At 41.0% G+C, this 239166-nt stretch overlaps 15 protein-coding genes and 5 long non-coding RNA genes across 40 annotated transcripts; 12 read left to right on the forward strand and 8 right to left on the reverse strand.

Annotated features, from left to right (window-relative positions):
- The first annotated feature begins 4611 nt into the window (after positions 1-4611).
- Positions 4612-22193, forward strand: kcnj14 (potassium inwardly rectifying channel subfamily J member 14). The gene is made up of 5 exons (XM_025911824.1): positions 4612-4788; positions 14032-14140; positions 14284-17475; positions 18432-18749; positions 19821-22193. Exons 3-5 carry the CDS (start codon positions 16417-16419, stop codon positions 20049-20051), a joined length of 1608 nt encoding a protein of 535 aa, XP_025767609.1. The 5' UTR covers positions 4612-4788; positions 14032-14140; positions 14284-16416; the 3' UTR covers positions 20052-22193.
- Positions 22194-23736: 1543 nt separating this feature from the next.
- myh14 (myosin, heavy chain 14, non-muscle) lies at positions 23737-55221 on the forward strand. Of its 7 annotated transcripts, XM_019364809.2 has the most exons (46): positions 23737-24118; positions 27941-28121; positions 30027-30233; positions 31211-31367; positions 32301-32328; positions 33196-33310; positions 34206-34253; positions 34572-34583; positions 35667-35759; positions 35859-35922; positions 36127-36225; positions 36319-36462; positions 36558-36772; positions 36865-37017; positions 37318-37491; positions 37737-37910; positions 38032-38146; positions 38440-38508; positions 39662-39867; positions 39952-40073; positions 40226-40295; positions 40385-40545; positions 41431-41539; positions 41686-41817; positions 41933-42139; positions 42242-42379; positions 42710-42833; positions 44048-44219; positions 44305-44517; positions 44599-44743; positions 44829-45035; positions 45158-45262; positions 45467-45619; positions 45797-46045; positions 46132-46245; positions 46329-46427; positions 46515-46727; positions 46824-46985; positions 47068-47196; positions 47304-47392; positions 47482-47605; positions 47682-47890; positions 49144-49252; positions 49778-49950; positions 50124-50147; positions 50517-55221. In XM_019364809.2, exons 2-46 carry the CDS (start codon positions 27954-27956, stop codon positions 50704-50706), a joined length of 6183 nt encoding a protein of 2060 aa, XP_019220354.1. In that variant the 5' UTR covers positions 23737-24118; positions 27941-27953; the 3' UTR covers positions 50707-55221. The 7 variants fall into 7 exon arrangements, with proteins under 7 accessions (XP_019220354.1, XP_005472670.1, XP_019220355.1 ...); XM_005472613.4 differs by lacking the exon at positions 38440-38508; XM_019364810.2 differs by lacking the exon at positions 34572-34583 and having other exon boundaries at positions 23738-24118.
- A 4667-nt stretch (positions 55222-59888) lies between these two features.
- Positions 59889-69784, reverse strand: c16h19orf85 (chromosome 16 C19orf85 homolog). The gene is made up of 4 exons (XM_019364730.2): positions 69660-69784; positions 67953-68065; positions 66598-66787; positions 59889-62789 (listed from the first exon to the last, which is right to left on the reverse strand). The coding sequence occupies exons 3-4, from the start codon at positions 66783-66785 to the stop codon at positions 61562-61564; spliced, it is 1416 nt and encodes a 471-aa protein (XP_019220275.1). The 5' UTR covers positions 66786-66787; positions 67953-68065; positions 69660-69784; the 3' UTR covers positions 59889-61561.
- Positions 69785-69979: 195 nt separating this feature from the next.
- Positions 69980-74573, forward strand: si:ch211-120k19.1 (mpv17-like protein). Its single transcript, XM_019364731.2, has 5 exons — positions 69980-70229; positions 70381-70724; positions 73928-73998; positions 74094-74123; positions 74225-74573. Exons 2-5 carry the CDS (start codon positions 70391-70393, stop codon positions 74348-74350), a joined length of 561 nt encoding a protein of 186 aa, XP_019220276.1. The 5' UTR covers positions 69980-70229; positions 70381-70390; the 3' UTR covers positions 74351-74573.
- A 10064-nt stretch (positions 74574-84637) lies between these two features.
- rpl18 (ribosomal protein L18) lies at positions 84638-90252 on the forward strand. Its single transcript, NM_001279463.1, is given in 7 exon segments — positions 84638-84663; positions 85254-85340; positions 85453-85560; positions 86587-86685; positions 86842-86965; positions 88922-88991; positions 90132-90252. Coding segments are annotated over 7 exon segments (567 nt in total). The 5' UTR covers positions 84638-84660; the 3' UTR covers positions 90208-90252.
- Positions 90253-90507: 255 nt separating this feature from the next.
- Positions 90508-103601, forward strand: sphk2 (sphingosine kinase 2). The gene is made up of 8 exons (XM_013274795.3): positions 90508-90641; positions 94215-95815; positions 97623-97772; positions 97858-97952; positions 98063-98178; positions 99140-99343; positions 99476-101093; positions 101402-103601. Exons 2-8 carry the CDS (start codon positions 95359-95361, stop codon positions 101462-101464), a joined length of 2703 nt encoding a protein of 900 aa, XP_013130249.1. The 5' UTR covers positions 90508-90641; positions 94215-95358; the 3' UTR covers positions 101465-103601.
- A 722-nt stretch (positions 103602-104323) lies between these two features.
- cyth2 (cytohesin 2) lies at positions 104324-120412 on the forward strand. Its single transcript, XM_005472607.4, has 12 exons — positions 104324-104525; positions 109088-109238; positions 110411-110477; positions 110563-110681; positions 110766-110846; positions 111078-111190; positions 111950-112098; positions 112186-112297; positions 113356-113432; positions 115612-115683; positions 115774-115928; positions 116108-120412. The coding sequence occupies exons 1-12, from the start codon at positions 104459-104461 to the stop codon at positions 116193-116195; spliced, it is 1251 nt and encodes a 416-aa protein (XP_005472664.1). The 5' UTR covers positions 104324-104458; the 3' UTR covers positions 116196-120412.
- A 381-nt stretch (positions 120413-120793) lies between these two features.
- Positions 120794-131703, reverse strand: LOC100691470 (neuronal pentraxin-1). Of its 3 annotated transcripts, none has more exons than XM_019364188.2 (7): positions 131598-131703; positions 128144-128578; positions 125331-126250; positions 124082-124559; positions 123739-123992; positions 122165-122344; positions 120794-121862 (listed from the first exon to the last, which is right to left on the reverse strand). In XM_019364188.2, the coding sequence occupies exons 3-7, from the start codon at positions 126009-126011 to the stop codon at positions 121653-121655; spliced, it is 1803 nt and encodes a 600-aa protein (XP_019219733.1). In that variant the 5' UTR covers positions 126012-126250; positions 128144-128578; positions 131598-131703; the 3' UTR covers positions 120794-121652. The 3 variants fall into 3 exon arrangements, with proteins under 3 accessions (XP_019219733.1, XP_005472663.1, XP_025767603.1); XM_005472606.4 differs by lacking the exon at positions 131598-131703 and having other exon boundaries at positions 128144-128395; positions 128499-128783; XM_025911818.1 differs by lacking the exon at positions 131598-131703 and having other exon boundaries at positions 128144-128783.
- A 2757-nt stretch (positions 131704-134460) lies between these two features.
- On the forward strand, positions 134461-148077 carry zgc:158689 (brain-specific angiogenesis inhibitor 1-associated protein 2). Of its 2 annotated transcripts, none has more exons than XM_019365163.2 (15): positions 134461-134640; positions 137532-137678; positions 137790-137865; positions 137952-138038; positions 138583-138644; positions 140169-140240; positions 140517-140654; positions 141191-141343; positions 141541-141717; positions 142708-143356; positions 143447-143654; positions 145174-145236; positions 145617-145785; positions 145930-145970; positions 146422-148077. In XM_019365163.2, exons 2-15 carry the CDS (start codon positions 137631-137633, stop codon positions 146492-146494), a joined length of 2016 nt encoding a protein of 671 aa, XP_019220708.1. In that variant the 5' UTR covers positions 134461-134640; positions 137532-137630; the 3' UTR covers positions 146495-148077. The 2 variants fall into 2 exon arrangements, with proteins under 2 accessions (XP_019220708.1, XP_003451054.1); XM_003451006.5 differs by having other exon boundaries at positions 134462-134965.
- A 1962-nt stretch (positions 148078-150039) lies between these two features.
- ndufa3 (NADH:ubiquinone oxidoreductase subunit A3) lies at positions 150040-152840 on the reverse strand. Its single transcript, XM_003450909.5, has 4 exons — positions 152618-152840; positions 152279-152353; positions 150312-150389; positions 150040-150214 (listed from the first exon to the last, which is right to left on the reverse strand). The coding sequence occupies exons 1-4, from the start codon at positions 152658-152660 to the stop codon at positions 150123-150125; spliced, it is 288 nt and encodes a 95-aa protein (XP_003450957.1). The 5' UTR covers positions 152661-152840; the 3' UTR covers positions 150040-150122.
- tfpt (TCF3 (E2A) fusion partner) lies at positions 152340-157374 on the forward strand. Of its 4 annotated transcripts, none has more exons than XM_005472602.4 (7): positions 152340-152449; positions 153467-153568; positions 154319-154435; positions 155361-155431; positions 155527-155596; positions 156188-156346; positions 156446-157374. In XM_005472602.4, the coding sequence occupies exons 1-7, from the start codon at positions 152420-152422 to the stop codon at positions 156518-156520; spliced, it is 624 nt and encodes a 207-aa protein (XP_005472659.3). In that variant the 5' UTR covers positions 152340-152419; the 3' UTR covers positions 156521-157374. The 4 variants fall into 4 exon arrangements, with proteins under 4 accessions (XP_005472659.3, XP_005472658.1, XP_003450956.1 ...); XM_005472601.4 differs by lacking the exon at positions 152340-152449 and adding an exon at positions 152635-152752 and having other exon boundaries at positions 156446-157087; XM_003450908.5 differs by lacking the exon at positions 152340-152449 and adding an exon at positions 152771-152909 and having other exon boundaries at positions 156446-157087.
- Positions 157375-158888: 1514 nt separating this feature from the next.
- Positions 158889-172456, forward strand: cnot3a (CCR4-NOT transcription complex, subunit 3a). 2 transcript variants are annotated; one of them, XM_005472598.4, is made up of 18 exons: positions 158889-159046; positions 159686-159756; positions 159913-159980; positions 160073-160147; positions 160230-160319; positions 160447-160575; positions 160760-160855; positions 161003-161222; positions 161919-162052; positions 162276-162332; positions 162620-163553; positions 163642-163747; positions 163844-163985; positions 165676-165784; positions 167499-167697; positions 169067-169199; positions 169629-169754; positions 169852-172456. In XM_005472598.4, exons 2-18 carry the CDS (start codon positions 159732-159734, stop codon positions 169948-169950), a joined length of 2742 nt encoding a protein of 913 aa, XP_005472655.1. In that variant the 5' UTR covers positions 158889-159046; positions 159686-159731; the 3' UTR covers positions 169951-172456. The 2 variants fall into 2 exon arrangements, with proteins under 2 accessions (XP_005472655.1, XP_005472657.1); XM_005472600.4 differs by lacking the exon at positions 162276-162332.
- Positions 172457-172502: 46 nt separating this feature from the next.
- Positions 172503-179078, reverse strand: prpf31 (PRP31 pre-mRNA processing factor 31 homolog (yeast)). 2 transcript variants are annotated; one of them, XM_025911825.1, is made up of 14 exons: positions 178900-179078; positions 177543-177773; positions 177388-177448; positions 177154-177237; positions 176952-177049; positions 176622-176728; positions 175555-175724; positions 175299-175456; positions 175130-175219; positions 174785-174912; positions 174396-174468; positions 172975-173103; positions 172802-172900; positions 172503-172706 (listed from the first exon to the last, which is right to left on the reverse strand). In XM_025911825.1, the coding sequence occupies exons 2-14, from the start codon at positions 177753-177755 to the stop codon at positions 172593-172595; spliced, it is 1524 nt and encodes a 507-aa protein (XP_025767610.1). In that variant the 5' UTR covers positions 177756-177773; positions 178900-179078; the 3' UTR covers positions 172503-172592. The 2 variants fall into 2 exon arrangements, with proteins under 2 accessions (XP_025767610.1, XP_003450959.1); XM_003450911.5 differs by having other exon boundaries at positions 177543-177755; positions 178900-179077.
- A 1161-nt stretch (positions 179079-180239) lies between these two features.
- lmtk3 (lemur tyrosine kinase 3) lies at positions 180240-201855 on the reverse strand. Of its 2 annotated transcripts, none has more exons than XM_005472597.3 (16): positions 201257-201855; positions 198883-199016; positions 198381-198528; positions 196938-197011; positions 196646-196764; positions 194967-195054; positions 194034-194182; positions 193862-193946; positions 193648-193769; positions 192553-192702; positions 186194-192458; positions 185940-186103; positions 185518-185651; positions 184818-185152; positions 184654-184738; positions 180240-181670 (listed from the first exon to the last, which is right to left on the reverse strand). In XM_005472597.3, exons 1-16 carry the CDS (start codon positions 201345-201347, stop codon positions 181543-181545), a joined length of 8271 nt encoding a protein of 2756 aa, XP_005472654.1. In that variant the 5' UTR covers positions 201348-201855; the 3' UTR covers positions 180240-181542. The 2 variants fall into 2 exon arrangements, with proteins under 2 accessions (XP_005472654.1, XP_005472653.1); XM_005472596.3 differs by having other exon boundaries at positions 198868-199016.
- A 654-nt stretch (positions 201856-202509) lies between these two features.
- On the reverse strand, positions 202510-209272 carry leng1 (leukocyte receptor cluster (LRC) member 1). 3 transcript variants are annotated; one of them, XM_005472594.4, is made up of 5 exons: positions 209156-209272; positions 208675-208847; positions 206064-206252; positions 203705-203994; positions 202510-203569 (listed from the first exon to the last, which is right to left on the reverse strand). In XM_005472594.4, exons 2-5 carry the CDS (start codon positions 208804-208806, stop codon positions 203350-203352), a joined length of 831 nt encoding a protein of 276 aa, XP_005472651.1. In that variant the 5' UTR covers positions 208807-208847; positions 209156-209272; the 3' UTR covers positions 202510-203349. The 3 variants fall into 3 exon arrangements, with proteins under 3 accessions (XP_005472651.1, XP_005472652.1, XP_005472650.1); XM_005472595.4 differs by having other exon boundaries at positions 209123-209268; XM_005472593.4 differs by having other exon boundaries at positions 209055-209248.
- A 1593-nt stretch (positions 209273-210865) lies between these two features.
- On the reverse strand, positions 210866-211540 carry LOC109204134 (uncharacterized). Its single transcript, XR_002063691.2, has 3 exons — positions 211355-211540; positions 211126-211275; positions 210866-211051 (listed from the first exon to the last, which is right to left on the reverse strand). It is a non-coding gene; the product is annotated as an uncharacterized LOC109204134 (long non-coding RNA).
- Positions 211541-215301: 3761 nt separating this feature from the next.
- LOC109204133 (uncharacterized) lies at positions 215302-216441 on the reverse strand. The gene is made up of 3 exons (XR_002063690.2): positions 216281-216441; positions 216052-216201; positions 215302-215977 (listed from the first exon to the last, which is right to left on the reverse strand). It is a non-coding gene; the product is annotated as an uncharacterized LOC109204133 (long non-coding RNA).
- A 6913-nt stretch (positions 216442-223354) lies between these two features.
- LOC112848268 (uncharacterized) lies at positions 223355-227149 on the forward strand. The gene is made up of 3 exons (XR_003222301.1): positions 223355-224813; positions 225494-226761; positions 227102-227149. It is a non-coding gene; the product is annotated as an uncharacterized LOC112848268 (long non-coding RNA).
- A 2439-nt stretch (positions 227150-229588) lies between these two features.
- Positions 229589-231652, forward strand: LOC109204290 (uncharacterized). Of its 4 annotated transcripts, none has more exons than XR_002063871.2 (3): positions 229589-229780; positions 230003-230809; positions 231265-231652. It is a non-coding gene; the product is annotated as an uncharacterized LOC109204290 (long non-coding RNA). The 4 variants fall into 4 exon arrangements; XR_002063873.2 differs by having other exon boundaries at positions 230120-230809; XR_002063872.2 differs by having other exon boundaries at positions 229590-229673; positions 229887-230809.
- Positions 231653-231677: 25 nt separating this feature from the next.
- On the forward strand, positions 231678-232364 carry LOC112848269 (uncharacterized). The gene is made up of 2 exons (XR_003222302.1): positions 231678-231829; positions 231946-232364. It is a non-coding gene; the product is annotated as an uncharacterized LOC112848269 (long non-coding RNA).
- Positions 232365-239166: the final 6802 nt, after the last annotated feature.

Raw genomic sequence — 239166 nt, forward strand, 5'->3', positions numbered from 1 at the left:
TTTAATATTGAGTATGCAGATAAGATCTAAAGCCGAGAGCTAATCTAACCCTTTCTTGTTACTAAAGCTGTATACAAAGGGCAGAGCTATGCTGGTTTTGTATTGTGTAATTGTAGAAACATTTTCTTTTATATGTTAAAGAGTTAAATAATGACTATTATTTTCTAAATCTGACTCTATAACTATAGATTAATTTATGAAGTGACTTTTTTTATTTAAATAAGGTGTATTTATCTGTTTGACAAGATCACATACAGTCTTTTGTTTGTTTTTGTCAATTAATCTTCATATATATAACATTAGCTTGTTTGATTGACAGTATTTGGTAAACTGTGATGGGACTGTTTTGACTAAAATGCTAAATCATTTGTAAAAACTTGATGAAAATTGTTTCTCTGCTCATACATTAATGTATTAAATGATTTAGCTCAATGTGATAACACTACCTTAATAAATAAAGTAATTTAATAACTGTCTTATCGATGGATAAAGAAACTTTAGGGCAGGTACAGATCATAGCTGACAGTGAATGGATTACATATGGGAGTCTATCCGCTGCACTTGCCTGACATAGTTCATTAAACTAATTGTGTGGCTGTCACATAGAAACATTCAGCACCACCTATAACACTCCCAGGTTTCTGGAGGGCTGAGATATCATTAGAGCGCACGGTCCCTGGGGTGTTGTTGACTGCAGGATTTTCACTGGAGTTTTAAAACAAAAGAAATTTTGATTTACTTTTTTATTATTCAGTATTATTCTTTATCTTTACAGCACACCCAATTGTAAGCGTTGCAACCCTATCCAATCAGGAGGTAGTCACAAAATGACAAATACCCTACACATAAACACAAACAGCTCCTTAACCTTTCCTGGCTGTCCTTGCTTTCCTCAGTCATTTCATTAATTAGCCAGACCATTTCTGAGCAAACTGACTAACAAATTGCCTGCTGGTGAGAGTCCTCACGTCGTAGCCTTGATTAAATGGGCGGACGTTTGCGTTCATGACAAATGGTTGTTGGACTGGGCTGATTTACAACTTGTGATGAGTTATTGATCCCCACTACGCACCCCCCACCCTCCAAAGCCTGTCTGCTTTGCAGTTACACATCAAATTTCTCCTGTTCCCTCAATACAAACCTGTGTGAGAGCACAGTCAGTGTGGCCCCGAGCTCAGATAGATACGCTTTTTAACGTACAATTCCCTACTCATCTACATTTATTAATTAAATACATAAATAAATACATCAGATTTTGTAGATTATGCAGGGCTACTCTTTGTATTAACTACTTCATTTTGTATAAATTTAAAATTACAGAATAACTTCAGCATTTGTCAAGTAGAATTTGAAGAGTTTAATTAACATGTCAGTTTCAAATACATTTTAACTTGATGTATACTTAATGTTTTAAATTTCCTGTTAAAATAGCATCCAATGCAAAAGTCATTAAGGTTGTTAATTATTTCCATTAAAACTTGTTTTAATGAAATTGTTACACCTGTCTGTCATTGTTTTAATACTATTCTTAAAGCACTTATTCATGTTGACACATTCACAAGAAGATTTAAGCAACACTTGATTGTTTAAATGATACAAAACAGAGCTGAAATTAACTGTTGATGTGCATAAACATATTTTAAATACTTAATGTTTCATACATTTTATAATATGCAAAAATCACAATAAATAATTTTTCTTAGTTTTAAATGAGTAAACTGAATATCTTTTGGCTTTAAAGTAAATTAAGCATTTTAAAAGCTTGTTGCGAATACTTGAGAAACCTGCGATGGCCTTTTTTTTTTTTTAACCTTTTGCTGACATTCAATAGCCTAAATATTATTATTAATATTTATTAATCGAGAATAGTCTGAGCAATAATATTATAAATAAAATGGGTTATCATTACTTGCAGCACCAGAAAAAAAGTGATCTCCTTTTAGGTCTGTTAGCTGTATAGTCATATGCAGCATTACTGACAGGAAAGGATCTGTCTACTGTCAGAGAGTCCAGAAGATCGGTCTTCTGCGTCAACCTCTGAATTAAGTATGCAGAGGGCAGACACCACACACTGAATAAGTATTCGCCTAACCCTGGAGTCACACAGCATTAGATTTGGACCTCGTGCAACCATGACAAAATCTGGAACTTGTTGTTACATGACACTGAGCCGGAGTTTGCTCCTCCATCTGCAGAAATCAGATCAGCCTTTCACAGGCACATGTGGAACGTTATCGTAGCAGCCAGCCGGGAATTGGGCTGTTGCTTAGCAAGCGGGATTGTTTAGTAATGCCATCATATGAGATGTTGTAGGTGTTACAGGGAAAACTCTCAATAACAGTCCACATGTAACAGACAATAACCCTTAACTTTAAAAGCATTTCTGTGAAAACAAATGTGTAAGTAGGGATATTTTCTCTCTGTCTAACTTCTTCCAAGTCATAAAACACCTAAGGTGTGAAGCTCTTCTCCTTTGGTGTCTGCACAGCTGTTCATTCGAAATCTTCCCCTGTAATTACACTCTCAGAAACCAGGTGTGTGTTGCCCCTGGTCAATTAGCAGCCCTGTAGTCTGATTAGCTAAAAACCAGTTTAGGGTATAAGGCTTTTAAGTCATTTAAAGTGCAGGTTGGTTGATGGATGCAAAAACTTGTTTTAATCTGCCCACTGGTGGCTTAGATTCAGTACTGCAACGCCATGCATCCATCCAATAATAATATAACAGGCTAATTATGCAACCCTTCAGTGGGAACAAACCAGCATGCCAAAGCAGTATTTGCCTGAGCCTCAGATATGTGGTCGATCTCCTTCTCACACTGCAAGCCTGCTGCAGACATTTCCCTCCAAACTGTAAAAACCAAAGTCAAGCAAGCACCCCATCACCTTTCCAAATCACTGTTGTACAATAAATATCAGTGTCTGAAGGTAAGCCATATTTGAAGATAAACAGTGGAAATGTTGGCTCACTGTTTAGCAGTCAGAAATGAGCACTGCTGGTGGTTTTATGCACCATTACTTGCCAAACAAGTAAAAGGCAAAGTTTTGTTCCAGATGTACATATTTCTCCTCGCTGTTTGTTTTAAGCCACAACAGCTGCAACAATTTACCAGCATCATAACACAACACAAAAAGATCCAGAATGACAGTTTGGTGTGTATTCATCTATTTTCAGGCTTTTAAAAAAATATTGTTTATATAGAAAGAGGAGAGAGCAGAGAGCAGAGAGAAGATGGTTATGATGTCATTTTAACACCCATAACCATCAAAGATTATTTGAATTAGCAGATGTCTGTGCCTTTTAAACACGAAGGCCAAAAGGGCAAACGCAGTAACAACATTAAAAAGGCACCAAATTGCAAAGAAATGCCTTTAAATTAATTTTGAAACCAATGTTCTGTTGTCTTAACAAAAACCTGCGGTTTCTTTCTAAAACTCGTGTTTTTCTGATAGTTTGCAAAGCCTGACATCACCATGCCATCCCACGTCACCCTCTTCCTGCGTGACTCTGCCCCCCTCCTCCCGGAGAGTTTTCCATGGGTCAATTACAGTTACAACAGTGTTTTTACACCAGCGCTTATCCTATTTTTAAAAAGACACACTCTGTACTCACACTTTGTGCATACAACATGTATAATACATTGACTAAACATTTTCACATGTCAGGACATTTTGATTTTCTACTGCATATACTTGTCGAGACAGCTTCAGTAGTGGCCATGTGGGGCAGATAAATGCACACCATTAGGTTTAAAACATCCAAAGGTGTATGGGCTCACGTTGGTTGGATGCAGTCGATTGTTCTGGCTGTTGCCCCAAAATCTGATCCCCGTTTCCATAGAATGACTGAGCTTATGACATGGGTCACTTCTTGGCCTCCTTAACTGAGATTAAATCAGATTAGTAAAGGCAAACGCACAAACACACACTCACACGCATGCACGGACACACACAAACTAGTTAACTCAATACTCCAGTTATATAGTCACTGTCTGATGCTCTCTGTCTGTCCCTAAAATTTACTTTCAGATATTTATTTTGATTTGTTGTAATGTTTAAAATTAAAGACAGCAGACACTTTTAATGTAAGCCAAAATGTAAATATATATATATATAATATAAAAAATAATCAGTACAACCAATAAAAAAAAACCTTTGTTCTTTGTAATAATCTAATAATGATCACACTTTTTACTTAAATTATTGTAAATTTAACTTAAAATACAAGTCTCCTACACACAAAAAGCCGAAAAGTGGGATTACAAATAGATTATTTTATATTTAATTTATTTAATCAGGATCCCACTGGCGACAGCAGAGCAGCATCCTGTGGCATGGATCACTTCTTGGCCTCCTTAACTAAGGTTAAATGAGCTAACTTAGTTTATTATTAAAAAAAAAATAAGAATAATAACTTCCTTGTTTAACTAGCTATTCGTATAATAATAAAAACACTAAAAATAACTTGAATTTAAAAAATAATCGGTGTTTCGGTTCTACATGTTGGGATATTACCCATATAAACTGTAATTCAGAGGCTGGTGTGACAAGGTCACTCTGGCATTCCGGCGAGGCGCGTGCTCGTGTCTAGTTGGGAGCGGACAGCACGGCTGCGTGGACGCGCACACCAGCGACCTGAGGGCTCGCGGACAGAGCGCCAGCACGGGTCAGCTCGCGCAGCGCTATTAATCATAAAAAAATTAACCAAACAGCGGCTGGTTTAATAAGGAAACAGCCCGAAACACCAAACTGACGTCGCGCTGCTTTCATGGGAGGACGCTGTCAGCAGAGGGTAAGTGCTGATTGAATTTGACTTTTGAAATTTTGCTTTTCCTTAAATTTTGCTGATTGAAGGAAGTTCGCAAACACTAATTATGATTACAAACAAACAGACTGTAATTTTAATTGTTGATATTTATATTATTTCGTACTGTAATAGTCCGAAAACCCTCACATTTCTGCAGCTTTAAACATCTGTGTCAGGTTTAAACCAGTGTGTGATGTGTTATAGTCAAATCTCCCCTTAAATGTATTTTCACCTTATTCACAATGCGCAGAACTAGAGGATTACTGGAGGAATAATAAAGAAGCCTTTTTTTTTTTTATAGAAAAACGAACAATGTCAGAGAGATAAGGTTGCCTTGTGCACCCAAACTTTAATCCTTTTCTGCCTTTGTGAGTCATAACCTGATAGGAAACACATCTGTATTTTTTTTTAAAAAAAAGGCTTTAAAATGAGGCAATACTTAACAACAAACGAGTAAAAATGTGAAACACATGTAGCCTCCATCATTTCCAACCAGGTTTATTTGCAGGCAGCACTGGTAGGTACAGCAACGTTAAAGTGACATGGCATGGATCAGGATTTTTGAGGGTGGCACGTGGTCGGACCGCAGGTTGGACCAAAGTACGGGATTATGAGATAACATTTTCTTCACCCAGCCGATTACATTTTTAAACAGCGTTAAAGACCTTTAGGTGACAACTGATCAGTGCATATATAGCACTGAAAGTTGACAGTTTCTTATAGTGAAAAGATATTAACGGATAGATACTTCAGCAACATCCATAAAGTTGGGAGAAATGGAAGTTACAGGGGAGAGAAAAAGGAAACACAATCAGAGGCTAATGTGGCTCAGTATTTCTCCCCATCATGGGTCAAGCTCCAACCCTGTATTTACCTCACATAATGCAGCTTGATGGCATATTTTGGTAGAACCTCCTTGTTGGTAATTTCACACACACACGCACACACACACACACACGCACACACACACACACACACACACACACACACACAAAGTGAAATCTGTAAACACGTGTGTACCTGTTTACAGATTTCACTTTTTGAGTCCTTTTGCAGATTACAGTATATCACCAGTTATCAAAAATAACTACTTTTTAGGTTTTTAGAAGAGATGGAAGAATTAATGTCAGTGTTTATTGAAACAGGATGATTCACTAAAAATATTAAAATATGTATTTGATGCTATTTCTGACATTTTTGATAAAGCTTCTCTTCCTGCTTTCTGCCTTTATGTCACAATATTATCGTTGTTTTTTGCCTTATCTAAAAGTACCCTGTAATTTTATTCTCCTGTAGTTAATCGTTGTATTTTCAGTCTTAGAGGTTCTTGAAATTAAACTAGCACTGGCATGTTGCTGGGGTGCATGTTATGATTGTCGGTTGGAGGAGATGGAGGTAGGAGATGGTGTTGCACAGTATCCGATAGCTGAAGAGGATTATTTTTAGTTTAGAAGAATAAACAATAACTATTTTAAGTTGCAGTTTGGCTCTTTATTCATATAATGTATGTAGCCTACACGCTGACTGTAGTATAGTGTCGGCTTTATTGCATATGGCCTCACTGAATTGTTGTTTGTGCTTTGAACAGATCGGTTAAAGCTCTGCATATTCATTGGATGCCAGGGTATGTCTGCACCTGTGGGGTCATGTGTATTAGCGGTGGGTGGGTACAACACCATTTTTAGATTTTTCTCCAGTATGGGGCAGTAAGTTTTTTATTTTTAATATAAGAGATAAATGAGATAAAATGGGGGATTAGAAGCAGTGTGAACATATTGATGTTGGTTCTAATATTATCGGTCCTGTCTGCATGCTTTTCAGCCTTCTGAGTATTTTCTTAATTAGAAAAGTGCTGTGTTGTGTTTTAACCACCACATTGCTTTATGCGCTGTCTTAACTCTGAGATTAACATTTGGTTGTCATCACACAATGACCTCTGTCACAGCGAACAGCTGAGCGAGGACCGGCAGCGGTAAATTTTCAATTAGATGGAATAAGGCTGAATGCCAGGATGACCGCATGCTTGTGCTTATGATCAGATGCTGCTGTAGGAGGGTGTGTGCACATTGGCTGGCAGGAAATTGGTAACTACTTCACCCTAGCTGTGCACAGTAAAACATCTGTTTTACTGGAAAACAATGTTTCAAATTTTAAGGGTCTTTTTTTCCTGATATACATTTAAAAACTCATTAGCTCCAGCTGAAATGTTAGCAGTCTGGCTGCACTGCAGGTAAGGTAGGATCCAGGAAAAAGTATGAACTCTTATGTCCCCTTTTAAAACTGTTTGCTATGAGTCAAGCAGTGATCTTACTTGAAGGTTAATGTGGGCTGGGGTCCCATAGTGTATATTCAGAGCACGGTTACTCTTCAGTATCATTAGGAAATGTTCAGCCTCACGTCTTTCTCCATCAGTGTAAACACAGATCAGACAGCACAGTAACACCACCTGTCTAATGTTTCTCTGTGTTCCCCTTATTCTGCTGAAACACATTTGACCCATTTGTTTTTAAGGAGATGTTTACTTGTAAAAGCTCAAGTTAAAGCTGAACTGTGGAGTAAGCTTATTTAATTTCAGTTTAATAACATAATAAATTCATGGCTAGTTAACGCAAAGTTATAGCATTCTGTATTAAAGCCATGTTAACTAATTCATATATTTTGCTTCTCTCTTTCTCTTGGATCTTTGGCACAAATATATACTAACAGACTTTTTTTGTCAGTAGCTGTTTGTTTTGCATGCACACATTCAAAGCAGACAGTTATATTTTATATCCAGTCTGTCAAATCATTTTTACTAAAAATCTCCCCATAGATGACCTTTTTTATTCCAAAATAGCATTTCTGTAGGGTTCTTTCTTTCTGCAGAGTAGGAATTTCCATTCTCTCAAAGAAGTTTTTGTCATAGCATTTAAATAACACAAATAACAAGAAACTGCAGAGATATCTGTATGAATAATTTTTGCACATGCTGAATTTGCCTTTTGCTGTTGCTGATGACCACTTATGACCACAGAGCACCCCCTCATTATAAATCCAGGTTTGATCCCAATTCTTTCTCAATTATAATATTACTTAATATTCTGATGTAACTGTTACTGTTTGGTAATGTGAACACCACATGAACTATTGATTAGATCTGGAAAAAAGGTCACAGCAGTGTTAGTGCATTTACTTACTTATATTTTCAGGCTTTGCTTATAGATTTTCTGGAGAAATGTCTTTGTGCATATAGAACATGATTAAAATCTGCCTTGCAAGGTGAGGTTTCATATATAAATTAAGCCTAAATAAAAGACGGAGAGAAAATGGCTTGACAATGAGCCAAGGGACACTGCGAGAGAGGGACAAAGACCCAATCCGTGTCCTGGTTTCTGACCTCCATTGATCAATATGACTTATTGATGTCTCTCTATATTACTGTGGCTTCACAATGTAGAGGCTCGCTTAGGTTCTGTGTTGTATGTTGTATTCACAATGGTGATAAAACCTAAATACCTTAAAGAGAAAAAAGGGATGCGAAAATTTCTGGCTCAGATTGTTTTCTTGAAGAAAAAAGGAAATAAGGCAGCTCAGCCGTGTACCAGAAGAGGCAAAAATACTGATGGTACTGCAACGTGAAGTTTATTCAATACATCTTTCAATGACAGTCGAATCATATTCTTTGCAAATCTAATCTGGCCACATAACACTTTAATATGTCCAGATAATCTGGATAGAACGAGGACAGGGGAGGTGCCATAGAGAGGCAAAATAAATCATGAGCGACCCGGTGTGAAAGAAAGCACAGAAAAGTAGGTGGTGAGAGTGGATTACTGTGGTCCTGCACGGGAACGATAAATGCAATCATTAAAGCACCTGTTCTGTCAAGTCAATGGGTTAATGTTGTGCAAAGCTATTCCAAGCACTAACAACCTGTGGATATGCTCAAAATTTCATTATTAACACAATCTAACGCTCCCTAGATTATAAAGGACATTATTACGACAGTTGTTGGGTTATCGTTTTGATGCTACAGTTACATATGCTGGTATTTCTGTAGGTTTTGACTCAAAACAAAAACTTTCCCCTTGAAAGCAACAAGCAAGTCAAATATTCCAGCGGAAAGCATTCTATAAGACTTTCCAAGACATAAAAATGTTTTTCCTTGCAGTATATGGAAGGACATCATAACACCTATTCAAGCAGGCTTTAACAATTTTTGATGTCCTGAAAGTAGAGATGAAGGGTCCATTTTCAAAGACATTCCCAGTTTTCTTTCCATACCCCGCAAAATGTCTATCCAATAGCATAAGAGTTTTGTATAGTTACACACAGTTTTTTGTTTTTTTTATGTTCTTCTTCACTGATGTCTTCACCAAATGGGTTTTTTGGCTGAGCCTGGAAGAAGCATTTTTTCCACTGCTGATATTGTCAGATTAGCAGTGAAAGATATCTAAAAAAAAAAAAGTGATGTTAAGGTAGATGATAATTCTTTTGTATTTGTTCAAAGAATAACAAGGTAGAACATTAAAACAAATCCTACATTTTCATTATTGCCTTAAGTGCCTGAACATCTTGTCCTTCATCTGACAAGCATGGAGGAAAGTAATGCCTGAATTTACAATGTAACCGGAAACCCCTGTTAACCCTACGCCACAACCTTCCACGTAACCTGACGTGCACCTCCCGAGAAATGTAACTACACTTTGCAACGAGTCTAATTGGCATAGAAGGTTACGGCGTAGGGTTAAGGGGGATTTCTGATCATGTCTTATGTAGATTTACCACTGATTTCCTGCTAAGTCATAATTTAGTCATACGCATTCCCTGGAAAAATATTTTTTATTATGGGCTTTGGTTATGAGGCTGCTGTGCTGTGGTGAAGAGAGAGCTGAGCGTCAAGGTAACTTATTGTTTACCTTGGTTGATCTTTGCTCCTACTCTCACCTATGGCCATGAGCTCTGATTGTAGTTACAAAGGAAATGAGCTTAGTTAGATACAGGATGGGGAGTTCAGTCTTTTGGGAAGGGCTTTTAGTAGATCTGCTACTCCTTCAAAAGGAGCCAGTTGAGGTGATTCAGGCCGAGGAAAGGTCTTTGGGGCATTAACCAGACCACGAGACTGAACCAGGATCTGCTGGAGAATGTTGCTGGCGAGAGGAGGGTCTGAGCATCTCTTCTTAGACTAACAACTGACAACCCAAACCCAGATAAGCAGCAGAAAATGGCTGGATGGCTTTTGTCCTTAAGGCATTAACCTCAGCTATCTTATAATTCATAAAAACCTTTCCCTTTGCATTGTTAGTCCATCAAGAGACCGCACACAATGAAAGTTCAACATCTTTGGTATCAAATAACCACATTTATTCATTTAGTGCTTTTCTTGTCCTTAGACTAGTCAAAGATCACACATCCATATTCAGTTTGCACTCAAAAGCACTAAAAAGTCTAAAAGTCTTTAGACTGTGGGAGGAAACCCACACAGTAAAGGGAGAACTGTCGGGGTTCGCTGTGTGATGGGCAGAGTAGATTCTTCTGGGACTTCTGGGACTCAGAAGCCAAGGTGTAAAAGTAAAAAAAAGTGCTTTATTGTAAGCACTTAAAAAATAAAAAGATAAGCAGGTCAGGAGCAAAATAATCAAAACTCTTCATAGAAAACTAGGACAAGACACAGCTAAGAGAGATAACAAAACAAAGAATAAAGGGGAGACTCGGACAATATGTATGTATATACACACTGAGTAATCAGGGAGATGGGGAAACACCAGGGAACACAGTTGAACAGAACTTACTAACGAGACAGTGGGGGAGCTAAACTGAACATAGGACTAAAGATTATTAAAATAAAACAGAAGGTGACTAACACTGAAATCAGAAGACTGAATAATGCAGAATATGGAAATAAAATACAATATTTTCAAAAATACAGAAATAGAAAACCATTAAACAGCTGCACACGTCCTGCTGTGAGGTGGAGCAGAGATAAGGTGATACTGTATGTTGTAGGTTTGTAAATGAAAAACTGTAAAAAATCACCATGTCCAACCCAGCCCAAATATTTTTAGTACAACATACAACACTGAATTTGAAAGAACATATCAAATAGTCACCTATTTAACTATTGGTTTTTATTCTAATTGTGCAAAATACCATAAAAACATTTATACAACTGTGAACTGCATCAAACCTGTTCCAGTGTAAAACAAAACCTTCAAGGATATTTCTTCCAGTTTGAATAACCTTTATGATAGCTAATATCAGGGACATGGTTTTGCTGTAAGGGATTTGTTTGGTCAAAGGACTGACAAACATGATCAGTCTGATCACGTTGCCCAGCTTTCATCATATAAGGCAGGACTGCAGATGAGATGCTTCTCTGGAAGCAACAACTTCACACATGCAATTTTCCCACATAACCCTCCATGAATGCTCTTGTATGAGGAATCATTTGAGATATTTGCCACCTCAACACGATAAGGTTAGGCAACATAACGATACATACACTCTCATATCAGCCACATGCACGCTTCTCTCATCACCTACTCCAGCGGCTGTTGTGAGTCGTCAAATGACAAGTCAGCCCAGAGATAGCCGATGTGAGAACTTGTTCTTTGGTTGGCACGAGTTACAGTAGAAGTACCAAGGTCAGGACTGCCTACTGGGTTATTTCTTTATTAAGTAAACACTGGGCAGCATAAGCATGTAAATCATAAATCACACAATCATAATGTTAGTGTTCAGTTTGGTGTAAAATTCAACCATAAAAGACTTTAGGGTTCAGTTTGATTTCAGTCTGGCGTTCCAACATTTGCAACAATATTTTCCACAGTGTTGCAGTCACATGTTATATATCAGTTTCTACATGTGGATGTGCCAGGAGCATAAAGGAGCATTTGCATGCAGCTCTCAAAGCAGGATGATACTCATACTGACACATACTGTCATATTTTGTGTCCCTCTGTTGTTCCTTTATACTGTCAGTAGAAGTTTTCTGTATTGCACCAGATTATTACCTTTTAACATAAACGCTAATGTGCTCAATCTGTCATCAGTTAGAGTACAAGGGCAGAAATATTAATCTGTGCATCTAAATCTCTACAGCATCTGTGACTCTGAGGACATTCAGGCTGCCAACAGGTTCCTCAGCAGTGAAATATTTACTCCACAGTGTTTAAATAAAGCAAGTCTTTATGAACTTTAAATAAAGTACCGAACAAGAATAACCAATCGTGTTGTGACTGGTTGCACTGATTGAATATTTTTGTTGTAGTTGGCGTCGTGTTGGAAATGAGGTGAATATTTCTCAGTGGAGATGATTGTGCTGCAGGAGTAATTAATTCTGAAAGTGGACTACATGTAGCTTATAGTGAGTTTTTCAAGGCTGGAGATAGATGTCTAACAATTACAGTAAGCTTAGCTATGTGAACTTTGTCTTATCTATTTGATCTGTATTTTCATCTTCAGGTGCTGTTACCGGTAGGTTACAAAAACAATAATATCATTGCTGAGCATTGATGAATTAAGTGTTATTATGAACTTAATGACTTCTTCCTTTATTCCTAATTTTTAAAATAAACGTCACATTCTGCAGTATAGCTCACCCTATTAAACTGGAGCCGCTGCTCTTTATATTCAAGCATCACAAGAGTAAATCATGGTATCAGAGCTCCATCAATGATACTGACTTATTTTTATATATAGACTCATCTGCCACTTCATTAGTTACACCTTGCTAATACTGAGTTGGACCCCTTTTGCCTTCAGATCTGATTTAATTCTTCGTGGCATAAATTCAACAAGATGCTAGAAACATTATTAGAGATTTTGCTTCATATGGACATGTCAGCATCACACAGTTGCTGCAGATTTGATGGCCGCTTATTAATGATGTGAATAAGAAGATGGTTGCACTGTGTCAATAAAGTGATGCTTATGATCAGCAACCAGACCAGTCTAGACTGTGGCAATTAAATGGTTCTCATTTGGTACTAAGTGTGCCAGGAAAATATCGCTCACACCGTTTACATCACCAAGCAACCTGAGTTGCTGACATAAGGCAAGATAGATGCATGGTTTCATGTTGTTTATGCTAACTTGTGACCCTACCATCTGAATATCGCAGCAGAAATTAAGACTCACCAGAGCAGGCAGCATTTTTCCAATCTTCCAAATGGAATTTGCCTAATTTTGGTGAGGGTATATGAACTGTAGCCTCAGTTTCCTGTTCTTAGCTGACAGGAGTAGCATCCAGTTTGGTGTTCTGCCGCTATACCCAATCTTCTTCAAGATTTGACATGCTGTGCATGCTCTTCTGCATACCGTGGTCATAACAAGTGGTTATTTAAGTTATTGTTGCCTATATCAGCTCGAAAAACGCTGGCCATTCTTCTCTGACCTCAGGTATTAACAGTGAATTTTCACCCAGAGAAATGCTGCTCACTGGATAGTTTCTCTGTTTCTGGACATTTTCTGTAAATCTTTGAGATGACTGGAAAATTCCAGCAGATCAGCAGTTTTTGAAATACTCACCAGCCCATCTGACACCAACAACCACGCCACATTGAAAGTCACTTAAATCACCTTTCTTCCCCATTCTAATACTCAGTTTGAACATCAGCAGCTCATCTCAATCCTGTCCACAAGCCTAAATGCATTGAGTTACTGCCATGTGATTGGCTAATTAGAAAACTCAAGTCATAGTTTAAGGTTAGGCTGAGCGTTTCCAGGGAGTTGACATTTGTTAGATTCAATTACTTACTATATTCTACCTTTCCCCTTTTCTTTCTATAACACAAGTAGCTATTTGTAAGACCTCAGAGGATTAGCAAAACCATTGGTAAGATTACCATGATCATGATCGCCACTCCCAACCATTCAAGGGTGTGGTGATTCATCTGAGTTACAATTCTCTTTCCCCAAGTGACTTCCCACCCCCTCCATTCCAAGTCCATTGGCTTTAATCCACCATTTACCAATGATTACTCATATTGCACCACTTGGTACCCTGACCTAAAAACAGGATAGAACTGGGATTCATCAGTGACTTCTTTATGATAGGATAACCTGTGAGGCCTCTCAGTTGCCTCTGTAAGTATAAATAAGTGAGCTATTTCTTGTGTTGTGTTTTTTTTTTACATTTTTTAATGGTGGATACGTTTTAATGGTCGTTGCAAATATTACTACATAACATACGGATATAAACATGCATTTTTCTCTTTGTTTCTCTTCTCATTTTCTCTGACTTCACAGGTACATCTGGGTGAAGCTACAAGAAGGTCTGATTTTTCATTTTAACACTATCCACAAGAAAGCAACCCATGAACTGCATTTGATAAACCAGAGGGATACACTAACAAAGGTAAGTGTCTGATCAACAAACCAGATTTTAGCAGTTTAGCTTCTCATTGCCTTTTGACTTGGCAACATGATAATTTAAACTAGTTCTGACACTTCCATCACATTTCTATTCTCCTTTTTGTTTGTTCTAATTTCTTTTTTAAGTCTGCAGTGGGTTAGGTGTGAAGGTCCAAACATAAAGGCACAGACACCGAAACCTCAATAAGGGGAAGCGGAATAAGAAGCCGACTCTTTCATTGCCTTCTTCTGTGACTCTTCCCTTCCCTCAGATCAACAAAGCTCGGTGCTCTCACTGAACATGTGTCAAAAAAGGAGGTCAACACGCAAGCAAAGATGAACCCTTATGTTACTTCTCACTTCAGGAGGGATCTCTTCCCCCATTTTCATTTGTTGTAGACTTTTTGTTTACCCTGCTTTTGCTGGTTGGATGCAATGACTTGCTCTGTATTTGGAAAGTTATAGCCACAGCTCCTGCTTCTTGCTTTGCTGTTCTGTCTGTACCTTCAGCAGTGCACGGTTATGGTTGAGTAACTGATTCTGTCCACTGGTTTCTAAATGATTATGGGTTGCATGGTTTTTACACTTTGTCAGGATTCAGTTGTAAGGGTCTCTGGGAATGACTGGGCAAGGTAAATGCTAATATTACAAGCACATCCTTTTCATTATCAGATGTATTGCATGTTTTTCTTGCTTTAATTAAGCATTTAGTAATAATTTCGATATATTGATGATTTTGTATACTTTTCCATGCTCATTAGTTGATAACTTGTGGTTCACTTTAAAGATTCTCTAGCATGCTGATGTTTTTTGTTTTTTGAGTTTTTTTAATGTCTGCAAATAGCTTTTTATTTGAGGAATCTCTTTGATGCTCAAATAGCCTTCGTGATCTGGTTCAAACAGGGATGCCAAGTAAGAGTCCGCAAGCACAGAAACTGTTACAGCCTCCTGTTTAGACATACACCTGACCTGTGAACTCTGGAGTTGACCTCTGCAGAAAACAGATCAAATCAGGTGATTGCTGTACTCAACTTTTGACTCTTTATAAATCTTCCACGTAAAGCTAAGTAACTTTAGAGATAGTCAAAATAATCATCCTCTGTTGTTTTCTTCATTTTTTCTAATCTGTTGTCAGGCGTAGGTGATTTCTCAGCCCTAACGCTGAGCTGTGTTGAGGTATATCTTTGTTGTGGCTGTAAATGTAGTTATTGGCCAATATTATCCAGGAGGCAGTGCACAAAATACTTTGAGAATCTGACAATGGCCATTAAACAGTTTTGCAGACACTTAAAAAGAACGTGTGAAATTGTAAAAGCAGTGACATGATTGGAAAAGAAATGGCAAACAAATCATGTTTTTTTTTCAGTTGGGTCCCTGGTGTTGGGAACAAAAGTTGTATTTCCTTTATCCGTGAAAGAAAGTGATGAGAATAGCTTAAGCCAGCTGAATTAAGATATCTTGGCAATGAATTATGAATGATAAATAATAACAGTACAGATTTGATGGTTTTGTATTGTCTTTTTCCTCATGCCCTTCTCAAGTGGTTGTGAAAGTGGGGAGAAGTTTGATCGTAAGAATTGGCATGTTTCTTTCTTGTTTCGACTGCATGTTGGAAGTTATCATACTGTTTGACCTGAATTTGGCTTTGTGTTCTCTGCTTACGTTGTATATCATCACATTTCTATCCCATTGTCTTGCTCCACTGCATTATCAGTTTATAGTTTTTGAAGTGTTTATCAAATGAGTCCTGCTCGAGCAAAAAACCTCAAGACTATCCTTTCAGTGTTTTCAACTATATAGAACCAATCCTGCATGCTTTTCTGATGTATGTCGAAGTTAGCCCAGCTCTACCACTCCTTGTCAAATGAAATTTTGCAGATCACAGAGTTGGACTCTTTGGGCTACTATTGAAGTCATTCTTTTCAGCTCACCTCATTTCACTAAAGTGACTGTGATTTAAGGTCATTGGTTGTTACTGAACTCACACTACAAGAAAGCCCATTAGCTTGCGTGGAATCCATTACTGAAAGGACTGATTGTACGGAGAAACAGAATAAAAAGTTGTGGAAGAGACACTAAGGAAAGTGACTGACCAATGGCCTTGGAGGGTGTTATCCTCTGGTTACCATTGGGCGCCATGGACCTACAATTATCTCTGTATTAAAAGAGACTGACTGTGACATTAACACCACACATAATTTCACTGACTGTATCAAGGTGCTTATTCATTACATCGATAAACAAGGCACACTTATAAATACAGAGAACTCGTAGCAGATAATGGGGGCAGCACGTGTAAAACGACGCTTCAGTGCTGTGGTGGATGGGCCAGTGGAGGAGGAGGAGGTCATGAGGCTAGCACAGAGTGCTGCAGATACATCTGGCGGAGGGGGGAGCCCAGCGGGGTCAGGGACCCCAACCAGCCCCTCTCCGACCCATGCCCTCAATGGCAAAGCTCTGCCTCTTCAGAGCAACACCAACAATGCCCGGAGGCATGGTGCCATTGGAGAGTCAGCTGGAGGAGATGCAGGAGGAGAAGGTGGGTTGAGAGGAGGAAGAATGTGTTCAGGGCCCAAGAGTGGAAGAGGCAGTAGTGTAGGAGGGAGAGGGGAAGGCCGTTCTTCATCAGATCAGGATTCACTCTCTTCCCCCTCCACTACCAGCCGGCGACGCAAGAAGCGCTCAACCCGCCGGCCCCGACAACGCTTTGTGGGCAAGGACGGACGCTGCAACGTCACCTTTGTCAACATGAGCGAGAGGGGCCAGCGGTACCTCAGTGACCTCTTTACCACTTGCGTGGACATCCGCTGGCGATGGATGCTGGTCATCTTCACTCTCTCCTTCATTCTCTCCTGGCTGCTCTTTGGATTTGCCTTCTGGCTCATTGCCTCCGCACATGGAGACCTCTCCATTCGGCTTACCCCCAGCTCAAGTTCATCTCCAGGATCAGGAGATGCTGGCTCTGGAGGAGAGTCTGATAGAGAGGCAGTGGTTGAGGAGCCATGCTTCTTCCAGGTGAACAGCTTCATGGCAGCCTTTCTGTTCTCCTTGGAGACGCAGACATCCATCGGTTATGGCTTCAGAAGTGTGACCGAAGAATGTCCCCTGGCGGTGGTGGCGGTCGTTTTGCAGTGCATTGTGGGCTGCATAATTGACGCCTTCATAATCGGGGCAGTCATGGCAAAGATTGCCAAGCCCAAGAAGCGCAACGAGACCCTGGTGTTCTCCGACACGGCTGTAGTGGCGCTGAGAGATGGAAAACTCTGTATGATGTGGAGGGTCGGAAACCTACGCAAAAGCCATCTGGTAGAAGCACACGTCAGAGCACAACTACTGAAGGTAAGGGGAAAAAATACAAATAATCATACTGCTGAAAAAGGAGGCCAGAAAACAAGCCTGACATGAAAAAGGTCAAAGAAGTTATCTGGTGATTGTCACGGAGACAGGGAAAAGTCAGGAATGCACCAAATAATAGAGGTTGCTACTGTGATAGAGCAGTAGAGGAAAAAAAAGGTCACGGTAGAGAGAAAGAGAGAGCACTGAGACCATCTGGCCCGTATTCTGTGGACCGTAGTTAATGAGAGCTTGTTTTATTTTCCCTCTGGGGTTAGGAAGATTTACCATGGATTAACTTGCCCACAATTCTTTAACTGAGGACCATTGTCCTTCGTCATCTCATTTCCTCTTGTATACTGTATCTCTGTGGGTTCGGTGATTGTTTTCTATGACTACTGAAGTTTACCCTAATGTTTGTCCTTATATCAGTAGTTTGCATGTGTGTTCCCTCTGGATTTTTCTGTAGGATCAAAATCTGTAGAGCATTTTGGCTGCAGCGTGGAGAATTTGATCTCTTTTAATAGCATGACCATATCAAAGTTTAGGCAGGGCAGATGGGATTAAGTTTGAGGATGAAGGGAATACAATTGTGAATGCTAAAACTGGATATTGTTCAATAGCAAGGTTGGGTGAGTGATAAGCCTATGGATTGGCAAGGTGACTAAAGAATTGCATAGTGAGATTCAGCTGAATATAATAACCAAATGCTAGGCAATTCGGTCAGGATAAGATTATTAATTTACAATGCTTTCATCAGATTACCTTTAGAAAATGTCAAGTGTTACCTTCAAGGTGATATCATGATGTAATTAATTAACCTTTGTTCCAATAATAAAAATCTTTCTGTTTTCTTTTTAATATTTCCCCAAAAGCCTTAATTAACTGAAATATCTGATGTGGGACGTTATATGGACCAAATAATGACTGTGCTTTATTTTATGTTTCAAACCTGCTCCCAGTCAAGGGTGACACCAGAGGGAGAGTACCTCCCACTGGACAACGTGGACATCAACGTGGGGTTTGACACCGGCACTGACCGCATCTTCTTGGTCTCGCCTGTAACAATTGTCCATGAAATCAATGAAGAGTCACCTTTCTTTGAGATGGACCAAAAAACGCTGGAGAACGACTCTGACCTGGAGGTGGTGGTCATACTTGAAGGCATGGTGGAGGCCACAGCCATGACCACGCAGTGCCGTAGCTCCTATCTGGCTACTGAAATCCTCTGGGGACACCGCTTTGAACCAGTGCTCTTCGAGAGGAAAGATGGCTACCAGGTGAAAACAGAAGTACAGAGAGAAAACTCTTTTTCCATTTAATCCTGACACAGCTTCCAGTCTTTAAATCTAAGACCATTTTAAGTCATCACTGATGCATAGCCATGACTTCATATTTATTTTACCAGGTTTTATGATAAAATAGGAGTGAAGCTGAGCAAACTAAATATAGTTCAGTGTGTTTCTCCATTTATCATCCAGTAGCAAAGCCTCAGTGGTGCCAAAAAGAGAGAGGAGTCAATGTTTAAAACTTTGATAGTCCTTGATAATCAACTTAATCCTGTCTAAGCTGCTGATTGGGTAATAGTTAGTCAATCTGTAACATTTTGCGTTAATTAAAAATGCTTGACCAAAGTAGTATCCTTCATCTGAAGGCTATGAGTCATTCTCTTCCCTCAGTTCTGCTGTTATATCTCAGATTGCATACTTTCATGTTCACACTTCCTACTTTCAGCATGTTTACATTAACAAGTATAGCTACATGCAGGGAAATACCACCACCATGGTAATGTGTTCATAACAGTCAAGAAGTTATGTTTTCACTCTCAATAGTTGGCATGTGTTGACGTGTTGTTTGGTGTTAACGTGTGTTTCCTTGCTGTCTGCAAAGTAGAAGCTAGATATTTGGTCAAAGGCTTGACAACATATGTGACAAAGCACATGAAAATGCAGACCGAGAATCCCGGCTATGCACAGAAACAACCAAGAGATGATGCATCCAGAACAGCCAGACTTCATCAGCCAGAAAGCATCAGAAATTTAGCATTACACAGATTTTAAAATTAAGCATCAGCAAAAGTAAAATTCTATCAGCCCTAATTGTACGTTACATAACATATGTATTGTTTTGCTCCTGGGAAAGAACAAAAGTCAGTTTAGGATTGGATCTTGAGAGGCATCAGCATACAAAAACATGTCAAATCAAACATGCAGGTGAATAAGGAAGCACTCAAAAGTAGCCTCTTGTATTCAGCAATAAACATTCTTCAACTAAACATCAGCAGGGTAGTACTGTCATTTTGAGCCTTTTGAGCATTTAACTAAAAGTCACTGTTCTATACTTTTTTCCAGGTGGATTACTCGTTTTTCCATCGGACCTACGAAATCCCAAACACACCTTCCTGCAGTGCTAAAGATCTGGCCGAGCAGAAGTACATTCAGAGTTCACGGTCGTCATTCTGTTATGAGAACGAAGTAGCTCTGCAGCTTGCCTCCCCTGACGGTGAGCTGGGTCAAAACCTTGAGTTTGCCTCCCCACCGACCCGGAGGCAATCCCTGGCAGAACATCTCCACTACAACTGAACGGAAGGGAAAAAGACAGGAAACCGACTTCAGAGAACGAACTGATATGATGATGGGAGACAGAATAGTAGAGAGAGCCTTGAATAAACCAGTGTACAATAAAGGATAGGAAGAAACGCTATTCACAGTGATTAGAAGAGGAAGAAATATTTAGTGCGAACATTAGGAAGTTTGGGGTTACTCTTTTGGTGAGTTGGGTTTAGTACACTGACCTAGTTGTCTAATTGGTCCTGGCAATCTTTCAAAATCATTGAAAACTGCTAAGTCTCACATCTGGCCCATCACTACCACAGCACACAGTCTGACTGTAATACCTGACTGACAAGGGTATGCAACAGTGCCCCATGGTGGCTACAACATGCAATTGACCCTCAATTTTTATGAAGGGAAGATTTTGACCTCTGTTGGAGGTAGTGTTTTAGCTTCTGAGGAATGTATTCCACTAAGATGCTCACTTATCAGTTTTGTTCTTTTATTTTCTTATGGTAAGTATGGATTATGCACTTTTTGGCATCAGGGACTGAGAATGTATTTGAGATAAGCCAAAGCAGAGCAACAGTAACATGGAGAAACAGCTTTAAACTAGCAGCGGTTTTGAGATGTTTGTTCCATGTAGATGTATTTTCTCTATGTTGTTTGTTTTTTGGCTTTTTTCCATGTGTGATGCAAAGAAAAAGATGTTCACTGATTGTAAACTTTTCTTGATTTTAACATTTTGTGTTGAGTGGAATAGCATGATTATAGGGTGATCCAGATGTGATTATCGCCATGCATTGTTTTATGGCGCTACTATCAAAGTATGCTGTTATCTCTTATGTCTGTAAAAGCAGCCTCGCTATTGTTTTGGTGTGCTTTTTTTGCATTATTGTACACTTTAACTGAGCTATAATACTGTAATCTTTTAAGTGTTGGTGGTGCAGACTGAATATTGAATATAAGGCAATAGCGTTGGAGACCTACACTCACATCCAGCATCTTTCCATTTCTACATGTCTGCAAGAAGTGGATGAAGATCCAACTGGAAACTACATCAGACTCACAGAAAATTAAATCTGGGTTGTTGGGGTTTTTTGGCTCATAAAATAATGTAATTTCCTTAGGTGGTAGGTGGTGCCTTCATAACAGAGCAGACATTTTGCAAATGTCCCTTCATCTGCAGCTGCATGATGTTGAAAATGTGCTTGAATTGTATTTTTTTTATCATGTGCATTTGCAAGACAACCACTTTTAGTTTGCAGTATCTGCTAAGATGAAAAAAACTGAGCAATCCCCATATAAACGTGCAGTGATGAATGAATCTTTTACCCGTAATATACTGTAGGCTATGTAATAGTTGCACTTTCTAGATATATTACAAAGCACCTGAGATATTTCTGTTTATTTCAACATTAATAATTAAGAGTAAATAATGCCACCTCAGTATGTAAGTGTTTGATTGCAGCATGTGTTGGCAAAGTGTGGGGACGGCAATGCCGTATTGAGTGTTGACCAGTAATCAGCCTGTCCGACGCACAACCTGGAAACTTGTTGTTTGCACTTTGCACTAATTATGGAGACTAATATCACTGATGAAACTTTACAAAAGCACAGTAGTGTTGCAGGAACAGCACAGGCTAACTTCAGTGCATCGATCGCAGTGTTCTGACTGATAACATATTATCTGTTACAAATAGTGTTAATGCTGTTCCATGTCTGTCTTCCCTTTCACTTCTCTATTATGGCTACCATTTTCTATTTATAGGCTGCACAGGAGGTCATGTCATTTTCTCCCTGCATCCACTTCCATGAAATGTAACTTGAACTTACAGCACCATCACTTTACTATGATGGGACTTTTTAAACACAGCAGAAAGAAAAAGACGGATTGATTTGGATTCACTGTTCACAGTACAGTACATTTTATACATAGTGTAAAGCACAGAGTAGTATAATGTAATACCTCTTTTTTAAATAAATTAGTGAGATGAAATCGACAAAAGCTGCTGTTCTAGGATTTTTTTGGGGGGGGGGTTTCTGAGGAGAATTTTTTTTTCTGCTCCACCAGACAGATATATAATTTCAGAGCTGCCTCAGGCACAGAGCACTTCCAGAAAAAAGAGAACTGTGTTATGGAAGAAATAAAACATGGGGATTCAATTGTGATTATTGGGTGTGTCATTATTTATTCTCCTTGCACTCTGTGCTTCACCCAGTAAGCCTGTATATGTTTTAAAAGGACATTCCACTGCAGCAATTTTACATGAATATGTTCTTTGTGTTGTACTTTCAGTGATTATTTCAGCCAATTACAGAAAATGTAACTAAACAGTTACTGAGTTATTTGTAAAGGGGAAAAAAACTTTATGGTGTAAGTGAAACTGTAGTAATCAAGTGTAACTTGATTAATATGTTTACCCCTTATTTTCTTATCAAAATTCAAATATTACATGAAAATTATATCACTGCTGATGAATCAGACGTAGAAACACAGCCTGCGAAAAGAATTGTGTTCAGACTAAAAGGACACAGAGCAGGTGTGGCACGGATGATAAATGTAACCAAGTCAACCAAATATGATTTTTTTAGGGAATATAAACAAGGGTTTGATGCAAATCATTTATTCACTGTTGTTCAGCTTGTTTCCTTTTTTTTTCTTTTACTGAGCAAGCAGCACAATGGCACAGGTTAGCGCTGTTGCCTCACAGCAAGAAGGTCCTGAGTTTGACTTCAATATTTGGCTGCGGACTTTTTGTGTCTCCGTGGATTGTCTCTGGGTGCTCTGGCTTCCCCCCACAGTCCACAGACATACAATTAGTGGAACTGGATAAACAGGTGATTCTAAATTACCCATAGGTGTAAACCCACCCCACCCAATGAACGAATGGGTGGGGTAAAAAAACAAAACATGCCAAGTTGAACAGAAAAAGAAAGTTTTCCTGCTTATGCTATGGTAATTCCTCTTGGGGCATTCTCTAAAGGTTTTCAGGAATTTTTAGATTTTATTAACTTTGTGACATGTAGGAGGTCTGTATTAGAGAATAATCCTTTAATTGTCCCACAAGGGAAAATTTGGTTGTATCAGCAGCAAAAGCACACATATACAAACAGAACAGGACACAGAATAGAAGCACAATTTTTACATATTTACATCATGGACAATAGTTACCAAAGCAGAGTACTATACAGTACAGTATTATTGTTACAGTCACAAATACAAGGACTAGACTCTCTATTATTTAACTTTATTTTATTTTATTGCCAAATTTAATATTATTTAATATATGCATTGCTTTCTGTGTGCAAACAAATATATAATTTTTAAGCAGAAGTTGAGATTTCATAGTTTCTCGCTATTACTCTGATATGATTGGTGTAAATATTTACTTATTTACTAACCCTGCTACTCTTGCAGGTTTGGGATGATCTGAATCAGGCACCTTGAATCAGATCTTTCCAAGAAACCCTGCGTTGAGCTTGAAGGTAAAGTCAAACGAATCTGATCCCAGATCAGCGTCTGGGGACACTCGCTGCCAGTCAGTGGTAAACAAAGAGCGCGCAAATCCCCCTACTGTAGCGCGAGAGCGCCGCACGGCACCTGCTCCAGCGTTCTGATTTGCTGTTTGCCATGTCATTCAGAAGAAGCCCCGCCTCACGGCAGTTAGCATTGGTTAAAGGCGGAGACGTCTGCGCTGCTGTTGTCTCGATTCGTCAGCGTGAGCGCTTCATGCCCTTTCTAGGGCGGAAAGCTCCCGTCGTATTCAAGGGGCGGGTCTACGGCTCTGTTCTAGAGTATGATTGGACTCGTTTCTCTCTAGACTTGTCTAAAACCCGTCTGCTCGTACTTGGTTGGTCCGCTAGCAGGAAGTCCTTCTCCGAGGCTGAAGCCGCCGCCTTGCCCTCAGTGCTCTCTGTCTATTTTATTCTCACCGAGGAGTGTGTGTTGCTCCACTGTGAGAGCAATGCAATGATAAAAGCCGCATATGCGGTACGCTACACACCTATCAGGCAGGAAAATAACCCAAGAAACAGCCTCATCCCGGTTCTCCTCACACCGCAGCCTTATCCACACCTCAAAGCGGAACCTGAAGGTAAGACATTTAATTGCCTTTACTCTAATCCAACTCGTAAATAGCCAGTGTAATATCCTCAACGTATCATATTTTTTTTTAGTGGAGCTGGCTAACCTCGTATGGTTAGTCTAAATGCGGTGGCTTAACGCCTAAATGTGAAACAGCAGAAGGGCTGGGGGCATTTAATTTAGGGTTGGTCTTTGTGCTAAAAGAGCCTTTCATCGAAATGACCTGAAGCCTGGCCAAGAAAACCAATCTTACGACCTTATTTTTAACATTCCGACCCATATTACCATAATCTGTTGGTCCACTGTGATTTTTGTGTGATAGTAATAATGGTAATGATGGTGGTATTATTATTAATAATAATAATAATGCTGATAGGGAAAAAGGCTGTTTTTGTGGCTGCCACATGCATGCCGTTCACAGTCAATTAAAGGCTGGGGCCCATATGGTTTTTCATGTCTTACGTTCAAGGTGTGGTTGTCTTCGTCAGGTTTTTTTCCCATTTGCGCTGAAGCTACGGTTTAAAAATGCAGGTTAGTTCACAGGGCTCCAGCTCCGCAGCTGGACTGCTCCTGCAGGCGCCGCACTGCAATTATTACAGCCAGTGGGGTTTTTTAAAAAAAATAATAATGTCACCTTTTCCTCAACGTGTCCGCTTTAAGTGCGCAGATGCCACGGTATCATCCCCGATGCTGTGTGCCACTTGGCATCAAAGCTGAAGAAAAGGCGTTTCCAGCTCCCCCACCGGTCACGCGCAAGCACCCACACAGTAATTACACGCGCGCACACATACAGAGAGCAGAGGACCCCCGCAGTGAATGACCTCAGTTCAAACTCACAAGGTATTGTCTAAGGGCTGCTGCTCAGTGTTCAGGGTGTTGCTATGGAGGAGAGCAGTCGAGGTTTGGCAACTCCAGCTGCTGCAGGACGAGTTTGCTGCTTTAGTCCACGATGTACTGCGACAGCCTGGGATACGACCGCCTGTGCAAGGAGTTTGCTCCAAGTTAATCGGTGGCATCGATGAGGCTCAGCAGCATCGTGCACTACAGTTACAGAGCTGACAATGCAAAGACCTGACTGAAGATAGGGCTGATTGAAGAATAGTCTGTGGAAACAGGTCACATCTCATGCCTTTTCTTGTCCTAGAGACATAATTCATATGTCAATTTGTTTTTTCTAAGCCCAAAACTAACAATACATTCTGGCTACTAATAAGTTTTACCCCAACCCCAATAGAGCACATTTCTTTGTGGCATTTAGAGGTATTAAATGCATATTAGTCAGCCACATGATTCACTGACATGACATGTTTCTACATTACTACATCAGTGCTGGCTGCGGTAAACCCATGTACCTTCTCTTTTCCTGGAAATAGTCTGTATATAGTCACAGGCAAATAAAGTGTTTGTAGTTATATTTATTTAAAACTACATTACCCAGAAATATGAGAAAGTCGTAAGAAATAGACTTGGGGCTGAGTGGCACATGTGGGAAGTTTGAATTTAATAACAGCTGCACAGCTGTTTTATGTCACCCTGGGATCACATATTTTCCATACTGACTGTCTGGGTGGTGGCGACTCTTTTGTCAACATGTTTACTCCACACCCACAGTTGTATTAGAGTTACAGGTATGGTAATCACAGGGCTGGGGACAGACGGGCCAAAAAAGTGAGATGAATAGCAGGAATCAAGCTTGATGACATACCTGCCAAAGCATGGAGGATAGGCCTAAAGCTAACACACTCACCCTATAGGACGGCACAAAAGAGTTGACTTGTTCAAAGGTAATCCCTTGTGCTTGTGTCAGAGGAACTTGTGTTAGCTCATTCTTTTATAAAACTAAATTCTGATAATATCAATGACCTCACACAAAAAAATCACCTGCATACTCACCATTCAGGCCATTAGATGCCACAGATTTATATTAATGTGACCCTAATAACTGAAGCTGGGATGCTAGAAAGATTATTTTTATCAATTAATGTATCTAAATAAAAATGACCTCTATTCAAAAGGTTAATGTCATTTTAGGGAATGTAATTATCTGTTAACTAACAGATAATAAAACCATCTTACTGTCAGTGGTGCAGTAGGTAGGTCCCAGGTTCAAACCCTGGCCCTTCTTGTCAAGTTAACATGTTTTTCCTTTGCTTAAGATGATTTTCTCTGGGAGATTCAGTTTCTCCCGTTATCAAAAACCTGCTTGGTTAATGCTTCCTGTCTCAACCCAGATTAAGATTCTCTTTTGCAAAAAGGTCTTAATCTCAAGAGTTTAGCTTCCTGGTTCAATAGAAGATATGGAAAGTCTTAAAACACCTCTTGGCTCTTATTTGGGTAGATTAAAAAACCCCAAAACAAAACATTATTTAAACCAACTTAAATATCAGTTTTCATGAGGACAAAAATGAAATGTGTCCATAGAATCACCAGGCAAATCTGCTAAAAAAGTATAAATTTGGCCCGAAAATAAGGTTTAAAAAGCTTTTTTTTTAGCTGTTATAACAAATTTGCTTTACACATGAAACAACTGCAGTTTAAGACCAGGAGGAGACACAAACCCAGTCCTGAGGGTTACAAGCTCCTCCATTCCCATTCCCAGGCCTAGATAAATGGGAGGCTTGTAACTGGAAGGATATCCAGCATAACATCTGCGCTAAATCAAAAAACAAAACCTGGATAACCATCTTCTGTGGTGACCCCTTGGCATTAACGAAGCCACCTAAAGTACCTATACCTTACTCCACTCTGAGCATCTCTGCTGTTGCCATAGATTTCAGTTCAGCATACTCAGCCCATTTTTGGCATTTCAGGTTTTTTCTAGATTAATTTTTTTGGTCTGTTAAAGAAAGTATCAGAAAGTATCATAATGTAATAATTTATAATAATGTACATCATCACGTCAGCAGCTCACAATATCAACTCAAAATGTCTTCACTTTACTTTCAGAGATTCAAAGAGATTAAAATAGCATCAAATATTCATTTTTTCAAATGTGGAGCCTCTGATTTGTTTTTACTGATTGTTTCTGATTAAGTGATGAATAAAATAAATAAAGCAGTGGTAGCAGCTCCCACACCTGAAACCAGGCTTTTCTGATTGGCTTTATTGCCCCTCCTAGTATATTTCTTAGTTGTCTGAGTAACTGTGGTTGTATTATGCTGTAGTACTGCAGTAATCCTGGCTATAGTTTTCCTTCATGTGTTAGAGTAGCAGCCACTTTTATACTGTCACCTCGTCTTCCACAGGACCCCAGCCCTTAAGGCGAATCAGCATTTTGGCACCACTGTGTCTAAGTCCTCAGTGAGAGGGCCTCTACAGTTTTATCTCTGCTGAGTCCAGTGGGCTCTAGTGCTTCATCTATTTCAAGTTAACAATAGATCCAGTCCATTTTGATCTCCTCTTCTTACTGCTTTCCCACCCTTTTCCCTTCCCATCCCTCCCCCTCTTCACTGTCATGTCAGTTTACTCAGTGGATTGATGTATCTTGCTGTTCCTCCACCCCTCCAGCTCTCCACCCAGCCATCTCTCTGTCTTTCTTTCATTCCTGTCTTCTCCTTGATTTGCTGTGTCTTTCAATTAGGCCATCTCTGGCCAAAACTCGGCTGGATATGGCTTGCGTGCTACTATTGCCCTTCCTATATATGTGGGTGCGTGGTTGGTTGCACATCAAGTGTGAGATGTCTTGGCACAGAATCACATCAGTATCACAGTACGACAGTCCTTTATATCCTCCACACAGCTCCAGTTTGTAGGCCTGTGGCAAGAAGTGGCTCAACAGGGAATGACTTTTTACTGTGCCCCTTTTTTCATGTCTAATTCTCTCCTTACCTAGTGCCAGAAGTACCATGTCCAGGCCAACGGGGGGCGGTGCCAACGATGTCACCCGCTTCCTGTCATCGGGCACAGCGCCAGGGTCTCCCAACTCCAACAACTCTATGTTCTCTGCTGCCAGCCAGGCTGACTGGGCAGCTAAGAGGCTGGTGTGGGTGCCGTCAGAGAAACAAGGCTTCGAGGTGAGCTGCCATGACATGCGGTGCACAAGCACAAACATTTCACTTGCAGGATGTTAACACAATAGACAAGTTTCACTTGTTTTCTCATTCCTTCCTTCCACTGTCTGAGTTTGTTAATCCCCTGGTGAATTATTGGCCCTGAGTGTGTGCCCTTAGTTAAAGGTGTGTCAGACAGGTCAGGCACAGACAAGGGTATGTGTGTGTGTGTGTGTGTGTGTGTGTGTGTGTGTGTGTGTGTGTGTGTGTGTGTGTGTGTGTGTCACATTTTTTATGTTTGAGGAGGTTTTTGTTACTATAGCAGTGCTCTATTTTTTCATCTTGTTGTATTATTTACTTTTGATTTGTGATGATTACTTACATATGTAACTATGTAAGGTTTAAGTCATCATCAGCAATTACCTCTATAAGACCTCAGAGGGTTAAGTGTAGTTAGTATCACAGGCACAGTTGTTATAATTTTATAATTTTGATTACATTATTTGCTTTTGTCATTTAAATTTTTTACTTCCACTTAGTTTCCAGTTGTGATTTGCTCATTTCAGTTTGGCTTTTAGTCTTTAAAAATATTTAGTTTCATTTTCTTTACAATTAAAATGTGGGTGTATCCATCATGGACAAGTTTTCACAAGCTCAGAAAAGATATTACAGTAAAAAGAAAAAAACTTGATGTCATTTAGACATTCCAGTAAAAAGAACAAACAAAAGCCTCGCTATGCTTGTTGTGCTGAAACATTTAACCACATTGACCCGTACTAAAACTAAGCACATGTCTCAGTTCAGAATTTATCTTTATTTCATTTACCTAAAATGTTTTTCACACCTCATTTGGTTAACTGTAACAGCCTTGATCATGAGGCCCTCATGTTATTTGTCTCACTTCACCTTGCTACTTGTCTAATGCTCATGATAAGTTTGCAGTGTGCATGTTGAAGGAAGTGACATAAGAATTTGAAGTCCTGTCTCACAGCCTCTCTCTGTCTCTGCTGGACTCGTTTCATAAAAAAGCTCTATGAATAGAACAATACGCTCCTTCAGCCTCCCAATGTTAAAGAGGCCTTTGCAGAGACACTGACTTCATTTTACAGTCATGATCAAACACACATACACACACGCACACACACACACACACACAACAGAAAGGCATGCACACTGTCATCTAGTTTCATATTCTTAGCTGGTAGTTCAGTGTGACTAACATTCACCCACATGAATGCAAACACACACAAACACACACACATTTTGTGTGTTGTGCATATCAAGTAGTGGAGAGAATAAAATGCAGCAGAGCAGGGTCCTGCAACATGGTCAGAGCTTGAGATCAGTACTTCCTGTCCAAGAAGCACGAGATCAGCAGCGTGACAAAGGAGGTCGTCTCTGTCCTCATCTGTCACCGTCTATTCTTGTCATGCTGTCAAATGTAATGACACTCATGCTCTAAACCTCTCTTGGTCCCATTCTGACAAACATTTTTTTAAATATAGTTACAATGTTTGCTGTATTGTAAATGTACATAGGACTTTTTTTTCTTCTGAGGTGTAGTAAATGTGTGCATTCATTTTGGCAGTTTTCTTAAGCAAACTTTAAGTTATTTGAATGAAATTCTGTGCAGGCATAACTTTCTGTTCTCCTCTGAGCTGAGTAGAACTATACAGCTTAATGTGCTTGATACAGGAAACTGTTTAACAGTTTAGTCTTCTTTTTTTTTTTAAGTCAAAGATACTTTTATTGTAAGTGTCATCTGTTTGGAAAGCTGTTCTGAGTGATTTTGAGTCTGCCAAGTAGCATCTTCATAGCATCGTTGTGATCCAATAAACAGTCTGTCCAAAAATCCTTTTCTTAAACAAGTGTCATTTTATTCTCAGTTACAAGGTGAAAACTCCTAAACGTTTTTTCTATTAAATCCAGTCTGCCAGCATCCGAGAGGAGCGCGGCGATGAGGTGGAGGTGGAGCTGACGGACAGCCAGCGGCGGGTGACCTTGTCCAGGGAGGAGGTGCAGCGTATGAACCCTCCGCGCTTCAGCAAAGTGGAGGACATGGCCGACCTCACCTGCCTCAACGAAGCGTCGGTGCTTCACAACCTGAGAGAGAGATACTACTCTGGCCTGATCTATGTGAGTGCACCAACCACAGCTCACACTGTACACACACATGCATGAGCAAGAGGAAGCAGTCGCTGGACACGTGAAGTCCTGGATGTTGTGTACATGTGAAGTGCGGTGGCATCTCTTGTGTAAGCTGATATGCATCGGTAAGAGAGGTGTGGAGTCAGTTTACAAAGTTGTTGTGTGGGTGTGGGACAGCTATGGGGGCATCTCCAGTTTCTGCTGGAAAAAAGGGGGGGTGGGGGTACAGAAGTGCAGATGTAAGATGTAAGATGTCAGTGAAGTGGCATTTAAAGTGAAATAACATAAAGAAAATTGACTCTATTAAATGCAGAGCTTCCTGTTAATGAGTGTGTAAATAATGGAGGATGCTAAATAAGAGGTGGAAAGTCAGGAGCGCAGAGAGATTGTTGGAATAGCTTCGAAGGGTGTATCATAATATTGGATAAAATAGGTGTGTGGGGCTTTCATGACTTTCATTTCTGCAGGAATCATCATGGGAGCTTTATTGGTGTTGACACACTGTGTCGTCACTGGCTGCGTTTACAAGAGGTGCAATTTTCCTTTGAATTTTTAAAATCAGTCCTCCTGTGCACATTCCTGTGCATTAATATGTAATCCCGGATGCTCTATACAATCTTGGCAGCACTCTTGCCTCCCTTCTGTGCCTTCTGCTATAGCAACAGTTTAATGAGATCGTGATACTGCAGATTTTACACAGGCCGCCCACAGAACATGTAATTTTTGTCAGTCTACTGCAGTCTGGCCTAAATTACTTGTATTAAGTGCGTCAGAGGTCAGAAAGGTTGTAGATTTTGAAAAATAGTCATTAAACTCACTATCTTCTTCATAAATTTGTATTTTTGAATTATAGAGTATAAAAAATAGGACTATGAGAGGGTAAGGCATATTCTTCTGAGATTGACATCCTCCACGTAAAATTAGGTCAGTGTGAATCTCTCTGTCCTGTGTGTGTTTTCTTCTAGACATATTCAGGGCTTTTCTGTGTGGTGGTGAACCCTTATAAGAACCTGCCGATCTACACAGAGTCCATTGTGGAAATGTACCGAGGCAAGAAACGCCACGAGATGCCCCCTCACATCTACGCCATATCAGAGGCTGCTTATCGCAGCATGCTGCAAGGTACTTAGCCCTGTCTGTGACCTCTAACTCTTAGTCAACTCTGACCCTGTACATGTTCCGTGATCTTTGATCACTAAGCCACATTGTGAATACTGTTTCGAGGTGTGGTATATTCCTGGCTGTTATCAAAAGCCTCAAAAGTTAAAACAAATATACGGGATGGTATTTTTACAACTGAGATTTCCAAGAGTGGCACTCCTTTTAACGAACAGTCAATCCAGTAATATAACTGTGTATTTGTTGTCGGTAACCGCATAACTTTACATGTAATAGCAATTCCTGACAGATACTTTTCATGCCCTCCCTGCCTTTCATGCTAAGTTTATTAAATGAGACAGAAAGGGTCGGTTGAGCAATGTCTCTGCCTTTGAGTGACTACCTGAGATAACAGAACAGGGCAGATGAGACTCTTTAGTCGAAATTACTACCTCACACCTCCTTAAGGGTAGGTGTGTTACCGAGGTGATTCAACCTGTATGACCAGTATGAATTCTTCCAGGCTGAGCGCGTGGGAATCTTAAAAGCAAATGCAAGCAATGTTGCAAACAGTGTCCACCCATTGACTACCAGTGCTGAGTGGTTTGGCAGCCTGGAGAGGCCAGTTCAGCTGGTGACCAGCTTCGCTTTACAGCTCTTATTGAAAAGAAGTGACTGACATCCCGAGAAAAAGGGCTCAAATACACAGAATTTGGCTGCATGGATTTCCACAGCCCTTCATGCCCAGTTTGTGGGGGTGGAAGTTTAATATAACATGAGCCAGCTAATGCCTTAGAAAGCCTCTTCACTCCCATGGAGCAATCTACAGTGTGTTATTTCAAGGAATCATATGTCATTTATGTAATTCATTTTTATTTATTTTAGCCAAACCTGTTGTTGAACGGTTGGCGTTTTATGTCGCCCCCATGACCTTGTGCCGTGTTTTCTCTCCCACAGACAGAGAAGATCAGTCAATCCTCTGCACGTGAGTAGCCTGCAGCAAGACATCAGTGTGTCTCTGTGTACATGCTTTGTCATTTGGGAGGAGCATTTTTCTAGTGTTTGCTGGAGTCCTTCTGCATTTGTATATTTAGTGTGCATTTGCTTTAATTAGTGTGTATTGAGGCCTGCGTGCACTCATGTGTTTATATTTGTAGCTAAATGTGGTGCAAATCAAAACACTCTGGTCCTTTTATATACATCAGAAGAGGAAAATGTGATAATTTCAGAATTTTATCTGGGATTTTATATTTTCTCCAAGAAAAAAACAAAAATCTCAGCTGAGTAAATTTGCATCTTAGTAATTCTTCCATGTAGCTACGTACACAGTTTCTAGAATTGAGAGAAAAATAACAGAGAAAATGAACTAAGACTTCAGTACCATATTGTGAATATAGCCAGCCTCCTGTCTGTGTGCACCCTACCTGCTTGCTTCCCTCATATTCTACCATCCTGCTCTTCTTCCTGTCAGACTCTTCCTGTCATTGTCAAAGCTCCCAAATCAGGCTCATCTTGAGTCAGTCTCAAAGTCTGTGTGTGTGAAACGATTCGGCTGATTCTTTCAGATCTTTTACAGCTGCTATTTTTGTTCCTTTCTCCTCCATTATTCTCCAAAAGCAACAACACTAGCATTGCCTATATCCTTCACACCTGCCTTCTGTTTAGACCTGTGGTCTTTGAATGCACTGCATGGGCTCTAATGTTTATTATTGTGATGAGTGTGCGTTTGGCCGCTTGTTCATGTGGATTCTCTCTGTGTAAAAATTATATATACCAATTCATGATTGAGACCATATGTTGAAGACAGAACATTTAGCTGTGTTCCTTACATAGTTTTGTGTTTGTGTTTCAGAGGAGAGTCCGGAGCTGGGAAAACAGAGAACACTAAGAAAGTCATCCAGTATCTGGCTCATGTTGCCTCCTCCCATAAAGGTGGCACTCTGGGTAGAAAAAAGGAAGCTGTGCAGGTATGTTACAGCAGAGGTGCAACAGAAGTGTGAACAGAAGAAGAGCAGCTGGGAGAACACATCACATACAGAAAGGCTTTTATAGAAACTTGGGAATAAAACAGGAGGGGAATAACAGGAAGGATAGAATGGGTGAAGAAATAACCAAGGATTGATGTGAGAAACCAATAACTGCACTCTGCACTTTGCACTCTGCAAATACTGTACAGTTTAAATGAACTATTTCAGGTTGACATTGCTGTTTACATATGAGGCAGTCTTCGACCACTAAATCACCAATCTAGGAAGAATATTGCATGTTTTAAGCGTGAAATGCTGCCCAGCTGGTGTATATGTAAAGAAAGACTGATGCTACTTGATGTCTTAGAGTTAACTTTGGGTCTAAAAAGGGGGCTGTTAGTGTAGAAAGGCTAAAAACAAAGTGGAAACAGCTTAAAAAGATTGTCTTACTTTCTGTGACTCGTGCACTGCAGTGTTTCAAGTGATTATTAAAGGTAGCCTGTGGAGCTTAGCTGTAAATTAAACAGTTGTGTTTACATTACATGAGTGTTACTCTCCAAAATGCATTGTGTCTCTAACAATCATGTCGAGTCAGCTTCTTTCCTTATAAAACCATATGTTAGCTCCTGCATTGTTGACATCCAACTTCATGAGCTAGCACTCTTCTTCTTCTTCTTTTCTTTCTTTTCTTTCTTTATCTTCTTCTTCCCTGTTAACTGATATTATAAGACATACCAGGTTTTCTGTAGGTGAAGTTAAGTTTATTGTATCTTAGCTCGGAGTGGGCTTCTTCTTTGAATCGTTCCAAGCATTATTTCTTACCTTCCTTCTTGCACTGGTTTTTCCTTCATTTTCTTCCGTCTGCACTGTCCTTCTCTCTTGCCTGCATGTTCAGATGGACGGCTCTAGGTCCTTAACAAGAGGCAGCACTATGGTGAACAGGGTGAGTTAACTCTGTCTTGCTGCCCTGTCCTTACTTTTGCTTTTCTCCTGCCCTGATTTCTGCCTAATGAACTCCGACTAACTCAAAGCAGAGTAACCTTAAACCATTGAACTGTCACTGCTGATATTGTTGCTCATTAACAGTGAAGCCCTAGACTGTATATTTGATTTAGCCTGCTTCTGTTTTTTTGTTTGTTGTTATGATTGTTGTCTTATTTGTCTTTTTATTGTTTGTTTGTTTATCCAATCCACATGTTTACCCATCCACCCAATCTCCTCCCCCTTAAAACTTCATTTTTTTCAACACACAATTCACCAGAGTATGCAATATGTGAGTATGAAATATTTAGAAAACTTGGGTTTTTATTTATGGGGAGTCCTTCTTTAAAAGTGAAACTCTTCCTGTAGAATATTTACAGGTCTTGATATGATTCTCTTGCTTCATAGTGAGAATCATATCTTCCTTCTTTCTGACTTTCATCTGAATAACCCGTGGTCTTGTGGGTCTTTAGTTCTGGTAGTTAGTTCAGTCTCTACTGTTATACTCAGCGGGCAGGTGGTTGCAAAGTGTTTCTGCTGTAGATGTGGTTTTAATAACACAATCTGGACATGATGCAATTGAATGATGTGGGAGCGGGTGTGTTGTTGCAGCTGTTTGTGTGTACAGCGTTTGAAGTGTACATACTCAACTATATGGCTTTGTTAATGTGTGCAGTGCACACATTGTTTGCTCTGTGTTTTGTCGCTATCAAAGGGCTGGCCTCTTGCTCTCTCTGTGTGCGTCTGCCTTTTGTGTTGACTGACTGGCATTCTTTGATAGTTTTTACCATAAAACCATCTCCTGTAACTACCTCCTTTGATGCTCATCGCTGGCTGCTGCTGCATCGTCAGCTGCTGCTGCATCGTCAGCTGCTGCATCGGCAGTGCGACAACTGCAATAATGCATTGCAGCGAGCTTGAATCAGCCAATATGTAGCTTCACATCTCGCTGTGTAACAGTGCTTCTCAACCAAGTCGATAGTTGCCCTTTATTGATTTAAAAAATCAATAAAAAGGTTTCAAAAAGGAAGTTATTAAACATACGAAAAGCAAATGTGCAACACAATTGATCCCCTTATTACAGACTGCTAATAAGAGACAAGTATTTAAATTATGTTGAGAATCATTTGTTCTTGTGACGGGGAATTGTGAGTGTGTTGGATGCTATATTGGGCCCTAAAATGCATCAGTATGTGTCACTGCTCCTCAAGACTGAGTCATGCATTTTTTTGTATTTTACATAACAGATCGTTAGTTCCTCTCAGCAGAGCAGTGTTAAAGTGTGCATTTTAGTCCAGAGGCCCCCATGGAAGTCTTTCTGTGAAGCTGTCATGTCCGTAGTTTTGTCTGATCAGACGCCTCCTCTGTTTCACAGGGCGAGCTGGAGAGACAGCTGCTGCAGGCCAACCCCATACTGGAGGCCTTCGGCAACGCAAAGACTGTCAAGAACGATAACTCCTCTAGATTTGTAAGAGTGGACTTGATTCATTAATCGGATAGGAAAAGTTCTGCTGTCAGTGTAAAAAGAAATGAACTGAAACATGAGCCACCTCTCCTACTTTTTCAGGGTAAATTCATTCGTATCAATTTTGACGTGGCGGGATACATTGTTGGTGCCAACATTGAAACCTGTATCTTTCTGCTTACTTTGTGAAACTGCACTTCCTCCTGCCTTTACAGCAAAGGGGAGTAAGAAGGCAGACAGTCTTTCTGAATTTTTACTTGGATGTTTGCTTGTCCATGTTCATTTGGAATAGCATTTAAGGGTTTACCTGTGTACAGTACTAGAAACAACTTTAAAATGGTTGCACATATCCATAACTATATAAATTCAGACCTCCTTGAAAAGTCCCGGGCCACCCGTCAGGCCAAGGATGAGAGGACTTTCCACATCTTTTACCAGTTGTTATGTGGAGCGTCAGAGGAAACTCGAGGTGAGTACAAGTGTCATTACAAAACATATATGCTTTTTTTGCAAAACCGACTAGTAAACTGTGTCTAAAGCTTGCTGTATTTTATGTCTCTAGCGGACTTGCTCTTAGGAACTGCTGATCAGTATCGCTTTCTCAGTGGAGGCTCGATACCTGTTCCTGGTCAGAGCGATTCAGAGAATTTCACCCAGACTATGGACTCCATGGCTATTATGGGCTTCACCCCTGAGGAGTTGATGTGTAAGAGAACAGAGGCGGAAAAAAAAATTCAGTATTTTGTGTCTTCAATCCTTGCTATGAGTCACCTTCCTCCTCCCCGTCTCACTTCTCTGCAGCCATGCTGAAGGTGATCTCTGCTGTGCTCCAGTTCGGGAATATATCCTTCATGAAGGAGAAGAACCATGACCAGGCGTCCATGCCTGATAACACAGCTGCTCAGAAACTCTGCCATCTGCTGGGCGTCAATGTGCTGGAGTTCACTCGGGCCATCCTCACCCCGAGGATCAAAGTAGGCCGAGAGTATGTGCAGAAAGCCCAGACTAAAGAACAAGTAAGATCTTATGTGCAAAAAAGGTACACATGCTCATACATAAACAAACATTTGTCCCTGTGGAGTGTGACTATATATACGTTTTCTCCTAGGCTGACTTTGCTGTGGAGGCCCTGGCAAAGGCAACATACGAGCGTCTGTTCAGATGGCTGGTCCACAGGATCAACAGAGCTCTGGACCGCAGACAGAGACAGGGAGCCTCCTTCATAGGCATCCTTGATATCGCTGGATTTGAGATCTTCCAGGTGTGTTCATGTGATGATGCAGTATAGTGAGAACTTTAACCCAATCTAGCACTGAGGAGGATTTTGTTCTCAAAATATAATAAATTGTTTGTAATAAAGTGAAACATGTAACATTGAGGGATATTTCTAGCATTATATTTGTATTTTTTGTGGAGAATAAAACAGCATTATTATGTGCAGTGGTGTGAATTATACACAGTTTTATGTCTTTACAAATCCAACAATGTGCCTGTACTTTTTCAGTGTACATAACATGAATTATTCAATCTTTGTTTGCGTTTCTAAACCGATCCTATGCAGCTCAACTCCTTTGAGCAGCTGTGCATCAACTACACCAACGAGAAGCTGCAGCAGCTCTTCAACCACACCATGTTCATCCTGGAGCAGGAGGAGTACCAGCGAGAGGGCATCGAGTGGAACTTTATTGACTTTGGCCTGGACTTACAGCCCTGCATCGACCTCATCGAGAGACCAGTACATACACACTAAAACACATTCTTACTTTTCATGAGATGAGACTAGATCCTGATAACTGATATGTGCTTTCCATACAGATGGGACAACAGATTGTTTATTTATAGTTAAATAAAGTGCAGATTGTGCACGAGCCCACTGATTAATTAATACAAGCAAACAGCATCAAATAATTCTTTAATATTTTGTCATTTTGAATGAGGAAATCCATATTTTGCCTGTAATTTCCCCCCTGTCCACGTCAGGCCAACCCACCTGGTGTTCTGGCCCTTCTTGATGAAGAGTGCTGGTTCCCTCGGGCCACGGATCGCTCATTTGTGGAGAAGCTGTCTGGTGAGCAAGGCAGCCATCCAAAATTCTTCAAATCAAAGCAGCCACGTGGGGAAGCTGACTTCTCCATTATTCACTACGCTGGAAAGGTATCCCTTGACTTTTGTTTTTCTTTAATCTATCCTTTCAAATTAAGGCAACCCACATTTTGACTTTCAGTGATGATCCATCTCAGCTTTGATTTCTACCATGTGACCTCTCCTTCCACAGGTGGACTACAAGGCAAATGATTGGTTAGTGAAGAACATGGATCCCCTGAACGACAATGTGGCGTCTCTTCTCCACCAGTCATCTGATCATTTTGTCTCAGAGCTTTGGAAAGAGGGTGAGACTGTCTGATTCACACACTTTCTAAATGCTGCCTTTACAGATTTTGTATTGAAAACTTCAGCATTTTTTCCAACTGTGCCAGTTATAAATATTTAAGCTATTCTGGTGCAGAAATGTATTAACGTTACTGCATTTCTCTCCTCTCTTACATGCTGTTTCTTTCTTGCTTTCTTCTGTTCTGTCTCCTTCTTGTCTTCTCCTCTTTTGCCTGCTCTTTTCCCCTTTTGGGCTCCTTCTTTCCTTTCCTATGATCTTGCTCCCTGTGGTCTTCTGATGCTTCCCGATCAGACATTCAAACTCTTCCTCGTGTGTACTTCTTTGACTCCTATGCCACACTGCAGACTAATGGCGCAGACAGTAGGTTTTTGTACCTCCTTACAATCCTCCCTCCGGCCACTGTTGTTTGCTGGCTGCCCAGTTTTTGTTGTCTTTTATTGCTTTTTCTGCCATTTTCCCCTCTTTTTAGTTGATATTTTTGTGGTAGTGTTGTGTTGTATCATGTTGTCTTTGTGCTGTTGTGTTGCTCTCTAATTTCTCTTTCACCACGTTTTTGGCCTTCAGTAAAAGTGCCGTGACTCTGTGGTGACACATTTCTTCACTGATAGTAATTCTCGTAGTGATTCTTGTTTGTAGAAGTTTCACTTCATTTGTCACAAAAGCCACATTCAGGATCACCTTAGAGTGTCTGTCTGTAACTAGAAGAGCTTTATTGAATTCAATTCAATAATTTAAAATGAGTCAATTGGTTGGCCCGGACACATTTACAGTCATGTTAATTAACATGCATGGTCTCTAAACGAAAAAAATGAAAGCGTACTTGCGTGCAGAAATGTGATCCTGAATCAGCTTTAGAGACGCAACATGTTGCTTTAGAATATTGACATGTAAATAGCGTAGCATGGTTTAACCAGTGTAGACCTTTAGCTTTAGCTTTAGTCATCAAAGAGTGATCAGTGTGTTTTTTTAGTTTAGATCACATCTGATGAACTGGAGCATATTGATCTGAGTGGTGATACTGGCTTCTCTGTTCTCTCTACTTTTTACTCCTGTGTGTGAAATTAGCTTCATACACTTAACAAAATAAATCATCAGTCTTTTCAGGCAGATCTGCAGCTGTGCCTGTGCAGACATGTCCAAAGTTAACAGGTTGAGCTTGAAAAACATTACCTGTGAAACTCATGCACTGTATTAAGTGTTATTGTGTTTGTGTGTGTGTGTGTGTGTGTGTGTGTGTGTGTGTGTGTGTGTGTGAGTACTGGCTGTGGAAATAGATGCTATGGTTCTAGTTTTAAAAACTAATGATGGCCAAAATCCATCTCATATATTATTTCTGTCCAGAGCTTGATAGGAGATATGAAACCAGGTGTTGTTGCTATTGTGTAATAGCATTAACCTGTTCACTCAGTCATGAAATGCCAAATCATGCTTATTTATTTATTCATTTATTTTTAACTTCAGCTAATTGATCATTTCTGCCAAAAGTGAGACCCTGTGCTCTGTTTCCTTCTAGTGGACAGGATTGTGGGTCTGGACCAGGTGTCGTCAGGAGAGAGCAGCGCGCCGGTCACATTCGGAGCAGCAGGACTGAAGACGAAGAAAGGAATGTTTAGGACTGTTGGGCAGCTTTACAAGGAGTCTCTTACCAAGCTGATGGCCACACTGAGGAACACCAACCCCAACTTCCTCCGCTGCATTATTCCCAACCACGAGAAGAGGGTGAGGCAGGCGGTCAGGATAAACTAGTGAGAAGGGATAATAGCCTTCTTTCTGCTGACTCTTTACCCATTTACTTTTCTTCAGGCCGGTAAGCTTTCCCCTCACCTGGTTTTAGACCAGCTGAGATGTAATGGTGTTTTGGAGGGCATCCGTATATGCAGACAAGGATTCCCTAACCGCATCCCGTTCCAGGAGTTCAGACAGAGGTGCGTATTTGTGATGGTCTTTTTGATTAGTGAAGTGTGAACTACACACACACGCTTCATGCTACTTTAAGAATCTTTTATGGCACCTACCAGTAAACCTTTGCGCTCATTGTATCATTCACTCAATTGCACATTTATCATTTGTCTTCCAGATATGAGATCCTAACCCCTAATGCCATTCCTCGCACCTTCATGGATGGCAAACAGGCATCAGAACTCATGGTACGTAACTTCTAAGCAGCTAAAACTCCACAGCGTTACATACAGTTGTTCAGATAGAAGCTTGACCAACTCCCCTGCTGCTCTTCTAGATCAGTGCTTTAGAGCTGGATAAAAACCTGTTCAGGGTGGGTCAGAGTAAGGTCTTCTTCAGAGCTGGAGTCCTGGCTCACCTGGAAGAAGAAAGAGACCTGAAGATAACTGATACCATCATACGCTTCCAGAGCGCTGCCAGAGGCTTTCTCTCACGCAAGTAAGACTAATTACTAATAGAGAACTATTATAGGCATCCCGTTAGTTTTTAATGTCTTTTATATATAAATTCAATATAAAATATAAATGGAAGAATACGATGAAATTCATGTTACTTTAGTTATTGGTCAGTTTAACAGCCACTTTTTGCTACCTGAGGTAAAAGAGATGGAGGACGATAAACATGTAGTACGGGTGAGGTTTCTCTGCAGCGCTAGTAGCTGTGCAGTTGGCAGTTTTGTATTTCACTCTTAAAGGAGCATTAATATTTAACAATTTGTCAGCCCCTATCAGTGACTCAGGAGTTGCAACAGTTTTGAAAGGTATTTGGCAAAGCCTGACTTACATAATTAATTATGGTTATATGTTTACACTGGTGACTGAATGGAAAAAAGTCTATTCATTGTTATACGTCATTTGATTAATCTGGTGTCAGGTACATTTCTGTCATACATTTAAGACACAAAATAAGTTTTAGTTGTTTTACATAATCTATTGTTTAAAGATTTATTAAAGAATAACAAGACGTGAATTAAAGTCTAAATGTTTCCATGTCCCGAAAAAGTCTCCTTAATAAAGATGTTTATTAATAAACTTCACTATGTTAGTGATGTCCTAAAACAGCAAAGTAAATATGTGGAAGGTGTGGTGGAGAACAGGGGAAACATAGTTATGTGGACCAAAACTCATTACCAATAATTGATAGTTGTTTGTTAACCCTGTCAAACGCCTGCTGATATTACTCAGTACTGCAGCATCTTTCAGTACCTTTTCAGGTGAATATAGTACGTGTTAATACCCCTACTCTGATTCGAGAGGTACACTGTGCAATATTAAATAAAAATGTGATTCTCATTGATGATTTTGTTTGTTTTATTGCTCTCAGAGCCTTTTTGAAGAAGCAACAGCAGCTTAGTGCTCTGAGGGTGATGCAGAGGAACTGTGCTGCTTACCTCAAACTCAGGAACTGGCAGTGGTGGCGACTATTTACTAAGGTGCTGTGCAAACTTCTCAACATAGACATGAAATGCAAACCACATTGAACATAATATATAACTAAAGGCAAGGCGCTATGAGTTTAGAAAAGCTTGTAAGGTTGGGAATATTCTTCATATTGACCCCTGTCCTCTCACCCAAACAGGTGAAGCCCTTGCTGCAGGTGACCCGACAGGATGAGGAGATCCAAACCCGGGAAGCAGCGCTACAAAAGGCCAAAGAACAACTCACCCGAGCGGAGCAGGACTACACAGAGCTGGACAAGAAGCACGCTCAGGTAAACAAACCTCATCCTCATTGTGCTTCCTATCCATCACAGTTCTGTCTTTGCCTGTCTTACTGTCAGTCGGGGCCTCACTCATCACCCCTCCTCCGTTTCTGTCACATTGTAGCTGCTGGAGGAAAAGGCAGTGCTGGCTGACCAGCTGCAGGCAGAGGCAGAGCTGTTTGCAGAGGCGGAGGAGATGAGGGCCAGGTTAGCCAGTCGGAAACAGGAGCTGGAGGAGGTTCTGGGCGAGCTGGAGACTCGACTGGAGGAAGAGGAGGAGAGGGGTGTGCAACTGGCCAATGAGAAGAAGAAAATGCAGCAGAATATACAGGTTATAAAGTTGCTGTTTTTTAATGTCAGAACTTTGTAAGAAAGATTGTAAATTGACATTAAAACAAGCTTGTCTTGACATTGCTTTCTCTGGTTTTGTCAGGACCTAGAGGAGCAGTTAGAGGAGGAGGAAAGCGCCAGACAGCGCCTCCTGCTGGAGAAGGTTACCCTGGAGACCAAAGTAAAGAGTCTGGAGACAGACCTGGCCACTGCAGTAGAGCAAAGAGAACGACTCGGCAAGGTGAGCGTCACATAAAATTTTGTCAAGCAATGAAAAAAATTATTTCTCTTTTCTTTTTAAAAAGGTTGTTTCACAACCTTAGTAGCAAACCCAAGCATTACAACATTACAATTACAGTTACGCACTTACATTTTTCTTCATTATGTTGGCTTCATTTTCTAAATAAATTGAAGAAAGAAGAAATAATAACTTGAAGGAAATAAAACACGATGAGACTGGGATTGCAATGAGGTAAAATAGGTCAGGAAGGGTTGCTACTTGAAAGCAATTATCCCTGCACAGTTACTAATAAAAAAAATGTTTCACGCATCATCGTTTCTCTCTGAGCAGGAAAAGAAACAGCTGGAGGAGCGTCTGAATGAGGTCACGGACCAGCTCACTGAAGAAGAGGAAAAGACAAAAAGTTTGAACAAACTCAAGAACAAACAGGAAGCTGTCATCGCGGACTTGGAGGGTAACTATGCTAAACTGATTTTGACCTTCACACAAACTTGTTTCCACACAAGTAATCACACTAAGGTTGACATTTATGTATTCAAGAAGCACGTCTCCCAGCAGGAATGGACGCTGTAGTCCCGTCACATGCCCAGACACAGTGAGATAGATAGATAGATAGATAGATAGATAGATAGATAGATAGATAGATAGATAGATAGATAGATAGATAGATAGATAGATCATATGTCGCTACATGAAGCTTTAAAATCAAGAGCTCCATTTGTACTTAGATCGAAAACAACATATAGGAGACTTATTTGAAAGTATATATGTCCAGAGCTTTTACACCTGCAAGAATTTTTCAGGTAAAAAAAATCCTTCAATGTGCTGTTTGATCTCAAAGATTTGACGAATTAGTCCACTCATCTGTCGAGAGCTGCAGTTACACGTGTCAGGTCTGCTGAAGGTGCAGCCTGCTTCCCAGTTACAGCAACGCAACACTGTCCCAGATGGTAGTGCGGAGGGGTTTTTGTATTTATTAGTGCTGTACAGTGTAACCGATGTGCAACAATCAGAAAGCAACGATTTCTTTCTGTCACTCACTGGTTTGTTTTGACAAACATACCTCCCTCTGTTCAGTCACCTTATAGATGCAATATCATTTTCTCTCTTAAGCCCATATTCAGCTACTTGACATTAAAATAACTCCTACAGAATTTAATTCTAATGGTGGTCCCTGCATTGGAAAGCCACTGAGCCCCTTTAAAGCTTACTGTAAAAAAGCTTCTGCTGTAGAAATGTGGCTATTAAAACTGTTTTAAATCACAATCTGAAGTTTAACTGTCTAATCCAGAATTCTATAAAAATATCTGAACATGTAACAAAATAGTCAAAACTCCGATTTTTGTGCACCCTTACTGAATGGACACTGTTTTCTGCAGTGTCAGGGTTTCTGCAGTCAAAGCAAAGAGCATGACTCAAACTTGGTAGGCAGGAACTGTTTTAAGGTAGTTTACTGCAAAAAAAGAAGTTTACAAGCAAGGCGAGTTGAAGAGCAGATATAAGTACAGGTACTAATGAAGAAAGTGGAAACAAGTTGAGGTAGGTGTGGCATGACAGGGGTTTAGTGACATCTGGTGGGTGGATGGGGAAATGCAGGCTGATTTACAACTGTAATAACTTTACTGTTTGAATTCTGTGATTTGTAACTTACTCCATTGCTATTTGCAGAGCGCCTAAAGCGTGAAGAGCAGGGTCGCTTAGAACAGGAGAAGTTTAAGAGGAGGATGGAGAGTGAAGCTATGGAGGCCCAGGAGCAGCTGTCAGACCTGGGAATGCTGTCCTCTGACCTGAGAGGCAGTCTGGCTCAAAAGGAAAAAGAAATCACCTCCCTGCAGGGCCGGTGAGACACAGAAAAGTATCAGAGACGCAGTAACTAAAATATAAGCCTGTAATGGATTTTTGAAGTTTTTTTGTGAATCTCTCAGGTTGGAGGAAGAAGGTGCACGCCGTACTGAAGCTCAGAGGTCCCTAAGAGAGGCCTTGTCCCAGGTGTCAGAGCTGAAGGAGGAAGTAGAGAATGAACGAGGGATGCGGGAAAGAGCAGAGAAACAACGGCGAGACCTGAGTGAGGAGCTGGAGGCTTTGAGAACTGAGCTAGAGGACACTCTGGACAGCACAGCTGCACAACAGGAGCTCAGGTAGATGATGAGGACAAAACAAAGTTTACATTTAGTGTTTTTGTTATCAGACCAGAACTCACGTTTCTTATAACTGCACAGGTCTCGACGGGAAGCAGAGTTAAGTGAGCTCCAACGATGTGTTGAAGAGGAGACTCGCCGGCACGAGACCCAGCTTTCAGAACTCAGAGTCAAACACAGCGCTGCCTTAGACAGCCTGCAGGAGCAGCTGGACAACAGCAAGAGAGTACGAGAAACACAGAAAAATTCAAATGCACATGCATGGAGACATGCGCAGTCTCTCATCGTGTCTCACCCATGCTCTGCTTCAGGCACGACAGTCCCTTGAGAAAGCCAAGGCAACGCTGGAGGAGGAGAGGCAGAATTTGACCTCTGAGCTCAAAAGCCTCCAAGCAAGCCGCTCAGAGAGCGAGAGGGGTCGTAAGAGGGCCGATAACCAGCTGCAGGAACTGAGCGCCCGTCTGGCTCAGGCTGACAGAGAGAGGGAGGACAGGGAGGAGCGAATGCACAAGCTGCAGGTACAAATGAATACCAGTTTACTGATATTAGAGCTTAGGTTTGTGGTTTTTAGGTGTGTCAGTAAAGAAGTATTCTGTTTCTGTTCTGTTGAATGAATTTAACCTAAATTTCTCTCTTTTAGTGTGAGATTGAGTCCCTCTCCGGCAATCTGTCCTCCTCTGACTCCAAGTCTCTTCGGCTCGCTAAAGAAATCAGCAGCCTGGAGAGCCAGCTGCATGATGCCAGGGTAACAAATGCACACAGACACCAAGGCTGCATTTGATTTGGACATTAGCCTTTGACTGTTACAGACTTCTCATGTTTAAAAAAGAAAAAGTAACTATTTCTTTAAAATCCTGAAGAAAATCCTCTGACTCTAGTAAATTAAAAGAATTTGGTCCACTGATGACTCAAAAACAACCTCATATGCACCATTGCTCTTCTCTTTTAGGAACTGCTACAGGATGAAAGTCGCCAGAAGATGGCCCTTGCCTCAAGGGTGCGAGCGCTGGAGGAGGAGAAGAATGGACTGATGGAACGACTGGAGGAGGAGGAGGAAAGAGGCAAAGAGCTGAGTCGACAGATCCAAACTCACAGCCAGCAGGTAAATCTGAGGGCTGCAGTGACTTTGTTTACCTCTTAAACTGCTGCTTTAGAAAGATATCAGTTAACATTTTCCACAAAATCACAGAAGTGCTTTCCTTCAGACAGTCTCAGTATTAAATGTAAAGTTCTCTGTCTATATCTATGACTTATGTATGTGTCTGTTTTACTTCCACAGCTGACAGAGCTACGTAAGCAATCAGAGGAGGTGAACAGTGCCGTGGAAGCTGGCGATGAGATACGCAGGAAGCTCCAGAGAGAGCTGGACAGCGCCATTCAAAGAGAGCGACAGAAGGAGGAGGAGAAGGAAAGAGTGGAGAGGCAGAGGGAGCGACTGAGGGAGGAAATAGAGGACATGACCATTGCCCTGCAGAGAGAGAGGCAGAACTGCACAGCCCTCGAAAAAAGGCAAAAGAAATTTGACCAGGTTAGAAACACACCACTGCTTCTCACATATGCACAAAGGCTGCAAATGTCTTTATGCACAGTAACATTACCTTCTTGACCCCTCAGTGTCTGGCAGAGGAGAAGGCAGTGAGTGCTCGGCTTGCAGAAGAGAGGGACAGAGCAGAAGCAGACAGCAGAGAGAAGGAAACAAGATGTCTAGCACTGTCCCGAGCCCTGCAGGTAAATTATTTGATAGACGGCACATAAATGTTTTTCATGCATCTGTGTTTGTGATGGTAAATCGTCTGTCTTTCTGTGCGTAGGAGGCTCAGGACCAAAAAGAAGAGCTAGAGAGAGCCAACAAGCAGCTCCGTCTGGAAATGGAGCAGCTGGTGAACCAGCAGGACGATGTGGGCAAAAATGTAAGAATTTACACCTTGGGACTCTTTTTTTATTATTCCTGTCTCAGTCCTCTGTGAGTCACCATTTCCTTAATGCTTGTGCGTCAGGTCCATGAGCTGGAGCGCACACGGAGGACCTTAGAAACAGAAGCCCAGAACCTGCGCATTCAGACGCAGGAGCTGGAGGAGGAGCTGTCAGAGGCGGAGAACTCGAGACTGAGGCTGGAGGTCACCCTGCAGGCACTTAAGGCTCAGTTTGAGAGGGAGATCAGCACCAACGAGGAGAAGGGAGAGGAGAAGAGAAGGGCCCTAAGCAAACAGGTAGGCTGGAGAATGAAAAAGGAAAGTGCTGGTGCTTCTGGTGTGTACTTTTTGTCCAAGTTAATCAGATTGTTTATGTTCTTCTTTCGATCCCAGGTGAGGGAGTTAGAGATCCAGCTGGAGGAGGAGAGGAGTCAGCGGTCTCAGTCTGTGTCATCCAAGAAGCAGCTGGAAGCAGAACTGCAGGAAGCTGAGGCCCAGGTGGAGACAGCCAACCGTGGCAAAGAGGAGGCGATGAAGCAGCTTCGAAGGCTGCAGGTAAAACAGGGTACCCACACCTATTTAAAAAATCAGTTTCCTGTAAATGTCAGTGTACTTAATTTAAAAATATCCTTACCAGGGTCAAATGAAGGAGGTTCTGCGTGAGCTAGATGAGGCAAAGGTGACTCGAGATGACGTCATCTCCCAATCAAAAGACAGTGAGAAGAAAATCCAAACACTGGAAGCAGAGGTCCTGCATCTTACAGAGGTATGTATGTCTGTCTGTGCAAAAAAAACCCATCCCATAGAAATATTAAGATATCTTACATTTATTTTTAACCAAACTTTTCTGTCTGCATGAACGTCTTTGTGCAGGAGCTGGCTGTATCAGAGAGGCAGAAGCGACAGGCCCAGCAGGAGAGAGACGAGATAGCAGACGAGATGGTCAGCAGCAGTTCTGGAAAGTGAGTTTGACTTTACTTCTGATGCATTTTGTTGATTTGAGGGGTTTTTGTGCACCTGTGGTGTTGTTGCTGAGATTGCGTTTGTCCAGGAATGTGCTGAGCGAAGAGAAGCGGAGGTTGGACGCACGAGTCAATCAGCTGGAAGAGGACCTGGAAGAAGAGCAGACTAACAATGAACTGTTGACAGAGAGACTACGGAAGACAGCCCTACAGGTATGTTCACCCTACAAGTGTCTCGGTCACACACTTTGAAGCACACACACTCATCACAGCTACACTTCCACTGCAGGTGGAGACTCTGACTGTGCAGCTGCAGGGAGAGAGGACTCTGGCCCAGAAAGCAGAGGCAGCTCGAGAGCAGCTGGAGAAGCAGAACAAGGAGCTGAAAGCCCGGCTGGGGGAGATGGAGGGGGCAGTAAGGGGCAAACATAGGATGAGTGTCGCCGCCCTGGAGGCAAAGATTGAGACGATGGAGGAGCAGCTGGAACAAGAGAGACAGTACGAGAAACAGACACATGCATCAGTACAAAAATCTTCCAGTTTACAAAGCTGTAACCTGCGAAAAAGAATTCAGGCATTAAATTGTTTTATAACACAAACTGTACATAAAAATGGACAAGGACTCTTTGGAGTCACCCATTGGTTTGCAGCTACCATTTGAAGTCCACAATTTAGTATTTTGTCCTTTACTGTCTTATTTTTTTAATTTTTGTTTGAACTAGAGGGAGCTGTCAGCTAATGCTAGCCCTGACTAGCTAACAAGGAGCGTCCATAATTTATATTGAACTGGATTCTAACTTTGGTTGGTGAAAAATCTACTTACAAGAAAACATACTTACTGGAGACACTGAACAGCCATCTCCTTAGGGGTTCTTTTAGAAAAACCAAATGCTGAAAGAAGATTTGTACTAAATCATGAATAAGTTCAGGCCTTAGTTTAATTTTTCAGAGGTGTAGGCCGTTTCTTGTTTTATACATAAAACTAAGGGTTTCTTTATCAGTTTAAAATAAATTTGATAGTTACATCTAATATTGGGCCCTTTATAAATTGTTAATGAGAACAGAGCTTAAAAACCTACCTATAGAGTCACTGGACACCTTGCTAGTATCAGGTCTCAGCCATAATTTCATTCAGATTGGCCTTACTTCTTCATGGCAAAGATTCAACAAGGTGCTGGAAACATTCCTCAGAGATTTTGCTCCATGTTGACGTGACAGCATCACACAGTTGCTGCAGATTTGTCGACTGCACATCCATGACGTGAATTTCCCTTTCCACGAAATCCGAAAGCTGGTCTGCTGGACTGAGATCTGGTGACTGAGGAGGCTATTTCAGAATAATGATCTCATCTTCAAAAAACCTGTTTGAGATCATTTGAATGAAATTATGACTGTGAATGTGAAATTATCCAGTTGTCCTGCTGGAAGCAGGCATCAAAGAGATTGGTACACTTAAATCACCTTTCTTCCCCATTCTAAACTTCAGTTTGATCTTCAGCAGTTGCTGCCTTGTGATTGGCTGAATAGGTGTATGTGTAAGGGAGCAGTTCAACAATTGTACCTAATAAACAACATTTATTAACGAAACGACACATGTGAACCGTGCCATAATTGTAAATACATGGCATGGGGCGTATGAGGGTTTTTAGTGTTATAGGCCAAGCGATTACTGCCAGACAGATTTAGAATCACTAAACATCCGAGGGAAAAAAAAGTCATCATTGATTGTAACAACCCTGTTTGTCCCTCAGGGAGCGAGCAATTGCCAACAAACTGATGCGGAAGACGGAAAAGAAACTGAAGGAGGTGATGATGCAGGCAGAAGATGAGAGGAGGCATGCAGACCAGTACAGAGAGCAGGTGAGAAAATTAAGATTACCCTGACTGCACCGTGCAGGTCAGTCACATTTATCTAAGTATACTCAGAATAGCATGGTCAGCAACAGGGCCTTAAATAATCATTTAATGGGTATCAGGTCAGCTAAGCTTGCTGCTTTAATTGTGTCCGAGGGCATGCAGTGTGTTGAAAAATCATCCTAAAATGAGTGATTTATCCGGCTCAGTCCAGACTAATCCTAATCCTGCATTGGCATCTGTGTGTTCATTGCAAAGTTAGAACATGTTCCACCCCGAAATATAAATCCCTCAGTCACAGAGAGACACTGACTCTCCTCCCAAAGCATCATCTGCAATAATCTGCCAGGTTTAATCTGACTCCTGATCCCCATCGGTCCTCCTGTCCTCACACTAATCTCTCCATTTAAATATCTGCCCCTGCTCCTTCTTCTTGGTCCCCATTTTCCTGCAAACTCTTGTCTCAACTCGACCTCTCTGCTGCGCTCTGTCCTTTCCCTCCTCTTCCTCCTCCCTGCTCTTCTCCTGCAGCTGGATAAGTCGATGGTCCGACTGAAGCAGCTGAAGAGGCAGCTGGAGGAGGTGGAGGAGGAGAACTCTCGCTCCAGTGCCCAGAAGAGGAAGCTGCAGAGGGAGCTGGAGGAACTCACTGACAGCAGCCAGACCATGAACCGCGAGATATCCTCCCTCCGCAACCAGCTCAGGTAAGTGTGTGTGTGTGAGTGTGTTGGTTCATGCATTTATCTGTGGCTTCACTTACTGTTGATTTTGTTAACACCCCATTAACTTCTCATCGTTTCTTTTGCTTTGCTCTTTTGTTGCGTCCATTTTTGTCCACGTAACACTGACACATTACCCATCTGTCTGCGACACTCAGCTTCCCTGAATGGAGACCAGATATGTAGGTCATTGTTTTTTTTATTATTATTATTTCTCGTTCTCATTTGTTTGTCTGTTGTCTTCTGTGTTTGTGTATGAAAAGCCTGCAGCTTTCCATACACAAACACAAAGTTGAATAATTTGCTTATATTTTTGTCTCTAGCATATTTACACTGTTCTATGTTTAGGGGGAAAAATAGCTTTCTTGGTGAAATTTGGATGGAAAGTTTGAATATTCTTAATAATTTTTTAAAAAGAGTGGAAACAATTAACCTGAAAATGTTCAATGTTAACTCTGAGCCCTCTTTTCTGGAATTTCATAAACTAAACAGTTAATTAACTGGATAATAATAAAAATACATTCTTTAACTCCCGCTTCCTTTTTGTCCAGACGTGCTGCGCTGCCTCTGTCGATGCGTGGACGCAGAGCGTTGGTTGATGACCTTTCATTAGAGAACTCCGATTCAGAAGAGCCTCCTGCCTCACCCACCCCCTCCTCTGGGGTCCCAGGGACCCTGACTCCGTCCTCAGAACACAGCCTGGACCCTCCGCCGCCCTACAGTGTCAACAACGCAGAGTGACACACACACACGTCTGCTTAGCTACACAAACAACGCACACACATACACACAAGCATCAGCCTCTCAGCCCCGACTGCTCGCGGTGATGCAGAGGCACGCACACAGCACATAGCAACACTAGTTTTAAATTAAATGCCATGTAGGATAAATATCAGGCAGTTAGTTGTAAAGCAGCCTCCCTGATAAAGCGATGCTATTTAAGATTTTGCCTCATTTTTTTCTCAACAAGTACAGAAAATGCGTAAAAAAAAAAAAAAAAAAAAAAGAAATTTTACAAAGCGTCAACTGGAATTGATTTTATTTTATAAAACAACAAAGACTTGAAGTTTCTACATTACCACCTCTGTAATACACTTCTCATAAACTAAACTACATCTGCTCACTAAGCAGTAAAAAACTTTTACATTTGGATTTATTTACAAACATTTGATGTGGATTGAATACACAGATCAGGGCTGCTGGCAGATGACAATCTGTATTCATGTTACATGAAATAGCCAACACGAGCAGTCAAGTACACACATGGAGCAGAGAATTCGCCTTCAATATGAGTGTGAGTTAACTTTTTAAACTTGGCAGAATTTGGCAAAATGAAAGAAAATTGTCATCTAAACACAGTGCAGCGCATTTTCTAAGTTGGCCTAACAGATAATAATAAGAAACCGGAATGCATTACATCGTTTTCATATCACCTGTCACAATTACAGTGACACAAAGAGCTGAAAGCAGCCGACCTGCAGACAGACTCGCTGCTTTATACGATCAACTCTTTTCTATAGATTAGAAACAGTACGTTGTTAGAACATGCAGTAGATAGTATTAGATAGTTTCTTTAACTTAAAGTCTTAACATATTGCATCAGAAATTTTGAATTTGTATAATTTATATCAAATACCAACTTAAGTTATTGATCACTGCTTATTTTCTGTCTTGTGGGGGGAGGGGCATGTTAGTCTGAAAATTCCTCCTCATACTGGCTCTGATGTCAGGCTGAACCGGGTTACTTTAAAGGACAGCTAAGACTTGTTTCTGTCAGCATCTCAGCATCGGGTTGCAGAGGTGAATTTGCATGGAAGACCTCTCTGGTTAACATTATTGCTGGTTTTAAAAAGAAAAAGAAAAAAGGGAAAGAAGAAGAAGTACACGTTTATGGATTCTCTTCAATGGCAACATAACTGGAAACGACTTGTGGAGGACTGTATTCATTCATATTTTTATCCAAAGCAGAACAAATGGTCAGAATGGGTCTTATTTTCTTGTTTTAGAACGATAAAGGCGTTACATTTTATTTTGACAAGCATCTTGTACACTGTAAGGTTGATTTTACTGGTTTACTGTGTAAATTATTAATCAAACAAAGCTTTTCTGTTTAACCAAACGGTGGGCGTACGGATGAGAAAAGGGACTTAAATTTGTAGTTACCGTAGAGTAGCTGTAGAATAGAGTAGATGACGGGAGTAGAGGCTGGTTGGGTTTTCTAACATGTCTTGAGTAGAATAAACTCTGCCTCTGCTCGCGGGTCCGGTGTAGAAGATTAGAATATAACTGAGCGTTAGGCTCAAAGCATTTTCATAGACTAGTAGTGTTAGATTTAAAAAAAAAAAAAAGACAGTGGAAACAATGAGGAGTGAACTTTTATGGAGTAAATGGCAAATAGAAAAAGAAGTTGCTTTTCGTTTTTTTTACCCTGTCAACTCAAGATGACATTATCTTACACCTGCTCTGATAACCCTGCTGTGAAGCCCACTTTTAAAGAGTTTTTCTTCAGACCGTCTCCATTTTCATATCTTCTATTTTTAAAAGATGGCCTTTTTTATAGCTTTTATATAGTTTAGTTTATGACCTTCTGCTGCACTGGTATGCCTGACACAACTTTTAGTCTGTTCTCTGATTTAGCTGCGGGGGGGGGGGGGGGGGGGGGGGTCTTAACAAATTGGCAGATGCTGCCTAAAGAAGCAGTTCAACCTTTTGGGAAATTTTCTTTCTTGCTTAATGTTAGTATCAGTCTCTTTTTTACCTACATTTTAAAGCTGCAGCCAGTTAACTTAGCAAATAGGAACTGGGGAACATTTAGTCTGGCCTCCCTGTGACATGAAACCTGACACTCATATCTGCAGAAAAAGCTGAGCTACAAAAAGAAAAAATTTGGTTGAGCCTAATTTTTGAATTTGCATTGTCACAAAGGTCTGTCTTTTTACCTGGCTAGGTTCGAGATCAGTTCTTTGGAAGGAGAGTTAAATGAGACATAAAACACCTCTGACTTAGGCTTTAGCTTTTGTCAAGCTAAAGCCTCAGTCACACATACTAGAAATCAGCTGGCAACCTCCAGTTGCTAGGGAAAAATGTGTATTACCCCAGTCAACTGGCAAGTGGTTGCTTTAGGTTGCTGGCTGTCATCAGGCGAGTGCTGCAGCAAACACCTTGTTGTGATTTGTTTGGTGGCTAGTAGGTTGCACTTCCATGCCAGCTATGGTCATGGTCAGTTTGTATGGAAGATCTCTTAGTGCTGCTTAGCAAGTAAATTGGGAATGTTGAAAACAAGTCTGCGCCTTCCATATAAACTACTGACGACTGCCAGTCTCTATACCTGTGTGACGGGGGCCTAAAGTAAAGAAAGCCTGCCTATGTTGAACTCGCCTCCAGTAATGTAGTAATATAATTCTTTAATTTTCCACCAAACAAACTGGATATTACTCAATAATCTACAAACTTTATGTGCTGATAGGATAGGTGAATTCTGTTGTTTTTAGGTTTTCTGCCTTTATGCTAAGCTAACTAGCTGCTGGGTGTAGTTTTGCATTAAATGTACAGACCTGTGAAAGCCACAGATCATCTAATGAAAGCCAATTTCCCAAATGGCACAAGTACAACGAATGTCACTGATGCTTTAACTGGAAAATCTGAACTAATGAAAGCTTCGGATCATGTAGCTGAAACCATAAATGTTGCTCTGAATGTCAGAATCAGAATCGCGTTTATTGGCCATGTATATGCACAGACACATACAAGGAATTTGGTTCTGGTAGATGATGACTCTCAAGCACAGCAATGTAAATCACAACAATATGTAAAAAACACAATACACACACACGTGTGTATATATACATGTACACATGCATACACGAACATACACGAACATACACAAAGCTGTGTAAACCAACCATAAATAACCAATCTAAATGTTATATACATAAAATACAGGATGAGAGAAATGAAGTGAAGTGAAATGAATACCACAGAATGTACATAAGGTACAGGTAAGGTTCTGATTCTGATTCTGAATGTCTTTATTATTCTAAATCAGCGGTCCCCAACCTTTTTTGCGCCACGGACTGGTTAATGTCCGACAATATTTTCACGGACCGGCCATTAAGGTGTTGCGCAGATAAATACAACAAAATAAAATGATACGACCAAGACAGAAAGTGTGGTATTTTTTAGATATAATAATAAACACGAATTCACTGTGTAATTGTGTTTCCCCCTGAAATGCGCCAACAACATTGAGAGTAACATCCACCTCTCTGACGCTTAATGCCCTCTGGTCGCTATGGTAACACGTAAATATTTCTTTCAAAATAAGATACACAACTAGACCCAGGGAAACAGAGTTAATGACAAAAACCCTGAAAACCATAAATGTCATACCCGGGCCTCAACTCGTGGCCTGGTATTAAACGACTCATGGACTGGTACCGGTCCGGGGATGGGGACCGCTGTTCTAAATAGTCCTATATTATCTATACTATACGGAAAAGGATCAATAATCCTGGTGGAGTTTATCATTGATTACACACATGACCACTACAGTAGTTTTCGGTAATCAGGGTTGTCATTACTGTTTAAGTTAACATGCCTCTGATGAACTGATAAAACAATTTTATTAATCTGCAGTCATCCCACATGCATCCATGTTTTTTGCCATGCCATGATTCACAGTTAGTGACAGAAAAAATATGTGGCTCAAGAAAGACTACTGACGACATATATTTAACACCCAGCTAAAGGGTTTTCATTTTTATTTTCTGTATGTGTTACTCTTTTGTTTTAGTAATATGCAAAGGGTTTTGATTGAACTTGTATGTTTCTTTTAGTTTTTTTGTGTAAATGCTGCACTTTATAGTGTAAAACAACCAGACACTGTCAGTACGTTGTGTCTGCTTTGTCACGCGGTTTGTCACAAAAAAAGGCCGACATAGCATCAAGCCAAATGAGCTGACGCGTCATCGTGGTGCCGTCTCTCTGAACTACTCAATAACTCTTATTAAACAATGTGTATCAAATAGACCAAAATCTGAAGACAAACGGATTGAACCGCTGGATCGAGGGCAAACGAGCTCTGTTTACCTGTAGCAAGAGACAAGGCCGGTGCTTCTCAAAGGTGTTATTTTACTTTTCTCTGTATGTGTTTGTTTATGGCGACTGTGGAACCATTTTGAAAATGTGTTTTATCGTTTTAGCCTCTTTTTTTAATTATGCTGTAATAATAAAACATCTGACCGGGGTTAACTTTAATATGTCGTTGGTTATTATTATTACGTTGTGTCCATATTTTTTATTTGGATAATGGATAAGTGACACCACAATCATTGTTACCATTTCATACTCCTCACTGTAATCAGTGCACAGACTGACACTCTTACATGTTAAACATAATCCATACACTGTAAAAAAGAATTCCATAGAAAAATGGAAAATGTCCTGGTAATTTTCTGCCAGTACATTTTCTGTTTTGTTTTTTTTACAGAAGTTGAAGAACCTTTCCGTAAATGATAAAATGGAAAATTCAGCAGATTTACAGTATACTCTCTGTAGTATTTACGGACATTTGCTTCAGTTATAAAATGGAAAATTCCATTTATCCACAGTATATTTTCTGTATCATTAACTGATATTTTCCGTTAATAGAAAAATTGAAAGTTCTGTTTATATTACCATTTACAGGCACCTCTTTTCATTGTAACTCATGAAATGTAGTTCTAAATTAATCTGTGCTTAGTACACAACAACACTGGTACAATTAAAGTTAAATATTCTCTTATTCTCCTCAACTCAAAAACTATGCTAAAATATAATGACAGCATCCAATCTCGTCGTAAAACAAAGAAACAGCCAATACATAGACAAAATAATGCACAAACTTTCAAATTTGGGCATTTTTATTTCCTTGAAATCAGTTTGCTCTCATGTAAATGTGTATATACATTCAATCAAGTGGCTCCAAGTGTTTCCTTTAAATGGGACACCTGACAAATAAAAAATTAAATGATTAACGATATGTTCACATTTAATGATATCCAGAGTACCTTTAAGTTAGAATCACTGCCTTGTGGTTGTTTTTGCCTCAGCCAAACAGTTAAGGTGTGGTTTACATCCATGTCTGTCCACTTATGATACAGTATACACATGTACTCAAGGAACAAAAAGACATTTTAAAAAATTTGTTTTTTGTTGCTGTTGTTTATGTTTAAGCTAAAAAAATGAATAAAAATACAAAGGATTAGGGCTGTGTAATATGACCAAAATATCATATCCCGAAATAAGACATTTCTTATCCTGATAATCACATATATATCACAAAATAGTGCATTGTCTGTACACTCTGTGAATCTCGGACAAATCGACTTGTGTGAAGTGTTTTCAGCTGGGTGTTGTGTACCTGGAGTCGAGTGTTTTGACCGATGTATGAAACTATATATTTTTAGACATAAGTTGTAACGGCTGCCTCATCTTCACTGGCCATGCTGGTATTTTCTGTGCCTGTATCCACATGGTGACCATCCAAACAATGAACAAATATTGCGGTGAACACTGTATTTTGTGACATCATTTCTCAAATAATCTCTAAGGATCTGAATTTTTAAGAAAGAGGCAAATATCTCTGCTTATTAGGCTAAAAGCTTGATATAGATATTACGATTTATAATATGTCAGCATCCCCCACAAGGCATATAAAACCCCTGCACACCAGCACTGCGCTTATACTTCAATCAAGATAAAGTTATTATTTATTTATTTATTTATTTATTATTTATTTATTTAGTTATAAGTATTATTATTTAATCACATTAACACAACAGGGTCACAAAAATATACACTGCTGTAAATATTGAAGGAAAAACACAGTTACAGTGGGAATGTGTCTGCAAATATTCACTAAACATTTCTATGTGCTATAAAATGGACATAATTATAAATGTGCTGAGATGAGACTAAACTTTCAATAGTATTACCACTATAGTCTGTTAACCACCAAGTTAATCTATGTTGGTCAGCTAGGGTAAAAGTCTTTACTTTAGCAGCCTAAATCAGAGGCTAACATTAGCATTTATTAGCATCAGCTATGAGGCTTAAACTTGGGTAAGTGTAACTTTGCCTGAAAACCTTCAATTCTTTCTAAATAAAAAGTTAAAAAACATGATTACGAACAAGCATCAGTCAGTAAAGGTCACGGGAAAAAAATTCAACAACACTACACATTTTGATTAAAAATAAATCATGCTGCAGGGTTTCTTGTTGCTGCCACTGATTGAGGTAAAAATAAAACAAGCAACAAACAAACAAAAAAAAATCAAAATCATCAGATGTGTTTCGGGGGATTGCACGGCACAACAGCAAATGGCTCATGTGATGGTAATACGGAAAATTCTTTCACATTTATACAGTACATTATTGTCTTGTTATTGGGAGAAAAATTTATTCACAAATGCAGACATTTCTGTAAAAAATGTGAAAATAATTTTTTTAATGTGGAATTTGAAAATGTTTTATTCATGCCAAAATGCCAAATTGATTTTAGCTAGTGTTAGCTTTGATTGTTAAACAGTTAACATGGTCAACCAAGAGCAGTTTGTTGACCCAATAAAGTATAAAGTTTACCTTACATAGTACTTACAGACTTATGTTTACTGTTTAATCTGTGTAATGTCACTTGGGTTTGCTGTTGCCGTTTGCTGTTGCTGTTGCCATGCTTTGCGTTAGCTCTCCATCGGGGTGTACAGCCCTGCCGGAGCAGGCGCTGGGCTGTCCAAATCACGGACAAACATCCCACATTCTTCATTTTTAGTTCACAAAAACTTCTTATAATGACAAACTACTCCTGAAATTTTTGGAGATGTTAGCTCTTTATACAGTAAAGTTACAGTGGGATATAAATAATATCAGGGTGATCCTGCCACAATTCCTTCCCATTGTCCAAATGTAAAAAAACAAAACAAAAAAACATGTTAATAGCAATGTTGAATATTCTTACACAGTAAAAATCAGTTTTTAATGTGGAATTCAAAAATGTTATTTTAATTGTTGTTTTTTAAAAAACATTTTGAAAATTCATTTTTTAATTTGAAAAAGGTTTTTAAAATTAGATTTTTAAAAAACATTTTGAAAATCAGTTTTTTAATGTACCGTTCGAAAATGGCTTTTAAAATGAGGTTTTTATTGAGACTTTACGTCTTCTTTTTCTGAAATTCGTTTTTGAATTAAAGTATTTATTGGACTAATAATTCATTTTGAATAATGTAATTTAAAATAGCGTTTAAATAAAATGTTTTTAAAATGAATTTGAAAATGAATTTACAAGCACAGTATTTTTAGTTCGATGTGTGTGGCTTTTGAAGTCCTCAATACGAACAAGCATCAGTCAGTAAAGGTCACGTGACAAAATTCAACAACACTACACATTTTGATTAAAAATAACTCATGCTGCGGGGTTTCCTGTTGCTGCCACTGATTGGAGTAAAAATAAAACAAGCAACACTTAAATAAATCAAAGTCATCAGATGTGTTTTGTCTGGCATGGATCTGCAGTTCACCCCTGCATTCAGGTCATTTTATGCATTTTATGCTCTTGAATTTTTTTCATGATCTGTTTTTTCATTATCTGGTCCCGGTGGCCTCCTGGTCCAACTGGACTCCTCCCTCCTTGATCAACACTTTAGATTGTTCGACCTGCACAGTCTTTTTGATGCGCTGGGAGAGCCCAGGGTAGTCCCCATTAAGCAGAGATTTTTCGGATCAACTTGTTGTCCTCTTCATCCTCCATATCTGGGAATTTGTAGATTTGTTTTTTATGAATGAAGTATAGACAGCAGTGTACTGTTGTCTGGCATGGATCTGCGCTTCGCTCTTGACTCTGCATTCAGGTGATTTTATGTATTTTATGCTCTTGAATCTCTTTCATTATCTGGACCCACACATATATACACAATTTTTACAAATTAATAACTGAAAAGTGGGGTGTGCGTAATTATTCAGCCCCCTTTGGTCTGAGTGCAGTCAGTTGCCCATAGACATTGCCTGATGAGTGCTAATGACTAAATAGAGCTGCTCTGTGACGGCCTCAGAGGTTGTTTAAGAGAATATTGGGAGCAACAACACCATGAAGTCCAAAGAACACACCAGACAGGTCAGGGATAAAGTTACTGAGAAATTTAAAGCAGGCTTAGGCTACAAAAAGATTTCCCAAGCCTTGAACATCCCACGGAGCACTGTTCAAGTGATCATTCAGAAATGGAAGGAGTATGGCACAACTGTAAACCTACCAAGACAAGGCCGTCCACCTAAACTCACAGGCCGAACAAGGAGAGCGCTGATCAGAAATGCAGCCAAGAGGCCCACGGTGACTCTGGACGAGCTGCAGAGATCTACAGCTCAGGTGGGGGAATCTGTCCACAGGACAACTATTAGTCGTGCACTGCACAAAGTTGGCCTTTATGGAAGAGTGGCAAGAAGAAAGCCATTGTTAACAGAAAACCATAAGAAGTCCTGTTTGCAGTTTGCAACAAGCCATTTGGGGGACACAGCAAACATGTGGAAGAAGGTGCTCTGGTCAGATGAGACCAAAATGGAACTTTTTGGCCAAAAAGCAAAACGCTATGTGTGGCGGAAAACTACCATTTGTGGCTCCCGGGAGAGGCTTACGTGCGCCGTGGTGTTTTCTCCCCGCCGTCCGGAGAGGCCAGCAGCCCTCTCGACCCGTGGCAACCCCCGAGCCACCCGCTGGAGCGATCCTCCTCCGTCGGGCCCTTGAGCACACAAGTGACGCGGTCAGCACGGAGACGGGTGAACGTCCACCGGCAGCCGCGCCCACTCATGCGGACTCGACGACCGGGGTCGGGGATGGACTGGCAGAGGGAGCGGGAGAGCTCACGGGCAGGAGGGTGCGGTTCCCAGGCAGGCACCACACGTCGCACCAGGCACCCCGGGCGGTCTGCGCTTGGGGGGCCTAAGGCAGTGCCCGAAGGCCGCCTGCGACTGCCTCAGCCACGGAGACTCGGATGTCTCCGATTGATTCCAAAGCGATGCTCAGACAGGCGTAGCCCCGGGAGGAACCCCGGGCCGCAAGGTGCGTTCGAAGTGTCAATGATCAATGTGTCTTGCAATTCACATTAGTTCTCGCAGCTAGCTGCAACAGGAAACCCAGAGAACTAATGAGTTCACTGTCAAAAGCATAACAACAACATAAAAAAATCATGTTCATGTTACAAAAAAAAAAATGTGTGCAGTTATAACATAAAACACTAAGGTTGACAAAACTATGTACATATTTTTTAATGTTAATCCAGCAGGGTTATTTTTTTTCAGTGTAGACAGTACAAATGCCTAATCTGTCAAAAATGTGGCAACATTTTCTAAATAACTATATATTTTTTTTTCATCCAGTGTGAAATCCTGGCCTACAATCTTGATTATTCAAGAAAACGTTAAATCTGATCATCGTTGCTTGGTAATTAATAATTAATTATCATCTGTATGTCACATTATGGCAAATGCACAAACTCCTTTTCAAAAAGAACTTGTGATGCCAGCATGCTTTTTAACAAAACACCTCATAACAACTCATAAACATTTTGGACATAAAAATTCACAAAGCTAATCAAGCATGTTTAAAGTTTGGTATACAAGAAAGAACCTAGACTAGTTATTTACAGTATCTATATAAATACTGCAAAACAGTTCTTGAACAAATTGATTTGGACTGACCTCCCAGGTAAGTACTGTATAACTACAAAATATGGGTACCTTTGTGGCTCAGGGAGGGGAATGTTAACCAAGGACTGCATTTCCTCTAGAATAAATATTTCAGATCTTTGTTGTAAGCTAATAAATGCTAAATAAATAAATAATGAGGTAATATGAATGGCATCTACAGATGTTTTTGATCTAAAAGCTGGTGCATTCACAAATTAGAAGTATAAATCTTATAACTTGGTAAGGACACCGTCTGAAAGATGTTTTCAAAAGTTAAAAAAACCATCTTGAACGTATTTAGAAATGTAAGATTTCTTAACAGAGTAATTGACAGAAGAATTGACGTACACAGCTCTACATTAGTTTTTTACTCTAGCTGTCACAAATACTGTTTCTTCATTCCTCATAATTCCCAGTTTTTAAGGATAAATTTACATACATAATAATATAAATACATTTCTAGATTTATATCAGACCAGCCTTGATTGGAGTTTGTCCGCTGTTATGCAATCCATCAGATTAGGTTTCCGTGTCATGATGAATGAGATCTGAAGGTAAAAGTGATCCAACCCTATACCTGATAAAGTGGCCATTGACTGCACATTCACAGAGTGAATTTCTTTAGTTTTACTCTGAACCTGTTTGGTTTAACTGCATATTTCCCAGAACTTGTGTATTTGTACTTAGCTGGCAATTGTTCAGTAAATGCAAAACATCAAAAAACAAAAAGGACAGCATTTTAAATGTGTTCACAAAAAAGTTGTAATGTCTTTAAAGTTGTCTTTACTTTAAACAAAAGAAAAAACAAGAAGTCATTGAGAATTTTTCTTCTCAGGTATGAGACCGGTTGAGTCTGATTCTCTTTAAGAAGATGAGGCATGTGTTCCTAGTAACTAGGTGACTTTCTGTCCTTCAGGATATCAGTAAACAGCCAGTTGTCTTCCTGAGGCGGTGTTGGTATGGGGCGGAGCTCAGCGTTGTTAAGTGGGACAGTGAAGGACTGAGCAACTCCCTCAAATGGTGTAAACTGTAGGTTATTTTCACAGTTAACTTGCATACAGGTGCTCTCCTCCTGAGAACACTGGTACGCCTGAAGCTGTGTGGCGTTGTAGTGGTAGCTGACTGAGGAGGGGATCTGCTTCTGGTTGATGTCTGTACTTTGACAGAGTTTAAAGGTGTTAAATTGTTCCTCTTCCGTGTATGCACCTTGTCTCAGGGTCACTGAGCTACTGTGGTTACCCTGGAAGTGGTCTGAGGTCAGTCCCTGGTCTGCATATGCATATTCATACCTACACTCACCTTCACAGTGGAGATCATCCACCTCGGTAAAGTTATGTGACCGGTCTCCAAATATATCATCATCATCACCATGGCATGCACAAATGCTTTCAAAATATGCCTCTATGTCAGTACAGTCCCCTAAGTCCTTATTGTCAATGGAAAAGGGCTCCATTATGTCAGTCAGCTGACCCTCAGAGAAGTTGGAGTAGCTCTTCTGAGCCTGCGCGCAGCCCGCGAGGTCTGTTAACACTTGAATGGAGAAATCACAAGAGTCAAGAGACAATGGAGATAACTCTGGGGAGAAGGAGGGGGAGATGTCCACATTTTGGCCAAGCTGAATGAAGTCATTTGTAGTCGACTCTGTGTCTTCTTGGTGGTTGTCGGCTGGCTTCGACTCACTCTCGTTGTTAAAATAAAACAGCTCTGCCCCGTACAAGTCAGAACTTCTTGGGGAGCTAATAGGTTTAATTTCCACCAGTTTATGACCTCTGTTTCCCTTTTCCTGCATCCTATTGCTCTGTTTGTTCGCTGTAGCTCTGCAGGTGGAGGACTGCGATTTGGACTGATGTTTCCAAAGATGCCCTGATTCAGTCTGCTTCCTTTTTGTATTTACTTGACTTGAGGAAACACTGATAGACTTTGAGGTGCCATCTATACCTGTTTGAAGCCTGCTTTTATCGGCATCCTGTGGACTGCCACTTTGAGATGGATTACCTGACTGGTCAGGTGAATCTGGCTTGTGTGATGACAGAGAGGAAACACCTTTGTCCTCATCCTTAAAATAAAGAGCATATGCCAACCGCTGGTTTGCTGCTTCAATATCTGCAAATTTTCTGTTGATAAGAAGAAAAGTGAAAGAAACAATGAATTGGGACAACAGTGGAGAACCATTTCATGCTATTTTGGCTGTGCTAAATAATTTGCCAGAGGATTTTTTTTAAATTCTTCTTTAAAGGGTTAAAATCCAAAATACTGTAATTAATATTTGATATTTATAATTCAGGCTGAAGTAGTTTTAAAAGACTGTGTCATGTAAAGTGGAAAGAAAATATTACTATATAATAGTTTTTGGGAAGGTGGCATTTTTTGTTGTTAGGACCTGGAGTATCGGCTTTTGTAAAAAAAAAACAAAAACCTGACACTGTAGAAAAAATAGAAATGCATGAAAATGAATGTTGCTGCTAATCATTGGCCCATCTCAGGGCCTAATAAAAACAATGATTAAATGCAACTTGAAATGTTTTTTATTGAAATTGTTTATGTTGGCTGGGGTTTTTTTTCAATACAAATCAATGCAGTTATGTAAACATACAGGTCTTCAAAGGCTTAAAATCCCCAAACTATAATTAATATTCAATATTTACAGCTCAGGCTGAAGTATTTTTAAAAGAATGAGTGATTTAAAGTGGAAAAAATATTATTATATAGTATTTTTACAGCAGTTTTTGGAAAGCTGCCATTTTTTGTTCTTAGGTTAAAAAGACTTTTTAAGGATCCTCTAAGGCACAGGTGTCAAACTTAAAGGCCGGTGTCTTGAAACTTTTCTATGTATCCCTGCTGCAACTCACCTGGATAAAATTGTAGATCATTATCAAAACTCTATGGAACTTAACTGCATGCTGAGGTGGCAATTCAGCCATTTTGTTCATGTTACAGGTGTAAATGACCTCATTAATATTTTGTAAATTGGTTTATGAGTGGCTATTATTTTGTCGCAGCTTGGACCCAGCTGATCCTTTTATTTTGAAAGTTAGAGTGGCGTAAACTAAACGGTAGAAGCATGAGTTTTTTAATGCACAGAGAGAAGGTGTGCTCAATGGTTAAGGAACGGGAAAAAATGGCTATTAAAGTGCAATCCTGAGTTGCGAGCAGTTCCTTAGCACCTGGTTGATGAGGGAACATCATAAACATAAAAAAAATCACAAAGAAATAACAATAAAGTATCCACATCTGAACCAAAGAGTAAAACAGTGACATGTGGATTATTAAATATTAGGTCTCTCTCCTCCAAGTCTCTGTTAGTACATGACTTAATAATTGATCAACAAATCGATTTACTTTGCCTTACAGAAACCTTTCACGACTCTGGATACTGTAGCTCCTGTGAAAACTAAGGCCTCAAATCAGAAGTACCTCACTCCGTGGTATAATTCTCAAACGCGTAGCCTAAAGCAGATAACTCGTAAGCTGGAGAGGAAATGGCATGTCACAAATTTAGAGGATCATCATTTAGCCTGGAGAAATAGTTTGTTGCTTTATAAGAAAGCCCTCCGCAAAGCCAGAACATCTTACTATTCATCACTGATTGAAGAAAGTAAGAACAACCCCAGGTTTCTCTTCAGCACTGTAGCCAGGCTGACAAAAAGTCAGAGCTCTACTGAGCCAACAATCCCTTTAACGCTAACTAGTAATGACTTCATGAACTTCTTCACAAATAAAATTTTAATCATTAGAGAAAAAATTACCAATAATCATCCCACAGATGTAATATTATCTACAGCTACTCTTAGTACCATTGATGTTAAGTTACTCTTTTTCTCCAATTGATCTTTCTGAGTTAACTTCAATAATTACTTCCTCCAAACCATCAACGTGTCTTTTAGACCCCATTCCTACAAAACTACTCAAACAAGTCCTGCCATTAATTAATTCTTTAATCTTAAATTTGATCAACCTATCTCTAATAATCGGCTATGTACCACAGGCCTTCAAGCTGGCTGTAGTTAAACCTTTACTAGCTGTCTTAGCTAATTATTGGCCAATCTCCAACCTTCCTTTCATATCAAAATCCTTGAAAGAGTAGTTGTCAAACAGCTAACTGATCATCTGCAGAGGAATGGCTTATTTGAAGCGTTTCAGTCAGGTTTCAGAGCTCATCACAGCACAGAAACAACTTTAGTGAAAATGATTTTCTTATGGCCTCTGACAGTGGACTCGTCTCTGTGCTTGTCCTGCTAGACCTCAGTCCAGCGTTTGATACTGTTGACCATAATATTCTATTAGCGCGATTAGAGCACGCTGTAGGTATTACAGGTACTGCGCTGCATCAGTTTGAGAGACCATCTTTTCAGCCGGGGATTCTACAACAGCAGCTCATGAACGAATGAATATTGTGCAATAAAAGTACTTTTAGAAGTACAATTTCCAAAAACTTGAATTTATTTAAAATTCACTTGAGCAAGGTTAGGGCTTGCTACCTCAGCATGCAGTCAAGCCTTGGTAATGACCTAATTTTATCCAGGTGTGTTGCATCTAAGGGTTCAAATCAATCAAACAATGAGCCAATTATCAGTTAACCCAGCCTGCATGGACAACATGCAGGCTCCGCCCAGGAAGTTTTTGAATTTTGATTTTGAACCAAATGAATAACATTTAGCTCAGTAATATACAAAATATTATTCCTACAGTCACTTAAGTTGCCATTTTGGACTGATGGCATTAGAAAAAAAAGCACCAAAACTGACAGGATTCATTAACTGAGAGCCTTGTATGTGTCACCACATTCATGGCAATCTGCCCAGTATAACCTTAGGCTACGTTTTTGTCCGCGTCCACACGATCGTTTTCAGTCGTTTTCACAGAGTTGTGCGTCCACATTGAAACTGCCAAAAACACTGTCGTTCCAGTACTGCGCATGTGTGAAACGCAAGATGATTCGACCTGCCTCATGTCTGTCTGCCGTTTATTTACTTTCCGGCTCTTTGAAACGTCACTGCAAAATGTTGAGGAAAAGCACAGTTTTTTTAATGGACAAACAATGAGGTGGAGTTGTTGCTGGGAGTAACACAAAAGTACAAAGTTGCAAAAGCGAGTGAGAATTAAAGAATTTGAAGAAAAGCTATCTGGAGCATGTACAGACTGATATTAATCTTTAATAGGGCTGTCAAAATTGAGAGCAAACAAAACAACTGCTGTATAATGCCCTCTGCTATCTTACTTTAATTGGTCACATGACTGCATCACATGACTAAAATGTGTCATCGTTTTGGAAAAGGCTCCGGGTTCGCTGTCCACACTGTGACGCGAAAACTGCGTTTTCAAACGTATCCACTTTGGAGAGCGTTTTCAAAATGCTGCGTTTTCCTTGACTGAAAACACCGTCTCAGTGTGGACGGAAGGCCAAAACGGAGAGGAAAAGATGTTTTCAAACAAAAACATATTAGTGTGGACATGGCCTTACATGGGCAGCATGTTGGTGCAGCAGTTAGGATTGTTGCCTACTGGTTCAAACCCACCGGCCAGGTGCGGCCTTTCTGTGTTCTCCCTGTCCATGTGTGGGTTTTCACCAAATTCCTCCCACAGTCCAAAGAAATGCCAGTTAGGTTAATTTGTGATCCTAAATTGAGTGTGAAGTGTTAGCTCCATGATAGACTGGCGACCTGTCCAGTTGCTCTTGCGCTGCGAGAGCTGGAATAGGCTCTAGTCTCCCCACGATGCCTGAAGGATGAAGCGAGATGGATGATACTCTAACGTCCTCAACAGCTCAGAATCGTGCAGGCCAATCTTTCTACCGTTTTAAACAAATTATTCTCTAATCTCAGGCCTCAATAAAATCTAGAAATATTTCTAGGATATTAAACTGAGAATGTTTTTTCACTGTTAGCATGTATGTGTAAGTGTTTCACTGATGGTCAAACACACCTCTGAATCATGTTGTGCAGGAAGCGACGGTGGTTGACCTGCCGCTTGGATGGTCGGTTCTTCTTGGGTTTCTGCAGGGTCCTCATCATGTGACCTGCTGCTGAAGTTACAAAGGTGTACAGGTCACGACCCCAGGGGACCCCTCGCTCCAACCCAGGCTCGAGACTCGCGGAGATGGACGGTCGCATGCCTGAGAAACATACATTTAGTGGAGATTTAGGAGAGTCAGGAGTCACTGACTTAAAGTGGAATAAAAGTCAATTTATATAACATAAATGCTCCAGCAGAGTCTTCTTGAGTTTAAAGGATAGAGAACAGAACAGATCCTGATCAGAGGAGCTCAGACAGGTGCTGGTCATAAAGGTGCTGTATACCCGTAAGGCAGGCAGAGCTCTGAAAGTAATCTGAGTAATTTTGAACTGAATCCTGCATTTCCTGACAGACGAGAAACAATAAATTTCTCTTTTACTTAAATAAAATATCATCTGCCTTCACTATATCTAAACGTATTTATTCTGCACAGGGAAAAAAAAATGCTCTTATTATTTCTCACAACTAATATTACTGTTCTGAGGAACTGTGACATGATAAGGAGTAAATGGTCTGGTACTTGTACCTTTCTACTCAATTTTAGGATTTTTTTATTAATATTATATGACTTATCCATTATAGTCTTATTTACCCAACTAACACATACACACACACATTCATGCAGCACTTTTATCTCTGCCTTTGTGTTTTCTAACATTTACACTCAGCGTCTTGCTCAAGGATACTTTGACTTGTACACTGGAATAGCTGGGGATCGTTAAACCGACTTTCTGATTGGTAGACAACACACCCTACTGCCTGAGCCATGCCTTAAAAAGTCAAAAGTCTAAAAGCCTGGCTGCCACAAATTTTATTCCCAACTATAATGCAAAAAACAGACTAACTGCAATGTATCTGTAAAGCAATAGCAGGGGAGTTAAAAGTTCAACACTTTGCTCTGAGTTTATGTTTAGTACAAGTAAAGTACCCAAAAGTGTACATAGTCAGTTTCCACCAACTAGGAAATCACTATAAAGAAATCAAGCCCCAATTCTCATAAAATTAACATATAGGAAGTGATCAGGATGAATGATTATTAAAAAACTAAAGTGATTAAATGATGAGAAAAGACAAACTGCAGGCAAAAATCACCGATTAAGCAATAAGTGTTTAAATAAACCTGTTTGTAAAGGCTGTAACTCATATTTATTATAACATAACTACAAAATGTCAATAAAAACACTGTTACAGCTAATGTGTTGTACTATGATAACAGCTGATCTGCATAACGTCTAATATAAAAATAACTGCAAAAACCTGCTTACCGTTTTGTCTCCAGGTTTCTGTGTATCTCTCTACAAACTGCACTGAAGGCTGAGGAGGCGTGCTGCAGTAATTCAGCTGTTAATGCATGTGTGTTCGGGTATCGTGGACGGATCTGTGTGCACAAATTAAGCTGAGTGACATCAGCGGTCAATGCAAATGCACACATTTCTTTTTTCTTCTTTTTTTTTCAGTCTGAAGGGAATCTGCTTTGACAAATTGATAGCGGGAGAGGAAGTGAGACATGATGAGAGGGTCTGAAAAGAAAGGGGCAATTATCTGAGAAGTCAACCACTTGTGCAAGTGTGGGCACACGCCTCCATTGTGTGGCTCTCTGAAAGCAGCTTGTTAAATACTGTGAGACACTAACGCTAGAGTTCAGGGTTAACAAGCACTTAATTGACCAGCTTAAACTCTGGCCCTAATTATCACATTCTCAGTGGGAAGAGCTAAGATGGTTGCTAGCTGCTTTTAATTGACCTTTACAATTCAAAAGGACACCTTCCAAGTTCAAAATTTTGCATATCTATGGCAGCAGGTGTGTGGCTATATTTTTTTGCACAGATGTGAAAATACATTTGACTTTACAAAGTGATTTTAAGGTTAAGATTATTAACTTTTCTCTTCTTTGCAGCTCACCGTTATTGCTGATTTTCTAGATGTGAGAGCAACATGCAAATCCAACACAACACACAACAAAAAGGCAAATAAGGAGTAGGTATTTAACTGTCTACATTTGACCATATGTAGACAGTCAAGTTACCTTTTGGTATCTTTTACCTAAAAGTAACTTGGTAAAAAGTTGTCGACTTATTTCCCTTCCAGCCAAAAAACTGCCACATTCATTCTCAGAAATGAATTTCTTTTTTTAGAGTCAGAAAGAACATAAAGAACATAAAAGCATGGCTCCATCAAGCCTTTTATCAACAGTTTAGGATGGCTGTGGTTGGGTTAAGGTGTGAGGGACTTCTTCAGCACACTATAGGCCTGTTAGTACCAATTGAGCATCATTTAAGCACCGCATCTTACTTGAGCATTGTTGCTGGCATGTCCATCTCTTTATAACCACAATATGCCAATCTTCTGATAGACAACACACCATGTCACAAATTTCAAATCATCTCAAGCTGTTTTTTTTTTTTTTCCATAAATAGTTCACTGTACTCAAATGGCCTCCACAGTCACCAGAATTCAATCCAGTTGCAGTTCCTCACCTTTGGAGTGAGGCAGAATGGGAGACTCACATTGGGGAATCAGATAAAATCTGCAGCAGCTGTGTGACGCTGTCGTGTCAATATGGACCAAAAGCTTTGAGTGTGAGGTTTGTTCCCAGCACCTCTGCCACAAAAAAATGAAGCAGTTCTGATAGTAAAAGAGGTCCAACCTGCTTTTCCTGAGGTGTACCTAACAAATTGTCCAGTACTTTTACTTTATATTACTCAAGTGAAATATCCACCCAGCTTCTTAATCTGTACTGACAAGTTTGCAGATCTTTTGGTTTTTCACTAAATAAAACAAGAAAATGTATTTAAGCATATTAAACAAAACACATTTTAACCAATGACCTGCAGAGCTAAACGAGTCTCATTTATGCTTTCATTTGGCTGTTGGGACACGGAGTAACTACTCGGAAGATGTCAGTGATTTTGTGAGAATGTTCACAGTAAAAACAAAACACATAAGTGAGAGGTGTAAATTCATTCACTTACTTCAAAACAAGCCATAAAATCTTGAAAATTTCTTCTGATTTCGGCGCCTTTTCAAAGCCAAGCAGTTCACTCAGAGAAGGGAATCGCTGCTGCAGGAGTGGCATCTATTTATAGTGACACTGCATGTGCTTCGGGCCCAAGGGTGCACAGCTCTGGTGTGGTTACAAGGAATAACGTGGTAAGTCATAGTGTGTTAGAGATTAGAGATTTTCTTACCAGGATTTGCTTACATGGTGACATCATATGACGAGTGCAATGAGTACATTCAACCTTTGTTATCAAATCTGCATGCACATAAATTCAGCTGTTTAAGCTTTACAGCATGAGTTTGTTAATGTGTGTTCAGTCAGTCTCACTCTTCACATGTGGTGTTTTCTCACAGTCCTCTCCAGGGGGATGATAAGGCTTTATCACACATGCCCTGCAACAGTAGCAGAACTTTGACCCTGTGAGATCTCGTCACATGTAGATTTGCCTCTGCTGATGATCGTCTTTGTCCAGAGAAATGTAGTTTGTGTCTTTTTGGCTTTGGGGAGACTCAGAAGAGTGTGAGAGGAGCAACACTGAAAGGTAAGTTTGGATATTTTAGGGGATCACTAATCATAGCCTAGCCCTTATGCTGCTGAATTTCCTCACCCACTGTTTTTCAACCTTCAGTGAAAGGCTTTCCTAACTTAGGAAAATGTTGAATGACTTCAGCTTTAATGCTCTCTCTTATCAGATTACTCACCATGAAGTGGGTCTGGGCTGTGTTCAAAGCTCGCCCGTACATCAGTAACGTTCTGGGATACACAGCCCTGTTCGCCTCTGCTGACCTCGTACAGCAGAGCGTGCTGGGTGAGAAACCTGCGGCAGGATCCACATCAGAGGATTTAGTAGGAGTCGACTGGCATCAGACGGCTCGAGTGGCGACCGTCGGTTTATGTTTCCACGCCAACTTCAACTATCACTGGCTCAGAGGGCTGGAGAAGATGCTGCCAGGAGGCGGAGTAAAGGCAGTAACTGGGAAGGTGGTGGTGGATCAGCTGATTGCGGCTCCTCTCACCATCAGTGCCTTTTACATTGGTATGTGTGTCTCAAAGCTTATTTAGATTTTTCTGATATGGCCTAATATTCTAAATCTGAAGTGATGGACTGAGCCCCATATATGGTCCATTTTTAGATTCTAGTTTTGACTTTTAGAGCTATTTGTGAACCTCCAGCAGGAGCCTAAGGTGATGTGATCAGGGCCTGCTGGCTGTGCATCATACAAGTTTGACATCTAAAGATGGCAGAGCTTTTGGAAGACTGGTCCCTTGACTGTGACTTTGAGATCTGTAGATTTGCTGGTGGTTTTTAAAAAGCAACTAAAAACTTATGTTTTCTTTATGTCTTTATGTTTTTACCCTATTGGTTGTGACACAATTTGTAATATTTATCTTGAAAGGTACTATATAAAATTATTTTTTTTTAAATAAGTTTTTTGTGTAAAGAAAATCCCCATAATCTAAGACAGAGTTCAACCAGTCAGGCTTCAGATAGACATCTACATTGTTTTACTGTTTTATTGGATGTTTTCACAGTCAGTATGAATGTGCTGACCATGCAACTGCACCATACCACTCGGAATTAATGGCAGCTATATTCACTAGTCACTTTATTGGGTACAGGTCAGTAGTGAGTTGGGGTATCTATTGTCATAGTGTCAATTCAACAAGGTGCTGGAAACATTTCTCAGACATTTTGGTCCATATTGATACGATACCATCACACATGCTGCAAATTTCTCAGCTGCTCATCCATAATGAATCTCCCATTCCACTACATACCAAAGGTGTTTTATTGGAAGTCTGAGATCTGGTGACTGAGGGCCATTTGAGTACAGTTAATTCACTGTCATGGCCAAGAAATCAGTTTGAGATGATATGAGATTTGTGATATGTGTTATCCAGGAAGCAGCCATCAGAAGATGAGTACACTGTGGTTATAAAGGAATGGACAACACTCAGGCAGGCTGTGGTGTTTAAATGATGCTCAGTTGGTACTAACAGGCCCAAAAAGAACACAGTGAGCTGCTTGAATGACTATCGTCCAGTTGCTTTAACACCCATAATTGCCAAATGTTTCGAACAGCTCATCATGTCACACATTAAAGCTGCCATCCCTGCAAACCTCGATCCACACCAGTTTGCATACAGGGCAAACAGGTCGACAGAGGATGCCATAATAACAGCTCTTCACACAGCCCTCACACACCTGGACTGTAGTAACACCTATGTGAGAATGCTATTTGTGGACTTCAGCTCTGCCTTCAATACAGTTCAACCCCACAAACTGGTTAATAAACTAAGCAACTTAGGACTCAGCAGCTCACTGTGCAGCTGGATACTGGACTTCCTGAGCAACAGACACCAGAACGTAAGAATGGGAGAGCACACCTCCTCCACCCTCATTCTGAATGTGGGTGTCCCACAGGGGTGTGTCCTCAGTCCCCTCTTATACTCACTTTTCACCCATGACTGTTCACCAATCCACACCAGTAACACCATTATAAAATTTGCTGATGACACCACTGTCATAGGACTGATCGACAACAACGATGATTCAGCCTACAGAGAGGAGGTTCAGCATCTGAAGCAATGGTGTGACGACAACAACCTGCATCTGAACACAGCCAAGACCAAGGAGATGGTAATCGACTTCAGAAGAACAAAGCGATCTGAGCACTCTACCCTCTACATTGATGGGGAGGAGGTAGAACGGGTAGAAAGCTTTAAGTTCCTCGGAGTCCACATCTCGGCCGACCTTACCTGGTCCACAAACATCTCCCACCAGGTAGGGAAAGCACAACAAAGGCTGTACTTCCTCAGGAAACTACGTCAGGCCCAATTACCCCAAAGACTACTAGTAAACTTCTACCGCTCCACCATTGAGAGCCTTCTGACTTACTGCTGCACACTCTGGTTCAACTGCTGCACTGCGGAGGACAAGAGGAAACTGCAGCGGGTGGTGAGGGCAGCAGAGCGGGCAATCGGCACTTCACTAACTCCCCTCAGAGACATCTATACTGGCAGACTTCAGCAGAAAGCCAGCATCATCATTAAAGACCCCTCGCACCCTGGACACTCACTTTTTTCCCCCCTTCCCTCTGGTAAACGCTACAGGTCCATCAGGTCGAAGACAAACAGACTCAACAGAAGTTTTTACCCACAGGCTGTCAAACATGCCCTACCTCCACCCTGATTGGAGGATAACTGCACTGCCAACACTCATGGACATTACACCTTATTTATAAATCGTATTTCTGTTTATACTTCAATGCAAACAACACCCTTACCACTTTAAACTGTATTTATTATAACATTATTTAGTATAGTTCCAACAGCACCCCCAGACCCCCCCCCCCACTCAATGTGCAATATCACTGATCACACTGCACCTCTCAATGCACCTGCTAGTTAGATGGCATGTATGTGTATGTATATAGATGTAAGCGTGTATGTGGAAATATGTGTGTGTATGCATGTACGGATGCAAATATGTATATATACATATATGTATGTATGTGCGTGTATGTTTGCAGGTGTATGTATAACTTGTACATATCTTTCTTGTGTAAATGTAAATTTGTCATTGTGTAAATACTTACGCTATTGTGTACTCCACACACATGGAGAGATGCCAAACTGCCTTTCACTGTTCTTGTAACAGTGACAATAAAAAGCTATTCTATTCTATTCTATTCTAAAATGTGCCAAGAAAGAATCCTGTGTTGTTAGCTGGCAGGAGTGACACCTAGTGTGCTCTTCTACTGCTGCTGCTTCAGAGATGCTTTAAGTCACTATGCCTTCCTGCAGTTTCCATCCTCCCCAGACCGCTGACATCAACAAGGCATTTTCACTCAGTGAACTGGATATTTTCCCTTTTCAAGACCAATTTAAGGCACATAGTCAGCAGGTGTTACTGTTAGCATGCTAATTGGACTCTTTGGTCTACTCTGTTTTGGTCTACTCTACAGCCTTCACCTATGAAAAAACACCTATTAGATCACTGTATATTGTATATAAACTTAATTCATCTAAAAAAAAAACCCCTCCTAATTCCCAAATGTTTGCATACTCAGCTGATCTGCACAAACATTTTAGATTACACCAATACATCTGAATTAATCAAACGGTTTACCTTATAGTTATTACCAAGTAACACAAATGTACCCATGAATAATTGGGTAAAAAAAAAAAAAGGAGTTTTAAATGACTGATTGAAAAGAAAATCTGTCTACATTGTAGGTTTGAGTTTACTTGAACACAAAGATGACCCACTTGAAGACTGGAGACAGAAATTTTGGACATCTTACAAGGTACGTATAAAGTCATCGTCTGTCTTTATTAAACTTCATGATGGCGACATGTTCCCAGATCTCCTGTAATAATCTCTCTCTCTCCCGCTCTGTAGACTGGGGTAGTATTTTGGTCAACAATGCAGGTTTGCTCAACTCTTCTCTGCACACACAGACTGAGAGAACTACACTGATGACAGGGTTTCACAATCATGATATCCATTTTTCTTCTTTTCCATCACCTCAGGCAGTGAACTTTGCATTCGTCCCCCCTGTGGCTCGGACGGTGTTTCTGGGTGGTGTCGCCCTGGTTTTCACAATCTTCCTGTGTCACCTCAGACAGCAGCGACACCACGAACAGGAAAGAACCTGAGACTCTCCCCGTCGCATCGAAGGCTTTAGTAAACTGACTAAAAACACAATTCCAAAAAAGCAGGGACACTGTGAGTAAAACCTGAATGCAGTGGTTTATATACATCAGAAACCCATAAACCCCAGCAGCTGGTCTGTTCCCAGATGTTTACAGGCTGCTGTTAAACAAAGACGGGATGCTACATTGTCAAGGGTACACATAAGTGGTCCGCAGGTGCGCATTCGCTGTCAGAATAAAAGATGCGCACCAGATAAGAAGTTGCAACGCGCGTTTGCGTAAGATGTTCTGGAGGAGGACAGACATTTGTTTAGAACTCTTAAAGATGTCGAAGAAGCAAGCTCCTTTAAGCAATTACTTTGGTGTTCCTCCACCTCCAAAGAAATGTCAGAAGGAGTCCGAACCGCAAAAGAAGCGCGTAGGCTATTCTCGAAAAAGGGGTTGCAGGAGGTGAGCTGGCTTCAAACAAATGATGAACGCACAGAGATGTGGTGCAGAATACGCCGTGAAAATCCCACTCTAGCGGACAAAAAAGTGCCTTTTATATGTACGCAAACGCGCGTTGCAACTTCTTATCTGGTGCGCGTCTTTTATTTTGACAGCGAATGCGTACCTGCGGACCACTTATGTGCACCGCTGTACATTGTAGTAAATGTGGACTTATCCCAACTTTTTTGAGATGTGTTTCTCCCATCAGATTCAAAATGAGCTAATATTTTTTCTTTAAACGTCACATGATACATTGTCTCAGTTTTTGACATGTTTCTATGTTCTATTGTGAATAAAATATGGGGTTATGAGGATCTGCTGAAATCATTTGATTTAAACAGACTAAGAGGATACTGTAACCAAATGTGAGGAACAAAAATGGCATTAAATTCTTATTTTAAAGCTGCTTTTACAGAATTCATAACCTGTGAAAGTTTTCCTTGTGCTAATTTTAAAGCAAATAAAGTTTTAAATAAATATTTTGATATTCTTTTATTAATGGTCCTCGGTCACAGTACCCCGCAGCTTAATTCTAGAGATGCATTTTAACTATAAGTAAATATATAAGCATAGGAACCAATTTTAAACTGCATCTTCAGGCACTTTGCTAGGCACTTTGTCCTCATTTCTTTAGTTGAATCTGAAAAACACCAAAGATAACATAGTCTGACAGGCATAAAAACAAAAATAGTATTTTTGCAGCAACAAGGTGATTTCCAAAGAGCTGTGACTCAAAAACTCTCGGAATGGTGTGCACCCTGTCCGTTGCTGAAGCCTCATCAGAAATGGTGTCAGTGGAGAGGTGGCTGTCAAGAAGTCATTTTTAAAGAAGGGAAAACACTTTAAACCTATTTTACGTACCATTATGTTTTCTAAGAAAACAAAGACATTTTTTGTTTTGGTACAAATGATACAAACAAGTCCCCCCAAAATACATACAGAAATAAATATAGAAATAAATAAATACAGAAAACAAATAAAAGAACTTGAGTTTCTGTAAAGGAGTGATTTCACCCATCACTTGCCCACCTGTAGATCCGCCCTTGTATTATGTATACATTTCATTTTGTTTGTTTATAAATACTGAAACAGGTTTAAATCAGGTTGGTACATTTGTTGTTGGGTTAGTTCTGAGTTGCGCTGCAGCATGTGACAATAATCAAAAGCTACACGTTAGCTATTACCGATGGCTCAGGGTCACTGTAGCCGTTTATTTTACCTGAATCCTGTGCAAAAAAAAAAAAAACGTTATAAAGTTTGCATCACACTGTAAAATGTAATATTGTGTTTAATTAAAAATATTAAATAGGCTGAACTCAATTTTTATCAATTTGTTATTAGAACTCAATTTAAATAAGTTACCAGTACTTTTTATGCAAAAATGCTGATAAACTCGATTAATTTGAGTTGTCCTAACTTAGAAAAACTAAGTAAGCTGGAAGTTTTGCTTCTCAGGGCGGAAGGATGAAAGATGTGTTTTGAAAATGCCACGTGACTACCGTCCCCCTCCCTCCCGGATCAGTCCGCATGTTCATGGCGCCAGCATTTGTTATGGAATATATTGAGCAAACCTGGAGATATTATTGTTGTCATTGCTGTGGATCTTTACTGACTTGGTGAGTAAATGTTTACTCTTATTCAAACTGATTTTGTGGCTTCTCTTAGTTTAGCACCAGGTTTATAATCTTGCTAGCTAGTTAGTGTTAGCCTAGCGTTGCTGCTGCCGCTGTGCTCATGTTACTTAAAAATTAACACCACAGCCTTAAAAACCTTACATAAAACTATGTCGGTGAATTTTTTTGTTGATTGTTTGAAATAAATAAGTGAGATAAGAGCCCAGACAAAATTCTTTGGGAGGTGCAGCCGTTAGGAGTGGGGGGTGGATAACGGAGCTCTCCGAAAACGTGGAAGCACTTTTGCAAATATGTGATATTTTGATAAATTAAGTAGATATTTGAGCATTACTCAGCTACATTCTCGCCTGAAAATATCTTAAAAGGTTATTTTGTGACCCAGAAAGGGTAGTCTGGGGAAAAGGAGGATCGCATTTGTCGGCCACGGTTGTTGGAGCCTGTGCGCACTTGTAAGCGCGGCAATGGCGGAGGAGCACTGCTGAAAAACGTATTACTTTTTCTGGGTCACAAAATAAACTTTTAAGATATTTTCAGGCGAGAATGTAGTTGTGTGAATTTCAAATATCTGCTCGATCTATCAAGACATCACATATTTGCAAAAATGCTCCGACGTTTTCGGAGACATCTATTTTTTTTTCATGCTTTGTGGCAGCTTTAGAACATCTGTGGCATCTATTAATGTCAAATCTAGCCTTTATTTAACAACATAAGCGAACTCTATGTTACAATGATTGCACAGCCATTAAGGATCAAATCAGTTTCTGAAAAATGTTCTGTTTTTTCTCCCTCTGCTTGCTTCTTACTGTCTTTGAGGCTCGGGACCAGCACTCCTGTTGGACAGAAAGACATCAACTCAGTGGTAAGTATTTTGGTTTTCCAATATATTAGCAACTGTCAGTGACATTTATATTAATCAGGCTGAACTTTAATCATACTTTAGATCAGCCTGTTTTACTTATTGTTTTGTTTGTGCTTTGGTTTGGGGAAGTTGTTTCTTTACTGATCTTTTCCTGTCTTCTGTTATTAGACTTGAGATATGACTGCACTATGCTGTTGCTGGTGACCACAGTTAATTCTACAAGACAGCTGTGTAAGTAAACAAACAACAACAGTTTGGTCTGCATTTCTTGAAAGATCACATCCCCCAAACTTAGTTTAGAGGGTCTACACTGTATATAGTGAAGTCTGCAAGTTTTCTAACAGCAAAATTTGTTTTGTGCCCAAAATCATTTTGCACATCATTAGAATGAAAGTTATTGCCCATGTTTGCATAGCCCTTTTTAAAATGATGCTTTCATGACATTATTGTGTGTTGGGTGGTGGTCAGGGTTATCCAGACTGACAATTTGAGACATTGAATGTCACCTCTCCGGCGGGGAGGGAGCCTGAGATTGTCTAAATTGGAGTCTGTTTTATACCAAATGCAGAAAAAAATGTTTTAAGAAAGCAATTAAGTTCATGTTCCAAAAAATATGATTGTTTGCTTGCAGGACACCAGGAGAGATGAGTCCTCCGTCACAGATGGTGTGGTTAGTGAAGATGGTCGCCTGCAGGTTCAAGCTCATTGCATCTCCAACCCACATCCACTGCCACTGTACTTAAGGGAAGTTAAAGACTTTCTTCTGCACCCACATTTGGATCACCTCGATCAATGATAGTCATTCAGGCAGTAATGCCTGGCCTGGAAACAAGCCATCCTTAAAATATTACAACATTCCAGCTCATGTGTTGGAATGGAAAACAAATGTGTTGTTTAAATTAGAGACTGCACTTGTGACAGAACAATAAATATTTTATGTTGATTATATAAGTAATGTAAGTACAAAACGAACTTGTGGTAGGCCTAAACTTATTTTCAGAATAATTACATCTGAGACTTTGTTTCATTGTAAGATTATAACAGTGATGGCAATATAATTGTTTGTTGTTCAGCAGAACAGTGTCCAGTATGTTGGCTGTTGTACTTTGTTGTGTTTGAAAATAAAAGTTGTGCTCATTTTAACATCATTACAAAAATTGTTGTTAATTATTTTTAATCATATTCATGGTACCACAAATTGTTTTTTCATTTAGTTGAACTTGAAATGTTTGTCAGTAGGTAAACAATTAGTATTGTCAGAAAGTCAGAAATATCAAGTTATTCTTAATACTGCAGACTTGCAATGTATAAGTTGTCCTAACAGTCATCCTAAGTAAGCTTTACTTAGTTTTTTTGAGGCAACGAGTTTCCATAATTTTTTTGAGTTCTGGGAACTAACACGGCTGTGTACATTTTGAGTACAGTGTACTCAAAATGAGTAAGTTGCCCTAACTTGGTCATCTTACGTAAACTTGATCCAATTTTTTTGAGTTCTGGGAACAAATGAGCTTGTACAGAGTACTCAAAATAAATACGTTGTCCTAACTTAGTCATTTTTAGCTAAGCTTTACTCAATTTTTTTGAGGCAACGAGTTTCCATAATTTTTTTGAGTTCTGGGAACTAATTAGATTTTACAGTGCATGGTGCTGATCCAGAATACTTCCCTTATTATTTATTCCTAGTGCTATAACAATAAAGTAATTAAAATAGAAAAATGAAGTAAAAAATATAAAATAATGTACTTATGGGGATTCAATTTGTTTGACTGTCCAGCCTATGCAGGCGGAACGTTTATTAAATGTTTAAACTCTAGAGAGACAATCATTTTGCTGCTGTACAATCAGCACTTTGTCATACTTGAAATATAAATCCAAGTGGGGTTTTTTTTATAATATCATACTTATAATAATTCATAATTATGTGGATATGCATATATTTCACAAAGTCTAATAAGTCCTCCAGAAAGGCAGGAAAAGCCCATGAACTTACTTTAAAACTAAATATGTTCCTTAAACGGTGGACAGACTAAGATCCCTGACACCCTTACCCAGCCAGCTAGCACCTATGACCAGCACTTGTGCAGTTAATAAAAGGACAGCTAATATTAGTCGCGCTGGTGCACACACAGCACGCCCATTTGTTTCAATTCCTCAGCTAAGCACTGCTCAGACAGCAAAAAATACGCGTGCTCTTCGTTCCTGGCTCGTAACCAGCGCGCTCTGCAGTCAAGGGCGATCATTGGTTAATGGTAGTCATGTGACTGATGCAAACCAGATCCTTTTATTTAGCAAAACTGTGATTAATAGTTAAATATTATTGTTTGGGGCGCAGGCAGGACTCCACACGCACACACACATAAAATAAATAAATAAAGATTAAAAAATTCCCTCTAGAAAAGGGCACTTAGGGCACCCATCAGGAAAGGGGCAGGTGCTTCCTCCGTTTCATCCTCACTTCTCTGGTGCCTTTAGTTAGAAAAACCCGAGCAAACGCTCAGTCTTTAAAGAACTACTTGTTGCAAAGTTGACAAGATGAGAAACAGGCACATTTCAGTCAATCACATATTTTCCTTTCTCTCCCTCTCTGTCCTCCTCTCTCAGTCTTTTATACAAACGTTAAATGTTGTAGTGAATAAAAAAAATAAACCAATTGAATACAGGCTGCTGTTGTGATTTGCTGTCACCGGGATCTGGAGCTTTACTGTTACAAACACTGAAGCCAAATTCAAGCAGAATATGAATAGAATTTTTAACAAACTAAAATAATTAAGTAGATCAGCTTCTTGGCCGGTAACTCCCGGTTCAGAAGGTTAAAATGAACTAATAGTCTCTAACGATTTAAGCTACAATAGCTAACGTTTTTTTAAGATATTTAGAGAACACATAAAAATAAGCAGAATCTTTGTAATTAATGCCAACGCATTATCAGAACAGTCTGAATTTTCGCTGTATTTCTGTTAAAGGGTGATTTAAGTCTGCATCACTGATTTTTCTCATAAAATTGCCTCTTCATTTTCTTTCTACCTAGGAAAATATAAGAAAATACTAACATACGCTATTATTACTACTATTAATATAGCAGTAAAAGTATTTTTAGAGGTGCTCTGGTAACACGAAGTTATTTACGGGCTAGTTTTATTGCAATGGGTGAGCTTAACTGACTGACGCAGAAGAAAAAGTTCTTAATGGAGTGTTAAGGATGAGACCAAAAAGAGAAACCAAAAATGTATTGAATATATTTGGGGAAAAGAGAAAGTGAAACAAAATTATAAATACAAAACTGTGTGCTGTGTGTGTCGTTATTTGTTTTTGAAGAGCAAAATAACTTGAGCCCTGTCAAAGGTCGTTGCCATGGTCACACGGTGGCAAACAACTGAATGCGTCGTTCTTCCGTCAAAACCTAACGAGCTCTTCAACTGCAAACAGCAAAAGCCTTTATTCAACGTTAAATTTCGTGTCTAGAAAGGATTTCTTTTGTTTAAGGTCAAAAAAACCAAAAAGGTAGTTTGTTACAATGACCCAAAGGTCCAACTACCAAAGAAATCCACTAAACATTGGCGGTCCTCGCTGGGGCGGTCCGCCCTACAATGACATCAACGCCCTCCGAAGAGCAAACCAAGACCTCAGAGACAGCGTACACATGCTGAGGAGACGTCTAAATGGTCTCTTGGAAGAAAGGCAAAGGTACATAAGGTACATCCACCTGGATCTTTTTGTAAAATATAAACTCGAAGCCGAGCAGAAATACAAGGAACTTGAAGAACGTTACAAACAACTGGAAGCAGAAAAGAAAACAGCGGAGGAGCAGAAGCAAGAAATGGAAAATCCAAAAGATGCAAGTGTAAAAGTGAAGCCAGACAAAGAGGCCCAGAGTCAGAAAGGTGTGGAAGAAATGCTGGAACAGGAGTGTAAACACATGAAAGAGAAGCATAAAGGTGAGGAGGAACAATTGGAGCAACTTAAGAAGAACTACGAAGTACTTCTGCAGAATTATACAAACTTGATGGAGTTGCATGGGCAGAGAAAATGTAGTGAGCAAGAGACAGACGCCACAAAAGACCAGAACAATCAAGAGAAGCAAGAAAAAATGGAAGTCGAAGAGAAAGAGAAGCCAGAAAAGAAGGAAACAGGTCATTGGAGATTGTTTAGGAAGTTTTTTGCTGAAAGGGGCAGTGAGGAGGGTGCTGGACTTTAAGATAGACATGAGACCATCTGACCACCTTTCCGCACCTTCTTCTGTTAAGACCCTCACCTGCAGACCCCATACATCCTTCTCCGCACCCTCAACCTTCCTGCTTTCATCTCTTCACCTCCACTCCCCCAGCCCCTCTTCTCCACCTGTAGGGAGGTGTGCCGTGTTAATGTTATTAAAAGCATCAAATAGAATTCTGCTCAGCGTGTCTGTTTCTCTGTGTAAGTTACTTTGGTTGATTAACGCAAGTTTTTAGTTTGTCACATTAAAGAACAAAGTGGGAAAAATACATTGTACAGATACACAAACAGTTTGGTTTAACGGTGTTTCTGTGTATAAAATGATCTCATCATGTTGATGGCTGTTAATTTAATAAAATTATATGTTCTACTTCACTTCCAACTTTACCAAAATATGAAATACTAAAGTTTATTTTCCACTATTGAATCAAAACAAAAGAAATTTTCACCGTCAATAAATTTGGCTTATCTCAAATTTGCAGCTTACTAACTCAAACATCTGGGAATGTGTTTGAGATCATAACCTGTTGACTTCTGGGTGTTGTTGTGTTTTTCTTTTTAAACAGAGTATTTGAAACCTGTTTGAAATCCTATCGGCCCTCGTGAGGGTGTCAACGCAGCCTCTCACACTGCGCACGCGCAAACAGAAATTGAAGTAGAAAGACGGAGTAGCACGGCTGTGCAGTGTGTGATCTGGACACAAGTGATGGAGGCACAACTTGTAAAACTTTGGCAAGTTCAACCGAGCCTTTTCGATGTGGCCTCACAAATTTATCGAGACTGCACCAACCGTGAAAAGAGTTGGATGGACATGAGCTGAATAACGTGACTGAAAAAATTGCACAGTGTATGCCCAGCTTTATTCAGCTCCTGCTCAAACTGTACGATTGAATTGCAGGGGTTAGAAGTTTGTAGGTCATGATGCAGGGTCTCACACTATACGGCCCAATGCTCTGATGTGACCTGAGTGCTTACACTGTGCGTCCATAACATGAAGCTTATAACACAAAATCTGTCTCTCGCTCTCCCTCTCTCTCCCTCTCTGTCTTTCACTCACACAGACATGCACACCACCACCATCAGCTTTGCTAAATTGCTAATGAAAAACATTGACCAGGCAGCTGTGATTGAACAGCAACTATTTTCATTATTTAATTCATTATTTAATTATTTTCTACTAGTTGGGCATCCATCGCTTGTGTCCAGATCACTCCACTGCCATGCTACACTGTCTTTTTCACTTTCATTTCTGTGTTTGCATATGCCCAGTGTGAGAGGTTGGGTTGATACCCTCACGACGGGCGACAGGATTTCAAACAGGTTTGATTTTCTTGCAACCATACGATTGCTGATTGGGAGCTGGTCGTGAGGTGTTAATCACTTCTCGTTACCCCACGTATACTACACGATGCACGACACACGATTAAGGCGAAACTCAGGCCGATTACCAAAACGGTCGCACGACTGAAAAATTGTCTCAAAATGGCCCAAAAATCGCACAGTGTATACCCAGCTTTAGGGATCAGTACATCTCCATCTCCCTCTGAATATCCTGAGCTGTACCTATGATTAATTTCTTATCCTGTTCACTCACAACAGAAAAGTTAGACTCTTCAGCTCTGTCAGTCTCCAAACCATATATCACTACCCTCAGTACCATCTTGTAAATATTCCCTTTCAGTCTTTCACACTTGTTTCCACCCACTCCACCCTGCCTACCCTCTGTTCTTCACCTCTCTTGCGTGGTGTCCATTGCTCTGGGTGACTGACCTCAAGTAACTCCAATCTTTTTACGACCTCTGCTCCTAGCATCAGGCCCCATACAGCCCACTTTGATCTTAAGAGGGCCGAAACAGCAAAAAGCCCCTTTCTGTCTGTGCAAAGATGTTTAACTACACATTCAATCCCATTTAATATTAAAAGAAGTATAATGTTGACACTATTACTCAGTATAGCTACATGATAATGAAATACAACTATTGTAAAGGCAAGAAATCTATGAGCACAATTAAATAAATGTGTAAAATTACAGAAAAAATTCTAGTAGCTCACACTGGATTTTTTTCTTTTTTCCCCATTGTAAAATTTTTTTTTTTTTAAATGTAGTAGATAATGAAGAAAGGGATTTTTTATGTGACGATCAGTCATTAGGAAACTGTAAAACCAATGAAAATACCTCCTTCACATTTTTGAAAGCTGTCCAGTGAGACAGTCTGGGGTATCTGACAGGTTGATTCTGGCCTTGTGTTTGACAACCCTGGTTTATGGTAACTTAATGGTAGCGTCTTAATTCTCTGTGTGCTGGCGTGTCTTTTGAAGCTATAACCGGAGGGGTTGTTAATCCTCCAATATGCATAGATCAAAAATCATTATCACAAAAAGAACCACTTGAGAGATCAGCACTGAAAAACGGGGTAGTAATAAAACTGCACTGCAAATGTCAAAACCCCCAGGCAGAGATCTGAGAGGAATAAAGAGCTCAGGGAGCAATAAAACATATTAAAATTTAAATATGATGTCGCTTTTTTGCATTTTGGCGACACCCTGTGGCCTCAGCTTCATTTGCAGAATGCATGGCGCAGCGATGTAGCATGGAAAACGCAAGACACATTACCGAGTATGAATGCCTGGTGAAAAGAAGGCTATTATAATTTTAATAATGAGGCCACGTAAAATTTTCCACTTAACTAACCAAAACAATGTGTTCATATGCTAAATATAAATCATTCTCTTGTTGCTAAACAATTTCTGATACAAAATGTAATCTAAACAATTCATTTTTTTAAAGCTCTGTGATATAAAACTACTTTTTTGGGTGAAATTCGGTGTTTATTTTCAAAATACCTGATAAAAAAAATAATCCTTCTAGTATTTTACTCAATGCACTAATTTGCTTAAATTCTTATAACTAAATTAAACCAAAAAGATGCGAACTAGCACCAGGTGAACTCGAGAAAAGCTCATTTTCTGTTTCTACCACTGGAGGCGCCATCCTATATCATCTGAGCTGTTCGGACAGGAAACGCAAGCTCTCTAACCAATCAAGCGCCTGAGATCTTAGCGCACAGCTTATCGCGAGACCTCGGATCTTCCTTTTCCCTTTTCGCTCTGAGTCCAAGATGGTAGGTCTTGCTAACAGAATTTCTAAAACACGATAGTCAGACTATCCGCGGTCATCCTCTGAATTAAACCACCTGATGTTTTAGATGAAAACATTTATACGTTATAAACATACTTTATGTCCGATTCGTGCTAAGATTTCGTGTGATTTGACTTTATAATTCACATCAGCCTATATTCTTGGGAGCCGACACCGGTGGTAGCTTTACGCCTTCAAGTTGAGAATAAGTCAGATTTACAATGGGTTAAAGATGCCAAATATTATCACAGGTCACAGTTTATTTTTGTCCCAGTTTTAACGTATGTGTCGTAAGATCAGAAGTTTCCTTTTTGACACTATGTGCATGTTTGCTGTGCCGTTCAGAGTTAGCGGTTAGCTGCAGAGTGTCAACGTGTGTATCGGCCGCTGTTATGAGTATGAGCTATGTAGTGTGTAATATCCCTCTTAAATGTATGTTATTTTGTTTTCGGTGTTATATTTTTTATTTTAAAGATAAACAGTTGAGGTTAGATGCATGAGGTGTTCTTGGTCAAGATTATATGTTCTTCTTACCTGATTAATATATGAATCTGCTTGTAATCACTTTTCCAGGGAGTCGACATCAGGCACAACAAGGACCGTAAGGTGCACAGGAAAGAGCCAAAGAGCCAGGATATCTATCTGAGGCTCCTGGTCAAGGTAAGATTAATTTCTAGGTGTCTGAAGTTTGAAATGGTAGCTTGTGCATTTTAATGATTGAACAGTCTAAAACCTGTATTCCTGATCTTCCTGGTGTTTTTTCCTTAAACAGTTGTACAGGTTCTTGGCCCGCCGCTCCAATGCTCCCTTCAACAGGGTCGTCCTGAGGAGGCTGTTCATGAGCAGGACCAACAGGCCTCCCATTGCTGTCTCCCGCCTGGTAGGTCTTTCTTCCTCTCACTTTGATTTTCACACATATATCCTCCTGTTTGCTTTTGCTATGGTGTCCAGGTTAATGGCTTAGTCTTCAGCATCCCTAGCCTGATGTACCGAACTGTGCGGTGAACCTAAAATAAAGCTGGAAGAGGGCTATCAGGGCTTCTCTAAGGTTATGAATTTTATACTGTACATGGGAGTAATGTAGTATTCCTTTTTCCTATGAGAGATGCACTGATTGCAATTTACTGATTCAGATTTCCAATTTTTTTTTGTGTATTTCCTTTCTAAGGACTACAATTGACAGCATATACTAACAAAATTAATTCTTTAAGGAAGAAGTTACTCTTATAATAAAAGAGGCTCACTTTACAGTTTCAGAAAGTTACAGGATCTTAACTCATTTGAACAAATGAAACAAAATTGGTCTGCCGATGGAAAGAGGTAGAAAAATTTAATGGAAATGAGTTGTTGTATTCCTACTTTTACCTGACAGATTTTATCACATCAATCAAAGCAGGTTCAGCAGAATTGTGTAAGAAGACAAATGTCGGGTACTGGAATAATAATGTCGCTCATTGCCATAATTTTCAATAAAATGTCTGTGTTTAGGTTTTGGTTAGATTTGGTTTGTCTGGTATGAACATTCCTGACATAAGTGGACAACTTATTGTTTTCACTCACAGTGAAACCCACATTCGCAGCATGTCCAGTATAGCTGTGAGTGTACAAGTGCAACTTCTTTTCTGCAGCACCGTGCACGTGTTACGCATTCATGAAATGGACAGCCTCGTAGTCGGTCATGTAGGAGACTGGTCACAGCCGAGAATGCTGGAAAGTTAGCAGATTATGCACCCTCGATCGGTGTATCTCTGCTACTCTTTCCATTTAGTTTTTAATGCGTCTCTAGAGATTCTGTAAAACAAATCACTGGATTTTTATTTTAGTGATCCCTGTTATCAGTTCTCTAATCACACACTGATTTGCCTCAATTTATTCTTTTTTTTTGTTTGTTTATTTTTTCCCTTAGATCCGTAAGATGAAGCTTCCCGGTCGTGAGAACAAAATCGCTGTCGTCGTGGGAACAGTCACTGATGATGTCAGGATTCAGGATATCCCCAAACTCAAGGTAGGCCTTACATTTAAGAAAAAACAGTTCAAGTTCACTCCCACCCCCACCAGAAAATACATTTACTAACTGCTTCTTCAACATTGTAAAGCTGGCTTTAAACAAAAAAAACAAAAATCTCAAATCAGACCTCACCTCCTGCTTGCTGTCCCACAGATCTGTGCTCTGAGGGTTACTGATGGTGCCCGGCGTAGGATCCTGAAGGCAGGAGGTCAGGTGATGACCTTCGATCAGCTGGCTTTGGCTTCTCCCAAAGGACAAGGCACAGTGCTGCTGTCAGGTAACTGAACATGTTGAGTTGGAGGTCTTATTTTTCAAACGAGCTGTTAGCACTGGATACCCTAGAAACTGGCCAATAAGGAAGATGAACCAGATAACAGCTTAAGTGTGCAGTTTGCTGAAGCTGTAGTGGTTGAGCTTCAGTGGCTATTGGAGGCTAAGAATACACTGCCGTGGATGAGGATTGTACATCAAACAACAATGTATTTTTCTGCTTTTAATTGCAGTCAATATCTTATTTCTGAAAGGCTAAGACAGTGTTCTCCTATCTTAAACCACATAAGATTTGGTCACCTGACTTTTTTTGAGGGAATTTTCAGTCATTATTGTCATTAGAGATAACCAAGCATTAAATTTTACTCATTTAAATATTGGTACAACCAAAAAAATTGGCAAATAACACCAATAATCACATGCAATAAGAACTGATGACTGGGTTGAAGTTCAGTATCTTTCCAGAGCAGTTTGCTTGTTTCTGATTCTTTATTTTATTGTTTGAGAATGTTAAGTTTTAATTTAGTTTTTTGTTAGTTTCAGTGTTAGTTTTATACTTGATTATTATGTGGATATTGTATGCCCGAGGTACAATTTTTAGGATAATCATTAACAGGTTTTAAGTAGTAGAATTGAAACTGGTAGAATCACATTCTTGAAGACATCCAAAGTCTTGTTAGGCAAGCTGTGATTACACATTTTACCAAACCATCCATCCATTCGCTTCCGCTGATCCTTTCCAGGGTCGCGGGGGCGCTGGAGCCTATCCCAGCTGTCATAGGGCGAGAGGCGGGGTACACCCTGGACAGGTCGCCAGTCTGTTGCAGGGCCAACACACAGGGACAGACAACCATTCACGCTCACATTCACTCACACATTCACACCTAGTGACAATTTGGATTATCCAATTAACCTATCCCCTCAAACTGCATGTCTTTGGACGGTGGGAGGAAGCCGGAGTACCCGGAGGGAACCCACGCAAACACGGGGAGAACATGCAAACTCCACACAGAAAGACCCCGGCCTGATGGTGGAATTGAACTCAGGACCTTTTTGCTGTGCGGCAACAGTGCTAACCACCGTGCCATTTTACCAAACCAACAAATACTAAAACTAAGGACATGTCCTCTTGTTATATTATTATAGTTTTCTATTACTTTAGTTCAGTTCACATGTAAACTTTTAGTTTAGCTTAGGTAATTGCGTACTATAATGTTGCAGAATTGTGTTAAACATTTGTCATCGGCTTTTTTTTCTTCCTCAAATAGCCTTGATAATTACATTAAATAAGTGCAACTATTAGTTTTTAGGGTCTGTTACACTCTTAAGGCTTTCAGTCTTCTTGTTCCTTCAGGTGTTCAGTATATCTGGTAAGGATGTATCAGTGTGATATTTGCCTCTTGATTCAAACAGCTTTATCTAGTATTGGCGGTTCGATTCATTTGTGTTTAATTTGTCACACCTCAGCAGCAGTTCACTGTTTGATACAGGTAGAGATGCATAGCATGTAGGAAGCGAACAGCAGTTAGGACGTGCGTCACACCTTCTCTCTGTCTGAGTAGTTCATGATGTTCTCCTACAAAAAAAACAATTATTCCCAACATCTTTCTCAGTTAGGGATGCATCTTATTGATTTTACACTTGCATTTATATTCAGCATCAACAGACACCTGAAGTTGGGGCATTATAACTTGGAAAAACTTGCATTGGTGCTTCCCTAATATTTACAAATCTAGTCTGTACTAAAATGTGATTCTTGAACTTAATTTAATGTCTGACATAAGAAAAAGGAAACATGCAAATTATATATATGTTTTTTAAAAGAATACTTAAAGTTAAATTTGAGTTGGAGGGATGTTTGATTGGAACTGGATCTGGGTCTCCCATCAGTTATGACTTGTATGTATATATAATTGTATGTGTATATAGATATATTAACCTTTAATATCGTCTTGTCCTCCAGGACCCCGTAAAGCCAGAGAGGTTTACAGGCACTTTGGAAAGGCTCCTGGAACCCCTCACAGCCACACCAAGTAAGTGTACATCTGATGTGAAGTTGTTGTTGTAAATAAGTACTTAGCCTCTAACTAAAGCTGGTTATGTGCATGTACTCAGGACTGCGTTGAGAGAATCAGTGAGACCATTGTCCACACTTGCCTTAACTTGCCCTCTCTCATCTGTAGCACACATAAGGAGATTATAAGCCTCATGGTTCTCTAATCACTATTTAGTTTTAGCAGGAAGTTACATCTTCAGAATGATGTCTGGATACAGTTTTGTGCTCTTGTGATTAAGTTTTTGATGTTCATCATACTCACACAGCTGTGAGAAGGGCTTCCAATGCATGTGTGAAAACTGCTCGAGGGATTCTCAGTAGTCCACTGTTGCTTCATGCTTTAATGCCCAGGCGTCCACAGAGGCCAGAATTAAAAGATTTCCTTATTCTGGCATGCTTTTTTAAATAGGTTTACGTTCAGACTTAGTAAATACACATCCAGCTGTATACCACTGTAGCTGTTTCTTTGGCTCATCTTCTAGGACGAGATTGCAAAAGTGAATTCTCCGCCCTATTAAAAGCATGAAGTGAAGTGGTAAACACTTGAGTCATAATTAGCAAATTAATCTTAAAGGTGCTAGATATGGTACATCTCTCTTGATTTAATCAGTGTTTGATGTTTTTACTAACAATAGTTTTAAGGTTTGAGGAGTTCAGAGGTGCTGTTGGTTGTCAATGTAGAACAATGTCTTTCACACATGTTAATAATGATGTTATAAAACGACTCTTGAGGTAAATCAGAAGACCCCTCAAAACTACTTTGTATTTACTGTTAATGAAACCTACCTCTAACAAGTAAAGACATGTGAGGCTGATGTAAGGTAATGATGCATTGATGTAAAATGTGTTCCCAAACAAAATAAATTCCAGCACTTTGTCCTAAACAAATGAAGCTCTTAGGATGATGTATGATCCATCAACATAGCTGGATTGTGACTCACAGGATGATGTAAAGGCCCAGCTATGAAAGGCTTCATTCAAATGCCTGCTTCAGTCTTTTCCCACTGGAAAAATAAGAAATTGATTTTTACCACTGTCACGGAGTTCAAGGGACAAATGGAACTTAATTTGATGTGTTAGACCTGCTAAATTTAAACCCTTTTGTGTCTTTCTCCAGGCCCTACGTCCGCTCCAAGGGCAGGAAGTTCGAGAGAGCCCGTGGTCGCAGAGCCAGCTGCGGCTACAAGAACTAATGCGTTTTTGTTTTCACTCTGATACCAATAAAAGGCTGGTTGTACAAAATGTCTTCTGTGTTTTTGTTTGAGTGCTTGCTCTCCCTTGCAAAATACACCCTTCATTGTTAATATGGTGAAGCTCATGTTAAAGCATCAGCCAGGCTGGAGGACAAGAATGGCATGTGGCTAATAAACTGATGTCCCCACGTAAATGTTACAGGACACGTCTTTTAATTGGCATTTATCAACCGGCCTGATAACAAGTGAGTTGGCCAGGAAGTGCTGGTCTGTCAATGATTGGAGAATGTCGGTGGGTGGGTGTACTGTTTTCCTTATCGTCATTGGATTTCCTCTCCGCCGCTCAGAGCTGCTGCTCCTGCGTCTCCTTATACTTCCTGCACCGAGCCACAGCATTCAGAGGCTATCTGTCGAAAGAGGGGAGCCAAGATGAGGTAGTTGGGGCTTTTTCTTTTCTTCTTTAAAAACCGTTAAATTATATTAAACATGGGTTATAAAGATATGCTTCTGGCGGCATACAAAGCTCGAAAACAACTTTTTCTGTTCCTCGTTTTGATAGGGTCTTAAAAACTGCTAGCTAAAACCATGTATCCTATCTGCGCTAATTTAAGTATTTAATTAAACCCAGCGAAAAACAAAAGGGGAATTTTCTTTTCGATATGTCCACAGTGTTCCTCACTAAACCTTAGTGGAGTTAAATTTGAATATATTAGTAAGTCGGGTTGAACTGGGGCTACATGTCAGTTAGCAAGCCCCTAGTTAGCCCCTGTGCAGCGTGTCAGCCGTTTACATTAGCTAACTATTTCTTAGCAGCTCTGTTTACCGTAAACAAAGACCCGCTGCCTGCAGTTCATATTTCACCTTCTCGTTTCAAGCACTACAAGCTAGAGTTATCGGCTCTAGTTCGCCTGTGCTGTAACTGTCAAAATATAGTTAAACTTGAGCAGTTCAGCAGGCTAACAGCCTGTCAAATCCATGTAGCATTAAAGTTTAACGACATAGACATAGCTGTTACTACCAGACAAGCTGCTAATAAATGTTTAATAACGCCTTTACTACAAGAGCGAGCTCGAATTAAAAAAGTGTAACCTTATCGAAAATTGCCCAAAAGTACTTTGAAGTCACTCAAAGGCAACCTCATTGTGTGGGAGACCAAAATTAGCCGGAGCATAGTATTATTATTATTATTATTGGGTGTCCCCGCCCTGCGATTCAAGGACAGGGTAAGGTGCAACAATGGGCATCGGCAGGGTCTTTTTCTGTGTGTGTGCTTTATCAGGACGGGACATCAGCCAAGTATTGATTTTGTCTACACCACCGCTTGCATAATGTTTCCTGACTGCTATAAAAGTTGAAAGATGTGACCAGTTTATTAATTTAGGGTATACCGAAGTCCTATGTGAGACTGCAGCAATTGTACATTATGGGCTAAAGTCTAATGATCCGTCTCCTGCTGACTTGGTAATTTAACATTGCTTTAACCTCACGTGTAATGTCATTTGAAAATAATACATGTGTATCGGTGTATTTTGATTATATATCCAGGGTTTTTCTAGGGTCAACATGAGTACTTTATGCAGAAGTCTGTGCGTTTCCCTATTATATGGGGGCATGTTGTAAACCAAAGTTATGTTTAAGCTAGACTGAATGAAATCCCACTTTCAAAAATCATACTTCTATTTGTTTTCCTTTGGTAGAAGGTTAAAACCTTTTTGGTGGGAAATAAAAGATTTAACATACAGGAAAAATCCTGATATGGCTCTTTGATAATACCAGACCTTCTTGGTTGGCACAAATATGAGAATGTGCTAATGCTTGCAAAGTCTGTAAAATCTAATACCGGTTAGGTTATTTAAACTGTGAAAGAGACATTGTGTCCCTAAATCCTGTTACCCAGAAGTTACTCTGAATTAGAAAAAAAACACATGAATTGTCATGCAACCTTTCCTCCACAAAAAATAGTGTCTCAGCAAGCCAGTTGAGGATGTGTGACTCTTGAGTCATTACGTGGTTTAGCACAGACGCACCTCAGGTCAAAGGGCATAACGAATCTTATATTGCTTCACCCTGTACCCATAATCAGTTTTCTTATCGTCAAGGTCCTCCTCTGTACTTGACTTAAGTATTGTTTTTGTGCAGTACAATCAAGCTAAAATTTTATTAATTTCATGTAATTTACTGTTGTGCTTCTTAAATTTTGATGTCTTAAATATTTGCAAAATCATTTCATGGTTATCGCCACAGCATTGTGGTGTTGTCATACTGCTGAGGCTTGTACTAACGAGCAAGATTCTGCTCTTACTGTTGTAACATCAGGTATAACACTGGATTTTCAGTGTTATTACCCCCCCCCCATTACCTCCCCTAGTACTTCCAGGAAGACACCAAGGTATTCACAGATACCTTGGTGAGAGATAAAATCAATCAGGAAGACACCAAGGTATTCACAGTCTTTCTGAGAGATATAATCTCTCCAGCATCTCTTGGGTCTAGCCCAGAGCGTCCTCAGGACATGACCAAAATAGTTCACCTTGGAGGCACCCAGGAAGCATCCCAGTCAGATCCCTGAATGACAACAGACTCCTTTTGATGTGTAGGAGGAATGACTCTACTTTGAGCCCTTCCCAAACGACCAGGTTTCTCACACTATCTCTAAGGAATTCTGCTGATTGTGTTGATGATGTCAATATTTCAGTTCACTACCCGGAGCTTGGGTCCGCAGGTGAGGGTAGGAATGTAGATCAACGGGTAAACCAACAGGTTCAGCTCTCTCTTCACCACAATAAACCGGTTCATCGTCCACATCATTGCTGATGCTGTCCCAGTCCGCCTTTCAAACTCCCATTACTCATGAATCAGACCCAGAAATAGTTAAACTCCTTCACTTTGGGCAGCAACTCCTCTCCAACCTTGAGTGGGCAATCACCCCTTTTCTGACTGAGAACCGTGTGTCTTAGATTCAGAGGTGCTAATTCTCATCCCAACCACTTCACACTAAGCTACCAACCACCTCGGTGCTGGAGGTCACTTCCTGGTGAAGCTAAAAAAAAAAAAATTGTATGAATCCACAAAAAGCAGAGAGATTATCCATGGCCTCAAAAACAGAAACCTTCCACAAACTTAGTGCACTTAGAAATTCTGTCTGAAAAAGTTGCGAATAGAACTGGTGACAAAGGGCAGCCCTGATAGAGTCCAACTTCCACCGGGAGCAGGTCTGACTCTTACTGCTGGCAATGTGAACTAAGCTTTCACTGGCTGTACAGGAGCAGGCTTTTTTCTGTTTTCTGCAAGCAAGTTTAAAGTAGTTTTAGTGTTCTGTACGCCTTTAGTAGCATGATCTTAAATCAGGACATCTGTGCCTTGTTCTTACAAACTTTATACAAAGTTTGTGAATAGACAGGAAACCCATGTGTTCCTTCATTTTTTACTTGTTCTCACAGAGTTTAACCTCACTGGCACTGAATTTGAAATGTTTTACATACACGTATGTCAGATCCTCCTGTGTCTTAATGACACAGTATTGTGCTTCTTTAATTTCCTCCACAACAAGTTTGCCTACTTGGGACAATAAGTGAGTGAAGTAAGGTGCTGTACACTGCTTTATCGCTCACACACGCACATACACGCTGCTGCTTTGTCTGTAGCAGCTGTGTTGCTTTCAGCCTGTATTAGGTCGTTAAAAAATCTCTTGATTTTTCTGATATTAGTGTTCGTCTCCTTCGTGAAATATGTTATTCTGCTGGTGTAGCATGGACTTGTCCATATTTCTGTTTAGGTGTTAGCTGCCAATACAATTCCCCTTCATGTGAACGCACTTGCAGGTAGTTTGGAAAACACTGGGTTAAGTTATTGAGCTGATCAGTGCATGTTAGAGTAACTGAAACCAGATAAGGAAAAAATATTCAGGGTATGCTGAACCTGCTTCTTAGTCAGGCCCCTGCTTTTGTTTCTTTTTTCCTACTGTTGTTTTTTTCCACTAACTGCTGTTCTCCTTTGTCCTCAAACAGGAACAGAGATATTTGGGAGGGAACGTGAGGCTTGACTCAAGGACTTTAAGATGACATAAACTAAGGACCCAACTGGAACTGTCTCCTTGTTTGTCTTTTGTTTTGTTTCTGTTTTTGTTTTTGATTTCTGTTGTCATTTTTGTTTTTTCACCTGTCTTACTTTGTGTTGCTCCTCCTCTTGCGGGGTAGTACTTGATTGAGTGAATCTTATCACACTACTGTCTAGGGAACTGGCTTAGTCACTCCTTTTGTCTGCCTCCTTTATGTCACTTACATCAAGATAGCAATAGAAGTATCAATGGTCTTGAAAAGTCTGCACTAATCTATCTTTGTGGCATTAATTACATTTTGGGCAACACTTAAAATGCAATGTACTTTACAAAAATCTTGTGCATTAATTTAATTTAATTGTTGTAGCCTCCTTGTCTAAACAAGGCGTGTTTGTGTTTTGTCTTGATCATACCTAATGATCATTTTTAATGCAACTAAGAGTTTCATTTTTGTCCATTTGCGTAATTATTTAAGGCGAATTGTCAATGTTAAGTAGCTGCTCAGCTGCCTTGTATTGCTATCACAATAGGCGGCTTTTACATTGTAATGTAAACTTATTTTTATACTTATGCAATCTTTGTGAAGAACACTTTTTTTTGGCTTAAATGACTGATTTTACATTTTATAAAAGTCTTGTTTGTTGTGACTATGTTGATGTATTTTCTGTCCACTTTCCAACTCGCAGCAAACTGTATAAGCTGACAGCTCCACAGATCAAACCTTGATGGGAGGTTTCTAACTGTGACACAAAGACTGGTCTTAAGCAGTTCCCATCTTCACTGGATCAATAAAAAAATACTCTAATTTGAAGAAGGATTAAACTGGAAAACGTTATTTGTATTCTTTTCAAATGAAGACATATATCTGAACTGGAACAAGAGGAAGATCATTTTTTGTGACTTTTACCCCTTAAACTGAAGCACTGACAAAAAGAATGATTTTGAAGAGATTTTAGGGAGAAAGTTCTCGACAGACATAGTTTTTCGATTTTTGCTGCAAAACATGAACAGCTGGTAGATTGCCCAGCTCTTCAAGCATCTGAGTTCAGAAGCCCTTAATTTTTTTTAGACTGACTTAACTTTGAGCAAAGAAAATGCGATCCCCAGAACCTTCCTCACCTTCTCCAGCAGAAGCTCTCCTTCATGGCCAGTTTGCCAGCTGGGGAACAAACAGCAACAATAACAGTAGTCCCAACAGCCCTGGTGGTTCAGGAGGGCTGTCCCCAGCTGCTCCTCCAACTCCAGCTCCGGCATCCAATTATGCCCTAACTCTCACCCACACCCACATACACATACAGCGCCTGTCCCCCCGGCCTGGAAAGGAAGCTCGTCTCCTGCTACCCTTATTAGAGTTGGTGGGGTGCAGCTGCCCCCGGTCCCCTGCTCCCCCTCTGCTGGTGCTGTACTGGTACCCACCAGGAAAACGAAGGAAAGGAGTGTCCCGGCGCAGGCAGGTGAGGGCCTATCTGGCAGAAAGCAGAGCTGAAGCTGAGAGGTGGTCGGCTGCTGTACAGTGTCTACTTAGAGGTGTGACCGTCACTGCTAGCACAGGTGAGTGTGTGTTTTACCTGAGGTTTGTTTGTACAGCTTGGATCTTGTTTTTAAATGAACGTACAAAAGACTCTAGTAGTAGCTACACATTTTGTGTATTTAAATACTGTAGAGTGTGATTTTTTTTGTTTTATTGCATGAATTTTCTTATGTTGTCTTAAATGTAAGTATGTCATAATGATAAAATTGTGCATAACTTTTATTATAAATGACCATGGGCAGTAGAAGTAAAGCTTTTGAACATTTTCCAGGAGTAATTCAGACAGTTTTTATTATATTTTATCACAATTTGATAGAAAAAAAAGCAAATTAGTGAACAATAAGGCAAAAATTCACTAAGGCAAAATTCAGTTTTCCGATGTCTTATATACAGCTACATCTGCTCTATTCTAATATATAAGACTAGGCTGAAATCCATTTGACAGTGGCAGCAACTGTAAACCACAAGTCGCCCTAATCGTTGGTACTGTACACTGAGCTGATGACTTAATTAAAAGAGTAACACTAATAGCTTACCACAGTGTTTATGGAGCTTTAGCCTTTGTATTTGTCTCCCTGATAAAGTCTTGAATTTCAGATGTTTACAGTAGAAAACCTACACAATGTAGCATCAATCCACTTTGCTTCATGCCCTCTTTGTAAACTGTTACCAACCCTAGCGTAATGTCACAGGAAACCAAGACTTTAATGTATTACATTTCCTCACTGAGGGCACCAATGGTAACAAGAGTAGTTCAACATTTTGGGGCATTATATAAAAGACAAATCAGGATTTATACTAATGCACCCTAAGAGGCTGTGAGATTTAGCATTGAGAGCTTTTGGATTTTGTGTTTCACATAACAGCAACGTTTTCTTTAGTTTTTTTGTGGGGTTTTTTCAATCTAAAGCCATACATCCTTCCTCTTATCTTTCCTGCACACGTGGTCCGTATCATTCAGTGTCTAATGCAGAGACAGAGGGCGGGGAGTCACCATCCTCAGTTATCTGACAGCCCAGCGTGAACTTTGTGTTTGTGTTTACCTTTTTTTTTCGTCTCCATTGTCTGTGTGGCACAAAGTTAATCGGCATCTCCCATCTTCTGTTTTTCCTTTCCTCGTCTGTAGGCTCACTCTTTAATCCTTAAGTCTCTTAAATCTCCTTGTCTTCTGAGATCTTTAGTGCATACCCTTCACTCGCAGTGATGCATTCTTTTTTAATTTCTGCTTGTGTAACATTCATAATCACATTTCTGAATCATTCAGTAGCCCAATTCTGAGAATGTTTATGCTGATGGGCATTATATGTGTGGTCAGATGGGTTTTCTGCACAATAGCGTGAAGTCTGTGGTTTGTTGCATAATCAAGGATTATGTGACAGCACAGCCGCGTGATATCCTCTCATACACCAGTGGTTTCATCCATAACATACTACAGTTTATATTGAATTTTATCCTTAGATATTTACTTTCCCCACAGGTTTTATGGACTAGAGTAATTTCATTGCCTTCGTATGCCGTTGTTTAGTTTTGACCAACTTTAATACCTATAATCTGAAGTCTAAATGTGTCCTTTATCATATATCTGACTTTAAATGATTGACAGACTCACTCTTGAAGGACAGTGTGATATGTATTCTGTCAGGAGAACTTTAGGAGGCTTCAAATGGATAAATGCATTCAAAGTCCAAGGTTGGGCAACACTGTAATACCAGTTTAGCTTATGTCCCAGTTGGCTGGTTTTGAAAATGTGCTGAACCAATTTCTTTGTCCTGGACCAGAGCTGTGCAGGTTTTAACTAATCCATCCTGTTCTGTCTTTCTTGTGTAGAATTTTCAAGAAGTCTGCTACCTCGTCCCAGGCGACTACTGTTATTGGTCAATCCCTTCAGTGGAAGAGGCCAGGCAATGCAGTGGTGTCAGACCCACATCCTGCCAATGATTAGAGAGGCCAACATCAGCTACAACCTTATACAGACAGGTAACACCCTGAGGTCAAAAACACCCCAATGAGTCAGAATGCATGCATTTATATTGCAGGCATTAACGGAATTGCCCTCCCTCAGAACGTCAGAACCATGCCAGAGAGCTCATCAGAGAGATATCACTCCCAGAGTGGGATGGCATCATCATTGTTTCTGGGGATGGTCTGCTGCATGAGGTAAGGTGTTTTTGGCCTGAGAGGACAACCAGGGTGAAATTGTGGCACGTAAATGTATGTCTATGTCTAACACTGTGATTATTTAAATCTTCTGTCTTGTTTTCCTGCAGGTACTTAATGGGCTGTTGGAGCGCTCAGACTGGGAACAAGCAATAAAAACCCCTGTCGGCATTCTACCCTGCGGCTCTGGGAATGCACTGGCTGGCTCCATCAATCACCACGCAGGGTGAGCACATCATTTTAGGCTGAAGCTTTTCTTCCAGCTGCCTGTGAATTATGGAATTAGGTGGAACATTAAGTCTTCATATCTCCCTCAGTGTTTGCATAGTGCATGATTTAAAGTAATGCTGACCGTCTAGATTTTGTTTACTGATAACGGGTGCAGTCAACTTAATTCTTTAAACTTTATGACCTCTGAATGAGCCAATCATATTACAGATTGCATATGCAGACTCTTTAACAGCAAAACTTAACCACTTTAATATTTTTGACAGAGAGTAGCAGAAACAGAATGATTTATCTCTTTTCTGACAAGTTTCTGGAGAAACTTAAAAAAGTGCACTTTCTGTAAACCCTCAGCCAGCTATCTCATCCTGTGAGATAGCTCACTGGTCAAAACAACCTTTAGCCAATGAAATGGCTCATTTTTATCTACATTTTGATACCAGGTTCATTTTCTAGCCATGAATCCTTCTGTCTAGAAATAATTTTCTATGATTTAAACCTCCTTGGATATGCATCACAGAGGGTCTCAGAGTCAATGGGTGCTCTCTTTGCTTGTGCTGAATTTTCTTATTATATTCATATATTCATATGATGACATGTCTCTTTTGCTTTACTGAACTTCCGAGAAGAATATCCAGTTGCCATGACATTTATGTTCAATGTAACGTCCTTATCTGCTGGCTTGTACACAGAGGTTCAGATGATCCTGAGACCCTCTGAGGTACTCAGATGATTTTAGTTTATTTTTATGAAAACTGACCTTACAAAAAAGCTCATGGATACCCAGATTTATTCTGTTGAAATAAACTACATAAACAACAATGTGTCGTTCCTAAACAAAAGAGCGTAGAATTATATATATTTGTTTTGTTTAATCTAGGCCTTTGAATAGCTGTTGTACAGATCTGTCTTTATTTTTGCTGACAGGAGGATCTTGTTGTCTTTTTTTTAAATTTCCTCAGGTATGACATGTGCCTTCGAGAGCCCCTCCTTTTAAACTGCTGCTTTTTGCTCTGCCGAGGCGGAGTCCGACCCATGGACCTGGTCTCTGTGACAACAAGCCCCCCCCCTTCCAACAACAACCGTGCTGCAGCACCCAGGAGACTGTTTTCCTTTCTTTCTGTTGCCTGGGGCTTTGTGTCCGATGTGGACATTGAGAGTGAGAGGTGGGTGTTTCAAGTGTTCAGAATCTTAATCTAATGTTGTTTTCTTCATAAAAGCCTGACTTTTAATTTATTCTGGATTATGTGACATCATTTTCAAAATGTAGCTTCACTTGCAGTCTTGTCTTCTGCCAGGTATCGTGGTCTTGGCTCAGCTCGCTTCACCCTGGGCACATTAGTGCGCATAGCTTCTCTTCGATCCTACAAGGGTCGTCTCTCCTTCCTACCACCCTCTGTTGTCACCACATCACCAGATGCCACACCTCCTCCACCAAGGAGACCGCTCTCCCGCAGTATCACAGAAGGCCTGGAGGGCTTCTGCCGCACGCCTATCCATCGCACCTGCTCTGACATGGGCATCAGTGAACAGAGGAGCTTGCGCAGGGGTGAGGGAGAGAGGGAAAAAGAAGAGAGGCAGAAGGAAAGGGAGAGAAGAAGGGAGAGGGCCAGGGGAGGAGGAACTGGTGTGGTGAGGGCAAGCAGTCTGGCAGAAGACAGAGAGAGGGAGGGAGAGATGGAGATGGAAGCAGAGGAGGAGAGGTCAGGGACTTGTTCAGAGAGATCAGGGACAAGTTCAGAATCAAATGAAAGGGATGAATGCAGTATGGGAAGGGAAGAAAGGCTGGAGAGGATCAAGGATGAGAGGGAAGATGATGGAACAGCAGAGCAATACTCAGAGGAGATTGAGGAAGACGATAGAGGTAAGGACGGGGAAGGGAGCAGTGGTTCTGTAGAAGGAGAGGGAGTGTTGCATGCGAGAGAGCTGGGAGAGAGCTATGGGGTTGTCATGGGGCGAGAGGCAGATGAAGAGCCAGAGGATGGTGTCACCCACCAGGATTGCCTTCATGAGACCAGGCAGGCAGTGAGAAAGAATTCAGCCCCTTCGAGTCAGATAGCCGAAGCTCTCCGCAACCAGCCTCTCAGTCAGGAGGCTGATGCAGATTCAGGCACTTCAAATGGCGTCGATGATATGGATCTGAATGGAACTTACTACCAGAAAGATTCATACACACTGGATGTCGCTCGTGAGCGAGCTTTGACGATCTCTTCTCCCTTTCGTCATTCTCCCTTCTCTTACAAGCCCAAAACCCTGGACAAAAACCAAAACGCCTCCCGGCCAAGGCCCCTCTCCCTCCTTCAGCACTCCCAGACAAATTCCCTCCCACCTAAACTCAACTCTCTCTCCCTGTCTCTTTCTCCCACACCCCCCTCATCTCCTTCTTGTGCCTCCCCACACTCATCATCCTACCTCGCTCCTCGTCCTAACACCCCAAATTCCACATCACCCTCGCCCTCTTTACGCACGCCATCCTCTTCTTTTAACTTTGACATTGCTGAACCAGCAGGACCCTTCAAGAACCGTCCATCATTCTCGCTGCCTTTAAATCTACCAAGGGATGATTTGTTACCCCCTCTCGACCAGCCCCTTCCCACTCGAGACTGGATCACCATTGAAGGGGACTTTGTCCTGGTCCTGGCCCTTTATCAGACCCACCTTGGGGCTGACCTTTTTGCTGCACCCCAGGCCAGGTTTGACGATGGGCTGATCCATCTGACTTTTGTGCGAGCAGGGATCTCTAGAGCAACTCTACTGAGACTTTTCTTTGCCATGGAAAGAGGAACCCACCACTCTGTCAGCTCTCCATATGTGAGCCACGTTACCTGTAAAGCATTCAGGCTGCAGCCTCTGTCGGCACGAGGAACACTCACTGTGGACGGAGAGCTTGTGCCCTACGGGCCGCTTCAAGCACAGGTCAGAAAGAAAAACAAGATGTAGCATAAATGATACTTGTTGAGCAAAACCACACTGGTAAATTCCTAGGTCTTTTCATTTGTCTCAGTCTGAATTTAGTTTGTAATAACTAGATTTTCTGTACTTTTAATTAATCATCTGTGATTATTCATTCACATTGCCAACAGCAACATGATTTTCTTTCCTTCAACTTACATACTGTATGTTTCTACACTCAACACTTATGCACTGTATCTTCTGTGCTGCTTTGTTTTGCTAACACTTGTGATTAGTAATATTCATTTTCCTGATCTCTTAATGTTTTGTAGATCCATCCTTCCATGGCCCGTCTCATTGTTGGAGACTCTGGAGAGAGGATTACCAGATTCTAATCAGGGATTGGTTGATTTGATTGACATATCAGCACTCTACTGAATTATATAATCTCTGTTGCCATCCATAGTCTGAGAGGACGGGAGTAGCTGAGAGACTTCAAATAGCCTGAATTGCAGAAACTGCTTTTCTACGGATTAATGAAAGGGATAACCAACCAAGCCACACATCATTGAAGCATGTCTGCAGGGATTAATAGTGAATTTCAAAATGGATGAAAAATGCACCTCATTGCACAGCTGTTGGATTACGTACAGTGTACCCTGAGAAGCATGAAAACAGCACAGCCTGGGATGATGAGAGGGAAAAACAATTGAATGTTTATGGGTTTTTGTGCAGATAGTGCATGTGTTGGATGTATACATAACAGTATGCATGCAAAGAAGCACTACCTGTTTTATTTTTGGGGTTTTTTGTTTTTGCCTTACGTTGAGATGAAGAGAAATCAGATTAAATTCAAAGAATATTGTTTGTACACATGAAAAGCTATAAAAATGTATTGAGATTCTCTTGGGCCAAGAGCCAGTGAAATTATTGCCGCGTCTCTATCATCAAACAGCCTCATCTTACATCAACATCCAGATGTTTGAGTATAAAAACTTTAGTCCCTGAAAGGAATGCCTTATCTGATACTGTACAGTACAGCTGTACCTTTACCCTTTCCTTCTTATGTATGAAACTTTAATCTTCTTGATTTCCGTTCACCTATCAAAGTCCGTTGACTACATTTAAAAAACATAAAGTCTGAGCGCATGTGACTCGACCACTCTTGCGCATCAGTGGAGAAAAAAGTGACTACAAGTAATCATTTTTCTCATGCAAGTAAATAAACATAGAGCAGCAGGATCAAGCTTTTCAGGGTCACCACATTAGTAGGAGCAGTGGATCCGTTGAAGGGTATCTATTACCAACGTTTGCATAATCTGCCTTTTTTTCTTAACCAGTGGAGGCACAGTGATAGTGATGTTTAACAGACGTTGCATGCCTTTACTAAGAAGTAAATTTCACACTTATTCTTCCCAAACACGCTGAAGATCACAACACTAGAACAATTCAAACTAAAGGGCAACACTCTTCTGTCTGATGCAGTGTTTTGTTTCAGAAAGTAGATCCACTAGCATTAGCGTCACCTGACATGAATTAACTGTTGCACTTTGAAGACTCTTAGCTTTTGAGGATGGGACTGACCGTTAACAAAATCATGTTGAAACTCTAAAATCCTGCTGTAGAGTCAGCACTAATCCCCAGCGTTGTCAGATCAGGTGGTAAATCAGATAGAAAACAGCTTGCACTTTGAGAAATTTGCCAGCAGCAGAGGCAGTTTGTTCAAGTAGGCAACAGACTGATGTTTAAAACTGAAATATATTTTGAGACTACAAGTATTTCCAAATGTTGATGAGTTGAATCAAACTACAGAGGGTGAAGCCATTTGAGGAATGTTTTTTTTTTTTTTTAAATTGAAACCTGCTGATACTTGGACGAAGAATAAATCATTAGCATGTGCAGTTTATCAATCAGAAGGTTTGTGTGCCAACTGCTTGGTTCATCATCAACTTACTGTATGTCTCGGTCATACCTGGACAAATCAATGCCTTTGTATAATAAGCCTGTAAATTCTGGCTGTTGATCATGAACTGTTTAAACCTGACTGCAGAAAATGGAGTAAAACTCTTTTGCTTACCAGGATGTTATTTTTTTCCTTTTATTTTTATTTTGTATTCCTTTGAGCGCACAATGCAGCTATTCTACCACAACTACACTGTGCTTACACAGCTACAGAATGTGAGTACAACATTTTGGGTCTAGGCTTGTAATATTACCAAATAGATGAGTCTCTATACACTTTGAATGGACTTTTTGCCAAAATGTTTACTCTTGATGTTTAAGAGACTAGTTATAACCATTTACCTTCCTAAACACTTTGTTGTCTATGGCCATACCTGGGACCATGGTGTTAAAGACCAATTCCTATATGACCACGATGGGGTATTACCCTTCAGTTGATAATGCCATAAAGATGTCTGTAGTGGACTGCCTGTAATGAAATTGTAATTACTACTAAAACAATGAAAATATATACATACACATTGTACAGTTAATAGTTATATATGGTTTTCAATAAATGTAACTTCATAAGTTTGTTTGGAGCAAATTAATGCCTTATTTTGTCTTTAGTCACTAATATGCCACCACGTTTTTATAATAGAATTAAACCGTTTGATGTGGAAAGCAGGAAGCTTTTTTCACGTATCTAAATGGCTTTTTATCTTTTACCCTTCCAGCAACACATTACTAATAAAATTGATCTGTAACTGTCCATCCTTTTTTCCCTCTTAAAAGTGTTATATATACACTCACCAGCCACTTTATTAAGTATGTCATGCTTGTACTGAGTTGGACCCCTTTTACTTCAGGATTGATTAAATTCTTCATGGCACAGATTCAGCAAGGTGCAGGAAACATTTCTGAAAGATTTTGGTTCATATTGAGTTAGAGAAGCAAAGCTGAGATGGCTTGGATATTAGTAGAGGAGATACAGTGGAAATATTGGACAAAGGATTTTGAATTTGGAGCTGCCAGGCAGGAGGAAAAGAGGAAGACTAGAGAGATTCATTAATGTAGTGAAGTAGGATGCAGAGGGTTGGAGTGACAGAGGAGGATACTAGAGGTAGGTTGAGAAAGAAAGCAGCTGAATGAAGCAGAAGACTTATTCTAGAAATAAATCGGTGAAATTATTTGTAGGTCAGCTTCCAACCAGTAGGGTTTGTTGTGCTTTAATGCCAAGTAAAGCCTTTAAAAATAGCTTTAAAGGCGAGGCACCTTATTTTGAAAAACAGCTGACCGGAAGTGTACCGCTTTAAATGTCAGACACTACTTCCGGTGTCGCCACCTCCTTTGTCTCCGGCCCAAAATTTCGACACCAGTGGTTGTCTTTTTTTCTCCCGTTTAGTTTTGAGGATATATTTATATATATCCCTATTTTTTGACATTGAATGACATTCGACTCTGAACTATTTATGCCTAAAAGTAAAGCGCCAAAAATGGATGACCTGGACTACAGTAAGTAGCTATTCGCACAGGCTATCTATCGCTAGCCAACTGTGGCTAACAGTCTAGCTTTAGTTTATTAGCGCAGGTGAGAACTCAACGCATTTAGCATTTAAATGGAAATAAAATACCACGAAAAAAAGGGTGAGAAAATTTTGTAGAGGTATGGGTGTACATGTTTACAATATTACAGTTTGAACTAGCTTAGGAAATGCATTATGTTTGCATGAGGCCATTTAAACATTGGTCGTTTCGGTGTGTGATAAAAGCTAACTTTTTAGCTAGCCACGGTGGATTGATTTATAAAACCCTAACTAGCTTTTAGACTACACAAAGGCTCGAAATAATGATATACTGCGTTGAAAACACCAACTTCTTTAGGTAGATAGTGTAGTGGATGCTGTTGTGTGGATCACGGCTTTGATCCAGGCTGTGGGCGTGGTGGTGGTGCACAGCAGCTGCTTGCTTTGCAGAGTAAACACTGCTGCTTTGACCTCTAGGTCAACGTTTTCTACAGTAAGCCCTGCTCAGATAAATGCTGTTATATTTATTGTAGTTTACAGAGCTATTGATTTAGTCCGAGGCTGTAGCTTGTGGTGCTGCTTTTATGTTTATGCCATATAGCAGGTGATTATATTAATGTTTTCACTTTAATATGTCTAGTACAGTGATAAAATACAGTTAAGATAAACCTCAGACATTATCCCTCTAAAAGTCATAAATTTGACTTTTAGAGGGAAAAGTGACTTCATCTCTAGAATATGCATATATGTAGCATACATGTACGTATGTTTCATAGCACTGTCTGTTTCATTAGCACTGACTTTATTTTGGATATCTACAGTATTGTAAAAAGTCACCCCTTAGTTTTTTTAAAGCCACTTAACCCTGATACATAAATCTTTCAAGCACAAGGCATGAACTAGTGTTACCTACACATAACATAACAAATTACTTAGAAAATAGCCAATTTTAATTTTGCAAAAACATATTATTTTTTAATTTCTTTAGTTCAATTAGTTGATCCATCTACTCTTCGCTCAAGCCTGGTCTGAGTGGAAGGATGGCTGTCAAGAAGCCATTCTTAAGGAAGGGAAATGGACAGAAAAGGCTGAGGCATAAGAATATTTATTCTTCCAGTATAGGAAGAATATTTGTAGCATACATATACACAAGAACTGGACTAAAAATAAATGACAACAGGTCTTATGGAGTAATGAATCCAAATTTGAAATTTTTGATTTAAATCATTATTATGTACAAAGGTAGTCAGGAGAAAGGTACAACAGTGAGTGTCTACAGCTGTACATCTGTCAAACCAGATGGAAGCCTTTTTTTATGGTTTGTCGCTGCATTTCAGCAGGTAGTGTTGGGGATCTTGTCAAAACTGATGAAATTGTGATTGCAGAAAAGTATCAGATTTTGATCCATCATACAATAATATCTGGAAAATTACCAGTACCATCTGGCAACAGCTCGATTGTTCAACATTACAATGATCCCGAACACACTGTCAGTGTAATAAGAGCATACCTGGATAGAAAAAAAAAACATAGTAGGACACTCAGTCATGGATTGACCTCTCAAGAGTCCCAACCTCCTCATTAATGAAGCAGAGAATGTAACAAAAGGCAGCCAACATCCAAGATGAGCTGTGAGTGTCCTTCAAGAAGGCTGGAGAATTACTCCTGAAGACCACTTAAAGAAATGAAAAGAAAGCTGCTCAACAGAGTTCAGGCTGTGTTGAAGAATAAAGGTGGCCATAACAAATACCCACTTTCAAGCCTGTGAGAATTGTACAAACTCCCTTTGACGTGAATACTTTATTTCAGTTTGTTTTTACATGTTTCAGTAAATCACTGCATCTATCTCCTAACAAAATGAAGGGTGACTCAAGGCTCTTTACACAGTACTTTATGTCTGAACTGGGTGCAAAAAAGGCTGCTTACCGGAAGGTTATCATGTTCAGTTTTATGTGAAACTGTTTTATGACTATCATGTTTTAACTTTATTTTCATTTTGGAGCCTGTCATTTGTTGTGCTGTTAAGTTGTAATCATTTTATTGAGGTTTATAAAACATTTAACACTGCCCATGAAAACAGCTTCAGCAAACACTGAAGATTATAGGCTTCATAACATTTTAATTTATTGCAGGGATGTTGTTATTTAGTTGGCACTTATTGAAATAGGTTAGTTGTATAAACAGACTTATAGTTTAATGTAACTGTGGCATTCGGAAACTAGACCTGCATTATTAGTAAGTAACTATTTTTGTCCAGCCATTGGAAGATTATGGTTTTAAATGGTAAATGGCCTGTATTTATATAGCGCTTTCTAGTCCCTAAGGACCCCAAAGCGCTTTACATATCCAGTCATTCACCCATTCACACACTGGTGATGGCAAGCTACGTTGTAGCCACAGCCACCCTGGGGCGCACTGACAGAGGCGAGGCTGCCGGACACTGGCGCCACCGGGTCCTCTGACCACCACCAGTAGGCAACGGGTGAAGTGTCTTGCCCAAGGACACAACGACCGAGACTGTCCGAGCCGGGGCTCGAACCGGCAACCTTCCGATTACAAGGCGAACTCCCAACTCTTGAGCCACGATCGCCCGTTTTAAACCTTGAAGACAACAACTGGGTTTCGTTTTCTCAGTATTTGTTATTTTTTAAATGTCAGATAGGCAGGACAGCAAAATGCACAGACTTCGGTTATGTCAAACAACACAGACATTGCGACAAGTATAAGCAAGCCAGTCATATTTACTGGGAAGTTATGCTTCAGTGGGAAATCTACACTGTTATCTATGGCGTAACCGTAAACCCCTCTGAACATTGCATTATAACCCAAGTTGCACCTCCCTAGAAATGTAACTACATGTCGGGTCAGCGCAGCCTGGAGTACTCGTTATTGGCATGGTTTGCACTGTGGATTTCTCATGTGCATTTCCACATACTTTTTTGCGGCAGTTTTTGATTTAATCAGTGAAAGAATAACCATCATTGCCTCAGTATATGAAGAATAATTATAGCATCAATATCAGGACTCACAAATGTCAGCAAATTTCTTAAAGGGGAAGAGAAGAAGTGAGAAAAAATAGAGGGGTAAATATGATTGCCTCTGGAGAAAAAACTGACCACAACAATAAGCAGGGACCAAAATAACTCCCAGCATTTTATTTGTTTCTATCAGCTGGCACTGCATGTAAAACACTGGGACACGATCACATGGTAATTAATGCATCGGCACCACAGACAAGGATGCTGGCAATAATATCGATCACTTACACAGGTCGCTTTGTCGGCTTTGCAAAGATTCCCCGCAGAAATCTAAGGGGTGACCGTCCTATCTGTCCTGGTCGTTGTGTCCTTGGGCAATACACTTCACCCTACTGCCTACTGGTGTTGGCCAGAGGGGCCGATGGCACGATATGGCAGCCTCGCTTCGGTCAACCTGCCCCAGGGCAGCTGTGGCTACAACTGTAGCTTGCCTCCACCAGTGTGTGAATGTGAGAGTGAATGAATAGTGGAATTGTAAAGCGCTTTGAGTGTCTAGAAAAGCGCTATATAAATGCAATCCATTATTATCATTATTATTATTAGAAGTCTAAGTCAGGCCGTTTGTGCTTTTGTAGTTTAAGTCCGTATATTTTCCAGGTGTTAATATTTAACACATTTTATATGCAGTGGAAATAAATTATACTTCATAATGCAGAAGTCAAGTCTTGATTCCTTGTATGGAACTGGTCTAGCTTTAGAGGTTTGATTCTGGTCACATCGAGTGATTTTTCAAGGTGAGTAGTAAAGCAAGATGGTCATTCAGTGTGATGCTTACTTCTTGTGGATTTATGCAGTTCTTATTTCACTCCCCCCAAAAAATTGGCACTTCTCACAAAGGGTTTTGCTTTTTTTAAGTAGCCATTTTTAAAAACTACAGAGAAGTGTACTTCAGCTAAAAATAAATCTTTTTGTTTAAAAAATGACCAGAATAACAGGAAAATGCATGAACTTCTAAGTTTGTCTAAATTATAGGCAGTGCAGTGGTGCTTATGTTTGTAGTCGCCCCTTTTGCATAATGGAAAACCCTGTTTGTATATCACAGTGCATTGCTATGAACAGAGTGTAGATAGAAAGGTGTACCACTGAAAATAATTTACAGTGACCACCACAAATGTACAAAAGTACATTCACTTTTTAGTGGCAGCCAAAATCTCAGAGGAGTCAGCTCATCACCCTGAAAATTATGTAATTACATAGGTTGATAACCCAATTAATATCCAAGACTATTTTTGTAATTTTTCTCTTTTATTAACCAAGCTTTTAACTAATCAGTGCTTTACCAGGGATGGGCTTGGAGCAGTTACTCTGTCATAGTGTAAGAAGCATTTAGAGATTTAATTCTAATTTAATCTGCTTTATTTTAGGAGTCAGTCAGCGGAGCAGTGTTAATGCTGTCGTACATCATATTTATGCCACTGTTGGAGACAGCGTTTGATTGGGATTGTTTGGGCACAGTTACCACTTGCTATATGTGGAGCAGTAGCTGACTCATTCTTCTTCTTTTCCCTTACAGTCCCAGTAGACCTGAGCCCAGAGGAGCGTTCTGAGCTGGAGGACATCCGTAGGAGGAAGGGCGTCCTGCTGCAGGAGATCCAGAGGCTCAGAGAGGAGTTACGAGAGGCAATTTTAGAGGTAGAGGGACTGGAGACAAGCACAGAGGGCAGGTAATAAGAAAGCCCACATCAGTTACTCTAAAAAACAAAATGAAGAGGAAGTGATATAAAATAATCATACAAAAGCAAATGCTTTTGGAGTAATGAATCACTTCTCTTGTATATATGCTTAAATGAGAAATTTCATTTTCTGTCATGCATACTGTTAAAACTGTGGATGCTCATATTAAACATGGCCTAAATTTCTGGCTATGAGCAAAGCAGTTCGACTCACCTGCTGTCAAACCTGTTTGTGAGGGTAGCCAATTAGAAGAAACTGAAACTGTTTGCTTCAGATGGTGGAGGAGCTAAAGGGTTAAACCCAGTTTAAGCCCTAACCTTATGAACTGAATATGTGCCTTTTGTCCTGTCTCACACCTCTCACCCACAACCGGTTGTAGCTGATGGCTGCCCCTTTCTAATCCTGGTTCTGCCAGAGGATTCTTCCTGTTAAACGGGAGTTTTTCCTTTCCCCTGTTGACAAGTGCTTGCTCACATCTGTTGCTGAGACTGTTGACGTTTTGTCATTATAGGGTTTTTTACCTTACCTTGGCCTTAAGCAGATTAAGGATAATGTTGTTTTGTTTTGGACTGTATAGATAAAAATGAATTGAACTGAATTATGCTATTGGAATGTGTGATTATTGGCCTTTGAAAACTATTCTAACAATTCTTGGCAATTGAAGGACAAAAAAAAGGTGTTTTTACTGACACGTGAAAAAGATGTTAGTCTTTTTATAAAACAAAATATCTCAGATTCACAGGGTTAAGACAAATATGGATTGTTTTGAAATGTAAATCATGCAAATCTACTCGTGTAGAATCTAAGAATAGAAACAGGGGCTGAAAATATGTATAAAACGTCCACTGTGCCTGGAGTAATATTCTTTAATAGCTATTCTGTTTTAGTGAATGATTGGAGTAATTGTTTCCCTTTAAATCATAATTCTAAAAAAATCTTGATTTCCTACACATAGCTTTTCTAGGTGAATGTCAAGATTTTGCATTGGTGTAAACTTGCTTTTCTTGGTGTATTGAAGAAAAATGTTAGTGTTAATAAGTTAAACAGTCTTGGTACTTGGTGATAGCTCTCATGGAAGTTTGTCAGGATCCATTTGTATGAGAAGCTTTGATTTGATCACAGAACAAGTTAATTATTGCCAACACATTTATCTTCTCTGCAGTAAAACTCTACAGAAAAGTAGGCATGTGGCAATGGGAAGGAAGAAATTCAACATGGATCCTAAAAAGGTAATACCTCAAATATTTAAACAAGTGCTCAATGTGTCTCCTCTAGATTCCTTGGATTGTGACTGACTTGTTCTTCTCTCTGCAGGGCATTGCATTTCTGGTGGAGAATGAGCTGCTCAGACACACTCCAGAGGACATTGCTCAGTTCTTATACAAAGGAGAAGGCCTCAACAAGACGGCTATAGGAGATTACCTCGGAGAAAGGTGCAAGGCGTTGACATTTCTTCTGTCCCTTATCTCTTGTCTATTTAATCAGCCATGGATAACTGTGACCTCTATGATTTGCAGAGATGACTTCAACATCAAAGTCCTGCAGGCTTTCGTTGACCTCCATGAATTTACTGATCTCAACCTCGTCCAGGCCCTCAGGTAACCCCTGTCCACTGTGTATTTTTTTTGTGTATTGAGGGAAAAAATAGCTTCAATTGTATCAGGCATCCTCTGGTGAGCAGCCTTAGTCAACAATGGAAAATCCCACTCTCGCTCTCACCTGAGGATGCAGATGGAAAAAGGTTATGAAACAGAGCGGCAGCGACTGTTTAGCACATTTTTTTTTTTTTTCTCTCTGATTTGACCTAAACCTTGACCTGTTTTCTGCAGACAGTTCCTGTGGAGTTTCCGTTTGCCTGGTGAAGCTCAGAAGATCGACAGAATGATGGAAGCCTTTGCTCAGAGATACTGCCACTGCAACCCCGGTGTCTTCCAGAGCACTGGTAAAATAAACACACAGTCGCACTGCATTTCAAGTAGAATAGGTGATACTGAAAGCTTGTCTTAAATCAATTGTTTAGTTACGGTGTGAGTGAACAATTGTTGTTTTTGAGTTCTTTGAATTCCTGTCAGTGCAGTTGAAATGGAAAGTAACGTGAGGAGTGGCCTTCCAGAATATGTGCACCCATGCAAACAGTTTCTGTCTAACGAGAAATGACCTGATATGTCAGCCCACAGTCGTCACTGCTCATTCAGGCAACTTCACACCTGACAGTAGCTCTGAAGAGTTAGCAAAACATTAAACCCAAATTAGCTGATGAGTTCAAACCTAAATAAGCTATATTTATTTTTTGCAGTTACAAAGTGCTTTACATAAAATAATATAACACAATAAAAATACAGAAAACTGTAAATTATGAAAAACTGAATAATACGTAAAACATGCTAAACTATTTACCGATGGAAACCCTTGGAGTAACCCTTTATGCTTTTTCCTGAAATGAGTGCTTTCTGTCATATTTCTGCAACGCTTAAAGAACAAAGTGACTGGGTTTGCATCAGAAGTAAGTGAGGCTGGTCGCTACCTATGCAACCACCCTTGGAAAAACCCAGGAACTATTTAAAATGTTGTCAACCCTCGTCTGTATTGATATACACTGAGGTGTCAAAACTTGGTATTAAAGGGGTAAGAAAATACACTACTCTGTAGGTAACATCGTTTGTGTGCCTTGAATGTAAACATATGTCTCTCCTGTTCACAGACACATGTTACGTGCTTTCTTTTGCCATAATTATGCTGAACACAAGCCTCCACAATCCCAACGTTAGAGACAAACCTGGAGTGGACCGCTTCATCTCGATGAACCGAGGGATCAATGAGGGGGGAGACCTACCAGAGGAGCTGCTCAGAGTACGATCAACCCAGCACTGCTTTTCTTTGTAGATGCAGAGAGATGTTTATTCTGTGTTCTTATGTTTCTCTTATTTTTTTCTTCAGAATCTCTATGAAAGCATTAAGAATGAGCCCTTCAAGATCCCGGAAGATGACGGCAATGACCTGACACACACCTTCTTCAACCCTGACAGAGAGGGCTGGCTTCTTAAGCTTGGTACGGTGTTTATGCTGTGATGAGGAGCACTGCTCTTCATCTCTGTCTCTGTCTCTCTGTGTGTGTGTGTGTGTGTGTGTGTGTGCGTGTGCGCTTTCAAAATGTCAGGAGAAGGGTCGTTATAGTTAACCAAAAACTAGATGTAAAAGTAAAACTGAGAAGAAAACAAAATGAAAACAATTTTGTGAACTTGCAAAAAACACTAAATTAAATGAAAATATAGAGGAAATATCCTGAGTTATAGTATTTGCTAATTTTCCTGATAAGACATTGATGGGCATGTTTATTGAGACTTTAGATGTCTACAAGACTGTAAGTTAACTGCTTTTAAAAAGTTCTGTTTTATTGTAATACCTGTACTTATGTTCCTAAATCTTACCTCTGCCATACAATATCCCTGCTATAATACTTTATAAAGACTAAAACTAACACTGAAACTAATAAAGACTAAACTGGAAACTCAACAGAATTAAAAACAAAAACTACACAAAATAAAATGAGAACTAATTACAAAAAAAATAAACTACAGTGACTCTGGTCAGGAGTGTGCATTGCCACTGAGATTTTAAAGTGATTAATACTGTATGCTACTGTACTCTCTGCTAAGGCTTTGTGCTGTGATAAACCTTTCTCTTTGCCTCCAATAATCAGTTCAGTGTTGTGGCATAAAAAAAAATGCCATAGCATGACGGTGAAAAAGAAGACTCACTTTCTTGTGTTATGGCAGCCTTAAAATCTGATTGTTTTCTTTTGCATGGCGGAGCTTGTCATCTGTGTGTCACTAATATGATCTCCTTTTCTTCCTCCTCCTCTGTCTCTGTTTTGTCCTCTGTCTTCCTCCAAATCCTCCCTTTCCTTTTTTCCCTCTCCTTCTTCACTGCGATTTCCACCCTCTACTGCCGCTGCTTGTTTTCTCAGGAGGTATGTACTGACAGAGTTATTCAAAAAGTTGTAGACATCGATTAGCCGCGTAGATTTCTGTAGATTGTAGAAGTAATACACATAGAGCTGCTTTTGCTGTCTTGCCACTCATCATCATCAATGTTTTTGTGTTTCAGGGGGAAGGGTGAAAACCTGGAAACGTCGATGGTTCATTCTCACAGATAACTGCCTTTATTACTTTGAATATACCACAGTAAGTCTCTCTGTCCTCATGCAGTGTCTCAGTGGATGTAAACTCTGCAAACAAGTCTGGATTTCTGGTGTTTATTTATAGCATGGGTAGTATTGACCAGTCTTGCTGGAGCCATAGACGATATAAAAGATGGATCTATCCTCCATGACGTCACTCATTAGTTTTTAAATTCTCATTGAGCCTCCAGCTGGAATTTTTTGACTTTACCATCTTGGTCTTTTTGGATCTAACTGTTCAATGGCTAACAAGCGATTACCCAGCAATCCTTGGATAAATCCTCCTGCCTTTGGGTGTTTTCATGCCTTTACTGTTTAATCCATTAAAATCGTTCACTTTTTTACTGTGTCTGAACCAAAACAGCTGCACCTTTAGAGGAGGTAATCTTTGTCCAGTTCTAAACAAACTCGTGATTCGTGCTCAATCTGACCCAACTGTGAGGCGTATGCAAGTTTGAGCTAAACACATTCCTCTAGGCAGGTATGCTTTGCATTCTGGAGCACCGTATGGCATTACAGACGTGCAGAGTAAATGAAACTGTAGCAACTACAACTCAACACCTGCTACTTTTGTTGCTCCTACTCCAGTTACATTTGGTTTGTAGTGACACGTTTTGGTTTGTTTTCTGTTTCAGATAAAAGCAAACCACAGGTAGATAAAAGTCGGAGGTTACAAATTCATCAGCTGATCCAGTTCAGAGTAAACAAATTAAAAGTGTGAAAACATCCTTAGAATGAACAAAATTTACAAAATGGACTTGAGGTTTTATTCATTATGACCCTAAATGAGTGACTAAGCCCATAAAGTTAATTGGAAGGTTTTTACTGAGGTCACAGAGCAATGAAGTTCTTTACTAAGGTTTCTCACCATATGTCATGCGCACATTGCTCATGTGCTGTCTGCCATATTAGACGTGACAGTGGCTGGCAGTGGTTCCCAGAGGTTGCTGGGTCTCGCTGGGTGAAATCTGTTGTGTTACTTGAACTCTAGCAATCATTTTTCCAGTGACTGCAATCGACTTTCAATAACCGGTCAGGAAACAGTCAGTTTTTTTCCTCACGACCGGTGAGGGTCATGGACCCTTTTCTAGGCCTGTGTGACTTGTTTAAAATAAAATGAGTGGTAGATGTAACTGGTTGTCTTGACTTGGATTTCCATTCGCTACCCCAGAAACCCAAATAATAATCACTGTGAGAAGCTAACTTCTCAGACTAATGGCTTCGAGACTGCAGTGAATGTGACGCACTTGTTTTGGTGAGGTACAAAGGTTTTTGTGATCAGTTGAGGTAATTTTTGAAAACTGCAAGACTTGAAAATTTAGTTGTGAGTGAAGGAAGAGCATGTTGCTTTGCTTGAAGCTTGCTGAGCCACAAAGTTAAAAAGTAGTACAGAATAGAATAGAATAGAATAGAATTCAACTTTATTGTCATTGCACATGCACAGGTACAGGGCAACGAAATGCAGTTTGCATCCATCCAGAAGTGCTTTAGCCGTGATATAGATATATTACAATATATATTAGCAATAATATAGATGTGTAAGTATATTACAGAAATGGGTCTATTATGGTATGTTATCATGTACACGGTGTGAAGTATGTTATGAATATTCTATAACTATGTATGTACTCACTACAGTATGTACAGGCTGTAGTGAGTACAAGCTATGTACAGGCTATGAACAGGATATAAATATGAAATAAAAACTATACAGAAATCTGAGATATACAGTTATACAGAAATGTGAACTATGCAAGTTATAAACAGTTGTAGGATTAAAAATTATCATATGTACAGAATGATATTTACACAGAACTATACAGTAGTGCAGTTAAGATAAGTGAGATATGTGGATAATTGTGATAGTGATGAAGTGCTAGTGGTTGTGGGTGTGTGTATGTTCAGTCCATGTGTTTAACGTGGGTCAGATGTCAGGAGGCAGAGTTCAGGAGTCTGACAGCTGCGGGGAAGAAGCTGTTCCGGTACCTGGTGGTCTTAGTCCGGAGGCTCCTGTAGCGCCTCCCAGAGGGCGCTACAGGAGATGTACAAATGCTAATCTAAGAAAAAGACACGTGGTTGAGTTTAAAGGTTTTGTTTGTCATATTGATTCCCAATGCGGGAATTCATCATAAAACACAAAATAATACCCACAAATATTCATTAACTCATGATTTTATTTACAGGACAAAGAGCCACGAGGTATCATTCCCTTGGAAAACCTTAGCATTCGAGAAGTAGAAGACCCAAGGAAGCCTGTAAGTGACCATTTTTGCTAAACAGTGTGATGAACAGTATTTTGCTTGAAACTTTCAAAACATTTTTCATCACCTTTTTTCTTCTAACAGAACTGTTTTGAGCTGTACATCCCCAACAACCGTGGTCAGCTGATTAAGGCATGCAAGACGGAGGCTGATGGGCGAGTAGTGGAAGGAAACCACATGGTGTACCGCATCTCTGCTCCCACACCTGAGGAGAAGGACGAGTGGATCCACAGCATCAAGTATGTAAATGAAAAATGTCAAAGAAAATGCGGTTAGTGATGAAACAGCAGGAAATTCTGACCAAAAACTTGATAATCTACTGTTTGGGAGAATTTATTTCCTTTTTAGTACTTTCTGTTGGGTAAAAGTTAAAAGGTATTATGTATCTTCTATCACTGTTTATTTTTCATCTCCTCAGATCTGCCGTTAGTGTGGATCCCTTCTACGAGATGCTTGCTGCCAGGAAGAAACGTATATCACTTAAGAAGAAAGAGGAGCAGCCATAGATCACGCCCTTCGCTCTCTCCCTGTCTTCCTCAGCTCCTTCATCCCTGCTCCTTCAACTCGTTCATAAGTTTTGATAACCCCTCCTCCTTATCCCTAAAAGCCGTCTCTTCCTTTTATGAGGACTCTTCCTTGCTGCCCTGTCTGCCAGACTTTTGAAAAGCCACATTCAGAGTGAGAAGCTCACCCTGTGTGGCTGCCTCTTATCTTGGTTCTTACACTACTGCTGTTACACACTACAGGCGTGTGTTAGACCATATTCACACCAGTGCTGATCATCTCTAAAACACCTTTTTTGGCCTTTAAGCCACACTCATTATACTTGGTAATGAGGGACCTGAAAAAGCTAAGATTAGCTAAGTTTGCACCTCACAGGAACTAAAAGGTTCCTTTATGCTGCTGGTTATTTGTTTTACTAAACACCTGCAAACATTTGGGAAGTTTGATGTTTTCAGTGGAACTACTCACACAAAGTCTTGGAATCCGGCACTTTTCTCATGTGCATTTGAGCTTTAGAGTTTAAATTCAGTAAGTAACAAATAATGACTCACTGCTTTGTGACTGGCTTGAACTTTCAGACAGTAAGGCGGGATTTAGACTTCTGCAGGGAATCTAGGTAGAGCCTACGGCATAACCCATGTAAGCAGCTGACGTCTTTACCGGCATTTACGCTTCTGTAACATGTAGCTGTGTCCCAGGGTTTATATGCTGCTGGGTCCCCACTGTTTGCTGTCATTAGTCTTTTTGTTTTTATTAGGGGTAAACATATTTGTCCTTGTAGTTTTTCCACTTCTATGTACATTCCCTCATACCCATGCCGATAGTTTCTGTAATTTCTCATTAATGCATCGACCCGATGTATAGTTACATTAGTAGGAAGGTGCACGTCAGGTTACGCTGTAGGGTTACACATGGGTTTGCAGTAACGGTGTAGCTACAGCGCAGATTTCCCACTGAAGCATAAATCCCCAGTATCACCACCAGTATCATTAAGCAGAGATCTTTCTGGGGGAGGGGGGTATAATAATGCTCGCGCGACTTGATTTAGGCCTTGATTTTCTGTCTTGATCTCTGCTGATCTTGTCCATTTTTGTGAGTCTTGCATTTCATCACACAAACCCCCTACAAATAGCAGCGAGTTGTTCAACACAAACACTCTAGGCTGGCTTGAGCCCCTACTGCATGCCTGTTGGAAAATAACTCTTATTTTATTTTCTTTTTTTGGCACATGTAGTGGATTTTTGGGAGGTGATCTGAAGACGCAGGTGTGGATCCAAAACCAATGCAACAAACATCTGTCAGAGATTTGTCTGCATTAGTGTGAATGTGGTCTTTTTCAGGTTAGAAGTCCTCTGAACCTAAACGAGACATTGCCTTTCTTGATTGTGCATACCCTAGACAAAATGTGAATTCACTACACAAACACTAATACGTCTAAAGTTGAGTTAGTGGAGTGAGGATGGAAACGAGTGATTTCAGATGACTAACTTGTTCTCATTGCTTCCTGTAGTACTTGTAACAGTTTTACATTACTACTCGTCCACATTTGGGTACTGTAGACACGTCATTACTGTACATTAGCACAATATTTATATTTCCAGGTTACTGTTGATCATGAAGTACGGTCGAGTTGAGACAAGCATAAGCAGACAGCTGCGCGGTTAAGCTCACTTAGACAATATATAAATGTTCTTTAGCATGTTTCTCTAACATGTTTGAGCAATAGCAGAGTAGAAAATCATAGTACCAGTTTGGAGGCTTGTTAACAAATCCTTTATACCACTGACACTGAGCGGTTAGCATCATGTTCTCGCAGATGTAACGTTATAGCATGCCACACATCATTTTCAGCACTACAAGACGAACATGTCTGACATCAAACTGTTAGAGTCGGGTCTGTCCGCTATAGTGAGTTTTAAGGAATCACAAAGGCAGCTCATTACAATGTACACTTTTTGTAAATAGATGTTAGCATATTTGTTTACAATACACATAGAAATGATTTAATTTATTCTTTTGTTTTGTTTTTTGTATGAGCTACTGTTTTACTGCATGTCGATAAACTGAGGCGTCGGTCATAGATCTGATGCATCACTGATCATGCTAGTGCACTGGTTTGAGAAGTGTTAGTGTTTCCTGTTGACTTGGAGAAGATTTAAAATGGAAGATTGTTAATGCAAAGGTTTATGACCCCATTCAGTTGTACCTTTTTTTGAGAGAATGAAGTTTTGTAGTCTGATTTAACTCTAACCACACACTACATTATTTTATTTATTGCTGAGTAAATCAGACCCAGTAAAGCACAAGCAGAGATTCGGTCTTAGGCTTCGGTTGTTACACGATCGAGTCCAGATGAAGTGTGAGGGAGCCGTTTACAAACCGAAGCTACTGAAGACTACAGTGTTTTAAAATGAAGAGAAGCGAGACGAGAAATACTTCGAAATATCACATAGAAACATTTATATGTAAAGAACAAGACTTTTAGATTTGTTTCCCGTCGTCGATCTTAATCTAGTAGTTTAAAGAATTGGCGCTTTAGATGGCAGAGAATATGTTTGTTAACTGCACTTTATCGATGTTAGCATTTTGGAAAACAGTACTCTAAAGCAGGGGTGTCAAACTCCAGTCCTCCAGAAGTTTTGAAACTTTTACATGTATCCCTGTTGCAACACATCTGGAAAAATTAGTAGGTCATTAGCAAGACTATAGAACTTGACTGCATGCTGAGGTGGCAACCCCTAACCCTTCCTCAAGTAAATTTAAATAAATGCTAAGTGTTTGGGAAAAATGTACTTCTAAATGTCCTTTAATGTACCATGTTCATTTGCTCATGAGCTGCTGTAACATGAATAAAATGGCTGAACTGCCACCTTAGCATGCAGTCAACTTCTATAGAGTCTTGCTAATGATCTGCTAATTTTATTCAGGTATGTTGCAGCAGGGATGCATGCAAAAGTTTCAGGACACCGGCCCTCGAGGACTGGAGTTTGACACCCCTGCTCTAATGGAGTGTCTGCACAGGAAGCAATTAAGAGATTATAGAAAGTGAACGACTTTCAACGATTTCAAGGATGTTTAAAAAACAACAACAACAACAAAAGAAAAAAAAACCAGGTGAAGCAAAGCAGATGGATCCAGAGGAAAAATCTTTCTTTCCTGAACTGAACTGAAGCTACCAGTGAGAGCGCAGGATACCGGTGATTGACATAGAGGGTTACTCAGGATTGGGGCCACATTTCCAGTGATGTGAATGCTGTACCGGTCTGCTGTGGAGAGAGAGCTGAGTGTAAAGATGAAGGTGTCTCAGGATACACTGGGGAGTTTATCTCTTTATGCTAGCTGGGGAACGCCGCCTCGGTGTTCTCCTCGATCAGCTGAGGGAGGTGACTGGGGAGAGGGAGGGATGTTTGGGTGTCTCTGCTACAACGTCTGCCATTGAAACTTGATCGGTGGTTGGGTTACTCAGGCAACCAAATCCCAGAGTGACCCGAAATGTTCACTGGTCAGCTTCAAAGAGGTGCGACAAGCATATCATTCCCTGTTTTTACTGCCAGGTTGAATGTCAGTCACCGCTATCCTGCAGCGTTGAAAGAGTCATCTGGGATCCGCCCACTTTGCATCATCAGCATGTTTGGTTATTTTTTATTTTTCCCTGGCCGTAGTCGGGTGAAGTCGTTGAATGTCACTAACTTTCTGTGGTTTCTGATCGCCATGTCCCTGCAAATTGCTTCCTGCGTAGATGCAGTTTAATATGCTGAAGTGTGAACTGTGTCGATACAACACCTCATCAGTTCCAGCTGTGTAGCAGCAGATGTTGATCATGTTGCTTTAAGCTGAATGGGGTCTTCCCTTTTATGATTCACCCTCCAGGGTGTCACTTTATCTTTCATGTTTGTGCTTCTTGTTCATCACAGAGACTCTCTGTAGGCCTTCACTTTCTGGGTATTCTTGAAATGCAAAGTTGCCAAAAAGAATAATAATATTTTCATTCATATTGCAAGAATGAACACTAAAGTGAACTGAATGAAGCTGGATCACTGTTTCTGATTCCTTTCACCCCAGAGCCGCCACCTTCAGAAAACGTGTTTATTTTGTATTTATTTATTTTTGTTTACTGTGAGGTGAAGATGGATAGATCATCTGTAAATGTAGCAAAAAGGAAAACCGTGATACATTGGTGCCAGTAAACTACTGTGTAACAATAAAAGGTAAATGGAGATGAGTGGTTGTTGTGTTTTTTGTTTTTCTGAGTTATTGATTGAGATTTAAAATTTTAAAAAAAAGATATCTGTGCTAAATTTCGTTTGAATTTTATTCATTTTACTCTGATTTAACCTGGAAAAAGGACTATGCAACAATTTAATCTGAAATGATGACACACAACAAAGTAGCAAAACAAAAATATACATTTATACAAATATAAAATATAAAATCATCACTGTTATTGCAAGTCAAACAGCGATAATGTGAGGTCTGCCAGACTTAGTGTTTCACATATCTTGAAAAAATGACAGTGATGGAGCGTGAACACAGATCAGAGCTATGCAAACTGCAGAGTACCATTTGGAGTCACTGCATTAACAAATGAAAAATGAGACACTTAAACTGTCACACATTTATTTAAACACTTTTTATATGACAAACACAATGGGAAAAATCTAACATTGCTAAAAAACAAATTACTGTACAATAATAAATATACAATCAAGGCCAGATTCACAAATTCACAGTGCAGCCGACATCAAAACTTACAAACTAGTTCAGTGAGAAATGGGATGAGAAGATGAGAAGATATAAAAGTTGGGGTGAAACGGTATAATCAGCATTTTCAAAGAAGCCCTTTTATGGTACAAAACTGAGGCAAGAGTCCGTGTATTAACTGTAAAACATTTCCTGTCTCGCAGGACCTTCAGCATTTCTCTCAAAATCCAACATGGACCTATCTATGATACACAGATTCATAAAATTAGGAAAGATCAACACAAAGTTTAACCTGAAGTCTACATTTCTTTGGTGAAGTAGCTGTATGTTTCATGGAAACCTTTAAAAAGAGAATCCAGAGCAGGAAAAAAATTCTATGACTTTCATTCAAACTAACAACTTACAATTTGTCACGTCACCACAGCAGACCCCGTGTAATGCCTGCAAAGATTAGCACACACCCAACTTTATTTAGTCTTATTAACAATATGGCAATATGTCACATACAGCACTTGTCCGTTTAAATAAAATACTAACTCATGGGTACAACAAATAATGGCCTACAGCCACAGAGTCCCTACACGTTACCTGTGAATAAAGATTTATCACCATGTTTCCTTTCATTGTTCATTTATTTATAGAAAATTCACTGATTGAGTTCAAAGGGAAGGCATTGGCTCTGAGTGGTTATCTTAATCCTCCTTCAGTCTCCGTAGCTTCTCTTCATAAATGTTCTCAGACCATCAGGGTAACGGACTTCAGTGACAGGGGTCAAAGGGGTATCTGGCGACGCCTCCGTGAAGCTCCACCTCCGTGTCGGACCAGGCGATGACGTCACCTCTGAGGTGGCTGCCACATGATGCCAAGCTGTAGATGTCGCTGGCGCTGAGGACGTGTGACCACATGTGCAGGTCCGACATCTCGCCCACGAATGACTGAGTGGCATCGAAGCGCCCTCCGAGAGTGTCCTGCAGAGGAGACGCACAACAACGATCAATACCTGATTATTATCATCTTCATCTATCAGAGACACGTGATGAACAGCTGATGTTTCTCACTAACATATAGAAGATCTCCTATGTATAATATAACAGAGTCACTGATTAGGTCAGATGTTTTTATGAAGTAGACAAGTCTGCAGTATATTGGAGCCTCAACATGAGCACACATACATGCATTTAATACTGGGAAGAGTCCTAAATGGCTTGGATATTAACTCTGGACATAATATTTGTCTCTATCTCTGGAGTAAAGCTCGCGTTGACTTTACCTGCTCCTGTCCCAGGATGAAGACCCCTCCAGCTTTAATGGGGTGCCAGGCTGAGAGATTCGCCCCAGACCCCCGCTTCACCCCGTCCTGGTAAGCCTCCCACTGTCCGTCTCGTGTAGTCCAAGTCACACACACATGGTGCCACTTCCCATCACTCAGAGACAGGGGCAGAGTCGCTGCCTGTGGAGGGGATGTGGAAAACTAATGTAAACATTTTCTAAGGATATATGATTTAAATTCAGAAACACTTTGTTAACAGATAATAATAATTACTTTTAACTTCCTCCACACCAGGGTGAAAAAAATGAGCATGTCACTGCCCCCTTGTGGTTGGCTTTGGTCATAAGCGTGTTGTGTCAAGAGGAGACTTCAGCAGACTGAGTGTGCCATTTTTACTTTTCATTAACATTTTAAATTCAGTTAAAGTTGATTTAGGCCTTGATTTTCTGGCCTAAATCTGGTTTGTTTGTTTGTTTTTCTCTAATGGCCAGTGCATGTAGACCCACTGCTGAAGACCAAAGAGCAAAATCCAGGCCTGAAAAATGAAGCCAGCAGTGAAGTGCCAAAAACTGCAGTTCCTCTAGTGGCCACTAGAGGCTGACTTCAAAAGCAAGTCAAACTAAAATCAACGTTCACAGCCTAAATCTTTCTTTTTATTGTGTGTGTGAGCCAGCTGTGCAGTGGGTGATTGTATAAAACTCCTGGAGTTTAAGAGCTATAGCATAGGTTCTTTGATTGACAGGTTTGCAAACCAGGCAGCTTTAGCAGGTTCCTGCTTCATGTTTGCTAAATGGAGTCACTGAACTGAAAAATACTGTTGACTTCTGTGTGGTACAATATGTCCAGCTTGTTTGTTTGTTGTTTGTTCAGTAGAACTCTAGTATTTCATTATCCCCGGATCCTCCAGTCTACATGTGAGTTACCTCCAATGCATCCGTCTCAGTGTGAGTGAATGTTAGGTGAAGTGCTTAGGCATAGAAAAAAGTACGAGTACCAATGGTTGAATAGGGCTTGTATTAAGAAATTACTTTGAGTCAAATTAAGTAAAAAAGCACTACATGAGTACCTTATTTGTATAAAGAAGTATAAATCAAGCATTAGTAGTTAATAAAAGTGCATTTTTACAAATAACTTGACTTTGATCACCAAAGTTAATCTGATTTATTGGGTGATTTGTTCAGGTTTGATTGACAATGACTAAAAAACCCAGAAAAGATATCAGATCTGGCAGATTTTGATTCAAATATTGATAAACTGACAATATTTCAGTTATGAATGCTTTCAATTCATTTTGATTAGTCTTTTTAAATATTACATTTGAAATCTTTTAATTTTTAAGTATGTATTAAGTACATTATTTAAAATTTTAGATTTTTATTATTTATAATATAATTCATTTATTAAATTTCATAATATTTTAGATTAACTGCTTTGATTTTTGGCATAGACTTTAACTATCCTAATAGAGGTCTTGTTTATTGTAAATTGTTCAAGTTGATACACAAAAAAAAGAAGTTCTCTTAAACTGACAACGATCCAGACTCAGAGGGGAGCTCATGGTTCTTCTCACTCACCTTATCATCAATCAGCAGCTCTATGGGATTGTTCCCCCACTCGATGAGCACCAGCTCGTTGGCCTGTCCGGGCGCAGAGTAAGAAAAAGGTGTCCCCAGTCCGGGTCCCACTCCTGCCTTTATCCAAAGACACAAAGTCAGAGCGAAGATTTCTTGCAGCAGCGTCCTCTTCACCCGCCCGTACATATAGTTGGTCCTCATAGGGAAGCTGATCTGGAACGCATCAGGACTTTTTGATTTCTTCCTGCTGGAACCTGCTTAAAGAAACATAACAACATTCACTCGCTGTCCAAACAATCAGACCTGAGCGTGGTTTAAAAAGCAGTTTTGCTGAACAGCGTACCGGAGAGGTGCAGCTGATTGAGCATCGTTTCCAGCTTATTTGAGTGGAAACCGGTCCGCGGCCCTGGTGCTCTGTATCCCGTGTGTGGAAGGTAACTGTGATTGTCTGCTTCGTTGTCATGGTGATCACCACCATCATCATCATCATCATCATGGTGGCCGTCATCATGGTCACTGTCTGCATCGTGATGGTCATCATCGTGGCCGTCATCATGGTGTTCCGTGTGGCCGCCATCGCTGTCGTGACCGTTTCGATGTCCATCGTCATGGTGGTCGTCTTTGTGGTCACCGGGGTGTCCGTCATCGTGGTGGTCATCGGCGTGATGCTCTCTGTCGTCTCCGTGGCTGCTGTCATCACCGTGGTGGTCCAGGCCACCGTGGCCGTCAGTGTGATGGTGCAGCTGCTGCTCTAGTGCGTCGATCTTCCTCTGCAGCAACTCCTTCAAAGAGCTGGAGTATGTGATGGATGTGTTCCTCTTCTGCCGAGAGAGGTGGAAACACACAGGTGAAGGCGCATTAGTAAGGCACAAGGTAACACATCTGCTTTTTGTGTCTCGCGCAATCTTTATGAAAGACTGGAGTCTATTTATTTATTTCTTCTGCAGATATTTGTGTAATGTCAAACAAAGCAGCCAGTTGTGCTGCTGATCGGTGCCTCTCACACTCATTGTGCCATTCTGTGTCTGTTTCCCTTCCTCTCAGGTAATCTGGGCTTTAGTTGTGGTGCGTGCCCTGATTATGAGTCTGTCAAGGGAGATCACGATAATTACTGCCAATCTTAGACCCCCTCACACTCACACAGGCCCCACAGCTCTGCACAGATCTGTCTGTGATCACAACTGATGGAAAACACAGCACATAAGGGCAGGTACCCAAACAGACTTCAAAACACTCAAATATCCTCGAGGTCTTTAAATGTGCCTGGTCAATCCACTGCCTCTCTGACGTCCACCCCTGAGCTTGTTGCTGGTTCTTGGAGCCCACTGAAGGACATTAGAGTGACTCCCTTGAGTGTGAGTGGCTTTATGCGATTAAGTTGCTCCTTTATCTAAAGTACTTAGTGGGCGTACCGCTTTAAGGCTTCCAGTGACGCAACAAATGTCCAAACAAAGGAAAACCACATGTGGGAACGTCACAAGCCTCCCTCTACCTCATCAGCTGAGTTATATCTACTTAAACAGCTTAGATACAGCCTTTCTTCCTTCAGCAGTTTAAAAAAGTTTTAAAAGTTCTGTTTCCCTCATGCTCACCTGCAGGTTGTCCAGCCTCTCCTTCAGCGCCTGTAGCATCCTCTCCATCTGCTCTGGCGACGATGCAACGTCCCCTGGTGTCACATGTTTATCCTTCCCGTGGTTGTTGCCACTGTGCCCTCCGTCAAATCGTTGCCCTCCCACCGAGGGGTAGTGTGGCGAGTCTGGTATGAGGTTGCTGTTTCCATGGTGACCCTGCTGGTTGCTATAGTGCCCATTGTCAGCATATGAGTGATGGCTGGCCGCTCCAGCGTGATGCAAGTGTGAAGAGTCGTGGGGTGAAGCACCCCGTCCGAAGCCTTCGCACAGAGTGAGCTTGGCCGTGAGCTCCCGAATCGTCTCTCTTTGGTCCAGGATGATCTCCTTCTGCTGGACAAGGCTCTCCCTAAGGTGGAGGATGGTAGCTTTGGCCTCTTCGCTCGCGCCCCACCAGCCAGCAGGAGGTGGACTTTGATGGCCTGGTCCGCTGGGCCCCGCTGCACCTACGCTTGGACCTGACGTAGGGAAGCAGGAAGGGTCTGTGTCCACGGGAATAGGGGTGCACACAAAGCGTGGGTGGGCTCCAAAGTCATAGTCAGACCCTGAGCTGGCAGATGCTGGCCATAGGAGGAATGAAAGTAAAGAAAAGACAAAGGGAGCAAGTAACAGCTGCACAGATGGCGAGTTCCTCATCATCTCCATCCAAAGTTTGTACAGACAAAGAAGCTTGGCTTTGCTTCAAAATGTGTGAAGCCACTTGAAGTAAAGGTTGTGCTGACTTCTTTGCTGATGTGAAAGAGGCATCAGGGAGCAAAATAACAAATCTCCATCCCCAAAATATTAACTCAGCTCTGAGGAATTCAGTCACATGTGAGTGTGAGTTTGTTTTCTTGTGGATTGTGGTCTCTCTTTTCTACTCCTCACTGACAAATAGAAGAAACCTGCAAAACAAAACAGAGGATTTTAGTTAACACTCTTTTTATAGAATCCATTGACTCTTTTATTGTAAAATGAAGCTAAAAGGTCCAGAAGAATCCTTATGTATTAGATATTGAATTTTAGGACATTGTCAGATTTAGATAAAAGTGTCTCTTTTTAGCTTTTTGTTCGTCTTGTGTCAGCTTCCTTTAACAAACAAAGGGACAGTGAGTTTACACAAAGGTTCTTCAGTTCTCAGCAGGATGTGGTGAAGGTTAAACACCTAAGCCTGACATTTGTGCCCCCATTTAGCTGTAGTGTGTCTGAGCAGCAACCTTCATGGCATGCGCCAAAACTACCAGAACCTGTCCAAACAAGGATTAGTTCAAGCCAGAGGTACAGCATCCTGACCACGCTGAGACCTGACCCCTCCCACCAGTGCTAATACAGATGTTTTTAGATGAATTTGGATGGAGCTACAGAGGACCAGCGGTGAAGCAGGAACACATTTTTAATATTATTCTAAATCTATGTGGCTGCATTTTTTATTTTCCTTCATGATCTGTATCGTAAAGGGAAGCTGACCTCTCTGTAGCTCTAACGTGTCCTTCATTATACGGGGTCGGCATTTTGAAATGGCACACACGTGATGTGACAGCTAAACCTCTATGACCACCTGTTGCTCGCAGTGACCAGCCTCTCCAATGACTGTGTGTGTGCTGATGGTTTACTGTATTTTATCAATAATGAAACAAAGTGAGTGTGTGTGTGTCTGATGGAGGCCGAGGTGATTAAATCTTAATTTTTAAATGGTTTCAACATAGGTGTTTCCCAACCTATAACCTTTCCATCTGACATCTTCTGTCTCTGTTTTTCCTGCTGCGATTTACGAGGCTTAGAGGAGGGACAGATGGTCGAAGTGCAGAACCGTGTCACACCCAATCGCCGCCGTTTAGAGGTTATTACCACCCACAGGTCCCTCAATTAACCTAATTGAAAACAGTTGTTGTGCTAACTTAACCCGAGATAAGTGAGCTTGCACACCGTGGTCGTGCACCAACCAGCAACATATGGTTAAGTTGGATATTTAAGTCGTGTGATTAATCTCCAAAACTGACAACTGCTGTTTGACCTGTGATTACAGAACAGCTCATTCTGCAAAATGAGCCAGTCTCAGTTGATAAACACTTTTTGTTGTAGATGCACATTAAACTATAATTATCGCCGTGCATTAAAAGATCAATGTCAGCATCGATATCGCTGCCGTTGAGCTCTTATTTAATTTGTTAAGAGGTTTTAACCTGATACATAGAGTGCACACTTTGGCCACAAAATATCCAAAATATCCCCATTAAAAAGCAAGATTAAGCAATAATTATCCAAACAATGTTTTAAATGCCAGTTACAGAGAAATTTAATGTCAACTTTTAAAATTTTGATGCTTAAATTAACTATTATATGCTGAACAACTCGGATTGCTGCTAATAACCTCAATAATTTTTATAACAATTATTATTTTTCTTTTGCTCACAGCTCACACAGCTCACGAAAAAGCATCTGAGACCTTCCCCAGCAGGTCCAACATTTGACTTATTACTCAGACAATACTGTGCAATACTCTAATAAACCAGCATATTCATATTGCTTCTGACTGTTAAGTTTAGCGAGTAGTAGAGTTATAAGAAACTGAAAACAATAACAAATTAAAGTTGTGTACCCATTGTAGTGTTTTATCTTTTTAATCCAGATGATTAAAAGCCAGCACTCATTTTCATCTCTCTTGTATTAAATATAAATGCAGCTGCATCTATCACACTGCACTGAAATGCCTGACACATAAACAGCAAATATATATAATTCAAATATGTCCAATGCTACATGCATGGCATTAGTTAAATGAACACTGGCGTTCTTACCTTAAAGCTTGTGCGTCCACGCTGTGAATTAGTTAGTTCCTTCCTCACACACTGATCAGATTGAGGGGATTTACTCCAGAGGAGTGCTCAAGTCTTTCTATCCCTCCTTCATTGTCTCTACCTCCCTTTCCTCTCCTCCTCTCCTCCCCTTCTTCCTCTTTGTTGTATTTTTTTCTTGGAAGGAAACGCCTCTTTTCCTGTCAGTCTTTTTGGCATCTTTCTTTCTCCGCCATTCTTATCTTTAACCTCTGACTGATGCACATGATGAGACCGTAAAAAAAACCAGAAAGAAAATCAGTGGTCTCACATACACATCATACAAAGAATTAAAAAACAAAACAAAGAAACCCCAAACCTGACTTCCAGTGTATAAATTCTACCCGGCAGTACACAAACATTGGCCTCACCTCCTCCAGCACACGTCACGCAGCTCACCTAGATCTCAGCATGGGAGTAATTGGCTTGATTAATTCCTCGTCTGACTAAGAGCCAGAGAGGCAGAGGCAGGACAACAGATGGCTGCTTTAAGGTCAAAGACACTCACACGCAGACAATGAAACCAGAGTGCTGATTACAGGACAGACACCTACAGCAAACTTACACAAACAGGTTCAGACACAGAAGCATGTTTATCTAAAATACTAGGGGGAAATTATCATTATGTATGTATGTATGTATGTCTGTCTGTCTGTCTGTCTGTCTGTCTGTCTGTCTATCTATCTATCTATCTATCGATCGTTGATGATAGCTTCATGGAGAAACATTAAACCAAAACAAACCATACCCATATGTTCTTCCAGTCTAGAATCCCCAACAAACCTGTTATTACAGACTTTATATTATATATAAAGTCTGTAATATTATATATAAAGACTCACTGGACATTTATTAGGTACACTCTAGAAAGTTGCTTCTGTTCATTTGAATGTTGGGTTGACGCTGGGAGAAACATTTTGTCACTGATTCAACTGATTCTTTGGTCTCAGCTGACTGCAGTTTCGCCAACCTTATGATCAGCTTGCTAATTTCAGTCATTATGCAAATGTACTGTTTATAAAATTGGAAAAACCTTAAAGCCTTGGAGAGTCTTACAGATGGGGTAAGGAACTTGATTATTTCAGGAGGGCCTAGGAGTGAAGTAGGGCTCCACATTGAAAGGAGGCGGTTAAGAAGGTTCAAGCACGTGACCAGGATGCCTCCTGGATTCACCTTGGAACACCTATGTGAAATGTTCTGGGCTTGTCCCCCCACAAGGAGACACCTTAAGGCAGACCGACTGGAAGACACATTGAGAAGAGGTTGTCTAGCCGCTGGCTTGGGAACACCCTGGTGTCTCCCCAGACGAGCTGAAGGAGGTCACTGGGGGGAGGGAGGACAGCACAGCAAAGCAGTGATGGATGGATGGATGGATGGATGGATGGATGTTTTTGAAGTATGTAGATTGTCTATTTGCATGAAGCTTTCCTCCGTTTCATGGTCGCGCCCCCCTCTCGTTCCTTATGTCTGGGTTAAAAACATCAAGATGGTGACAGCCAAGATGCTCAACTTGAGGCTTCACAGTGGGACTTCACTAATCAGCAGGTAATGTCTCCATGGCTATGTCCTTCTTTTATGTACAGTCTATGCACAACATGAATGTTTTTAGACAGTGGGAGGAAAACTGTGTAGGCACAGGGAGACAATGCAAACACAGCGCCGAAAGGCCACATGCGACCAGAATGCTGGTTTGAGGCATCGGTGCCAACCGCCAAACTCAAATTCAGAGCAGTCATGTTAAGATAAAGTTCAATAAACCAGACAGATTACAGATGTTAAAGAGGTGATCATAAGGTAAGGAGTCAAAGTTCCTGCTCTAAATCTGAGACTGTCTGCTTCATCGTGTGTACCAAAATCCTGATTAACAGTGTGGTGTCTCAACAGGATGTAAATGTCATGGAAAAGTGTTTATGTTAAAAGTCTGGGGAAAAAAACGTAACAACTGCCCCATATGTATATATATATATATATATATATATATATATATATATATATATAGATAGATAGATAGATAGATATAGATATATATAGTATTTATTTTATTTTTTTAAAGTTTAATCATTGAGTCTCAAGTTATTCAGTGTCACATTATTTTATCCAGAGACATCGTACTTTACCAAACTTGTTTTAACCCTTGCTTAAATCATCTCAAAGTTCCAAAATCCTGAATTTTAATCATATGGGGCAAGCTCTTTCAAATGGCTTCATGGCATCAGTGTCCTTGTGGAAAAGTTTGTGTTTCAAGTGTTATGTTTGTGAAAGAATTTAATTGCCCTGAAAGTACAGTTTTATCCCTAAATATGTGATTACAAGCCCAGAACAATGAACACCTCGCCCGCCTGTCCTGTCAGTGTGTTTTAATGAAGCTCTGTGTGACGGCATGAGTTTAAATGGGAGCGCTGTGTGTGACTCATCTTTATTGTTTAATAGGTCAGTACGAGTCTGTCAATCTCCTTAGCGTGTGTGAATTAGGCTCCGAGGAAGTGAGCAAACACAAACAGCTTTAAGGCTCAGGTCCAAGGACACAAGACCACAAACGCTCCAGTGTTTTCCCTCGACCTCAGCCATGTGACCCAGAACAGCACAGAGCATGCTCCTCTGCTCTGAGTAAAGAACTGGAGGTTCTTCTGATGAGGCCAAGAGGTGATCTCTGGTTTTTTGAGCAGAGATGCTCTGAGGCATCACGTAAAGTGCTGTGAAAAAGTATGTGCCCTTCCTGATTTGCTTTTTTGTTGTTCCTGTTTTCTTTTGTCATATTAGACAAGTCTAACCTGACTAAATTCAAAATACAATTTTTAAATGATGATTTCATATATTTAGGGGGGATAATTGTAGACCATTTGCAACAGTGGTGAACCTTCCCAGAAGTGGCCAGAATTACCATAATGACTCCAAGAGCGCATCGACGATTCATCCAGGAGGTCACAAAATAACCCAGAACAACATCTAAAGAACTGCCGGTGTCCTTTGCCTTTTTTCCCCTTAATAAATAAAAATCATTGTTTAAAAACTGGATGGATGAAAAAAACGTAACAACTGCCCCATATATATATATATATATATATATATATATATATATATATATATATATATACATATATATATAGTATTTATTTTTATTTTTTTTTAAAGTTTAATCATTGAGTCTCAAGTTATTCAGTGTCACATTATTTTATCCGGAGACATCATACTTTACCAAACTTGTTTTAACCCTTGCTTAAATCATCTCAAAGTTCCAAAATCTTTGGAGCTGCAGGTCTGGTCGGTGAAAACACCAGCAATGATTTGTTGACTATTGAACATTTATGGCTTCATTCAACACTTACCGAATTATATTTATAAAGAAATTAAAAAACAAAAAACAAAAAAACTCTACTAAACTAAACAGATGTATAAACGGGTGTTTTTGATTTCCTACCTGACTGTTATGTATTGTTTTTCCATCGTAGTGAGTATACCTGTGTGCGTGCACTGCCTGCATGCATGCAGAGGAAACATCGCCACCTCCCGGGGAAATCCTACAACTGCAACTCAAGATGCTTTATATTAGACACCCGAATTTCCTTTATATTTAATTTCTTTATATCAGTTAAAAACAAAACACCGTATTATATGTTAAAGGGTTTTAAGTGAACTTTTAAAAAAGTAAAGAAGTCTCACTGCCAACAGTGTTTTTCATACTAAACAGCCAAGAGCAGAATGTCTATTTTACCTACACTCATCAACATGGTGCTGGTTGCCAGTTGGAGATGTAAGTGCTGTACTTTGCTTAAATGTTAATTGATAGCTACATGTCACGAGCTCCTCTGCCCTCTAGTGGTCAACAGGGATTAAAGCAGCTTATGCATGAACGTATGCATGAACTGCTTTTGAAAATTTTTGTAAACTGGGCCTGGAAACTGAAGCAAAGATGAAACACCTGCATTCTTTCTAATGGCCACCAGGGGGCGACCTTTCTGGTAATAATGAAAAGTCAGTATATAAAAAAATTATGGAAAGAAACGACCTCAGTAAACACTTTCCCGGTGTGTGTATGGTCTCAGTCGTTAACTTCAGGAATTACTAAATAGAACAGATGTTTATTTTGTAAATTAGGGACCTGATTGGAATTAGAAGAACAATAAATAGATCAAATCAAGTATCTGCTCCATGAGCATGAAGTGTTGCTCATTTCTTAGGCCTTGATTATACTCATGAACATGAAAAGCTGGAGCTCCGATTGCCAGGAAGTCATTCCTGTAGTTTGAAGTCTGCTACCGTAGTTGGTGCACTGTAATTTCTTTTAACCACAAATCACACTGACAGATACACATACAAAGCCCATTTTAAATGCTTGTGAACCTAAACTTTTCCAATAATCGTTCCAAATAAAAAGCTTTTTTTTCTCCCTGCTTGTTTTCAAAAGACAAGCAGCTTGTTGCTCAAAGAAAAGTTTTCAGTGATTTCAGAAAAATGTGTATAAAATTTAAAGCATAATCAAAAAGTGAGTAAAACTAGTGTGGATTAACATTCATTACACTCTGTTTGACACTTCCATATAAAAGGGAAATGGTTCAGTGCAAACTGATCTGGGGTGGGTATAATTTTTATTATTACACCAGCACGACTTTATAAAACATTCACAGCTTAACTCGAGAAAAAACTTTCAAACAGTTAATAAAAGTTTATTTAATCAAAAGTGAAAGTACTTAAGTTAATTTTATACTTTTTTATACATCATTTATTGGCTGGCCAAAATATTAATTTGGTAGTATGAGAGTAGAGAGGGTGGATAGAGAGTTTGTAACCATAAATGGAAACAAAAAGAAAAATCACATGGTATTATCATATGTGTGTTTCTTTTTTTAAACATCACAATTATCGTTGTGCTGACACTTGTTGGTAAGTATAATGTTATCTCAACAACTGTCAGATAAACAGCAGCGCTACAATATTTTCATTTGATGTCAAAGTGTGGAACTAAAGCATGTTTTATATCTTTGTTATTTAGGTAAATTTATGAGAGGGTGAATTTGGAGGTTTGGAAATCAAATTACACAATTTGATTCAATTTGTTGTGTATTTTAAAAGCTGTTCCAGTATTGGCCGCCAAAATTTTATATGCTGCTCAAAAAAATTAAGGGAACATTTGATCATAGGTGTATAACACAAAGTTTGTCAGACTTCAGGGAATCAATCTGCCAAGTTAGGTTAGGTTAAGCCTAGAGTCCCTGTGCTATCTGTCACATGTGCTCAGTATGAACCTGCTCTCTCTGTGTAGAGAGCACAGTGCGAGTACCTGCCAGTTCTGTTGTTTTCTGGCAAATGCCAATCAAGCTTTGAGTGGGCTGTGAGCACATCTCCCATCATGGAGTCTGTTTCTAACAGAAACCAGTGAAAGTATGTAGCTGGAGGTCACTTTGTAGGGCTCCGTTCCTCCACTCACTACGGAGCAGATATCGGTCCGGCTGCTGGATTAACGCCCTTCTACGGCCCTGTCCATCTCTCCTCAAGCAACATCATCTTGTATCTCATCCTTATTCTTGAGACTGTGCTGAGGGACACAGGTAAACTTACGGATGCGCAATGCTGCGGGAGCTGGGATACCTGTCCAACCTGAGCAGTCTGCAGGTACTGTCTCACCCTACCAGCAGTGACAAGGACACCAGCGACAGTTTTTGTTGTCTTGTTGTCGCTTCTCCAGTTCACCTGTTATCAGTTGGATTTGAACCAAAGCAGATGAAATGGATTCACCATAGTTTCTGAGTTTGTGTTCCCTTTGTTTATTTTAACAGCGTATTAAATAAAAATATCACAATTATGTCAGAAAATAACGTTTAGACTAAGTATAATTAAATGAGACGAATTTGCAAAAATGCATGAAAACCAGCACATTAAAAACACGTCAGATTTTTCTAGCAGTGTCTGATGGGTTTTAGTGGGGCCCATTATTTTTAAAGTCCTGCTGTGAGTGCTGTACTTTAAGATTTTACTTCTCTGCAAAGTCGATCACCTTAAACTCTCTTACACCATCTTTTAAACTCTGCTCTGCAGCACTTTCACTTCTTATATTAACCCTTAAGCTTTTGTTCAGTTTGTTGCAGTAAATGAAAGGCCTGCTGTGTCCATGCCGGGCCTCCTCCTCCTCCTCTTCTCGTCCTCCCTCTGAGAATGGGGAGCAGGAATGTGTGATGGGCCGGGTGCATGCAGGCCGGTGATAGGGCCTGCCTGTGCTGCTCTGTCTTTGGCTCAAAAAGTTCAAGTCATTATTCTCCTCCTGCTGCTATTCAGCCGAGGTCCCGTTAGCTCATTGTTATTCTTCCCCAGTGAGAGAGTGAGACAGAGAGAGGCTGATACAGAATGGGAGGCTGACTCTGGTTTCCAACGGCAGGGAGCTGGGTGTACTGGTGTTGGCGGTGGTTCTCTGGACGGTTTTTGCGTGCGTGAAGGCATGTCTGTAATCGGCTCAGTAATGAGGAAAGGTACTGAACGGCACTGAATATCTGACCCCGATTCCTGGGAGTAAAGGGAGGCAGAGAGGGGAGAGTGGGAAACTCTGTGTGTGTGTGTGTGTGTGTGTGTGTGTGTGTGAGAGAGAGAGAGAGAGAGGCAAAAAGAGAGAGGGGCATGTGAAAAGGGTGGAGGGGAGCTGAGATTTAGTGCTCTGCTGGATGAAACAACCCCCCACTAACTAACGGAGAGGGAAAGTAGCCTAATAGGAAGAAAAGAGGGGGTGTAAAACTGTTCATTAAACACTCAAAGACGTGGAGGAAGCCTTTATCGTTTCCTACAATGAGCCCAGAAAAGGTATGTAACTTCTTTTTATTTAAGTAGCTGAATTATTTGTTACTGTTACACAGATGAAGCTGAGAGATCAACAGGTAGCTGTTACTGTTACTGGTACTGGCAACAAAGCGCTTTTTTTAAACTTTGGGAGGGGGGGGGGGACTCCACTGTGCAACTGATTTGTTCATATTTGTAGTTTAAACACTGCTTGCATAAATTTGTCTTTGCAATTATGGGAATCTGCCTGTGCTTAACTGATTCAAAAGGCTCCTGCCTTTGATGTGGCTGTTGAAATGAGAGGAGATGGTGTGGAAGAAAAAGGTTAATGTGGCACTGGAGTGCCGCTTAAGCTGCAGCATTAGCTGCTGTTAAGAGAAATCTCGGGGCATAAATGCATGACTGTCTTCCAGCGTTTCATCCTAAAAACAAATAAAACTGAGTTCATTCCTGAAGTTTTGGTGATGACATGAGGTTTGCAACTATAAAATGTTATAAAATACCAATCACAACTTCTTAATGCTCGACTTTGTCCTAAACCCCCCAAATTTTAAAATAAGTTGTTGTTTTTTTCCTTTTATAAATGACTTCAGAGAAACTGATGGTGATTGACTGCACCGCTTTATTTATTTACTTGCTGCTTTAAGTGTTTGCATCCAAAGGAATTTAAAGAGGCTAAACCACATGAATGCACCTTCTGTATCAGTTCCCCAACCACCTGCAGACTTTTCCTGTTGCATCCTGAGACAAACAGCACTTTATTTGTTAGAACTAAAACTCACCATGCTACAACATGCACATGAAATGCTTCTGAAGAAGAATGTGCAAACTAAATTAGAAAACGCAAAAAAGAAAGAAAGCAAGTTCCCATCTCTGTCCTTCTCCTGCACAACAGCACACTATCACCACCACCACCCAACTAGCCTGAGAAATTACAGACTACACCCGGGTGGCCCTAATGAGCAAGAGCCTGGATATGTTTTCTTTGTGTCATACACTATTAGTTGATCTGGGTCAACGTTTTCTCTGTAATCACATCGTGATAACAAAGAGGGGCTGCATAGGGAAAAAAAAGTGGAGTGAGTCTTTTGCCACCAAATCCAGACTGGAAATCTTTTGAGCCCCCTGAGAAATCCCCCCTCAGTTAGTGCTCCTCTCTGCCGAGGAAACACTGTTGTCGCGTGTTTGTTCAGAGCCCTGACACCTGTGACTCAGACTGGAGGAGCCCATTGTTCTTATCTGAACCACTGTAACTGGTCCCGAGTGCAAATCTAGGAGAAATATTTGGGCTGTAATGCTGTGGAGCGATAATGTAGAAACTGGCAGCTGGAGCACAGGCGGGATCCATGTGGAAATAACACCGCTTCCCTCAGACGAAACCCAAGATGATCCTCCACGCTTGTTGCCGTGGTGCAGTGGCCTTAAAAGTCTGCTTGCTCACTTAATCACACACTTTCAATCCAAATAGCACCAAACGCTAAAATACAAGACTTCTTTTTACTGTGAAGTTTTGGGATTTTATGCTTCATGTTCTGGAGGTTCTCCAAATCTCATATAATAACACGTATTGGCTCCAGTGAATTCACCATTTAATTAAATGGGTATCAGCTTCTATCAGCCTTTTAGAATACAATCAGCCTATCTGGAAATGAGATAACCTTCACTGATGTCAGTGGGTGAAGTTTATCTTTTGTGTCACATCAATTTTGCGCTGGCCAGATGCTCTAATTTAGTGTGATGAAGAGCTTAAAGACTTAAAAAGTTACTGCTGTATTCTTTGTCTGTTAAATGTGGGTACAGGCCAGACATCGGTACAGGTCCATCTCTGAGTGGTTTGCCTATAAAGTCGGGCTGCTCAGTTATGAAAAAGCCTGAATATTCTAGTAAACATGGAGAACACAATGTGGATGCGTTGCTGTTTATTTTCAAGCCTTTTTAACAGTAAAAGTTCTTTAACTTTATGTCTTTTAACTAAAACATCAATATGAAGAATGTGAGCTAAACTAAACATGACACAGGAATTCAAGATTTTACGCGGCGTTAAAATCTGTGTAAAGAAAAGGGGCTGACCTGGATTTACAAGTGAAACCTGAAAAATGTGATTAATTGCCCAGCTCTACAAAGGGAGAAATAACAGTAGTTGTCTTCACACATGCACTGCAGGCCTGAACCTTTATAGTCTTTAACCTGCCAGACTTTAACTGCAAAGGGGGTCTGAACAGCAGGAGTGCACCCTCACAGGCTGCTCATCCGCCAAAAACCAAGCATAGTGTTTCCAGTAGTGTGAATGCATCTGAAGCTAACCACTGATTTCTATGTGAAAATGAGCTAGTGTGGAGTCTTTCAATTAACATTTTTCTCTAACAATCAGCCGCAAAACTCAAATATCTTCAGCTTAGTATCAATTAGGACAAACAAAAGCAGTAAATACTAAATGTCTGGCATAATCAAAGATTAAAATGCAGTTTTTAACCTCTCCTCTTTGCAGGTAAAGGTAAAAGCTTTACCTGCAAAGAGTTTTGTTTGCGATTGTGATGAAATATACATGTATTTATCTTCATCTGTTCTTTTTGTTTTTCTTGTTTTTTAGGATATCAGGATCTTGTGTGAAGCTTAGAGACGTGAGCAGCGGGTCAAAATCACACCACGATCACATACGGCGAGCGCGGACACACAAGAGAAGAGAAAAATGTCTCGAACCGAAGAGGTCAACAAGATGACTGAAAATGTCTACAAGGTAAAAATCCAGTGTCTGTCTGGTTCATCCTAATAGTGACTCTCCCACACACTGTGTGATAATCGGAAATGTGGAAGCACTTTATGAATTTACATGCACTGTTGCCAACAGGGGATTCTGGACCATTTTAACCCCAGTCTGAAGAACTTTGTGACCATGGGGAAACACTATGAGAAAGCTTTGACAGGTTGGTGAGGACACAGTAACTCAGGTCCTGCTGAACTTTGATTTATCCTCCCAGCTCCATATGTAATCATTTTTTCGCTTCCTCAGGAGTGACCATAGCTGCCAAAGGATACTTCGATGCTCTTGTGAAACTCGGAGAGCTGGCGAGCGACAGCCAAGGCTCCAAGGAGCTCGGTGAGTGGGCGTAGAGTGGTAGAGAGGCATGGGTTTGAATTGAATTGGCTTTAGAGCTAATAGAATTCATAGAGTTAATGTGGCAGCTGGTGAGAAGTGGGAAATAGTCTGTGAGTCGACCACATGTGCTGGTCAGAGAGGAGATGAAGACAAGAGGGGATGAGGAAATGTAAAGAGAGAGAAAGGCAGAGAACAGAGGGACAGGGAGAGAGTAGAGCCATTGTTGGGAGATTAACAACACCACATGATCTCATTGTAATGCTGAAAGCAGCGGGGGAGGCAGGCAGGAGTGTCGGAGGGCGAGATGCCAGCCACCACATACTACAGCACTGTGTGACCGACAGAGGCACTCACAGCTGACCGCCACTGTGTGAATCAGAAGCAGCGACTTTCAGCACATTTCTCTGCTTTGTTGGGGTTGTTGTGTATATTTATACATGTTTATACTGTGAGCGGCTATTATAAGCGCATGGATACTGCTGCAGAGGTTAAAGGTGACACAAATAAATCCAACAAAGTGTTTTTGCTGTGCTGCTCCTCACAGGAGACACCCTGTTTCAGATGGCCGAGGTCCACAGACAGATTCAGGTGCAGCTGGAAGATGTGGTAAGAGAGGCAATCAGCACGCTCAAATAATGATGCCTTGATGGGGAAGTGTTTCATTTATAACAAGCTTTTAAAAATTGAGAGTTTGACATGAATCAAACACAAATAAGGGTCCAGAAAGTGAAAAAACAGCTTGTCTAAAATCTCATTCTTGGCAGGCTTTGCTTTAATAAATCTGCTGCCGGGTTTGTCCGTATGAACAGAATCATATCTGAAAAAGATCCTCTGAGAATCAGCTGATTTTTTAATGTAAAAGAACTTTATTATACTTAATGAAGCCATGCAAGAACCGTATGTGATCAAGGCCCTGGTGTGTGCAGTAAGCTTTTAAAGAGATAAAGCTAATATTGAGCTTGAGTTCAGCTAATTGGTGCAGCCCTCCACAGCAGTCAAATTTTCTCATGTGGCCCCTGGGGAAAATTAATTGCCCAACCCTGGTCCAAGGTATCACATAAAATATGTGAACAACGGTTTTGTTTCTCCATGTCAAAGGTGTGAGCTATTGGAAAATACTAAATCATGACTATATTACAAAATGTGTACACAGACGAAAAAGAGACTAGCCTGGCATAAAATGTAGGTAAATAAATGTGTTTTTTGACCAGTCACCTCTCCCATATTTTATATGAGCCATGAAACCTTTCTATAGTATATGATCTAAAAAATTTTTTTAAAAAGGTCCGGGGAACAAAGTCAGCCCGGCAAAGACTCCAACAGCTTTGGACAGCTTTGAAAAATTGGAAGGATCAGACACAGATTTTAGACTTTTAATTGTATTTTGTTACAGCTTTTCATACTTATAAAGACCTCCCTTATGACCATTCATGCTACCCAGAAGAAACTAAGTAGTAAATAAACATTTAAATAACAGAAAAGTCTGCAGTTTTTTTTTTAAAGTGCACATTTTCTAATTACACATTTTTTTTATTCTGCACATTTTACTCTTAAAGAGTCATGCTGACCTTTTTTTGTTACTACAGCAGCATTTTTTTATCATATAGAAATGAATCTTAGACTCGCTGTTGAAATCGTACTTCTTTTTCTTAGCTTAATATATTTCAGGGATTAAGTGTGTAATTAAACTTTACACTGACAGAAAGGGGAGTTGCAATGGTCCGGCCCACAAAATCAAATGAGTCTGGCGTACCTGCTCTACAGGAAACTAGGATAAGTTAGATATAAAAGATATAAAAACTCAATGTCTAAAACTAAGATTTTGGCTTTTGTCGTGGGTGTTGGTGGTTTTTAAAAAGTGTCCCTTTCATGAACATATGCAGCTATGAGGGATGAAAAATGCAGGTAAAAATAAAATGAATAAAAACATTAGAAACCTGTATACTTTGAGGGTCTGTTAATGATTAAGATTAAACTTGTTCTGTGGCTTCATTAAATATATTAAAGTTGCTCTCTGATTCAGAGGGTATCAGTCACGAGCTCTCCTCTGCAGGGAAATTTGACACACATGCTGATATATCAGTGAACTTTAAATGTTTGACAAGACTCATTTACTTATGTCACTAACAGTTAAAGCTGTTTCACTCCGAGCTGCTCGCCCAGTTGGAGCAGAAGCTGGAGCTGGACATCAAATACCTCACGGTAAGTCCACGCACCGACTACAGTATACAGTATATTATTAAAAGTGACTAACTTAGATAATTAACTAAAATGCATTTATTCTATTTTTGAGATATGTGGCATTTTATTCTTTATTTGCCTTTGATTGACATAGAAAGTAAAGAAAGAAAAAAATGTTACATGTTGCAACAAAGATGCCAGAAATCTTGATCAAATAGAGTAAAATGAATGAGTTTTGTTAAATCTGTACTTAAATATAAAATGCACTTTTGATCAAATCCTTGACTTTCCTCTCAGGCCACCCTCAAAAAGTATCAGAGCGAGCGACGGTCTAAAACAGAGTCAATCGAGCGCTGTCAGTCCCAGCTGAAGAAACTCCGCAGGAAGAGCCAAGGCAGCCGTCACCCCAACAAATATGGCGACAGAGAGATGCAGGTAACAGAGGTTTAACGTCTCATCGTCTTCAGTAATGTTAAAAAATTAGCACGAAAAACATTGTGGCCTCTTTCATTTGAGAAATCCTTCTCCTAAACATCTCAGTCAGCATTACAGCAGATTAAAAAGGAGAGCTGCGTGAGCATTTGTGTGACAACTGGGCCAGCGTGAATAAGACTAAAGAACAATCTGGTTCAGCTGATTTGTCAGAAAAACAAGCAGGAAGGAAAGAAAATATCAATGATATAAGAGGCTCAGCAGATTTGGAGAATTAAGAAAATGGAAAATGAAAGAGCAAAAATACATAAGAGGGAAAGGTCACTGAGGCAAGGAGGCTGTTTTATCACTTGGATTTTGTTATCACTGGGCAACAGACAGGATGTGATGTAAGGTACTCCTTCGGCCTCTTTGTTACTCCCATCTTTACACAGTGCATTAAAGGTCACGTTATCGTTGAGCGACGACAAATGCAGGTGTGCACGTGCATTAACGAATGTTCAGCTTTGCAGGTTTGAAATTTTGGGCTTTTCCTTCAGTTTGTGGAGCTGATGAGCCGTCGCCAAGGCGAGCTGGACACGCTGGTGGCTGCAGGTTACAAGTCCGCTCTCACTGAGGAGAGGAGACGCTACTGCTTCCTGGTGGACAGACAGTGCTGCGTCACCAAACTGCTCATTAACTACCACTCCAAGGTGATAAGCTCACACGTTTTAAGTTCGTGAATGTTTCCTTGATTAACTGAACTAATGAAACTGTATATCTCGTTTCTGAAGAAGCTGAAAGGCAAGAGTTTACAAAGAGATTAGTTTGCAGTAAAAATAAATGCAGTAAGAAAATTAGCATTATAAATATCTTATCCTTTGTTTTTCTGCTGTTGAATGTAATCCAGGTGAGAGAGCTTCTGTCTCAGAAACTGTCATCTTGGCAGCAGTCGTGCTCTCAGCCCACAAAGCTCCCGGAGCGTGCTCTGAACCTGCTGCGCCACACTGCGCCTCAAAGCCCAGGGGCTGCTGGGATAGCTGAGGTCCTTCGTCACACCAAGCTTGGCACCGCTCAGCCTGAGCAGGTCAGATCATGTTTTAGTACAAGTGTGTGTTAAATCCAAAGTCAAGCCCAACAACCCAATTTATACAGACCTTACTGTGGCTACTAATCATCCTCTGCCCTTATAATATAAGACATGTAAGCTTTTGTTGTGAGGATCTTCTTTGTTAGCTCACAACACTTAGGTCTGTATGTTTCTGGACGGCAGGAAAAAGCCTTTCACAACTTTAGCTAAGTCAATAACACTCTCAAGGAGATAGGCCCATCATTGTCAGGGTCTGCAATCGAGATCCACCTTCACAAATGGAAGTCCAGAGGGTTTATAACACGCTGCAAACCACTGGTTACACTCAGAAAAAGGAAGGCCAGATTACAATTTACCTGAAACCATCTGAAAGACTGTCTGGAGTTCGTTGGGTACATGATATCAAGTTGAAGTCTTAGAGGCATCTCTAAGAACCAGAAGGTTCCTAAAGATGCCTCAGACATCATCAAACAGCAGCGGTATCAGCTATTATCTACCGTTACTAATAGTAGTTACTAGTAGTTACATACTAGTAGTTACTCTACATACACAGAGGTGCTGATAACTACTTATCAGCACCTCTGTGTATGTAGAGGCTTCTGTCCTTGTCCTCTTTTTCTCTGAATATTACAAAGAGCAGATTTAACTCTTCCTTTTGGACCCAAAAGAATCCAGTTTTTCACTTGTAATGGAAGAAGTTTCTCTGTGAATCTGTAGGGGTCTGCACGACAATCATGAGATCATAATTCCTAATAATTCCTCTCAATTTAACTCAAGGGATTCTGGTGCTAAGATTTTTTAAGCTAATTTTGAAAAAGACAAATTAAAAGATGTCACTGTGAGGGATTAAAACTTCCTGCACGGTGCCTCATCAGGTTTTGTTTGTCATCACTTCCAGACTAAGTTGAAGAGCTTAGGATACACATCAGAATTTTAACAATGGCCCATATTGTCTGGTAGTTACTGTGATCTGCCCTTGATTTTCAGAGGCTCTCTGTTCAAGAAGTCCCTCCTCTGTTAAATGGAGACTCTAATCGCTCCCAGCAACAGCGCTCGCTTCCCTCCTCCATCCAGAGTGACACCTGTCCTCCTCAGGGCTCTACCCAGACCTTCCTCTCTGCTCCCTCGACCGGAGGAGCTGCTGGAGGTTCATCGCAGGGAGCATCTCCTCAGCACAGCAGCACACCTGTCAGTGCTTCAGCCAGCCCGCTCCCTGACAGCAGCGCCAGTGGCAGCGCCAGCCCGGCTCCATCTACTCCCACCACCACCTCCAGTAGCTCAGCCCAGCAGACCTCGCTTCTCCTCGCCGCAAACACGTCTAACCTGTCCCCGAGCCTCATCCCCTCCACTGTGATGTCGCTCAGCCAGATCTCCCCGGCCAGCAGCTCCTCGCAGGGCATGACCCTCCCCATCCCCCACAGTGCACCTCACAGCCCTCCTCTGCCCCACAGTGCTCCGCTCTCTAGGGCCATGACTCCAGTGCAGCTGCTGCACCAGCAGGTGGAACCAGGAGGGAGCAGCACTTTATCTCCGTCACATAATCCGTGGCTGCTAAAGACTTCAGAGATGAGCGCCACTGCAACACTTCCACTGCCGAGAAGACCTGTCAGTGAAATGAGGCTGGGAGGCTTTCAGGGTGAGATATAATCCGGCTCACCTGCTGTTTTTTTGGATGTCTTCTTCCCTGACACTCACTCCTCATTTCTTATTTAATTCCTCCACCTAGGCTCGAGTCTTCCCAGGATGATGCCTTTATCTGGACCTACACGTGTGGAAGCCATGTTTTCTCACACACCTGGAACATCAGATGGCAGTGGAGGAACCACAGTGGGAGGAGCTTGCTTACTGCACTTCCTGCCTGGTGACAATATCACTCTGCTCATCTCTGAGCCCAGAGATGGGTGGCACTACGGTCAAAATGAACGAACGGGACGGTATGGTTTATCCATATTTTCATCCTGATTCATATTTTGAGGGGGCCTTAAAACATTTAATATCACTATTGTGCTCAAAATAAAAAAGACTGCATTAGATACGTCAGACAAGGATTTATAAACAGTCTCCCGCTGGTAGCTTGTGTTTCTGTAAATAAAACAAAGCAACCACACCATGTTTACCTATTAGTATTTAGGCATTTAGTCTCCCAATCAGAATTAGAGCTGCTCCATCTGGAAATGACCAAACCTTTTGGTGGTGGAAAAAATAAATAGGTTAATTAAGCAACCGATGACCACACAGGCTCTGCCAGCCCTAGTGCCCATTATTGCATGCAAGTGTTTGCACCATTGGATTCTTTGGCGTTAAAAATATAAATTTAGCATTTAAAACAAAGAATCCATTTCATTTAGAATGAGAAATGTAATGAAAAGAGTTTAACGGTAGCAATAAAATCAAAGAGGAAAGTGCTATAGGCTAGCTGGCTTGACAAAACCTAATTTACCAGATGTAGATAACAGGTGGTTATCAGTCTTTTCTCTTCAGTTAGGCCTTCTGCATCAGGCTCTGAGTGTGCTCACAGTCTCACAATATGATCCCTATGAGCGCCCCCTACTCCAGTCGGTATCAGCTGATGATATAATCGCTGAAAAAAACCTAAAAAATATAAGAGTTTAATGCAACACTGTTGCAAATCAGACAAGAAATTAATGTTGCAAGAAAATGTTAAACCTGGGATTTATTGCACAGTCGGTAAAATAAACAGTTTAATTCAAGTTAATTATTTTACTGCAGAGGGCGCTCTCAGTGCTGTTGTTTATTTTTAACATGAGGTAAAATCTTAAATAGATACGTTTATACAAATTAAAAGATACCATTCCATAAAGGAGACATGTAAACTGCTTTAGTTTGTCACAGATCAAAGTGCAAATAATTTAACTGGGTGTCCTTACTTTGGGTTCAGTGTTCTAGTAGCTGCAATTCCAGCAATGTAAAGGAGACTTGGCAGTAGATTAGAATAAAGTACAGCAACATTTCTGCATCACCAAATGAATGTACGCAACCTCCCATTTGCACTGCTATAACTTTACTGTAGAAATAATTTACCATGGTGATTTCATCAGGTGAAATGAGAGCCCCTTTGAAGACACAGAAAACTCTTACTTTAGGCTCAACACAGCTCGCTTTGTAGTTAACTTAAATAAAAAAGCAAATGAAAACAACGTTGCTTTTTTTCTTATAGAATACTTATTCAATAATATTTTTACACATCACTACATTGTAAATGTGACTAAAAGGACAGTCAATAAGCGAGCAAGTGAACAGTCCTGTCCTCTGTGGCCTTTTCTATAACATCACTCCCACTAACATCGTGCTCCTTTCTCGAAAGAAAACTTCTCTCTGTGGTACCAAATTATACCCTTACTTTACTAAGTTTTCTTCAAACAGTCTCTGACATTTCTCGCTTCTTTAAATTTCAACTTTATTAATTTAACCGCCGAAATGTTTTTTTCACAGGAAAGGCTGGTTTCCTTTCTCTTACACTCAGCCACATCATACCAAGATGGATCTTCTCGAGAGGTAAGCGAACAAAGAACAACTGCTGAAATCTGTTGGTCTGAAGGCTAACAGCTCTGACATTAGTGATGATGCTTCCATAGTTTTTTTTTTTGGGGGGGGGGGGATTCACACTTGATGGAGTCATTTTCATGCTGAATTCTTTCAGCATGTATTCTTTCCATCCATGTATTCTCAGTCACTAAAAACACATTTCATGCCATCATAATCATTATGTCTGCCTTCAGTATCCCCACCGCCCTCTCCCAACTTACTCTCCTTCCAACAGCAACAAAGTTGTTGATAAATTCACACAAAATCAACATTTGCCTGCTCTGATTGTGTCTCCTTTATCTTTTTTCCACTGTGTATTCATTCCTCTCTGTCTGTGACCTTGCCTGTAGCTCGCTCTTCTTATCTAGAGCTAACAGCACCAGTACCGGGCAACTTGACAAACTAGGGTCTCCGGGTCTCCCAGCCCTCACCCCTGAGTCGGAGGAGGAACGCTCCCTTCCTCCCCAGAGGGTCAGCACCTTCCGCCCACGCCCCTACAGCATGGCCGACAGCAACAAGGTCAGAAACACAAAACCTGTGGGAGGAGGTCAAGGGTTAGAGTGAGGGCGTCCTCACAGTTGACCCTGACTATTAAAGTAGCAGATATGTCTGCTTTCTAATAATTCAGTACAAATACTGACACGCATCTCTACGGCTTTCCAGATCACCTCAGAGTTGGCCTCCCCACCTCCCTCACCGACCAGGTAACTTTATACTAACTCACAACTCATAACTCAAAGGTGCTAATCAAGGGAAATCGAACATTTTTACTTGTCAGAGCGAATTCTCTGAAAATACTACACAGTCTATAAATTACCTCTGAATAAATTTAGACTTGTGCACCTAATTCTGGTTGTTTGTGTTTGGTTGCCACATCAATTTTTTTTTTTATATTGTGTTTGCTTTTGGAATTGTCAGTGCTGTGACCAGTCTAATCTCTCGGTGGACACATTTAAAAATAGTATCAGCTGCCGAAAATATAATAATAATGGCAGGCATGAACAAGTCAGAACTGAGCACTAAGTCCTGTAGTGTCAATGTCTCTGTAGAGCTGCTATCACAGCATTTCTAACTTATAAAAGTACAATCCTAAATTCTTCACATGCCCATGTAATCACCAGTTTAAGTTACATATTTATCGTTTCCTCCTTTCAGGCCTAATCCATTTGCACATGTCCGACTCCGAAAAACCGTCACCAACGATCGCTCAGCTCCCATCATTGAGTGAGCTTTTTATTCCCACCGCAGCAGCAGCAGCAGTTTTCCTCTGTGGTTCATCAGTACATCGCACCTCAGGTTGAATCCTGGAAAGAAGCACACTTGCTAATGTTAATGTTCTACTTTTAAATGTAATATTCTGTGTGTTTCATGTATAAAGGCTGTTATAACTATGAGTACAGTCAACTGGATTTGTAGGTTGCTGGGGGAGAAGAGACAATTGTAACATGTGAGAAACTGCTTTAGTGAAGTGTCGGCTTTAATATAAAAACTAGATGTTTAGATGTTTAGCTTCATGTTTGTCACACTGTGTCCTGCTCGTCCAGAATAACTAACATGCTTTAGTTTGAATTATGACGGATACATTTGTTTCTTTTACTGTTTTAAAGAGGTTTTTTCTCCCTTTTTGGTTATTTTTGTGCCATATTCAGAGACGTTTTCTGTGTTCAGCTGATTTAGGGACTGGATCCTAATAGCAGGTTGTGCACATTGACTATGATGAAGTGTTATGGGAAGAGGACAGGCTCCTTCTCTATTACAGTATTATATTTTTTAGAAAAGCTGCCAGATCTGGTGCATTTTCTTGGTGCTGGTGAAGGTGAGCATTTAAAAGTATTAAAAGTGTGCTTTTTTTCATTTTATTTTAACACAGTGATTGTTTGGATGAGCTACTTGACATTAATGAAACTGGCACAGTGACTTATGTTTATGTCATGTTTTAGTTTCTGGACATGAGAGATGTTGTTTTGAAGGCACAGGTCTGTCAGATACATCCTGTTGTGCCACTTAACACGATTCATTATGCTGCTGTAAAGTTACATGTTAGCATTTGTGAGTAGATGACTTAAAAAAAATAGCTTTCTGCTTGAAATTTGATTGTCCAGAGTTGATCCAATCCATCCACTTGCTGAGTGAAATCATCAAAATTGTCCTCGTTTTAAATACAGAGCAACTCTGACAACACAAAGAAAACTCGTAAACTTCACAGACACAAACTGTAAAAGTTGGTAGTTGAATGTTTGGACAGTGGTATCACCGAAAGAAGTGTTTTCTTAGAAAGTAGCATGTCATGGAGGGTTCAAAGTCTTAAGAATGAGAGATTTGCATGCTTAGTCTTTTCAGTCCCAAATCTGAAGCTATTCACCAGCTAGGCTGCTTAATTGTAGTTGTACGTCCATCAGTCAGACTAAGCAGAATCTTAAAGTGATGTATGGATGCTAAGACAGATGATGATTAGGTTTTTATTGAGAAACTGTATCTATGAAAGTGATGAAGAAAGTATACAGGAAGTTGACCAACGTCTGAGCAAGTGTTCGTGGTAATCTACAGACATCCAAAGTAATTTTCTTGTAGCTCTGCGCTCTTTGTTGCCTCTAACAAAGTGAAATCTGTGCAAACTGAAGCAGTTCATGTTCCTGTTTTAACTGCCTCGAGTTACTTTGATGTTTTAGCACCTTGAAGATTCATAATATCACCTGAAAAACTTGTAGAAAAAAAATCTATCAGCATATATTGTAATCACTTTGTGTAGCGTTGCTTCATTAATAAAGATGACAGCAAAATGCTTTTAATGCATGTAAATAGTGCCAAAAATTGTGTGAATTTATGATTTCTTTGTAAAATTTCACTTTGGTAGAACATTTGGGCTTTGTGGTAATACAGAGCAAACATCTGATATCTGCACAGCTGCTGGCAGGGAAATTCAGTCTCCAGTCCAGAGTGACTTACACAGAATGAGATACAATCGGTGCAGACTTCACACGGCTGAGTGTGAGTTTAGATACACAGTGTCACTAATTCTAGTTTAATTTAATCTTTCAAAAGCAAATGATTAGTCACAGGGAAACCTTTACTGGCACAAATACATTTAAAGTAAGAAATGCATGAAATGCATGTGAGATTAAACTCATTAAAAATTTGAATGTTACAACAATAATGTAAAATGAACAGATAATGTTTAAATTTTAAACGTACACTCACCAGCCACTTGTGGTACACCTGTTCAGGTGCTTGTTAGTGCAAATATCTCATCAGCCAATCACATGTCAGCTACTCAGTATATGTAGGAACGCAGACATGATCAAGAGGACCTCCTGAAGTTCAAACCGACCATCAGAATGGGGAAGAAAGATGATTTAAGGGACTTTGAATGTCGCATGACTGTTGGTGCCAGACAGTGCTCTGTGCATTTCTCAAACTGCTGATCTGCTGGGAACCATCTGTGGGGTTTACAGAGGATGGTCTGAAAACATCCAGTGAGCATCAGTTCTCTGCGTGAAAATGGCCAGACTCCTTTAAGCTGATAGTCAGTCAACAGTAACTCAAATAACCACTACAACTGAGGTATGTAGAAGAGCATCTCTGTATCCACAAGACATCAAACCTCAAAGCAAGTGGTCTACAGCAGAAGAAGACCTCACTGGGGGCCACTCCTGTCAGGAAAACAAAGTTACAGTATGCACAGGCCCACCAAAACAGACAATAGGGTATTTGAAGAATATTAAACTGTGTGAGTTTCTGAGGAATATTTCCAGCACCTTGTTGAAACTATGCCACAAAAGCTCTGAAAGCAAAAGGGGATCAAACCTGGTACAAGCACGGTGTACCTAATGAAGTGGCCAGTAGCTCCCTTGCACTTTAAATCAAAGCTGAACAAAAAGGCGAGAGCTGGCCTGTCACAACTCCATCAAATACAAGTTCAGAACTCTTCCGTTAAAAGTGAAATGTTGTTAGACATTAGACACATTTATTTATTTATACACTTTATCTGCAGAAAACAATGCATCCCTTCAGACACTACAGAATATGACACTACTATGAAGATGAATATTTCAGAGGAACAGACTTTATCTGGAGTACTAATGGTTACATGTGAAATAAAAGGTCTATGAAATAAGCTTTTGCATGCTTTGTAAAACTGAGATTTCTGTACAGAACATACAGCATACAGTTATATTGTTATTTAGTATATTCAAACTTCATGCAGGTGAGTAGAAATAGGAGATACTGAAAAATATTAAACAACCTAATTCCTCACATTCTTACCAAAAGTCCCCCCCCCCCAAAAAAAACAGGGGGTATCCACTATAATAAGTTTCTTGCTGTGCTGCTCTGCATATTGTTCTGCCACCTTACTGAGCAGTGCGAGCAGAATTAAAGCTGGTATGAAAAGAAGGATTTTTTTTTAAATTTTTTTTTTTAAACAGCCTCAATCTGATTACAGCTTCTTATTTTTAAACTAAGCCACCTCTGAAGATCAGAACTGTGTTGAAGCTTAGTTTCAAAACAAAAATCTTAACCCTGAGTAACTTTTAACTGAGAAAAAAACTGTTTCACATTTATGTCTGTTTGAGAGGTAAAGGTGTAGATCAAACGTCAAGCAACTTAAACTGTGACTGATCAACTCTGCTTCGATTTCACAGCAAAATACTTTTTAATGCTGTTACTGATTACAGGCTTGGTTATTAATTAATTCAGCAGAACCAATTAGACACTGTTGCTATAATTTCCACGTCATTAACCTAAATGCACTGAAATAATACAGATTAACAAAAGTAGAATTAAATATAATCTTTATTGTTGGACACAGACATCGGAGGCAACTATTCAGACAGATATTAACATGAGAAAATCTGAAGTTATAGATTTTTGAGCCAATCCAAGTTTCTTCCTTTTGGTTCACATGGATGAGCGGGAATGTCAGGCATGTTTCCATCATCTCGCACGGGAACTGTGAAGAGAAAATAAGGTAGGAGTTTTAGGACGCTGAAACGTCAGCTTTCAATTAAACTCAAACCTGCTGTGACATAAAGATCGTCAGTGTTTACCTGGGTAGTTGTATGGCACAGCTGCGTTCAACATTGCTGTATATTTTGTAAGTGGGCTGATGAATGGAAGAATGGCACCTGAGAAAAGACATTTTAACACATATGACATTACACTCACAGTTCACTGTGTCTCTAAAGGTCAACTGACAATAAATGAATCATTGCACCAGGTGCACACTCATACAGAAACATAATAAACACAGATAGCAACTAATCTGACTGGCATGGCTTTAAGCATCAATAAAAAGTTAGTCATTAAAAATGTGCCAGAATCTTTATTGTTAGACACAGACATCGGAGCGAGTAATCTTGCACAATTATTCAAATAATGTAAAGTAAAAAGGCATACTGATAGGCGGGGCAACAACTGGTAACCATATGCACTTCGAAGTTAACATCTACTTTTTATCTGCCTTCGTCAAATTCATCCACATAGCTGCTATTCTGCTGATTTATGAAAATTCAGACCAAAAGATTTTGGAGCCCTCTGACCAAAAACAATGTTAACTTGTCTGGCATTTTGGACAAGTTTCATTAAGAAACTGTATACACACTCCTCCCTCATTGAATTGATTTGTTTAGGTTCTTTAGCTTACCGATTTTCTCCAGTTTGAAACAAAAATAATAACGCAGAAGAAGTGATTTTATGTTAGTTTTCACAACAAATTCCTCCATGACTGAAACAGCCACATATCTACTACTGTGGAATCAGCAAAGATGCTTCAAATCACTGGTCGTTGAATAACACAAGTAACCAAAGCCAGCTGTCTGCAGTACATGAAGCAGAGTAACATAACAGGCGGGCAGATGTTGATGCCGAGTTAGGCGAGATTTTAGAGTCAAGCTGCTAAATAGTTTCTTAAATACACTACTGGAAAGTTCATGAACAATGACACTGTTATTTTCTGATTATAAACTAATTTGATATTGGCCACAAAAATTCAGTAAATTCTGTATTGTGTTGTTAAATAATGTATTTATATTGAACTTTTCTACACCTACTTACGACACAAAGCACTTCAGTCTACAAGCTACATGTTACCCAAACAGCACTGTATTCCATAAACTTTAAGCATATATCTGCCCCACATCCACAGCCAGTTTCAAACCACCAACATGCACAAAAGTTTCAACTGTGCGAGGACACTGGAACACAGCAAGGCTCGCTGGTGAAGTACACCATCGTGCCACCTCTATACAAGCAATGTAGGATCGCCCGATGCCACTCTCTCTCTTGTTTGCAGATAGTTCAAAATGCAGCTGCTCGACTCTTAACTTGTACAAAAAAAAAAAGGCAGAATATCACTCATGTTTTAATCCATAGATTAGCTCCACCATATATTACAGATCTTTTAACTCCAGGTCACTGAGGTCATCATCGCAACAACTTCTCTCATGAAAACTAAAAGTGATTAGGTTTTTGTTGTGTTTGTCCCCTGGCTCTGGAATAGTCTGCTACCCCACATAAGAAGCTGTTAAACAATAAATTGTTTTAAATCATCTCTAAAAGATCGAAGCTCTATCTACTTTAAATTGCTTTTTGTCAAGTGTGAGGTCCCTCGTGTGTTTAATTGGGTTCTTGAAACCTGGATTACAAGTGACTGTGCCTTTAAAGTACTTTGGTCAACTCTTGTTGTTTTAACACGTGCAATATAAATAAAAGGACTTGACAGACAAAGGCTTTAACGTGCTTATTTGTTTTCTTTATTCGGTCTTTCCATGCTGGACATATAAATCGTATACTCAGTTAAATTAAACTGAACACAAGACAGCTAGGGTGATGTAAATCCAAGACAGCGGATTATTGTGAGACGTATTGCTAGCAATTAATTAATATTACATGTTGCCACACTGTCATTCATCGGCTTTGCAGAACTGCCATTGTATGTTATTTAAAGCTATGCGCTCTCTCTCTCTCTCTCTCGCTGCACCACACTCTCACAGATTTCTAATGGTTGGTTACTTACCAACCAGTCCAATTCCACAAGAAGCCAAAATAACCGGCTCCTTGTTCCACGCATTCCTCAGGAAAGCTCCGATTCCTGCAGACAGAAACCAACAGGCAGGTTAAAAACCGCACCGAGGGACAGGCTACGTACGGTTAACCAATGCTAGCTAACGTTAGCAACACATCCAAGGTCACATTTTTAATTTTATTTCGAACGAATACATCAGAACTAAAGTACTTCTGATATCCGGTTAGAGTAATTTTAAATATTTAAGGTATTTATCTGTACTACCCGAGGGTCCAAGTAAACCGAATTTTACTGATTAGATGTCAAAAAGATGACAAAATATACACATACCCGCCATATTGTCTGGTGTAGTTTCCACCGAGCGAGTTCTCATGGGAAATGTAGTGACTGCTAAAAATGACGTATAATTCCTGCGCCCGCCGCACGAAAACAGAGAGGGAAATAGAGGATCCTTGGAAGCTTCAGGTTTGATTTAAGTCAGCTATCATGTTATTAAACGGTCTTAGCTAAAGCTAAACAGAGAAAACGACATTATACGCAGCTTGTGCTCAGGCTGATGATGACACTGGTCGAAGTGTCGCTTTAAACACACGTTAAAAGCATCGTTTCGGGACTAACAAATGTAAGTACAATTAGACTAATGGATTGTTTTAGTACTAAACAATTATCAGGCGTGGTGACATCAGAAGTCTAAAACACGGGAAATTCTTAATTTGAACTTTTCCGCAGTGTTCAGCCGTTTTTAATCCACTGGGAACGCCGATCACAATATCAGGCTTTTACTGACTCACAAACAGCTGCTGAATTACTGTAATTACTATGCAGATCTCAGCATTGCGCAGTATAATAGTAGATTTAAATTTTGTGTTATAATTTTATATCGGCAAAGAATGTGGAACTAAATCTTTAAGTTAAGTGTAGGTGAGTAAATCCTGAGCACCTCTTTTGCTGCAGGTATTTCCGCTATAAAGTCAGAGGATAGCTGCTGTCCACGAGGGTCAGTTGCAGCCACTTTGCTTCACAGACAAACTGAGTGGTTAAAACACCATTGCTGGCCCTAGGCAGTGAGGCCGTTGAATCCTATTTGCCCAGTGTATTTGTTAGTATTTCTTCTTGATGAATGACTCATAACCGCTGCACAGGCTGTTTACATTAACAAAGAAACTTCTTTTCTTCCAGATGATGGAGGATTTCTCTGGCTTGGCTCTGCCTCCTCTATTCGGAGGTCACATCCTGGAAGCAGAACTGGAGCCTGGTGGTGTGGAGCTGGGACCGGGAGAGGTAATGTTATTGATCTTTATAAAGGTGCTTGTCATGTTAGCACACGTGGTAACATTAAGTTTGCCGATTAATACAAATTCACAACTCATTTAACCAGGTCTCCGATGTTGCCAGTAGATATGAATCAGTACGCCGACGCAGAATTTATATAATATAATAGTAAGGCTGGTCTTACAAACCTTTAAATGAAAAAACACCAGTCACTTTATTTGTTTAAACAAGACACAGACATTTCACAGAGATTTACTCCATTTTTTTCTGTCTTCTTTTTTGGTTCAGTAGTTTAGCTTTTTTTTAGTTTTTTCCGTCTTTTCCCTTTGAAATGAGACTACATTAATACTCAGACCTTCTCCCTATGAACTTTGATCCTCTGTGACACAGATCTCATGCATGAAAATGTCACTGAATAGCTGCTACTTTACACAAAATTGCCCCCCCTCTCCTTTCCCATTACAAAAAAAAGGGTTTTAGAATTTTTAGAATACAGGGAGTTTGGCTCAAAGCACACGGTAACACTTCCATGTGCCACCCACATTTAAATGTATTGAAGATTAATCTTTCTAAATCATTATACACCGCATAGCAGTTTTTATTTCCTAGCTCTTGCTGAATAATGTGGCTATAATAAGACGACTTTCTGCTTTACTTTGGTTTTGCTTTAAAACATTGAACAGGTAAAAGTGTTTTCTTGTGAGAACAAACAATGTGATGCCAGACACAAAACAGAATCCTGCTTTTTTATTTCTTTAGGTAGAGCTGGGAGGCACCGAGCTGCTTGAGAGCACAACACAAGAAGATGAAGAAAAAAGAGCTCTTGACAAAAGGAAATATCTGGCTCTGAGCAGGAAATGTAAAGAAATTGAACAGGTGTGTGTATGGTTGTCAAAAAAATAATACGTGAATAATAAAAATTACCAGATCAACACCACTGAAACAAAGCTTCACATAGCAGTGCTGCAGACAGGCAGGCACACAGCCCCTCCCCTCACTAGCAGCTAAACAACACTTTGAGATGTCAGTAGGTAGAACTCCAGTTTCAACAACATTGAAGTATTAAAATGTTATGATAAACGTTAACTTGGCTGGCACATTACCGTTATATTATCTAATAGCCACATTATCTATCTATCTGTTAAGTTATTATTAAGGTAGTGACTATGGCTAACAATAAAACTTTGTTCGGGATAGGCAGCAAACCGTACCAGTCCTGCCCATAACATGTGATGTTAATGGAGGGTGTTCATTTAAAAGTAACACATTACTTTTATCTAGAAAGTGTTACATTGTGTTGTTAAGTCCCAGATTGAGTCAGAGGGAAGTGTATCAGCAGCTAGACCAAAACAGCTGACAGAAACATTAGTGAATCTATTTGATCAGCAGTGAAAGTCATGAGAAGCACAGCAGTGACTCACACAACCTAAAATATTGTTTGTTTGTTTGTTTTTTATATAATATAAAAAAACTGCTCTCATTGATGTTATTGTTTTTTTATTGTTTTAATCTTCAGAAATAATGCCTCTTCTTTTTTTTATTACTTCTTCTCTTTTTTCTTTTTTTTTTTACTAGTAGTAGTAGCTTCGAACATAGTATTGAGTATTCAGTGTTTTCCTGAGTATCTGTATCAAGTTTAAAATTCTAGTATCTAGTAAATGGTTTGTGTGACCTTACATCGCACAGGCCTGACTTCTGATTCAACTGTAATTATTTCAATAAGGTTTCTGAATATTCTCCTGCTGCTTTAATATTCTGATATATCAGTTCATCATTGATCCAACACATGCACTTTGTTCAGGTAAATCAGAAGATTCTGGGTCGCCTTCACCAAGTACAAAGAATTACTCGACGTCTGAAGAAAGAAAGGAGGTATAAACTGTCATTATAATAACTGAAAATTTTGTATGTTTTCTGAGAAGTTGCTCACTTTATGGCTCATTTGTGGGCTGTGTTAACTCTCACAGATTCCTCATGAAGACCTTAGATGCTCACGGGGATGACTACAGAAACGCTCAGCTCACTATACTGCTTGAGGTAAGGATTACAAACATTGGTGGATATCAAAGACAATATAAAAGATGGAAGTAGCTTCTGGGTATGAAAAGTGAAGCCGACACATTATTGCAGGGGTGGGGAACTCCAGGCCTCGAGAGCCGGTGTCCTGCAGGTTTTAGATGTGTCCTTGATCCAACACCGCTGATTTAAATGGCTAAATTACCTCCTCAACATGTCTTGAAGTTCTCCACAGGCCTGATAAGGAATTAATCATTTGATTCAGGTGTGTTGGCCTAGGGTGAAATCTAAAACCTGCAGGGACACCGGGCCTCGTGGACTGGGATTGGGGACCCCTGCCTTAAACCTTCTTTTTAATGGATACCAAAGCGCAACTTCTCTGGGTCCCAAAACACTTACTGTATAGAAGTGAATTTAGGTAAAATAGCCTGTGGCTCCCTCACTCTGTGAAACCTTTCCTGATGTTGGTAGTTTCAGGCCAGGGCAGTAGGCAGGCTTTTCCTTCAGCTTTCTGTTTGTATTGATTCTTCTGCGTTTGCTTGCTAAACTTTGAAAGGTCCTACAGAGATAGCTATGAGTAATATTTTGTTTTTACCCTTGCCTTTGATTCAGGATGAATCTGGAGCCCATTTGGAGCCGGCTGCTGCAGCGGAAGATGAAAAGCTCAACGGTGTTTCCGGTTCCACTCCATCTGCAGCATCACATCACGTGGCTGGGACAAAGAAAAAGAGGCATCGAATTCCTCGTCAAGAAAAGGATAAAGAGCCACAGGTCAGTAAAGCTCTTTCCTGGTCTGATGCTGTCCGCGGACGTTTAACTGTGGGTATGTTAAAATGCTGGTAGTCCAAATCACAGACCTTCTTTTCCCAGATCGACCCAGAGATGTCGGCATTGGCAGAGACACAGTTTGGAGAAATGTCCAGCCCGACCTCGCTGTCTCATTGATCAAACCGCTGTCCTGGATATCACGACGATGGTGACTAGAATAAGAGCGCCCAGTTTCCAGGACTGTTCAAAACACTGCCTTACTTGAGTTAATCTTTGTAATGTTGTGGTTTCACTTGAATATTGTGAACAGATTGAATTCCTGTAAAACGAGATGTTATTCACCTTATATATGTGTATATTTGTTTTGTATATACGAGGTTATATTTTTATAGTTGACAGTTGATGGCAACATATTTATGACAAGCGCATGATGTTGAAAACATGATTTGATAAATATTTGACATATTAGATAAATACAACAGGGTATTAGTATCGTTACTTATGATTTTATGATTTCTGATTCATCCCAAAGATCAATGCCATGAGGTCAGTCAGGCCAGTCAAGTTCTTCCACACCAAGCTCACTCGTCCATGTCTTTATGGACCTTGCTTTGTGCACTGGTGCACAGTCATGTTGGAATAGCAAGGGGCCATCCCTAAATTGTTCCCACAAAGTTTAGAGCATGAAACTGTCTTCGTATGCTGAAGTATTAAGAGTTTCCTTCACTGGAACTAAGCAGCCAAGGCCAGTTCCTGAAAATCAACTCCACGCCGTATTTAAGTTTTTAAAATGGTACCTTAATGGAAATGTCCATTTTTCTGTCCATAGCTTTTACACAAATATGCCTGAATAACACGTTTCGGTTACAGTTTGTTCCTGTGTTAAAATGTAAAAAAAAAAATGCTAGAGCAGTCAATTTGACATTTATTCATCTTCTTAAATAGAATTCGAGGCTCCACAGGAGTGTTTGTCTCCATAGTCAAGTATAGAGGCGAAGTGCTATAAATTGAGGTCAGTTTTTTACTGTTAACTTTTTACTGTTATTTTTATGACATAAAAATAAACCTATATTTAAAATAAACATTACACAATACACTTACCTACCCCTTCATTTGGCACACAGTGCTTTCCTTTAGATCTCTCTTAATTCTTTGTGGCATAGATTCAGCAAGGCGCTGCGAACATTCCTCACAGATTCTGGTCTTTGTTGACAAGATAGCATTACACAGTTGCTGCAAATTTGTAGGCTGCACATCCATGATGCAAATCTCTGCGGAGGACATTTGAATACAGTGAACATTGTCATGTTCAAGAAACTAGTTTCAGATGATCTGAGCTATGTGACATGGTGCACTATCCTGCTGGAAGCAGCCATCAGAAGATGGGTACACTGTGGGCATAAAGGGGTGGACGTGGTCAGCAACAATCCTCAGGTAGGCTGTGGCATTTAAATGATGTTCAAATAATGGCCCAAAATGTGCCACGAAAACATCTTCCACACCTTTACACGAGCAGCAGACTGAACCATTGATAAAAGGCAGGGTGGATTTGTGTTTTCATGTTGTTTATGCCAAATTCTGATTCTGTGATCCAAATATTGAAACATCAGACCAGGTAGTGTTTTTCCAATTCTCTGTAATCCATTTTTGGTGAACCTGGTGTTCTGTTGCTGTAGCCCATCTGCTTCAATGTTTTACATTCTTTGTATATATATATTCTCTTCTGCATACATCAGGGTGGCCTGATGTCAGTCTTTAAAAGGAACTGCACAACATTGTTATTCCTTGTCCCCGTCCCCTATCCTGAGACTAAGTCCAACACTGTGACCTGCTCTTTTGGAGAATATGATTTTGGAGAAAACTGCCACAAAGAAAATGAACTGGCACTATATTTTGAGAGATAGAAATGTTGTCTTTACTATTATTGTTATTATTTTATACTAGTTATTTTTCTGTTTCATACAGGAGAAAATATGTTATGGAGTGACTGTGTGTCATAATTGGCTAAAAATTGTTAATATTTTTAGGTGTGGCTAAATAACGGCATGCCAATCTATGGATTTGATTGGCATGGAGGGTATTAACTTAAATAGCAGGAAACTTTGCATTCAAATCTAATATTATGGCTATTTTCCTCTGAGCTGTGCTATCAACAAGATATTTGTCACAAAACATTTACCATATTTCTGTTTTATTTCAGCATATCTTTTTAGTTTTGGTTGTTTGTTTATGTTAAATATTGTTCAATCCCTTACACGACAACATTCTAACTAGTGTTAAGAAATTAAATTTAAAAATACATTTTCAAATAACAAAACGAGGCATACAATTTCCACACAATGAAGTTATAAGTTGTTAAAAAAAATTAACTATTTAAATGTTGAAATTTGCATTTTTGTGAACCTCAGGCGGAGCGGTGGCTTTGTGTCAATCATCGATCGTCACTTCGCTGAGCCAATTGCTGGTTCTCGTTCCAGCGGATGTCTCGCAATGACAGGCGTGAGATATATCCAATCAGAGTTTATAGATTGGATTTAGGGCGGGATCCCAGCGAGGAGGTGGGGTTTTAGCTACCGTCCATCTTCAGCTACATTACAGTGAGCGAGCTTGTCGAAAAGAAAACACAATTTGGAAGTAAAGAAGACTTTCTGGAATTAGTTTTGGCTCTATTTGAAAAAAGACAAACGAAATCCCATACCCTAGGTAAATGTCGTACACAAGTATAAATCTAGATTGTCGGCTTGACCCAGTTTCCCTTTTTCCTAAATCTGACTAGCTGGCTAGCTAAGCTGCTAACTAGCATTTTATGCATTAGCTAGCCAGATAGTTTAGCCATATTAGCTAGCATGTTAGCGATTGGAACGGATTCTGTTATTATTGTGCCTTTCACAACGCAAAACCACAATATAAAGACTGTGCTGGACCCCAAATTAATAATGCATGAATATGAAGTTGTTCTGTCAGCATGCACCGGGGCAGTTCCTGGAAACGGGTCGGTTAGGAACCGAGCGAGGTGGAGAGGCTAAGCTACTGGCTAGTATTAACGTTAGCTGAGTAGCGTTAGCGTGCTAGGTGGCTAAATTTAGCTGACAACCATGTCACTTCTGTTGGAAATATTAGCAAGGTGATATATGACAATACTAGGATGGAGAAGTGGCCATACAAAACTTTATTTTCATTGAGAGTGCTTAAATTCTGAAGCTGTGGTGTTATTTAGCTGCTAACGTCAACCGGGTAGCTAGATGGAGTTAATGTCAGGTTCACTGTGGTAAGCGATGTAACGATTCCTCTTTTGGAGGGATTTTTGTTTGTATTGACACACGCTTCGATTTCTTCACCCAGATAACTTCGTGACAGACGGAATGTGGACATTGTCGTAGTCAGAGCCATGGCTGACAAGAGAAAACTTCAAGGTAAAAGAAACTGTCTTCAGTTATGTTGCACAATATGAATCACGCTGTAGGGTCTGCTGGTGTACAGGAAACTTATTTCCTCTTGCATACGCTTACTGTTTTGAAAGAGTTTATAAGGTCTTTTGGTAATGCATTATATTTTTTGAATTTGTGCAGGTGAAATCGATAGATGTTTGAAAAAAGTAGCTGAAGGTGTAGAACAGTTTGAAGATATCTGGCAAAAGGTAAGAGATTCTTCCATTCTGTATTTATTTGTATATTTAGTAACTAATGAGGAAAAGACACACAGTATCTAAATAATTTGTTTACATTTTAGCTCCACAATGCAGCCAATGCAAATCAGAAGGAAAAATATGAGGCTGACCTCAAGAAAGAGATTAAAAAACTTCAGGTAAGAAAGCTTAACAGTGACCATGTAAGTATTCAAAATTGGCTGTGTGATTTTAAAATGCTCACTATCTGTGCTCTTTCAGCGATTGAGAGATCAGATAAAAACATGGGTGGCCTCAAACGAGATCAAGGACAAAAGGCAGCTAGTCGAGAACCGTAAACTTATAGAAACGGTATGGATCTTCACAAGTGTACTTTTTTTTAAAACAAAGTTATGCATTTATATTATGTATAACTAAATTACATTGTTACATCAGACCTGAAGTAATTAATAGCTAATTGGATCTTTCTTTTCTTTAGCAAATGGAGCGGTTCAAAGTGGTGGAACGTGAAACAAAAACAAAAGCCTACTCTAAAGAAGGCTTGGGGCTTGCTCAGAAAGTGGATCCAGCTCAGAGGGAAAAGGAGGAAACGGGACAGTGGCTAACAGTAAATACATTCATGTTTATCTATGCTTCTGTGCATGATTTTTTTAACCATTTCTATGGAAAAGGCATAGACAAAAAAACTAACAACTTAACAATTGTGTCAAATTAACCACAGATATTCCCAAAACATGGTTAAATTAATAAGATCTGAAAAAATTAACACTATTTTTTTTTCTCGTCTGCAGAATACAATAGACACTCTAAATATGCAGGTGGATCAGTTTGAAAGTGAAGTGGAATCTCTTTCAGTTCAAACAAGAAAGAAGAAGGGTGATAAAGAGGTGAGTCATACTATGTCACTCTCTGAAAGGATGTCTGTTTTTAAACTGTCTGGTTAAATTTTAACTGTCTGTTAAATTTTTGGTTAATATATATTTGGTTAATATATCCTAACATACACACACACTTGGTTTTTTTGTGTCTTGTAGAAGCAAGATCGTATTGATGAGCTCAAGCGGTTGATTGAGAGACATCGATTCCACATTCGAATGTTGGAGACCATTTTACGAATGCTGGACAATGACTCCGTGCCAGTGGATGCAATCCAAAAGATCAAGGATGATGTTGAATATTACATTGACTCCTCTCAAGACCCAGACTTTGAGGAAAATGAGTTCCTGTACGATGACTTAGACCTGGAGGACATCCGTAAGTAGAGCACTGTCTAGTGTGCGAGTGTTCAGTTAAGTTTTGCTGCTCTTGCTTTACGATACCAGAAATTCTAGTGAGTTAAAAAATGATTCTCATTCTTAATGTAAACCAGCAGTTACCTGTTGGTTCAAAGATGTTATGATGCCACCTGCCACTTACCTGGGCTGCAGCTCTGATAGGTTAGCCCCTGTCTCTCTGCACTGGGAGGTTTTGAATAAGTGATGTACAAAGTAAGATAGATGAACTAGCACAGCTCCATTGTAATTGGATGTAGAAAGTGATTATATGTTAGCTGTGTCAGAGTAAACTGATACACTCTGACTCGAATGAAGTAATGAGACAATGGACGTTAACCTGCTGGTAACACTTCTAGGGTTGGTCCCACTCAGTAAACTAACCTGCATGTGTGCATGTTGTACACAACACAAAGTGCCACACAATTCAGTGGCATTTAAACCACGTTTTGATCAGTAAACAGTGTTACATAGCACAGCCGTGGTTTCACCAAATCCATCAGATTCTGCAGTGTTTTGAATGTTTTCATAGTGTTTTCTTCCTTTTAAGGCAACTAGTCTGTTCTTTCTTCTTGTTTCAATGACTTAGGAAAATAGTTGTTTACCACATCACTAGTATTATCGTTGATGTCATGACAGCATCTGATGCTTATCTTTATGTCCTACTCTTCTCTTGTAGCTGCAGCGTTAGTTGCAACTTCTCCATCGGGCCAGGGCAACGTGGAAGACGAGGTGTATCTCCACTCTAGTAGCACTCCCACTTCCACCACCTCTTCTTCACCCATCCCTCCATCCCCAGCCACTTGCACTGCTGTGAGTTTGTATCTTTTTTTTTATCATTAAAGTTTTGGTCCGGGTGTTAAAGGGATGTTGGGTAGTTAAAGAACATTCTGACACAATTGTGCATATATGCCTGTCTTTAAGTTTGCACTTGGTTAACTCACCCACAAGCCCCATTGTATTATAATCCACTGGCTAGTATGTTGAATCTACATTTCAAAAGTGGATTGTCATATCAAAGTATCTCCTCCTATAGGAGAATTCAGAGGACGATAAGAAAAGGGGACGGTCGACAGACAGTGAAGTTAGTCAGGTGAGAGGTTCTCATCTGTGCTGTGCCAGTAGATGAACAGTTTAGTGCAGCGCTCTTCATCCTTGGTCCTGGTGAGCCACGGTGGCTGAAGGGTTTTGGCCTCTCAGGCACTAAAATGGAGTTTCTCTGTGGGACCATGGTTGGAGACTTCTGATTTAGTTTTTTTCCATTTCCTTCATTTATGGGCCTCCATAGATCACAGTAAACTCCTTATACATTTTGGATCTCTGTTCATGCCCTCTGGTCAGTTTTACTTGAGATGCCTTCCTCTGATGTTTTATTTCCAGTCACCTGTGAAGAATGGCACCCCATCCTTGCTATCATCTTTCTCTTCTTCCACCACCTCTGGGTCCTCCTCATCCTCCTCCCTTGTGTCCATGGCGAGTGTTGTCGGAGGGATTCCTGCAGTGCCCACGAGCAGCAGTCTTATAGGAAGCTTCAGCAGTGCGGTGCAGCAACATCAGCATCAACCTGCACAACAGCAGCAGCAGAATTGTCAGCCGCCAAACCAGTCGCAGCAGCAACAGCAGCAGCCACCTCAGACGAAACCCTCAGTCCCTTCAAACAACACCCCCAGCCCACCCAGCAACCCACTTCTCCCAACGTCTACTGCCCCCTCTCTTCCTACACCCAACACATCCACTTCATCAGTTCCCAATTCTCAGTCACAGTCCACATCTGGACCCACATCGGCATCCAGTTTGGGACTTGGGCTGGGCCTGGGATTGAGCAAAGGTGGCATGACTGGGACAAGCAGTGCCAATCAATTGCCAGGGCTAGGGATGGGTGGCCACCCCGCTCCTTTAAACACAATGGCAGGGCTCATTTCGGGTTCAACACCTGCTCCTTATGCTCAGGCAGCAGCATCCGGAGGCTTGGGTTTGAGCAGCACCACTCAGTCAAGCATTTCAGCAGAGAGCAGCACTTCCATACCCACCTCTGGCTCCAGTGGAGTCACCACCAACGGGGCAGGAACAGGGCTTGGTTTGCTGGGTTCCAGTCCAGCCCACAACTCTCTGAGTGGGAATATTTTGGGTCTGGTTCCTGGGCAAAGTGTGCCCCCTGGTACCTCTCAGGTTCCCCCAAGTTCTGTCAGCTCTACTCCAGGAGTAGTTGGCATGATGGGAGGCAACGGAGGAAACGTTGGTGTGGTTGGAGGAGTAGGAGTGAATTCTGCTCCCGCTAGACCACCAAGTGGACTGAAGCAAAATGGAAGCACAAGTAGGTGGAAGTTTTGCTGTTCTTGAGTTCATTGTGAGATTTCTATAAAAGTTTTTCTTGCTGTAATGTGTCCTTCGCCTGCCTGCAGGTTACAGTGCTGTGGTGGCGGAGAGTTCCACAGAATCGGCTCTAAGCACACCGAACCAGTCACAAAGCAGCCAACCCTCATCTCTCAGTTCCTCAACCAGTCAGCCGTAAGTTATTTCTCCTGAAACTTGACACGTTTCTTCTTGTTCTTGTCGTGCTGGTTCTTAACTTTCTCGCCATTGTTCCCACCCCACCCGCTGCAGGATGGACAATGGTCCCAGTTTAATCAGCTCCATCACCCTGCCTCCCAGTTCTCCGTCCCCCTCGTTCTCAGACAGCACACCGGGTGGAGGGAGTCTTCTCAACGGGCCCCACTCCTTTTCACAGGCCTCTGAAGTGCTAAAGGTGAGCCATACCAACAAGGTTAAGTTTGAGGATGTAACAGTGGTGTCTTTAGCTTGGAGCATGGATGAACTTGCAGACTTGAATCAGCTAAAACAGGCTTCGTTTGTGGAAGAAAAAACTTCAGAGGCTAAAATTAGTGACTGGGGTCATGCACACGATATATTTTATACAGGAATGCCTTATTTAATGGCTCTACTTTTGTTTACCATACACAAATTATTTCCTTTGTCTGTGAGATAACTGTATTAATGTAAATAGTTATCAGATCTGATAAGTCGTCTTTTTTCTTTTCTTTTTTTTTTTTAAATGAACCCAACCTATCTGTTAATTAAGTTGTTTTCATTGTCACTTTGAGCATCAAGGGTTCTGCAGCAGTAAATATTATAATAGATCAGTTATTCATGTTTACTCTGAAACATTTCAGTGATTAGAAGTGAAAAGTTACAGTAAAATATTGAAAAAAAAAAAATTGTTTTTGGGATCAAAAATGACCCACACACTGTTGAATCAGCCCTATCACACCAAGAATAATAGGCCATAGTGTTAGCAGGAGCATTAGTAGGAGCACTTCCATCAACATTTTCTGATCAGGTCTGTCAGTTCAGCTCAACAGTGACCACCCACTTTTTAAAGGCTCTGTTTCTGAAGTGAATTTCCCACTCATTCTCTCCAGAAAAACCTTATATGAAAAAACTTTTAATCTGTGAACCAATCCAGTCAGCTACGAGGTGAATCATTATCATGTAACATTTTTAACACACAGTTATATCAGATTTGTTGTTTGTATAGGAGCACACAGCAAGTCTGCTTTGGATGATTACAACATAGTGGCTCATAATCAAAATCAGAAATGGAGAATATGAATGATGTGATTGGTGTAGGAGCTCCTGAGACCAGCAGATAACCAGCTAACTGAATTGTTTTTGAATTGAGACATTCCTGTCTGTGCTGGAATCCATAGTTTTTGTTGCTGAGTGTCAATATGCTTAACTGTAAATACAATTATTAAATTATCCCTGAGTGCCCACAAACCTCTGCTTATCACAAATCTGCAATCTGCAAACACACAAGCCTACACTTACCGAGCCTCATGTTACTGCCAGAAAACATGCAGATCCTGACTTTTGTCTGTTTGGAGCCTTTCTGCTACAAGTAATAACCCCTATAAGCCTGATATATGAAATAATTGCCAGAAAATTCAATTCAAAACATTTTTTGAAATGGAGAGTTTATTGAACAATCTGATAAATCTGTTTAAAAAATTAATTAGATTTTACATTTTTAAATTTGTTTCTTAAATTTGTTTAAAAATGTATTCTGCAATTACATTTTTTTTCAGGTGTAAAAAAAAAAAACTCACACTGATGGTCTAAAGTCTCAAAAACTCACAAAAAACTGTGTGTATTAAATATGATAGACTAGGCATTAAGGGGATGAATGCATACATTTAGACAGGCGTTCCTGTCTTTGAGCAGTGCGCCTGACAGAAAAACATCTTGTTCTTAAAAGTTTTATTAGTAGCTGATCTTTATTTAATATGTCATTTGCTCTTCTAGTATTACTTTCTTCTAATGCTCCCATTCATCGTGCTTCCACTTTTAAGCTCCAGTAACTGTAGGCTGTTCCCAGTTTAATGTGACTTTATTAGCCTCTGTGTGTTCACATTAATGGGGCCTTGTTCCCTCCTCAGGCACCTGAGCCTCTCAGCACTCTGAAGGCGATGGCAGAGAGAGCAGCGCTGGGATCAGGCCTGGATGGCGAGATTTCCAACCTGCATATAACGGACAGAGGTCGAAACGGTCAGACCTTTTTTACCTTTTTTTCAGCTCTTACTTTATGATGAATAAGCAGATCATGCTTTTATGCTGCTTCCTGTTTTTGTTGGGGAGTGGGTTTTTTTTTTTTTTTAAATAATAGTACAGTAAAACATTCTTACACAGTGTTCATGGTAACGTAAAGAGTTAAGCCTAAAGTGTAAAAAACTATGATTTTTTTTTTTCACAAATTAATTTATTATTTGTCTCTTATGAAAATAACAAACATTAGCTTGTTGCTGCCGGCTGTTTTTGTGAGGTGTAGGAGGTTTTTATGTGTGACATATTTAAGACATTTCCCTTTGTTCTGGTAACATTTAGTTTTCCTTTTAATGTCAGATTGTTACTGCTTAGTGAACATAATTATGAGTTTTGCTGCCAAAGTGTAGGAAGGAAAGTTCCTATTTTGCTCCTTTCCAGCTCTGCATTTTTATGCTTGGATTCACAGAGGAGGCAGCCAGAAGTAGAAAAAAAATCAGAGAGTTTAGAGCAGTCTGGAGCCTGAGTTATTGGCACATAGGGATTGCTTATCTTAAAAAAAACACACACTCACATTTTCGTTCATTTGTTATCCAGTTTAGAGTATAAGGGGGCTGGAGCCTATCCCCATGGTCAACTGACCAACATTCATGCTCACACTCACAGTTATGGCCAATCAAAAATCACCAGCTACCATAACATGCAAGTCTGTGGACTGTGGTAGGAAGCCGGAGTACCTGAAAAGAGAGTATAGAAATGCAACAAGGTCTAAACTTAAGGTTAAGGCCTTTTTTGCTTCAAGCTACAACCATGAGGCTAGATTATATCTGTAATTAGTTTACTGTTGGCCATTCTTATAACAGAGTTAGTACAACTAAAGGAATAACCTTAAAACTTTACCTTCAGTTGCTCGCCCTGTCACTAAGGCTACGTTCACACTGCAGGTCTTAATGCTCAATTCCGATTTTTTGATCAAATCCAATTTTTTTGTCTGCTTGTTCAAACTACAAATAAAATGTGACAGCAAACGCGCTCTAGTGTGAACGATCAAAGCGGCCCGCATGCGCAAAAGAAGACGTCACACACAACGCGCTCTGTTTAGACCCAGAGCAAACAATATTGTTTGACTGATGGCCCTTAATATAAAGACTTCGGACTTTACGTTTAAATAACCTAATAATTATCCTTATTGTTGTTTTAGAGAGGAGCGGTGCTTCAAAGGATAGTTGCAGATTTCTGTCAGAATCTGCAGATTATAGAGTACAAATAAAATGTTCACGTTGTCTTCCCAACAGTTTCACTAACATCTACACTGGATGGCCAGGAAGCGTTCGCGATGTCTTCTCGGGCGCTTCTCCGGCGCTGATAATTGGCATCCGTCTTGTGTCAGTGACGTAAAAGACGGATTTAATGCGACATGACCGTTCAAACAGCAGTCGCTTTCTAAAACATCGGATATGTATCGGATTCAGTACCACATACGAAAGTGACCCAGATCGGATTTGAAAATATCGGATTTGTGCCGTTCACACTGTCATACCATGATCGGATATGGGCCGCATAGGGTCAAAAAAATCGGATTTGATGCGCTTTCGCCTGCAGTGTGAATGTAGCCTAAGAGTCACATCTAAGCATACCCCACACAGATGATGGGAAGTATGGTGGTGCTATGGCTTCTTGTGTAATTGAAGATGGCCTTTGCTTTTTCTGCATCCTGCAGATATCTTCTCTGGTTCATCTGCAGCACCTGGCACACCTGCCGCACCTCAGCCGTCCGTGACAGAGGTCAACATCCCCCCATCGCTCGGTGTCTGTCCGCTGGGCCCAACCCCTCTCCCCAAAGACCAGCTCTACCAGCAGGCGATGCAGGAGTCGGCATGGACGCACATGCCCCACCCCTCTGACTCTGAGAGAATCAGGTGAGGCCATCACATTTTCCTTTAGTGTCAGGGGGAAAAAAAGAAAAAAGAAGATGCACTTTTTTCCCCCCCACAGTAATGTTGCAAATTTACTTTGATTATATGAAAAATTTGCATTGTATATGCATATTGATCTACTAAAAAAAATAGGATAGCTTAAAATTTGTCATAAAACTTGAATTCTTTTTTTTTTTTTTAAAGCAAATTTGTTCTTAATCACTAGTTTTGTTGAATTAAAAAATAATATAGTCCCCATTAGTCTCCAGAAGGACAATAAATAAGTTTATGCTTTAGGGCAAGCATACCTTTTGTTTAAGTCACTATCATATGAACGTGCAGTGCTCTGCAGTTTCAAAAACTACTCTGCAAAGGTTTTAGGCAAGTGAGAAAACATGCTGTAAACAAAGAATGCTTTCAAAAATGGAAGTGTTGGTCATTTATTTTCATCAATCAACAAGATGCAGTGAATGAACAAAAGAGAAATCAAATCAATATTTGGTGTGACCACCCTTTGACTTCAAAACAGAATCAATTCTTATAGGTACACTTGCCAACAGTTTTTTTTTTTTTTTGAAGGAACTTGGCTTGTAGGTTGTTCCAAACATCTTGGAGAACTTGATGTAGGCTTACATCGTTCTGTCTCTTCATGTAATCCCAGACAAACTCGATAATGTTGAGATCAGGGCTCTGTGGGGGCCATACCATCACTTTCAGTACTTCTTGTTCTTCTTTACACTGAAGATAGTTCTTAATGACTTTGGCTGTATGTTGGGGTCGTTGTCCTGCTGCAGAATATATTTGGGGCCAATAAACAATCATTTATATTTCTGAAAGCATTTTTTCACACCTGCCTAAAACTTTTGTACACTACTGTATATCTGTGGTTGCAAAAATTTGGGGGAAAAGAGCCCTTTGCGTTGCTCTGTGGCTTAAAAGTAAACACTTTTCTGGTGACTTCATGGGCTCAGTTGCTAGTTTTTGGTTGTAATGAATAATATATGAAGTTCATTTTTAAAATTTTTACTATTATTAGAGTCAGAAAGGAGAATTTATCCAGGGCATGCTTATTTGGTAATGAAGGGTCAGACACCACCTGCTTGGCATGGCCAGTTTCGGGGAGCAACTGGAGGCTTCGTAACAGAACCTCACTAACCAAAAAGATGAACCTGTTGTACTTTAAAGTGTTTGTGACATCTGTTGACACTAATAGAAAGTTCTGAATATTCACAGGTAGTATTATATGGATTCGCGTGTGGTTGTGGGTAGTGTGGATGGAGAACTTTGTTAGAGCAGAAATGAGCACAGCTGAAGTGTGCTTTGATCAGTGGTATTCATTAAAGAGTTCTAATTTTCTGTTTCTTTCTTAAAGGCAATACCTGATGAGGAATCCATGTCCCACCTTGCCCTTCCATCATCAGGTCCCACCTCATCACTCTGACTCCATAGAGTTCTACCAGAGACTGTCCACAGAAACTCTCTTCTTCATCTTCTATTACCTGGAGGTAAATACTCTCCATGTAAACTCCCAGGAATCGGTTTGATTGTTTGAGTTTGTAAACTTGGAGCTTTTTCCTATGATTTGGTTCCTTTTCACACACATAAAACTCAAAGAAACCTCAGCGTGAACCACAATGCATCACGACAAACCACGTGAAAACTTTTAGTCAACTTATTGGTTAGATGTGGGACGGGAGCAGCATGATTTGCTATATATGGTGGAAAATTTACAATAATTTTACAGCTATAGTTGGTTGCCCATACTGACTGTTTTCGTGGTCTGGACATCGATGGTGCAGTGCCGCATCGCAGAAAAAGTGCACGTGGCTAATGGGAAGGACAGAGTTGAATTAAACAGACTAAACACCCTGAATGTCTTTTTTCTGTGATCTATTAGTTTGTGAGCCTAATGGTGTTATTGACTTCTCTCTCAGGGTACCAAGGCTCAGTATCTGTCTGCCAAGGCTCTGAAGAAACAGTCCTGGAGGTTTCACACCAAGTACATGATGTGGTTCCAGAGGCACGAGGAGCCGAAGACCATCACCGATGAGTTTGAACAGGTGCGGCTTCATCTCCGGACACCGATTTATGGTCATCGTGGTGTTGATTTGTTAAGGTTTTTGGTTTTTTATTCTTCCCACTCTGCTGTTCCCTCAGGGCACTTACATTTACTTTGACTACGAGAAATGGGGCCAGAGAAAGAAGGAGGGGTTCACCTTCGAGTACAGGTACCTCGAAGACCGAGACCTGCAGTGACGGACGGACAGAGGGACACAAAAGGACAGAAAAGACAAAATGTGCTGCTGTTGACATTCCGAGACTGAACTCCAAACTGTGGATAGAGATTGTGATGTGTAGTAGAAACCCTCTCCTGAGATTGGAGACTGGTGTCTGTATAGGCTGCATCTCAAATGTGAAGCCCTTACTCCTCATGTAGTGCTTTGTTTTTGACCAAAGAAAATGCCCCGTGGGTCTGATCAAATGCATTGCGCTGCACAAGCTGGGAGGGTTCTCGTTGGAGATCTGCGTTTGTGCCTGTCTGTGTGCACACTCAGTATGTGGCATTAGGAAAGCCTACCCCATGCATGTTTCTCATGTTTAGTTTTCTTTTTTTTCCAGTTTCAACACGATTCTCTGTACCACCTACCCAACATGAGCCTGGAAGCCTTTTGACTTGACACAAAACAGACTTTTGGATTTGATTAAGGAAACTGCCCATCTCGTATTTACTGTAATTTGGTGGTTTAGAATGGGGACGTACAGTGGACATTTAGTCATGGTGTGTAGGAATGGCTTCTTTTAAGATCCTACGATGCCTGTTAAATATGGTCACTATTGAAGATAGTGAGCGGTTATCAATAGTTTTATTGATATTGTCTTGGTCGATTTAAAACGCTGATTGAGAGTGACCACAGGGCCTCTCCCTGTGACAGGGAAAGAGTCCTTATTGGACATGGATTAAATTGCTATGCAATTGAACTGGTCTCTGACTCCCTCTCTTTACAAATAAAATGTTTTTAAGTTAACCTGTCAAGGAAAATGCATTATTATTGCGCCTTCGTGTTTGTGACAAATTAATAAACTTGTAAACAACTCTTAAAGATAGGATTTGAGACATTAATCTACTTGATGTTTAATTCTCCCTCAGTGTGAAAAGGCCATGCTGAGCAGAGGGAAATGTACCTACACCCAGGTCACCTCTTGTTTCCTCAAAAGTACACACAGCATTAGATAATAAATCTGGGTTTGGTTGGGTCAACTTCCCAGCTTTAGCTAAGGTTTTATTCTGTTGTTACTTCATCCCAGACCCCACTGAGTTCAGTTTACCACCTGGTATTTCAGTGAGAACCCTATACAGTGAATGTGCACTGACTAAACTGTTTACATGTAGAGTTGAAACAGAAACCCTAAAATTCTGGTGGTAAATTTAACTCGTGGGTTGAGTAGAAAGTGTCTCGTCTGCCGTGGTTGTTCCATTGTGTTAGCCCGAAGAACAGTAAGATTTAATCTGGGATGGGACGCATCCTACCTTTTCCTGGCAGTTTGAATGAGGGAGAGTGTTAAAACCGAATCAGTTTTCCACTTAAGCAACCATGAAGACTTCTGTACCGCAGGTTATGTTGTGTGTGATTTGTTTTCAGGCTTTTTTTTTGTGGGAGGGAAAAGAGGGGGATGAGGATGTGGGAGGGAAAGAAAAACAAGGAAAATGCAGCAAAGTTCTGAGAGATTTGCCTTTTATAGATTCTATTTTTTGGGCTTTTAAGGTTTACAGAAAGGTCAGTGAAACTGCTAAAATGTGAATTTCAACACATATTTACAATTTTTCTCATCACAGTTCTGCATGGGAGATGTCATAAATGGGGTTATAACAGGATTGTAAAATTTCAATAAATACTTTTAAGAAATTATCCATCAGTGTGTGGCGTAAAGTCCTGTCATTCCTACATGGAATATGGATCCACATAATTTTCACCACCTTTAATTTGTTTTGGTTTTTTGGTGTCCCAAGAAATACCAGATGACATAAGGAAAATAATATTAAGATCTGCTGCATTTAGCTTCACTTGCAGTAAGCACACCTGACATGCACCTGCTCGTCAAAGTAACCACACATTACTTGCAGATTTAAATAACTGTCACAGGGCTGTTTGGTAGCCACCCAGAGCAAAAACCTAATTTAACCTGTAAAATGATGCAACCTTGTTGCATCTGTTTTCCTCACAAAGCAAAGCCTGTTCTGTTGCTGACCGTGGCCCTTTATGACACATGATGGGTACACTGTGGTCATGGCATGTTAACCTGCTTCCAGTAGGTTACGATGACATGTGACAAAGCTCAAATGATCTTCACAGTCACCTTTGAAATCTGCTGAAAGATGAGATTTAGATCATGGATGTGCAGCTGATAACCCTGCAGCACCTGTGTGATCGTCTCAAGGCAACATAGACCACAATCTCCAAGTTGTTTCCATCTGCTTGTTGAATCAGATCCATAAAAAATTAAACTAGTTCTGATGACAAAAGAGATTCCAACCCAGTACTAGCAAGTTCCTAATAAAGTGACCGTGGAGATTTTATCTTATTCGTAACAGTTTCACTTTCAGTAAAATAAACTGTATTAACTCAAAATTCAGCATAATTAGTTCAGTTTCACTCGAGATAGAAGATCAAAACAAACAGGTATAAATTTAAACGTCACAGAGGAGGCTCCAACATACCTACAAAGTGAACTCTATATTTTATTCAGATGAAAGAAAAAAAAAGAAAAAAAAAAAACCCACCTTATGTCAAAACAAGTTTACAAAAAAAAAAAAAAAAAAAAAAAGACGACGCGAGCCAAATTTTAAAATATACTTTCACAACTGTGCAACTGTCCATGTGCAGGGCGTCCGTATGTCTTCACATCTTAGCTTCCTTCTTGACTTTGAGGAACTCTGCCATGTTAGAGAAATACTTCTGGTTGGCTTCAGCCACCTTCTTCTCTGCAGCCTGCGGGTTCACGATCTCCAGCCCCTGCAGAAGGAAACAATAACTGAGACTTAAAAACAAAAACAAAAAACCAAACTCTCTAGCAGGTCTTTACTTAATGAGTCTCTGCTTCTTTTTACCTGGAGAGGTGTGAATGCTACGCTGGAGCTGGTTCCTGAAGAACGATCTCTGACTGTGGACTTTCCTCCATACGTCATGCTCTGCTTCTGCAACGTCCTCTGTGGTCAAAAGCCAAAATGTTAGAGATGTTGATGTAGATACAAACATCAGTAGGAGAGAAGAACGCATTTACCTGGAGGGATTTGGAGATCCTGGCTTTGGTGGCCTCGTTGACCTGAGCCTGCCTGACTCTGCCACTGCCGCTCTTCCCCAGCTGACCCAGACTGAAGCCCAGATCCTCCTGATACGCATCATCTTCAATCTGCAACACAACACAGGAAAAACTATTAACTGGAGCAGGAACAACTTGTAATATAATTAACCACTGAAATATCAATTAAGTCCATGTCTGGATTACAGAACACTCCCCAACAGGGGTTGATATAACAATGAACCAATTTCTTTACCGTAAGACTTTTCTCAAATTTATATCTATTATGAATCAAAGGATTTTACTTTCTTTATTAGCAAAATATTCAAGACATTTAGACTAAAGGACTGAATTCCCTACTTGTTAGGACAGTGGTTTAAGTAGGCAGTGGTTTAAGGTAGCGAAGACACATTCAAAACAGCAAAAGTCTCCATCCACAGAAAGCAATAAGCAGCTCAGAAACTGCACATTTATTAACAGACCAGAGTAGAAACTGTACTGCAGTAAAATCATCTTGCTGAAGCTCCTTCAGAGTGCTGGGGAAAGTCTTGGGGAGTACAAAATAAAATAAAAATAGCTTGTTTTGTTGGCTGCTTGAAAAGAAAGGAACTGGACCTCCATACGTTTGTGAAGATGTTCTCATCCAAGAGGCTTCTTCAGCTCTAAAACAGAACAGCTGACAGAGTCTCTGGTTTTTATGGTGGCTTCTATTTGAGTCGGAATTTTGGAGTTACTGATCGGAATTTCCAACTGGAACACCCCCTTCTCGTCGGACTTCCAACTCAGAAATTCAGAGCAGCCCCACCAGTCACAACTGCACAATCCAAGATGGCAGCAGTGAATGTAAACAGTCCTAAAACTTGTAACCTGTACAGCCACTGTTGTGTATGTCATGTCATCTGTTTGTGGAGTGGTTGTTTGCCTTCTACTATGAAGTACAGTGACCTTCTTTTCAAGCACTCAGGACTACCACGACCTGGATAACTAAGAACCTATGCAAACACCTCATCCTGTTACACTGGCTCTGCTGCACAAAGCTGGTGCGAGCCAAAAGTGAGGCTGCTTTGAGTCGTCATTCATCCCAGGTCTGAAATTACTAAAAGCTTTCAGCTGCTTCCTTATTCATTAGGGATCGCCCATAGCAGCAGTCTCCTCTTTTGCTCATTAGGCAAATGTGTAAACCCCTGCATTATTACTAAAACAGAGGAAGATAAGAGATTCTGTACATGTCTATATTATTAATATTTTGTAGTTTTCCTTTTTTCTTCATTAAAAGCATCTTCTTTGAATAAAAGAATGCCAAATGAATTATGGATCATAGTCAGACATCAATAATGAAACATGAAATATCACTGGATTAAAAACAAATCTTAAAAACAGGAGCAGAGAAAATATGTACCGACCTCTGCAAAGGTCATCCTGTTGGCATGTTTCCTGATCTCAGTCAGCCCGAGACGCTCTTTCATCTTTCGGTACCTGCAGGAAAAGAGCAGCGGAGCTTGGTTATGCCATTCACTGGATATTTATAGTCGTTGGTGGTAGTCTAAACTTGGCTATGAAAGTTACGTAAGCTTCTTGCAGTCTTCCAGGATGCCGATCTGTGTCATGCCTTGTTCTGTTTCTGCTGATTTTTTTACTTTTTCAAATAAATGTTAGATCAGTTTAATCTCAGTAACCTTCTCCCTCTTAAAAGATTCCAATAATCATCAATTTCCATCTCCAGACTGCAATCCTTTCCTCTTTAGCAGTCTATTCTGGCAGACCTGTTTCAGGTAGCTGACCGATTGTTTACCTCCTTCCTCCTCTCTTCTTCCTCTGTCCATCCAGCGGGGCTGGCAGTGGTTTGACTTGCTTCACGGGCGGAGGCTCCTGCCATTTATCAAACTTCCTTTCTATTTCTTCTTTTAGATCATAGCCAACCTGCAAACAGTGACAAATATTTTTAAGCCAAATGAAAGAAAAATCAACTTGATTATTTCCTCAGTTGCAAATAATTTTGCATGTAAATATGAAAAATCCAACCAAATATACATCAACAGACAAGAGAAATCATAATCACTGTATCTCCTGGTACATTTATTCTTGCTCTAATATACAAGGCATTTATAAAACTTAAGTGTTCCTTTAAGAGACTCACCTTGCCATCTGGACTCTCGTGGAAACTGTCCACTCTTGCGGCCAGAGTGCATTTTGAAGCCACCAGACGAGCTGCCTTCCTCCTGAGATCCTGAAGGAGGAAAGGATACTGTTAACCGTCACGCTGAACAGAATGCATTCATGCAGTTTATGCACATATATTCACTGACAGGTGGCAATGACTGCACAACATCGCAGTGATAGATGAAGCCGGTGTGAGGGAGCAGAGAGGTGCTGCTGAAGCCAGAGAGGGTTCTCCTCTGCGCTCCCAGCAGCATCAGGTTACAGGCTGGCATCTTTGACAGGTTAGTGAGGCCTCCGGCGATACCTGCAGCCACAGGAGAGACCGGACAGTCACCGAAACAATCCTCAGTGAAGATGATGTACATTTGTAAACACTCTGTGCAGTCAGTAGGTTTCTCTCACCCATGATCTTTGCTGCTGTTGATGCTCCAACAATGATGGACAGGTTTGGTGCAATGAACGACATTCTGGATTCTACATATTCATAAATCCTGTGTTTAGACTGGTTCAGCTCCAGGGCCATGTCGCACGCCTCCTCCAGCTGCTTCAGTTCATCCTCACTCAGCAACGACCTGAAGGCACAAGTGGCACAGTCACCTTTCAGTTACAGTAATGACCAAAAATACATAACACCACAAACTCTTTCCTCCTTGAAGCTCTACTATCAATAACCCTTTTTTCTCTTGTCAACTTTGACAAGACTAGGTGTGCATCAGAAATCAATGAGGGTGATCTCTGCCTATACAGCTTACTCGGGCTACTCTTTGTATGATTGCTATAACACAGGTTATAGCAATCATACTAATTCATTATTCTTATAGCTTGAAACACTGAAATTTGCAGACCTAGTAAAATTCAAAAGAGCAGAAATTTAGTTCAGAGCAAAAAATAATCAACTACCAGGAAGTATTCAAAGTAACTTTTTTTAAGACTGAAGGAAGTTTTAATTTTGCAACTTTTCAAATATAAATCACTTCAAAATGAGGTATAAAAGTTATGGTGTTTATGAGACTCAAAGAAGAAGTCTGTGTTTAGTTTGTGTTTAAGACTTATTCAGATTTTACAATTAATATTCCAAAATTGGCAGTACTTGGCTTTTATCCAGTTGTAAAAATAAGACATGATGATAATAATTTTAATTGTATGCAGCACATAAAGGGTTCTCTTTAGGCTTCCTCCCACAGTCCAAAAGCATGCATTCATGGTTGTGGTTTTAAATTGACAACAGGTAGGTATATGAGTGTGAACATGACCATGAATGTGAATGGTTGCCCATCTGTGTGTTAGCCCTGTGACCTGTGCTGGGTGTACCCTGCCTCTCCCCATTAAGCTGGGATAGGCTCCAGCCCCCCAGCATTAGCAACCCCATAGTTTTTCATTTCCAGTGAGTGATTTAAGGTGATTCTAGCAGGAAGTTGTCACAGTGAACTACATGAAACTCTTCTGGTGAGACGGGACCTTTAACTTACCCCTGTGTGGTTGAGGCTGTGACACTGACAACCATAATGGTGGCATTGGTAAGGATTTGCTGCAGCGTTTCATTGTTTTTGCATTTCTCCAGATTGTTTCCCAGCTCCTAGATACAAACCACAAAAAAAGAAGAAAAATTAGGGGAGAAAACATCATGTTCAAACAAACTACAGGAAACAATGTTTTTAACAGGTGCAGTTTTAAACTCTTTAATCATGTCAGTTTTGTTAAAAATAGAAATCCTAATTCTAACTAAAAAACAGAAACAGTCAACTCTGAGCTTCTTTTTTGGGGGGGGGGGTCAAAGATGAATACATAGTTCAGCTCACCTTGACAGTACGGATGTAATCCAAAGAATCCGGCACCAGAGACTCCAGCTCTGGAAACCTCTTGGAGTATTTGTCCCTGGTAAACTTGTGGATGATATCTAGAAACAAATCAGAAACACAGAGGACATCTCAGGTTATAAGGAAGAGAACTAAATCTCAAAACATAGCATTATGGATCACCAGAGAGAAGAAGCCAACTCACTGAGCTCGTTGTCGATCTCCACTGTGAGGTTATTAGCTGCGACGATCAGTCTGTATTCTGGGTCAGCCTCGACTGGGCCTGAGACTAAAAGCAAACAAAAAAAATAATAATAACAACTCCATGACTACTCTGGGTTACCATTAAGTTCAAATTAAATGTGTTTACAGAGTAAAACAGAGAAATGAATGGAAACTGATAGTGAGAAGAGCCTTAAATAATAATAACAACACTCACCCTCTGAGTTCTTACGCTGCTTTCCAATATATTCAGAAATTTTGTCCATTATCTCTGAAAACTGCAAAACACACAAGAGTCACTCTGGGAAGAACAGAGCAGACATTTTACTGCTAATCTCAACATGTGTAAAGCTCTTGTATGATACAACTCACCTGTTTGCTATTGCGAAGCTTTGCAATAGACGCGACGCTCTCAGCTTTACTGTAGTCCACCTCCATCTCCTCTGGGATGTCTTCCAGCCCTCCGTCTGCACTTCCCTGGTTCGGCTCTCCATCGCTGTCCCTCTCTTCTTCTGGGTACAGCCCATCCTCTCCCTCATCTCCGGCCTCCTCCAGATCAGCCAGGAGCTCATCTGCCAGAGACATCTGCAATCGATGGGAAAACTGTGAGGACAAGCAAAGCTGACTAGGATCAGTTTGCCTACATGAGGTTGTCACTGAGTTTGGTGGGGTATATGTTCTTTATTTGCTGCTGTTGATGTAACTCTGAATTTATTTATTTTTTTATTAATGATCTGGTTACATAACTTGAGGATCCCATATTTAAAAGGTCAGCAGTGCGATCACTGGCTCATCTAGTCCTTACTTACATTGAACTGAAGTGAAATTTGGGATGAAAACAAACCCAAAAAAGCTCCTCCTGATGTGTCACTAGCATGTGGGATAAACTAAGTGTATACAATAAGCCTCTGTATAAATGTGTGCATAAACAGATTTATGTGGCTTTTAGTGTAAAGAGCTTTAAGTGGTTTACAAGACCAGAGAAGTGTGATACAAATGCATTCTGTTTCACAAAATTATTTATGCTCGCTTTGGAGATTTCCAAAAATGTTTCCCAAGTATCTTCAATTATAGAACATACACCAATAATCTCAGCATTAGATCACATAAAAGTACAGTAACTTTTTTTTTTGTTTTAACTCTGTGTTGGGAAAGCCTACATATCTGATGAAATCCCTTGGGTTCTAACTGCTTGGCCTTTTTTGACTGTTTTCTGAGGGCTTATAAAGCAATCTCTACAGACGCACAACCAGCAACTAAAACAATATTCTTATTCTTAAATTCTTATTTTAAAAAAAAAAAAAAAAAAAAAAAGCACGTCTCTAATATCCCCTTCCTTAATAGTATTATTTGAGCACTAGATACTTAATACTAGTTTTACTCATTTATCAAACAATACAAATACAAATCAAATGCAAAAAGTGTGTCAATACAAAAACTTATGGACCTCGCTGTGTTTTCAAGCCTGAAAGAGAAATTCATCTGTAGACATATTTTTGTGACATATTCTTCTGACAAAGAAGCTCTTCTCAGACTCGTCTGAGATACTATCGAGGCCGTGTTCAGTCCCTCACACACTATCACCGCCACATAAAAACTGTGAAGTATTAAGTCTGCTTCCATCTTTGGGTTATCGCTGGCTGTGTTTGGAGTTAACATTGTTAGCTAGCTAGCATTAGCGAACGTTGGTCCGACGTTACTGAGCGATTTCTCAGTAACTTTGACATACCTCAGAGTTTCAGAGTCCTACTGGTTTAAGAAAAAATAAAGACGTCCAATGCAGGTTTCAGTCGCTTTGAATAGAAATAAAAAACGATTCGTCCCTCTGTTTTCTTGACTGTTTGCAATCCGGTTGTGCGGCGCCGATGTACCGCTGGTCGCAGATTAAATACGTACATTCGCAAAGCTTTGTGGGAAACTGTGTCAGTACACTTCACAATCACAGAGGCACAATCAATATCAGACTCTACCAACAAAAAGGCTCTCAAAACAATATATATCTGTGAATTTTTGCGTGTATTCTTGTAACTTTTTACCCCTGCCTTTGTGTGTTCATGTTCTGTTGTTTTGTATACTTCATCTGTTCGTATGTTGTATACTCATTGTTTGTTAAATAAAGTTTAACAAAAAAAAAAAAAAAAAAATCACAGAGGGTGTTTTTTGTTTTGCTTTTTGACACAGGTTTGATTATCTATCTATCTATCTATCTATCTATCTGTGAAATATATACAGTACATACATAAACTCGGTGTACAGTACAGTGAAAATATGGATTAAGATCTGTTTGAATGCAAAATACGATGCTCTAAGTTGATCTGAATGTATATGTGTAATAAGGCGAATAGGTACTGGTGAATACTAATGGTGAGTTATATTTATTTATTACAATATGCTTTTGGGTGTAACTGCAAATTTAAAATGAACCACTTAAAGTTGTTTTTTTTTTTCATGTTTTTCATAAGTATAATTTTAATTAAAGTATCCTCACACACACCTCCACCTCCCCTTTTACACCCTAGGGATAATTTAGTGGAAGCTAGGAAAAAAATGTTAGCATAATGACTTAGTCTCACAACACTAACCTTAATTTAGAGTTACTAAGTCAAAATTTCAAAATACCTAACCCAAAATGTTGATTTAAGGACATCAAAAATATACATAAAAATATTAATAATGATAATCAGTAGCAGAAAAAACGCTTCCATGTTTCCCAGCCTCACCTGTGCTGGGAGGTGACATTTTTATATTGTATCTACCTAGATTATGGAGTTGGGGTCATGGCTTTGCTGGCTGACAGGTTTTCCCAGCACAGACAGCTGGAGCAATCCATCTCATTTTCACTAACTGTGTCTGTGATGTCAGTGCCTTCTGAAGCATTAATTGATTTATAATATATAACTTGCTCTTACAGCCCATACGTCTCTGAGTAAAATTTCTAGTATGTCAATAGTTTGCAACTTAGCCCTCATTGACAAACATGTATCTGGATATAAGTGCAGCTTTTCTTGGTCATGAATGAAGTAAAAGTAACAATCGAGCTTATTTATATGACGCAGTTCAAATAAGAGGTTCACATTTCATAGTTTTTATTTCCCCCTTGTTTATACATTGCCCCCTGAAAACCATTCTTTAAACAATACAAGTTTAAACCAACATTTAAACAGACTAAACAAATTGACTAGTTGGATCTCGACTGCATGATGGACTGTTATTAGTAGAAAATGGAATAAATTAACAGATACACAAACAAATGGGAGTTATTTACTAATGAAAGGCTTCGATTTTTCATGCTAAGCTACATTAACTGTCATTAATTAAGATAAAAGAATGACGAGACAGCTAAAAATTCATAGACATCGGAAAATAATGAAACATTACAGGACGTTGTTCCATACATATTGGCATATATTAACAAGTAAAATTATACAAAATACTTTTTTTTTTGTTTAGCAATTAAGACGTTTGGGAAAATATTTTGATTTATTTGTTATGAAGATCTTGGAGAAGTTATAGACCTAGATGCATTTCTGTCCCAAACAAATTATAGCTAAGTTCATATATGCAATTGCACCAAAGCAAATAAATACATAACTTAATAGATTAAATAAATAATTAAGATATTGCATGGAAACTGACTTTACATAAATTAAGTAAAATAACATAGAAATAAATATAGAAATTAAAGCTTTTCAGAAATAAAAGTAAAAATAAACTGCTTGTTTCATTTTTCGTGCAGTCTAAGAATACATCTAAAAGTAAACAGCTCTAAAATGATACTGTATACACTTGTATTATGATGTTTGTACAAATGCTGAGGAGTATTGTCAAATACAGGAGTCAAGCAATTTCTGTTTCAAACTGCTGCCTACAAGAACAACTGACTGACTGCAATGAAAAATGTCCTTAATAAAGAGAGGACCGGGATCCAAGCGTTTACATAGACAGACGAATGACTAAAGAAAGTGCATTCCCTGCACACCCAGGGAAAAACAGAACAAAGCAGAAAAAGAGAAGGTAAGCTGGTACACAGCAAGACTCCCACTGCATAGCTGTCGAATCTGTTTCAGATTTTACAAAGCTCCCGGCTCCTCTTCGCCTAGCATATGCTGCCTTTTCCAAAGATTTCTGCAGCCAAAGGCTATGAATAAACTCTGTAAACAGTGGCAGGCCGGAGCTCAGCAACCCCCAGTCGTACAAAATCCCGTCACTAGTAAAACCTGGAATGTTTCCAGCTTTTAGAATCGAAGTCTCTTCTTTCAGTTGCCTCTTCAATAAAAAAATATCCTCTGGGCGAATGGCTGGTTGTTGGGTTAATTCACGGGCCAGTCCGAGAGGGTTGAGCTCTAAAGTGTTTCCAGGATGATGTGCAACATCACACCAGGTGTGGGTCATCAGCCGGGCTGACAGTGAAGCGCGATGAAGTCACTGAATTTGCCCCGACAGGTGACCTTGGTTTGACTGATAAATCCTCTTTCCTTTTCGATTCTTTGCTTTTTGGCCCTAAAAGAGACAAAAAACAACATTAGCATCATGACTGTGCTGGTGTTAAAACCAGAACAAGTGCACCAGGCATAAATACCGAAGCCCAAATGAACAGGATGTTCCCGGGCAATAAGCGTGTGTTTGACTGTAAGGGGAAGTTTAAGGAAAGTCTTTTTATTGGAATTAAACCAAAACATTCACCCGGTTCACAATCAATCACAACTGAAACAATTAAGTTTTCTAATCGTTTGTTGGCTGCATTGCACAAACAAATCAGAATCCACTAAGAAGTCAAAGAACTGTCAAACTTGGAGGACTAGAACTACCTAATTCTGCCATAAAAAGCAATGAAAATATATAAAAGGATCAGTGTGTCATAGCACTGAGCATGTTATATCAGCATGATGGTTAATAGGCAGGCCCGGCCCTTCCAACAGGACCACTCCCTCCATCATCACAACGAATAAGATCATAATTATCATCATCATCTAACAGGATACCAGCGATATGAAGCATGTGTGACAAAGCGATGTTTCAAGCTACCACTTTGTTTATTCTAAAGAGGTGGTGCTGGTTGTCTACCAATCAAGGACCAATCCCTGGCTCGTCTTGTGCCATGTGTCAAAGCATCCCTGGACAAGACACTGAACCCTGAGTTGCCCCCAGTGCATTGATGTGAGTGTGTGCACGTATAAGGTATAAACAGGCTGTTTGAATGAGACTCGCTTTGAGTGCTCAGAATTGAGTAGAAGGTGCCAGAAGTACCAATCCATTTACCACGAAGTTCTTTCTTGGTCGTTTTGTGCATCAACATTGAGAATCTGATATTATCAATATCATTCAGTACATCAGGGCGAGCATTACCTGCTTGAAGGTAATGCTGAGAAAAAGTACCTGTAAAATTACCAGTGTGACCTTGAGCCGAAGCACAGTTTGGATGAAGGCCCATTAGGTGATCAATGTGTAATTTTGATTAAATTCTGACCGATACTGTAGGAGGAGTAGGTCTTCTTATGAATTTTGATGATCAACCAATCTATTCATAGGAGAATGATGATCCATCTGTGACTGGGACACATGTTTACTCACTTATAAGATGCACAAGAAAAAACCCCCAGTACCAAGCACAGGGGAGAAAATCAGCTGATAATCTAGATCTTAATAGATCTAGATTATCAGTCAACAACCACACTGAGGCGACGCAGACTTAGTTTAAAATAACTCAAAAGTAACACGGATTCCTCTTTCAAAACTTTGAAGTCTTGAAAGGCTTGAAAGATCATTAAGGAATCTAATTTTGCCTTTTCTGTATGTGACACAGCTCGAAAGCAAACTCTGAGCCCCAACTTTCATTAGTCTGTGAAAAAGGGTGTTGAGTGCATGAGATGGAGAGTGGAAAGTAGCGAGAGCAGCTGAAAATGTGCAGGGAAACATGACTCGGGCTTGCATTGTTGAGTGCGGGATTAACATCCCTGCTAAGTTCAACATGTCACAGCATCCCGGGGCATAATTATAGAAGATTAACTCTGGCTCCATATTTGCAGCGGAGAGAGCTGAACTGAGGTTTTCCATTTTAGCTGGGAATGTGCTAGCGGCTGTCACATTTTGTTACATCATTAGGCAGCTCAAGGAGGAGACTAACTGAATCCCTGTGTAAGAAGCAGCAGACACTGATGTACGTAGAGTCCAACAAGCCAGCAGTTATGGTAACAGCTGTGTGGTGCAGCGCTGCACTGAAAGCTAACATCAGCATCAGTTATTATTAGTTTTGTATTTTCTCATTCGCTTTTATTTTATGTCGTTTAGAGTTTTTGTTTCAGTACAGATAATACAATATAAACATTTTTTGAAAGCAGCTTACCACCGGTCTTGTAAGCATCCAAATCTTAATAACCACATCCAAAAAAGCCTCACCAATAATAACGTAATAACAAACTTTGCCATATTAACAAATGCCAAAATTAAGACTATTTCCTCTATAATTTTTTTTAAATTTAGTTAGTTTTCAAAGTTCACAAAATTGTTTGAGTTAATTGGGTTTTTTCATATCTAGTTCCAGTTTTTATCTTTAGGTTTAGTTAGCTATAATAAATTTGACCAGCATAAGCAACAATCACCCTACAGAACAGCTGAGGCTGTTTTATAATTATTCAGTCATCAATTAATTAATTAATTAATTAATTAATTAATTAAAAGAAATAAACATTTTCTGGGAACACAAATGTCAGTATGAACAGAGGCTCACATTTACACTAACATTCAAAAAACTATTACTTCTTCCAGTGTTCCAGTACACTTTCCTAGGCTAAGTGGTCATATTAGACTTGGTTGTGTTTGGGAGGCGATTGATTCGCCTCTGAAGAAACTGACAAGCTCATATTATAAGTTGGCTCTGTGTTGAACATCTTTTAAGTTTTTTACTGATTGGCTAGATGCTGCCAGCCAGCTAGATTAGAAAGCACTGCTTAGGCTACAGTGACACTAAGGAAAACAGCAGTTGCAAACTGCAGTGCAACCAAAATGACTGTCAGTATGTGCAGTCCATCCAAAATCTGCTTTTATATCTTTGAGCAACAACAGCTTGCACATTTTGTTAAATTATGTGGGAAAACTTAATGTAAGGAAAACTTTGTCATTATAGCATTTGGGATCAGTGGCTGGTCAAAACAAATTATAGCATAAAAAATGACTTATTTTTTTATACTTCATTTTGATATTAGAATCATCTTCTAGCCATGAATGTCCTATAACCCCTTTTACTGTCGTGTAAATCCCCAATAAACCTCAGATTTATTTAAGTACCATTTGCTCTGAATAATATCTCTGGATGTAAAGATGAGCTCCGATTAGGCTTCAAGTGTTGCTCCTCTGCTCTAATCGTCTTCTCAGAATTAGACCTGAGACACTTTGACCTACAGGACAACACTGCTACTGACACAACTTAAAATTGACCTTCTTTATTCTGCATCTCGTCATGACTGAAAGAAAATGATTAACTTACCATGCAAATCCAACTTGGTGCTTTTGATGGACACTGCAGTTGGAGTTGTGGGAGTTGAATTGCTCAACTCATTAGTTGGAGTTTCCTGTTGGGATGAAAGAAATAGTCAGGTTTATTCCAAAAGAACCCATCATTAAAAAAGTGAAAGAATAAAGGAGATGTACCTGATCAAAAAGATAGATTGTGACATCATCAAAAAAGGACACATTTCTTCCTCTGTCCTTCTCTCTGTCCATCGGCTCCTTGGGTGATTTCAGCAGACTGCGGAGCCCGACACGTTTGTCCACATCCGTTTCTGTGACTACAATCACCCTCCGGGAACTTTCGTCCTCCTGCTCATCCTCCTCCTCCTCATCGGGGTCGCTCCCAGACGAAAGACCTCTTCGTCTTCCAATACGGTTTCCGATGGCCCCGTCTCCAAATCCTCCTTTTCCAGTAGGGGTGAGGGGAAGACTCAGGGCGAGAGGTGGGAGGGTGAGCGAGAGGCGAGCTAGTTTTGCTATGAAAGCGAGAGTAGAAAAGAAATGTTAGAAGCAAACCTACTCACAAATTTGATTACAAAAGCAATGAAGTAAATATCTGCCAAAGTTAGGACAAATATTCTATTTGAAGGAGAGAAAATTAAATTCTGTAAAATAAGACTGACGTATCACATCTAGATTTATTTAATCTGTCAACCTATTAGTCAGAAAATGCCCACAATTTTTCTCTTTCTCTTTCTTTTTGACTTGGGAGAAGGTTTGGATCTTTGGGGTTAAAAGAAAATTAAAAGAAAATTACTTGAACGCTAAATGTTTATCAGAGATATCCCAGTATAATCAGGGATAATTATGAGTACTTGTAAAACGTGGAAGAAGGTGAAACCTTTCATTGCTTGGTTTGCGGTAAGCTGAGGTAATGGGACCTCAGGTTGTTCGATCACAGTGAGCGGCTCAGCTTTAGGTTCATCAGACTCGATGGGGGGCTCAATGGCAGGGACAGCTTCCTGCGCCTCTTGACTGAAGGAAGGAAGGAAGGAAGGAAGGAAGGAAGAAAGAAAGAAAGAAATTGAAGGGAATATTTCATCAGAATATTAATAATAAAACAACAGTTCATCTTGTCACTTCCATCTAGTTGAATTAGATATTGCTTTTGAATTTACTTGAACTGAAAACAGTAAAAATACAAAATAAATAATTCGAAATCTGTGTGAATATATTTTATTGGCTCTACTTCCTCCAGAAATACAGGATGCATCAAAAAGAATAATCTGAAGTCAAAGTGTTTTAATTCTGCAGCATCCATACCTCTCGTCCTCTCTTTGTTCTTTCACAGCGACCAGATCACCGCTGCTCCCTGTGACTTCTTCCCCCCATGTCCGGAGCATGACGGTGTCTTTAACAGTCGTCCCCCATAGCACATTTGTCTTCACATTTTCACTGAGTGAGAACTGCAGCCTCTCCTCACACACCTGGAGCAACAAAGCAAAGCAGTAAAGAGCACGAGCAAACTCAAGGAGCGCTGCTCACACGTACAGTAAACCACAAGAAATCATGCTGACCTGCATCATGAGGCCGTTCTTGGTTGTCATCTTGGACAGAGACCGCTGGTCCTTGACATCAGAAATTTGACCCGGTGATCTCTGTCCGTCGCTCCTCTCGTCCTGAGGTGGCAGACTGTTCTGGGAATCCAGGATCATGGGTTGTACAGATTCCAACTTCTCAGAGTCATCAGACATCTCGTCCTCCTTTAAATCCACCCTGCTACCCTCGGGCATAGAGGAGTTGCATGTCTCGCTGACTGTATGACCGTCACCACTGCTAACTTTGTGATCAGGTGCTTTCTTTAAAGACTCCAGAAGCTCCAGGTTGCCCAAGAAAAGGTCCCCCAGAGTTTCCTCTTCATCACCAGATATGTAGCACAGTTGTTCCAGTTTTTCAAAGTCCTCCAGAGGCTCCTCATCCAAGTCCTTCCACTCAGAAATCAACAGCTGTGGGAGGTTGTTCAGGGGACCATGAGATGCAGAAGGCATTATGGGGGATGATTTCTGGGGCACGTTATTATGACCATCCTCGCTTTCTATGCTGGATGTCAGGTTGCTCTCATCGCTCAGTGTTATATGCACAGAGGGGAGGCTGAGATTGGCAGAGATCCCTTTACTTTGAGTTGTAGCAGGTGGCGATTCTTGCAGAGGTGTCTCTGAAACATCTGTGTTGTGTGCTGGGGAAATAAGCTGCTCTGTCTCAGTACTGGTAATAAAGTCTTCTAGATTAATGTGACTAATAAAGTCCTCTCCCTCTATGACGGATGGCGGTGGACTAGGAAAAGAGTCGTCTAAACTCTCCAGTTTATCATCTTGCATATCAAGGTCTATGCTCGGTGGAGGACTCGGAAAATCTACTGAGCTGAAATTGTCGACCTCTTGTGGATATGACTGATCTATCTCTTCCTTTGCATCAAGGTCACTGGTATTAGCTGGCAGGGGCACATCTCTGTAATCCTCTTCCACTTTTATAATGTTTATTCCTTCTTCTATGTATTGCCTAGCAAGCCACGGTCTCGATTCTGCTTCCGAATTGAAGCCCGATTCAACATTTTCCAGTTGTGAAAAGTTCACATGAGGAGCTTCGGCGATGCAGATGGTTACATCTGAGCTTTTGGTTTCTAAAGTGTGGTTTAAACAGTTTTCTAAATTGGAGCCTGCCTCTCTGTCAGCATGCACAGCTGACGTCGCCTCCTCCACTCTGTTGCAGAGTTCATTCTGAGGCCATTTGTTAAAATCTTGATTCTGTGCTGTCTCTGTGGAGTCTAGCCGACCTTCCCTGTCCCTGGCTGCCTCTGTGCATGATGCATTCTGCCTCTGTCCTTCCTCCAAGGTCTCTTCCTCTGGGATTTCTATATTCTCTACTTCCACATGCAAAATGTCACTTTCTATGTCTTTCTTAATGCTGTCAATTTCCCCCAGGTTCTCAATGTTTTCCTCTTGCTGTATGTCTGCTACCGTCTGTTGGCTTTCTCTGTCTTTTGTGTCCCACATTTCCTTAATGCAAAGATTGCCGCTTAGCCCTTGGGTTTCATTGTTCCAGGTTTCCTCACAGCCCTCCAAGACAGCAGGGTGAGGTTCACTTCCTGCCAGTTCATCATTTTCTTCGGTCTCCCAATATTCCTGACCTACAACAAGCCTCTCGCCCACCTCCCACGCCTTATTCCCAAACCCGGAGAAAAATTCAGATCTCAAGTCGGCTCCCTGACACCTCTTCTCCGGGGAGGCCCACTGGTCATTCTCATCTGGCCACAAGCGCAAGTCCCTTAGTTCTGAAAAGCGGTAGCAGTCAAACTCGTCCCTAAGCGCCCCAGATCCTGGTCTGTCTTCATCCTCCTCCAGAGCACTCCATAACTCTTTAGCTGTCGCATTTAGACCCTCGCAGGAGTTGTTATCCACATCGTTAGCAGAGTCCATGCCACTTGCTGCTCCCCTGAGGGGTGGCTTCTCCTTCACAGCGATACTCAGCTCTGCAGCAGCCTTCTGTTCCTCTGGCTCTGCTGTGACCTCGCTCTCCTCCTCGCCATCTGAGTAGCGAAGGTTTCTCAAGCCCAGCTCATTGTGGTCCACACAGGGCCTCTCTCCACATTTCTCAGGCTCTTCTGCAGCCTGCTCACCCCAAAGACACGTCGGACCGCTCGCTTTTGCATCAGCAGCCTTCCCATCGTCATTTGGCAGGTTTTCATCTCCAAGTATAACACTGTTCGTTTGAATATCACAAAGTTTAGGTAATCTGGACTCTGTGCTGTCAACTTGGGATGGTGCTTCAGATTCCACAGCTTCATTCCCAGACTTGGGAGAACTGAGATGACTGAGATCGTTATCTGTCTCTGTAACATTTTTATAATCTTTGTTGTTCGGTCCAAACATGCAACTCTTTGAGTGGCTGCCAGATTTATACTCAATCAAGCTATTTGTCTCAGTGGGACTCTTGGAATATAGATTTAAGTCACTCTCTTCAGAGTCCTGGTATTTGCAGTCTGCTATCTGAGAAATTATGCCATCTGTGTAATGGCTGTCTATCATGTACCCACTGCTGTGTGAGAGCCCTTTAAGTGGCTCATCATCTAATTTTGAAAACAACTTATCAATTAAGTCCACGCAGTCCTTGTTCTGTGGATCATCGCACAGCAGAGTTGACTTTTTGCTCTCGTTATGGAAAATGCCAGAATCATCTCTCTGAGCAGATCCCAGCGCTTTGTTTAGAATATCTTTGTCATTTCCTAAATTAGGGATCAGGTCATTTTCAGGATACAGTACACCCTTCTCTTCACAACTCTCAATAGTCCTCCCTTCTCCAGTTTCTGTTGTCCTATCTGACATGTGGGAACTATTTCTTAATGGACTCTTTTCTCCAGTCTCGCCCTCCTCTTCGGTTTTCTCCTCTATCCCTGTCAGTATTCCCCGATCACCTCCTCTCCCGCTGCCAGGCCTGGAGGCAACAAGTCCATCACTGCTCCTTCTGTTCATCCCGTCACCCTCCCAGTCGCTGTCTGAGAAATATGCAGAGTCTCGATGTGGTGTTTCATTTCCCAGAGCCCGCCATCCGCCGCTTCCCGCTCCTCCTCCACCTCCTCCGCCACCTCCCGTCCATGAGTCACTAGGCGTGAGGCAGTCGGCCGAGCTGGAAGTCAAAGGTGACAGGACTGAGTCGGTGGGGGTGACGAGTGAAAAATCGGAGGAAGGGTCCCAGTCTGGCGTGGTAGGAGTGGGTGCGGGAGTGGGCACCTTCTGGGCAGTGTGACCCTCATCTTTGTGCTGAAGTGAATTTTCCGTTTCTGTTTCTGCAAAACTTTCATTAACAAGAGAACCCAAGTTTTTAGAGTTCTCCAAATCAGCTGTTTTCTCAGGATCATGAGATGTGCTATCAGTCTTTCCGTCTGTTTGATCCCCCCTCAAAGGACTGTGGGTCTGTAGGTCATCTTCTGTTATCTCGCCATTGCTTATAACAGCTTCATTTGTAGTGAGTGATTGGCTCTCACGCAGGTTCACAGTGTTGACTTCCTGAACGTTCTCTGTGGATTCAGTGGGAAAGTGGTCTGGCAGATCTGTTTGCTCTCCTCTGGCAGGTAAGGCAGGGCCATCCGAACACTCCTCCTCTTCTCTCTGAGACACGGGTGTTTGGTTATGTAGTAAACCATTTTTGGGCATGATTTCAGAAAACACAAACTCACCGGACTGGCAGTGGTCAGCATTATTTACTTGGCTGTCCGGTTTGTTTGATCCAATGTGAAGAATGGGGATGTCAGGTTTCAAGGAAACTTTGATCTCACTCTTCTTAGCACGCTTGGTCACTTGGGCATAGATGGCTTCAGTCTGTGTATCATCTTTGCCCTTGTTGGCTGCTCGTATGGAGCTTTCTGACTGGAATCTGATGGTCTGAGCTGAGTTTGGGTCAATGCAGATGGACTCATATTCAGGGGACACTGGAGTAGGGGAATAAGATGAATCTGCTTCCTTCCTATGTGCAGCTGCATTTTGTCTCGATATGATTTCGGTCAGAAAGGTTTCTGCTGATTGGATCTCTTTCAGGAACTCCTCTCTGGTGATTTCAGTTCTCCGGGGCTCCTTCTCGGTAAAATGTATTTCAGAATCATGCTTTTCCGTTGTGATCTCAGACAGGAGAGAGCGGGATCTCCGTATGCCTTTGGAGTAGGCTTCCTCTGCCTCAGTGTATGAGGGGAGGCCTGGAGCGCAGACATAGGGCCTCAGTCTGGATCCTGCAGGATAGAGGTATTTTACTGGATCATTTTCTGGTAGGCCTTCTATGTCCGCCTCCATATTTCCTGTGTCAATCTCTGTGAGAAAAAGATCCCTCTGGAATGACTCTTTAGTGACAGCATCGTCCTCCTCAGCTTCTGCACTGCTGACATGTTTCTCTGGTCCCCATGACTGTCCTGCTGATCCCAGCTCTGTGATCAGCGACTGGGAGCGGCGCATGCCTCTGTTGGGCAGCAGAAAGTTCCCCCATCTCTCTCCTTCTCTTTTCTCCTCCTTCTCCGCTGCATATGAGCCCTCTGACCTGGACTCACTCAACTCTGTCACACTAGATATCTCCGTCAGAAACAGATGCATGGGGGATTTCTTGGCTGCAGCGACACGTTCTGCCTGCTGCTCAGCATCTTCCTTCCAAATTGCAGGCAGGATGGTGTCAAGGCGTGACTGAGTCCTCTTCATTCCCCTGGAGAAGAGCTCTGTAGTGACAGGGTCTGCGTCTTCAGATAGACTGGAATGAGTGACAGTCGTCCCACAGCCAGGTCTCTCGGGGGACATGAAAGGAGAGTCGTCTTCATCTGAGTAAGTCGGACTCGATGAAGACTGTCTGTCAATTTGGGGGTTTGTGAGCTGAGGGCGGGGTAGATTTCGATAAATAGGGCGCAAAGGGTTTTCTCGACGTACGGGAGAGTCAAAGTCTTTTGCACACGAGTGGGAAGTCTCCTTATAAGTGTGCAGCGCGCTCTCTCTATCGGACAAATCACAGGTTAGCGGGTCTCTGTTGGATCTCTGCATCCGGGGCTTATTATATCTCGAGTGAATGTCCCCTGTGTTGTAGATGGGGCAATTCCTTTGTGGTTTGGAGTGGGGAGGAAGAGGAGGAGGACACATTTGAGGAGGTTGAGGGTAAATTGGATGGCTCGATGGGGGAAGCGAGGGCGATAGGGACGGGGAGGGGGGAAGAGTCTGTCGGGCTCGATGAAGCCCGAGGTGATCAAAGGTAGATGGTGGGCAGGTGCTTATGTGATGGGGGTCTGTCTCAATTTTTCCGCTGATAGTGTAGTGGGGCAGTCCTCTATATACGAGCGGTGGGGCAGGAAGAGGGCGCGAGTGAAGAGGATTGACTGATGACATGGACATAGAACGAGGCTTGGGAGGGAGGATGGGAGCTTGAGAGCTTGTGGATGATTTTTTATCTGCCTCACTGCTCTTTTTCTTCTCCACTTCATCATCATCACCTAAATCAACTATGGAGAAGTCAGTCACTCTGCTCGAAGTATCTCTGAATTCAGCCACGCCTGTGTTGGGCAACTGGACTTGAACCTCGCTCGATCGGATGGTCTGGATGCCCTTTCCGCACTTGTCAGATGAACAATAAGGGACTCGCTCTTTGCCCAGCATCCCGCTGCGGATCTCCATGAGCTCCATGTCTCCAGGACAATCTGACCGGAAAGAGGAATGCACCTTCCCTTTGAGAGACGGCGACTTGTCTTGGGGAGTGTGCTCCTCTAGTCTGATGTAGTACTCGCTGGCGAGGGATGGGCTACGGGCGCTTATCACTGGGACAACAGTAGGAGTGTCCAAAGACTGTCTGTGGTTATTGTTCACAGTTGGTATTGGCTGAGGAGGAGGAAGAGGTTTGTAGCCTCGTCTGGCATGAGCCTTCTCCCAGAAATACTCAAAGTTTAAGCCTTTGCTAGTTTCAGTGACTGTCAGGATGTCATCCAGTTCAGAGGTGGATGGGGTAATACAGTTCCCCACAGGGTCCAATAAAGGGTAGGAGTTGTCTCTGTCTTCCCTGGCGTAATCCCTCTCCCTTTGGCGCTCGTTTGCTGCAGTCTGAAAGGCAGGTGGACGGAGTAAGTCCCAGCGTCTTTCAAATGACTCCTCACTCTCCCCTCTCCTTCCTCTTCCCTCCTCATACTCCTCGTCCTCTTCATCCTCTTCCCCAACACTCCCCCTTGCTATTCCTCGCTCAGCAGCCAAGAGGGAGGAGAGAAGGAGGAATATCTCAGCCACTGAAGGGCGCTGTGACGGAGGTAGCCAGCAGGACTGCATGATCTCATACCTGCAGACAAGGGAGAAAAACAAGAGGATCTAAGTTTGGAGAGACACCGTTTGTGTTCGGATCAATGCAGTCTAATTAGTGGATAAGTACTGACCAGTAGTCTGCATGGGAGAGCTTCAGTCTAGGCTGGGCAAGCGTGATCTGTCGCTCCCTAATGACAAAGGTCAGCACCTCTTCATCGCTCAGGTGTCTGTGGGGCTGAGAGCCGAACTCAAACAGCTCCCATATCACCACCCCCAAAGACCTGGGAGGAAAAAATAAGTTGAAGAAGTGAAAAGGGGTGAATCTTCAAAAAGAACCTCTGAGGTTTGTTATTATATAACACTTTTACTCCAACACCTTAATTGCTGTGGGTGTTGGAGTAAAAGCATTTACTCCAACACCCACAGAGGTTTGACTTTCTAACTGAGGAGAGAAACAACTGTTATGCGAGTTGTTTTGTTCCATTTTTTAAGGAAAACTATGTTTTTCAGAAAGAATAAAGAAGAATAAATACTCTTAGGTATTTTTGTTCCACTCGTGTGTTTTGTTAGGAGGTTGTTTTCTGGTTGGTTGGTTTAAAAAAAAGCACTTGAAAGGGAAGGTTGTAATATTAGAGCTTAAAGGATTTGCTCTCATTTCTTCAGCACTCCTTCTGGCATTACTGGGGTGGCTACAGCTTTAAGACTGCAGACAAACTGAGCTGGACTCTACTCCAGCAAATGTGAGATCATACTGCTCTTTAGTTTGGTGTTTCCACAAATCATAACACAAACAGCAGTTTTATGTAGGAACTACTTTCTTTTATGGATCCACAACAAGCTGCATTTGTATCATACTGTAATATAACTGAGACTGTAGAAAGAGCATTTCAGGCTATGTTCACATAGCCGACTGTCCACGCATTCAATCCTCAGAACATTTAATCTCTGCACAGCTGTTAGGAGAAATTAGATTTTCTTTGTTGTCCATCCAGAGAGCATCATTTACTTAAGTTGCTTTTAATCTGTGCTGTCGGGATTTAACCTGAGCAACGCTGATTAAAGGAATGAATGGTGGTAGGAAAAGACTTAAGAGTAGCTTAAAAATTGGACCCCAGATAAAAAACCTTTGTGTTTTCATCAGTATTTTATCACCAGCCTTATCGGCTTAGCCCATTAATTCAGATCTGTCGCCAGCAGTGTTAACACAGAGCAGCTTTAAAACATACCACACATTGCTGGTCTTGGTTTGGTCCGTAACAATGAGAGATCCTCTGTACTCCTCCAGCAGCTCGGGAGCAATCCAGCGCAGAGGGATCCATAGTTTGTCTGGAGTTAGGTAATAGTCCTCCTTCATAAAGACATGCCACAGAAATTATTATGGATTTGACTGAATTGATTTTGGATTTCATTTTGCAGAGGAAAAAAAAAAATCAGAGTTACCTTATAATGGTTATGTGAGAGGCCATAGTCCCCTATCCTGACAGTGAGGTCTGAGGTCAGAAGGCAGTTTCTTAAAGCCAGATCACTGCAAGGAGAAAACAAGCAGCTACCCTCAGCAGAGATCCTCACATTTGGAGGCGTGGCAACAGGGGAAGTGAAAGCGACGACTGACCTGTGGATGTAGTTGTTTTCGTGAAGATGGAGCAGACCCGAGGTGATCTCAAAAGCCATTCTCTGAAGGGTCAAGAGGTCCCGGGTCGGCAGGTCTGGAGTCATCCCATCTGACTTACGCTGGGCTCGCAGATACCGCTTCAAGTCACCCTACGTTGTACATCACAACAAAAATATAAACAGTGGATCGAAAATAATGGCTGAGTGGAGTGCATACAAAGTGTTCTTCCTTCTCCTGGACCATCATATAGGCAAAGAGGATATTTTTTACTTCTGCAGCAAATACCCCCCCCTTTTCTTTTAGGTGTTTTACATCACAGCGCCTCAAAAGCAGCAAGGGAATTAGTAATGAGCTGGCAGCCTTTGTATTAGTCATTTGTGCTCCTGGAAAAGCAAGGAAATAAAATGAGGACAACATAAAGGGATGAAAAATATCTGCAAGGAAAGGACAATAGGAGACTTTATCAAAGAGGGTAACTGCAGTCAGTGAGGACTCCAGTGCTATTTGGCTACTCTCACTGTGTTGCTGTAATTGATCTGCTTGTGTCTTTGTTTGGCCTGGAAGTCCGCTCATATGGTTTTCTTAATCAGCTGGTGATTAAAGCGCCCGAGAGAAGGAAAACAAGCTGATTGTATCGGCGCAAAACAGATTTTAGTGACAGCAGAGCATCGATAACTGTAAAAAACAATTTTGCCTCAAATTATATGAAATTAAAATAGGATGTAAAGATCTTATCGATGCAGCTCGACTGTGATTTCTCATGTGTTGTCTCACTGACATCACCGATATACCATAACCAATTTGTGCACAAATTATCTAAAAACATAACACAACAAAAACATTGCACGCTATACTAAACTAAAAATATGCACCTCTCATTTGTGTGATTCCTATTATTAGTTCATCCGCCTCCTTTTATGTTCAGTTACTTACCAGCTGACAGAACTCCATAACCAGGAGGAAGGGGATGCTCTCACTGCACTGCCCTAAACACTGAAGGATGTTGGGATGTTTAAGGCTCCTGAATGGAAACATAAGAGGGACACAGGAAAAGACAGAAGATAGATAAATGTTTATACGCTGCCTTTAAATGCTTAACAGTGGGACTTAAAGTGAGCAAACCTTAGCTAGATGATCCTGAACACTGGAATTCAGTTCCATCTCAGACCACACAGGCTAATCAGGGCTGTCACCATTATCTACTTACATTTCTTTAAGTGACTAAAAATCTTCACATTAAATATATGAAAAGTTCTATTAGTAAAATAAATCTTTTGTTCTTTTTATCACATGAATTATAAATTATTCACATCACAAATGCAAACAATGCAGAGCTAGCAGACAGGCCTTAGTGAATCTGAGTATATATGCTAAAGCTGTAAGTGCACCCTTAAAAACTCAGTAGTAACACACCAATCACAGCACAAACTAATCTACAGAGCCAGACACCCACATACAAACCAATGAATCCCCAATCATTCAAGCCAAAATATCACAAAACTGCACAAACACACTGAAACCGAACGTAAAGTCACATAACAAAAGACATGACTTTCACCTAAACACAGCCCATGATTCAGCAGGCTGTAGAACCACCTTTAGCAGCATCGACTTGAAGCAGTTTAACTTTCTGTATGACTTTATCCATCTCTCACATTGTTGTTGAGGAATTATGACCCACGTTTCTTTGCAACACTGCTTCAGCTCACTGAGTTGCATTTCAGATTTGACTTTGATTGCAACACTGACTCTTTTCTTTCTCAGATTTGCTCCTGTGCTTGGCATCAATGCACAATTTGGGCCAAGCTTTAGCTGACAGATGGCCTCACATTTGACTCTACAGTGTTTTAGTATACAGAGTTCATAGTTGACTCAATGTGTGCAAGGTGCCTAAATTATTACCAATCCACCACCGTGCTTGACAGTTGGTATGAGGTGTTTGTGCTGATATGCTGCGTTTAGTTTTCTTGAAATGTGGCGGTGTACATTATTCCAAGCATCTTTACTTTGGTCTTGACTACCCAAAGGACATATTTCCAGAGATCTTGTGGTTTTTTCAGATGCAATTTGCAACTTTTTAGAGAGAAGATGCTTTCTTCTGGCAATCCTTCCAAACAAGCCATAGTTTTTAAGCCTTTTTCTAATTGTACTGCCATGACCTTTAACTTCAACTGTCATGAAAATGCTAACTGAGCCCTATAAAGACTGAGATGTAACCTTGTCAGACCAAGGTCTAACCAAGGTCAGACCTTTCAGAATGTAGCACTGCGTTAACACACAACTGAATGCTCTAAACCAGCAAACCACCAAAACCTTTGATTTTATAGAGTTCCTCACACTTGCTGATGATCAGTTAGTCAAGCAGCACCGGGCTACTTCTTAAGTCAAATGGAAACAGTAGTGTTGCACTTAAGTTTTCACAGGAGTCTGTGTAGTCCTGAATCCTGGCAAGTATAAGAGAGTCACACCTGATTCGATATATCGGTGCTCCTACATTTATTATTTCTCCATACCTGCCTCTTGTGACTCCAGTGGTTACTGTTATGCAAATTTTACAGAATCTCACTCTAAGGCTGCAATATGGCTACCAACATTTAAGCAGTTTCTCCCACCTGTATGGCTCAGACTCAGCCAAGAACTTCCTCTGCTCCAGAGGGCTGGCACTGACACGCAGCTCCTTCACCACAGCCTGCGAGGAGCTGCAGTCACACAGCACTTCAGCCAGAATCACCTAGAGGAGATCGATGGACAATAACATGGAAAATTCCCACAGGAAGAGACGGGTACTAAAAGAACTACTTTGAGTTAGCATCTGTAATCTGTTTGTTAGACAGAATTAAAGCAGGGAATGCTGTATTAAAGACAATCAATGATTTGGGATGGTTATATTTCAGGTTTCCCTACCTTTCCAAACCAGCCATTTCCTATCTCCTGGAGATAGTTTAAAGCGTGTCTTTTGAAGCACTGAGATTTGGGATCTACAAAAAAACAGAAATAAAAAAAGATTAGGGTCACACAGACGTCAACAGTTGATGTTCTTTCAGATGTAAAATTTATTAACAGAACAAAAACACTCAGATTCTGCCCTGTAACAACACATAAATATGACATATCCACTCCAAACATGTTTTAAACATACATGAAATCATATAAAAATTTATCTAGCTGGAAAATTCAGAGTCATGGACAAAATTTTAACTCACTGAGAAATCTACTCTCGCTGTATTTTTCCCTGGTTTTCCATGTTGTGTTTTCCTGCTGTGCATGTGCAATCTGAACTGCGATGATCTATGAACATAATCTTCCGCCACTTTGATAATCAGTTGACTGCTTAAGCTGTTATTCCAGGTCAAAACTTCTCTCATTCCAGCTTCTCAAATGTGAGGATTTGTTCCTTCTCATTGTTTTACAGCAAAATGAATAATTTCAGGTTTTGGAGTGTTGATAAAGCAAAATCACAAATTTCACAACATCACCGTAAGAAACTATAACAGATTTTTGTTCAGTTTTTTTTCTTGTGATTTTATAGAAACTTAATCAATAATGAAAACAATCATCAGCTCATGCCATGGTGCAGAGAGAGTTCCATGTTTCCACAATAAACTTGAGTATTGTTCATGCTCATATATTCAGTTTTTTAACCTGAATTAAGCAGAGAGAAATATTTCTCTATTTTTTTTAAAAACTTTTACCATCAGAATCTGCACCGTCAGAGTTTAAACATCCAATTCAAGAAAGCTTGTGCAAAGGAAGTCAGAGTCTCTCATTATAATGTTGAATTTGCATGGTCTCCCTGTGCCTGTGAGGGTTTCCTCCAGCTACTCTGGCATCCTTCCACAGTCCACAGTTAGGTTAATTGATGATTCTTTTTAAAAGTCCAAAGGTGTGAGTGTAAGGTAGATAAAGCTCTTACATGCATAGAATAGCAGTGTGTGCACTGTGAGTGTGGCCTGCAGTGTAAAGTGCTGTGAACGGTCGATGAGACCACTAAATAGCAAAACTAATGACACTTTACTGTTCAGTTTGAATACGTTTGCAGCTTATATTGCAGTGCTATATAAATAAAACTGAATTGAACCAAATACATAAACTCCACACATCCCTGCCTGTGTCCTGATTACAGCCCTGATGCAAAATTGTCACAAATCATAGTTTCCACTTCAGTGAGGTTCAGTAGGGAGTCCAATCCTTCTGGTTGTGCACTCAGTTTGAGACCTTTAGTGGATCCGCATCAGTGATTCAGGCAACAGATCCTGAGGGAGTTTAGTGCAGGATTTCATCTTTATTTTGAGAGGTAGGAAGCTCAAAAAGAGTTTGAGCAACGTGAGAGGCACTTTAGGTTTTTACCTGCTCCATCCTGCAGGGAGGGGCAGCTGGGGCGGTCTCTGACTGGCAAGGTGTAGACCTCAGGGAGGGAGGGACATGACGACAGGCTGTCCTCCTGGATGGGACTGGAGCCTCCAGAGCACTCCTCCCCGTCCGCGTTGTCAAACTCCTGGTTGAACCACAGCAGCACATAAAAGAAAATCACTACGCTATAATAACTATAAATATAAAATAAAACGTATTATTCCACTTAATAATAAAGCTGAGTTTAGCAGTAACTACCAAGGACAGACAATGAAAAATCGATAATTCTGAACAAATGGTACTCTGTCTGCAAGCTGAACAAAAACACTAAGTCAAAAATAGACTGAGAGATGATTATTGACCACTTCTGCTTCATTAAGTTGGAGTTACTGACTGTTCACACTTCCAAAACAAATACTTATATGCATTAAAAAACAAACAAAAGAAACAAAAGAAAGCAGAGAGAGGTGAATAGATCTCTTACATGTTGAAGACTTACATTGAACCCCACTCCTCCTCTCTTACAGCACAGGCAGGTGAGGAGCAGCAGAACAAAAGAGACAAGCCCCGAGCAAGAGATGAGGATGACGACGTAGGGTGGAGGAGAGAGGGATGCAGCCCTGGACTGAGAAACTGAGAGGACGACAGGAAGAAAAATACAACGGAGGAAAGGTTTAATGTAGAAATTCAGGGGATTTGTGCTTCTACAAGGGGAACAATGCTAGGTCTGAGTCAGTGAGAAAGAAAAAAAAAGAGAGAGACTTCACTGAAGCAGAAAAGTGTGAAATCTTGTTACATAGGTGTTGTGTTTAGCAGAAAAACCATTGGAGCGTTTTCTTAGAAGCAGGCCTGAGACACAGTGGAGAACCCCAATGGACGGTTTGCATCAGGGAGTTGGGAGAAATAAGCAGGAAAACAAACTAAGTTGAAGATTAAAGAACACATTGTCTAAGTCAGTAAAACGAAAATAGAGACTGGAATTAAAGTTTGGGAGAGTATACCATTCCAGTAAGGAGAAAAGCATGGGGGAAGGGGGAAATATCAGAAATGGCATTCCACTCAGGAAACACAGTTAAGAAGCAGGGGAGGTGGGTGGCTGGAGTTGTCATTTAGGTAAAAAAAAAAAGGAGCGCTAACTCGGGAAGGGATCGGAAATTGGAGAAGAATTACTCAAATCAGGAAGGTTTACTACTCAGGTGAGAGAGGGAGGGGTCGGGACATTTGATTTTTGTACCTCAATGTAGTCGAGTGTGGGAAGTGAACCATCTGTAGAAAAGAAAAGGGGCAGGGCAGCGTGGTTAAATACCCTTCAGGTATTGTTTATAGGTTTCATTTCACTTCTGCAGCCAAAACATTTTATTACCATTGACAGATGACAAAAAAAGAGGAACAATGACACCTTGAAACAGTCACGAGGTGTCAAACTCACGCTTAAACTGTACATAAAAAGTGAAACCATTAATAATTAAATGGCATCTTTTCTGTGTAAATAAGGCAGTCAAACGCAGATATACAACCTCATATGATCATAAGAAAAAATTAAGAGACATAATACAAAATATAATAGGGGAAAGGAGGCGCATATAAACCTTGATATTGTAACTATAACTGGCAGATAAATTGCTGTTTTTTTTATATGTGCAGTCTGAAGATATCACAGTGTGATTGTCTGTGTCCCTCATAAAAATCCCAAAGTACATTCCTCAACATGGTCATGATATTGTAAACACTGCATGCATAAATGTTAAAGTACATTTAATAATTGAACAGCTTGATAAATATTGTAAGAACAGGATCAACACTCGACAAAAAAACTAAAAAAAAAAATTTTAAATCTAGGAAATGAAGTAATATTTTGTTTCTGTGACTTCTACACAGCACCTAATGTTGACTTTTATTAACTTTTATTTTATTTATTTTATTTTTTTGTGCTCAACATAAAGTTGCAACATAGTGCACAAGCAGCCAGAGAAAAGGTAAGTGAAGATGTGCTCAGCATATAAAACCAGCTCTGTAATGAAGTGAAAGCTGCTGTGGCCCAATCTGTGGCTAATAAAAGAAAACTGTCACTCTGGATTGCGCCAAACTGATAATCCAAAAAAAGAGAAAGATAGCTAATTATTGGTCATAAATGCCTCAAATCATATCTGCAGAGCAGTGGAGCATTGTAAAGACTGAATGACCCTCTCAGTGCCAACCCCTTAAAAACATGCAGCAGCAGCACAAGTAGTGGCACCAATCCTGATGCACAATTCCTGAGCAGTGCTATTCTTTCATCTTTCCCTAGACAGATGTCCAGACAGACACTGCATATAAATAGGAACCCAGCACAGGGCCTTTTCCACCAGCCTCTGTGCCAACAGCTTCTATCAAAACAATACACCACAATACAATGACTGCACACATTACACAAACACAACAGTCTGCCAGCTCTCAGGGAACAAGGCATATTCAAATTTACGGAAAAAAATAAAGATGCCAGCAGTGGTTATTGGGCTAAATAGTCTCAAGAGCCAAGTGGAGGCTATTTTTAGACTAAATATCCAGCACTGACCGACGATTTTAGCCCTGCTGTGCATACAGTACATGTTGTTTTTAAAAAGGCATGGATGTGAGGCCCGAAATATTTTCATCATTGCATGCAAATACGGTACCCAACCCATCACCCAGCCGGCCTCCCTCTTGTTGTGATTAGGTCAGCCAGCACTAATAATTCGCATTATGTCTGTGCCTAACTGGCTGATAATGCAATATTCACCTCAGTGTGCAGAGGCCTTTTCATAAATGACTATACCCCCCCCCCAAATCCTCTCCTCCTTTCTCCAGCATCCCTGACAGCTTTTCAAACCTCCTCCTTCTTCGACTCCGCTCACCTTCCCTCTGCGGTGCTCCGAGTGCTCTCTCCGGGCTGAAGTACGACATGATCCCCGCCAGCGCTACCATCACCCAGCAGTGTGGCCGCATCGTTGCCGCGTCCGCAGCAACAACAACAACAGCATCCGAGCGCCGCTGCCGACTGTCAGCGTCGGTGTCCTCCTCTCTCCCGTCCCCCCGCCACGGTCTGTGCCGTCTCCGGGCTCACGCTGTCTCCGTCTCCCCCTCCTCCTCTCCGCTTTTCTCCTAATAATAAAGAGCGTCTCCTTGCCTTCCTTGTTGTGCTCTCCCCCCTCCCCCTCCTCTTCCCCTCCGCTCTAATCCGCAATTAAACACGGTGTGTGAGATGCTCTATTGTGCATCCTCAGGCCGCCGCTCGCTGCGCATCCATTTCTGCTCTGCCTCGGTCACAAGCACCGCTGAAAACAACCATCCTCTATTTCTGACGTTATATTTATATATTTCCTACCTCTCTACCTCCTCCTCCTCCCTCCATCTCACAGTGTTGGAGGGTGTCTGTGTTTTTCTCCTCTGCCAGCCTACGTCAGCCTCGCACGGCGCGCATTGTCATGGTCCGGCTTGATCATTCACCACAGCCTCATAGTATCAAAACACACCCGTGATAATGCGCCCACAGGGGAGCAAACGAGGTGGCTTATATCGATCTCGAATTGGATTTTTAAAATCCACATAATATCACTTAAGTATTCATATCATGACCTTTGGGTGTGATGTGATTTGTGCACTGGCATCCTATAAAATGACCCCAGAAATAAAGCCATAAATTCACCTTTTAGAGGTTATTACAGGCAACCTAGGCCTAATAAACTTATCAAAAAGAGCCAGCACATATACCACCACAAACTAGTTATATCACCTATAAAAGTAGTGTTGTGTTGCAGGGTGGGTACATTTCCACAGCATATGCCTGTAAAATCTCAAATCCTTTGTTCTGGTCACTGTCACACACACAAAAGGTCATTTTTTCACAGCTGTGGTCTCCTATTAGGAAAAGCACAAGTGTTACTATGAATGTTAACGATGGCTCTGCTCTATTCGAGCGTCCTGTAAACTGTGAGTGTGAGTCAGCAAGCACAGCGGCATGACCCCGAAACTGAAGCAGTCTTCATTAATTTCCACATTTCTACCTGTGCTTTTTCTTTTTCTGTGAGTGATGCGTGATATACATTAAACACACACACACAAAATAGAGAAACGGTCAGTTCGCTTCAAAGACGAGTAGAGAGAGAGCTTTTTCCTGGAAATAATAATACTTTTATTGTTGCCATCAACATTTACAGTGTTCTTTTTAAACCAGCAGTGTCAGAGAATACTGAAAATATTAATTATGATTTTTGTTTATATTTGATAATCATACATTGGGACTTGGATCGGTGAAGAGAAGAGTTGTCGAATATACAAGCAGTGGAGATGATCTTCCTTTGAAGCTCTCCTTTAGAGCTCTGTCATTCAGAAGGTACTCTGAGCACAGCCGCTACTCCTCCACATCTAAAGGAGCCTGCTGAGGTGGATCGGTCATCTGAATAGGACGCCTCCTAGGTTAAATGTTTTGGCCATGTCCTACCATGAGCAAACCTTGGGTCAGACCCAGAGCATGCTGGGGAAATTACATCTTTATATCCCCCTTTCTCTGGCTTGGGAAAGTCTCGGTCTCTCCCTCAGAAGAGCTGAAGGAGGTGGATGGATGCATGCATGAATGGAACTGGCCTAGAACTAGTAACTCACACCATCGCCGAAGACGATATAATGTAAATGTTTTTAGATGAACAGACTCTTTAGATTTTTACTGTATATGTCCTGCTAACAGCTGTTCACACAGTGCTGTCTTCGCTGGCGTGTTGAGCATCAAGCCCCCTGTGATGGGCCATCTGCCCTGCTGATGCGTTCATGGGTAAAACTCTGAAGATAAATCTGACCTCTGCCCCTCATGCGAGGAACAAATAATAAATAAAAATAAACGATCACAATGCTGAAGGCTCAGACTTTCTGTTTGTATCATAGTGAGTTCACAGTGAGGCTGTACTGTGAAGGTCTTTAGCTTTATTTGGAGTCTGTAAACAGCAAAGAGAGCTCAGGATTTTAAAATCTCATCTCTCCAGCTCTCCCGGTCCCGCCTTTGTCGCTTTCGGGCTAGTTCTGGGAAGTATGCACTGTTGTAAGGCCTCTCCCTCTCGCTCACTTCCCTCCCAGGCTCCTTTCCTTTGCCGCTCCTCTGCTCCAGAAGTGCCTGGGCTCTCCTCCTTTCCTCAGCCTCCCTCTGTAAACGCTCAGCACGTAACCTTTCTATCGAGCTAGAAGAGACCAGACAGACATTTTGTTACCGACCTGCTTTGATATTCACCACAAGATTGCTTTAATTTGACTTGAGCCTCAGTAAAATACTAAGGGGGATAAAACTTCCAGACAATCAATACTGGTATTCTTACCTCTCTCCGCTGCTCCTCTTTTCCCCTTTGTCTCTTTTTTCCTTTTTCTTGCTCTTGTGCTCCTTTCTGTCTTTCTCTCCGAGAGCTTTCTTCATATCTTTCAAAGGATCCAAACTATCCTTCAGTCTACGATCCTTCTTCTCTCTCTCTTCTTCACTTATCCCCTTTCTCTTTTCTTTTTCTTTGCTCTCCTCTTTGTCTTTGCTGCTTTTCAGATACCACGGCGTGACCTCAGACCCCGGCTGGGGTCCCAATGACACCAGTAAGCCAATGGCTCTTTCCTGCTTCTCCTAGAAAACCCCACAAAAACAACAACAGGAAACAAATATTTTGTGTTATTTTTTCATTACTGTAGCAATAGACAATACCCAACAGATAGGAGAATGTAAATATCTGAGTAGCCAGATGGGACATTAACCTGTCTTTAACCTTCCAGGAGCTCCATAGTACTTGTTCCTAAGTGCAAATAGCAGAGCTAACTGTCTGAGGCATCATGTGTGCTGCATGCTGTGTTCTATTTGAGCAGCTCCCTCACATAAAACCAGCAGTGGGAAGATGTCAAAAGCAAACTATTTCTTGTTGTGTGATAAAGGAAAACTGTGGAAAAAAATGCGACCTGATACTCCTGACCTTATTCCAAGCTAAAGTCGAAAAGGTCTAAAAGAGTAGATGAATTGCTTTTTGATTTGTCTCTATCTTAGCTTCATATTGTTAAAACAGGAAGTTGTTGATGGGGTAGGAAAGTTTGAAAGGTATGAAACTGGTAAAAGTTTTTGTATTTTGTAGGTTTGGCCTGTGGGTGTGGGAAAATTAGTTTCTGGTGCTACATATAAAATAAAAAAAAACAAAAACAATAACAAGTTTCACTTACATGTATGAAATTCTGTAGCCTGATTTAAACCTGCAATATGTAGAAAAAAAGCCTCCTGGAGACATGCTCTAAACCCAACAGGAAGTCCACTGTTTTAGATGTAAAATGCTAATTTCAGGCAGTACACTTTATCAAACTCCTCTTAGAGAACTTTAATCTAAAGACCTTGGCAATGCTAAACTAAGAAGTATTTGAGTTTTTGTTGTCTGGTGCGTCCATGTCAGCTCAGCAAATTTCGATTAGTTGCCACAAAAGCTCTTATAACTCAAATGTACACTGTCCGCTCTGTCCTGAGCTTGACGTCCTGGAAGTGAGTCTGGAGACATCTACACACAGTCAGCGCGACAGCTAGTGGCAACAGGAAATCAGCATTAGGTGATAAATGATGGCTGACAATATCTTTTTTGAAATCCAAACACACAATACAGCAACGTGACATACAATTAGTAGGTGTTCTTGAAAGAAAGAAAGTGCTTATACAAAGTGTTTGGAAGTAGTGCATATACACATATGTATATACACGAAAGGTTACCAAGGAAACCAGAAACGTTTTCGAGAGCGTTTTCAAAACGCTGCATTTTCCATCAGTGAAAACGCAGTCTCAGTGTGGACAGGAGGCCGAAACGGAGAGAAAACGATGCGTTTTCAAACAACAACGCATTAGTGTGGACGTAGCCTGAGTGTAGCGTATCTCACTGTGCACCAAGGTGTTTCCCACTACACCACTTCAAAAATTCAACTTCCTGTTGAGTTCTGAATTTACTGAAGCAAAAAATTTAAATGAACTAAAACACAACAACTGTTATGGATATTCTCTGCCATTAAAACAGGACACACAATAAACTAATATACTTCAGCAAATCATTAAATAAATGTAAATGGTACTAAAGTGCCTCTGCTTTGCCATCAGCAGTATTTTGGCATTTTCTGACCTGTGATTGGAAAGCCTTGATCACATCCACGGGCTTTAACTTGTATTTATATTGTCTGTCTGAATTAATTTCCCCCCGTCTCATGCTCCATCTATTTACGCTGCGTGCATACATACTGGCTCTGGGCTGCAGAATAGATTCAGCAGGTATGACGACAACAAGACAAAAATTTTAACTGATTGCATTGATTTTTAAAGTCTGGTGATAACAAACCATTCAAATGACATCTGAGAAAACTACACCCACTAATGATGAGATAAGATAAGAATCATCTTTTCTCTGGCAACATTTCAAAAACATATATAGCATTTAGCATTTTTGTGACTGAGCTGAAAAGCAAGATTTTGCAGATCCACTCCAAACTACTAAAGGTTTTTAATGGAAAAAATGAAAATGTAAATGGTATTCAGCACTGGACCTGCAACCACAGACCATGCAGGACACTGAACCCAGATGTGGTACCAAACTAGCAAAATCTTTGCTATCATTCAGCTGCTATGTCAGAGCAAAAGAAAAGCGTGAAAGAGAAGACTGACAGAAGCAGCAGCACGGACACCTTTTCTTCTTTCTTTTCTCTGAGATACTCCTCATTCCCCTTCTTCTCCGAGGACTCCTCCAGGGGGAAAAGATTGAGATGCTCCAGAGCTCCACTTCCTCCACCCTGTTCCTCATCACCATCATCTCTGCTTCCTCCTGTTGACTGAAGAGCAGCTCGGGCTTTCCTTCTCAGATACTCTGTACGTGCCTGTAAACAAACAACAATTAAAGGACATTCATGGGCACAGCAAAGCTTATTTAACCTTCATAAGAATAAACTAAGCTCAAATCATAAATACTTAAGTTTTCTACTGGTGCCAATTTAGAGACGTACAGCACATTTACAGCAGTCTGAATAGTAACACATAGGAAATGTTAGCATTGATTTCCAGGTGTGTGGGGTTTTTTTTTAAATATTAACAAAAGACATCATACAACAGTAAATGTGTTGTTTTTTACAATTGTAAAGGATAGGCGTGCACTGAAAAAACACTGAGTAATTCAAAGATCTGAAATTATGTGAAATTATACCATCAGAACTGCAATTTGAACAGCTCTTGCACATTAGTAATGCAGTATTTCACACAAATAAACCTGTTCAGTGATTAAATATTTACACAGTGTCGAGTACACAGTGTGACTTTCAAGGATGATTGCAACCAAAAACACCATTTACAGTCATTTTAGTGCCACATGTGAGCTTTATGCTTTATGTATCGGTGAGGAAGTTTATAGATGTACTAGATTGGGGCTGTATGATATCACAATACAACACACTCACGAATTTTTACTCTGCAATACTGATAAACACTATCTCAAGGTTTATTCTGTGGGCATCTTTCCATGGTATTTTTGAAGTCCTGTAATAAATGTTCTCATCAAGAAGGTTAGAAATTGTAATGTTTATCAAACCAATCTTAAGTTGCTTTGAATACAGCTTTGGTTTGAAGTGATTTTGTTCTGGATTCTAGTGAGAGATCTATTAGGGATGCAGTGACTGCAAAACTCTGGACCAAAACTGATGTTTATAATAACAACTTGTTTTGTTTTTTTGTAATTAGTATATTACATATTTTTACCATTAACTATCCACCTTTTTTTGCAGGTGAAATAAAGAAAAGATCACTACACTGTTTGAACATTAAGTCAGCACAAAAGTTAGCTGACACATCAGAGTAACAATGCTAATCAGCAGTCAACAAGGACAGTATCTGATGCTCATATACTCTACCTATCATAATGCATAAGTGGTTGCTAATATTTAGTCTGCTTTCACTCTGTTGTTTCATAAAAACAGGGTGTTTCCTGTATCAGTGTGGGCCTTTTAAGGGGTTCTGGACATCTGGGTTACGTTACGTATCAAAGTTCTATATGTTTTCCAATACATCTTGTCTATTTGATCAACAAAAATGTATTTTAAGCTTTAGTAAGTTAAATGAAATGGTTAAAAATATTTTTTAGTCACAGTGGATGACAAAAAACCTTCACTGATGGGCTCAAAGCTTCTTTAAATACAGTAAAACCCTAATAATCTCTGCAATGCAATACATAAGTGTAGCAAAGAACAATCTGTTCTCGCATGATAACATTTTATTCCGGCCCGCTACATTTTACACCCTGTGATACTGAGCTACTTCAATGTCATCTCACGTTTCCTGTCCTTTACTTTACTTTACTTTACTTTACTTTAATGTACAGTACTGACATTACTTTTTGGGGTAACTTTTCTGTAATACATTTGATTTAAAAAAAAAAGTCTGCCTTTTTAATATATTTATTTTTGCATCCCGCTATAAAAAAGCTTTAATATTCTAGATATTTATTTATTGTATAAAATGTAAATTAAAAAGAGAATGCATTAATTTGTATTATGAAATTCTTAATCACAACTGAAAACATAACCAATGTTTTAAGTGATTTTGTTGGCAGCAACAAATCTCAAAAAGTTGGGACAGTGGTAACAAAAGGCTGGAAAAGTAAGCTTAACTAAAAGGAAACAGCTAGAGGAATATTTTGCAGTAATTTTTGCAAAATTAACTGCCAACCGCTCAGTAACATTATTGGGTATGCAAAAACTGTGTCTACAAGTTGTGTACCAATTTCAGCATAAAGCTATTCAATGTAAAATTACAAAGACTTTGAATACCAATACTAGATGCCTGTGATTTTTGGCATCACAGGCAGCAGTGCAGTAAAAACGCTGCCTTCTCTGGGCCAAAGCCTATTCAAAATGGACTGACGCACAGTAGAAAACTGTTTCTCAAGGTACAACTTGTGCATTAGTGCCTATGGAACTGGAAGCTTGCACATCTGGAAAGGTACCATCAGTGCTTCAAGGTACATTTAGGTTTAGGTTTACTTGACTTAAAAAGCTACACTTTACACAGTATTCTAACTTTTTTGTAACTAGGGTTGGACTAAGAGCGTCTCAGGTAGGCTCTACTGAAAAAGGACATTTACTGCACACTGTTATTATAAATGAGTACGTTTTTTTAAGTTGTTCAAGTTAGTAACCTTGCTTCTGATCATATCTGGTTTAAATTTGAGGTATCCTGCTCAGACTACAAGGGGAAACAGAGCACCAGGTAGGGTACAGTAACAGCACGCCACGGTCATCCATCCGGAGTCACCTCTTGCTCCGCGCGCTCCACGCGACGCTTGGCCTCGCGCTCCTCCTCTGCTGCCTGGGCCTCGTCCCTCCGCACTCGAGCGACGTTGTCTTTGTTGCGGACATGCCAGCTCTTCTTCGGAAGGATGTTCATTGTTCCCTTGGCGACTGTTACTACTGTAGGTTAGCAGTCGGCTAGCAGCGGCAAAAGTGGAAGGAAAACGTGAATAAGTTCCCCAAAGTAAAACCGCTAGTTGTGGAACTAAGTGCGTCAATGTCCCAAAGCGGAAACGTATATAAATATACAAAAACAAACTTTATATTTGCAGCTTTGACCTCCCGAGAGGCAGAGCTAACGAGCTAATGTTAGCCGATGTTTTCTACTTTCCACCTCTACTTTACCTTAAGGACTCAGCACCACGCAGAGATATCACATTTCCACAAATTTAGCAATGTTTTTAACATTTTACTTTCTAAAACAGGGCCCAGGCGTTGTCACCAACTTGCTGAGTGAAGAATTTCTCTTGTTGGACAGGTAGCAGGAGCTCATAGGAACAGGCAGACCCAAACAGGAAGTAAACAGTAGCTCCATGTTGAAGCAATAACACAATGGCGACAGCAGAGGGGGCTGTTATGTTTCTCATTTTATTTTATTATGTAAAGAAAAAAATATCTGCTTTGAAGGACAGACATAAAAGGCACTAATCTATTTACATAGTGGAAATGCTATACTCTAATAACGATCAAGTTTTAATTCTCCTTCTTTATGTATTCCTTTAAAAAAAAATCACAACTTTTAATACAATTATCTTCGTGCAGACGTGTGTGGTAAAACCTAGCCTGCATTAAATTATAAACATAAAAACAAGTCTTATTATGTTGTTTTCAAGACAGTAAATCCTTGCCCATATGTCGTGTTCAGTCTTGTACTCCTGCATGATGTGTCGGTATGTGAGCTTGCCGACTCGGGCTCTCAGTCTGCTTGATCAGGAACTGTTTGCTCTCCTGTAAACCAAGTCCATGTGAGAATCAGGAAACCATTTAACTTACTGTTTAAAAGTGAAGCCTAATGACTAGTGGTGCAACGGATCACGGTTGATCTGAAATCCGAACCGATCCCACGCCACGGTTCGGCACGCACGTGATCCGAAGATTCGAAAAAGAAAAAAATAAATATGTGTATGGTGCGCGTGGTCAGTCTGTCAAGCGGTAGTTATGGCCAGCGCTAGCGGTCCAAGTGGCGGAGCAGAGGAGTTTGCGGCATTTAAGCAGCCCTTTGCTGCCCAATCCGACCGGGCTAAAGCTATTGCAAAAGCTACTGGGGTGTTTAGCTGCAGACGGGAGGCCGTATTCCGTTGTGCAAAACAAGGGGTTTAAACTGTGATGAACGTGCTTGAGCCACGCTATGATATCCCGTTGCGCGTCCACTTCAGTGACAAGATCGTTCCAAGCATGTATGAGCAGGAGAAGTTTAAAGTTATGGCTGAACTGTCTCAGGGATCTTCTGTTGCTCTAACTACAAATGGGTGGACCTCCAGGGCAACGGAAAGTCACGTGACCGTGACCGCTCGTTATATCACAGCGGAGTGGTAGTACACTAGATTAGATGAAACTTTATTTATCCCTCGGGTCGGTTCCTCCGGGAAATTCAGTTTCCAGTTGCACAGCACCGACAGAAGTTGCAGAATGTGAGCAGAAATATACCATATATACACACATATAAATACAAAGACATATATAAATACAGAGAATACAAAAGGGATAAATAGAATAAATAGGAATAAGAATACAAGGGAACGGCACATTTCAAGTATCGTGAGTCTATTACACCGTTGGATATTAACAAAAACTGTTGCTCCCCTCCAGCCAGGAGTTAGACAGTTTGATGGCGTGTGGGACAAAGGACTTTTTAAATCTGCTGGTCATTGACTCTGGGAGAAGCAACCTCTCACTGAACAGACTCCTCTGGTTGTTTATGGCCGTGTGCAGAGGATGCAGAGGATGCTCAGCATGGTCCATAATGTCCATATTGCACCTTAAGTTGTTTTTATATAAGTGCGTGGAATGAGTCTTCAGCTGAATGTTTTTTAATAGGCAAAAAATACTTAAATAAGTAAATGGCGAGTCGAATTTTTGTCTTTTTTTTTTTTTTTTCTATTTTTGCTGATCCGAAAATTGATCCGATCCGTGACTTAAAACCGTGATTGTCATGAACCGAAGTTCAGTGCACAAGCTGAACCCAGAAGCAGAGCCAACACACACGCAGGAGTACGAGAAAATAAACTTTATTCTAACTAAAGGTGTCCCGGGAGGGTTAAGGAAAACACACGTGAAACTAGAGAAACCAAGGCACCGGGAGAAGAGTCGCGCAGGAACGCCGAAAACGGGACTGAGGGAGGCTGCAACAGAAAAAGAGAAGAATTACTGGGATGCGGGGAAAAGCGGCACACGTGAGGGAGAGTTTGAGTCTTACAGTCAAAGCGGGGCCGTGAGAGCCGGAGGGAGGGGTGAAGGTCCGCGGGGAGCTCCAGGGAAGGCAAAGTGAGGGATACTGAAGGTGATCAAAAAACTCCAGGCGGGCAGGTGGACAGGCAGGTGGCTCAAAAACACGCCGAGCAGTTATCTGAGTGCACAGGGAGAAATCAGCGCTCATGCAGACAAATGAGGGTTTTCACAATCGCTTCCCTGTAGGCATACGTTACCGCTGTGAGACGATTACGGACTGGCGTGGAGCAGCAGGCTGGGCTGGATCAAGTAGTCCACCTGATAATCGCCTGGGATGAGATGCAGGTGTAGAGTTAACAGCCACGCCCGTGGGCGTGAGCATCGCATCAGCTCCTCGGACGCCGGGCCGCGGACCATGACAGTACCCCCCCTCAAGGGTCGCCCCCAGGCGGCCGGCCGGACTGCTGCCTGCGGAGAGAAGCATGGAAGGCAGAGATGAGACGGGGATCCAGAATGAAGGAGCGCGGGACCCAGAGGCGGTCCTCGGGCCGTACCCCTCCCAGTCCACGAGATACTGCCAACCCCGTCCGCGCCGGCGCGCATCCAGGATCCGTCGGACCGCATAGGCAGGATGGCCGCCGACGAGCCGTGCGGGAGGAGGGGGCTCGGGAGGCGGGCACAGAGGACTGCGGCGGACCGGTTTAATCTGAGAGACATGGAACGTGGGATGCACCCGCCAAGAGGCCGGAAGTCGGAGCCTGACTGCCACCGGGTTGATGACTCGGTCCACCTCGTACGGTCCAATAAAGCGGGGTGCCAGTTTTCGAGACGAGCCCCGAAGCGGGATGTTTCCAGCTGCCAACCAGACCTTTTGTCCCGGACGATATTCAGGGGCCGGGGCACGGCGGCGATCGGCATAGTGCGCGTGCCGTTCCTTCGCGCGCAGGAGGGCCCGGCGCACGCTGCGCCACACCCGTTGACAGCGCCGGAGGTGATGTGGAGCTGACGGGACGGAGAGGGCTAGTTCCTCTTCTGGAAAGAGCGGAGGCTGATAACCGAGGGACGCTTCGAATGGGGATAACCCGGTGGAGGACGAGGTGAGAGTGTTATGGGCGTACTCCACCCAAGGCAGGTAAGTGGCCCAAGAGGAGGGATTTTGACTGGCTACACACCTTAGCATAGTCTCCAGCTCCTGGTTTAGACGTTCGGTCTGTCCGTTGGACTGCGGGTGGAAACCGGAGCTCAGATTGACCCTAGCGCCTAGAATGGAGCAGAAGGTCTTCCACACTTGTGAGGAGAACTGGGGCCCCCGATCGGAGACGATTTCAAGGGGGATTCCGTGGAGTCTGAAAACATCAGTGATTAATGTTTGGGCTGTCTCCGCGGCCGAAGGCAGCTTTGTCAGCGGGATGAAATGAGCGGCCTTAGAAAATCTATCCACAACGGTGAGGACTACACATTTCCCGGAGGAGGTAGGGAGACCGGTAACAAAGTCTAGGGAGATGTGAGACCATGGCCGGTGGGGTGTAGTGAGCGGGTGGAGCTGACCTACGGGGTGCTTGGTGGAAGATTTATTACGAGCGCAGACGGCACAAGCAGACACGTAAGCTCTCACGTCCCTTATTAGTGACTTCCACCAGAAGTGTCTTCTGAGGAGGTGTATCGTTCTACTCACGCCTGGGTGGCACGTGAATCGTGCGGTATGGATCCAGTGGATGACCGCCCCACGGGCGGCAGCGGGAACGAAGCGCCGCCCAAGTGGACCGGTACCTGGATCAGGGTCCTCCGGGAGAGCTCGGCGAATGGTCTCCTCGATTTCCCAGGTGAGAGTGCCCACCACGCAGGCGGCGGGTAGGACGGTGGCGGGAGAGAACGCTTCATCGTCGGAGGTATATAGACGGGAGAGCGCATCGGGCTTGATGTTCCGTGACCCTGGACGATAGGAGAGAGTGAAGTTAAAGCGAGCGAAGAACAGAGACCAGCGGGCTTGGCGTGGATTTAATCTCTTGGCAGTTCTCAGGTACGTTAGATTCTTATGATCTGTCCATATGAGGAAGGGCTGTTTAGCCCCCTCCAGCCAGTGGCGCCATTCTTCTAAGGCGAGTTTAATAGCCAAGAGTTCCCTGTCGCCGATGTCGTAGTTCTTCTCCGTGGGGGTGAGTCGGCGCGAGAAGTAGGCGCACGGCCGGAGTTTGTTTTGAGGCCCGGATCGCTGGGAGAGAACTGCTCCAACTCCAGCATCAGACGCGTCAACCTCAACGATAAACTGTTTAGAGGAGTCGGGATGGGTTAGAATAGGTGCGGATGTGAATAAGTGCTTTAACTTAACGAAGGCCGCGTGGGCCTCTGGAGACCAGGTGAAAGGTACCTTAGATGAGGTGAGCTGGGTGAGAGGCGTGGCCACTTGGCTGTAATTCCGGATGAAGCGGCGATAAAAGTTCGCAAACCCGAGAAAGCTTTGGAGCTTCTTCCGTGACTCCGGGACCGGCCACTCTAGGACCGCCTTGACCTTCACTGGGTCGGTCTTCACCTGCCCACCTGCTAGGACGTAGCCCAAGAAGGAAATGGATGCAGTGTGGAACTCACACTTCTCTGCCTTGACATACAGTCTGTTCTCGAGCAGCCGCTGTAGTACGCTCCTCACATGGACGTGATGCTCCTCAAGCGTTTTGGAAAAAACCAGGATATCATCCAGATACACAAAAACAAACACGTTCAGGAAATCCCGTAACACGTCATTGACCAGGGCTTGGAAAACCGCCGGGGCGTTAGTTAAACCAAACGGCATCACTAAATATTCAAAGTGCCCTAATGGAGTATTGAATGCGGTTTTCCATTCGTCACCTTCTCGTATTCGAACCAGATGATAGGCATTCCGCAGGTCCAGCTTAGTAAAAACCGTGGCTTCCTGGAGCGACTGGAAAACAGAGTTGATTAGCGGGAGGGGGTATTTATTCTTGACAGTGATGTCGTTTAAACCCCGGTAATCGATGCACGGGCGGAGCGACCCGTCCTTCTTTCCCACAAAGAAAAAACCCGCAGCAACGGGGAGGATGACGGCCTAATTCTTCCTGCTGCTAGCGACTCTTGGATGTAATTCACCATAGTTTCTCTTTCGGGACGAGACAGGTTGTATAATCTGCTAGAGGGCAGCGAAGCTCCCGGGAGTAAATCAATAGCGCAGTCATACGGACGGTGAGGTGGCAGCGAGAGCGCCTTGTCCTTACTAAACACCTGCTGTAAATCGTGATATTCGGGGGGAATGGAAGAGAGGTCCGGTGCTTGTGGCTGAACAGGAATCCGTTCAGCTGAGGAGGGGGGAACGGCTGATCGTAAGCAGTTCGCCAGGCAAAACAAACTCCAGCTGGTGATTCTTCTCCCAGCCCAATCAATATGAGGGTTATGTCTCTGTAGCCAGGGATAGCCTAAGATAAGCGGGGTGTCAGGGGAGGGAAAAGTGAAAAAAGAAAGCCGCTCGTTGTGGTTTCCTGATGTGATTAACCGTACAGGCTCGGTCTGGTGAGTGATAAAGGCAAACACCTGATTATTCAACGTAGACGCGGGGATGGGCGGTTCAAGTGGAGTAAGTGATAACCCTAACTTGTTAGCCAGTCTCTCGTCCATGAGGTTCTGTTCCGCCCCGGAGTCCACCAGCGCGGGGCATGTGAAAGTTTGGTTGTTAGTTACGATGGTAACAGACAGTAACAATCGGGGTCTAGTTGTGCTTAACGTGCTGCCCACCCGTATCCCCGGACTTACCGGTGGGCCGGTTCGTTTGGGCGGACCGGGCAAACAGCGATGTGATGACCGGACTTCCCGCAGTACAGGCAGTCCCCAGCCCGAAAGCGGCGTTCCCTCTCCTCCGGAGAAAGCCGAGAGCGTCCGATTTGCATGGGTTCGGGCGGAGGAGGCGACGGAGGACGCGCGCACGCAGCCACGGGAGGGGACGAAGAGGCCCGAATCCCGGGGCGCAATACGGGACTCAAGGGCTTAAGCCGCCGCTCGGCATCCCTCTCCCGCAGGCGTCTATCGATCCTGCGGGCGAGGGAAGCCAATTCTTCAAAGGATTTCGTTTCCTCGTGGAACGCTAGCTGGTCTTTCATCTGATCGTTCAGCGACCGTAAAAAGACCCCACGGAGGGCCGAATCGGGCCAACCCACAGCAACCGCCCTGGTACGAAATTCGACTATATACTCAGCAATACTACGCCGCCCCTGACGGAGCGCGAGTATTTTCTGTGCGGCGTCGTCCTCCGAGACAGGAGGAGAGAACGTCGCCTTGAACTCCTCCAGAAAATCGTCGAAATCACAACTACGAATGGGGTGAGAGGTTAAATAAGCCTCAGCCCATGCTAAAGCCCGTCCCCGTAACAACCCAACAAAGTGGGAAATCTTAGCAGCATCCGTGGGGAAGGCGTGCGGCGTGCGGCTGAAAAATAAGGAGCATTGGAAAAGGAACCCCCCACACAGGTCTAATTCACCGTGGAAGGGTTCCAGCGGAGGAGGTGAAACGCTGCGGTGCACGGGGTCGGGCTGGTTGACCCGCAGCTGATCCTGAGTGTCACTGAGCTCCTGGTAACGGTCTTGGAGTGACTGGAGCTGCTGATCGTGGCGACCGAGAATAGCGCCCTGTTTGTTAATAGCGGAGCGTAGTGGCTCTGCTGGGTCCATACTGGCCAGTCCGTACTGTCATGAACCGAAGTTCAGTGCACAAGCTGAACCCAGAAGCAGAGCCAACACACACGCAGGAGTACGAGAAAATAAACTTTATTCTAACTAAAGGTGTCCCGGGAGGGTTAAGGAAAACACACGTGAAACTAGAGAAACCAAGGCACCGGGAGAAGAGTCGCGCAGGAACGCCGAAAACGGGACTGAGGGAGGCTGCAACAGAAAAAGAGAAGAATTACTGGGATGCGGGGAAAAGCGGCACACGTGAGGGAGAGTTTGAGTCTTACAGTCAAAGCGGGGCCGTGAGAGCCGGAGGGAGGGGTGAAGGTCCGCGGGGAGCTCCAGGGAAGGCAAAGTGAGGGATACTGAAGGTGATCAAAAAACTCCAGGCGGGCAGGTGGACAGGCAGGTGGCTCAAAAACACGCCGAGCAGTTATCTGAGTGCACAGGGAGAAATCAGCGCTCATGCAGACAAATGAGGGTTTTCACAATCGCTTCCCTGTAGGCATACGTTACCGCTGTGAGACGATTACGGACTGGCGTGGAGCAGCAGGCTGGGCTGGATCAAGTAGTCCACCTGATAATCGCCTGGGATGAGATGCAGGTGTAGAGTTAACAGCCACGCCCGTGGGCGTGAGCATCGCATCAGCTCCTCGGACGCCGGGCCGCGGACCATGACAGTGATAAGATCTGACCCGTGAGATTTTTGATCCGTTGCACCTCTACAACAAAACTAACAGCAAGGATATGGGGGGAGGGGGCTAGACAAAAATTCACAGTATTAACAGGAAAGAATAAAAAAAAAAAAAGAGCACAGGTTGACACACAATAGAGGTAATGATCAAAACAGTAGCAAATGGGAAATGTCATCATAGATTGTGGCAAATCTGCTTGACTTCAATTTTTTAAGTGACATGAATAATGTTTGAAGTCATTGATGAACCATGTAAAGGACGGTTTTCTATTCCTCCATTTACAACAATGTATATGGTATTTACCTAACAGGATGACAATGTTAATCACAGTAGAGACAGATGGATGTTGTTTAGCCATATAGAAAATAATATCAGAAATATTAAACTGTGGGATATCGTTGATCTTGAGGGATAACCAGCTGTGTAGTTCTAACCAAAAGGCAGCTGATGCAGGACATGAGAAAAACAAATGGTGTAATGTTTCACAGGCTGAATCGCAAAATGCACACTGATTAACCTCAAATTTAAACCTCCTCTTTAGAAATTCAGACACAGGATATATATTATTAATTATCTTGAAATGAGTTTCTTTTACTTTTGGGGAGACAGGCCACTTGATGAATTTTGAGAACGCCTTTTCCATGAGTGACTGATCCCCATGAAGGGCCTGCAAATATCTACCTGAGTTAAACCCATGGAAAAGAATTGATTTGAAATTCACAAGGATCAATTTATTGTTACATTTACTATCATTTAGGTTTCAATTACCAATTTTTAAGTTTGGCAGCGCTGGATTGACCTCAGAATGTAGCATTGTGTTGCGTATCAGCTGCCTTAGGGCCAAAGGGATAGCACAGCAAACATTTCTGTATTCTTTTAATGGACAATTAAAGCTGTGTCTCTTCGAGGAAGATACATAATCCAATAAGGCACCACTCAAATCCAGCAAGTCAGTTACAAACAAGATACCACTCTCAAACCAGTTCCTGATAAATAATGTCTTTTTGTTAGCAGTTATCACTCCATTGTTCCACAGGGTCGACATGTGAGGAGAAAAGTTGGTGTGGGTGAAGTTGGCCCCCCCACCTTCTTCAAATCAAACAAAATTGATGTCAAACATTTGTGCTGCTTTGTGCTGCAAAATATTTTGTTTGTGCTGCTATCATTTTAGAAATATTAATAAAATAAGGTCTTGATGCTTGCTTAATCATTCAGGTAAGTAAATCCCAAAAGGATTTACTTACCTGAATGATTAAGCAAAAGGATTTACTTCATCTAGACCTAGCGTTTTCAGTGGGAGAAACTTTTTGGCACTCATCCAAGTGACTTCTTCAGTCTCAGCTGACTGCAGGTTTCCCCAATCTTATAAACAGTACATTTGCACATTGAAGGAAACTAGCACCACTGAATGAACAATGGGCTGGGTGGTTAGTTCCATGATTGTTAGTATGCAAATTCTTATGACCATTGATCAACGACTACTAATCAAAGACCACTGATCAATGAGTACCATTCACAGAGAGTTGGGGAATGGCTGCAATCACAGCATTGTAAGATGGCGAAAGATGTACCCTTGGGCCCCCCTTTTCGATTCAGAGATGGTCAGCATCCTGACAGCCTGATGGACGAAGCTGTCTCTCAGTCTGCGGGTTCTGGCCCGGAGGCTCTTCAGTATCCTTCCTGATGGCAGCAAACTGAAGAAGCTGTTGAAGGGATGAGGAGAGTCACCTGTAATGGAGAGGACCTTCTGGATGAGGCAGGTGCAGTAGATCTCCTGGGGAGGGAGGCAAGAGAGGTCCCCACAATCCTCTCCGCTGCTCTCACTACCCGTTGTCATTTTTTTCCTGCAGAACCCAGTGCAGGAGTCATACCACACAGTGATGCAGCTGGTGAGGATACTCTATGGTGCCTCTGTAGAAGGTGCTCATAATGGGGATTGAATCTCTTGCGCTTCTCAGTTTGCAGAGGAAGTAGAGTCGCTGTTGGTCTTCTCCACATTCAGGGACAGGTTGTTGTAGCTGCACCACTCTGCCAGATGGTTAATCTCACCCCTGTAGTAGATCTAATCATTGTTGCTGATGTGACCTACCATAGTTGTTTTGTCTGCAAAGTTGATGAAAAGGTTGGAGCTATGTGATGGTGTGCAGTTGTGGGTCAGCATAGTGAAGAGAAGGGGGCTCAACACACATCCTTGAGGAGCTCCCGTATTCAGTGTTATTGGGCTGGAGGTGTTGCTGCCGACCAGTACTGTCTGCTGTCTTCCTGTCAAGAAATCTAGCAGCCAGTTACACAACGAGGTGCTGATCCCCAGCAGATCCAGTTTGTGAATGAGTTACTGGGAAATGATGGTGTTGGATGCTGAACTAAGGTCTATGAAGAGCATTCTAACGTATGAGTCTGTAGTGTTCAGATGTGTGAGGGCTGAGTGAAGGGGAGTTGAAAACGCATCATCGGTTGAGCGTTTTGAACGGTATGCAAACTCAAATGGATCCAGGTTGGGGGAAAGAGATCATTTGATTTGATGCATGACTAACCGTTCAAAGCACTTCATAATGATGGAGGTGAGTTTGACAGGACGGTAGTCGTTAAAGCAGGAGGTAGATGACTTCTTCGGTACAGTAATGATGGTGGAGGCTTCAATGCATGTGGGAATGACAGCCTGACCCAAATGATGTGTTAAAGATGTCTGTGAAGACATTTGTGAGTTCCACAGCATAGTCCGTCAGTGCTCGTCCAAGGATGTTATCAGGACCTGGAGCTTTGCGTGTATTGATTTTGGCAAGGGATCTCCACACACTGTCTGGGGATTGTGTCACCACGGTCTGCAGAGTGGGCTTGTAGTCTGTGATGGTTTGCATTCCTTGCCACTGCCTCCAAGTATCTCTGCTGTTGCTGAAGCTTTGCAAAATCCTCCTGGAGTACTGCCTTTTCGTCTGTAGCTGTAAATGATGCAGGTTTGCCCTTGCTGCTCTTAGGCTCACCTAATTCCCGGCTCTGAAGGCTGCATTTCTCAACCTTAGGAGCCTTTAAACCTCACCTGTGAGCCATGGTTTCTGATTGGCCTGGACAGTGATAGTCCTGGTCTGTGTGACATCATCGATGCATTTTGGGATGTAGGCAATGACAGTTTCTGTATATTCCTGAAAGTCTGTGGTGTTGTCGTGTGTGGCAGTCTTTTTAAAGATCTCCCAGACTGTGGTGGAAAAGCAGTCTTGCAGTGCCTCTAAGGACCCTACTGGCCACACATGTACCTGCTTACGAACTGGTTTGGTGACTTTGACCAGGGGCGCTTTACATAGCTTTGGTTCCTTGTTTCAAGCACTTGAAGTGCCCCCCCAAGAGTGACACATAGAGTGGATAAATGTTTAGAGTTTTTTGTTAAAGTGAATGTTCAAGATGTTCCATAAATAAGTTAAGATTTTTTTCAAGTCTGTTTGCTCATGCAAAATGAAATGCAATTAATATAGAATAAAAATGAATGATATTTAATCAGGATTAATCAAAATTAATCCACAGTAACCCCATGATGAATCTGATTAAACATTTTAATTGTTTGACAGCACTAATATATATTATATATTAGTGTATACTTGCCTATTAGTATATAGGTTCTTTTTAAAAAGTTGTATTTCACTGTGCTAAATAATTGAAGAACTATTCAAATTCTCTCTGAATTTAAGCATTTCTTTGTTTATTCTGCATTTACTTCATTATATTGCATAAATAAAATCAGTTACAAGCTTAAATATAAAGTTGAAAAAATGTCATAGCCATGACTCAATAACGGAAGTAAAATGGCATGACTTACAAGAGCTGTCAAGAAATGTGGTGAACAGGAAATCAAAATATATTAAATAAAAACACACTTTTTTTCTTGCTGATGAATGCACTGAACTGTACAATGTGAACAGCAACTTTTAAGTCAACAAAGAGACTGCAGAAGTGCTGAAAAGAAGTGCATATTTATAACTTTAACTATAAGGTATATTTAATACCAACATACCTTTGAAGGCAAAGCATTTTTAATGTGTCAATTTATATGCTCTTCAATCTTTGCCCTGGCACTAGGGCTGAAGTGGGGCATAGAGGGCAGTGAAAGAGTCTTCTGCAACACGTGGTGCATTCCTGCAATTCTGGCTTTGAGGCAGAATTCAAAATTGATATGTGCATCTAAAACAGAGAGAAAAACAGATACACATCATATACACATTTAAGTTCAGGTTTTAGCAGAAATAACATGTTACACTTAGCATGTATTAGATTTGGGAAGAAAATTATTTCAAAACAAAACATAATTTACCAGACACTTATTTGTGTCACACGTATCTATTGACATATAACAGACAATTTAACAAAGGTTAACTAAAATCTGGGCAATAAAAAAGCAGAACAGAATATAATAGAGAATAGAAGTATTTATAAATATATAAACCTCTTTGTGACGAACTTTACAATGTTGATGCAGGAGAACATACATGAATAAAGTGCAATATGCAGTAAATGGAACAATGTGCATGGATGTTACAGATTGTAAAAAGTAGTGAACTGAATTTGTTCAATAACAAGGAAAAAAACAAATATGTTTGACTGACAACTAAATGCTAACCAAAGGTGTCAAAAGTATACACAATCTCCAAAAGTTGAATCTGTTCATCTGGACGTAGCGTTTTGTGGGAGAAACGTTTCGTCACTCATCCAAGTGACTTCTTCAGTCTCAGCTGACTGCAGGTTTCCCCAAACCTTATAAACAGTACATTTGCATAATGACTGAAACCAGCCCACTGAAGGAACAATGGGCTGTGAGGTCAGTTCCTTAATCATAATTATGCAAATTCCTATGACCATTGATCAACAATCACTGACCAAAACCCACTGATTGAAGCCCACTGATCAATGGCCATGAGTACCATTCACAGAGAGTTGGGGAATGGCTGCAATCACAGCATTGTAAGATGGTGACAGATGTACCCTTAGGCCCCCTCCTCGATTCAGAGATGGTCTTTCCCTTTTCACGTAAATGGCCTCCTTGACTCTGCGCTCAAACCAGCGTTCCTCCCTGTCCAGGATGTGTACATCCTCATCATTGAAAGAGCGTCCACTGGCCTGTAGGTGTAAATAGACTGCAGAGTCCTGGCCTGACGAGGTAGCTCTTCTGTGTTGTGCCATCCACTTCGCTAGAGGTTGTTTGGTTTCCCCGATGTATAAATCCTGGCATTCCTCCTGGCACTTAACAGCGTACACTATGTTACTCTGTTTGTGTCGGGGGACCCGATCCTTGGGGTGGACCAGTTTTTGGCGCAGCGTATTTTGGGGTTTAAAAGCCACAGAGACCCGGTGTTTAGAAAAAATGCGTCTCAACTGCTCCGATACTCCTGACACATATGGGATCACTACAGGTTTTCGCCTGGGTAGCGGTTGTCCTTCTCTCCTGGATCGGCTGGAGCTTTCTTTAGGTGCCTTTCCAGCTTTGACAAAAGTCCAGCTGGGATAACCACGTTTACTCAGGGCCGTGAAAAACTGCTAATGCAGGGGGATTTGAAGCTTGATAGAACCAAAACACAAAAGCCAAAACATAAAGCAGCTAATAAAAACACGGTTAAAAATCTCAGGTTTTTTGTCATCCAAAACACAGTTTACGTGTGGATGAAAGGCCCAAACCGACAGAAAAAGACAGCAAAAAAACAAACCCCGTGTACGTGTGTACGTAGTGTAAAAGAGTTAGTAGGCTATTTTATTGTATTGCTTCCTGTAATTTATTGCAGTTTACTTTTATTTTTTTAATTGTTTACAAAAGGTTTGTGGTGTGAAATAAACTGTAATGGAGTTTGAAAACAAAATACAGGAGTGCGTGTGGTTGGAGGATGTGTTTATGTTGGGGGAAGGCAAAGAAAATTAGCTTTGTGGTCAGCCAAATTAGGCTTTTAAAAAACATTTTGAAAATCATTTTGTAATGTGGAATTCAAAAATGCTGTTTTGAAAATAAGGTTTTTAAAAAATATTTTAAATACAATTTTTTAATGTGAAATACAAAAATGCTTTTTTAAAATGAGGTTTTTAAAAAACATTTGGAAAATCAGGCTTTTAGCTCTCAGTGAAACTCATATATTTAATTAAACACAAATAGTTTGTGTTTAATTAAAGAAAATACACATTCTCCTCTTCAGCATGACCTGCTCTTTGAACTGCTGGCATCGCTCATGTGTCTCCACTTCCCCTGATCTCCTCATTTGTGTATTTAATTCCTCTGTCTTCCTGTGTTCAGTATCACGTCGTCTGCGTTACCTTCCCTACCCCTTGCCACAGTTTCCCAGTTAAGTCATAGTAAGTCATAGTGTAGCTTCATAGTATAAAGTCACAGTGAGAGTCACACACTCACCATTATGAACCATACCGACTTTGTAAGCTGGAGGAAATGGGAATTAAGGACACAGGCACTAACAGGTGATTTTTTTGTGACGCTGTGGCGTGTGAATACACACTCACCATTATGAACCATACCGACTTTGTAAGCTGGAGGAAATGGGATTTAAGGACACAGGCACTAACAGGTGATTTGTTTGTGACGCTGTTGCGTGTGAATAGGGAGGAACACACACTCACCATTATGAACCATACCGACTTTGTAAGCTAGAGGAAATGGGAATTAAGGACACAGGCACTAACAGGTGATTTTTTTGTGACGCTGTGGCGTGTGAATACACACTCACCATTATGAACCATACCGACTTTGTAAGCTGGAGGAAATGGGATTTAAGGACACAGGCAGTAACAGGTGATTTTTTTGTGACGCTGTGGCGTGTGAATACACACTCACCATTATGAACCATACCGACTTTGTAAGCTGGAGGAAATGGGATTTAAGGACACAGGCACTAACAGGTGATTTTTTGTGATGCTGTTGTGTGTGAATACACACTCACCATTATGAACCATACCGACTTTGTAAGCTGGAGGAAATGGGAATTAAGGACACAGGCACTAACAGGTGATTTTTTTTGTGACACTGTGGCGTGTGAATACACACTCACCATTATGAACCATACCGACTTTGTAAGCTGGAGGAAATGGGAATTAAGGACACAGGCACTAACAGGTGATTTTTTTGTGACGCTGTTGCGTGTGAATACACACTCACCATTATGAACCATACCGACTTTGTAAGCTGGAGGAAATGGGATTTAAGGACACAGGCACTAACAGGTGATTTGTTTGTGACGCTGTTGCGTGTGAATAGGGAGGAACACACACTCACCATTATGAACCATACCAACTTTGTAAGCTGGAGGAAATGGGAATTAAGGACACAGGCACTAACAGGTGATTTTTTGTGACACTGTTGTGTGTGAATAGGGAGGAACACACACTCACCATTATGAACCATACCGACTTTGTAAGCTGGAGGAAATGGGAATTAAGGACACAGGCACTAACAGGTGATTTTTTGTGACACTGTTGTGTGTGAATAGGGAGGAACACACACTCACCATTATGAACCATACCGACTTTGTAAGCTGGAGGAGATGGGAATTAAGGACACAGGCACTAACAGGTGATTTTTTTGTGACGCTGTGGCGTGTGAATAGGGAGGAACACACACTCACCATTATGAACCATACCGACTTTGTAAGCTGGAGGAAATGGGAATTAAGGACACAGGCACTAACAGGTGATTTTTTTGTGACGCTGTGGCGTGTGAATAGGGAGGAACACACACTCACCATTATGAACCATACCGACTTTGTAAGCTGGAGGAAATGGGAATTAAGGACACAGGCACTAACAGGTGATTTTTTGTGACACTGTTGTGTGTGAATAGGGAGGAACACACACTCACCATTATGAACCATACCGACTTTGTAAGCTGGAGGAGATGGGAATTAAGGACACAGGCACTAACAGGTGATTTTTTGTGACACTGTTGTGTGTGAATACACACTCACCATTATGAACCATACCGACTTTGTAAGCTGGAGGAAATGGGAATTAAGGACACAGGCACTAACAGGTGATTTTTTGTGACACTGTTGTGTGTGAATAGGGAGGAACACACACTCACCATTATGAACCATACCGACTTTGTAAGCTGGAGGAGATGGGAATTAAGGACACAGGCACTAACAGGTGATTTTTTGTGACACTGTTGTGTGTGAATAGGGAGGAATACACACTCACCATTATGAACCATACCGACTTTGTAAGCTGGAGGAAATGAGAATTAAGGACACAGGCAGTAACAGGTGATTTTTTTGTGATGCTGTTGCGTGTGAATAGGGAGGAACACACACTCACCATTATGAACCATACCGACTTTGTAAGCTGGAGGAAATGGGAATTAAGGACACAGGCACTAACAGGTGATTTTTTTGTGACGCTGTTGCGTGTGAATACACACTCACCATTATGAACCATACCGACTTTGTAAGCTGGAGGAAATGGGATTTAAGGACACAGGCACTAACAGGTGATTTGTTTCTGACGCTGTTGCGTGTGAATAGGGAGGAACACACACTCACCATTATGAACCATACCGACTTTGTAAGCTAGAGGAAATGGGAATTAAGGACACAGGCACTAACAGGTGATTTTTTTGTGACGCTGTTGCGTGTGAATAGGGAGGAACACACACTCACCATTATGAACCATACCGACTTTGTAAGCTGGAGGAAATGGGATTTAAGGACACAGGCAGTAACAGGTGATTTTTTTGTGACGCTGTGGCGTGTGAATACACACTCACCATTATGAACCATACCGACTTTGTAAGCTGGAGGAAATGGGAATTAAGGACACAGGCACTAACAGGTGATTTTTTTGTGACGCTGTTGCGTGTGAATAGGGAGGAACACACACTCACCATTATGAACCATACCGACTTTGTAAGCTGGAGGAAATCGGATTTAAGGACACAGGCACTAACAGGTGATTTTTGTGATGCTGTTGTGTGTGAATAGGGAGGAACACACACTCACCATTATGAACCATACCGACTTTGTAAGCTGGAGGAAATGGGATTTAAGGACACAGGCACTAACAGGTGATTTTTTGTGACACTGTTGTGTGTGAATAGGGAGGAACACACACTCACCATTATGAACCATACCGACTTTGTAAGCTGGAGGAAATGGGAATTAAGGACACAGGCAGTAACAGGTGATTTTTTGTGACACTGTTGTGTGTGAATAGGGAGGAACACACACTCACCATTATGAACCATACCGACTTTGTAAGCTGGAGGAAATGGGATTTAAGGACACAGGCACTAACAGGTGATTTTTTGTGACACTGTTGTGTGTGAATAGGGAGGAACACACACTCACCATTATGAACCATACCGACTTTGTAAGCTGGAGGAAATGGGAATTAAGGACACAGGCAGTAACAGGTGATTTTTTTGTGATGCTGTTGCGTGTGAATAGGGAGGAACACACACTCACCATTATGAACCATACCGACTTTGTAAGCTGGAGGAAATGGGAATTAAGGACACAGGCACTAACAGGTGATTTTTTGTGACACTGTTGTGTGTGAATAGGGAGGAACACACACTCACCATTATGAACCATACCGACTTTGTAAGCTGGAGGAAATCGGATTTAAGGACACAGGCACTAACAGGTGATTTTTTGTGATGCTGTTGTGTGTGAATAGGGAGGAACACACACTCACCATTATGAACCATACCGACTTTGTAAGCTGGAGGAAATGGGATTTAAGGACACAGGCACTAACAGGTGATTTTTTGTGACACTGTTGTGTGTGAATAGGGAGGAACACACACTCACCATTATGAACCATACCGACTTTGTAAGCTGGAGGAAATGGGAATTAAGGACACAGGCAGTAACAGGTGATTTTTTGTGACACTGTTGTGTGTGAATAGGGAGGAACACACACTCACCATTATGAACCATACCGACTTTGTAAGCTGGAGGAAATGGGATTTAAGGACACAGGCACTAACAGGTGATTTTTTGTGACACTGTTGTGTGTGAATAGGGAGGAACACACACTCACCATTATGAACCATACCGACTTTGTAAGCTGGAGGAAATGGGAATTAAGGACACAGGCAGTAACAGGTGATTTTTTTGTGATGCTGTTGCGTGTGAATACACACTCACCATTATGAACCATACCGACTTTGTAAGCTGGAGGAAATGGGAATTAAGGACACAGGCACTAACAGGTGATTTTTTGTGACACTGTTGTGTGTGAATAGGGAGGAACACACACTCACCATTATGAACCATACCGACTTTGTAAGCTGGAGGAAATGGGAATTAAGGACACAGGCAGTAACAGGTGATTTTTTTGTGATGCTGTTGCGTGTGAATACACACTCACCATTATGAACCATACCGACTTTGTAAGCTGGAGGAAATGGGAATTAAGGACACAGGCACTAACAGGTGATTTTTTGTGACACTGTTGTGTGTGAATAGGGAGGAACACACACTCACCATTATGAACCATACCGACTTTGTAAGCTGGAGGAAATGGGAATTAAGGACACAGGCAGTAACCGGTGATTTTTTTGTGACGCTGTTGCGTGTGAATAGGGAGGAATACACACTCACCATTATGAACCATACCGACTTTGTAAGCTGGAGGAAATGGGAATTAAGGACACAGGCAGTAACAGGTGATTTTTTTGTGACGCTGTTGCGTGTGAATAGGGAGGAACACACACTCACCATTATGAACCATACCGACTTTGTAAGCTGGAGGAAATGGGAATTAAGGACACAGGCACTAACAGGTGATTTTTTTGTGACGCTGTTGCGTGTGAACACACACTCACCATTATGAACCATACCGACTTTGTAAGCTGGAGGAAATGGGAATTAAGGACACAGGCACTAACAGGTGATTTTTTTGTGACGCTGTTGCGTGTGAATACACACTCACCATTATGAACCATACCGACTTTGTAAGCTGGAGGAAATGGGATTTAAGGACACAGGCAGTAACAGGTGATTTTTTTGTGACGCTGTGGCGTGTGAATACACACTCACCATTATGAACCATACCGACTTTGTAAGCTGGAGGAAATGGGAATTAAGGACACAGGCACTAACAGGTGATTTTTTGTGACGCTGTTGCGTGTGAATAGGGAGGAACACACACTCACCATTATGAACCATACCGACTTTGTAAGCTGGAGGAAATGGGAATTAAGGACACAGGCACTAACAGATGATTTTTTTGTGACGCTGTTGCGTGTGAATAGGGAGGAACACACACTCACCATTATGAACCATACCGACTTTGTAAGCTGGAGGAAATCGGATTTAAGGACACAGGCACTAACAGGTGATTTTTTGTGACACTGTTGTGTGTGAATAGGGAGGAACACACACTCACCATTATGAACCATACCGACTTTGTAAGCTGGAGGAAATGGGAATTAAGGACACAGGCAGTAACAGGTGATTTTTTGTGACACTGTTGTGTGTGAATATGGAGGAACACACACTCACCATTATGAACCATACCGACTTTGTAAGCTGGAGGAAATGGGATTTAAGGACACAGGCACTAACAGGTGATTTTTTGTGACACTGTTGTGTGTGAATAGGGAGGAACACACACTCACCATTATGAACCATACCGACTTTGTAAGCTGGAGGAAATGGGAATTAAGGACACAGGCACTAACAAATGGGCGGTGATTTTTTGTGACCTGTTGCGTGTGAATACACACTCACCATTATGAACCATACCGACTTTGTAAGCTGGAGGAAATGGGAATTAAGGACACAGGCACTAACAGGTGATTTTTTGTGAACTGTTGTGTGTGAATACACACTCACCATTATGAACCATACCGACTTTGTAAGCTGGAGGAAATGGGAATTAAGGACACAGGCAGTAACAGGTGATTTTTTTGTGATGCTGTTGCGTGTGAATACACACTCACCATTATGAACCATACCGACTTTGTAAGCTGGAGGAAATGGGAATTAAGGACACAGGCACTAACAGGTGATTTTTTTGTGACGCTGTTGCGTGTGAATACACACTCACCATTATGAACCATACCGACTTTGTAAGCTGGAGGAAATGGGAATTAAGGACACAGGCAGTAACAGGTGATTTTTTGTGACGCTGTTGCGTTGAATAGGAATACACACTCACCATTATGAACCATACCGACTTGTAAGCTGGAGGAAATGGGAATTAAGGACACAGGCAGTAACAGGTGATTTTTTTGTGACGCTGTTGCGTGTGAATACACACTCACCATTATGAACCATACCGACTTTGTAAGCTGGAGGAAATGGGAATTAAGGACACAGGCAGTAACAGGTGATTTTTTTGTGATGCTGTTGCGTGTGAATACACACTCACCATTATGAACCATACCGACTTTGTAAGCTGGAGGAAATGGGAATTAAGGACACAGGCACTAACAGGTGATTTTTTGTGACACTGTTGTGTGTGAATAGGGAGGAACACACACTCACCATTATGAACCATACCGACTTTGTAAGCTGGAGGAAATGGGAATTAAGGACACAGGCAGTAACAGGTGATTTTTTTGTGACGCTGTTGCGTGTGAATAGGGAGGAATACACACTCACCATTATGAACCATACCGACTTTGTAAGCTGGAGGAAATGGGAATTAAGGACACAGGCAGTAACAGGTGATTTTTTTGTGACGCTGTTGCGTGTGAATAGGGAGGAACACACACTCACCATTATGAACCATACCGACTTTGTAAGCTGGAGGAAATGGGAATTAAGGACACAGGCACTAACAGGTGATTTTTTTGTGACGCTGTGGCGTGTGAATAGGGAGGAACACACACTCACCATTATGAACCATACCGACTTTGTAAGCTGGAGGAAATGGGAATTAAGGACACAGGCACTAACAGGTGATTTTTTTGTGACGCTGTTGCGTGTGAATACACACTCACCATTATGAACCATACCGACTTTGTAAGCTGGAGGAAATGGGAATTAAGGACACAGGCAGTAACAGGTGATTTTTTTGTGACGCTGTTGCGTGTGAATAGGGAGGAATACACACTCACCATTATGAACCATACCGACTTTGTAAGCTGGAGGAAATGGGAATTAAGGACACAGGCAGTAACAGGTGATTTTTTTGTGATGCTGTTGCGTGTGAATACACACTCACCATTATGAACCATACCGACTTTGTAAGCTGGAGGAAATGGGAATTAAGGACACAGGCACTAACAGGTGATTTTTTTGTGACGCTGTTGCGTGTGAATACACACTCACCATTATGAACCATACCGACTTTGTAAGCTGGAGGAAATGGGAATTAAGGACACAGGCAGTAACAGGTGATTTTTTGTGATGCTGTTGCGTGTGAATACACACTCACCATTATGAACCATACCGACTTTGTAAGCTGGAGGAAATGGGAATTAAGGACACAGGCACTAACAGGTGATTTTTTGTGACACTGTTGTGTGTGAATAGGGAGGAACACACACTCACCATTATGAACCATACCGACTTTGTAAGCTGGAGGAAATGGGAATTAAGGACACAGGCAGTAACAGGTGATTTTTTTGTGACGCTGTTGCGTGTGAATAGGGAGGAATACACACTCACCATTATGAACCATACCGACTTTGTAAGCTGGAGGAAATGGGAATTAAGGACACAGGCAGTAACAGGTGATTTTTTTGTGACGCTGTTGCGTGTGAATAGGGAGGAACACACACTCACCATTATGAACCATACCGACTTTGTAAGCTGGAGGAAATGGGAATTAAGGACACAGGCACTAACAGGTGATTTTTTTGTGACGCTGTGGCGTGTGAATAGGGAGGAACACACACTCACCATTATGAACCATACCGACTTTGTAAGCTGGAGGAAATGGGAATTAAGGACACAGGCACTAACAGGTGATTTTTTGTGACACTGTTGTGTGTGAATAGGGAGGAACACACACTCACCATTATGAACCATACCGACTTTGTAAGCTGGAGGAAATGGGAATCAAGGACACAGGCACTAACAGGTGATTTTTTTGTGACGCTGTGGCGTGTGAATACACACTCACCATTATGAACCATACCGACTTTGTAAGCTGGAGGAAATGGGATTTAAGGACACAGGCACTAACAGGTGATTTTTTTGTGACGCTGTTGCGTGTGAATAGGGAGGAACACACACTCACCATTATGAACCATACCGACTTTGTAAGCTGGAGGAAATGGGAATTAAGGACACAGGCACTAACAGGTGATTTTTTGTGACACTGTTGTGTGTGAATAGGGAGGAACACACACTCACCATTATGAACCATACCGACTTTGTAAGCTGGAGGAAATGGGAATTAAGGACACAGGCACTAACAGGTGATTTTTGTGTGTGAATAGGGAGGAACACACACTCACCATTATGAACCATACCGACTTTGTAAGCTGGAGGAAATGGGAATTAAGGACACAGGCAGTAACAGGTGATTTTTTTGTGATGCTGTTGCGTGTGAATAGGGAGGAACACACACTCACCATTATGAACCATACCGACTTTGTAAGCTGGAGGAAATGGGAATTAAGGACACAGGCACTAACAGGTGATTTTTTTGTGACGCTGTTGCGTGTGAATAGGGAGGAACACACACTCACCATTATGAACCATACCGACATTGTAAGCTGGAGGAAATGGGAATTAAGGACACAGGCAGTAACAGGTGATTTTTTTGTGACGCTGTTGCGTGTGAATAGGGAGGAACACACACTCACCATTATGAACCATACCGACTTTGTAAGCTGGAGGAAATGGGATTTAAGGACACAGGCACTAACAGGTGATTTTTTGTGATGCTGTTGTGTGTGAATAGGGAGGAACACACACTCACCATTATGAACCATACCGACTTTGTAAGCTGGAGGAAATGGGAATTAAGGACACAGGCACTAACAGGTGATTTTTTTGTGACGCTGTTGCGTGTGAATACACACTCACCATTATGAACCATACCGACTTTGTAAGCTGGAGGAAATGGGAATTAAGGACACAGGCACTAACAGGTGATTTTTTTTGTGATACTGTTGTGTGTGAATAGGTAGGAACACACACTCACCATTATGAACCATACCGACTTTGTAAGCTGGAGGAAATGGGATTTAAGGACACAGGCACTAACAGGTGATTTTTTTGTGACGCTGTTGCGTGTGAATAGGGAGGAACACACACTCACCATTATAACCCATACCGACTTTGTAAGCTGGAGGAAATGGGATTTAAGGACACAGGCACTAACAGGTGATTTTTTTGTGACGCTGTTGCGTGTGAATACACACTCACCATTATGAACCATACCGACTTTGTAAGCTGGAGGAAATGGGAATTAAGGACACAGGCACTAACAGGTGATTTTTTGTGACACTGTTGTGTGTGAATAGGGAGGAACACACACTCACCATTATGAACCATACCGACTTTGTAAGCTGGAGGAAATGGGATTTAAGGACACAGGCAGTAACAGGTGATTTTTTTGTGACGCTGTTGCGTGTGAATACACACTCACCATTATGAACCATACCGACTTTGTAAGCTGGAGGAAATGGGAATTAAGGACACAGGCACTAACAGGTGATTTTTTTGTGACGCTGTTGCGTGTGAATACACACTCACCATTATGAACCATAGCGACTTTGTAAGCTGGAGGAAATGGGATTTAAGGACACAGGCACTAACAGGTGATTTTTTTGTGACGCTGTTGCGTGTGAATACACACTCACCATTATGAACCATACCGACTTTGTAAGCTGGAGGAAATGGGAATTAAGGACACAGGCACTAACAGGTGATTTTTTTGTGACGCTGTGGCGTGTGAATACACACTCACCATTATGAACCATACCGACTTTGTAAGCTGGAGGAAATGGGAATTAAGGACACAGGCACTGACAGGTGATTTTTTGTGACACTGTTGTGTGTGAATAGGGTAGGAGCACACTCATCACTACGAGCAGTACCACAGATGCAGGCAGTCAAGCGTGTTAGCTTGAAAGCTATGCTAGCATTACCAGTTTAGTTTTTGCCAGTTTGGGGTGAGACCGTGCCTCAGCTCCACCTGACCTCTCTCTTTAGACCAAGAACGGTTCAGTTGCCTTCTCCTGACAGCTTTAGTGTGCACACGCCTGTTAAATCTTTAGAACAGTAAAAGAAAGAGTTGGTATATCTGCAGAAGTCGCAGTGTTCCCCATTCTCGACTTCTGCCACACCCCATGGGTACTGACGACCTCTGACCTTCTTGCTGTTCACTTCGATAACGACATTGCTGCCAACCACTGCCAACGGCATTTTTTCCTTGATCTTCTGGACCAGCTTATTGTCGTCATCCTTATCTACATCAGGAAACTCGTAGATTTTAATTTTGTGTTCCTGTATTTCCTTCATAATCTGTTTTTTTAAAAAGATGGCACTCTTCTGGGGTGAGTGTGTCAGCCTTTGCGATGAGAGGTATGACATTGACCTTGTCATGTAGTCTTTTCATAAATTCAATGTAATTAATGCCAGCACTTGCTGTTGTCAACCACATCGCCTAATACACACCAGGATTAGTTGGACTCCTCCCTCCTTTATTAAAACTTTACTCTATTCCACTTGAACAGTCTTTTTAATCCTGTGGGAGGGGCCAGGGCAGTCCTTAGAGTAGAGGTCAGTCAGGAACAGGGAGTTGATGAGAGTCGATTTCCCGAGACCAGACTCACGTACCTACCTACCTACCTACAACCATTAATGTGAACTGAAACCTTCTTTTGACAGGCTTCCGGTACACTTTGTCAACTTAGAGGAAATGGGCTTTAAAGACACACAAGAACATAGGGGAGGGGGGTCAAACTGGAGGAAATTGGATCCTCCAGTTTGACACCAACAGGGTGGAGGGACCTCACCCCCACACCACCATCACCCACCCCCACCCCCCGTTCCAGCCTGGGCTGTCAAGCTGGACAGGAAATGGGATCCTCCAGTTTGACCCCCATAGGAGGGTGAGGTCCCCCACCCCTCAAAACCTCACCCCCATCACCTTTCACACCCCACCTTGCACCCACCACACCCCATCTACCCCTCACCCACCCTCCCTCCCACCAAGTGTAATGTTTTGATGTGTATAAATTGTAAATCGTAATAAATTGCTTGATCACACCTCTTTTCTCTGTTGCAGACTTTATGTACAAAATTCCACGACAACATGTGCCCCAGTGTGGTAGTAAAACCAGGGAAAAATGAAACTTGCTCTTGTTAAATAGTGTTATAAAATATAATACAAGTGCCTATTTGCTAAGTATACATTAAAGTAATATTAAAGTGTAATATTAAATGAATTTTGTCTTTTTTATTTTAAAGCATTTTGAAAATGAGTTTAATTTGTCATTTGAAAAAGGTTTTTGAAATTAGGTTTTTAAAAACATTTTGAAAATAATTTTCTTTTACTGTGGAAAATGTTTACGTGTATACGTGAAAAACTGCTAATGGAGGGGAATTTGAAGCTTGATAGAAACAAAACACAAAAGCCAAAACATAAAGCAGCTAATAAAAACACAGTTAAAAATCTCAGGTTTTTTGTCATCCAAAACACAGTTTACGTGTGGACGAAAGGCCCAAACCAACAGAAAAAGACAGCAAAAAAACAAACCCCGTGTACGTGTGTACGTAGTGTCAAAGAGTTAGCAGGCTATTTTATTGTATTGCTTCCTGTAATTTATTGCAGTTTACTTTTATTTTTTTAATTGTTTACAAAAGGTTTGTGGTGTGAAATAAACTGTAATGGAGTTTGAAAACAAAATACAGGAGTGCGTGTGGTTCGAGGATGTGTTTATGTTGGGGGAAGGCAAAGAAAATTAGCTTTGTGGTCAGCCGTACCGCAACGGTAATGTTTTTCTAAAATTAGGCTTTTAAAAAACATTTTGAAAATCATTTTTTAATGTGGAATTTAAAAATGCTGTTTTGAAAATAAGGTTTTTAAAAAACATTTTAAATACATGTTTTAATGTGAAATACGAAAATGCTTTTTTTAAAATGAGGTTTGTAAAAAACATTTGGAAAATCAGGCTTTTAGCTCTCAGTGAAACTCCTATATTTAATTAAACACAAATAGTTTGTTTTTGATTAAAGAATAAATTGTAAATCGTAATAAATTGCTTGATCACAGCTCTTTTCTGTGTTGCAGACTTTATTTCCAAAATTCCACGACAACACGTGCCCCAGTGTGTCGTGATCTACCCTCATCTTGCTGTGTGTTCTGTCCGTTTGCCAGTGTAAGTTCAGTGAATTTCATTATTTAGCCTGTTGAATATAAAGACAGAAAATAAAAAGAGACACAAATACAAGTTAAAATTTGGAATTTGTTTTATTGATTTGGAATTTGTTTTAAAATTGCTAATCAATTGTATTTAAATAGGGCCCAATAACAAAAGCTGATTGAAAGTGCTTTATATTATAAAGACTGTACAGTGCAAGAGAGAAAACCCCAACAATCTGATGATCCCCTATGAGCAAGCACTTGGCGACAGTGGGCAGGAAAAACCCCCTTTCAATGGGAGGAAACCTGCGGCAGAACCAGGCTCAGGGAGGGGCGGCCATCTGCCGAGACCGGTTGGGGGACTTGAATCCACTTCTTATCAAATTTCTCTCTTGCTACGACATTTGTGATTTTATATATTTGGGTATTTATCTGAAAGAAAAAGACATGAATGCTGAGTTGGTGTTCAAAGCTACCATTTCAAGTTGTGCGTTTAAACGGCTTGGTGATGGCTTTGGCCAGTGCAGTGAAAAACCTGACAATGGCAGACGGCGTCTTTTTCGGTTTTGACAGATGTTCAGTCAAGCTAGTTGCAATGAGTTTTACAGCTGTGGATTTCTGTAACTCCAGAGCTACTTGAACACTTTCTACACTCCCAAAGACATCGCGCAGGTCTTTGAGAATGTGCTTTTCAAGATTTTTAAGGGTTTGGGGAGTTATAATAAGTTCTTTATCCTGCAGTTGGTCCCATACTTCTTCCAGAACCCAACTGTGGATGTTCTCTGAGCAGCCACAAGTGCACATGATGTTTAATTTTTTAGCTATACGGCTAAACAATTTGCAAAGGATTACTTTGATATAAGCTTTACGTACAGAAGCGTCTGGCACAGTATGGTCAGGTTTTGGATGGGATGTTGGGACACTTGTCTGTGGTTCTGTCACTGAATGTGTACCGCGTAATGCGAGCATTACGCTCTGACTCTGGCTCTCAGCCTGGGTGAAAAACCACCACCTCATGAGTCCCAAGAAAACTCTGACCTTTCTGTTGATGTATGCTCTTCTGAAACGATCAGGCAAAGTTTCAGGTGCCATGCCGGGTGAAGCATGGTGGTCGAGCATTTCTGTGAGCTGGTTGGTGAACTCCAGACTTTTGCCCGTAGAAATGTTTTTAAATAGTTCAAGCTGACAGGTTTCATTTTCACTCACATCTTTTACGGTCTGAAGCAGAAAATCATGAACAACCTGCTCCAGCGATTCACTGCTTTCGTCTTTCCCTGTGTTCTGAAATGTTGCCCTGATGTTTTTGACTGCGCGAAGAATTGTTGCTTTTGCAAACTGCTTCGCAAAGAATGCTTTTATCTTAGCTGAGGTGTTTTTTTGTGGCTGCTCCAATTTATCTTTAAATGATGCAGGAGTGATAACTTCATCACTCTCTGGGGAATTTTGAATCTCTGCCTCGGCTGAACGAGTGAGCTCTTTCGCAAACTGCTTACTCTCTTCGATTGTTGCTGACTTCAACTTGTTGAACTCAGGATCTTCAGTTTGATCCTGAACTGGGAGAAGTTCAGCGACAGCCTTTTGGATGACAAATTCCGTAGTTTTCAGAGTTGCCGTATTTAAGCTGTCCTGGGAGCCTATCATGAGTATCTCATGTTGGCGATCCAGCTGGCTATCTAAAATTTCAGTGTCCACCTCTGAATCAGTGAGGCTAACGGTATCAGAGCTCATGCCGACAGACTTCATCACTGAGATGAAAGCTTTAATCATTCTCCCACCCAAATTGATGATTTTGTTCAGTTGATTTGGAGGAATGATGTGCTGATCTTCTAAAGTTAAGCTTGTTTTACTGTCAGCAGACTGAGCAGATTGAACACTCAGCACAACCTCTTTAGCAAAGAGCTCCTCTAAGTTTTCGGTGCTATCCTCGTGGCCACGATTGTATGTTTTCAAAGCTTCCGCCAAAGGCTTGGGAAGTATGTTACCCATGCTGTCCAAAACAGCCTCCTCCGACACTTCAATGTTGGCATTCTGGGAGATGATTTGAAAATGCTTCGATGCTATTTCAATTATCTCTATAATGGCCTCAGCCAGAAGAGTCTTAGTGGCTATGTCAGGGTTTCCTGATTTAATGGAACGCCACCGCTCAGCTGTCATATTTTCAAAAAAGGATTTGATGACAGCATGAACACGAGCTGTTGTCAGTTGCATAATGTTCTCTGTATTTGGGTTTTCCATTTCTAATATTTGTATGTTAGAATGGGTTAAATGACTATCTGTTCGGTTTTGAGTTGATCGCGTCAGAAATGGACCTTCCACGTTGAAAGCGTGTAAAATGCAAGTTCCAACTTTGCTATTTCAGAGACAGTTTCTGGTCCTATTTGTGGGTTTTGGGACTGATGACATCAAACAGAAGTTCAAAGTTTCAAAGGCAAGCCGATTACGTCACAGGAAACGACTGTCCCATCGTCCCCTAAGCGACTGCTTAGCAACCGTTACTATGTACCCTCCGGCAGAGAGTTGTTGACATCGCGATAAAAGTTCCAAGCATTGACTGTAGAAAACATGGACGACGCAACAGCTCCCCAAAAATGAAGCCAAAACGTCTCTATCGCCCCCTGGTGTCTGGCTGCAGTATAGGTCATAAACCCCGCCTCCTCCATGTTAGCGGATGGGACTGGGGTCAGACTAAAATAAATTTATTCTCCTTAAATAATTTTTTTCCAAAGATTCTTTCTTTTGTTGTCAATAGTTCTCATCATGCTGATTGATGTCCAAGGGGTCTCCTTTCCCATAAGTTTGATTCTAATTCCTACAGCGGTGATGTTAAATTGGGGTGAAACGTCATCATAGCAGCTTTGACTGGCAGCTGCAGTCACGGAGAAACTTGCGTATCTGTGTTCGGGCAGATAGAGCGTAGGCTCTGAGAGGAGGGCCAGCGTTTACGCTACGAAGACACGACGGACTGTTTTAACCTGACAGCCTGAGGTGCTCTTCAGTAAACTGGACTACCCGACAGAAGGACCCGAGGCCCCGCTGCACGTTTTCGGTAAGTTAAACGTGTTTGTAAGCTAATCCGTAACTACTGTCCTTAGGTCCTGAGACCTAGCTAGCTAAAATGAGCACTCGGCTGTCGGGGTTCGTTTAGCTAATCTGTGCAGGTGAATGAATTTACTAAAGAAATCAAGAGAAACGCCCCGGGCTACTCAGTCACTAATTACTGTTACTGCACTTTTATTACAAGTATTATACTGTAAAGGTAACAGGCTGCACCCTGCTGCGGCTCCTGTACAGAGCTTATTATTAAATATGTGCAAACAACAGCATGTTTTTAGTCTCTTGCCACATCTGTAAAGACAGTAACATCTTTTTTAAAAGCTTGTACTTCAGTAACTCCTCATTAATCAGGAACTATGGATTAAAGTACTGTAGTGTATTGTAATACTGAAAAAAATGTAAGAGAAGAACTTCAGATCCTGAGTGTGTGAGGACAGAAGAATCAGCTTTATTTCAATTTTGAGGGATAAAATTTATATCTGAGTTTGATGATTCTGTTGTCTTTGTGATTACAGGAGCTGCCCTCAGATTCAGACCTCAGCACCACCCAGTGACAGCAGACAGATCATCCAACATGTTCACATGTTAACTGCAAAATGAACTGATGAAAACAGTACAAAGGTTAAAGTACCACATGTGCTGTCAGTGAAAGCTGCAGCTGTTTTGTTGATAAAGTTAAAGACAAAAAAACAAAAGGTTTAATCACTCATGTAACTGTGTCACTATATATCAGCATTAACAGGACCTGAGTTTGTATCTCAGACCTGCACAGCTTCCGTTTTAAACTCTTGATGTACTCACCTGCATGAAGAGCATATGAGATTTTCTCTGACACAATTAAATAAAACCTGATGAAGGTCAAAGGTCATCACTTGTATGTTGGACTACAAACTTGTCATCTGGAATTCTTTCAGTTTTTTGCAGATAGTGTGTTATTTACCATAAAGTGATGCAGAGTTATTCATACCAGAGTAACCAGAGAGGATCATATATTTTTAAATATATAACTTACAGGACTGAATATAATATCTTTATGTAAAAGTCTGGAGCCTCTGGGGAGTATCCGAGTATTTATAACATTACACAAACCAAAGGTCGCCATCACAGTGTTGATGAAATGCTGGGTGTATCCATCTCCTGGGGCGGGCCTACAGAGGAGTGCTGAAGATTTCCCTGTGAGAAAAACTCATTTTAACGGCGTTAGTAACGGAGTCTTCCTCAGCACGTCCTCCATTTAAACGGGATCCTTTTGAGCTTTTTCACGACATCACGTTAAACTTCAAATGTCCTCGTATAGTGTCAGTGCGCTCTGCTGTTCATTGTTGTTGGAATTTAAATGGTACAGACTGCACTCGGATACTAAACAGCGTCTATTTGTCACCCATTCAAAAACTGATCCCAGCA

Source organism: Oreochromis niloticus, linkage group LG11 (genome assembly GCF_001858045.2).
Source record: "Oreochromis niloticus isolate F11D_XX linkage group LG11, O_niloticus_UMD_NMBU, whole genome shotgun sequence".
Taxonomy (NCBI): Eukaryota; Metazoa; Chordata; class Actinopteri; order Cichliformes; family Cichlidae; genus Oreochromis; species Oreochromis niloticus.

Coding starts and splice junctions, on each gene's coding strand:
- c16h19orf85 (XM_019364730.2), bottom strand. CDS start 66,785: ATGCGACCGTCCATCTCCGCGAGTCTCGAGCCTGGGTTGGAGCGAGGG. Junction 62,790..66,597: donor CTGCACAACATGATTCAGAG/GTGTGTTTGACC, acceptor TCTTATCAACAG/AAAATTTGCAGATATTGAAG.
- kcnj14 (XM_025911824.1), top strand. CDS start 16,417: ATGGGGGCAGCACGTGTAAAACGACGCTTCAGTGCTGTGGTGGATGGG. Junction 17,476..18,431: donor TCAGAGCACAACTACTGAAG/GTAAGGGGAAAA, acceptor ACCTGCTCCCAG/TCAAGGGTGACACCAGAGGG. Junction 18,750..19,820: donor AGAGGAAAGATGGCTACCAG/GTGAAAACAGAA, acceptor ACTTTTTTCCAG/GTGGATTACTCGTTTTTCCA.
- tfpt (XM_005472601.4), top strand. CDS start 152,684: ATGACGTATAATTCCTGCGCCCGCCGCACGAAAACAGAGAGGGAAATA. Junction 152,753..153,466: donor AGGATCCTTGGAAGCTTCAG/GTTTGATTTAAG, acceptor CTTTTCTTCCAG/ATGATGGAGGATTTCTCTGG. Junction 154,436..155,360: donor AATGTAAAGAAATTGAACAG/GTGTGTGTATGG, acceptor CACTTTGTTCAG/GTAAATCAGAAGATTCTGGG.
- sphk2 (XM_013274795.3), top strand. CDS start 95,359: ATGCGATCCCCAGAACCTTCCTCACCTTCTCCAGCAGAAGCTCTCCTT. Junction 99,344..99,475: donor GTGGACATTGAGAGTGAGAG/GTGGGTGTTTCA, acceptor GTCTTCTGCCAG/GTATCGTGGTCTTGGCTCAG. Junction 101,094..101,401: donor ACGGGCCGCTTCAAGCACAG/GTCAGAAAGAAA, acceptor AATGTTTTGTAG/ATCCATCCTTCCATGGCCCG.
- zgc:158689 (XM_019365163.2), top strand. CDS start 137,631: ATGTCTCGAACCGAAGAGGTCAACAAGATGACTGAAAATGTCTACAAG. Junction 137,866..137,951: donor CTATGAGAAAGCTTTGACAG/GTTGGTGAGGAC, acceptor TCGCTTCCTCAG/GAGTGACCATAGCTGCCAAA. Junction 138,645..140,168: donor AGGTGCAGCTGGAAGATGTG/GTAAGAGAGGCA, acceptor TGTCACTAACAG/TTAAAGCTGTTTCACTCCGA.
- ndufa3 (XM_003450909.5), bottom strand. CDS start 152,660: ATGAGAACTCGCTCGGTGGAAACTACACCAGACAATATGGCGG. Junction 152,354..152,617: donor TACACCAGACAATATGGCGG/GTATGTGTATAT, acceptor TTCTGTCTGCAG/GAATCGGAGCTTTCCTGAGG. Junction 150,215..150,311: donor TGTGCCATACAACTACCCAG/GTAAACACTGAC, acceptor TTCTCTTCACAG/TTCCCGTGCGAGATGATGGA.
- si:ch211-120k19.1 (XM_019364731.2), top strand. CDS start 70,391: ATGAAGTGGGTCTGGGCTGTGTTCAAAGCTCGCCCGTACATCAGTAAC. Junction 73,999..74,093: donor AATTTTGGACATCTTACAAG/GTACGTATAAAG, acceptor CCCGCTCTGTAG/ACTGGGGTAGTATTTTGGTC. Junction 74,124..74,224: donor TATTTTGGTCAACAATGCAG/GTTTGCTCAACT, acceptor CCATCACCTCAG/GCAGTGAACTTTGCATTCGT.
- prpf31 (XM_025911825.1), bottom strand. CDS start 177,755: ATGTCTCTGGCAGATGAGCTCCTGGCTGATCTGGAGGAGGCCGGAGAT. Junction 177,050..177,153: donor GGAGATCGACAACGAGCTCA/GTGAGTTGGCTT, acceptor ATTTGTTTCTAG/ATATCATCCACAAGTTTACC. Junction 172,707..172,801: donor TAGCATTCACACCTCTCCAG/GTAAAAAGAAGC, acceptor TTCCTTCTGCAG/GGGCTGGAGATCGTGAACCC.
- myh14 (XM_019364809.2), top strand. CDS start 27,954: ATGTCCAGGCCAACGGGGGGCGGTGCCAACGATGTCACCCGCTTCCTG. Junction 39,868..39,951: donor TTCCCAACCACGAGAAGAGG/GTGAGGCAGGCG, acceptor ACTTTTCTTCAG/GCCGGTAAGCTTTCCCCTCA. Junction 44,518..44,598: donor GCTGCACAACAGGAGCTCAG/GTAGATGATGAG, acceptor ATAACTGCACAG/GTCTCGACGGGAAGCAGAGT.
- lmtk3 (XM_005472596.3), bottom strand. CDS start 201,347: ATGCGGCCACACTGCTGGGTGATGGTAGCGCTGGCGGGGATCATGTCG. Junction 194,183..194,966: donor TTATGGAGTTCTGTCAGCTG/GTAAGTAACTGA, acceptor TGTACAACGTAG/GGTGACTTGAAGCGGTATCT. Junction 184,739..184,817: donor CAATCTATCTTTTTGATCAG/GTACATCTCCTT, acceptor TCATCCCAACAG/GAAACTCCAACTAATGAGTT.
- cnot3a (XM_005472598.4), top strand. CDS start 159,732: ATGGCTGACAAGAGAAAACTTCAAG. Junction 159,981..160,072: donor TTGAAGATATCTGGCAAAAG/GTAAGAGATTCT, acceptor TTTACATTTTAG/CTCCACAATGCAGCCAATGC. Junction 169,755..169,851: donor TCACCGATGAGTTTGAACAG/GTGCGGCTTCAT, acceptor CTGTTCCCTCAG/GGCACTTACATTTACTTTGA.
- LOC100691470 (XM_019364188.2), bottom strand. CDS start 126,011: ATGGAGATGATGAGGAACTCGCCATCTGTGCAGCTGTTACTTGCTCCC. Junction 123,993..124,081: donor CAATCAGCTGCACCTCTCCG/GTACGCTGTTCA, acceptor TTCTTTAAGCAG/GTTCCAGCAGGAAGAAATCA. Junction 122,345..123,738: donor AGCTGCTGATTGATGATAAG/GTGAGTGAGAAG, acceptor TCCCCTCCACAG/GCAGCGACTCTGCCCCTGTC.
- cyth2 (XM_005472607.4), top strand. CDS start 104,459: ATGACATTCGACTCTGAACTATTTATGCCTAAAAGTAAAGCGCCAAAA. Junction 110,682..110,765: donor GGAGATTACCTCGGAGAAAG/GTGCAAGGCGTT, acceptor TATGATTTGCAG/AGATGACTTCAACATCAAAG. Junction 112,099..112,185: donor TACCAGAGGAGCTGCTCAGA/GTACGATCAACC, acceptor TTTTTTCTTCAG/AATCTCTATGAAAGCATTAA.
- leng1 (XM_005472594.4), bottom strand. CDS start 208,806: ATGAACATCCTTCCGAAGAAGAGCTGGCATGTCCGCAACAAAGACAAC. Junction 206,253..208,674: donor TGGAGCGCGCGGAGCAAGAG/GTGACTCCGGAT, acceptor GTTTGTTTACAG/GCACGTACAGAGTATCTGAG. Junction 203,570..203,704: donor AAGAGGAGCAGCGGAGAGAG/GTAAGAATACCA, acceptor GGTCTCTTCTAG/CTCGATAGAAAGGTTACGTG.